Raw genomic sequence first — 288,358 nt, forward strand, 5'->3', positions numbered from 1 at the left:
AAAATATATTTTTTGAAATACATTTCAAAATATATAAATATATTTTGAAATGTATTTTAGCGCATATATTTTTTGGCCAATTTTTGTATATTTTGAAATATATTTCAAAATATATTTTTTGAAATACATTTCAAAATATATAAATATATTTTGAAATGTATTTTAGCGCATATATTTTTTGGCCAATTTTTGTATATTTTGAAATATATTTCAAAATATAATTGAAAATTAATTAAAAATCTTTCAAAAATATATTTTACCCTTCATATATTTCAGTCGAAGAAAACACATTCACATGTAACAACTGAAAATCTTTATTTGATATCTAAAACAAACACAGCATATAAATCAAGCTAGGAACATACATTATACAACTTTATTTTCATAACATTCTTAAAAATTGTAAAATTTTTAAAAAATAAAAATTATATATACACACACACACACACACACACACACACACACACACACACACATATATATATATACATACATTTTACTATACAAAATGCAACTGCAACAAACACTTATAAGTAACGATACTGTGAATTTGATGTGAACTGCTATTAACACAATAAAAATGTGATCACTCAAAGATGTTTACTGATCAATAACAAGCAGAGGAATACACACACACACATATATATATATAGATATATATATGTGGGTGTGTACGAACATAAAACATATTTAAAATGTAACTTTTTTTTTCTTTTCCAACAGTCTGAGTTCCCCCAGCTTTGAATTGACTGCAATCCCCAAAGCCCCTCTGGATACATTGGGGAACCTCTTCCTTACCGCCACTGTAACAAACAAAAGTCACAGTTCTAGTACTTTTATCAGAGTTAAAATAAAAACATGATTTAAATTAGCTAGCTTCATTTAGCAAACAGATATTTCCGTTTATAGAGATACAGATATATTTTCCACATAATTTTACCTTTTTTTTCCCCCTCGATGGAAAGTCTATCCAGTTCACATTACAGTAATACTAACACCCCTTTTGGTCATCTATCCTTACTCTCCATCATTCAATCTGTTGACCTTCTTTGTCTGAGTCCAACCACTTCAATGCTTCATCACCTATCTGTGCAATTTTTATTGTTGCAAAGTGAGTTACTTGTGCAGTATGCAATTTTAGATACACAGTCTTCACTTACTATATATGGCTGTCATGGTTTCTTTATCAAGGGCAGTTCTTCGCTCTGCGCCGATGTCTGTTTTGCTGTGTCCTCCTATAAAAAGCATTAACATTTGAGTGTCTGGCTAGTTAAATTTCCAAAAATCTGATCTTTGTTCATCTAAACATTTGAACTACAATATTATGCTTTTTGGTAAAGAAACTGGTGACAGAGAAGTAGGCTTTTTAAAATACTATTAGCTAACCATTGGAACTAAGTTTCAAAGCTGTTTACCTTTTAAATTGCTCTGGATCAAAACCTCCAGTGGGAAGACGGCCATCAGAAGAACACGCACCATTGAAGTGGGTGTTTGGGCCTGAAGAGCAGTAGCCCACTGATGTTTCAGAATTTTTACCCCTGTAGCATGTGCTAACTCCACCTGTGGTTGCAATCACATAAAAAGAGTGTTTCAATATAAATTGTTTTTAAAAAACACATTTGAGTTTGCACCTACCTAAATTCTCAGCAAAATTACTTACATATTCAGCATCACTGGAACCCTTTAAATAAATAAACACATACATATGAAGTCAACAATGTTGTTACAGACAGAGTATTACTGGTAAACTAAATGAAAGAAGGAAGAACTCAGAATAACTTAGATGATTGAGTCTTTACACTTTAATAAGAAAGATTGACATTTCGCGGTGGAACAAAGCAGAATCAAAAATACTTACTTTAGAATCCCCAGACGCTTTGCATGAAGAGTTGGGCACCTATAAAGGAGAATATTTAAAGATTAAAAAAAATACACATAACATTGACTGCCATAAAACCACTGAATAAATATCAGAATGTGACAATGTTGCACAACAATCTAAACCTTGTAAGTCATGTATATCTATACAATTCAAGTAAATAGGTACAGCATACATGTTCTGGAGAAAAAACAAACAAACAAACAAGCAAAAAAAACAACAATATATAAGAATCCAGTGGGGTAAAAAATCTCTTCTGAAGAATATAGTTCATTTTGGGTGAAAAACAAAACATTCCTCTAAAATATATATACTGACATCAGCAATCAACATCATGATTGTAATTATTTCCCTACTAGTCCATCTACTGCTCTGTGCATGTGTCAAGCACTACGACTGTATCTATGCATATAAATTCACCATATATATCCTGCAAAAATGTCTTGTTATGGTCAAAAAAAGGCAAACAAACAAAGGCATTCAATCAGAGATGAGAAATTAATCGGGAATATCAATTATATGGTAAATGGCCTGTATTTGTATAGCGCTAGTCCCTAAGGACCCCAAAGCGCTTTACACATTCAGTCATCAACCCATTCACACACTGGTGATGGCAGCTAAAAAAACACAATCCTTATTAAGCAATGTCTAACCAGTAGTACTGGTCTGAATGACAACAAACATAGCTAGTGTTTGGGAAAATCTGTTATAAAACAGTTATTATTTCAATAGTTATGCTTAGCATGTGACATAATATCACGTGACACAGACACTGCGTAAAAAACCACAACAACTAATACTTACTTTAGGAGGATGAGGGAGGGCAGCATCAGGTTGAGACTTTGACATCTGTAAGAGAAAAACTGATGTATTAGAAACAAGTCATTTAAAAATACATTAATGTGGCAGACTGTTCCCTGTTCCGATGCAGTGTACAAGTACAATCAGGGCTGTCACAACAATGGGGCGGTGCCAAGTCGTCGCAACCCTAGGTACAATGTACAAGTACATATAACTACATATGTGAATAAAGCAAGAATCTGTTTAGGTTAGGCACACTGCTGACTGATGCTTGTTAGGTTTATATGATTGCAAACTGCACAAAAACAACAAAGCAACAAAATTAATGGTAATGACAAAAAATTAATTAGATTTTACTTACGTCAGGAAGATCTGCATTCATTTTCATGGGCTAAAATAAATAGGCACAAACATTACTGCTAAACAACCCCAAAAAAACTCCAAAAGGTCTCAAAATGATTAAAAAGGCAAGGAAATGTGGAACATTGTAATTAGTGATTATTAATGAAGGATAACTGTGCTTTGTTTCTAACCTTGGTAATTAAATGCTGTGTAGCCTGAAGGAGAGGTGGGATTTCTGTGAAAGTGAAATTAAATGTGAATAGGTTTTGATAGTTATTGTATATGACAAGTGTAAACACACACATAAAACATGCAATAGTACAGTACTTACTTTCAAGTATTTCATTTTTCAGCCTATCGTTCTCTCTTTTTAGATTCGAGTTCTCTTCTCTCAACTGATTAATGACACGCTGTAGATGTTCAAGTTTCTTTTCATTCCATAACTTTAGATCGTTTTGTTGGTCTGTTGGGTATGCCTAAGAAATGAAACAAAAAACTCTCTCTTTAAAAGCCACCTTCTGTATGAAGGAATGATCTCAAAATGTTGGGGGGGGGGGGGGGGGGGGTTACACATACATATATATATATACACAAAACAGGTATATATATATATTAGTATATATGTCTGTGTGTGTACGCGGCGAACACTCACCTTTTTCTTAGCTGCCGGTTCGTCTGTGACCTCTGTGGCCTCAAGGAGTTTCATAGAAGGTTTACTTTTTCTCTTAAGCACCTCTGGCTTGGGTAGTTGTTCTTCGATTTCCTTAAGCTTTGTTTGCAAAGTTTTTTCCCTTTCTGAGGAGGCAGAATAATAATAAAAAAGGCTAAAGTACATCATAATATAATTAAGTTACATATTTTGATTAACAAATAAGCGACAATAAAGTAATATTATACTGGAGAAAAGGCACCTGCTAGCTTAATGATGGAGGCTTCATAGACCGGCCACCCGCCTTTTGGCTCCTTGGCGCCTTGTCGCCACTCCACCAAATAAATGTCCTTTTCCTCCAAACCGTTTAAGTATTCCTCCTCATCAAAATCCCGAATGTGTTCAGTCGGCAGAATTGAGAACTTTCCATCTTCCGACCACTTAATTAACGCGAACATTATCCGCTTGTGTCTTCCCGTCTGTATATCGGCCTTTCGCGCCTCAAACGTCGGTTATATTTCAAAAAAAAAGGGGGGGAGGGGGGGGAAGAAACAACAACTAATAATTTTTTTTATTACTATTATTAATATTTTTTGCGCGTTCATTGCACATGTTTGGGAATATTTCAATATTTACTTTTTATTTTATCTTTATTTATAAAAAGCACAATGGCAACGCGCATGCGCATACTCTGCTCCGCTCATTAACCTTTACACTTTCACACAACCTACAGATCTAGAACGAAGACGCTGCATTTTTTGAATAATCTCTGGCGAGCATAGATTTCATAGAAAAAACATATTATATTGTTTTAAGTACCTTTTTTTCGATTAATCCTGTGACGTACAAAGACGGACGTTTTTGGGACTTTACGTTTAAGTTTTTAAAGTTTTTGTTAAGGTCTCCATTGCGTGTGCAGACGCTCGCGGAAGAAGACGCTGAAATTTTGCGAACTCCCTGGAAAACTGCTCGGTAAGCATATATTTCACTACATTTATTTTATATGTTGCAGTTTCTGTTTTACAATCCTCGATGTTTTCTTCAATGTGATTTTAATGTCATCAACAGGTCACGTGTGAGTCAAAATGAGCGAGCCTCCTGAAAGGATTCCGTATAAACGTTATCTAACTGATCCTGAAGAGGAAATTCCTTCAAGAACCAAACGGAGATGGGCACAAAAAGAAAGGTGTGTTGGTAATGTAATATCCCTCACTCTTTAACATTAACGAATGCCATAGGGCCGCACAATCAATAAATCTAGTGGCAATCACTAAGGATGCCACAATTATGTAATCGTTCAAAGTGGCAAATAATTGTCCACTGCATGCTTAAGATGTTTGTTTGTTTTTTATCAAGAATAAACAAAGCCAATGTGTAATAGACATTTGGGGCTTAATACTCCAGAATAGCATTGAAGGATTTTCAATTAGTGTTTTCAGCTTATGTTCTTGTAAAAATAGGACATGCAGTTGCTTAAAACAATGGTATAAACATCATTCTAAGTAAATTTTATCAAATGTAATTAATAGCCACAATGAAAATTGTAAGGAAAAAATGATCTTTATAAATTACCATACCATAAGGTACTCTGGCTCCCAAATGAATGATCTGGAGTTGGAGTTGGCTCTTTTAAACAGGGAATGTAGCTAGGCTATGTCTAATCTGCTTATTACTGATCAATAAACATCTTTATAAGTGATCACATCTTTATCGTGTTAATAGCAGTTCACTTAGAGTTCAAATATAGCAATAAGCAATTTCTATTTTCTTTATTGTATATTTTCTTTTTCAGAATTAAGGTTGCAGAAGAAGAACTTCAGAATGTTATCAAGGAATGTCAAAAGGTATGCCTTATGATATGATTGGTGGTTCAATTTGCATTTTTGTAAATTCATAAATGAACAGTTCAACCAAAAATGTAAATTCTCTAATCAATTGCTCACTCTTAAGTTGCTCACTCTTATAAACCTGTATGAATTTCTTTTGAACAAAATAATGTTGATAACCAAACAGTTGCTGGTCCCCATTGACATAGTATGGACATAGTATGAAATAACAACACTATGGAAGTCAGTAGGGACAAGAAACTGGTTATCAACATTCTTGAAAATATCTTCTTTTGTGTTCAACAGAACAAAGAAATAGGTTTAGAACAACTTGAGGGTGATGATTACCAAAATAACATTTTATTCCTTTTATCTTATCATCCATTTTATCTTATCCCTTAGCATTTAATTACCTCAGTTATAACAAATAATAAATGCTTGATTCATATTAATATTAATAATAATCTTATTGGTCTCTTTTTAAGGTTAGTGTTGGAATACAAACATTTTGGGTTAACTGTAATGAAAACACTTTTAATGCATAAACCTAAATTAAATTTATTCTGAGTATTGGACTATAGATTTCTCGAAATAAGTACACAATAGTTAGTTGAATTTTCAAGTCAAGAAATGAAATCAAAAAGATCATTACATTTCTAGACATTATTTTTTAAAGAATATTCATGAATTAGTGCATTGAACAAGAAAAAATAAAACAAGTAATCATTGTTCTAATTATGATTTTTACGGTAATTTCTACTTTCTACTGCAATCATATATTCTTACAGAATTTATCATGAAAGAAAGCACTAAGCATTCATTTTGACAGCCTAAGCACACTTAGATTTTGGCAAGACTGAATGGACATGTCAAATAGTGCACAATTAGTGAATGAGACCAATTTCAAATTTCTGCTGTAATGTTAAAAAAAGAGATGCATAAATACAGAGAAGACGGTTACAGGGCAGATCTCACCGATATAGACATGAATGCGTCTATGAGTCCACTAGGTTAATGCTCTTACACTGAAGATTTGCTTACAGGACCCATAATCATAATTCTCTCTCTCGCTTCTCTTTTCAAGGAAATCCCAGACACCCTTCCAGAAGACAGAACTCTGCTGATGACTAATGATGAAGAGTGCACTGCAGGTCCTGTTCAGATAGAGGTCCCAGTGGATTCAGGTCAAACTAAAGAGCAAAATCAACTACTACTTCTGGCACTTAAGCTCAAACACAGTTTGACCAATGACTGTCTTGAAGATATCATGAAAATCCTTAATGTTGTTGGTGGCAGTGATGCAGCATGCAGGACAAAATATTCATTTTACAAAGCTTTTGATGATACAAAAGACATCATGAAAATCTGTTATGTGTGTGAACAGTGCAGTAATATAATGTCAGCTGAACTGGACCAAGTTCATTGTGTTCAATGCAACAGCACCTATGACAAAGCAAGTAGGTTTACCAATAACTTTTTCATATACCTCTCCTTGGAAGATCAACTCAAAAATCTCTTGAGAATGCCAGGAATTACAGATGAATTAATAGGAAGGCAAACAGAAACATCTACTTCTCTCAGTGACATTTGTGATGGTTTTTTGTATCAGAAAGCTTTAAGTGGTTCAGAAACGGCCCTTCAAACCCTCAGCTTAACATTTAGCTGTGATGGTGTGCCAGTTTTTAAAAAGTCCCCTTGTAGTATTTGGCCCCTTTTTTGCACCATTAATGAATTGCCATTGAAAACAAGACAGGATAATGTACTCCTTTGTGCACTATGGTTCGGGGATGAGAAGCCTCACATGAGAAGTTTCTTAAAACCTTTCATTGATGAGTGTGTGGGCCTACAGGACAGTGGTTTCACATGGGAAGATGACAAAGGCGTTTCTGTCAATACAAAAGTAATCCCTCTAATTCTAATGAGTGACTCAGTTGCCAGACCTGTGATCCAAAATTTTAAACAGTTTAATGGTGAATATGGATGCTCCTACTGCCTTCATGAAGGAAAGGTAGTTGAAAAAGGCAGAGGATTCACTCGTGTATATCCTTTTCAGAAGGACATTCAGCTCCGCAATCAGGAACAAACTAATGAATTTGTAGAAGCTGCGCTACAGTCTGGTAAAGCTGTTATGGGTGTTAAAGGGCCAAGTATGTTGTGTAGACTTCCCAGTTTTGATATTATCGAAGGGTCTGTCCCAGACTATATGCATTCAGTACTTCTGGGTGTTGCAAGAACTGTAACAGGGCTGTGGTTAAACAGTGAAAACCATGAAAAGCACTGGTATATAGGTAGGTCTACAAAACTGTTAGATGAAATGCTTTTAAAGATTAAACCGCCATGTAATGTACCTCGTGTGCCAAGGTCTGTCACATTGAGGAAATTTTGGAAAGCCCATGAGTGGTATATGTGGCTCTTTTATTATAGCTTACCTGTACTGAAAGGTGTATTGCCAGAACCACTACTGAATCACTGGTCTAAACTAGTCAAGGGAGTATCCCTTCTGTTGGGCGAAAATATAACTAGAGAGCAGATTACTGAGTCTGAGGCACTTCTAACAGATTTTGTGAACAACATGGAGGTATTCTATGGGGAAGCTAATCTGTCTTATAATGTCCATCTTTGCCTCCATTTACCAAGGAGTGTAGTTAACTGGGGGCCTTTGTGGGCTCATTCCGCCTTTGTGTTTGAGTCTTACAATGCTAAACTACTAGACATGATCAAAAGCACTCAAGGGGTTGCGCTACAGATTGTAAAAATGTTCTGGCTACAGAAGGCCTTACCATTTTATGGCCAGACTTTACTGAAAGATGCCTCAAATGAATGCAAGGAGATATTTGAATCTCTAACAAGACCTAAACAGTTAAAAGATGTAACTCGCACACATGGTATCACTGCACTTAATCATCCTAAAGTGCGATTAATTAGGAGGGATGACTATATGGCACTGAGTCGTTATGGGGTACAAAGGAGCAGAGTAAAGTACTTTCAACGAATCATTACAAATGGCGAGGTGTTTCACTCAGAAGATTACAGTCGTGTAGTCAAACGTAATTCATTCACTGTTATGTTGAATGATGATGATCAAAATTTCTTTAACATTAAACGATTTGTAATATGTCAAAATGAAAGTGGAGAGACGTGTTATGCCATTGGAAGATTCTATGAACGAGCAAAGCATAGTCTCTGTGCCTCAAATCCAAGTTATTTTGAACCAGTATCAAAACGTCTTGGGCATCTGACAGGTATTCTTGCTGCAGAGATCAAATGCAAATGTCTGATCATTCACACTGAAAAACTAAAAGTCAATTACATTTTTAGACTCATTAATCAGTGTGAATTCCTTAAATAAGGTTAAACACGAGAAAACATGATTTTCTGCCATGTGGTATTTTTCTGAAGTGATTTTAAACCAGTTCATAAAAAAACATACATAATTAAACATTAAATGGCAAAACGTCAGATATACATTACATTAAATTAACATGGCCTACTTACCAGCACTGGAGGGGGAAAACACAAAATAACAAAGCAAAATGGGGGTAGGCAGAGGACAGAGGACACACTTCTTTTTATAGGTTTTGGGCTTTTGTTGTGTAACTAGAAGGGAATCTCAGTTTCTGAACACTTCATCAGCAAACTATTGTTTTGATGCTCATCTATGAGTCATATGAGCTCATCAATGATCCACAGGACATCTGAAAATACCCTGCCATCAGTGGCACACAGCCAGTCATGAGCATAATAACTGTTGTAACATAGTGATTGTTCGCTTAATTTGAAGTGCTGTTTAATTTTGCTCAACAAAATGAACATTGTGCTTATGATTTTTGTATAATCTGTAAAAAAAGAAAAAAAAGAAAAAAGAAAAATGACCAAAGACTTAATGGTCAAACTCAACTTTTTAACTCTGAGGGAGATGGAGAATGAGCCTATTTTCAAAAAAAGTGGACTGTTTCTTTAAGTACTATATTGTATATATTGTCAAAAACTAAAGTGTACATAGCAGTTGTATTTTGTGTACTGTATCAATGACTATTAATTTCAAAGTCAAGTGAATGCTAATATTGTCTAATGTGAAATACTGTAAGCAAATGAATAAATAACCTAATTCTTGCTAGACCTTTGACTGTGTTTTGTTTGAATCCAACTGTGTTTGCAGATGTGATTAGATGCAGATGTTGTTACTTTTATTATTATTATGGCACTAAATACATTTTAACCTCCTAAGACCCGAACTCTTCCACGACATGCATTTTTAATTTCTCTTTGATATTTGGGCATATTGGGACCCGATGAATGTAAAAACAAAGAATTACCAGATTTTCTTTTAACTTATTTTTGTTTTTAAGAAAAATAAGAGCCACAAATGAGGATATTTGTTTAAAATTTTGATAGAACAGTAGCAGTATAATGTCCTCGGATATGGATATCAGGCCCTTGTAGAGCAAAATTGAGTATTTTGGTCTAAATAACCCAAAATGTGACGTCCACATATGTGGACGCCAGGTCCAAAGAGGTTAAATAAGGGATACTTTGAAATATATTCTACTGAAAGGTTGGAAATGTATTTTCTTGAACGCAAATATCTTTTGAAATGTATTTTGGTTTGAAAGAAATATATTTTAAATTTCAAAAATATATTTTTTTGGAGCATCACAAATACAAAATATATTTACCATATATTTGAAATATATTTTGGCCAGGAAAAATGTATTTTTTTACCGTATGGGGACGCACGATGAAGGCCAAAATCGGTCCGATCACTCAAAAATCGGCTCAAAATGGGCCTAAAACCGCACAGTGTGAGCCCAGCGTTAGAGCAGCAATGTTTGTTCCCCTCAGACAAAGGGAAGAATGGGAAAAGGAAAACACCTGGCTGGAAAAAGTTAAGATGGGCATGTGCAATGAATATCAGCGCTATGTGGCCAGAAGTGTGATAATATAACTTATTTTGTGTAATAAACAACTGCAAGGATAGATGATTACAACAAATTGATGACTAATACATAAAAGTAATACATAGATGAATAATGATGATGAGTTATGATGCGTAATCATGGGAACAAGCGGGTTTACAAACAGGAGCAGCTGATTAGCATTAGAAAAGCTGAAATAATACCTCAACTGAAGCCAATTGTACTAAATGCACTAAATGTGCACTGTTACAAGAATATTTTTCTTTCTATTGTTTTCTATTATTTTAAGTTAAGCAGGACAAAGTTCTTTTAAAGAAAGATTTACTTATATTCTCAAAAGTTAAGCATGACAGGCTTCTGTTTAAGAAAGAGACCTGTTTTACTGTGTTAATGTTGTCATTTTGAGCTAAAAATAAATGGCTAAATGATCATTTGTTTCACATGTGTTCATATCACAAAGAATAGAATATGCATCTACTTAAATCAACTTCAAGTCAAATGGTTAAAAAAATTATTTCACACACAAAAAAAGAGCTAGAAAATTCACCACACTGGGAAGGGTGAAGACAACTGGGTCGCCCGGCCCTGGCCACGAGGTGTCCCTTATTTATTTTTCAGGGAGTTGGCAACCCTATGAATGACTAACTTCGTATTGTGGATGGATTATCTCAGTTGTTCTCCTGGCTGAAGTTTGGACCTTTTACAGCATCCTGCCATGCGATTACATTTGTTCCTGACCACCGAGAACACTCACGTTAACTTTTATCGAGTGGAAAAAAAGTTAACTTGTTTATATTATGCTAACATAGCTGTGTCGCTAGCAGTCACGTAGCACATCATTATATACCAGCTAGCCAAACTTCAGTAACCCTATAAACATCACTGCTGTTTAGTTTTCTGTCTTCATTTATGCTGGAAGTGATAACAGAGCTGTACGTTTGAATTTGTTTCCAAAACCCTGCAGTCAGGACATGCTATATTGTATTTAGATTGAAGCTAGCGAGCTAACTTCCTGCTAACTTCTAACTCCGTTAAATGTCATAAATTCCGTTTTCATGGATGCCTGGATGTTAAACTCAATTGTTACACCTGGTAGAGCAGAACGCTGATCATTTTATTAAAGATGAAAGACTTTAGACAGTTTTTCAACTCTCAGTAATGCCATAGTGATCGTTTGATATATGGACCTGCAGCGGAGTTCAGGCCCAGACACGGCTAGTGACGTCAGACTTAACGACCCGATAGAAAAAGAGAGCAAACCTTCAGTGTAGTCTTCACTCGGGCCCACCACAGTGCTGCAAAAGCAGCAGTACAAAAAAAGGATTTGTTTTCCACACAGCGCATTCACCGTCTGCAGTGATATAAATGCACATATTAAAAAAAATATAAAAAAAAATATGATGACACACTGAAAACCATCAATATCTGCGGTGCCTACTGATACAGAAAAATAAAACAAGAAACAAAACCGACAGCTGCAGCAGTCACAGTCTGTCGAATTACACTAGTTTAACACAAATTAAAACACACTGATGTGTCCGGTCCTTTTACCCGCAGCCAGAAATCCACTTGGCAAAGCAGCAGCTCGGTACGCTGGACAGTAAAACACAGCAGGCATATCCCTCAACTGTATTGGTTTCGTTACCTGTTCACAAGTTTGCGTCACACCCTAATAAATGTGGGTCAGTGGCGGTGAAGTCCACTACTCTCACAGGAACGCAGTGTTTCCCACCATTCTAACAGAAGTTCAGTGGGACCCACATCAAGCTTTCATAGAAAGGAATTAAAAACACCAACTTGCCCAGCTTGGACCAAGCACTCACAGTTTCAGGTTTGTTAGAGAACAGCTAATTGCCCACACCTGAGCTTATGAAAGGGGCTCCGCCCACCAGGAGTGGTTCCCAGACTCAGGTCTCACCTGGATGTTAAACTTTATTGTTACACCTGGTAGAGCAGCCACACTGATCATTTTATTAAAGATGAAAGAATTTAGACAGTTTTAACTCTCAGTGATGACGCAGTGTTTGTTTGACTTTGGGACCTGAAGCAGAATTTGGACCTAGAAACAGCTAGTGACATCAGACTTAAAGACCGGATCAGAGATGACCCTTCCCACTTCACCATGGCAGCCATCTCTAGGTTGTTGTCTATCCTTTACTGTTAAAGAAAGGGGAAAGAGAGCGCATTTCCTAATACCAGAATTTATAGCCCTGTTTTTCTCTTCTGGTACCTTCTGGTGCCGTCACCAGTCCAGGGAGATTACAGATTACACAGATTACAGCTGTGTAAAGGTTGTTTTTATTGAAAGGTGAAAACTGAGAGATAACCCAACTGATTAGGTGATCCCCAATGACCATGAATAAAGTTGAATAAATGACTGCTCAAAGCAGTAGTTTGTGACACCAAAAACAGAGAGTATTACATCTCATGCAGTGAGCATGCAGGCTGTACAAACATCATTGGTGTTTTTCAGTCAAGGTCAGTCACAGCCCATCAAAGCAAAACCTACCGGCCTGTTTAACTTCCTGAGGCTTCAAATAAGGAACACAACGATTTGAATCATGGTCTCCTGGATGACAAACCTGCCTCACTAACTTCCTAATGTAGCCTTCCGGGTCTCTAAAATGGGGCCGTTACCTCTCTCTGGCCAGTATTTCCATGGCTTCCATGGCTATGTGTTCCAAATTTACGATAAAAAGAATATGTATTTGGAAAATGCCCTGTGCTGTACCCAACTCCCATCTATAGCTGTTTTTCCTTCCACTCCTTGTTATATCTCCTGAACTTTTCCTGTCCTTCTCTCTCTCTCTGCCTTAGCTCCTATCTCCTCACCTCCAACCCACCATTACCACAAGCCACACCTCTCTGATTCATCGCAGCCCCTTTAGCTGTGTCATAAGAAGGCGGCTTTATCTTCATCATTATCACCATGTTAATTCCAGAGTCTTATCTTCCTAAATAAAGTGTGCGGCTTTGTCTCTTTGTGCTGACATCCCCGGGCTGCTCTTGAATGTAGCTCATTTCTATCTTGCTCTGCTTTGCATTGAAATGAACCAGTTTTTTGGAGACGACCACTAGTGTAGCTTGCATCAGCTCCATGCAAGCTAATAGGGGTATCAGCACTTGCCTGCATCAGAGAACATCAAAGCGAGCAATTCCCTCTGAACAGAGAATCCGAGTGCACACAGCGGGCAAGCATGCAAAAACACACACTCAGGCACACACACACAGACGGGTGCATACAGCGGGCATGAGGGAAGGGGAAGCTTCCTGTTATCATGCAGCATTTCCATATATGTTAATAGCACTCTTGTTATTGTGCAGAAACAGCCAATGGTGTGATGAAGTGATGAGCTGTCCTGGCTGCAGGGAAGAGGACTGACAGGGTTCGAAAACATTACAGTCTGTAATTTTTTTCTTTTTTCAGGCATTGATTTTCCTCCAAAACACACACAAACTGTAGAAGCACATACAGAAAACGCAACCACACAATTGATTTCCCGCCATTGTCCGTGTTAGTGCTGATATGAATGATGTGTTTGATGTGAGGCGAATCATTGATGTTTCTGCTAACACCACATGATCACCCTGTGAACAGTTTCATTTGATGCCACTTCTGAAAAACCTGCATGGGAACTGGGTCATGAAATTTCAGACTTTCAAACAATCACACTCCAAAGCTAGATGAATGGTACTTACTGCAGGCACTGCTTTTGACCAACTTACTGATGTGCTATCGTGTGTGATCACTGCTTTTCCATCTGTACACATCCGTGACAAACAAAACACATTAGAGCTATCACAGTACTGTAATCATATTTGCTGAAGGAGCTTTCTTCCCCCGCATTTGTTGTATAATTTGATTTGCTTGGTGAGTGGTCACAGAGCACTGCTCATTATCATCTGAATAATTCATAATGAATTATGTTTGTAATTTCTGCCTAGATATCAGATCTCTTTGAGGTCACAGAACTAATGTATCGATTGGTTAACATCTTTTGAGCATATGTTTTTCTAAAAGTGGCGAGTCCATTATATCAGCATAAAGGATTTCAACCAATGCCGTGCCACACATGGACTTCCAGTAGAGGCTCTGATTTAGCAGCTCTGATATAACATCAAACACCTCCTACTCATAGACAAACAAATAACATGCTGACAAATAAAGACATCAGATCCAAAAAGAAAAGCGTATACTGCAACAGAAAGGCTGTGGATAGCAGTTTTGACCTTGAATTTGGATGATGTGAATTTTGAAGTATACAGTACAGATAATCGAAGTGCTGCCTGTGAAACCAAGTTTTGTTTGTTGATTTCATAATCAACATCTTATGGTACAAATACAGAGTGTTCTGGGGCTAATTACTAAATTATTAAAGTACCATTACACACTCCAGTGTGTGAGTACTGGCGTGGCACTCCATGGATTGGACTTGTATGTCCAGCACTTTCCACAGATAGCTAATGAATTTGGAGGCCAAGTCAACACCTCAGACTCATTGTTGTTCTCCTAAAACCATTTTTACTTTAGAATGTGCCAAGGTGCATTATCCTGCTTAACAAGGTTAAATGGAATAATGTTGCTATTAAAGGGTATACATGGCAGGACCCAAGGTTTCCCAGGAGAACATTGTACCTTTGCTGACTTGCGTTCGTCCCATAGTGCATTTTGGTGTAAGAAAACATGAGTCATCAGCCCAGGTCACCATCTTCCATTGGTTCGTGGCCCAGTTCTAATGTGAAAATTCCCATCGTTGGGATCAGATTAGTCTCTAACTTTGCAGCAGCTTATGCATGCAACAAATTGTGACCAACTGTGGATTCTTTATCTTTCTACGAGAACCACCACTAACCGTTTTGAGACATTTGAGCTACAACTGGTCTGTTGGATCAGACCACATGAGCCAGCCTTCGCTCCCCATGTGCATCACTTGGTTGCCCATGACCCTGTTGCTCTTCCTTCCTTCGACCACTTTTGATAGATATTGACCACTGCAGACTTGGAACACCTCACAAGAAATGCACTTTTGGAAATGCTCTGATCCGTTTGCTCAAATCACCAGATTTTCCTGCTTCTAGCACATTAGCTTTGAGGACAAATTGTTCATAATGTTATGGGGGTTACTTCCTAGCATCAAAATATTGTAACTCTAAAGGTACAACAAGGTATTTTATTTTCTGGAAACAGTGCTAGCCACTGCGCCACTGTGCTGCCCTTAATAATAACAATAATAAATAAAAATAATAAAAAGTCTCAAAATGTTGGTCTACCTTACACTCAAAATTTTAAAATCACTGATGCGGGATATAAGAAAACCATAATCCTAATCACACGAGCCAAGGTGTGAAAGCGAGTGTGGGTCACAATCAGCCAAGGTTTTGGGTGAACCCATTGTGAAATCTAGCCCCACGCTATCATGTGTTTTACTGAGGTCAAAGGGCCCACGATGTGAGTGACCCCCTCCCCCTTAGACTTCAAGCTCCTTAGACTTCTTGACAGGAACTTGTGGTCTTGCTGACAAACCACTGATAATTGAAAACATTCATCCATCCATCCATCCATTCGCTTCCGCTTATCCTTTTCAGGGTCGCGGGGGGCGCTGGAGCCTATCCCAGCTGTCATAGGGCGAGAGGCGGGGTACACCCTGGACAGGTCGCCAGTCTGTCGCAGGGCCAACACACAGGGACAGACAACCATTCGCACTCACATTCATTCACACATTCACACCTAATGGCAATTTGGATTTTCCAATTAACCTATCCCCACAAGATGCATGTCTTTGGACGGTGGGAGGAAGCCGGAGTACCCGGAGAGAACCCACGCAAACACGGGGAGAACATGCTAACTCCACACATAAAGACCCCGGCCTGATGTTGGATAATTGAAAACATTATAACCAGATTTTATTTGCTTCATTTGTGTGGTATCTAAATATTTTTTTCAGTTTACAGTTTAAAAGTATAATGCTACATGCTGTAGCTAAGAGGGGTTTTATGGTGCAAGCAGTGTCTGATTTTTTAGGTTCTTCTGACAGTATGTCAGAGGAAGTCTAAATAGCTGCTCTTGCTGATGTGGTTCAGGCACCTGATCAAGATGTCACTCAGATGTGTCCCTGTGGAGGTATTCCAGACTGATTAGCAGGAGACACTGAAAAGGCTGCAGACATCATACTGCATATTTCATCTTACCTGAGGATCCCTTAGGATGGAGCTGGAGGCTGTGAGTGAAGAGATTTCTGGACTAGAGTGATTAGTCTGCTGTCACTGCATTTGGAATAAATGCATGAATAAGTGGGCAACACAAACAAGCTAGTACTTAGCTCTACTTAGCTTACCTAACTTGCCTAGCTGTTGTTGTAAAACCAAATACATCTCACAAATACTATAGCTTTACCAAGAGTTAAAAAATGATATACTTAACACAAATGCATCTGTTCAGCCTTATGTAGAAAAGAATGAACAGATCCTTGGTTTCAAAAGCCAGTACTGTCTACTTCAGCAGGAAAAAACAAACAACACAATGCTTAATTTATGATTCTGTGATTCTGTCTGTCAGTGTAAGGATAAGGATCTTTAACCTTTAACTTTTAATGAGTAAAAGTGCTCCAATGCAGTTCTCCAAAATTCCAACTGCATTTTCCTTGACGTGGATGATATTTTTCTTTCTTTTTGGCACTCGGTTTCACTTCAACTTCAACTCTTCTCTGCGACTGGGTGATGACCTAACAGTACAAACATATTTTAAAATTGTTAAAGTTTCCGCCTGACCATGAAATCAAAACAGTGAGCTGGAGTACACTACAAAGCTCCATCCAGTTAACTACAGAACTGAGAGATAATTCTGTTTCGTCGTTATTATGAGACACTATTTTTATGTCACACAAAAGCATTTGGTGGAGTGGTAGTATGAAAATTTTAATTAATGCGGCCCTAATTATTGCATTGGAGAAGCTTCTGTTTTGAGAGTATCCTAGTGCTGCCCTTCCCAAGTTGAATTTTCTGATGTGTGCAGATCTTCACATCGGCTCCTTGTTATTGCTACGTGGCATGAGTACAACCCAAACAACTCAGCAGGCAGCTTCTTTTTTAAAAGTGATTTAGAAATTGGGCTAGTACCTCTGGGACTCTCAAGAGTTTATATGCTGTGTTAAAGATTCTCTTTCTTCTATTTCATTGATTATCTACATTGACCGGCCGACATCAAAGGTTAATTTAAGGTTGATTCCAATCAAGCAACCCATATGGAAAAGAAATATTAAAAACTTATATGATTTACTCATGAAAGTGGCCACTTTCTCATTGCTTTCATATATTGTTTTAGTAAGTATCCAAAACATACAAGTTTCATTTATATAATTTTTCAAGGGATCTTATATCTGTTTTCACTCTTGTATGCTTTTCATACAAGTTTCACACAAGACAGATACAAACTTTATAAGATTTATATATATCTTTTCCATATGGGAAAACACAGTGCTGCACATAAACAAATGTGATAGCGTTAAATGCATTTATCATCCCTCGATGAAAGGAGGTTTCATAATTAACATATTTATATCAGACAGACAAAGACAAACAAAATTTTAAATACATTTCATGGATTCATTAAACTGTCAACGATGGGCAGGTGATTTCAGAGAAAACAGTGTTAAGTAAAATCACACCCATCTCATTCAACTCTTTAAAGGAAAACCGTGGTGATGTTTAGTTAGTGAGAGGAAGGCTACCTGGTTGCAGGGTTTAATTAAAACTTTTGTGACTTAATGTAATTTATTCTGAACAAACACGTGAATAATTGGATGAGTGCAGCTTTAAATCTGTTACTGTGTGGCAAACATTTACACAGTGATTAGAATGAATTCATCAGCATACATTCCTTATTTGGCAAACACTTATGGAGACACTTTCGGCCCAACAAAGTGACACACAAAGCTCATTGTTATGAAACAATTGGTTTGTCCTCACAAAAGATACAAATTTATAAAATGAGGAGATACCTTTTTTCCTTTTTATTACACATCCTAAAGTTGTGGCTAAGTTACAGACTGTCTCTGTGCTGACACGGGAAGATGTAACCAGTCAGCTAGGCCTCTCAATTCACTGACCTGGACCTCTCTGCCTTTTTTATGCTGTTGGTGCCTTTTGGAGCATTTTTAATGGAATTCTCTGACAGTACGGCTTGCTCTCTGTTACACACTGTCCGAGTACATACTGTGCAGTGCAACCTCATAGTTTATATGGATGCAGCAAGACTCTACCCTCCAACCTAATCACTAATTCTGGCTCCAAAAAAAGAGAAAAAAGTTCACATACTCGATATATACTAAAAGTTCAAAGACTTCAAAAACTCTGTGTGACGTTCCTGTCTCATCTTTTCTTTACAATCAGTATAAAATAGTGCATAAGCCCATTGCAGGGAACATTGCCTGTATAAATTACAATACACTTGCAAATGTGTTTTCTTTTGCATGCTTAAATTGAGTATCCTGAGGACTAAGTTACAACTGATGATGAGACAAGCTTTATTAATCCCAGGGGGAAATTGAGTTAACATAGCAGCAGAAATTTCCTGTCAGGAGTGGGATTTGAACCCACGCCTCCAGAGGAGACTGCAGCCTAAACACAGCGCCTTTGACCACTCAGCCATTCTGACACTTGATGATGACCTGTAGCACCTAGCTCCGAGTCCTAATTCTACACCAGTGTTTTACAGAGATTATTTGCTTTGTCCTCTGATTGCCAAGATTCATCACTGACACTGACTTCACAGTGTTAACCATGCACAGTAAATGCAAAGCACATCATGAATGTTGATGTGCAGAAATCTGCTTGCTCATCAGTGCTCCTTCCATTCATGTAGTCCTGCAGTAGTTCCAGTACATCCATTGTGCAATATAACACAAGTGTTACTGCAGTCTTTAAAGTTCTGATACATATGACTGTTTCAAAGATTGCCAAAATGATCGCTATAACCAGTAATGTCACTGGTTGTAATTGGTGATATAATATATTCACAGTATTTGAACTGAATCATATTAATGATCTGTTCTGTAATGTTATTGTGGACTTCATAAACCAATGATGATCATTTCAGTTTTTGCCTCAAAATCCAGGGAAAGGGTTAGTGACGCACCACTAATCTTTAAGCTATGATGTGAAAACTGATATGTGAGCACAGGCGTCTTTGTGATTCCTCAGATTTCATTTTAAAAGCCTGGCTTCAGTACAGCACTTCGCCATACACATTATGTCACCAGGTCTCCTAAATATTTACACACATGGGTCAGAGTTTCTGAATAAAAGACATGACCTAATGCCAAGGTTCAGTTTGCAGAGCCCCTTCATTGCATGAGATGTGGTGCATGGCTCTTTCAGTTGTGTCACATGGGTCCCTGACTTTTCAGTACAAGGAAAATTCAACAGATTCTTTTCTCTTTTCAGTATTAACACTATGACCTGTTCACATATGACACGGAATCCAGGTGACTATGTGGAGTGTTACGTTTACTTACCTGTATTTCATTTCAATTTCTATATGTATGTTTATTTTGTTAGTCTGTGTGTACTTTATGTATAATATATGACCTGTTTACAGAGCTACACAATTAAATCGTGAATATATGCATATTAAATGATGTTTGGGAAAAATGGTGCATAGACAATATATTGTCAAACTCACTGTCTGCACTGACAATCACTGGAAGCTTTTCATGTTACTCAACAGTCGTGACACCAGACGAATTCATATTTACCATTGAGTAAACAATATTATTATTAACTCCATTTTGACACAGTGATTTTTGCTTAGATGTGTTAAGTTATCATTAACGTATCTATCTGCTGTGTTTATTCAGTCCTTTTTAAATTGTAAGGCATAATTCATACACCTTTCTCTTCTTATTATTATTACAGAAATTATTTGGTGTCACTTATTAATCTGAATGTGCTTGGAACCAAGTAAATATGGAATCAACTTTCCATTCTTTCCACCTAACTGCTATTATCTGCTATGGCAGGTAAAGCAGCTCAGCCCCTTAGTTATCCCTGCATATCAAAACATTTTGGTCAGTTTCTGTTCCAATATAAGAGCATACCAGTGCACAAAATAAGGTCCATGAAAACACGGATGAGTTAGTTTTGGTGTGGGAGAACTCGACTGGCCTGTACAGAGTCCTGACTTCAAGACCTAGATAGAACACCTTTGGATTGAAGTAGAGCAGATACTGCGAGCTAGGTCTTCTTTTCCAATGTCATTGTCTGACCTCACGAATGAGCATTTGGAAGAATGGTCAAAAATTAAAATGAATGGTGAACTTCTTCTTTTCTTTTCTTTTTTTTTGCCTGTCCCGTTTGGCTCTTTTGCATCAGAATTGTTGTCTAAAGGCGAAGAAAGATGCCCAACGGATTTACTTTACCAAATGGACCATCCCAGCCTTGCCGTAATGGTCCATTTGATTCACCTTTTATTGTTTATTTTATTTTCACTTACTGAATACGGGACAGACTTGACTGGGGGAAAGAAGGGGAGAAAGAAAGAGGGAAAGAGAAACAGCTGAGAAGAGTGACGGGGGAGAAGGGCAAAAGACAAAAACCAACAGAATGAGCAGAAAAAAAGAAGAAGAAAAAAAAATGCATATATCAATCACCTGGATCGCCTGCTGAGAAAGAAAAAAGAAAACAAGCAGAAGAGAACAAGAGTAATAGAATAAACAACATCACAATGATATATGGGAATATGACAGTAAATACTAAATATTAAACATTATTGTGCAGCACATAAGATCAACAGAACACAGTGTGCTTTGAGGTAGGAGCCAAAAAGGGTGTAGTTTGTGGGTGTGATCACCCGTGTGTACACCTGTGAGCATGGATGTGCTTGTTTTTTTGTTTTTTTTTAAAAGGTTCCTTCATGTAATGATCTGCTAGAGGGTGTGGGGGGGCCACAGCCCCGTCCTCCAGGGCATGAAGCAGGTATGGAGGAGATCAAAACTCCAGACATCCAGAGGCCCCCAGAACACAAGAGACCAAGGAAGACCAACAGAGGGGCAGCAGACCAACAGAGGGTGAACTTCTAATGGTTAGTGAAATCTCATTGTGTAGCTTTAAGCTAAACTTTTTCTTGTTGCCATCTTTGTATTTAGAGCTGAAAAATGAAACAAACATTGAAATTGACAAAATTGCTGCTCATCTCATTGCCGCTCATTCCAAAATTGAGTTAATCCCTATAGACCGAATAGCCATATATACAGTAGTCATACATAGAATTGTTTTGGGTAGTTTCCCCCCAACTCATAAAAACTCTGAATGGGGTGTATTTTTTTAATTCATACACCTAGATAGTAATTGAATAAGAGATGTTGCTTTGTTGTTTGACAGGTGTCCCAATACAGGTAGCTGGCATCTGCTAGGCCTCATCCACTATTAGTCATTAATCTGGACCTGCTCACTGTGTGTACTGCTGGATCATTCTACTTTTCATGAGCAGTATTTTCCATGAGCATCTTACTAATACTATGGCTCATGGTGTGGTACAAATATCCCAGAATTAATTTCAATTCAGTTGTATTTATGTTACACCAAATTACAACAACAGCCACCTCAAGGTACAACTAGAACAAATATGTTGATTAGTTTGTCCTTGTGTTGCATCCAGAGTTTTTGAGACTAGTGCACCTGGCCTATGAACCACCTTGAAGTTAACGGGCTGCAAAGCCAGATACCACTTGGTGATCCAGGCGTTGGTACCCTCTGCGCATGGTCTGAGCAGAGGGTGAATGAGTTTCCCAGGAGGTAATACAGGACGGAGTCGACTGCCCACTGGATATCCAGGCACTCCTTTTCGATCATGCAGTATTTTCCTTTTTGGTCTGTCAGCTGATGTTGAGGACCGGGCGGTGGACCCCTTACCTGCTGGGACAAAATGGCCCCCAGCCCTCTGTTCGAGGCATCTGTCTGCAGAGTAAAAGCGAGGGAGAAGTTAGGTGTGTGGAGCAGTGGCTCCCATTTGCACAAATGCCGCCTGGCACTGCTCCATCCACTGGACCAGATCTGGGGGAAACCTTTTGGGTGAGATCAGTCAAGTGGCTAGTCAGCTCCGCAAAGCCAGGAACAAACCGGCGGTAGTACCCAGCCAGCCCCAGGAACTGTCTCACCTCCTTTTTGGCGAACACATCTGTAACGCAACAACATCTACCCTCTGGGCCTGTGTGAGATGGTTATCACAATGGAGGGAGGTGGGAATGGTGGAATTTAGCAACTCCGGCCCCAACTCATCTCTCTCCCCAACCAGGCTCACCAGAGAAGCATTTTCAGTTTCTCTCCATGCTTTAAGAAGTTTGAGGTGATATATCTGTAAGGCTCCTGCCCTGTCCGACCGTACCACCTCATAGTCAATATCACCCATCCGCCGTTTGACCAGGAAGGGTCCTTGCCACTTGGCGAGTAACACTAAGTTGATAGGCGGGAGTAATAAAAGCACTTTGTTTCCTGGCGAAACCTGCCTGAGTCTAGCCCCTCTGTTGTACAGGCGCTGTTGCCGTTCCCGGGCCTGGAGCAAATTTTCCTGTGACAACCTCCCCATTGTGTGCAGCTTTGCTCTCAGATCCAGGACGTATCTCACTTTTAGCTGGGGTTGGACCTTACCCCTAGTTTTCTTTAATCAGTTCCAACACCCCCGTGATTTTCAGTAATTCACTTCAAGCACCTCCCGAGTGATCCGAATTGCGTTCATCCTTTTTAATGAACTTACGAATCATGGGCTTTAAAGTCTTATTCAGCTGCTCCACCAACCGATCAGTCTGAGTGTTGTAGATGCTGGGCCGAACAGATTTAATGCCCAAAGATTTGTACAGCATTTTACTGTGCGAGATATGAATGATGTTCTGTAGTTGGTCAGTATCTCTTTCGGGAATCTGATTTGAGAGATGACCCGAAACAGCACCTGCGCCACACTCTTTGCAAAAATGGTGCGCAGTGAGACTGCTTTGGGATTTGGCTTTATATAATCCACCAGAACTAACACAAAGCCATGTCCATGTGCACTCCAGTCCATGCTAATATGCTTAAATGGGATCTCCATTAACGGTAATGGGCGCAGCTTAACCAGGTAAACCAGCTGACATTCCGGGCACAATGCGCACCATCAGGGAACAACTGGGTGTGTTCCTTCTCTGTGCGAGTGTCACGACTCACTCGGTAAAGCCAGTCATGAATTAATTCAAAATGCGGGTAGGTCAGCGCTGCTTCAGGGCGCATCAAGTCATCATAAATTTTTATCATTCTGTCAAAGGCTGAGCGTAGGCTGTCGTCACGAGATGCCCAAGTGGAAAATCTTCTGAATCACTGAGAGATGGCAACACCACTTTTTCTACTAAACAAAACTAATACTTACACTAAAATATCCTTTAGTTAACCAAATTGAAGATACTGGCAGCCATAACAGATCCATATAATTTATAGTTTCAAAAATACAACATGATAGCCAAAATGCTAATGCTCATGTATGTATGATCTCCAAACCAATGGGTAATATTATGGGGGCTATATCTACCTTTTATCTGGCTAAGGATGTTTGTCCCTGAAGTGTATCCTGCCTTTTTGACTCTAATGGGAACAACATTTACAAAATGAACATCACCATTAACATCATCAGACAAAGTGTTTGCTAAGGTCAGAGAACAAGGGTAATCTTCCTTCTCTGAGACTTCTGCACTCAACTGACACCAGTTCAACTGCTTATTAACGATATCTAAAGAAAGCTCATCTAAATACATGTAAACAAACTTACTAGCATTTTTTGTAGAACCCCGAACCACTGAATATGATCTTTAAAAACAATTGTCAGCACAGAAATGTAATATTTCCATGTTGATGCAAAGACCTGTTTTAGGCTCTTTAACACTGAACTAAGAGCATCTCATTCTTCTTTTCTCTATTAACTAGCGCTGGGCGATATGGCCCAAAATTCATATCTCGATATTCTTTAGCTGGATGGCGATACACGGTATATATCTCGATATTTTGTTAAAGCCATAAAGTAAGAACAAAAAGAGAGTTCTTACTCTCACTGTGTCCCAGATGTCACACAGGCTCTTTTATTAACATACAGCACAGATGTACATGAAAAAATTAGTCAGAAATAAATTATCAGCATTTATTAAATAATAATTATCCATAAATAAAATAAAGCAATGTTGTTTTTGTATATAACAAAACACTCACAATTGTGCAGTCAAAATGTAAACTAAACGCTGAGCATAATAACAAAGGCAGATTTTGCAGCTGCTCTGTTCCCAAGTTCTACTGCGTGACTGACAGCCTGGAGTTTGAAATCCGCTTCCTAACTGTGTCTCTTACAGGTGCCATTTGTTGTCCTTATACGCACACAATACGGTAATATTATGTTGAAGCACAGTATGCATGTCTTGCGAGGCTCCTGTCTACGCCAGTCATAATGCTCCGACAATCCATCAAGTGGTGCGGCTTCGTAGCTTAGCAAAGTCGTACTAAAACATTTTTGACAAATTGCTGAGCGCCGTGGACCACATAAAATCGGTTCGCGGTCAGTAAGCACAACCAGAATTCCTACATAAGGCACATCGTCGATTTTTGAGAAAATGAAAGGATTTTAGTGTACGATTATAATCCGAAAAATACGGTATATTTTTTTTGAGTTTTGTAAGTTGATTTGTTTTGGGGCAGGAAGCTGGGAGACTTCGCGGTCTCGGATACAGCACGCAGTTTCACACACTCTTCATTTTGCACTTCATGCCGCTGTTGTAAACTGTGAAAATACTAGTAGTGCTAGCTGCACGGCGTTAACGAGCTAACCGCAAAGCTAACGCGTTGACGCCGTGCAGTCCCACAAATGGGGCGATCCACGGTAACTCGTTAACGGAGATTTGCCGCGTTAATACAGTTACGACGTTAATGATGTTTTAACGAGAGTAACGCTGCAGCACTAAAATAGTAATCTCAAAATGGTTTCTTTTTATCAACCAGCTCCTCTTTGATAGCTGCCGTGTCCATCTTGTCTTTGCCTGCAGGTGAAGCAATAGGGGAGTTATGTTCAGTGAAGGAGAGAGGCGAGGCAGAGTAACGTTGCGTAGAGACAAAAGTGGATGAAAGAGAGGCAAACTTGCGGTTCCACAAGTGTAATTATAATGTAACTGTCACATCTCATATCTCGTATAAAAATATATCGATATATTTAAAAACTCGATATATTGCCCAGCCCTACTGTATCTCAAGTAGAACAGTGACAAATTAATCCAGCTGGTGATGAAACCTTTCTCCCAGTCAAATAAACTACTGTGTAATAGTGGAGGTGATGTTCTGTTTAGAGCTCACAGTGGGGAATAAAAACTAAACCAGTTATAAAGTGAACTGTTGAGGCAGTCTCCAATGAGAGCTTCTTTCAGTGTTTTCCTGATGAAATATATAGAGGGAATTACAGCAGTGAGTTATGAACATGCATTGTTCCAAGGTTATTCACAAAGACTTCATTACAACTCTGCAGAGATTTACATAGATTTGAGAGTGTGTTAATGAATTTTTATTGTTGTACTTCTTTAACGACAGAAGCAAACTTGACAATAAACGCTTAAATCCGTGTATATTGTTTTCTGCTGGCAACGTGGACCTGCTGTGAGGCGATAAGAAATGGCAAAACCACTTGCTGTCATGATCGGCTTTGCGCTGTGATCGCAACCAACATGACGGGGGGGACGCATGGACACAAGTGCTCTGAGGGTTTGTGACTACAGATACAGAGTGCTATAACTGCCACTCAAGAAAAGTCAGTCAGGGGACAGCAGAGATTGTTGTCAGTGATATGTGGGAATAAGCATCATCACGAAGACAGGGTAGCATCTGATAATTGGGCGTGGGACTCAATGGCAACAAAGCAACATGGCCTTAGTAATGAGATTAATGATGTTGTGTTAGGTCTCGTTTCACTAAGGAGAGGATTATCTCGGAGCAGCCCTCCTAAGGTGAAGGAAAGGACAATTACTCTGAAACAGATTCACCAGACCATTCCCTTTCTGGCTGTAAACAAAATAATGTTTCAAAGCTGGGTCAGGGCTCATTCCCACAGACAAAAAAGCTATTTAGTCAAAAGCTCCTCCAATCAGTATAATAGAGAAGACAGTAGCTTTTAGCTTGAGTATTGCAGGGTGATCTTCAGGGCTCTGTCAAGTTGCAAGTTCTCAAAAACCTCGTGGTGATTATAAATATACTCCCTGTATATGACCAAGCAGAGCACATAATGATGGTTTGCTTTAACACGGGTGTTTTCTAAATGAATTTTCCTGAACACTGCCCTCACTGAAATAAGGAAAGTCATCCATTAAAGATAATTTTTGGACAGTATGAGGGTCTTGCTTAAATGATGCAGCACTTCTCCACACAATCTCTCTCTGAAAGCTTACAATGCCAGAAATGTTTGTGAAGATGGAAAGAATGGAAGAAGTTTGATGTAAGCACCAAACTGTTCTTTCCAAATTACAAATATGACGTTGCCTGGTCCGGCTTCTGCCTGTGCTACGCCTGGTCCGGCCACAACAACTGTCGTGAGGGCGTCAGCTTCTCACACTGCGCACACGCAAACATATAAATGTCGGTGAAAAAGATTGATTGATTGATTGATTGATTGATTGATTGATTGATTGATTGGTAATTTATTTCAACATGTGAACAATATACAAGTACATTTAGAAAAGAAATAAGAGAGAAAAAAAATACTATACAAATTACATACAAAAAAACATTCTGATTAATTTACATGTTGAAAGGGAGTGGGAAGAAGTATACACTTATTTAATCCCACCCCTGTCCCATAAATTATCAGTGAATATTTAGTCAGCTTCCTTACTGATATAATTTGTAATAAAAATAGTGAACAGATTTCTGATATACTATATACTATAATATCACATCATGAATTTTTTGTTTGTTTTTAAATAGAGACATTCACTTAATTTAAATATTTAAATATTTTCCTTTTCTTTATAGATCGAGAAGATCATATTTTTATAACTCTTTTTGAACAGTTTTATGTTTGGACATTGCTTTAATTCCATATTCAGTTTGTTCCATAGTTTCACTCCTTGAACAGAAACACAAAAGCCTTTTCTTGTAGTACGTACCTTCATTGTTTTGAAGTTACAAAAACCCCTTAAATTATAACTTCCTTCTTTCAAAAAAAACATACTCTGAATATTACCTGGCACGGCAGATGGAGAGATGGAGCAGCACGGCAGTGCAGCGTGTGATCTGGACACAAGCGATGGAGGCACAACTTGTAGAACTTTGGAAAGCTCATCCGAGCCTTTTCGATGTGGCCTCACAAAATTATCACGACCACAACAACCGTGAAAATAGTTGGATTTACATTGCTGCTCAATCACAGCTGCTTGATCAATGTTTTTCATTAGCAATTTAGCAAAGTTGATGGTGGTGGTGTGTCTGTGTGAGTGAAAGACAGAGAGAGAGAGTGACAGATTTTCTGTTATAACCTTCATTTTATGGACGCACAGTTTGAGCACTCGGGTCGCATCAGGCCGTATACTGTGAGACCCTGCATCGTGACCTATGAACTTCTAACCCCTGCGTGTCAATCGTACAGTTTGAGCAGGAGCTGAATTGCGTGACTGAAAAAATCGCACAGTGTAAGCCCAGCATTAGTAGTGATGGGATTTCCGGCTCTTTTTAGAGAACCGGCTGTCCAAAACACATTTCTAGCGTTAACTGAACTTCCAAAACAGAGCTACCTAGAGCACTTAAATTACACAATTGAAAGCATGAAAGCATATGTGTATTGTTTGTGTATTTATACACAAGCACTCACATATATTCAAATAATTCCAAAAAATGTTAATTTACCTGTTACTACCACACACCAAATCCGGTTGGTACTTCCTGGCTTGTGTAGCCACTAGGTAACAAAAGCTCAACACTGCTCCTAGCATTTTGGAGCACTTCTGTTGTCTTTTGTACGTGTTTTGGAGTTTGTACATGCTTGGGGGTTTGTATGTGCTGTAAAATATACTTTAAATATACATTAAATGTATTTTTATTTATTCACTCCACATAAAATGTAATAAATAAATCATATAATACAAAAACCAACTATTTACATTTCAACTTTTAACTATTTAAATTTTCAGCTTTTTCCTTTTAAACAAATTTAAAGTGAAACAACACAAAACACTGCAAACCACAACACAATTAAATATAAATTAATATATGAAAACAAAAAGAACATGCATATTCTCTGTCATATGGACCTGCATGAATAAACTTTCTGAATCCTTTATCATCTGCAACTGAAAATAGTTGTGGATGATTACTATACCTTTCTAATGTGACGTTGTTGTCCCTGGCTCTCTTTCTCTCTCTCTCTCCCTCCCGCTCTGTTCCTGTGCTACTGCGAGTGTAACTATCGCCCCTCCCCCCTCTTCCCAGTGCAAAGCACATGTCCCGTGCAGAGTGAAGCAGAAAAAAAGTGCGAGAGAGGGTGAGAGAAAGAAAAAAAAAACCACGGCTCACGTCGCTCACTTCAAAGAGTCGGCTGTAAGAGCCGTTTTGTTCGCGACCGACACATCACTACTGCTTAGAACGCCTTTGTACAAAGGCTAGTCTTGTTTTTCATTAGGATATGTATTATCAACACATGCACCACTGCCAGTGTTGGGGAGTAACGGAATACAAACCCAAACAAAACACACATTAAGAGGCTCTAATGTCTGTGTCTCAATCTCTCGGCCCATGTCACCTCTACTTGCGGCCCGCAATATGACGTGAAGAAATATTTGAAAAAATTATTCACAAAAATTATTTAATATGAAGGCAATAGGCATCAGCCTAAAGAATGCTGCAGGGAGAATGGACTGTCATACCAGTTAAGTGTCTGTGAGCGAGGGAGGGAGAAAAAGGAGAGTGGAAAAGTACGAGTTGTCACCGTGCAGAAACGGGAAATGGAAGCATGCAAATATAATAATAACCTGCAGCCAAGAAGAGTGCCTGATGAGCCCAGTTGTAAGTAAGCCGTTAAGACTCGACTGTACACTGTGTTCGTGTTTTTCTCTGAAACAATAAGTTCCTTTGGAGCAGCCTTTCAACGCCTCTCTCTGTCTCTGCTAGCAAAGTTGACCCAGACAACAAAGTAAAGCTAGTTTTCAGCTACGAGTCCGACACGAACCCGACGTATTAGCCAGAGGTCCCTTTACTACGGTTCGGAGCTGCGGACCTGTTTTATATACGCGCGGAATAGTTTTCTATAGAAGATCGCTGCGAAAAGTGCAGCCTTACCTAATGTCCACCTACTGTTACTCATTTTATATTAAGATCTAGTTGCTATTGGTATGGTATTGAGTAACGTAACGGAATATGTTACAAAATACATTTGGGGCATGTATTCTGTAATCTGTAGTGGAATACATTTTAAAAGTAACCTTCCCAAAACTGACCACTGCAAGGATGCTGTGTCTACAGATAAACCTGAATATTATGCAACACTAATAAGGTCTGGTGAAAGGAATACTTGGACTTTTTTCTCTACTATAAACAATATTGTTTGACAACTTGACAAATTTTTAATAGTAATATGCCAACAGCTGAGTCTTCTAGGTAATATATTGAATGATCCCCCTTCTCTTCTTTCTAGCTTAAACTCCTGATTGTTGAGGAAATATTGGAATTTATTAAGAAATGTAAACTTTCCACTTGTTATTTTAACCCACTTCCCACTCATGTGGTTAAATCCAGTTTGTCCTCTCAGTTTCTTGCCTTTTACTGGCATTAACACAGATTAGGGAAAACCTAATCACTGGCTTTGTTCCTTTACCCCTCAAAACAGCTGTGATAATTCCAGTTCTTTAGAAACCAAGTGCAGACGCTTTCAGTGAAAATAATTATGGTCCTAGTGCTAGTTTACTTTTGCTTTCAAAAATGTATGAAAAAGTGTTGCTATGCAGATTTACCTCACTCACCTTAATAATACTTAATTTCAGTATGGTTTTCAGAGACAGCCCTGGTCAAAATCACACGTGGTCTACTGATGTAAGCAGACTCTGCACTCCTAACTATACTTCCTTTGACATAATCGCTGATGATATTTTCTTGAAGAGACTAGAATCTATTGTTCCATTGGTACTTTACATGCCTGGTTTAAAACATGCCTCTCAGATCACAGTCGTTATGTACAATTAAAATATATCACATGTGTGCTAATTTTCTCACATTAGTAACAAAACATAATAATAATATTATATTTTCAGTTGTGTAGTTTTAGTTGGTAATGCACATCCTTTACAGTTAACAATAATGGTATTCTTGTAAATGCTCAACTCAAAACATATCATATTAAACCTTTTGAATATTATAATTTGGTTCTATCTGCTCTCTGTCTCTTCTCTCTCCGTCTTTAAAGCCATGGTAAATGGACTGGTTCTTATACAGCACTTTTTTACTCTACCTGAGCACTCAAAGCACTCTATACAGCTTACCTCATTCATTTATTCATACAAGCACTTTTTCTATGCTTTTTCTATTGAAGTGCTTTATATCTAACATTTACACACAGTCATAATCCGATGGCTGCATCAAAGAGCAGCTTGGGGTTAGCATCTTACCCAAGGATATCTGACGTGCAGACTGGACAGGGATAGAAACACCAACCTTCTGATTCATAGATGACCTACTCTACCTCCTGAGCTATAACCACCCCATGAGGTTATGATTTGACATGGAATTTGCTGATATTGGATTTCTGGTGTCATTGTGGGCTATTGATGCTCAGTCCATCTCATGATACACTGAGCATTTCTTCTTCACCCACCTCTTTTCAGTCTCTGTGTATAACTCTATTTATACACCACTATTGCATTTAATCATTGGTAATTATTAAACCCAAGCTCTCTGTCACCCACAGTGTCCCTCTGGTCCTGTCTCCCTCCGCTCTCTTCTCTTTCTGCTTACCGGTAAGCGTTCATAATAGATGACTGGCTCTCCCTTCGCCTGGTTCTGCCAGAGTTTTCTTCCTGTCAAAAGGGAGTTTTTTTTTCCACCCACCGTCACTGCTCATATTCAGTCATCTGATTGTTTGGGTTTTCTCACTGTTAATGTACGGCATTTTCTTTGCAGTTATATAGTGCCTTGATGTGACTGTTAATGTGAATTATAGCAATAAAAAATGTTTCAAATATATATACTCACATACATTTAGTATATTTCACACAAATCTTACGTAAAAAGAGATGCTGTGTTTAACTTAGTCACAGATACATTTAAAAATAACATGTAATTGTTTTCATTTTCATGGTGCAAATTGGCTGCTCTTTAGCCATCTGTTGGATGGGATGCTGTCACATAGATATTTTAGTTTAAGGATATTTTTTATTTCTCAATAGAAATCTACTAAAACCAGTCATGTTTTCAACTGCAGTTACAAAATTATTTTTCAGAGGTCTTTAACCCTTTACAGCCGATCGGAGCGGGCACGCTGTTTTGCGTAACTATTTTTAAATCCCGGTAGCTCTGCAACCACGTAAGCTAGCGCAATAATTTTTTTTGCATATGAAACTGGAGGAGTTGTACTTACATCTTATGCCATCAGCTTGTCCTAGGTCACAGTTTCCTTCCACATATAGCTTTGCAAAAACTGCATAAAAATCACTTGCAGCAACAAAAACATGATATTCCAGAAACACGCTTCGCCGATCCATCAGCTGTTTGTAACACTTCCTACATCCATCAGCGCGAACTATCACATGACCGCATGACCTGCCCGAAACCGGAAGTGACGTCGTTTTGCGGAAATGTAGTTTTTTACGATCGGGGCTTTATGAGCTTGTGTTTTACTTGTTATGTGTTTTAAAAAGTTATGTTTGAGTTTATGACTTTCTGTGTCGTTTCTGGGATGCTTAGGACTCATATTGCACTGCTGGAAATAGTTTATTTTGATGCATATGCTGTTATTTTGCAAATTTGCACTATAATATTTATTTTCGTTTTTCCTGCAGTATATAAAAATTGGTGTATTTCAAAAATAAAACCATGAAGACACTCAAAATAAATTTCCTGTGGTGGGAAACTAGTTTGTGTAACTTTTTTGTATTTACAGGTTTGAGGGATAAGCCTCTTAAATTTCTCTAATTAGAAATATATGTTAAAAAAACAAAAACGATTTTCAATTTTTTTGTAGTTTATTGCACTTTTTTGCAATTTATGTAATTACTATGCACCTAATGCAGACATATTATTAAAGTTTGGGCTATAATGGTTGTATTGATGTATAGCAACTTGAAATGCTCCCAAAAATGGCTCCACAGCATGTAAAAATATAATATAAGCTCTGGCGAACTTGGTTCTATGGTAGGTCTTAAAGGGTTAATACTAGCAAAGCAGGTAGAAATTCAACTAGCAGCTTTGCTAATCTAAAAGATCCCAGATCAGCTGCCTGACAGTGATGTAATCAATCACAGTTGCATAACAAAATAATCAGTGCCAGCAGGAAAGTCCCTCAGCTCATGCAGTCAAGCATATAATAACTAGAAAGTGATAACTGCTCATCACACTTCATGTTCTGGACTCATTTGACTAAAACAACAAATGTGAAAAAACACCAACAGCTCTGATGAAGCTTAAGTTGCGCATACATTCATGACTCAAGCTAGTGCAGCAACAATTAAAAACAGTAAAAACCATTGTGTTAAAAACAGTCGCAACATCATTGTTGCAGTCACACACAGACAAACGTTCCTTTATTGTGTATTTATGGACAGTTTGCACATTAATGATTTATCATTAGCAACAAGAATGATTCATTGACTGTAATAAAACCTCTCTGATTTGTATTATTTGGAAAACAAATGAGCATGAATAAATAATGAAAGGTGAATAAATTCGGTTGTTATCATTTTTTTCTTCCTTCCAGTGACTGAACTTGCTGTATACATTATAAATCAAGTCATCTAGCAAAAACATATCCTAACTTTATAAAATATGGGTTTTCAGTCCAGTATCTTCAAAAGCATCCTAAAGGAAAAATAAACCAGTAGTGAAATGCCACTATAATACATATTCATGAAATATCATGAGGTTCTTCTAATAAAAACTGACATCAACCATCTAGAGGAAAAACCTACCAAGGTACACAAAAAAAGACATTCTCCTGATGGCTCGGGGGGTATAAATTAGGACTGATTATGTACTTTTTCATAGTGTCTCGAAATAAACATTCTACTTACATGTTCTTCTTAACCTTTCCCTCAAACACTGAGGTAAACAGTGTGATCACATTTGATCAGAAGTAACACTTTATTTTACAGTTTGCGTAGCTTATGTGTATTATATCCCATTATTGAAAGACAGAACGCTGGGATACAGATTTATCGCACTGAATAGTGTCAGTGCTCAATCCCAGGAGTAAGTTTCACTGAACTAAACACGCTTTGTAGCATTTTGTTCATGAACTGCCAAAATAGTATGAGGGCTTCCAGTTGTAACACACCCAGTAAAATATTATTCAGAAGATACAGAATTTGCAATTTTCACCCTAATATTTAATTTCAATTGCAAGCTATAGTAACTTATTACTGGAATACTAGTTAAGGGATTATTTAAGTACAAAATATAAAAATGTACAATATGCTTAGTAATTTTCATTGTCATTTATGGGGAACTTTGAGATCGACCTGATCAGGACTACAAACATTTGTTGTGTGTAATGGTGGTAACAACATGGAATAGATTTAGCTAACATTGGGTGCTCAGTATTTGGGACACTGACACCCATATTCAGTAAACAGGTGTTCTCTTATGTGAAAACGGAAATCGGCAAATATATAAATTTGTGCTACATTTATTTCACAAATGCATGTAACTTATTTTGCATTTTGTAGATTTTTTTCTTGCTAACAGATAAATATCTGCTTAGCACTCTCCTTCATTAAACATAGCTTAACAGCTCTGTGAACTGGCAATAAAAAACAAATTTATTTTTTAAAAATGAAAAGGAACAATGTCTCTATAGTGTAGTGGTTTAAATGTTTACCTAAAAAGCAAAAGTTCACTGGTCCCGGGAGGATGCTCTTTGGGTTTTTTTCAGAAAGTGTATCTGGTATAAAACCTCTGCCAAATCAAACATGGAAATCTCCACTATGGTAATCACGCGTGAATAAGGAAGCAGCCTAAAATAGTTTTACCGTGTAAGATTTAATGGTGAGGTAGCACATTGCAGCTGACTCCTTTGCTGTCCTACAGATGAAAGCCTCACTTCAATGCAAAAAGCCAGAGTTAGGTTTATCCATTCATGGCCTTGTAACTTGGCAGGCCATGTGAAAGATAACCCTTCCACCTATATAAATAAGAAGTGGTCTAAAACTGACACGTTTTTTAAAATAACTGCTGTATTATAAAGTTGTAACCTCTGGGAAATTAAATTTGAAGTCACTGTGAAGTCGGAAAAAATTGGATCGCTCTAATATCTCAGGAAGAACGTTGAATTCCCAGCTTTAGGACAGCTAAAAGTAAATTTACAGCCTGGTGCTTTTATGACAGCTTCTCCTGTCATAATGTGTTAATCTGGATACTGATGTTAGAGGCATAGCCACTTTGATTTACAGGTGTACTGTCAGTACACTCGTAAATCCTCACCTCCTCTAATTTTTTTCATTGAACTGGACTTCTTGGCCATGTTTGTGCTGTCGATGCCCTTTGTAGCATTTTATTTTATTTGGTAAATAATATGGCCTGCTGTGGTTTACATCCTGCCTAAGAAATTTGTACTCCAGTTTTGTTGAGGGAACTTCTAGTATTTTATTAGTCTGCTACTAATTAGCAGATACTGTGGGTTGCAAGCATAGACTCTCTGAATGCAACTCGCTAACCAAGCCTAATACCCTTAACCTCTATTTAACCACACAACCCTTTATGTAAATGTTCTAATTTCTGGCTCCAAAAGCAACACAGCAAAATGCTAACTTTGAGGCATCAAAATGTTCAGAAACCAATGAGTGTCATGTATCATTTATATACAACATGTGCTTACAGGCCACTAATGAAATCCTAGGTTTAAAACCTCTATTTCAGTTCCGCCTATAGACTCCAGTAAATTTGACACACTGACCCATTCAAGCAACAATAAAACATAGTTTTGTTTCAGGAAATATTTGCTTTGATATCCTACAACATATGTTGTAGGAAAAGTACAATAAGATGAAAACAGACTTTAAAACCATTGGCATGAAAACAGTTCGACGCTTACTAGCTTGATCTCACATTCTTGCCAAGTGAACTTAAGAAGTAAGGTCAATTCATCAACCTGCTGTTCTCAAGGTCATTACAAACTAAACGGATTCATCTTGCGTCACATTTACACCTGATTTGAAATGAATTTCAGATGACAGTGCACTTGGAATAAATATGCCCAAATATACTTAAAATACATCCGATTTATAGCATTTACCACACCATAAAAATGGCCAGCATTGCTTAATATTATGCACATGGAATAACAGTGCATAATATTTCAACATATTTTCTTTTCTGCTTTCTGACGCAGTGAAGAAAAGACTGAAATAAATCTCATAAGCAATGTCTTTACTGTATAACCCCAATAAATGTTAGATTTCTCTTCTACTTCTTGGGTTTATTAATGTTTTACTTCATTATTTCCTTATTATTCTTTAAAACAGCTAACTTTTGAAAGGACTGGAGGAAGATCTAGTTGCAGTTGTGGCTGCAAAGAGATCTGTGACACAACTGCAAGACCTCTACAACACAGAGAGATTGTAGAATAAAGTGCACTGTAACTGAATCACACACATCTTCCGAGTACAATAGTTGTGCGCCGTGCAGCTTCAGACTGGGCAGAGGGCTCTTGGGCTCTCCTGGGGTCATTCATCAAGGTTGGGCGGTGGAGAAATGTGCCTGTTGTTGGTATTAATAGCCCGAGGTGAAATAGGTCCTCTACACTGCGGAGGCGATCTGGCAACTCGGGTGAGCCCTATTTCACTTTGCTCAACTTTTTTTTTGTCCCGGCTCGAGCTTCATTGTGGACCTCATTCTTTTCAAGCTTCTCAAGCGCCATCGAAACATTTAAACCCCCCACCCCCACTTACTACATCACTCCATCCACTCTTGCTATTGCCTGGTTCCGCAAATCATATTTCTCTGGTAAATTCATGATTGATAAATTATTTTCTCTTTGTAGAATACAATAAAATCATTTGTGCTAATTAAGGCAGTCTTTTCATTTACAAACAAGACATTTAAACTCAGAAAATTTAATTGGGTTGGGAAAAAAAACAAAATAAAAGGTTGGACTTTTCCCAAAGAAGTCATTATTTACTTGTTCTGTCAGTAAAACTTTTCACATTTTGTTCTTTCATCTCTTGAAGAAAAGTCTTGGAAAGTTCCCAACATCTCCCAGTTTTCTGATCCTTTTATTTCCAGTGGAGTCCCTCGTGACCTTTTAGAAGCCTGGGTTTCCAGATTTTAGCAGAGAAACCACGGCATTGGAATTATACGTGCACCGACGGCACACTCTTGTTGAGGACTTGCGCCCTCATCAGCTGGACGCTGGTCATGATCTTCTTCTGATGGCCCATTAATGTCACCCCGAGCCTCTGGATATCCCTATATGGCACACACACAAAAACAAATCAGATTTGAAGATTTATGAAAGTTGGACTCTACAGGCCCCAGTTAGTGTGTTAAAGTTTATGACATGTGATCAGGAAAACAACTGAACAACTACAGCTTGTTTAGAAGGTTTTCCAAGACGAAGCCTCTTCTCTCTAAAATGAACATGGCAGCACAGCTTGGTTTGTGGATTCATACCAGCAGTTTACTTTCAACAGAATCCCAATCAACAAAATTTGGATATTAAAATTAAATAAAAAAAGATATGACATGGCAGAGCTCAGTGAGCCTTACATTACCCTAGTGTTACTATATAAGGGACTATCGTAATTGTCGGGCTATAAGCCGCTACTTTTTGCACAAGCTTTGAACCCTGCGGCTTTTAGTCAGGTGCTTCTTTTCTATGGATTGTCCATGATTTTCGTGATATCATAAGAGGATTTGTTTTGTTTGTTCCGCTGTTGTACGGCACTAGGTTGCCTGGCGGAAGGACGTGATCAGACACACAGTATCGGGGTTCAAGAGTGGTATGTTGGTCACATGTCCGTCCGCCAAGTAACGTAGTGCCGTACGAAGTAGCGCGAAAAACAAACTTCAAAGTAGTGGCTAATGTATGTACAAAACAGGATGCGCTCAGGTGCGCTTTGTAGTCTGGAAAATACGGTAATTCCATCAGCTGCAAATATTATAACGCCTCATACTTGAGATGGCCTTTTTTTGGATATACACTAATGGACACTCAAGAAATTGGTGTGAGAGAGTCTGAGCGATTTAGTTTCATATTATAGGAAAGCTGTGCTAATGTAGTTTGATGCTAGCTGAAGGACAGGCTTGAAGGCTGGGTGGCATAAGTTCCTGACCCCTGGGTCAGATTTGTGGGAGGTTTTAATATGTGTTCGACTGAGCTCAGAGGCTCATGGGACAGAAGAATGGAGATGATAATCAATAAGTGTTATAATATAACATATTACCTCTTTTCTGTGCACAAGCTATGCCATTCTATGTCCTGTCCAGCAGTTTAAGGTCTGTGTGAGGTGATTTTCTCTCACATTAGCTGGTAGAGATTGTAGAGCACCTACACTACTACTACTACTACTACTACTACTAATAATAATACATTTTATTTGAGGGCGCCTTTCAAAAACACAAGGTCATCTTACAAAAGAACAACATTAATAAAAGAAGCAATAGTCATAAAATACATAAAATAAATTAAAATTGCAAAGCAGAACTCTACAACAGGTAAAATCAGCACTAAAGCTGATTTTACTACATCTAACAGCTCACTACTGCCTCTGAGCTGCTGAGACTTCCCCAGGAAGCGCTTACCCTTGGTTCATGCTTATGACGTGACCCAGAGTGTGGTACCCCCCAGCTGCAAAGTGTTCCTTGTAGCGGCTCATCTTTATGGTGTCCAGCCACTCATCTACTGAGTTACAGCTGCTGAAGTCAGGGATAGCTCTCTCCATCAGTGTAGGACTGTTTAAACTGCAGCGAATAAAGACAGATGGCAGTGGATCAGAAGTGGAAGAGACAGGAAGATGTATCGGAAGACAAAAAGGCAGCTTGAAAAGGAGAGGAGTCAAAAAGTGAGCAAGGGGGAGAATCCTGAGGGAAAAGGGGCTTTTGAAATGCACGAGTATGTGAGACAGGAAATCGATAGCAGTTAAAATGATTGAGAAGAGGTGGTTACCGTGGTTGCAGGATGGCTGCTTTGGGTAGATTAACACAGGGAGAAATGTTTAACACTCCTCCTGCTTCTCTGCCTCTTAATATTCCTACTGTTTCTCTCACCTCACAGTGTCATGCACCATTGACTCCATAGGACCTGAGATCTGAACTGAGCAATTTACACAGGTCTAGCTTTAGCCTGGGTGTCCTTTCAAACCTGCTCCCAGATTCACTATGGATCAATGTCAATATCACAGCGAGGCTTTTACTTAATGCACAGCGCGTCTATCAGAGATGAGCTTATTGGAAAACGAACATGACCGCTCACTTCATCTGCCAGACAACTTTGAGGGAAACTTTAGGCTGCAACTTTATCCCACCGCGCCCATGCTTGATAGCAGCGGGATGAGATTGGATTTACTCTGCTTCCCACACCAGGATGGTTACTTAGTAGCTTAACAGTCAGTCACCATATATGGTCCCGGAGATCATCTTCTCAGGCCCTCGCAGGTGGTGTCTTGCTTTGATTTGCAGTTTAATCCGCTAATCACATGAACCAATATTTGATTACATTTTGGCGAGCTGTCTTGCCAAATTAAATCAAAAAGACTCCTCGGCATGTGACATAATGCACTCATGTTGTGCCGCTGCAAATATGGATTTATTCCGTTGCCCACCTACCTGCAGAGTGTGTCCATAGATTTCAGGTTCTCTGGGTTGCGGATTAGCTTGTCAAGAACGGTGACTATCTGGCAAAAACGGGGCCTCTCGTTGCGATCCTTCTGCCAGCAATCCAGCATGAGTGTGTGTAGAGCAGCAGGACAGCCCATAGGAGCAGGCAGCCTGTAGCCCTCCTCAACAGATTTGATCACCTGTACATGTCCAGCAGAATATGCATAAGGCTACAATGTGTAGCATAAAAATAAACATCACATTATCTCTGGTCGCTAAATGGTATTTAAATCAGCAAACACCACTCACATCTCTGTTAGTGAGATTCCAGTATGGTCGCTCTCCATAGGACATCACCTCCCACATGACCACGCCATAACTCCACACATCACTGGAGGAGGAGAATTTCCTGTATGCGATGGCCTCTGGAGCTGTCCACCGGATTGGGATTTTTCCACCCTGCCAGGAAGACAAAAAAGTTCAAGCAAGGATACAGAGGAGATTTGGAGAAAAAATGTAAGACAGACCACATCCAGAGCTAAACGTTTCACTGCCATTGTGTCCGCAGAGCCTGTGTCCTGTCCCAACCCTAACACATCCTGCTATTGTACACACACACACACACACACACACACACACACACACACACACACACACACACACACACACACACACACACACACACACACACACACACACACACACACACAGATGGATATCCTAAATAAGCATCTTTAAGTGGGCTAAATAGATCAGAGTAAACTAACAAATGAAATGCTGAAATAGCTTAAAGTGTTGGGTAAATAGTTAAAATGGTCTAATAATACTAAATTGCTAAATACTATTTTTAATTGGTTGCCTAAAAGTAAAAAATAAAATGCATAAAAAGTTTATATATTAAATTGTTATAGTGGCAGTAAAAAAGTCGCTTAAAGTATTTAATGAGTCGCATTAATGGATAAACATAAATACTAAATCAAGTAGTGGGCGAAAGTGTAGTGCCACCCTTCATCACTTTTTATTTTGCTAGGAAAATGGAAAATAGTTTCAGCAATCTATTTTAAAAATGTGCAAACATAAAAGCACAGCCAGAGTTTCTACATTTCGAACAAACTTGAAATTCGATATTTGGTATGATGCACTTTTCCTCGTCCTCACAGCCTCAATTTGTTTAGGTACCCTTTCAAGCAATTTCTTTAAATACTCTTCAGGAATAGTTTTCCGGGATTCTTGAAGGTGCTTCCAAAAGCTCTTCTTTGGACCTGAGATCTGAACTCTGTCAAGATGATCTCTTGCTGCTTCAGTCATGTTAAGGTTGAGGCTCTGGGGAGGCCAATCCACGACTGATAGTGTTACACTGTATATTTTTCTATTCAGGTATAATTTTACTGCATTGGCAGTACATTTTGTATCGTTGTCATGCTAAAAATAGAAACAGAAAAGCAGTTCTATTCAGATGATACACAGCTTTATTCATTCATCAAGCCAGAATATACAAATCAATTAATGTCATTAAGGACAGGCAGTCCCTAATGACATAAAGGGCTCGATTACCTGTAAGTTCTTATTTCTAGATTCAGGCAAAACTGAGTTTATTGTACTCTTGAAACTATTAGAAAGATGGTGTCTAATCATTTTAGATGACATTGCTCCTGTAACTCTGTCAGGAGTCTTGGAGTTATTTCTGATCAGGATATGTCCTTCAGCATGCACATTAAATAAAAATGTGCATAGCTAAAATGAGAAATTCCTATCTCAGAGTGATGCTGAAAAACTAGGCTGGACTTATGTAATTCATTACTATCATTCACTCTAAAAGCTCCCTGAAAAGTCCTCAGTTAATCCAGAATGCTAGAGTGAGAGTACTAAATCTGCTAAATAATCTGGGGATAGAAAACAGGCAAATTTCTCCCATATTAGCTTCTCTTCCTTGGGTAACTGTTAAATTCAGAATTTAATTTAAAATCCTTCTCCTTGCATACAAAACCTTTAATTATTAGACAAAAACATTATAGCACCTTATTATCCTAAAAGAGCTCCACGGTCTCAGACTGTTGGCCTACTTGTGGTCTTAAAGTATTCAGAAGTAGTATGAGAGGCAGAGCTTCAGCTGTCCGGCTCCTCTACTGTGGAACCTGCTTACAATTTAGATTTAGGAGTCAGAGACTCTTACTCAACTACAATAAATTGACTAAATAGCTTAAATGAATGGATAAAAAGCACCAGAATTTAGTTTCAGTTATTAGATAAATGGATAAATAGTTTACTAATCAATAAAGGGTTAAATTGATAAGCTAAAAGTAATTTGAAAAGCTTGCAGTAGTTGTGGCAAGAAGTAGTTAGCCTGAATGTTTTTGATAGTTCTCAGCAATGAATAAATTGTTTAAATATAGTCAATTTAATAGATAAGTAGGTAAACATGTCATTAAAGGATAAATCAGTATCATGGTTAGCTAAAACAATAGATGCATAGTTTCAATCACTTGCAGTAGTAATTTGTATATTTTTGAAAATAGTTATTTAGCAGATCTATTTAAATAACGAGTGGTAAAGTATTATCAGACCTACATAATGATCATTTGAAAACACTTTACAGGAAAAAGTGAAACAAATGGAAGTGGTTAAAATAGACTAGACTTATAGGGTTATATAAGCTGGTGGTTTTTATCCGACAAGGCTTTGGGGGCTTTGTCTGAGAAAAGGATTGAGAACTGCTGCCCTAGAGCACCAATAATGTATATTAAAACACACATGAAATTTAGCTGTCATGTCATGAGTAACAGCTTTTGTGACCATTTTGAAGGAAAAAGTAGTGATGATGTGATTAGGGATTCTGCTAAGGGTTTCAGTATAATATAGGAAGAAACACACACACACACACACACACACACACACACACACACACACACACACACACACACACACACACACACACACACACACACACACACACACTTCCTTTAAGTAAAAGTGTCTATCTGTAGCTAAAACTTCAATGGGAGGACAGCATTTAAATACTAAAGCTACTTAAAGCCTGATCTGAAATGATATTTTAAAATCTTCAACTGTATTGTAGGATGTTAGTCAGATATCAAAAGTGAAAAGTAATGACATCAATAAAAGAGATTTAGCAACATAAAAAGAGCAAAACATTTTAACCATGGAAGGAACCTCTAGTTAAATAAAATCACTACTAAAGTAAAACAGATTCATAAATGAGCTACATGCCTGCTCACTGTTTAACAGCAAATGTTAATGAAAGCAGAAAATAACAGCACACACTAAAGGGCAACGATGTGTATGTGTATGTTCTCAGGACAAGAATAGACTTGCAAGTGTTAGCAAGTGAACTACTTGCATTGTACTTGATATTAAACTAGCACTTAATTAAGTTGACAAATGGATACATCACTTCCTAAACAAACAAATCACTCCCTGTGGGTAATTTTAAGCCTCTGAAGGTTACTCACCAAATATAGCCAATTACAGACACTCGGTGTTCTGCTAAACATTTAAAACAGGCCAAAGTTTCCGTACTTTCAATTCCTTCAAAGTTACTTTGCTGCCACCTTTGACTCCATAGAAGAGCTTTATACCTCCATAATTTCCAAGCAGTAATGTTTTAATCTTCAGCTACAATCAAGTGTTATTGTGACGCCATAATGTCTGTATATCACGATCCATAATCAGTTTCTCCTTCACACTGGGTGATGCTGTACATAATCACCTTGGTGTCTATAATCTGATTGCTGTGCTTTTACAGACTAATAGACACATGGGTGTGGATCTGAAAGCACTGGAATCTTTTACTTTTTTTTTTTAGTTAACACTCAATATATTTCTTTCAAACTGGTTTAAAATGAGAGTATTCTTTAAAGTAGCTCTTTCAGTTGACTCAAAATCCATTTGTACCGCCTAATAAAAAGTGTTTTAATTTCCAGCCTTTGTTTGTCGTGCTTCTACTTTCATTCTGGTAATTATCTGATATGTGAATATAATCAAGATATGTTTTTAAAGAACAAAATTCAGTGGCTTGTGCTGACTGAGTACAAATTTAAAGCATCATTTTAAACAATAAAGTTCAAATTGAAGAGCACTTTGTCAAGCACACAGCAATCAGAGGATCCATACATAAATGAAATACTTTATTGCTCAGAACAAAGCAATATTAACATGATATATATATATATATATATATATATATATATATATATATATATATATATATATATATATATATATATATATATTTATACAATATTTTTAGCAATGGTTGATTTACAAGAGTGATGAGAAAACCAGTATATATATATATATATAAAAAAAAAAAAAAAACACCCAGCACGCCCCTGCGGGCGGTTTTATCCTTCAAGCTCGGGTCCTCTACCAGAGGCCTGGGAGCTTGAGGGTCCTGCGCAGTATCTTAGCTGTTCCCAGGACTGCGCTCTTCTGGACAGAGATCTCCGATGTTATTCCCGGGATCTGCTGGAGCCACTCGCCTAGCTTGGGAGTCACCGCACCTAGTGCTCCGATTACCACGGGGACCACCGTTACCTTCACCCTCCACATCCTCTCGAGCTCTTCTCTGAGCCCTTGGTATTTCTCCAGCTTCTCGTGTTCCTTCTTCCTGATATTGCTGTCATTCGGAACCGCTACATCGATCACTACGGCCGTCTTCTTCTGTTTGTCTACCACCACTATGTCCGGTTGGTTAGCCACCACCATTTTGTCCGTCTGTATCTGGAAGTCCCACAGGATCTTAGCTCGGTCATTCTCCATCACCCTTGGGGGCATCTCCCATTTTGACCTCGGGACTTCCAGGTTATACTCGGCACAGATGTTCCTGTACACTATGCCGGCCACTTGGTTATGGCGTTCCATGTATGCCTTGCCTGCTAGCATCTTGCACCCTGCTGTTATGTGCTGGATTGTCTCTGGGGCATCTTTACACAGCCTGCACCTGGGGTCTTGCCTGGTGTGATAGACCCCAGCCTCTATGGATCTTGTGCTCAGAGCTTGTTCTTGTGCTGCCATGATTAGTGCCTCTGTGCTGTCTTTCAGTCCAGCTTTGTCCAGCCACTGGTAGGATTTCTGGATATCAGCCACCTCCTCTATCTGCCGGTGGTACATACCGTGCAGGGGCCTGTCCTTCCATGATGGTTCCTCGTCTCCCTCCTCTTTCTTGGGTTTCTGCTGCCTGAGGTATTCACTGAGCACTCGGTCAGTTGGGGCCATCTTCCCAATGTATTCTTGGATGTTCCTTGTCTCATCCTGGACTGTGGTGCTGACACTCACCAGTCCCCGGCCCCCTTCCTTCCGCTTAGCGTACAGCCTCAGGGTGCTGGACTTGGGGTGAAACCCTCCATGCATGGTCAGGAGCTTTCTTGTCTTTATGTCAGTGGCTTCTATCTCCTCCTTTGGCCAGCCTATTACCCCAGCAGGGTACCTGATCACGGGCAGGGCGTACGTGTTGATGGCCCGGATCTTGTTCTTACCATTCAGCTGACTCCTCAGGACTTGCCTGACCCTCTGCAGGTACTTGGTGGTTGCAGCCTTTCTAGCGGCCTCTTCATGGTTCCCATTTGCCTGCGGGATCCCCAGGTACTTGTAACTGTCCTCTATGTCTGCAATGTTGCCTTCTGGTAGTTCAATCCCCTCAGTTCTGACTACCTTCCCTCTCTTTGTTATATATATATATATATATATTTTTTTTTTTTTATTTTTATTTTTTTTTTTTAGGGGTGCAACGATACACAAAATTCACGGTTCGATTCGATACTTTGGTGTCACGGTTCGATATTTTTTCGATACAAAAAAAATGTTCATGCCTTTTTAATTTGTCATTTATTAAAATTATAAATATATATTTTAACTCAAAAGTACAGTTTTTAAATTTAATGTTGCTGAAACAAAAAAGTAATAAAAAAAATATATATCTCAGGGCTCGCAAAATTTCAAAATCTCTGGTAGCCCAAAATAAATTTAAGTAGCCCGAATAAAAAAGAGAGCATTTTTTTGATTGATGTTTTGTTTCCTTTATAATATTATACATTAAAGTATAATATTGTAAAGGAAACAAAACATCAATCAAAAAATTGTTGAAAAACAAATTACAACATTGTATAAAAATTACAATCATCAACTCAAATACTTGGTTCTAATTGAACAGAAATTTCTATGAACTTGTAAGAACTGTGTAGGACATGAATCAGTCTGTGTCAGATCCTGAATTTGAAATTTCCACTGAAGTCACAAGTAAGAGGCAAGTGGAACCAAGATCGAGGCCGTTTGCTTTTTGAAGTTTGCAAAGACTGCTAAATTGTGCCAGTGGTAGTTCACTCTTTGCAACATAGTACGCTGTTCTAAACAGATTTTTCAGGTTTATTTTTTGTATGTTATTTGCAATTGGTGTTTGTTCTGGGAAAGATATTGCAGACTGAGCAAAAATGCATTTCTTGCATTTCTCATGGGTTCTAATGGGGGCCTTTCTTAAAATGACTGGTCCCAGTAACAAAGGCGCTTGTCGACTCAGAAATCGAGAGAAAGCCAACAACACACCCGGCAGAACATTATGTTATTTACACGGGTGCACATAAGTGGTCCGCGTGTGCGCATTCGCTGTCAAAATAAAAGACGCGCACCAGATAAGAAGTTGCAGCGCGCGTTTGCGTCCATATAAAAAGCACTGTTTTTGTCCGCTAGAGTGGGATTTTCATGGCACATTCTGCACCACATCTCTGTGCGTTCATCATTTGTTTGAAGCCAGCTCACCTCCTGCAACCACTTTTCCGAGAATACGCGCTTCTTTTGTGGTTCGGACTCCTACTGACATTTCTTTGGAGGTGGAGGAACACCAAAGTAATTGCTTAAAGGAGCTTCTTCGACATCTTTAAGAGTTCTAAACAAATGTCTGTCCTCCTCCAGAAAATCTTATGTACGCAAACACGCGTTGCAACTTCATATCTTGTGCGCGTTTTTTATTTTGACAGCGAATGCGCACCTGCGGACCACTTATGTGCAGCCCTGGTTATTTAGCTCGTCATATTGCAGCCACAGAAATTCTTTTGTCCATGAAACCATAAAGCTGCACTTTCTTTTTGCCTTATAGTCTGATTTGTCATAACTTTTCCGTTTTGTGGTAAGCTTTTCTTTGGCTGTCACTTCTTCACCCTGACCTGTCTTATTTGGCTCAGCAGAACTGAAATATATATCCTGCTGCTTTTACACGCGCACTCACATAATGCTCAGCGATTCTCTGTGCGATCAACCTCTCACATGTTTAAGCTTGCTGCGGGAGGTTTCACTTGTCATGTTTGCGTAGTAAGCTAACGATTAATAAGACGATGTCAGAGGAATTGGTGCGCAAATTATCATCACTCACCAATCAGTGCTGTCGCTCTCTATACACAGTTCGCGCGATTGCAAAGTGAAAGCAAAAAACAAGCGCAAATTCAAACGCCATTTCAATATGTCACATATTGACAGTGGCTCATCGATGCCAATGACATAATTACCCAGCTACATTTCCGAAAGAATGCAAAAGCATTGACTTATATTTTTCCTTCCTACAATAGCGTGACGGGCAGGGCAGAGATAGATTTTGGTAGTCTGACTGGAAAAATCGCTAGCCCCGGGACGTCGGGCTACCGATTTTGCCAGCCCTGTATCTGATTGAGGAATCACTCATCTTTGGAAAAGAGAGTTTATTACAGAGAAATGGCTCTTTCCAAGATAAAAGCTATACTATACGCTTCTTCTGGGTTATATTCTCAGCAGCATATTAAACATATCAGGTCCCCATAAGGAGAATCATGTGCTAACGGCTGTCTAAGTGACTCGAGTAAAGTTTGTAGCATGCATGCTTGTTGTTTTTGTCTGCTTCCACTTGTCTTTGCACTAGGATGATGTCGGCGTAAATGTGCAGTCATATTCGTTGTGTTCCCACTAGTGCTGTCAGCGTTAATCTCGTTGAAATGACGTTAACGCCACAACAGGGCAAATCTCCGTTAACGAGCTACCCCTGATCGTCCCGTGCGTGGTGCTGGACGGCCAACACGTTAACGAGCTAACTGCGCTAACACACTAGTTCCCACCCATGTAATTGAGCATTGCGTGGCACATCCAACATACTGTTTTACTTTAGTCCATGACGCGCTTACCTTCAGGGTCATACGTCACATGAAGACCAAAATAGTTCCAAACGCCAGATCTGAATGAGGGTGGGGGAGGTTCAATTTGCCATGTTGCAAGGAGAGCTTAGCTTCTGTCTCGCTAGCTTGCCCTGCGCTCAGTGAATCTGCGGTCAACTACTCCGCCTAGGCTGCACTGTCGAGCACAGATCCACTGAGCGCTCAACACAGACAGCATCGTCAGAAGGAAAGTTGATAAAATAAATTACAAATGTTGTATTGTTCGATACATATGCGTACCGAACCGAAAGCACTGTATCGAACGGTTCAATATCGATACGAATATCGTTGCACCCCTAATATGTGCAATATATATATATATATATATGTGTATATATGTATATATATATATATATATATATATATATATATATATATATATATATATATATATATATATATATATATATATATATATGTATGTGTGTGTGTGTGTGTGTGTGTGTGTGTGTGTGTGTGTGTGTGTTGGTTTTAAACACCAATTATAGTTTAAGATGTGTTGGATAATGTATTTTCTACAGTTGTGGAGACAGAACAGACATGCTGTGATAATAATCTCAGAAGCTCGATGTGTTCATAAAAGTGTAGCATAGATATTTATCATTAGATAGTTAAAGGTCAGAATGTGATTATATTTTACTGAAGTTGATGCCTTGAGCAACACAATTAAAGGCGCTCCATCAATTTATTTGGGCATTTACACAAAACTGGGGCCTCAAAGGAATCAGCGGGAATCAAGATATACCAGCTTCTGGTGTGGTGCTAGTGTGGCTATTCTTTAAAAGCTGCAAGATCTTATGGGAGATAAGGCACAACAGAAGCATTTTTAAATAACGGCAGGACAAATTGTATTAATAAGCTGCAGATATAAACAGCTTTATGTTGTTAAACCTTTACATTTAGAATGAGACAACTACAACTGAGTTAAAAAGAAGGAAAAGTGAACCGTGATCTATGATCTCCATTAGCCTATACTCCACTGCTCCAGTTTTCACTGTCACTTATAAGCAAAATAAACATTATTAAGTTAAATGCATATTCTATTGTTAAAAAAAGATCATTCCTAGTGATTAGTAATATTATGTTACATTAAGTGTGTTATTATACAAATATTTTAATTATTATGTCATTCATTCATCTTAAATCATATGTCATTTTGTGTGTTATAGCAAAGTTAATAGGAGACAATATCACACCTGCATGCATGTGTGTGTGTGTGTGAGTGTGTCGCTGCATTAATGCTTGCCTCAATGTGAAAACTCACACTGGTGGTGTATGCAGCGTCTGGGTCATCCTCGAGTACTCTGGATAGCCCAAAGTCAGACACCTTACACACCAGGTTGCTGTTGACCAGGACGTTGCGCGCGGCCAGGTCGCGGTGGATGTAGCCCAGGTCAGACAGGTAGGTCATGCCGGCTGCGATGCCACGCAGCAAGCCAACCAGCTGGATAATGGTAAACTGGCCATCGTGTCTCTGCAAGAAGGAACAAAAAAAATTTAAAGATCAGGAAGGGAGTGGCAGGGAGGTAGAGTATTAAGGCTAGATCAAAAAAAATAAAATAATGCGATGGCATAGCAGCTGAGAAGATAAGCAGTGATAATAGAAGAGATTTTAATCAAGATAGAGCAAAGAGTAAAGATAAGAGAATAAAACATGACAGGGATTTGCTTTAAGTAATAATCTGCTGTATTATCATATGAGCAAATACAGGAGCTGTTTGACATTGTCAATGTAATACAATGTTAAACCAACCTATACATGATGTTAAAGAAAACTTTCATATTTGCTCCTCTACACTATTCTCAACTCCTTGCAACAGCTCTGCATCACACTGTCAGTAATGTCACTGTACTCTGAAACATGCAAACACCAAACATCAACAGAAAAAATGCCCAACATCACAAGATAGGATTTTTTTTTTCCATTTTAACAACTGAATTGATCTCTGCTGTGGTGTCAGTGCTATTTTTCAAAGATGTTAATGAGGGCACAAGATTCAGTGTTTTTAATGAGAATTAAGGTGAGTTTAAAGTGCTAAAAGTTCACCAGTTACTGGTTATGACTGGTAAAGTTAGTGCTAGGTTCATACCAACGCACTGTATGTAGTGTTTCCCTATATGGCATACTCAAATGGAAATCTTATCACAGAGGTGAGAGGCCAAAATGCGTGAGGGAGATGATCTGAAAGGCCACACGAGCAGTTTTTGAAACTGCTTATCCAACATGTCTAAACACAAATCTATTCCTAACCTACCTGTGGTGGTTCACTAGCCATCTGACAAATGTTAATAGGGGAAACATAGTGAAATTGACAAAACACCAGAAAACTAATGAAAGTTGTGAATCAAAGCTTCATGAATAGGTTGCTTCAAAATTAGATTTGAGTATAAATGAAAAACAAAGCCTTATTTTAATTTTCCATTTCTGTGTGTGTGTGTGTGCCAGGGGCAGTTTACAGCCAGGCACAAACTCATTTGCACAACCACGTTATGTGTTATTGGAGAGATTTTAAAACAGAGTTTTGGCACTCGGTGAGTCCTGAACATAAATATATAGTGAAATTTCACAGCAGAGCAAATGGTGGTTGTCCAGTTTTTGCCCAAAAAAGACCAAGTCAGTAACAGAAACTGGGTAAAATATGAGACAATTATAATGCTGCATTGATATATGCACGTTACGGTTCATGATAAAGATTTATTTTCTTGGTTTACTGCATAGAAAAACTGAAAATGGAATTTGTTTCATGTAGACTGAGCCAGACACATTTATCTTAGAATGAACAGCATTTTAAAAGACAGATCTCATTTTTTATGTGCCAGTGATCACTGAAAGGACAGCTATGGGTCTTTCCCCATCCAAGATAGGAGCTTCACAATAACTGTCCCAGGCATTACCAAGATGGTTGCCAAAAGGCAACACTTTTCTTTAAAGTTTCATGAACATTTCAATAGTTGCTGAACATGATTGCTGTTTTGTGTTTGGTCTATTACCATATTATTTCTGATGCTACAGTGGGTTGAGTTCTTGGACATGCAGCTAGCATTTGAAAGTGAGTAGCACAAACCCCTCCACTAACGCATTAGGAGAAAATCAAAGGAAGGAAGACATTACACAAACTGTTAGCTGAACAACTCATCAACAGTCAGAAGTGCACTAAAACAGTTGAAATGAGATGGCATTAAAGGAAAAAGGAGTATAGAGCTCTTTAACTGAGAGTTTAAATACCAACCCGGAGGAAGGAGTCCAGAGAACCATTCTCCATGTACTCTGTGATGATCATCACTGGTTTGCCTGGAAACACCAACCAAAAACCTTATGAGCTTATTTGGATATCAGCTATTTATTTGTTTGTACACACTGTACAGTAAGTGATGCAGGTGCTGAATAAAAACAGATGCAATGTCTTAATTCTATTATTTAATGTGTTTACCTCTATTTTCTTAAAGGGATTCGATCACTCAAAAACCTGTAATATTCTGTCCTTCTCTCTTACTTGTCAGTGTCTAACTATACAGGTGGTTTCTTGGAAGAGTTTCTTGTCTTTAGCGACACTGCATACTAATTCTAATTAAGTTGTGAGTCTGTAGTGCTTCCACACAAATAGACAACAATTTAATTAGACTCAAGGAAGGTCTGAATGCGACACTTCGCTGGTAGCTGCTTACTGTAGCAATTTGTTCAAATAAATTGTGAAAAGTTGCTGACAGTTATATATACAACTTGGAAAATACGCAAGAGAGAGATGTTGAATCTGTGATCATCTAGGAATGTTCTTCTAGTATTTCAAAGCTGCACATTGTACAACCCACCCACCCCCAAACTGGCTGTCTCCTCTACATTATTATCTACAATATCATTTATTAAATTACATGCTGTATGGAATTCCAGCACAATGTGAATCTTCTTCAACCAAAATGAGACAGCTAAATTATACATCTAAATCTCAACAAAACCATATAAACCATAAAACCATATAATTAGATTTTTATTTCTCTAATCCATAGATTTCCAACTCAAGCCTTGTATTGAATCATTACTGCTTTGATTAGTATGATTCACATGGCAACAGGTTGTTTTTTAATGCAGTGATGATCGTTTTATGCTAGAAAACATGCCCCATGGTTGTGGAACAGATACTACTCTTTTTCAGAAGGGTATGATTACTGGCCTGCACCAAGCAAGGAAAACAACTAAGGGGATGGAAGGGTAGTGGTGAAACATCATGTATGAGTAAGAAATCAAGAAAAATATCACATGTTCCTGATTGGAAATCAGTGAAACATTTGATGAAATCAAATTGTAAAAAGATAAACCTAAGCTATGTTTCAGTAAGAGCATGTCCACCTGCACATTATGAAGAGAACTCCAGGAACTGGGACTAAGTAACTATTTAGCTTAAACAAAAACACTTAACAAGTAAAGTTACTAAAAAAAAAGGCTTCACTTTGCTCGGGAGCAAAAAGATTGGATTGAGAAAAGGTCATGTGGTCTGATAAGTCCAGTTTTACGCTTTCAGGCAGTATTACCAGATAACTGATCTTTTTCTTCTGCCAAGGTTCAGTGGACTCTGAGCCCACTGAGACAACATGATCACACATGAATTGACCACCACAGACTCTAGACCTTAGCCCCATTTAGAAAACTTGAGATTTGCCGGAGAAGAATTTATACAGTATTCCAATTTTCCCATCATCAATAGAAAATCTTGACACACAGTTAATGCAACTCTGGATGGAAATAACTGCATAAACTTATGCTACAATTAATGTGTCCTGTCATTAAAAGTAAAGGTGATCCAATGAAACAGACTTTTCATTTGGCCTGGCAGTGTATATGCTGTTACAAAAGGGATGCCTACATCATAAATTGTGTGCAAAAGTCTTTAAATGCCCGCATTGCTTTATTTTCTTTAGGGAGTTAGACTTTCTTAGTAGTCTTGATCAATAGTTCTCCAGGCTTTCCAAACAGCTTCACAGTGTGTTCATCTGTTTATTTTGGTGTTTGAATTGATTAAAATATTTAAATATGATGGTAGTATGAGATTTAAGGATATACAATGAAATAGAAACTAGAAGTACAATTTTAGCCTTTAAAGTATACCTACAGTGTATTCACAGCTTTTGGCCAAAACCTTGTTGAAGCATCAATTACAGCCACAACTTTTTGTGAATATTCTTGAGTGTCCCACGCAGAGTCCAGACTTGGACCCAATTGAACATCTCTGGAGGGATCTGAAAAACCTGATGGAGCTTAAGAAATTCTGTAAAGAATAATGGGAGAAACTGGCAAAAATAAGTGTGCCAAGCTTGTAACAGCATACTTAGAGTGGTTTCAAAGCCACTCCTTTGTTATGTTGGCTATGTGGTCAGGGTCATTGTCCTGTTGGAGATGAACCTTCTCCCCAGTCAGAGGTCCAGAGCACTCTGGAATAAGTTATCTTTAAGGATGTCTCTGTACATTGCTCCATTCATCTTTCCTTCAACCTAGTAGTCCCACAGTTCTGGCTGCCCAAAAACATCCTCACATCATGATAGTGCCACCACCATGCTTCACTGTAGGGATGGTATTGGCCGAGTGGTGAATGTCTGGTTTCCTCCAGACATGATGCTTGGCATTCAGGCCAAAGAGTTCAATCTTTGTTTCATCAGACCAGAGAATTTTGTTTCTCATGGTCTGAGTGTCCTTCTGGTGTTTTTTGGTAAACTCCAGGAGGAGTGTCATGTGCTTTTAACTGAGGAGTAGCTTCTGTTCAGCCACTCAACCATACAGACCTGATTGCAGAAATGGTTGTCAGATTGACCACCGGGTTCTTGGTAACCTCCCTGACTAAGGCCCTTCTACTCTGAAAGCTCAGATTGGCCAAGCAACCAGCCTAGGAAGAGTCATCATTCATAAAGGGTTCTTCCATTTATGAATGATGGAGGCCAGTGTGCTCACTGAGTACTTCAATGCTGCAGAATTATTTCTGTACCTTCCCCAGATCCGTACCTCAATACAATCCTGTTTTGGAGGTCTACAGACAATTCCTTGGACTTCATGGCTTGGTTTATGACATACAATGTAAACTACGGGACATTATAAATAAGCAGGTGTGTGGTTCTCCACATCATGGAGGAGATCGTGGAGATGTAACTTAACAAAATGTGGAATAATTATAGCACAGTGAATACTATTTGGATGCACTGTAGTAACACTGGCTTTTCACTGGAAACTTTATTTATTTAATCAATAGACAAAATTGACTTTATGTACATGTGTGATCAGAGAAGCTGCAGTGCCTCGTCAAACCGTTTTTAGAGGTGTGGTAAGGCTGATATTAATACTTAATTTGGAAGACCACAAAAAGTCACGTTCTCATTTTTTGATAAATCTAACGGGACAATTAGAATTCAAACTGGTGCTTGCACTGTTTGAATGTTCCTGACAAAACTACAACTGTGAAGTAATTCTGCATTAAAGATTTTTGCTAGACAAAATATTAGTTGCTAGCTGCAAGCCTGGTTCTGTGAGTATGTGTAGCTCCCAGGCTTTCTTCGTTGGTTATTTGGATTGGTCCGATGCGTGGCCAGAGCCTCAGCAGATAAAAGTCTGGCTCTGCCTCTGTTTCCAATTAGCCAAAAAAGCAAAAAAATAAATAAAATCATTGAATCCCCAGAGACTTGTGTTGTTTGCTTTTACACTTGTCTGCTGATGTGCCAGGACTGCTCCGCTATTAAGATTTAAACAGAGCTGTTAATGTTGGACTTGGAATGTGAGCTATGAAAATGGGAAAAACAAAAATACTGAACTTTGTTTAACTATACACTATCATCATTTAGTAGTAATATGCATGTTGTGGTCTGCATAGCTACAATGAGGAGTTTAAAGAGTACATCAAGCTAGGAAACTGCATAGGGCATCGGGATTTAATGAAGTACTGTAAATCAAGCATTAGAGTGAATAAACACATCCTTTGTAATAGTGTTTGCCCATCTGGAAGGGTACCCCAGCCCAGCTAGCATGCTATAGTTGATAATGTTGACGACACGTGTGCTGCCAAAGCATTTCAGGCAGGCCTCCCTCTCTAGAGTTTCTGTGCCACAATTGCAAGTATAGTGGAATAAACAGTTCAGAATTAATACAGGTCTTGCCACACCTGTGTCTGAAAGCAAATAGTTTTGAAAATGATCTATATTTTTCACAATGATATATTGTAGTTGATGGAGCGTACTGTGAGTTACTACCCCCTCTAAACGGATGACATTGGGGTGGTCGAACTGGGCCATTATTGAAGCCTCGGCCAGGAAGTCTCTCTTCTGCTTTTCTGTGTATCCTGCCTTCAGGGTCTTTAGAGCCACTGGGATGTCTCGTTTTCCCGGGAGCCTCATACGTCCGTAGCAAACCTCCCCAAACTCCCCTGAAAACATGGCAGAGGAACACAGTAATGCAGCACATCAAACATATTCAGCCTTTAAATCTGTTCCACAATGGTAAAAATTCGTCGTGCTTCCCTGCACCCTCCACCCACGCCTAAGCCATTTGTGTGAATGAGAACATGTCATTTAATTTGCCAGGGTAGATAAGAGAAAACAACCCACTTACAAACTATCTGTTCACATATATGTGCAAAAGCTGCCAAGAGCTAATTAGCAATCCATTCTTATCTTTAGCTCAACAGAACTTTAAACTGGTGGTTGCACTGTTTGAATGCGTCTGTGTCATACATTTCTATTTGTCTCTGGCTGCAGCAGTCATATGTAGCACAGTGAATTGTGAGGCTGACACAGTGTTAGTATTCTCTTCCTGTCTGAGGAGCTTTGATTGACAGCCCCACGCAACGCTCTGATTCCACTTTGCTATCCTCCTCTCTGCTGCACACCACAGCCTTTACACCGGCCAATGATTTTAAGTTAGCATAGCCAATGATTCTCACTATGTATGTGTGTGTGTGTGTGTGTGTGTGTGTGTGTGTGTGTGTGTGTGTGTGTGTGTGTGTGTGTGTGTGTGTGTGTGAGCACACACAAGTTCATGGTTTTACCTGAACCAATGATTTTCTCTATTTTGATCCTGGAAGCTTCAATTTCTCTGGCAAACTCGTGGACCGCCTGGCAGGGGTCCTCGTACGTGTGTGGGTCGATATAGAACCTCGCATCGGGGAATGACACTAAGATAAACAACATTAGCATTTGGTCACATATTGGAGAATGAGAGCAACATCGCATCTGAGCCCCGTCACCGGTGTGTGCAGGGAAAACCTGATGAAAGAGGAGAGAAATGACACGGAAAAAAGAGCAGACAGAGGGAGTGGAAGAATACACAGCATGCAGGGGCCAAGGAGTGTATTCTCCTGTAATCACTCAGAGCCTGATGAAAATTGTTTGCTCTGAGGATGAACTTTATTAAACAGGGATGAAAATGCGACTTTGTCAAAGAATGCCATCTAATCTATTATTAGTAATAATTGAGAAATGGGCCAAACATACCGTGACCATTCTGGTAATGCATCTTCTCCTCGTCGGAGTCCTGGAAGGCTTTGCTATAGCCACAGTGTCTATACAAAGCACACACATACACACACACACGCACGGCCACAAAAACACACACACACACACATGCCCATACATATACAGAGGGATGAATACAGGACAATAGTGGAAAACACTTTCAAACTCTAAGTATAGTTGAAAATTACTAAATCAATATTTGCTCATAATTAATTACTAAGTTTAACAAAGCTATTCATCACTTACTGACACTTAGTCATTTATTAACAACAAGCAGTGAGACTTTACGGTGTTACTGGCAACCAGTCAAGGGGTAGACTGGTTGAGGTGGTCTAGGTGTTTTTTGTTATAGCTGCAGAATAAAATGTAATGTAGAAAAAAGGGGACTTTTCTTATAGTTTCATACATTATATATACATCATTTTGGCATGTTTTCTGTTAAAAGCTTCTCCACACAGGGGTTCCAATTACCCTACCCCTAACTCTAGACTGGTTGTTGGTGAATTGGAGGATGATAAAAGGTTAAAGAGTAAAATTCCTTTCTGTTAGTTTGGCGAGGTGAGGTATCATTTTTATAATAGAAAACCTTTTTCTATGGGCATGTCCACATAATTAAAACTCAACATTATTAGAATCAATATTCATATTGACAAGGCAAAGCAAAGACATCCCAGGAGTACATTTAAGAGCGAAAAGGAAAATGACTTCTTCACTCATACACGTTCAAATGTTGCCACTGTAGCTTTAGGGCATGTGTTTTTTGATGTTAGGTCTACACTGATGCACTGCAGGGTATTTCATTTCCTGCTTACATGTAAAAATATCCTAGTTTACTATTTTGATAAAGATGTATAATAAATCAGTGACTGACAACCTACCCAGAGTGCAACAAAGTGATTATGGTGCTTATTAGCATAGACTGTATATATAAGATGGATTTTACCATTGGTACCCATTTACCAACCTACATGTATACTTTGGTATATGTATACCATGTACCTAATGTTAGTAAAGTTCTGTTTTAGAGCCTTGAGCTGAGAGGTTTCCCTGTCATCACCTTGGTGTTTTAAAACAGGATGATTGATCACACTGTAAAACTGAGGGGCACTGCACCCATGTTATAAGTAAATCTTGGTTTATTCTCATTTCTGACTCTAATTTGGACCATAATTTAAAAGATGTTGTGTTCAATATGCCCTCAAACTAGTGACTGAACCCATAAAGTCATCAGGAAAGTATCACAGAACAAGAAGGAATTTCACCTCAAATTACTCTTAAAAAGTGTTTTTGCAACTGCAGGACTCACCCCCTGCAGGTCATTAGAAAAAAAAAGCAGGTGGTAAATATGTAGGTCTAGAGCTCTAGAGCCTGGTATGTCCACTAAATACTGACCATCAGCTAAAAAAGTGAGATGAGTAACAAATGAGATGCATGCTAGCATTAGCATGACTGCTAGCATTAGCTAGGCTACTTTGTTTTATTTTCTTAGATATATATTGCATTAAAATTTTAATCAGTATAATAGATATATTATATCTATTAATATTTTGCAACGCTGTTTAATGCAGTTTACTTTCTTTGTAAAAACTAAACCTTTCCCTTGTGGTTTATTATTGCCTTGTAGTTAAATATTTTCATGAGTAAAGTGGCCATCCCCCTAAACTCAAATACCAACTCTTCTTTTTTCTTTTTCTTTTGCCTCAGTGGCATATGCTAAAAACTCTCCAGTCACGACAGCAGGATCTTGTCTGGAGTTCTCTAACTCATTATATTTTTTCCCACTTTTTCTATTGGCAATGAAAAACCTAATATGCACTGAAGTGTAAATTAATTAAGGGCAATGAAATTAATTATTTGGTACAGTTCTACAGAGATGTAACTAAAAGACATCAAAAGGGAGGGGTAGGGGGGTGGGATAAGTATGAATATTTGGCTTGCAAGCTACTGGACATGAATCAACATAATTAAAACCACTATGAGGTGGAAATTACAAGTTAGGAAATTAGCTAAATAAGACAGCAAGGGCTAAGGAATATTAGCCTTCAAAATTCTCCTTTATACATTATACTTAAGCTTGAAAATATAGCATGCAGACTTCTTGTGCATCTAGCATTACAAACATTTTAACGTCATAAGGGGTACTAAAAGGTACTAATGGTACTTCTCAAACACAGGCTTAAACAATATCTTCTCCCACATTTTTAGGTGGCAACAGCTGAGAGAAATACAGCGCACACGAGAGATTTGATCAAAAGAAACTACACAAAGAGGCATGGTCGTAAGAGTAGTGTAAGAAATTGTTCCACACACAGCAGAGATGGGTAGTGTGGTAAAGTGTAGCCTTGCCGTTTCCTGCAGATGATGATGGCCAGAAAGGTGACCAGACCAGACACCAGGGCCATGCAGATCCAGATGATGGTCATGGTGTTGTAACGCAAAGGAACTGCAGAGACACACAAACACAGTGTGTTAGCTGAGGGAACGCTGCCACAAATGCTCACAGTTTACACAAACACAGACACTGGTAAACACAGGTGGCAGGTAGAGTGTCATTGGTTAAACAAGATAAACAGAAATTTGGAGCTTTGTTAAATAGCCTCGCCATTTAACAATCACCTCCTGTTTGTCCATCACATTAGGTAGGAAATATCCAGCTAATGTGGTCAAATACCCAGAAAGACCGAATGTTGTCATAAAAGATTACATCTATATCTTTAAGTACACTGTCATACATAGATACATCGATGTCTGAGTTGATCTGCATAATAAAACTAAACGTTTTGGTTCAGTGAACACTGAAGTACACAGTAAGTGTTAGAAGTGTGCACCAACTATCAGATGAGCTTAGTAGCAGTGAATGTGGGAACAAGAAAGACAGAGTTTTTATAGAGTGAAAAGAAATATTGATCAAAATTTGAGGCTAGTGAACAATATAGTCTCCAAGCCAACAAATGCAAATATCCGAGGTGTGAAGATCCCTGTGACACAATGTGGTTTTTGTGATCTCTCATAATATAAACAATTGAGCTTGTGGGTCTTGCATAGTATCTTCGCTGTCCCTAGGACTGATCTCCTCTGGACAGAGATCTTGGATGTTTTTCCTGGGATCTGCTGGAGCCCATCGCCTAGCTTCAGAGTCACTGCACCAAGTGCTCCAATCACAACTGGGACCAATGTTATCTTCACCCTCCACATCTTCTTGAGCTCTTCTCTGAGCCCTTGGTACTTCTCCACCTTCCCATGTTCCTTCTTCGTGATGCTGCTGTCGTTTGGTATCGCTACGTCTATCACTCTGCTTCTCCACCACTACTATATCTGGTTGGTTAACCATCACCAGTTTGTCAGTCTATATCTGGAAATCAAACAGGAACAGTCATTCTCAACCACCCTAGGGGGCAGCTCCCATTTTGACCTTCCAAGCCTTCCAGGCCATACTCAGCACAGATTTTTCTGTACACTATGCCGGCCACGTGCTGATGGCGTTCCATGTATGCCCTGCCTGCTAGCGTCTTGCACCCTACTGTTATGTGCTGGATTGTCTCTGGGGCATCTTTACATAGCCTGCACCTGGGGTCTTGCCTGGTGTGATAGACCCCAGCCTCTATGGATCTTGTGCTCAGAGCTTGTTCCTGTGCTACCATGATTAGTGCCTCTGTGCTGTCTTTCAGTCCAGCTTTGTCCAGCCACTGGTAGGATTTCTGGATGTTGATCATTTCCTCTATCTGATGGGGCTCATACCATGCTCAAAACACTCATGTTTTGAGCCATGTACCCGTTCATCAGTACAAAAAGAACTGGCAGGAATATCAGGTAGCACAAGATTGATAGAGTCTGGGATTTACCGCACCAGGAAGATCTCAGGTGCAGATGTTTCAAAATGCCCCTGAGGTAAAATGACAAGCAGAGGAAGATGGCTGACAGCTGACCTATACTGAGTGATAGCAAATCAGGAAAAGGAACACGAGAATCTCGAGAAATACCAAGGGCTTAGAGAAGAACCCTAGAAGATGTGGAGGGTGACGTTAACAGTAGTCCCTGTGGTAATCGGAGCACTAGGTGCGGTGACTCCCAAGCTAGGCGAGTGGCTCCAGCAGATCCCAGGAACAACATCAGAGATCTCTGTCCAGAAGAGAGCAGTCCTAGGAACAGCTAAGGTACTGCACAGGACCCTCAAGCTCCCAGGCCTCTGGTAGAGGATCCAAGCTCGAAGGATAGACCACCAGCAGGGGCGAGAGGGGATTTTTTTTTATGTATGTGCGTGTGTGTGTGTGTATTGTTTGCTAGTTTGGTCTTATAACCCTTCCAAGACAACTGAGCAGCAATAATTGCTGATGATGCCTTTTCTCCTTGACACTAAGTTAACAAATGCTCCAAAACCAATAAACTGCTAAAATTTCAGCTTTTATAAAGGTGCTCACGCTTGCAGATAATCAGGTTCAGCAAGTGCATTTTATCAGCAGCACTTGGATTCTACTTTCCAGTTGGATTTCCTATGGAAGCAGAAATGGTGTACTTTCTTTTACCATTACTATGACTTACCGTGAAAGACGTTATTGCATCATGTACATTTTTTCACATTATTAATTTTTAGTGTGTACAAAGTAATAGCAAAACATGCTCACTCTGTCCATTCTGTATATCTTCAAAGTTAAGTAAGTACAGTGGGGCAAAAAGTATTTAGTCAGCCACCGATTGTGCAAGTTCCCCCACTTAAAATGATGACAGAGGTCAGTAATTTGCACCAGAGGTACACTTCAACTGTAAGAGACAGAATGTGAAAAAAAAATCCATGAATTCACATGGTAGGATTTGTAAAGAATTTATTCGTAAATCAGGGTGGAAAATAAGTATTTGGTCACCTCAAACAAGGAAAATCTCTGGCTCTCACAGACCTGTAACGTCTTCTGTAAGAAGCTTTTCTGTCCCCCACTCGTTACCTGTATGAATGGCACCTGTTTGAACTCATCATCTGTATAAAAGACACCTGTCCACAGCCTCAAACAGTCAGACTCCAAACTCCGCCATGGCCAAGACCAAAGAGCTTTTGAAGGACACCAGGAAAAGTATTGTAGACCTGCACCAGACTGGGAAGAGTGAATCTACAATAGGCAAGCAGCTTGGTGTGAAAAAATCAACTGTGGGAGCAATCATCAGAAAATGGAAGACATACAAGACCACTGATAATCTCCCTCGATCTGGGGCTCCACGCAAGATCTCATCCCGTGGGGTCAAAATGATCATGAGAACGGTGAGCAAAGATCCCAGAACCACACGGGGGGACCTGGTGAATGACCTGCAGAGAGCTGGGACCAAAGTAACAAAGGTCACCATCAGTAACACACTACAACGGCAGGGAATCAAATCCCGCAGTGCCAGACGTGTTCCGCTGCTGAAGCCAGTGCATGTCCAGGCCCGTCTGAAGTTTGCCAGAGAGCACATGGATGATACAGCAGAGGATTGGGAGAATGTCATGTGGTCAGATGAAACCAAAGTAGAACTTTTTGGTATAAACTCAACTCGTCGTGTTTGGAGGAAGAAGAATACTGAGTTGCATCCCAAGAACACCATACCTACTGTGAAGCATGGGGGTGGAAACATCATGCTATGGGGCTGTTTTTCTGCCAAGGGGACAGGACGACTGATCCGTGTTAAGGACAGAATGAATGGGGCCATGTATCGTGAGATTTTGAGCCAAAACCTCTTTCCATCAGTGAGAACTTTGAAGATGAAACGAGGCTGGGTCTTCCAACATGACAATGATCCAAAACACACCGCCCGGGCAACAAAGGAGTGGCTCCGTAAGAAGCATTTGAAAGTCCTGGAGTGGCCTAGCCAGTCTCCAGACCTCAACCCCATAGAAAATCTGTGGCGGGAGTTGAAAGTCCGTGTTGCTCGGCGACAGCCCCAAAACATCACTGCTCTCGAGAAGATCTGCATGGAGGAATGGGCCAAAATACCAGCTACTGTGTGTGCAAACCTGGTAAAGACCTATAGTAAACTTTGACCTCTGTTATTGCCAACATAGGTTATGTTACAAAGTACTGAGTTGTATTTTTGTTATTGACCAAATACTTATTTTCCACCCTGATTTACGAATAAATTCTTTACAAATCCTACCATGTGGATTCATGGATTTTTTTTTCACATTCTGTCTCTCACAGTTGAAGTGTACCTCTGGTGCAAATTACTGACCTCTGTCATCATTTTAGGTGGGGGAACTTGCACAATCGGTGGCTGACTAAATACTTTTTTGCCCCACTGTATATATCATGTAAATTGAAAGTGACAGTAGAAGGTTTCCAGTATGAGTTTGAAACTAATTTCGCCTTTTCTCCAAAAGGTCTGCTTGAAAATGTTGATGATGGTAGAATTAATTACAGCTTTGTGTGAGAAAATTATTGGCAATTTTCTGTAATTATGTGATTTTGACAGCTGACCTAACGTTCACCCACATTTTTGCGTGGCTATTGGTAGTTGCTTTCTCTGTTTCAGAAACAGCTGATGAAATCAGCGTCTTGTACTTGTCAGGATTAAGAATAGAGATGTCATCATCCTGCGCCGGAGTCAGAATTGGTTGCAAACGAAATGGCAAGACATGTGGATGAAATGGATGGACTGGGCTGTTGAAAGTCGGTTAACAGAAATAGCAAACCTTAAAAAACACATATAGATTTGACACATAGATGTTAGATTTAACAGTCTGAGCCAATGTCACAGCCTGTATGACTACCCAGCCACTGTCAACTGATTAGGGCAAAATAACCTCCACTACCAAACACTGACATGAACTGGATGTTAAAAAAAGCTGAATCCTGAAAAGACAGGATGGTGCCAAATGGTCCTCAAACTGGTCCCACTGCAAACCTTCACAATATATAGAGAACAATACAGAATTCTGCCAAAGGATAATTTACTAGACAAGTTAAAAATTTGACCTGATGTTGGAACTAAATACGGATCATCAAAGCCTTAATATTTTATTTTAAGTGACCAAATTTAACCAGTCCATTTTATAACTGTCAAAAACAGTTGTCACACATGAACTCGACTGTTGCCTATGCAAGCACGCAAAAGGAAAGCCCAGGGCTGCAGTTCATGTGCAAAAACAGCTAAAGACCTTTGGAAATGAAAGTTGGGTATCAGCAAAATAAAAGTTATTCTATCTTTGTCCTCTGGGAACCGTACACATGCCCATTGTTCATTAGAATCCACCCAGCATGGACTAAAGTGGTGCACTGACTAAGCCATCTAATCTTCATGTTAAGCGTCACAGGCTTGCGCACAACTCAGTTCTTAGAATTTGCATAGTTGCAGTTGGCAAAACACACAAAACTTGGGACTTATTGATTACTCAGCATGAAGGCTCATGGAATGTGTACAGCCCTCTTGTTCAGTCAGCGAGAGTTTGGTCCGGTGAACAGCCTCCGAAAGGAGGCTATTAGTCAGTGAAACAGCACTGGGACTCCAACTAGGCAGGTGGTTGAGCTTTGCAGACCTAGCGCCTGCTCAGGACATTATCTGCCAAATCCCTTATTAGGAAAGAAAAATATTCGAATAGAAGTTTTCTGTAACAGTCTGTGTTGTTCTTACTTCAGGTGAAAGACATGAAACTTCTACCCCACAGCAGCACTGTGTTTAGCTGTTTGAAGCCTGTGTAGGCTGCAGCTTTGCTGACAGGGGTGACCCTCTAACAAAGCACAGATCAATGGAACAGAGGGGTGGACTGGGGCAGTTATCACCCAAACCTTTCCAGCCTAGGACCATGCTGTGCTGTTTGGCTTGACTTTGAGGTGATAGTCTTTTAACTGTTGTTACTGGACTTTTTTTTCCCAGTGTATCAAAGGTTTCTAGTGACTCATGGAGAGCAGGAGATTTTACCAAACAATTTAGCGATACAGCGTTTTCTCTTTTCTTTTCTCCTCGCAGACCAGTGTACACGCACATACACACACCTGCTTTCCCAGTCTGGATCTCTATGTTCTGGCTGAAGCGTCCGCAGCCTGCTGAGGTTCTGGCTCGGACCTGGAAGATATACTTGGTACCTGGCTTCAGCCCTGACACTCGGGCGCTGGTGTTTTTGGACTTCAGAGTGGAGTAACTGTGCTCTTCATTATCCTGCAAGAATGACAAATACATCTAAAGATTAGGGTTGTGAAGATTGGTGTGACTTCCAAAAATGTGTTTCAGAAATGAATTAAATCAGTCGGCTGTTATTCTCGAGGTGTGGAGTAATGTTCCTAAACAAATGCTTTGCTAAGCACGTTTTACATTCAAGTTGTTATTTGGCATCAGTGCGCGATGCATTAAACTGTAACAACAGCAAGACCAAATCTAAGCAAGAAACCTTTAGGGTCTACACTAAGCTAGACTGTTTTTGTGACTAAGCCTGTGACTGAATACCACAATGAAAAGTGAATAAAAATTTTAATATTAGCAGACTGGGGGGAAAAAATCAAGTGGAAAACACAAAGCTGCAAATCAAAGTCTCTTTCTTGACAAACCCAGGTCCTCGATATTTATATATATATTACTGCATCCAGGACCACCTGCAAAAAACATAACAATGAGATACAAAAATTGCAATATATAACACTCTGGGTTGACATAAAACTAAAATATTTACTTTAACACACAATTACATGAGTGCCTTTATTTCTTATTAATGAACAAGTGAATTCTAAAGCAGTGATACAAAATCCCACATTTCATTCAAAATGTGTTTTTTTAAAGAATAATGACATAACCCCCAAAAGCTGAGAGACTGTCTAAAATGTAAACAAAAGCACAATGTAATGATTTACATAAACCCGTATTTTGTTTATAATAGAACACAGAAACGTCCCAAATTCTAAATTAGAAAAATTGCAATTTTAAGCTCATTTAAATTAGATGAAGGCAACGCAATTAGGCTGGGATGTTTACCAGTGTCGCTTCTTTTAATAACAGTCTGTACTGGATTTTTGGGAGAGGATGCTGTCCCATTCTTGTCTGATCTAGACAACAGTCCTGGGTCCCGGGTCTTCTTAGTCATAGTTTTCATTTCATGATATGCCATGAGAGTTGCAAGTCAGTGGATTCTGTTCTTATTTACATTTTATATACACCCTTTCTACAAATAATAAATAAAACCACACAGTAAAGACAAATATATATGTCCCAATATAAAAACACACAGTCCAACGTACAGTCTTGCAGGCTGTTCTGCTTACACACTTCATGCACACACTGGATGCAAACAAGCCAAGAATAATGGACACAAAAAATTGAAGGAAATGCTAACTACTGATTCAGCCAAATTAGTGGGCTGATCCATCATCAGTGTTCATCATCATCTCTGATAGATAAATAACCAAAATCAGTTGTAATCCCAGTAGCTCTCCAACAGAAATGCTATTTATTCTTTCTATGCCTCTATAAAACACTTAGCTCAGTGTGAATAGTGCCATACATGTAAACTTACCTTTCTGTACACATACAATTAGTAAATCTCATACAGCACACATTATTTAAGATGCTTTATCTGCCCACAGCTGCTACACATCTGCAAGCTGCTTAGCAACCCGACTTTTTCTCATTCTCTTTCTTTTTATATTGCATCCTCATCTGTGTTTTGTAGGCAATTAAAAACTTTTTACTGTGTATTCCATTTTTAACAAAAACAAACTTAAACAACAGGCAGATGATATTCTTCAAACCAACAATTTAAACTACATTTATCACATGAATGCATGAACACTATAGTTTATTTGGACTCCTTTCCAAATGCGCTATTATTCTTCCATGAAAACCCACCAGAGCGCCAAATGTGTATTGATCCATGGCTGACAATAGACCTCAACAAGATGCAGCATTTCCACCTGTTTGAGTAATATTTAATCAAAGCTACAGTGCCACCATTGTTTTAAAAAAGTAACTGAGCTTTTTTTGGAAATGACACTTTATTATTGAGGCCCATTTCTTATGATGAATCTCTTCAGTATGAAGCAGAGGACCTGGATCTGAGGTTTGCAGACACCGTAGAAAAGATGTAATGAATAATGAGGCAGAATTATAGGATTCGGTGACAATAAGGAAACTGCAGCCCAGATTTATCCTGTAAGTGCCTTTAAAGACGACTGAAAAAAATGGAAGATCACACTGAATCTACCACAGCTATCACAACACTCACTTTATTTCTTACAGTCTTCTTTAACTAGTAGACTCATTAGAGCCAATGCTGAACACAGGAAATGAATATAACCTGCTCTGTCAGTTAGACTTTATTGCCATGTAAATGCCTCAGAAAATCTTTTCATCTGCTTCTGTCAGTCAGAAAAATGAACCCTGAATCGTGTTTGTCCTATTTTCTTGTTTCTTTTTTGATATTAGATTCATTTGTGATGCATCTTTTAGTTAAAAGTGAATTGTCAATATTATTATGCATACCTATCTGTGTTACAAAATTCAGCTGTTTTCATGTACATATTCATCAAAAAGGGGATGTGCAGTTTATCATATTCCTATTTTGAAGTCTTGATCATGTTCATCATTATCATATCATTATCAATAATTTAGACATATTTTAAATGTGTGGTGGAAAAACACTCAACAAAACAATATAAAGAGTTACAAGGTGCATGGAGACAGTAGAGCAGCTGAATCATTTGGGTGTCCCGGGGAAGGATAACAGCCAAATTATAAAGTGTTGGCTCTCTCTTGTTTTCATCATCGTCAGCTGCAGCAGCCACCATCCTCGCCGTGACTCACTGTTGTTCAGTACAGTACTAAAAAACCTTACGAAAGCACATTGCTGACTTGTCCACTTGAAAATCCCCCACAGGCGTCTCACCCCTGAGCGAGGCCAGATTAAGACAGCAGCGCAAGAGACGAGCTAATCCTTCAGAACTCCCCACACCATCCTGCTTGTTTGGCTATGAGACCGCCGGCTCTCAGGCTGCTCCCTCTGCAATTAGCTGATTTCTATCAAACCACACACACACACACACACACACACACACACACACACACACACAGAAAACCACACATACTCACCTAAATGCACACACACACACACACACACACACACACACACACACACACACACACACACACACACACACACACACACACACACACACACACAGAAAACCACACATACTCACCCAAATGCACATACATGCACATTCAGGCAAACACTTGTGGCAATTAGCTTATCGACAGGTCACGCCCGCCAAGCCGCTCGCTGTCACTGTCCCTTTCGCTAAGTTGAAAAACTACACCGTCTCATTCGCTTTCTGGCTCTCATTCTCTCAAAACCCCATTTCCTTTCAAGTAGCTCAGCTGCCAGCAGGGTCTTTTTCTTGTATTAAGTTATCCTGCGTCTGTCCAACCGTCACTCCTCTGTTTTCACAATATTGTGCCTCAGCTTAGTCGAGGCCCTTTGAAGACAATGCGTTTACAGGTACAGTTTTTCCTCTCATGAGATGCCTGAAGAGTTTCACGTAAGTTCTTTTTGGAAAATAAGCACAATAGGTTGGCATCGGCCTCAAACAAGTGACTACAGAACTGTTTTTAAGGCTTGAGTGGTACAGATGTAGCAACTGGCGTACCTTCTCATAATATTTGATGTCGTACTCGAGGATAACTCCGTTGGGCTGATCGGGTTCGTGCCACAGCAGAGTCACGCTGTTCTGACTGGTGTTCTCCTGCCGGATCGCTAACACTTCAGAGGGGGCTGCACAAGAAACAGGGAAGACAAGGTTTTGTCAACTCTAGATGTTTTTCCATGGTTACAGAGCGTAAGGAGATGAGGTTACTATAAAGTAAGTAAAGGCCTACTCTGACAGGCTTTTTGTTTTGTTTGTTTTTTCACCTGCTGTTAGCTTTAAGCTGCAACTCACTCGCTGATGGCGTCCAACTTTATTTCTAGAGTTTCTAGAATTTTAACTGCTAATAAGATCGAGGTTCTAATTGTTGCCCAAGGCAAGGTGTAATTAACAAAGATTAAAAGATTTCTTGATGAAGTCTTACTTTAAACCTAGATTAAATGTAATTCTGTTGCACAAAAATATTGTATTGTTATCAGTGTATTAACTTGGCTTTTTACTTGTGTGCTGTACTCACATTTGGTCTTAAAATTAATTCAAAGTTGTATTACAGATGTATTAAAAAGAACAAACACTGCTTTTCACCTCCTGTCATTTGTACCAGACGTCCTTTTGGAGACATGCATTAGTCAGTGAGTGACACTAACAGTTACTTCCAACTAGTCAACCAGAGACTGATTACAAGTCATTGCTGTCACATTCATCACAACAGAAATGGGCCGAGTTCTGTTCATGACGTCAGCGTGGAGCATAGAAGAAAGTTAGCCATGAGTTCTGTTTGCTGACAGTAGCAACTATTCCAACTAGTCCTTACAGAAACAAAGTGCACATTGCACAACCTGTTTTTCATTATCAGCACAAAATGTCACTGAGACAGCACATTCCTTTTAAATATTGTTATTTTGGCACTTCTGCACATTTGACAGTAAAAGAACTACAAAGTGAGAAAAGTATGTCTGATACAGAGCCAAGGCTCCGAATGATGTGACTGCAAGTGAGTCGCCAATAACTCACAGGTGACTTTTAAACTTGAGATTTAAACATTTTATTTCATTTAATTTTCATGACATTTCTCTTCTTTTGGCTTCGGATTATTATATAGTTTTCACACTGACTTATTTCAGGTTAGATGTGTGCACTTGCATGTATGAACATGCACCACTGATGCAATCATATCTTATGCTACCAATATAAACCAGTCACAATCCTGCTTCAGTGCACCTTTATAGATCTGTAACGCCGTTGTCATCCATTTACTTTATGTGCTATACGTACAGATTTTGTATTTATGATTATTTATTTTATTACTTAACACCACACTCCCTTTAAGCCAACTTATTTCTGAATGGCTCAGAGCATGAGATTTGTAAGGAGGGTGGAGATTCTGTGTCTACTAAAGCCTTGGGCCTGAGATGACCACATCCGTGATGTCATAGATCCAAGAGTAGACATAATTGTCTGACGCCTGTGCTTTTGCCTCACAGGGATCTCTTTAATATTCACTGGCTTTATTTTAATTAGAAACTACACCACTGTAACAGAATATAAATGACAGAAAATAAAGAAAGTCTCCTTAATGTATTTGTGAGAGATTTATAAACTCTTTAAATCTTTACCAAAAGACTTACAAACATTTCTACTTGCGAATTCTCTTGAACTCACAGTTCGTTTTCTGCTGTCATTACTTTTTCAGTTTCTGTTAAGACACTTTCTCTTTTATTTCAAAATCTCTGTCATACAACTCAATTGTTTCTACTTTAAAGTCTCTGAGAAAGTAGCCATTAGCATGGCGATCACTGAGCTACAGGCTTCAAATTGGAATTTACATCCTTGTACTCCATATTAGTTTACATTCCTTGTATTTTTTTCAGTTTTATATTTCCTAATTTTTTCTTTGTTTCTTTTTTGTGTTTCTTGTGAGTTCTTTGTATTACTATCTTCTGTTTTTGAATTTCTACACTTTACAGATCCTTGTGTGGAGGGTGTGGCTTGTTCTCCAGCTCCTCTGGAGAAAAACGTCTATTATATATGTGGGGACCAGGAAGTAATGAAGTCACAAATACACACCTAACCTAATGCTGACTCTTCACCAAGATCATTTCCTCTCATCGCACTTCAGACAGAAAAATTTATTTTGAGGAAAAGTACAAGCCAAATACACTGGATATACATAAGGTTGTGATTAACTGTGCTGCCTACTAAACTCCTCGTAATGATTTCCAGTACGTCATTGTTCTGAACCCTACCTGCCTGGTTCGTTGTGATGTTGACCACGGCGTAAGGTGTTGGCTCATTGGTTAGGTGTGACACTGCATTCATGGCCAGGATGCGGAAGGAGTAGTTGGTGTGGGCCACCAGGTTGAGCACTGTCACCCAAGACTCCTTCAGCCCGGTCTGGCGAGGAACGAATCGGACCGCAGCCGTGCCCGAACGCTCCACCATCCCTCCTCCCCCTGCCCCAACACTTGCCCCTCCACCTGCCTTCCCTCCACCAGTGATGCCTCCAGGGGAGGATGAACAGTCCTCACAGGGCCCTCCTTCTCCTGAGCACTTCATACACAACACGCTGTACTGCAAGTCGCTGCGACCCCCTGTATCCAGAGGACGGTCCCACTCTAAATTCACGGAGGTCCCATTGACTGAGGAGATGACGCTTACTGGAGCAGATGGAGGGCCTGGAGAAAAGAGAGATTTGAGTTCATTCGGAGGTTTGATCATGTCTGAAAAAAAAGTAAATTCGATTTCTCAGGCAAAGATAAGTTCAGCACATCATGTCATGGTTATCGTGTGCTGTTTGAGTGTGTTTATGTGCATGTCTTTTCACTTTTTCAAGGCAATCCCACACCTTGCCTGTGGGACTGGGCTTTCTGGTACACGGTGTTTTTGTACTTACGGGAGCATGGAGCTGCCGGTGTGTCATCTGCTGCCCGATAGTAGTTGGTGTCACAGGGGCAGGAGAGGGCGGCTCTGGTCTCTGAGTGGCTGTGTTGAGGACATTTACCACACAGACCATCGCCTGCCACCGGCTTATAGAAACCCACCTCACAGGCTGCAGAAACGGGGAGATAGAGACAGAGAAAGAGTGAGAGAGGGGCAGGGAGAATAAATAGAGTAAATAGAGACCTTGCAGGGAAGCTGCATTGCCATAATCACTCAGACCGTGATAAAATTCAGAGAGAGTGCATTCAGAGAGGCATGAATCACACTCTTATAGCAAGCTGTGCATATCAACGTGAAGCTTCAACTTTTTCAAAACTGTGTCATCTCCTCTAAAGCATTCATTTTAGGACATAGACCCATCCCAACTCCCCCTTAATCTATGTATAATTACAGGCCTTGTAACCGCAGAGACTGCAGAGCAGGGGAGATGAAAGTCATACTTCTTTCTGTTCAGATTTGGGCTGAAAAGGCGCTGCACTGTTGATACTCCCAGTGAGCCCATCTGAATCCAGACCGTGTTTCAACCTTATTCAGCTGCTCTGATACATATTCACTTTTAACTCTGCACTGATTAATAATAGAGGGGCTCTGATAAATATATTCTCTTTCCAGGCAGTTAATAGGCTTCTGCTTTGGTAAATGGGGCAGGGGTAAACCTCGCGTACACGCAGCAAAGCATCATATATGAAAACGATGCACCCTGTTTGCGCTTCTTCGCACATGGTAATTTGCGATTCCCCAAAATGCTGTGTTTTAGTTTACAGATGCACTCTTTGCCTAACCTTTCCTTCTAAAGCAAATAGAAGACCATTTTAGGGCTTTAGACATCAAAGACACTGAAAGAAACATAAAATGGAAAATCAAGAAGAGCAAATTTATAAGAAAATATACAGTTGACATGTATTCCTGATTATTGAAGACATTTTTAGATATGTTTGTAAACGATTAAAACCACTCCCCATGCAAATGTTCAGCAAATCCATTCAATGTAGGGTCAGGCATTTGATGCAGTTATTTTTATGATATTATATTTTGAGAATCCCTCATAAAGCAGCTTTTAGTTATTTAAAACAGACAATATAAGAATCCGTCCTTATCTAAAATCTACCCATCTTCAGTGAATGGGAAGTTGCTACCACAATAATGTAATCCCACTGGCTTCCCCACAGCTGAAATTACAGCTTTTATCTGTCTGAACCTGGTGGCAGTGGGAAGTCATCCGTCCACTACTCAGTAGGTATGCACAGGTAAGCTTTGACTGACATATGAATATGAAATGGAAATGGGGACAAAATACAAACAATGTGGAGGACTTCTTGGCTCCAAAAGTAAACCAAACCAAACAATCATGATGTTCCCTCCATGTGTCAGTAGACCTCTTCATTAGATGCTTTAGGCTTAACAAAGAACGGAAAGAAAACATCTGATCTTTTACCCAAAAGGAAGTCAAACACCAGAGACCAATTAGCAATTGCAACACCAACTATGTCTTACACTACACCCACTTTGGAAAATATACAGTATTTATATACAAGATATGAACTAGAGATTTTGGGAGATACTTACACAGGTAACATGTAAATGACTTTCAGGGGGTAAAGGAGGAAGAGGCCATGGAGCCTCAGCAACAAGTGTTCGGGACACTGCCAGGTTTATATTTCAGAGCCAGAAGTGGCCATATTTACACTGAAATGTGACCAGTTTTATTTGGGTTTACTTATATAACAAGAGCAGTATAAAGCCTCACTTTATATTGTAAGCTAAGGGTGCTACAATTAGATACAAAAACAGTGCTAAATTATAAGCTACAGCTAGGAAGCAAGGTTAGTGAGCTGAATTCATGGCTGCAACACATACTTGCTAATTAATCTTGTGAGTGAATGAGCTGCCTGGACATGAGGACACAGGAGTAATTATGGAGACAGTGAGTTTTATTTAACAAAAAAAAAAGCAAAAATATATTATATATAAGTAAACAAATAAAAAAAAAACAAAAAAAGTAATAAAAGCAACTTAACAAAATACCACCAAATTAATTGCATTAAAAAAAACTGACTTAACAGACAAGACAAAGTGGATTTAAATATTAGCTCATCAGACTAGTCTAACACACAAGGGACAACTGACAAAACACCCCCAAAATAATTAAATAGTTACTTCAGTTAATGGGAATCAAGCAGAAAACCAAATATGTCTCATAAGTTAAAGAAAGGAAACCAACACATTAACTTCCACTGTGTTTTTAATGCTTATTTTTCAGCCTTGAAAGCTTTCCATTTGGTTGGATCATATCCTTCATTGAACCTTTACTTGGATGTCTGTACACTCCAAGTACACACATACTAGATTTCACTCCATATTGGACTGTTATTACATTAGGTCACTGACTAAATCTGCCCAGACAGACACATCCATTCAACTTGTGCCAAAAAGCTTAAAACCTGCAGAAGTACATTTTGCCATGATGACCTACTGTGACAGGCAGAAAAATTCACAACATGAAAATCATATCAGCGAGGCTGGTAAACATTCTGTCAAAAAGGGGACTTTATATCGTAGCTTCAAAATCTGGCACCAAAGTTCTATTTTGAAGTGCAGCGAAAGCTTAAAGATTAATATATGCAAAACTGGCTATCAATTATTACGGAGAACCGCAGGGGACATGGGAGAAAAAAATTAAGACGGACTTTTGCGAGATCCCGAGTTAGTTTTGCGAGATTTCGCAAAACTAACTCGGGATCTCGCAAAAGTTTTGCGAGATTTCTCAAAAGTCCGTCTTAATTTTTTTTCTCCCATGTCCCCTGCGGGGCTCCGTAAATTATAATCAATTATTTGAGGAAATAATCCATTTAAAACCTGTCAAGTATAGTAACAAAACATTCTAAGAAACTGAAAGCAGCAACAGTGTCTGTCCTAGGAGGTGTCAGCAGTGTTTCAATGATAAAGGCATCCATATTAGTGGGTTCACCAAGACATTCTCAAGCCAGCTTAGAAGCATGTCCTAGGCCCAAGAGCCTCGTCCCGGCCTAAAACACCTCCCCTAAGAGGCACACAGAAATCAGATACTTGCCAGATAGAACAGAATAGACTAGACTAGAATAGAATAATCCTTTAATTGTCCCACAGGGGAAAAAACACATATACAAACAGAACAGGACACAGGACACAGAACAGAAACACACAATATTTTTACATATCATGGACAATAGTTACCAAAACAGTACTGTACAGTTATTAAAATTAAAGTACAGATAATTAGCAAACCCAGGTTGTAGTGTGCAAACGGAGCAGGATACTGAAAGATGTTTAAAATACAGATTGTGTATTGTACATGTGCATTAAAAAGTTAGTTAGTTAGTATATATAAACTGAGAAAGTAATGTGCAAGTTATAACAGTAGTAGTTGTTCGGTTGATTAGTGCAAATTTCAGCGCTGATGTAAACATCTGTGTTTGTTGGGAGCCGTTTTGATTGTACAGTCTGACAGCTGCAGGGAGGAAGGACCTGCGGAAACGCATCTAGGATGCAGCAGTCAGATACCTGAGCCACATCATATAGCTCTTATCCAGTGTGGAGGAGTAACAGCTCTACTTACCCCATCTCTACAATAGAGCCCTGACACCCTTCAGAAGAGGTTAATTTCTTTCATTTCTTCACTGCCCACTGATTATAACCATAGATAAGGGAAGGAAAGTAGATCGACTGGTAATTGGACAGTTTTACATTCACACTCAGCAGCTTCCTCACCACAACAGACTGTAATGCAGTAAAGCAGATGCTGCACCAATCAGACAATCTACTCTACCCTCATCTGTGAGCAAATTCACCATACTTCACACTCGCAACTTGTTCCAGATGCACGGTGGGCATTCCACTGGTTTCCGGCTACAGAAAATCAGACTGGTTCCAAATTATGTCTGCAGCATTTTACATTCACATAATATTTACAGAAATCAGCAAAAAATATTGTACGTCAGTTTTTGTTTTTTTTACTTTATTTATTAATTAATTTTTTGAGAATATTTCATTGCACTCTGTATAAAAAGCTACATTACTGGTGTGGTAGCTTCCTCGACCTTTGTAAATGATACAATTCAAACGATATCATGACTGATATTTTCCATGAAGCAAAAGTTCGAACCGCTGATTTTAAATTAATAAACTCTACACAGAGAAGCTGTTTAGAGATCGTCAACCTACATTTTCTAAGACTCTGGGGGAAAAAAGCATTTTAAATTTGTAGTTTTTATCCTCTCCTGACTTTGTGTGATCAAACATCTCTTTTGCCATCTGTTGGGTTTTTGTACTTTTCTGTTCCAAACTGGTCATTTACAGTCTTTTAACTCTACAAATTTCAATGTAAAACAGGACTATTCTAAAGGCACTTAATTTATAAGAAACATTTCCATAATAGTAATACAGCCAGTAACAATATATTCTGGCTTTCGGAAGTTTTGGCATCTAACAATTACTAATTTAAATTTTTGGATGCTTTGGGACTGTAGAGCTAGTTGTTTGTTCAGGTGTTTTTATTATCACTGAGTGGTGTATACATAAGAAGCACCCCTCTGTATAATACCCTGTAATTTAATAGCACCACAAACAGAAGGTTTATCTTCCAAAATAACCATAAAGTTGACTTAACAGCTCTCTAAGACTCTAAGCAAAATGGCAGATTGACGCCGTGTTCATCATCTGTGGGTAACTTACAGTACTGTATAAGGGACTGACTAACAAGTCTAATAACAAAGCTAGCAAAATATGACATCACAAACAGCTGGAGCTGATATTGGTTGCAATACACAACAAGGATTTTAATTAATTACCTTTCATCAGGCTTGATGACTAGGGTTTTAGACAATGGTGCACGCACAGTGTTTTGTTAGTCTTGTCTGTAATTCAATCTCTATTATTTATAATTCACCATTTAATATACCATGACTTGCTCCTGTCTGCCTGTCCTTTCAGACAAAGATATAGGCGTCCATTAAGAGTGAGAAAGAGATCGAGTGAGGGGCTGCTGTGCTTCTAGATGTGTGTTTGTCATATAAAACCTGTCAGGGCTGATCACATCAAAAGACCTGGACAATCAATGTTATAAAAGAGCAACAGAAGACTTCTATGAGAAACGCATACATTAAAAGCTGGAAAAAAAGAAAAGTTCAGCTGAAAATTCTCTGACGTGCACACATTTTGTTTTCTCCAGAGACTCCAAAGAGTAAATAACAGAAATGCAAGGCTGGCAGCAACCTATGATTACATTTGTTAGCTTTTCAAACGCTACATTTAAACACCACATATTACTTGTGGTGTTACTGTCAAAATCAGAAAGCATAATTTTTCATACATATTGTTTTAATGCTATTCAGAGTTATCTTAAATTGCCTAACTAAATATATAATAATCTTCAGTAATATTGTCACATGTTGAAAATCTTAAATATCTTTAAGATGCCGCAAGGACATAAAGAAAGCCATAAGAAAACAGTTTTAGGGGGCTGACACATTTGGGAACACAAACCAGAATGGGGAGCTGAGGTCGGTCAGCTGGTAAGGAGGCAGAAACAGCTTGCTTTACCAGCTCACATTTATTCTGCTGTTTACGAACAAATCCTGTGCTGAGACAAAAATGACTGGCTTTTATTTACAGACATCAGGCTGACATGCCTGCAAAACCGAGAGGGATCTGCAGTGTTTGCAGCACATACTTCAGCTAAGACGGTTCGGGGGACTTTACTTCGAAGTCCATGGATTCCACCACAAAGCTCATTCTGGGTATTTATCCTTGGTTGTCAGCAGTGAGCGAGTCAGTATGTAAGCAGTATTGTCCCAAGTGAGACGAATATATTTTATTTTGCCACTTGGGGGCAGCAAAACAATCTTTAAATACATAATTCATACACTATTGCATCATAAAGTTGTTTACGGGAAATATGTCACACTTTAAGAACAATGTCAGTATTTATATGAAGCTGTGTTTTGGAGAATTTAAAGAATTAAAGTGTTCTTTAAACTCAGTTTTGGTCTCCATCAACTCATGAAGATGGTTGATCATTTATAATCGCATATTAAATTCTTCTGCATTAGGTGTCAATGATATGAACGATCAGATTTAAGTCTGGACTTTAAGTCTGATTAAGTCACTCCAAAATGGTGGACTTCTTTGAGTGTTTTGGATCATTGTCCTGCTGAAAAAGTGCACTTGACCCGAGCTTCACAGCTGGAAATTCCCCTTTATGATTTTTGGTAGAAATTCTGGTATTCATGGTTCCATTAGTTATGGTAAGTTTTCCAGGCCCACACTGTCACCACCATGTTTGACTGTTGGTATGATGTTCCTTTTATGAAATGATGTGTCAGTTTTACGCCGGTGAAATGGGACTGAAACCTTCCAAAAAGTTCAGATTTTGTCTCGTCAGTCTTTTGTGGCCTTCTGGATGACTCATCGATGCAGAGTAGTGAGGAATAGTTTTGGAAAGCCAGCCACTCCCAGCAAGGTTTACCACTGTTCCAAGTTTTCTCCATTTATAGATAATGTCTCTCACTATGGTTTGTTGGAGTCCCAAAGACTTTTTAGTTATTTTGTAACCGTTTACAGACTGATAAATGTCAGTTACTTTGTTTCTCATCTGTTCTTGAGTTAGATTATGCCATGATGTGTTAACATAATCTTAGGATGTCTAAGGAATGGAGAAGTGTACTGGTACAAGAACAAGAACAAGGCTGATGTGCAGAGCTTTAGTAACTACAGAGGGATAAAACTGATGAGCCACACCATGAAGATATGGGAGAGTTGTGTAGATTGACAAAGTTGTTGAAGCTTTGAGACCCTGGGGAGGTGGAGGGAAGCATGGGAGAAACGAGGATTGAGAAGCAAGTAAGAACCATGTCTGTGACAGGTGAAAAGGTGAAGATGTGAGGAACAGAGATAATGAAGGTGGGTGAGTTTAAAACTTGGGTTCAACCATCCATAGTGACAGACAGTGCACAAGAGAGCTAAAGAAGAGAGTGCAGGCAGGGTGGTGTGTGCAGAGATGAGCGCAGGGTGATTTGTGATAGAAAGATAGCAGCAAGAGTGAAAGGTTTACAAGATGGTAGTGAGACCTGTTATGACGTATGGGATGATGGTACTAACAAAAAGACAGGAGGTGGAGCTGCAGGTGGAGTTTAACATGCTACGATTTTCACTGGGAGTGAACAGGATGAACAAGGCTGGAAAGAAGTATATCAGAGAGACAAGTTGAGCATTTAGAGACAAAGTTAGAGAACTGAGATAGTTTGCACATGTGCAGATGAGGGAAAGTGAATGAACTGGACAAAGGATGCTTAATATTGAGCTTTTAGGCAAAAGGAAAAGAGAAAGAGTTCTTGGATGTAGTGAAAGAGGACATGCAGAGGTTTGGTGTGATGGAGAAGAATGCCAGGGATCGGGTGAGATGGAGGCAGATATGACCCCCAGAGGGAACATTTCAAAGAAGAAGAATCATGTAAATTAACCCACTGCCAAAAGTGAGAGTTGGGTAAAACTCAAACCTGAGATTTTAGGGAGGTAGAACAGATCAATATTTGGTTCAGAGGTCTTAAAAGTGATGGTGGAAACAAAATCTTGTGCTACACAAGTTTCACAGCCTTGTGTTCAGTCATGCAATTTGGCTGCAGGGCTGAATGCACTAGAAATGGATAAAAACACATCTGTTCATGTGCTTTCCCTTTCAGAATACTATGTCTGTAGTGACCTCTGTGACTGCCAGAAACAGGGCCTGTCAGACAGGACAAAAAAATCCTGCATTTAAGTACAGTTTCCTGAAGAAAAAGCTGCCCAATAGCACAGAGACCTGCTACAGAGACAGTGGAGCTCAAGCTGCTGGTTAAGGTTAGTTTGTTACCTTGGCATCAACACACTCAGATATAAAAGAAAACCCTCAAAAAACAGCACAAAATTCTCCATTTATCAATAATTAAGATTCTTCCAGTTGGTGCAGAAGCTCATCCCCAACCTGCAGAGGGCACTCGACCCTTTTTTCAGCTGTGAACCGCCTCAGACTGGTGGGAATGAGCTTTCTTCAAAATGTTTCTGGGCTCAGCCTCAGAGATCAGATAAGGAGCTTGGTCATTCAAGAGGGTCCATATCATATCAAGAAGCGCACGTTGAGGTAAATGGGCAATCTAACTAGGATTTCTCCTGAATGTCTCTTAGGTGAGGTGTTTTTGGCACCTCCGAGCAGACCCTGGAAACACTGGAGATATTATGTTTCTTGGCTGGCATAAGGAATGGTAAATGGCCTGTATTTATATAGCACTTTACTAGTCCCTAAGGACCCCAAAGCGCTTTACATATCCAGTCATCCACCCATTCACACACTGGTGATGGCAGCTACATTGTATAGCCACAGCCACCCTGGGGCGCACTGACAGAGGCGAGGCTGCCGGACACTGGCGCCACCGGGCCATCTGACCACCACCAGTAGGCAACGGGTGAAGTGTCTTGCCCAAGGACACAACCACCGAGACTGTCTGAGCCGGGGCGCGAACCGGCAACCTTCCGATTACAAGGCGAACTCCCAACTCTTGAGCCACGATCGCCCCTGTTGTCGAATGTCCCCCTGAAAAGATAAAGGAAGTGGCCAGGGAGAGGCAGGGTCCAGGCATCTCTGCGTAGACTGCTGCCTCTGTGACCTGGGCCCTGTTATCAGTTGTAGAAAATCCATGGAGGGATAATAATTTAGACCCCAAAATATGAAAATCTTACTATGAAAATCTAATTTTCAGTATATTATGTAGTTTTAAACTGCTGAAATTTCCTTTAGATCAAAACCTCTAAATAAAAATTGCATTAGCTTCACTGAAATAGCAACCCACCACATAAACAGACCCACACTTATCTGCAAAAAAGAGGAACTGTTTGGATATGTATACACACACACAGACACACACACTCACGTGTATCACTATAGATAAACAGACAGGGGGTGATAGTGTTCTGCTCTTTCACTCCCTAACAGGAGCCAGAAACTATTTGTGTTTACAATATTTATCTCAGACTGTTTTCTCTTCCTCCTTTTTTATCGCATTAATCCCTCCATCCCTTGATGTTTTTTTGTGAAGCCCCTGAGTTGAAAAGCAGGTCACGATAAACATCGGAACAGCTCGTTCATCAATGGGAGAGGCGGCGAGAGCTTTGAAGTCTCTGACAGATTCACCAGGAGTTTCACGCACACACACACACTCGCGCACACACACACAGAAAGGTTATGGTAATGCAAAAAACGCACAAACATACACATTAGGGTGATGTCTGATGCTGCCACAGTAACCACACGCAGCGTGAATCTATCAACCCACAGGTGAATATGCAAAGGCAGAGAGAAGGTGCTTTGTAGCAGGACCAGCTGTGATAACCTTTCATTTCACATCTGACGTGCTGCTCATTTGATGCTCTGGATGGAGGAAAAATTAAGATATAACTGGGAATTACAAAAACTAATGCCGTCATCAAAACACGAGTAACATGATCAACTAGTAAAAAATCTCATCAGTGCCAAGCAAAGACGAGCAGAACCAGCAGCCTATAGCAGGGCCTGCTTGGCTTTTTGTCTGCGTCACAAGGTCTGATGGATTGCTTCACAGCACAAAACAGAAACTGTTTCGGAGTGTTTCTTTCGCAGTCCCAAAGTTTTGATTGACGGCCAGAGATTGTCACTTTTGTTCACTCTCATTTCCAGCTATTTAAATTTCTGAATGTGCATTGCCAAATTCTACTTTAGCTAATCAACAGCAACCAGTAGCTGATGTTTGCTCTCACAATGAGTTTCAGGCATTGTTTCAGTGCATTTTGCAGCTGTAAGCACTTTTCTCTCCAAAGATATAGGAGATTAAACTCCAAATGTGATATTAAAGAAAATGCAAACTAATGAGCGCTCTTGATTTTATGTGCAAATTTCAACACTTATGTCACATTATGATTCCAGCTTCAAATTTCAATATGAAGCCTGTTTTACTGGGCTCTTAGCCCAGAAAGATGTTTGATAGGCACTTTATTGATCCCACAGGGGAAATGACTGTATTACAGCAGTGTGATAAAGAATAAGAACGGTATAATCTGCAGTTGTTAAAAGTACCACAGGCCCACAGTGAAGGCTGAACGTTTAAAAATGTGGGGATTTGCAAAGACTAAGAGAAGAAAATCAAAGATCCCTCTAAGTGTGAAATCCAATACTTCTATAATATTACATTTCAGGGCTACCCCTTTACAAAAAAGTATAATGTGGAGTTGATCTTCATTAAAAAGATCAGCTGCATGTGATACTTATCTCCTTCTGGTGCTATTTTAGTCATAGAAGCACGAGGCAGGCGCTTTAGTGAACGTGCCACACTCAGCAGTCGTCAGAAATGGTGCCAGTTATGTTTTATATAAGATCCACTCTGGTTCGTCTATAAGGAACTCCTGGATGGAGGTGGTTGATGCACTTATGCACAAAATCTGTCAGTAAAGAGAATACACGACAGCATCATAGGATGTTTCCATGAATGAATGAAGCAGGAGTCAAACATTACTCATGAAGAAGAATGGCAGAGCCACAACTATCATGCAGTACTGCTTACTACAAATAAAGGCTGAATAAAGATGAATTATGAGCATTTTACGTAGCACTGTGTTCTTAAAGTTGTTTCCCTTCAAAGTGACATTTGTGTGTTTGTTTTCGTGTTTCAATAAAGCGTGGATGTGAATTATTAGCCCAGTATTCCTGCAGCAGCTCCTCCTCGCCTGCACCTGCGTCTGCTTCTGTTCCTCCAACACAGAGATGATTTTAGCCTCCAGAACATTAATTAACGTCAACAACATTAATTAAAAGGCAGATTCCCCAAACATGTCAAGAGGAGAAATATTTAGGTTTGCTTAGCTAGAAAGTTCTAAATCCAAATACTGCGTTTGTGTGACGACTTGCTCGTCGCGTCAGGGATTGGCAGACATCTTCATAGCAGGAGAAGAAAAAAACCCTCGAGCGATAAAGAACTTGTAACATATTGAATTAAACATGCTACAAGTTTGAAAATAAAGCTGTGAACAAAACGTTGTTCGCAGCTTTGCAGCAGCATGAAATGCTAATTTTGTTGATTTTATAACAAACACTTGTTTTGATGTTTAACAACATGTATGCTCATCCTGGGAGCCAGAAGATTCAGACAGAATCAGTTCAAGCAACGATTTTTGTTCCACATGACACACAACAAGCACTGTTCTCATAAATCACACCTCACTGTCTAGTTTTAAATACAATACATTTTTAGTATTATAGGATAAAAGCTGGTGACTCTGTTTTTCCTGTACATTAAACTTGTGTGTTTTTAGACTGTTTCCGCCTCTGTAGCTGCTGTTTTATTATTAAAATCTTACCCAAGCCTCATAACTGACCCTAAACTTCTGTGATTTGTCACCTCATCTCAGCTTTATTCCAATACTTTACCTTTAAACATTACGAAGTCTAAGCTGACCCCACCTCAGCCCTACCCCCAAGCCTAACCCTAACCTTATTTTTTGGAGAAAAGCAACATGAAAAAAAAAGTATGTGTACATAAAATGTTTAAGACACACATAAAAAACTATTTCCAGTCCCACCAAAAACAAAAAGTTCATTTTTGTTCATTTATTGTCTCCTCATTGCCAAGAGAACTATTTTAACCCTCTGAGGTCTAAACCTAATTTTAACCCTCTTGAGGCAGGCGTTGCCGATTTGCAACAGTTAAAAACTAACAACCTGATTACCCCACATACATATTTTATGAGTTTTTTTTTACTCAGAAGTACCACTGCAGGACTTGGTTGTGCATTAGCAACAAAAAGTTTAATTTGAGCCTGAGAGGGTTAAGGTGGAGTAGAGGGAGTGCTCCACTCCAGGGCCTGCCCAGCTGCTTCCGGGGAGCTCTGTTGTCAGTCTTGTTGTCAGGTATGTAGAAAGTATGCGGTACAACCAGTGTGTGGGCCACTCTTGCTTGTGTTGTTGTTGGTCAGTCAGCCAACCCTGCAGGACAACTGAGTTCTAAAGTACAAAGCGTGACAACAGGAGACCCCGCCCACTTTTTAAATCTTGCGTAAGCTGAAGTTTATATCGTTCAACAGTCGAAAAATATACAAGTAGTATAATTTTCTGCACTCAGGTACTACTGAGCAATTAACCAAACCACTTCTTTGAAAGCTGTTCCAGTGAAACAAGGAGTTCTTAGAAATGCAGTCAAAACTTATCAATAAGGAAAGCCAGTCATAATTAAACAGCTGTGCTTTTATCTGCTTTTATGCAGTTTTCTGGTGAACAGGAAGCTGGCAGAGGTGTGGTGTGAAGTGGCTCAGATCCTTTAGGCCAACTGTTTACAGAGTATGTACTTTGGTAGTATGCATGAGTGTATGCATGTGTGGCTGTTTGCGTATTGCCCACCATGTCAGTACCTGTCAGTGTAGTGCAAACGCTACAGCAGAATTTGCATCACAATGAATCTTAATAGCCATGTGCAGCATTTTGTGCTGACCTTGATTTATTCCTTGTATAAGTGGGTAAATAAGTGGGAGCTGGAGAAAGCACATCACTGTCCCATGCGTGAGGAGACTGTGAGGGAGGAGCACGGATGAGTGGGGGTTTCAAGTACAGCCTGGACGGGCCGGTGAAAGCTCACAGTGTTGGTGCAGCACTGGCTCTGAGCCCTCTCTGCTCCAATAAGGTAATTTTGTAATGCTGGGGAAAATATCTAATAAATCAATAAATAAAATCAATAAATCAATTCTGAAGGAGGAGCAAAATAGAAACATTGTGATGTTGTGTTAAAAGTCCAATGAACGATTAAAGGAAGGAAAAAACAGTCAAAATTTGATGAATCACATTAAAGTATCCTTACAGCACTGAGATGTGCATAGCAAGCAGTTGAAGTTGAAATGCATTAGTACGCTGATGGTCACACACTATGCCCCTCAATTAATTCTCAGCTATGCTGACTCCATTTGTTATTTCTTAATGGTTTTCTAGTAGAGCTTTTTGTTTGGTCCCTTTTTCTCCTGCTTAACTGACTGCTGCGCTGTACAAACGTCAAGTTTTCTTGCAGTGCCCATTGTGAAATATAGGCGCTAATTTTAAGCTCATTGCTACAGTCGTTTTTGTCTGTTTTGCTTTTGTTGCTGTTTGAATTGTTCTCCTTTTGCCTGTGGGTGCTTCAGTTTGCTCGCGTCGTAAAATCTGTTTGTTAGATTAATTGGTGTGGATGCAGGGTGACCAGATGTTCCATTTTATGTGGGACTGCACAGCATTTTTATCTCTTATCCTCCTGTCCCACATATTAAAGATGTTGCCCCACATTTTATAGGCTCCAGTTTACAAAGGTCAAATCGCATCTCAAAAGAAACATGTTGTTCAAAAACAGGTGTCATCCCTGCCATAGCACCCCCACTGAAACCCAAAGATGGCAGCTTTAAAAAACCTAGGGTTACAGCTTCCGTAAGTGTTTCCTTATACACTTACATATCCAGCGCTGATCTCTTAAACCTTGCAAAGCACTGACCTTATAATAAAAGACGCAGTCTCCAAAATCTAGTGATAAACTTTGCCAAAGGCTTCGAAGCTGCTTCCCCAGGGAGCAAATGAAGGCACTAACAAGCTGCTGAAGCTGTCTGAGTGATGGATGAACGTGCTGGTAAGATCAGCTTTGTAAATGGGACACTCACCATCCGCACTGTCCCTCCTGCTACATCAATAGTCCAGATACCAACAGCTGAATAGCTGCACTACTACATCTCACTGCACACTTTAAACGGGGACGTCACCTTCCAATGTGAGGTAAGCTCGATATACTTCTAACCCTGAGCAGAAAATGGATGGGGCTGGTTAAGGATCATTTAAGGACATTTAAGTTATGAATGGGTTCAGCTGAGCTGTGTTGAGGTCAAAAGACAGCACGTTTTTTAGTAAAACAACAGATTTTTGACCAATCCCTGCATTAACAGGTGCTTTAGTATATCTGATAGAGAAAAGATAGTCAGCAGGGTCACAGTAAATGTGAGGAAACATTTATTAGAGCTTGAACAAATGAGACCAAATGCTGTTAAACCTGCCGACTGGTTTTGAAATACTGCTGGCCATTTAACACCACAGCCCAAAATAAAAGGAAAAACATCCACTGGAGAAAAATGGCCGGCTTTACAGCTTCCGAGTTAAGAGCATTTGTTTCTCTGACTGAGTGCTTTGTCTTCCCCTGGCAATATGATCCAAACACACATTTAAAGTCATCTGTCTAGTAATTATCTGACCTGAGAGAGAAACTGTTGCTAGAGGGAAAAAAGGACTCAAAGCAAACTAGTTTCATGATATTGGTTTAGATTATCGGCTGTAACTGCACAAATGAGTTACCAGCATTTTACTGAGCAATAAAGTTTGCCAGGACCCAGTTAACTGTACAGTTTGCTAATCTTTTTGCTTTTAGCTACTAAATTAGATGTCTGATGTCAAATTAGACATCAGTGCTAATTTCATTGACCAATCCTTTTCGTCATAGTCTTCATCAACAACCTTTGTTTTTCCCGATGAGAACAAAAACTAGATAAAAACCTGTGCACAAAGAAAAAAATTATAATGAAGTGAATTATCAGTTTCATCAGCGAATAAAAGTGAGATAAAATATTCTCTGATACTTCCTGTTTCTCATGAAAATGTGACAGAAAACCTGTAGCTTTTGAGGCGTCACACCTACTTCAGTTCTACGATGTTAACACAGAGCTAGCAGCAGGAGATCCCTGAGCCTGACGAAAACAAGCTTGATTTTACAATGTTAAGAAGTAGAGATCTACAGGAGTTTTCCTTGAATAAATCCACTGCCATCAGCTCTGTGGGCTGTCTTTCACCATCAACACAGTAGTGAATAAGCTTGTTAGTTCTTTTACACAATTTGCTTTTTGTAAATTAAAAAAGAAATATTTTCTTATTATCAACTGGAAACTGGACTAACGTCACAAATGTTCCTTTCTAAAAACAACAAATGAGTAAAGGGATGGATTGCTTTTTAAAAAACTAAGCATCATGTGTGATACATTGCTTTCTGTGAGTAATGACCCCTACACTTTTGTATCATTATGATAAATGATACAACTGATTCCTCTTTTGTTGTCAACATTTCTGTAAGAAGAACTGATTTTAGAAAAACTAAGACAAATAACAAGTATGGCGTCGATGTCTTCAGTCCCTATACGTTCCTGCCTCCCCTCAGCTCGCCGTTGGCCTCCACGCTGAGTTCAAATCAATTCCATCAATGAAGCCATCACGAAGGGAACATTACCACAGTGTTTTCCTGTGGAACAGGCCTGGTAATTACAAATCAAACGAGACAAATACATCCCAGTTAATGAGCGTTAAACGGATGTTAATTATCCGATTGAATGGCTGTCACCATTAAACTGTGTCTAATGGAGGGAGTGGGAGGAGGAGAGGTGGGAGGGGTCGAGAAGAAGGGTAGCTTTTAAAAAAAAAGGGGGAAAAAAACAGGCATTCTGAAAGGCATATTAGCAGCAGATTGAGAAGATCAGACAGTGTGAAGCGCGTGTGTCGGAAACGCAAGCGAGAGGGGAAAGGCGTGGGGAGATGCAGCGGAGGGAGGGAGGAGGGGCGGGGAGGCTAAACTTTCCTCTTTTTCCGACATTAGCGATCGCTGCGACGCATCAGAGGGGAAATTAATCAACTGTTTTTGATTATTTATATATTTGAAAAGGACAAAGCTTGCGGGAGGAGGAGAGCTGAGAGGAGGCAGGAGTCACACTGCGCTAATGTGGTCACAGCCGGTCTACCAGGCAGCTCCAGTCAAAACAAATCCGTCACAGAAGGGTGGAAAAAAAGAAGAAAGTTCACACACTTAACATTCAAAACAGGGTACGACCCCTCTGTGATTCATCAAGAATGTAACAAGACGAGAATCTGGATTTGGATTAGCAAGTATGTACTGAACAACTAACAAACTGCTGTTTCAGGATGAACGTGCGAGTGTTTGAACACAAGTATCGTAAAAATCCTCACGGGATAAACAGAATTCCTGTCAGGAATGAAGGATGCAGGTCACCAAGTGCTGAGCTCGTCAGAACCATTCAACATCACCGTCACCCTCTAATAAATGCAGTTGTTATAAGCATGTTTGCTAAATTAGAAGTTTTTCACAGCTCCATGTGTTTCGCTCGTGGAGGTCAAAAGGACAAGTGAGTTTCATGTTCTTGCATCTGCAGAGGATTGCTCCATCATTAAAAGGCTCCCCGTGGGTATTATTCTTAAGCTTTTTGGATAAAACATTACCCTAGTATTAATAGCAGCATTATAGTTATTTTATTATATTAACAAGCGCAGTCAACGTCCTGGAAATATCCAGGCTGAGCTTGTTTCCGGACATCAATTAATGCCGTTTTGTCAAAGCCGCTGATGTGGCTCATTTAGGCACATGGTGGCCTTTGATGGTGGAACTTAACACACCAGGTTACAGCATTAAGGTGACAGGTCTGTCACTCCCAAGTCATCATCGTTCAGTGAACCGGGTTGTTGTTGTGAAGGAGCGTATTTGAACACGCATCACAATCTTTTCCTAAACTTCAGCAAGTGGAGTTTAGTATCTAAAACTAACCAGGGAGTGATTGCAGCACTGAAAAAGTTCAGTCTTCAGTGGGGTCTATCAGAGCAGTGTTAGTATACTGCAGTGTCAAACTGTCACTGCTTTTTCTCTATGGCTTCAGCATAGAATATGAAGGAAGCACAGCTCATTCTTAATCATTAAAGACTTAAAAATAGCATGAATAATCTTAATTACTACTGATGACAATTAGAATCTGAAAAAGCTTTTTCTGACACCGCACTGATTACCAGCTGTGCAAACTGGCCCCACAGTGGATTGTAGATATATCGCAATACATGCTTTAAAAAAGCATTAGCGAGTTGCAGTGTTGCACATGCTGTGTAATTTATTTTAACTCAACTACATGTGCATTCACTAAAATGGATTTAAAATGTCATCCACTGCTCAACATAGGCTTAGACTTACTTTGTGTAGTTTTGTGCACTAAAAAATTAAAGTGATCAGCTCTCTGTTTATCATTTTTTTTAACAGCGCCCATATTTCTCACCTGCTTCCGAAGTTTCCCATTGCATTTCAAAATAATGTTTTAAGGAAAGGCCTAAAAAGAAACAATCATAAACTATATGACGTGATAATTTATGGCATATTATATTTGAGTTTTCAAAAAGAAAGTGAAAAATAGTTTATAAACTGATATAAGAGTGAGGATGACGATGATTGTTTTGGTTTTTTTAACGTGGCTATTTCTTTATTTCTCTTACTGTTGGCACTGAAATGCAGGCTTTTCTTTGAAAAATCATCGTCATTAAGAGAGAAAAAGCAGCTCATTAAAAAACAAACAAAAAACAAACAAACAACAAAATCAAAGCTTCAGAAACTTTGTGGGAAAAGAAATGAAGAATATAAAAGGATGAAAACAAATAAAGCTCAGATTTTCACCTATTTATTGCACCAAAAGAAAGAAAGAAATCAAATAAAGCTTTGACCCAACTTCAATCTCCACACATTTGAGCAAAAGCAGACAAAAAGCGAAAAGTTTGGCTCGGCTCGGGAACGAGAGCCAATTATGTGGTGAAGCAACGGCATTAGAGCCTCTGTGACTTTGAATAAGAAACGACAGATTACACAACATAAACTTTCTGTATTTCTATAGTCTCACTTTTATTTATCCAAGCAATCAACTGACATTGATGGAGGAGTGAAATTATGTCGCAGCTGGTTCCTCTACTTGAAATGCCAACATCATTGCAATTCACGGCACACACACACACACACACATACATTGGAGCACGCACATCCATACAAACTCTCATCCCTCCAGCGGAGGCCGTGAAAGAGCGAGAAGTAAATGACAGTGCCCCGTGTGCACATCAGTTTAACTCAACAAGAAGTCAGGGCAGAAAATCATTTGAAGAAGTCCCGCAGTCCCTTCAGATGGAGGCTGCCAGCTTCTCAGTGATCTGCTATCATGTTGCCTGTCTCTTTACTGTCAGCACTAATAGCTCTTAGACACTGGACCGGGACATGGGTGGCTACTGCAGGCCAAGGGTGGCACACACTCAATCAATAATGTAGCCAGCAGCTTCCCGGCCTTTTGTGTGCATATTTTCAGCCCTGAATTAAGCATTCATATGGGCTGCACATAAGAGGATTTGTTCGTGCCAGTGTGCGTCTTTGTGTTGCCGCTAACATGGGTATGCAAGTGTGTGTGTGTCTGCAAAGTTGCTTTGTGTGCTGACGTGCAGCCCTCTGCACCTGCTGTGGAGATAGGGCTTCGGCCAATCGCAACAAAGATTGGAGGGAAGTTTGAGTGACACAACTGTGCTGTGGCTGGCTGAGATACGATTCATTCTGTTATCTCTCTCTCTCTCTCTCACGCACACACACAAAGAGTCATGATGGCTTAACAGAATTAGATGTTTAATAATGCCAGTTATTCTCTTCCACTGATTCTCCTCTTTCCCCTTCTTTCCTTCCTCTCATCTCACCCATCTTTTCAGTTCTTTCCTTCTTCAGATCTTCTTTTCTCATCTCTCCTCACTTCTTCTACTCCATCTCCTTCATTACCTCCTTTTCTTCCCTATATTTTTCTATACTTCTCTGCTCTTTTCACCTGTTCTCTCTTCCCTTCTTTCATTTTTCTTCGCCCCACTTTCCTTTCATTGCTTGCTCCTTCCGTCTCCCGCATTTCTTTCCTTCTCCCCATCTGCTCTCTTTCCTTCACGCCCGTCTTTTAAACTCTTGTGTCTTCCTTTCTTAAGTCCTCGATCCTCCGACTCAATTTTCCTCTATCTCATTTCCATCTGTTCATTACTCTTCTGTCTTTCCTCTGCTGTCCTCCTCCTCCTCTCCTTTTTCCCCTTTCAGTTGTTCCAGATCCTCTCCTTTTCTCTTCTCCTTTGTCTCTCCTTCTCTCACCCTTTCATCTACTTTCCCCCTCTTTGCACCTCTCCTTCCCCTCCTTCCTTACTTTGTTGGACATCCACGGGCGAGGACCAACCGGACCAACACAAAAACACTAATTAGTCTTGGCACGGCAACAGCAAATCCCTCTCCACTGATGCTCCCGCCCCTTAACAAACAGATGTAGGCTGCTCACACGTTTGGACTCACACATTTGGACACATTAATGAGACTCACACATTTGGACACACGCACACATATTTGTGCAATAACACACAGGGTCCCAGTGCCTGGTTTCCCAAAGCGCAGCATGCAGCCGCTGCAGCTGTGACGGCTGTTGTTCGGCGCTTTTGTGAAGGGGTTTTTGTTTGGCAACATCAGTGTGGCTGACGTGAATGTGATGAGTATTTAAATGTAGCAGCGTTATTATCAAGTTGAATATCCTAATTTGGCTGATTGAAATGTTTCAGTTTTGCCTCTTGCCATGCCCCACCAATCACAGCTCTGTGCTTGTCTGATTTACTCTGGAATATCAGCAAAACAATGGATACGACTATCATTCCCGAGACATCGTTGCAATGTTAGTCAAGATATTCCACTTTCTGGGTTCTGCTTTTCAAAAGGGACGCTGGTGACATCATCGCCAGGTGTTCCGGATTTCTTTCAGCTGAGAAAAGCCAGGAGGGATATTAGGTTTTCAAAAAACGTTTTTTTTTTTGTTTGTTTTTTTTTTTTTGGATAAGTTTACAGAATATGGAATACAGTGATTTAAATATATGGTAAAAAACAACAACATGTCAATTAAGAAATACACAGATATTTTATTTACTTGAAATTAATCTTATTATTATGTAATACTGTTACATTGTCACTTTGTGGTTAGTTAAATCTTGTATGTATGAGGGGAGGTGCATATACGCTGTTGTTTGTTCGATTCCTAATTTTACTTGTTTATAATCAGACAGAAGTAAAATAAATGAAAATAAATGAAATGGCATTTCACAGGAAACAGGATTTCGTGGAGTTACAGCATGAAAAAATACTTCCATCAGGTAAAGGTTTGATTTTTTTGAGGGGTTTGAGATACAGATATTAGTGTAAAACGTTAACATAAGAAGGTAACATCATCTAGCTCCTGAAAATTTGCCTCTTTAGCATGCGGCTGAAGTAAAAGTGACCTGGTGGATGTAAGGAGGTTAGAAAGGTGCACCACCCGGTGCCAGTGTAGCTCACAGGGTGAGCAGGTGACCATATGCCACAAGGCTGCAAAGGGCCAGCCCGGGCTCCAGTCTGACCTGAGGCCCTTTGCTGCATGTCTTCCCCTCCTCCATTTCCACCATCTAATAAAGACAAAAATAATACTAAAGAGGGAAGTAGTGCCATTAATTCAGCATGTGTTTAAGGTTGTTTTATTTCAGTTTGGCCATATTATTGATATATTAAAAAAAAAAAAAAAGAGTGGTTGAAAAGCTCATGCAGATGTTTTAGGGATTAAAAAAAATTCCATCCCAAATGAAAGACAGACAGCAGCATGGAAAGGCAGCAAGTTCAAGGTAATTCCAGAAAAAAGTGATGTGCTCCTAAAAGTTCTGTTTATTACTCTAAACCACCACAGACATTAAAACCAAACCAAAACGATGGTCATATTTTGTTTTTTTCCCCTTCCAAAACAAAGTGCAAAGTCCAAGTTTCATAGCCAGCTGATATCTCATCCTTTCAGCAGTTTGCCTTGTGTGTACAATCTTCCTGGAGATGAAAAAGAAATGTTTTTCAGCTGCACAGATACAGATCCCCGGTGGATCGGCTGTGTGTGCGTTAAAGCCATATTTGTGAGTGAGTGAGTGGATGTGCGCTCGCACCGGGCAGCTTTCCCACCCCCAGGCAGCGAGTGTGGGTGTTTTTCTGGAGCCTCTGTGTCATTTGCCTCCAAACAGTAACAATGTTGTTGATCAGCAGTTGTTTACAAACCGCCAGGAGGATGGAACTAATTTGTTCACTGTGTATTCCCCCGTCTCTCCCACTCTGGAGACCATTTCAATTTGAGCTCCTTATATGTTCTCGATAGCGGGCTGCCACAAGTTGATTCTGACAGCAATTATGAATATTGTGTTCCACTCAAGTGGTCGTGAGCGGGAGAGTAATGAAGTTCTCACCAAATCATCTGTTCCCCAAATCACTTAACTGCATCTTCATTAAGAACACTGCAGCGTAGAAGAAATCATCAGATCATCAGATTAACAACGTAGCAGCTCAACGTCACGCGGTACGAGCCAAAGAACTGTAGTGTTGCCTAGCTGTCTTTCCATCTTTCCGTACATACATACATAGATAGTCTCAGACTTTCAGCCTTTAAACTTGATCAGGGCTGTCAGCAAACACGTGAAACAAAATGAGACACATCGTTGTGAAATTTTATAATTGGTTGTCGGAGGGGGGGGCCATCCTAGCAGCAGCCTTTGGACTCCTGAGGGGCACAGAATGCAAAGCTGGCTTTTCACCAGAAAACTTGTTAGACGCTGCACTGCTGGGGTTTAACAAGGCACTATGCATACTGTGTGTGTCTGTCAAGGCTAGACTAGAGAGAGAGAGGGAGTTGCAGTATTAGTGAACCTAAGCAGACAGATATCGGTTTTGCTAAACAGTGTTAGGTTTTTTTTTTATCTGTGTGATTTTTTTTCTTGTTTGTTTCATACGTGTGCACAGATGTAACGAGTCTGTGTGAAAACTTGCCTGAGGGAAGGTGGGAGTCATACCGTATTTGAAAGGTCGGATTCTGTGTGGGGCATTTTGGACAAATAATCAAACTTTATTATTTTCCTGTTTTTTGATTATCACGAAAAGAACAAGACAGCAACTGAAGATTCCCAACAACAACACACACATTAACAGAGGGATGCTCGGGATATAAGAATGAGTGGAGTGTGTATAATGTGAAGAGAACTGCTGTGTAAGTATTTTTAACCACATTCCCTCAGTGATCGAATAAATAAATGCATCAAACTTGGTTTTGATGGTTTATCCATGTGTGAAAATTTAAAGTGGTACTTTGAGCTCCTTCACCTCAGCTGACACGTCGGGTCTTTTTCATATCAAAACTCAAATCAACACTTAACATAAATGTTAAGAGAACGTCAACAGCTGTGAGTGTTTCCACAGCACATCAGCACATCAGCACATCCTCCAAACACAAACACATTGTTTCAGGACACTGTGAGCCAATAATATGGAAGCACGCGAGCATTAGCAAAGTTACATGTAAGAAGTCTGACACTGCTTCAGTTTGTTGCATTTTTAAAAAATTATTTTTATTCTCTTTCCTTTTAATTCCAGCACTTTTTCTTGTAGCCACGTTTAATTTGCACTGCCTTTCATTTCACAAAAAAGCCGTCTGTTGTCCTTGTAAAGTGTTTTGTGACTCCTGTGTGAAAAGCCCTTTTTAATTTTTTTTCTTTTTGCATTTTCCTGAAAAACAACCAAAAAAACTTTTGTAGTTTTCTGATTTGCTTTTAAATCAGTGAATTGACTTAATTGACAGACATTTTTTAAGATATTCACCAGAGACCAAGTGATTTGTGCAAATTCCTGCAAATTGCTTCTTTTGCTCAGTTTCCAATTATACCGTTCAAAATTCAAAGTAAAATTTTACTGTAAGTTGTGTGAACAATATATATATATATATATATATATATATATATATATATATATATATATATATATATATATATATATATATATATATATATATATATATTGATCTCGATGGAAAAAACATTTTTCACCAATAATTGCATGCTGAAATTATGCCGGCTTTTTATTTGATAGATAAAAATGGTTTGAATTATTATATAATATGATATTTGATATACACAATTATACAACAATTATTCACATGCTGAATGACAGGTAAAAAAACCTTTGGACCTGTGTGTGTGTGTGTGTGTGTGTGTGTGTGTGTGTGTGTGTGTGTGTGTGTGTGTGTGTGTGTGTGTGTGTGTATGAGCATCATGTTGTATTTCTGAGGTGGAAAATAAAAGCTGTGAGGAAGAATGACAGCAGAGAGGAAGGAGGTACTCACAGACAGAAGCAAGGACAAAGCTCCTCACCTGCTCTGCGTGTGTGTTTGATGAAATAATAAATATATAAAAGAAGAATATTAAATCCTCCTCGTCGCCCGCTGCTGTCATCCTCTGATATTTCTCTACGGTGCCACACTGACAGATAACGATCACATTACTTCTCCCATTCGACTTTGTTTCATAATCTCTGTGACTCAAACAAACTGTATGTTTGATTATTTTATTTCGCCCCCTTTTATTCTGCTTACCTTTCCCTTTATTCTTTTCTTTCTCTGGTCGAACCTCTGCTTAAGCCCTCACCAGCTAGCCCTCCACCCTCACAGGGAGAACAGTTTGCTGACACAAGAGTCAAAAAAGGCCCTGAACAATCCTACAATCCCTCAGCGAAAGGAGGAGCCAATAATTGTTGTCTGCTTAAGAGGGAGAGGTGAGGAATTTCAAGAGCTGCCAGGGTGGCACACTGTCAAACACACACACACACACACACACACACACACACACACACACACACACACACACACACACACACACACACACACACACACACACACACACACACAGTTTAATCACATACATCATTTGAAGGCTAAAGCGGGAGAACTGAGTCAGGACGTGCTTTTCTTTTTCAGATCAACACATTTTCCTGATCATCATCACTCACGACTAAGATGCGTCACATTACTAGAAATGTTGGTGGTTTTCAAACAATCTCAGTTTCAGCACGAATGCCTGCATGTTTTTGTGATTAATGTATTTACATAATTCTTTTGATAACATTTTTAATATCTCTTGATATTAATTAATCTCCAGCTCACCACGGAGGTAAAAAGCAGTGTAAGATAATCCTGTCAGATTTAAATGTTATCAGACACTAGAAATAACCCTTCTTTTGCTCTGCTGGCTCTGAGTGACATTGCAATTTCCTAAATCTGATTATTCTTCTGGTCATGATTTTATCTTTACAAAGAGATCAATTTAAGCCGAGTATGGGGGACAAAAAATCATTTAAAGGAACAGTTCACCACAAAAGTACAGTTTAGGTGATATCAGCTTTAGAGACTTTGTCTTCAACGTAATTAAACAAAATTTCCTTTGATTTTCACAAAAGATCATAAAGAAATTCGACACAGCAGTAATGTATTTTCTTACAAAAGAAAGAAAGAAACACAAAGCTTGCTGTGGTTAGACGTAAACAGGAGAGAGCTGTTTTCTCTCTCCTGTTTACGTCTGTCACCCATGCTGCTAGCTAACAGGCCAACTTGGCTGAGGAGAGCTCCACTAATGTTTGCATCCTGCTACTACTGTGACCTTGTTGTCATGAGGAGCTTCACGAGCTCCTCTGCAGAGTGATACAGCTGGCAGCTGTCGTTCAGTAAAAAAATAAAAAGTAGAAAAGACACTTCCACAGTGCAGATCAGCAAAAGTGTGCAACTGACAGCAAACACAATCTAAACAACATTTGATGTTGCTGTGAACGCTCCCTTTAAAATTATAGACATACATTACCGTGGCGAAAAATTTAATTAAATAAAATCCATCAATATTTAAGTCTTTTTTATGTTATTTCTTTATCTTTCATTTTTCTAATATTTCCTTTCATACGGTGTCTGTATGCTACCATAAATAACAGGTTGCAAATCCACATTTCTGGATTTTAAATAATAATCATTTAATAATGACACACAATGATGAAATAAATCCATGAAGGGATTTATAAAGTGTAAAAAATTGAATTATTAATGTTGTTAAACTAAAGTGATCTACAGACAGACAGAAAGATCAATTGATGGATATTATAATTGCTTAGATTATCGAGTGTAATAAGTTGGACGAAGTTTACAAAGCAATATTTCAGGTGTGATTCTGTTTTTACTGTTTCCTCTCTGACAATGAAACTTTGTCTTTTTCACAAATGAAACTAACGTAGGTTATACACTGCTGAGTCTGTAAAGAAGAAAGTGTTTTATTTTTAGTGGCTTTAGCATTTTAAAAAAGAAAACAAATGTGGCTACAATTTGGAGGAAAATTCCGAAAATAATCTCTGTGCAGAGTTTGGTGGTATCGATGCTCCACTGGGGATTTGGAGGTGGGAAACGAAGGCTGGAGCAACATGAAAGATATTAGTTATAAAAACAGCAATTATTCAAATGTGTGTCAGTGAATTCTTAGAGAGCATGTCAGGAAGATCTTTAAAAACTTAATTTAATCTGGAATGACAAATAAAGAACATTATTGTTGTTGCACATTTTAATGATGTTTTGGGGATATGTGAGGAGGACAGATAAGGAAAAAGGCATCATCACAATATCACAAAAAAGTGTTAATGTATGGATATGCATCACATCAATGAAATGTAGAGTAAACCTGTCTTCTCTACACGTTTGACTTTACGTCGTTGCAGCTGGAACAATAAATCACCTGAAAGTATGAGAGGTACAGCGGAGTTCTCAGAGTAGGAGGACGCGTTGTGGTCCACTGACTGAGCAGAGCTAATACACATCTGTGAGTACGAACCCTCCCCTTTGCTCTATCTGTCTTGTTCTCCCACTTTCCCTTTGTATGTGTGTGTGTGTGTGTGTGTGTGTGTGTGTGTGTGTGTGTCAGGGTTGGATGGCCCGACTGAGCTGAGTAAATGTGACCAGACTAAGTGTGTGTGTCTCATATCAGTGTGTCCTTGATCGCTCTCACTATATGGGGCACTTTAGCCCATTCTTCACTGGCACCGGGAGGCATGCCTCTCCACACACACGCAGACACACACAGTATCCACCTGCACACATGCATGCATGTACAGCTACACCCACACACACTCAGTGTTTTGATGTAAACGCAAGTAGACGAGGGGTCCAGTCAACCGCTCCGCCTCCGTGTCTCTCCCCCTACCCTCCTCTCTTTTTCCCTTCGTCTTTCATTGCCTCCCTCCCTGTGACATTTTTAACGGCATGTCACGCAACCCTGTGCTCATGCACACGCACACACCATGTCGTGCTCTCTGCCAAAGCTCTGCATCTTTGTCTGGGGAGAGCCACTTAAGCACGCTCATATACGCACATATTCAAACACAGTCATGTCTGATTTTTTTTCCCTTCTGCACACACACACACACACACACACACACACACACACACACACACACACACACACACACACACACACACACACACACACACACACACACACAAGCAACTTAAGCCATCTTCCTTTCACCATCTCGTGCCCTCCCTCCTCTCTGGGTCTCGTCTGGTCTCGTGTGTGCGTGACTGTGGCTGGCTGTGGTGAGGGCAAATTAGCACAGCGACCCAGTTTGGTACCAGAAGAGTCAAGACATCAGCGGAAGATATACTGAAAACTCTCCCTTTCCACTGCAAAAACTCACTTTGTGCTCTGACACAAAAAAATACAGGGTATAAAGGAGCACCTCCAGCTGAGGATTATCACAAAGTAAAAGAATTCTATTTTCTCTTCCTTTTCATGTTATTTCCTCCCTTTAAAAGATCCTATCTCCACAACCTCAGAAAAAGTACAGCAGTGTGTTACATTAAAAATGTGGATAAAATCTGTTCCATAAACAAAACATGAACTCACCGTGGGTTTTCCCTCCACCCCTTTCCTCTGCTTTCTTTACTGGGCTCTGTTTTGCATTTCTCTGCTGCTGCTAATTGCCTGCAACTAATTATAGAAGGTCTGTATGTGGCCTTCTGAACCGGACACACACTCACTCACACACACGTGCACACACACACACACCGTTTCCTATGCTTTTAAACACATTTTGACAAGTAGCTCTCACTGTGTCGAAGTGAGAGGGGGTTTGCCGCTGGCCTCAGACACAACATAGATTTGTGGGTGTGTGGATGAGTAGATGATGGGAGGAGGAAGGCTAAAAGGAGGGGGATGCTAGCAAACCGGTGTTGCGTGTCTCGTTCGGCTCGTTTAGCTGACAAACTGCTTTTAGCGTTTAATTATCCAGCGCTGTATGATTAATAGATTTTAATTACTGTAACCCAATTGCCACCTGAAATATGTACAGGTCTCTGAATGAGGTCAGCCTATCAAATCCCTGGCAAGGGAAAATCAAAAAGGACAAAACAAACTGAGTGTGAGGGCAAACAATAGCAGATCAAAAATCTTTCCATCTTAAACCTCTCACTTGTTTTTTTTCATCAGTGAATGAAAGAAGAAAAGCGAGCTCGGGCAGACAGGCGGCTGTTTTCATCAGTATTTACCTCCTTGAGGAAAATGTTAGACCTCTGAAAGGCTTTTGACCAGACCTTGAACTTTTTCGTTTCATTTAAAATTTTCTTTACATGATCTGCAGCCGGAGCTTCAAAGAGACTTTTTGATTCGTTAGAAAGGTTAGAACCTTTCCACATTCGTGCGTTGCTTCTAAGGCTCTTTGCATTCTGCACACACGCTGCTGCTGATGCTCCGAGGAAATGTTCATATAGCTAATTTACTGTGGAACTGCAATGCGCACAATCATTTTCCTAATCAGAAGACTGAATAGCACTGATAATTTAAAAAGCGATCTGAAATCTATTAGTAGTTACTTTGTAACTGAAGCTGCCTTTTACACAATTACTTTGTCTCCATTGCCAACGTTGAGCCCAAACAGCACTTATGGAGTTTAGTGTTGACGACCTTGAAGTAGGGTTTGTCCCAGCTGACGGGAAACTAGTGACAATTCCAGTTAAATGAGGCAGTGCACGATGAGTTGTTGGTTTATCAGACATGGTGCTGTGAAAAGAACCAAGTGCCAGCTCCAGGTCTGACAAATGAACCTAAAAACTGCAGTGCTTCTGATGACTCCAAAAGAAAGTCCGTTCCCATAGATTCCCAAGTTACTTTTGATCATTACAAGCATATTTACACCCTATAGTTTCCACATTCATACAAACTGTAGATTAAAGTTTTCTAACAGCTCATCCATAAGGATTAAAGTTTTGAAATGAGCTCAGCATAAAAGGTGTCAGACTACCGTGAACATGCAATCAGAGCATGAAAGAAAGTAACAGTAGCGAGTAGAGTGAGATTTTACTCAATTCTTCATTGGCTCATGTATAGTAGATATATTGGATAATAGTTACATTGTATAGTTCTAAAGTTCATATCCCATAGTAACAATGGTTAATATGTAATAAACTGGCAGGTTACTACATTTCAGTTAACTATCATTTACTGTACACAATCACTAGAAAAATTCTTAATGGTAACCATTAACATTTGTGCTTGCTCTAGTGTTTATGAAACATGTAAATAGTTAATAAACTGGAATGAATTTGATAAAATTGTAAAGGATACATATAATACCTTTAATATATGTACAACAATTAAAGAGCACATTCTAAGTAGGCAGGTAGGGTGGAGTGTAGTCGTGGTGGTCTGGGTAGCTCACTGGCATTTTTCTTTCACTTCAACTTTAAGCTGATGAAGTTTAGTTCAAATTACATTCTTTGATAATGAAACCTTGAATAGAAATTGAATAAAAAGTAATGCACTCATGTCCTGTATGCTAATTAATCTTTAGTTTAACAACAAAACTTGAAGCAAAGTCGTTTTCCATTAAAATCACATACCACAAATTCAGACATACAGATTAAATTGGTCAGTTGTGACACCGTGCAATAGGGTGTAACATTTAAGATAACTTTAAAGAAAAAATGTGATGCGTGTTCATAACATGCAATGTGTTTGCCTTTGCACTATCAGAGCATCGATTATTACTCAAGACCAGTGTTGGTCAAGTTACTTGAAAAAAGTAATCAGTAACTAATTACTGATTACTTCCCCAAACAAGTAATCCCATTACTTTACCGATTACTCATTTTCAAAAGTAATTAATTACTTAGTTACTTAGTTACTTTTTAAAAACACGATTTACAACCTGAAGAGGTGATAAAGCGATAGAGCTTTCAGCCCAATTCTACCTTTTCTGCATAATCCATCATACAAAATGTAATCAAATGGAAAATTATCTTTTTTTTTTAACTTGTTTTATCAGTTTTAATCTTTTAACTTTATGCATCAAGCAAAAATTTAATTATATGCAACATTCTCTGACTTGAATAAATGAGTTTAACATTTAAACCTATTTTCTACACATTCCAGCACATAAAATAAAATATTTTTTGTGTTTACACTCAGTCTTTCAAATAGATGCAAGTAAAACACAGCAGAACATAAATAAAGTTCTGTTGCTCTATTTTCACCTGTAAAGCAGGACTGGGGGTAGGCGGAGGTTTACCCTGGTGCAGGTGTGCCGCAGCGGTCAGTTGAAGAATCCGTGAGTTTCTCTGTGAATTTCCCATTACGTCGTTGTGCACTCGGTGCTTGTTTAGAGGTTTTGTTCGCTGTAAAAAGAAGTTTTCTTCCCACCCACAACGGACGCTAATGTTTTTGTCACTTTTTATGGAATCAAACTCAAAGTAAGGTCAGTACATCCACGCTTTAAACGCTGCACGCTCATACTCTCTCCCGCACTCGATATATGATGCACTGTTGATCTGCACACAGCTGTTGTCACTAACGGTGCACTCGCTTACGTCACTGTCGTGAGACATTCTCGCAAAAAAATCACGGTTTTAGTAACGCAGTAACGCAGCGTTCCTACGGGAAAGTAACGGTAATCTAATTACCGTTTTTGCAATAGTAATCCCTTACTTTACTCGTTACTTGAAAAAAGTAATCAGATTACAGTAACGCGTTACAAGTAATGCGTTACTGCCCATCTCTGCTCAAGACACCCAAACAGTAGATGTGAACCTGTTCTTCGCCTGTTGACATCACATGTGCAAGCACGAGAAATAAAAGTCGAATAAAAAGCAAAACACCCGGAAACCAGCAGCAAAGTAAAAACCACGAGCTAATGGCAAACTGCCATGTTTTATAACCCACTTCATCAGGTTTAAGTGCACAGCCCCTGCTGAGCAACAGTTCACCTCTCTCTGATTAACTTTGTTCACCTCCAGCTCTCTCTGGAGAGTTAACAGTGTGGGTCACCCTCATCTCGCCGTCCACCATCTCATCCTAACGCAACAATTCCCCTCGAATACTCTCTGTTTTTGCAGCATTTGAGCATTCTGTGGTCTGTTAAATGGATTTCCAGTTTTTGTTCAGGAACAATAGCAAAGGTTTTAAGTTGACAGTTTTTATATGGAAGTACAAAAAATATACTTCTTACCATAGGATACTATGACTGCACAGTTAAATAGATCTCTTTGTAAAGTAATTCCTTAATGGTTCCCACAGTTGGCACATGTCATGAAGGCTGACCTATAACTGAAACCTTGAATGCATGTTAACCTTTCCTAGGTCGCTGTTTAAGATTAGGGTTAGGTTCAAATCTCTCCCTTTATACCCAGAGAGAAACTGTGCAGCCAAAATTCATGTCAGAAATCATATTTCAACTCTAACATCTTCCAGGTTTGAAAACTTGCCGTTTATCACGAGGTAAAATGCAGCATAACAGAACCTTCCAGGTACAGTTATCGGTGTCTCATGAGGCAGGCTGTCTACTAATTGGAAAGTTGGTGGTTTGATCCCTGGGTTCCACATGTTGAAGTATCCTCAGGCCAAATACTGAACCCTAAGTTACCCCGGAGTGGGTTTACTGGAGTTCACTGGAGTGTGAGTCTGTGTGTACATGTATGAATGTGTGTGTGAATGGTTGAATGAGACTTGTGACTTGTGAAAGTGCTTTGAGTCCTCAGATAGAGTAAAGCAGTTCTACATAAGCAGCAATCCATTAACCATTTATCTAAGGTTAGGGTTGAGTTTTTAGCTTTTGCTAAATTGGCTAAGAGTTGGAAACTATCAGATCAATTTGGTGAATAGGCTTTTTTTTATTAAAGAAAATATAAACAGTGTCTGATGCCCTTCACTTAGAATGGTCATTTTCTTTGTTCCCTGATTTTCAAAACATGAAATAAGGAATAAAATATTTTAAAAATGACACACTATGATTGCTCAGAGCAGCAGCTTTGCCTCCACTGCAAAGCTCCAAATATAAATACTACCAAACCAAAAGTGCAAACACACCATGCACCGTAAAGACCTATCGTCAGTGGACTCATTGTAGACTTACCTATGCAGGAGTCCCTGTGCTCCTCAAATCCAGCCGAGCACACGCACCTCCCGATGGGCACCAGCCATTCCCCCTCTGCACTGCAGTACATTTTGGGTGTGTCCCTCTCCTCAGCGTGATCCACACACTGACCTCTGACCTCTACCAGAGATGATGAGTCAGCCCCCGTGACCACGTCAGTGAACACAGCCAGGTTACGGTTCACGCCCACACAGCGTTTGTAGTACACCCTCACCGAGGTGAGGGCAATGCAGGCGCCGATGTCCTGGAAGGCCAGGTAAAAGCCCCGCCTATTGAGAGGGCCCACACCGCGCACCTGTAAGAAGACAGGACAAGCAATTTTTCTTAAAAGGCAGGATGCTCTTAATTTTGCAGGAACTTTCCTGTGCACAATTTAAAGCCCAAAGTGTACATGAGCATGCATGTAGTAACTTTCTAGAGTTTAGAAAGTTGTTTTATTTATTTATTTATTTTTCATAAAACATAAACAGTGGTTGATACAGAGGTTTCTTAACAAAACAGGTGGAACAGTATGAATGCAGCTGTAATTTAATCTCTGGACCCGTGTTTGGTGTTTTGCTTTGGCAGCAGTCATTAATCAACTGCTGTGCTTCCGACCACAATGAGCAAACAGATGATTTTACATTTTTATATGCTTGTTTTTCATAAGATATCACATCACAGTTGACTATTGTTAACACCAAGGAGCTAATTTACAACATTATTTTAAAAGTTTGCAGCAAAAGCATCTAAAAATAGGCAAAAACCTTGTTCTTAATAGTAGACAGATAGAAGACTGGCCACCCCCTCAGTTTGTATACTCTGAAACAAGCTGGGGTGGCACCTTTCCCTTCAAAGCCACTTACACTTTTTTTTTTTTAGATTGGTTGCTTCTCACAAACATAAGGTTTGTACAACATGTGGCTCGTTAACAGTTTGCTCGTTAACGTGTTGACGCCATCTAGCCCCATGCACGGGGCAATCCGTGGTAGCTCGTTAACGGAGATTTGCCGTGTTGTGGCGTTAACATCATTTCAGATTAATGCTGACAGCACTAGTGGGAACAAAATGAACATGACTGCACATTTACGCCGACATCATCCTAGTGCAAAGACAAGTGGAAGCAGACAAAAACAACAAGCACGCATGCTACAAACTTTACCCGAGTCATTTAGACAGCCTTTAGCACATGATTCTCCTTATTGGTACCTGATATGTTTAATATGCTGCTAGAATATAGCCCAGAAGAAGCGTATAGTATAGCTTTTATTTTGGAAAGAGCCATTTCTCTGTAATAAACTCTCTTTTCCAAAGATGAGTGATTTCTCGATCAGAGAGATTTTTTATTACTTTGTTGTTTCAGCAACATTAAATTTAAAAACTGTACTTTTGAGTTAAAATATATATTTATAATTTTAATAAATGACAAATTAAAAAAGCATGTACATTTTTTTCATCGAAAAGATATCGAACCGAATATATATATATATATACATATATATATATATATATATATATATATATTAGGGGTGCAACGATATTCGTATCGATATTGAACCGTTCGATACAGTGCTTTCGGTTCGGTACGCATATGTATCGAACAATACAACATTTGAAATTTATTTTATCAACTTTCCTTCTGACGATGCTGTCTGTGTTGAGCGCTCAGTGAATCTGCGTTCGACTACTCCGCCTAGGGTCGACAGTGCAGCCTAGGCGGAGTAGTCGAACGCAGATTCACTGAGCGCTCAACACAGACAGCATCGTCAGAAGGAAGAGCGCAGGGCAAGCTAGCGAGACAGAAGTTAAGCTCTCCTTACAACATGGACCTCCCGCACTCTCATTCAGATCTGGCGTTTGGAATTATTTTGGTTTTCATGTGACGTATGACCCTGAAGGTAAGCGAGTCATGGACTAAAGTAAAACAGTATGTTGGATGTGCCATGCAATGCTCAATTACATGGGTGGGAGCTAGTGTGTTAGCGCAGTTAGCTCGTTAACGTGTTGGCCGTCCAGCCCCATGCACGGGGCGATCGGCGGTAGCTCGTTAACGGAGATTTGCCGTGGCGTTAAGGTCATTTCAACGAGATTAACCTGAAAGCACTAGTGGGAACACAACGAATATGACTGCACATTTACGCCGACATCATCCTAGTGCAAAGACAAGTGGAAGCAGAAAAAAAACAAGCAAGCATGCTACTAACTTTAGCCGAGTCATTTAGACAGCTGTTTAATATGCTGCTGAGAATATAGCCCAGAAGAAGCGGATAGTATAGCTTTTATTTTGGAAAGAGACATTTCTCTGTAATAAACTCTCTTTTCCAAAGATGAGTGATTCCTCAATCAGATACAGGGCTCGCAATATCGCTAGCCCAACGTCCCGGGGCTAGCGATTTTTTCAGTCGGGGTACCAAAATCTATCTCTGCCCTGCCCGTCGGGCTATTGTACGAAAAATATATGTCAATGCTTTTGCATTCTTTCGGAAATGTAGCTGGGTAATTATGTCATTGGCATCGGTGAGCCACTGTCAATATGTGACATATTGAAATCGCGTTTGAATTTGCGCTTGTTTTCTTGCTTTCACTTTGCAATCGAGCGAACTGTGTATAGAGAGCGACAGCACTGATCTGTGAGTGATGATAATTTGCGCACCAATTCCTCTGACATCGTCTTATTAATCGTTAGCTTACTATGCAAACATGACAAGTGAAATCTCCCGCAGCTTAAACATGTGAGAGGTTGATCGCGCAGAGAATCGCTGAGCTTATGTGAGTGAGTGTGTAAAAGCATTTCAGTTCTGCTGAGCCAAATAAGACAGGTCAGGGTGAAGAAGTGACAGCCAAAGAAAAGCTTACCACAAAACGTAAAAGTTATGACAAATCAGACTATAAGGCAAAAAGAAAGTGCAGCTTTATGGTTTCATGGACAAAAGAATTTCTGTGGCTGCAATATGACGAGCTAAATAACCAGGGCTGCACATAAGTGGTCCGCAGGTGCGCATTCGCTGTCAAAATAAAAAACACGCACAAGGGTTAGGGTTAAATTTAAAAACTGTACTTTTGAGTTAAAATATATATTTATAAGTTTAATAAATGACAAATTAAAAAGGCATGAACATTTTTTTGTATCGAAAAAATATTGAACCGTGACACCAAAGTATCGAACCGAACCGAACCGTGAATTTTGTGTATCGTTGCACCCCTAATAAATATATATATATATATATATATATATATGTATATATATCTTAATTAATGTTAATGTTGGTGGCATCAGTTAAACAATGGACCTTGAGCCAGCACAACCGAGCCAGCAGTGCACGGACAGGAATGCATTTCTTACTTGAAAATTCTGACACCACTTCATATTTCACTAGCTGGGCCCACGTCCTCATTTTAGGTTTAACAGCGTTTTAGTAGGTAAAAGTGAACGCTTTGACATGAATTGAGCTACGGTTTGGGGAAGGCCTCGAAGGGGACTGCCGATGGCTCCCGGGCCTGGCAGAGCCCCATGCATGAAATAGAAATGAAGAAGTTAAAGAATTGAGAACAAGGACGGAGGGAAGGTGGGGCATGTAAACGAGAATGAACAGCTTTCAGAACTGGGGGAACCTACATAGATGACAACTGGAAGGTGAGTATTTGGAGGCGTGGTCCTGCTCCTGGTCCTGCTCCTGAAATTCCGATAGATAATCTCCAATTAAAGAAGAAAGGGACGGGCGAAATCTGATTGTACAACCAAGCTGCTCTCAGAGTCAAAAGACTCCACCTCAAACCTAAAGAAACATCTGGAAGTAAGTTCTTGTTTAAAAAGTAACATTAGCCTACTGCAAGTACCTTGTTTTAGTTGTGGTAGCTATCTGGGTTATGTGCCACTTCAGTATCTCCGATGTATTATTGCTGTGTGATTTATTACTATTACTGAAGGGTACTCACCACCGAGCTAACACTGTTAGCTGACGTTAGCTGAGGTTAGTTTTGTAGTGGAATACTGCTGGAAATGGATAGAACATTGGTGTACTCGGACACTTATTCAAATTCTTATACTAATGCAAGAATGTAATCACATTGTTTATCATAGAGAAAGTGAGATTTTTTTATGTCCCAGCTATGCCACCTAATTGGCTGGCATGGTGTTAGCTTATAACCAGCTGTTGTTGTTTAGCTGGCTCACTGTCAGGTGTCCAGAGACAGGAGGTTTGCATGTCTAATAAACTGAAAGAGCTATTGATTATAAGCTATACTACATATGTGGCTGGTCTCTAGCTACAGACATAAAACACGGTGGATGGCGCCATGTTTGGCGATGGCGATGTCCATCTCAGCCACTGTATTCAATATGACGGGGAAACATGGCAGCCTCCACAAACCTGCACTCGCTCTTGATTATTTTTAATGGATTAATTCTACATTCATGAGAACGCATTAGCTCAATTTTCATTTTTTCTATTAAGCAACCTCAAAACTGACTTATTGTGCCTTTAAAAGGGACATGTCTAAATGCTGAAAAACCATCACTGCTGCACAACCAGTAGCTTTGTTTGCACACCTAATTGATGAATTAAATATGCATTTCACCATCAAACAAACTCATCAAGCTTATGATGCATCAACACTGTTTGCTAATTAGTCAGCTAATTATGAGTTTTGCTGCTCTTTCCAGGTTATCTTTCCAGGGCTGCTTCTGTAGCTTTCTTGTAAGAATTAAACATGTGCTGTGCAATCATGGATCAGCATTTGTCATGAGGCAAAAATTATAATTTTCCTGTGTGCTAATCCTCCCCACTTAAACATAGATGCACATTAAGTGATCAAGTGATCGTTTACTCCTCACCTTACACAAGTCTAGGATGGTTCATAGAGGGGATCGGGCGTTTGCGGTTGTGGCGCCGAAAATGTGGAATGATCTACCTCTCCACATTAGAAAGGTCCCAACTGTCACTCTTTTTAAATCCCATCTTAAAACATATTTTTTCACTTTGGCTTTAGATACTGCATGAGAGTTACTAATTATTTTTATCCTAATTTTCTTTGAATTTTCTTACCTGTTGTTGATGTTAATGTTATTATTTAATTATTACTTTGTACAGCACTTTGGTCAACTCTCTGTTGTTATTAAATGTGCTGTATAAATAAAAATATATATATATAAAATTACTTCTTTGGATTCATTTGTGAAAGTCACAGATTCTCTACAATATATATCATTAAGTATAATTATTATAATGTAATTCATTTATTTTTAATGATCTAGTAACAATATTATTGGCCACAATAATATTTGTAAAAATAAAAATTAATATCTACATGAAAAAAGAAACTGAATTTAAATACTCTAATTAAATATTTCTTTTAATCTTTTTCCTGCTGCAAGGTGATATGGTGAGATGACCTGAAACAAGGCAAAAATTCAGCTTTAAATTTCTAAATCTAAGATATAAAAAGACTACAGTTCCTGTTGTGGAACTTCATACACACTCCACTGTTCTGAATCCTAACCTCAGTCATGAAAATGACATGTTTACACCCAGATAGAAAAAAACATTTGGGCCTGTTATAAGCTTCATATAAAAATTATAGCTAAAGCTCTTTCTGATAGCTAATTTTGAGGCTAAGTCACACCACACTACTGGCTCTCTCAGCTGTGTTAATGTGGTTGTTATATGGCCTTCTAAGATAAGATAAGATAAGATAAGATAAGATAAGATAAGATAAGATAAGATAGGACTTTATTAATCCCTCGGGTGGGTTCCTCTGGGAAATTCGACTTCCAAAAAAAGCACAGCAACGACCGAAGTTACAGTTACAGAATTGTTATATATATATATATATATATATATATATATATATATATATATACACACACACACACACACACACACACACACACACACATATATAAATACAGAGACAAATATAAATAAAATATACAAAGGGGATAAATAGAATAAATAGGAATAAAAAATAAAAATACAAGTGAATTGCACATTTCAAGTATTGAGTCTATTGCACTGTTGACTATTTACAAAAAGTATTGCACAAGGTATTGTACAGTGAGGTGAAGAGGCACTACAGCTTAGTTGTTCCCCCCTCCTTTGTCCTCCTGTTTCCCCTCCCTCTCCCCTCCAGAGAGGAGTTAAACAGTCTATGAGACTCAGAAAAGGCTTCAGTATTGCTGAGTAACATTCTGTTTGTATTAGTACAATTAGAACACTGTATTGCATTTATACAATGGTTTCATGAAGCTTGCTAACCCAGCTTGCTAGCGTTAGCTGATAACTAAGTAAATGTCCTAATACTGATTGTTCTGCTTCCAACAGAGTTAGGTATCAATAATAGTGTAGTACCACTATCCTATATCAAATTTGAAGCTGTTGTCAATATCACATCACATCTGAAAACACTGAGCCAAGTGCTGCTATTTGTTTTCTCTCACAGCTGTGCAGACGCGAGCTCAAAACAGTTTGAGTGACGTGACTGGAAGAGGCTCTGCTGTGGATGTGGATGCTTCCAACTTGTTTTGAACTTGTGTGGAGGTGTGCATGCTAACTTACAATCCAACGTGAGATTTTGCTTTGAAAGCCTGGACTGACATTCACCTGTAGTATTGCTGAGTTACTCGTACCTCTGTGTTGAGTTTGAGTCGTCTGACTCCCAGGTCCACCCCTGTGAAGCTCTCGTCAGCAGCGATGGTGTCAATCTTAATGAACTGGTTCTCCCGTATGGCTGAGCCCACCGCTCTGTCAGACTCGTAGTAGTACAGGTTGAAAGTTTCCTGCAGAACAAATATGGTGTCATAAGTACTGCACACTTGTTCATCATATTACAATATCAGAGGTATGTTGGAACCATATCTCCATGCTTTGCAAAAGCCAAAATACTGATGTAAGGTTCACATAGTCTGTCATTTTCCCTCCCAAAGGTGGCATTTGGAAACACTTTCTACAAATAATGTAGTCTTTTCAGTTCCTCTAAAATTTGTTATTTTCCCTCCCAATGCAAGATGCTATCACCACCACAGTAATTCAAAAATGTTGTTCTTATCTTGTTCTATTACCAGTCCAAAAGTCAAGTTAAGGACTCATGTACATAAACAAGTTTGTCAAGTCTTGCTAGCATTGGAGCACTTTTGTGTTGAGAACTTCTTGTTGATAAATAACTAAGATTTAATAAGTAAAATTTGACTATCAGTGTTTATTTTATTAGCATCATTTTGAGTAAACTTCACAATAGTCCCATTGTTACTTCTGGTTAGCTTCCTAGCTATGGCAAAGCTTTCATAAGTCTATATTTAGGTCATTCAATGAAGTAACAACACAGCCTCAGAGCTGCAGCTGGTTCTCATTTTCTCAGGTTTCGGATGGTCATAATTAGTGTTGTGATGAAAAATGCTTCAATTTTAGCACATAAGACAGACCACCAGATGGCAAATGTTTGATACCATTACTCTGAGTTGACATAATACTCAGAATAATGAGCATACTCAATACAGTGAACACAAGTTACTCTGTGTGCATTTTCTTTGCCAGCTTTAGTCAACAAATGTTGGACTTCACCCCTTCCAGTCTGTCTGTTACCTTGCAGGTGCCCAGTACTCCAGGCATGCTGTTACAGTCTCTCAGGGTGAACTTGACCTCGATGTAGATCCTCCTGGCTCCTTCCCGAGGGATCCAGCCTGTCACCAGCCAATTGTTCTGGCTCGGGCTCATCACGTTACAGACCTAATTCAGAGGAAGATCTGTTGTCATTTCACAGCTTCTATTTGGAACATGTACATAAAAGTCATTTGCCTTAACATTAGTTTAGAATAAAATAAATAAATAAATAAGAATATTTCCACATAAGAATTTTAAATGGGGAATAAAAAATGATTATTTTTATTGCTAGCTCTGGCAGGCAATTTTCTAATTTAATTTGTTAATGTTAATTAATATTTAAGAGCAAATAATTAGTATTTAAGTAAGCAGATTGTTGAAATTTTTCATTTTAATAAGTAAACTCTAAAGTAAAGTGTTTATAAACTACACAAATGTCGCACATATATTTGCATTTCGTTATTCTTTTCTCAATTTGAATTAATTTCATTAGCTGGGACCACGTCCGTCCGGCCCCATTACACCATTCAGGTAAGACTTTCAGAAAAAAACTGTGATGTGAGTTGAACGATGGAGAAAAACAAACAAAAAAACAAAAAATAGTCCCTATATTATTTAAAATATTATTTAACAACATCTAGAAGTCCAGGACTGGTCACTTAACACCAGACCTTTTGATGTAAAACATCTCGGCATCTACAGTTACGGCTGCAACAGTTTGGCTCAAACTGGCTGTTCCTGCAGTCATGATGGGATTGCTCAGATTTAGCCAGTATATAGAAGTCAACTCAGAAAAAAATAATTCTATCAATATCTTTGTCGAATAAATGATTGTATAAGCTGATTTCTCTTATTGTTCGAGTATAATAGCTTTATCTATGGGAACTGTTTTATAAACAATAAAGTGTCCAACTATGTCAGGACATGGAATATCAGCCCTACTGATATACTTTCCTAGGATTTCATTGGATGTTTTTGTGAGTTAAAGACGATGAATGAAGACAAATACATGTCAAAGTTCCATCTGTCAAAATCATTCAGGTGCAGACTGAAAACTTACAGATAAGTTAAAAATTTTCAACTTTGGTACATAATGAGGAATTGTAATTTTTGCAGTATTAGTAGTGCACCATCTATATAACCTAATAAAATAAAGAACTGATTTATGATTAATTAATTCACAGTTTGTGTTTTAAAATCAAACTTAATTTAGATGGAAAAATCCCAGTTTCCCCAGGATCAAGGTAAAGGTCTTATAACAGTTAATCCTAACACACTCAGCCCCACAGTACAATACGAACATTACACACCTGGTATGTGTGGATAGGACTGAAGTACTCGTCCATCTCATTAATGGCATCCCACTGTGGAAAGAGAGAGCACGACAGAGAAGCAAACATTCTCAGGTTAGTCAGACGTTCCTGCATTTCTCAGATTCATAGTTTCTATTTCCTATATGATCATGCATTCTTTTGTGATCATTAGTTTTGACATCAAATAAAACATGAGGCGAGTGCCGTCACAGAGGCGGCAGTCAAGCAGCAGATGCGTCATGTGCTGTATATGAATCTCAGAGAATGTGAAGAGCAAGGTCTCAGTTTCCAGATGATTGGTGGTGATTTCAAACCTCATTATCTTGTGCGTGTGTTGGAGTGACAAATGTTTCCCAGTCAGAAAAACCTGACCTTCACATTCTTTTTCTCGTTTTTAATCTGTTAAACTTAAGATTTTAGATGCTGATTCATTCCACCTGATCGTGCTGGTGCACGATACACACATGCGATCACAAGATCTACATTTCAGCATTGTTGGAATTCACTTTATGGAATTCCGATGGGGAGCATTTCCTTTAATGTAATCCGCCTCATGTACATGCATGTGATCTGATTTACACTGTTTACTGAATACCGTTGGTGGGTAATTATAGCATTACAGGAGGAATAGTAAGTGCAATGCTTTGGTATTTCCAAAAGTGCTTATGTGTGTTACACTTCCTTGCATCTACATTCAGCCTTAGATAGAAAGTCAATCACAGGAAGCCCCTTTCACTCCTTTCCTGTATGGAGGAGGCAGATATACAGTACCTGTCAGCTGAACTCCTAAATTCGTCTATCTACAGATACCCAGAAAATGTTCAGTTTTTATGAAGTACAATAAACAAGAATATTAAGTTCAAAATCATGTATTTAAATGCACCATTGGGCACTGTTCTGCATCTTTCCAAGAAGAGGCCTCTGCCTTACTAAACATACCGCTCAGACTATTTTTGTATTCACAAGCACAACAAATGTAAACGAGGCATTTTAATTAGCATCCATTTGCATTTCATTTCACATGCAGATATGCCTGAAACTGTATAGCTGGTTGACACATAACTGTCAAATCCCACATTTTTAGTCAAATTAGTCAATGTGAGGGTCTAGAATCAGATTTCAGTGTAGGGTGAAAGTCCAATTCACCTGACTTTATGATAATGATGAGTGTACAGGTAAAATACACTTTACAATACTTCATAAGCAGCTAAAGAGAACAGAGACACCCAAAGCACATATATAAGGCATTGGTACACTTTTATTTACAAAGCTATGCTTGGATTGCTGCCTCCTTATATTTGTACTTTGCTCACAAGGACAAATAGTGGTTCTTACTCCTTGCGTTCAAATGATCAGCTGCTGCTGTCTGTTCCCCTTGCCCGCACAGAGCTGGGTAAGAAAGCCTTTGTCCACTCTGCGCCTTTTTCGTGGAATCTGTTACAGAAAGACTGGAAACTGACTGAACTGTGTTATGACCCAGTGATGTGTTTGTTGGTGTTGTGCCTCCCACCGGAGGATGGTGGCGGTATTTTCCCTTTTTTCTCTCCTAGGAGGTGGACACCTGGGCGTGGCTGCTAGGTATCTGGGTGGAGTCTCTACACACCTTCCGACTGGATAATTGATGGACCACCTCCAGTACTTAACGTCCGGATGACAGTCACCTGGGAGTGCTGTTTGGAACCCCGTTGACTCGGTCACAGAGTTGTGTGTTGTGTCATTGTAGTGCAGGCTGGAGTATTCACGTGTACCTCTAGCCTTGCCATGTAAATAATTGTAAATAAGTTAACCAGTGGCGGTCACTTTTTTTGTTCCTTTTCTGTATAACTTTCACTGTCGCAGCCTAGTAGGCGTGAGAAGCCGTTTTCTTTTGTTGAACAAGTTTTCTCCTGTTTTTCGTTAGATAGTTAGGTAAGTGACTTGTCTTTTGTTTTGGCTTCTTTTTATTTTGGTGTAGGGAAGACTAGGGATTGTTTTATAGGGAGTTTTGTTTATTGTTTTGGCATTGCTCACTGCTGATGAAAATAAATGGCTGCTTAAATACTTAAAAAAGGTGTCGTTGTTGGGGTTTGTGCGTGGGTGGGAAGTGAGTGGAGCAAACTATTTGTTACGTTTATTTACTTGCCGGGACCAGAACGTAACATATTGGGGGCTCGTCCCTTTGGTGGTTCTTTTTGTGGCTTGTTTTCTTGGTTGGCGGTTTTTTCTTGTGTGGGGGGTGTGTGTTAGGATGGAGTTTAAGTTGGAGGACTTCACTCTGAGCCCGTCTGCGGAGAAGTTGGACAGGTGTAAAAAGGCTGACCTCTTGCTTGTTGCTGAATTCTTTGATGTGACTGTGCCGTTGACTGCGAAGAAGAAAGAGCTTAGGGAGCTCCTGTGTGTCCAGTTGACGGACAGGGGGTTGTTTGGTGAGCCGGGTCCTGCAGGGGGGGTTGAGCTGGGGGCTGTTGCTGGTGTTTCTGCCCCACTGAAAAATCTCCCTTTTCCACCTAGCCCTTCTGTGGAGGAGCTGCAGTTAACGCTGCGCATTAAGGAGGTGGAGCTAAAGAAACAGCAGTTGGAGGTGGACGCTATGCACTTGAGGATCAGGGCTCTGGAGGTAGAGAGGGGAGCCTCTGTGTCTGCCAGCCCTCCTGTACCTCGGTTAGCCCCGCAGTCGCAATCCCCGCAGGTACCCTCCCCGGAGTCATCATCCCCGCAGGTACCCTCCCCGGAGTCATCATCCCCGCAGTCGCCATCTCCGCAGCCACCGGCCCCGATGCCAGGTGGTGGCTTTGATGTGAGTAAACACATCAAAATGGTGCCGGCATTTCGGGAAACTGAGGTGGATTCGTATTTCACAGTGTTTGAACGTATTGCAGGTGCGCTGCACTGGCCAAAGGATGTGTGGTCTCTTTTACTCCAATGTAGATTGGTGGGGAAAGCTCAAGAGGTATGCACCGCTCTTTCTCTGGAGGACAGTTTTGACTATGATACGGTGAAGGCTGCTGTCCTACGCGCTTACGAGCTTGTGCCAGAGGCTTACAGGCAGAGATTTAGGGATGGGAAAAAATCCGCCAACCAGACCTATGTGGAGTTTGCCAGAGAAAAGAAAACTCTGTTTGATAAGTGGTGTCATGCTACAGAAGTAAAAACCTTGGAAGACCTGCGTGAGTTGGTGACGTTAGAAGAGTTTAAAAATCAACTACCAGACACTGTGGTAACCTACTTAAACGAACAGAAGGTTACGACTCTCACCGCTGCTGCTATACGGGCTGATGAGTTTGTGTTGACACACAAAGTGGTGTTTTCGGTTCCTGCTCACAGTTTTCCGTCTTCCAGTAGCCCGCCCAGATGGTCTCCAAGGGGCACCCGCCGTGCCATCCCCTCATCCATTGAGAACCGCGTGTGTTTTTTTTGCCATGAGCAGGGACACCTTATTGCGGTTTGCCCTGCTCTGAAGAGAAAAGAAATGACCAGGGAGGGTACATCTCCTTCCCCAATAAACCTTCTACAGACAAACTCTCCTACTTGGGGGGAGGTGATGGCACCCGAAAATGATAAAGTAGATAAGGAGTTTAAGCCGTTTGTGTCAAACGGCTTTGTTTCCTTGATAGGAGAAGATCGGCGGACTCCTGTCAGTATTTTGCGAGACACTGGTGCGAAACAGTCGCTCATTCGTGAGGGGGTCTTACCGTTTTCAGCTCAATCCTGTTGTGGGGCGGATGTGTTAGCCTGGGGAGTTAGGATGTGTGTAATACGGGTTCCTTTACACTTGGTGCAGCTTTCGTCTCAGTTTTTGTCTGGTGAGGTTAAGCTTGGGGTGCGACCCCAGTTACCGGTTGCAGGTATTGACATCATCTTGGGAAACGATCTAGCTGGCGGCACAGTTTTTCCGTCGCCAGAAGTAGTCGATATACCACTTACAGATAACAGTGGTTTCGATCGTGCCACATCAAAGGCTGTTCAAACCGTCGGTGTAAAGACATTTAGGCAGAGGAGAGGTGCGAGTGGATCCCAGCAACAGCAGCAGCAGAATAGGAGGCAGCCCAAGGCGCTTGAGAAGAAGTTACAGGAGGGGCTGAATCTAAAAGTTGGGAATTCTGAGGGAAGGGAAAAGGAGGGGTTGCAGCTGAGTTCAGGGGAGGATCATTTTGGTCCAAAGTGCTACTATGACAAAGCAAAGTTTTTCTGTGACAACATCTCATCTGATAATGGGCTCAGACTGACGTGGGCAGAGGAGCGAAAGCGCAATCTGGAGACTTTTGGTGTCCCTGGGCGGTTCCTGAGGGGCCAAGGATTCAGAGGTGGACGCCAGTGTTTTGGGGGCGGGTGCAGTGCTCGTGCAGGAGGATGAAAATGGCATTGACCACCCAGTCTGTTTCTTTTCTAGAACATTTCTAAAACAGCAACCAGCGCCTCATGCGTTGGTCCTTACTCCTACAGGATTTCAACATTGAGATCCGATATATAAGAGCTTAGAGAATGTTATGGCTGATGCCCTCTCTAGGTCGTAAATCAAACATCTTTGTGTGGGGTTGGATGTTTGATTTTTTTTGGGTGGGGGAAACTGTTATGACCCAGTGATGTGTTTGTTGGTGTTGTGCCTCCCACCGGAGGATGGTGGCGGTATTTTCCCTTTTTTCTCTCCTAGGAGGTGGACACCTGGGCGTGGCTGCTAGGTATCTGGGTGGAGTCTCTACACACCTTCCGACTGGATAATTGATGGACCACCTCCAGTACTTAACGTCCGGATGACAGTCACCTGGGAGTGCTGTTTGGAACCCCGTTGACTCGGTCACAGAGTTGTGTGTTGTGTCATTGTAGTGCAGGCTGGAGTATTCACGTGTACCTCTAGCCTTGCCATGTAAATAATTGTAAATAAGTTAACCAGTGGCGGTCACTTTTTTTGTTCCTTTTCTGTATAACTTTCACTGTCGCAGCCTAGTAGGCGTGAGAAGCCGTTTTCTTTTGTTGAACAAGTTTTCTCCTGTTTTTCGTTAGATAGTTAGGTAAGTGACTTGTCTTTTGTTTTGGCTTCTTTTTATTTTGGTGTAGGGAAGACTAGGGATTGTTTTATAGGGAGTTTTGTTTATTGTTTTGGCATTGCTCACTGCTGATGAAAATAAATGGCTGCTTAAATACTTAAAAAAGGTGTCGTTGTTGGGGTTTGTGCGTGGGTGGGAAGTGAGTGGAGCAAACTATTTGTTACGTTTATTTACTTGCCGGGACCAGAACGTAACAACTGTTGTCTTTAAATGTTTTTAAAACTAAACTCAAAGGCCTACAGACTGCCTCAATAATGTGTAATTGTTTTGTGTAATTTTAACTTTGTTTGTTCGTATGTATTTGTTTTGAAATGTGCTGCCTCTTGGCCAGGACTCCCTTGAAAAAGAGGTTTTTGATCTCAACGGGACATTCCTGGTTAAATAAAGGCAGTGTTGGGAAGGTTACTTTTAAAATGTATTCCATTACAGAATACAGAATACATGCCCCAAAATGTATCCTGTAACGTATTCCGTTACGTTACTCAATGACAGTAACGTATTCTGAATACTTTGGATTACTTAATATATTATCATGCTTTTTACAACAACGTGAATGTACTATTGTTGTGTGATTTATTACTATTACTGAAGGTCCGCGACTCCGAACTGTAGTAAAGGGACCTCTGACTAATACGGCGGGGTCCCTGTCGGCTCGTAGCCGAAAAATAGCTTTACTTTGTTGTCTGGGTCAACTTTTATTGCGAGAGACAGAGAGAGGCGTTGAAAGGCTGCTCCAACGGAACTTATTGTTTCGGAGGAAAACACGAACACGGTGTACAGTCGAGTCTTAATAGCTTACTTACAACTGGGCTCGTCAGGCACTCTTCTTGGCTGCAGTGGTTATTATTATATTTACATGCTTCCAGCTCCCGTTTTTGCTCGATGACAACTCGTAGTTTTCCACTCCCCTTTTTCTCGCTCCTCGCGCTCACAGACCCATAACGTGTATGGCAGTCCATTCTCCCTGCAGCACGGACTACACTGCCCATGATGCTACATTCTTTAGAGCTATGCTTGTATGGAGTTAAATCAGGGCCATAATGTTTGTGTAGTTAAAAGAAAAATTTGAAATCGAAAACATGTAAACTGAAAGCAAAAGTCACATTTTTAGAGTGAACTTTGAAAAAGAAAGAGTTGTATTTAAAATAAAATCAAACGTTTTGAATATTTGTATTAACTGAAAACCCAATGGTTCTTTTATCTATAATTTCTCTGAGTAAACTTTATTTAAAAATTTTCAGTAATCTTTTTTTCATTATTATTATTTTTAAAAAATCTATTCAGTCTCAGATTACATTTTTTCAGATTCAGATCTTTTAAATTAATGTACAAAAAAAAAATTCTTCGGGTTCGGATTTTTCTCTCAGCTTCAATTTTTTTTTTTTCACTTTCAGATCTCTATTTTTCAGTTACAGACTTTTGGCCCTGTTTTGGCCTGGTGGGCGTGGCTACACAGAGAGGGGCGGGGAATCATGAGTGACAGCAGACCGCTACAGGCTCAAGATGGTCCATTTTTCATGTTGCCTTCAGGAAACCTGGGAATGAACATAATTTATCAAACACCTCCTGCACTGTATTATTTGATAATGTTTAGAAAACATGTCATGCATAACTGCTAAAAGTCAGTTACTAAAGCTCTTTCAAGCAGTAATGTGTACAAATTACGCCGTAACTGATCAATTATGAGACGTTTTCCCAGCCACTACGTGAGAAGTGGTCATTTCCCATGCTCTCAAAGTAGCGCACATTGTATCGGGTGGGGGCTGCTGTTAACTTGTCCCTCAGTGAACGATGGCGTCGTCTTCCAACAACACTGCTGGTGCGAACAATCAGGTGAGTGTTTAAGTTTGGAACAATTACACTGCAGTCTGTGAATACTACGAATTTAAGAAGTGGCTATTGTTACGGTTAATTTTTCGGCTATTCTGTTTTTTTATTTTATAATGTTTTTTGCTGAAATGCTAGCTCAACAGAACCAGATAATGGATGGATGAGAGTCTTGCAATAAATTGCCATAGCGCAGGTGATGAAGACTGCATCCCAAGCCCGATTAGTTATGGAGTCTTTTAAAATGTTTTCCATATTTTTGGGGAAGGATCAAATTGTTAATATTACTTTACCTTTCGAAGTAAGTTTCAGCCGAAAATGATAGCGAGGCGTTTCTGTTGAGCTAGCATTTCAGCAAAAAACATTATAAAATAAAAAAACAGAATAGCCGAAAAATTAACCGTAACAATAGCCACTTCTTAAATTCGTAGTATTCACAGACTGCAGTGTAATTGTTCCAAACTTAAACACTCACCTGATTGTTCGCACCAGCAGTGTTGTTGGAAGACGACGCCATCGTTCACTGAGGGACAAGTTAACAGCAGCCCCCACCCGATACAATGCGCGCTACTTTGAGAGCATGGGAAATGACCACTTCTCACGTAGTGGCTGGGAAAACGTCTCATAATTGATCAGTTACGGCGTAATTTGTACACATTACTGCTTGAAAGAGCTTTAGTAACTGACTTTTAGCAGTTATGCATGACATGTTTTCTAAACATTATCAAATAATACAGTGCAGGAGGTGTTTGATAAATTATGTTCATTCCCAGGTTTCCTGAAGGCAACATGAAAAATGGACCATCTTGAGCCTGTAGCGGTCTGCTGTCACTCATGATTCCCCGCCCCTCTCTGTGTAGCCACGCCCACCAGGCCAAAACAGGGCCAAAAGTCTGTAACTGAAAAATAGAGATCTGAAAGTGAAAAAAAAAATTGAAGCTGAGAGAAAAATCCGAACCTGAAGAATTTTTTTTGTACATTAATTTAAAAGATCTGAATCTGAAAAATGTAATCTGAGACTGAATAGATTTTTTTTAAAAATAATAATAATGAAAAAAAGAATAATGAAAATTTTTAAATAAAGTTTACTCAGAGAAATTATAGATAAAAGAACCATTGGGTTTTCAGTTAATACAAATATTCAAAACGTTTGATTTTATTTTAAATCCAACTCTTTCTTTTTCAAAGTTCACTCTAAAAATGTGACTTTTGCTTTCAGTTTACATGTTTTCGATTCCAAATTTTTCTTTTAACTACACAAACATTATGGCCCTGATTTAACTCCATATGCTTGTAGCATTCTGCCTGTTAGCTTAGCACAACAACAACGAAATGGCGCTCTCTCACCCAGGAAACACACAGTCGCAGAGAGAGAGAGAGCGTCGCCCTGTAACCATGGCAACCATAACGCTGCCGCCTGGAACAACAGAACGTAGCTGTCAAACAAACCCAAACAGTCCTGACCCGCGACAATATGAAACAGGGAAGTACCGCAGTGCAATCCATTTATTTCAACAAAGTAACTGTATTCTAAATACCACCTTTTTAAACGGTAACTGTAACGGAATACAGTTACTCATATTTTGTATTTTAAATACGTAACGGCGGTACATGTATTCCGTTACTCCCCAACACTGAATAAAGGTTAAATAAAAATTAAATAAAAAATATAGTCACCTCTGGACATCCATCCTGTAGCTAGCGACAAGTTCATAGTTAGGGTTAGATTTACATTTACCCCCAATATGGAGTTTTTAAATTTTGGCTTACCAAAAGGGAACTCTTATAAAAAGTAGGACTGTAAGACCAATTTAACATTTAGTTACATTTTAAAATTTTACAGGTGGCTGTAGCTCAGGAGGTAGCGCAGGTCATCTACTGATTGGAAGGTTGCTGGATCGATCCCTAGCTCCTCCAGTCTGCATGCCAAGTATCCTTAGGCAAGGTACTAACCCCAAATAAGAGTCTAAATGTGTATGAATGAATTAGGAAGCACTAAGAAGCTTAAAAGACAGTGCTTGTGTGATTGGATATATGTGGCATGTTGTATAGTGTACTCCAGGCGAGTAGAAGAGAGCTATACATGGATCAGCCTGTTCACCATTTAGTCTCTGTATTTTACCATGTATCTAAAATGATAAGATAAGATAAGATAAGATAAGATAACCTTTATTAGTCCCACACGTGGGAAATTTGTTTTGTCACAGCAGGAAGTGGACAGTGCAAAAGTTATGATGCAAAAATTAGAATACAATAAGAATAAATACAGTACACAGCTGTACAGAATAGAATAAAATAATATACTATATACAGTAGAATAAAATAGAATAAAAATATACAATAAGATAAAAATAGAATACGAATGCTATATACAACTGAGTAAAAATACAACGATGCCAGAAAAGATTATTGCACTTAGTGTTATTGCACATGTGTGGATGTGTGTGTTTGTTCAGTTAAAGTCTTTGTTGTGGAGTCTGACAGCAGTGGGGAGGAAAGACCTGCGAAATCTCTCCGTCCCACACCGTGGGTGCCGCAGTCTCCCACTGAAGGAGCTGCTCAGTGCTGTCACAGTCTGCTGCATGGGGTGGGAGACGTTGTCCAACAGGGATGACAGCTTAGCCGACATTCTCCTGTCACTCACCACCTCCACTGGGTCCAGAGGGCATCCTAGAACAGAACTGGCCCTTCGGATCACCCTGTTCAGTCTCTTCCTGTCCCCAGCAGAGATGCTGCCGCCCCAGCAGACCACACCATAAAAGATAGCAGAAGCCACCACAGAGTCATAGAAGGTCTTCAGGAGTGGGCCCTCCACCCCAAACGACCTGAGTCTCCGCAGCAGGTACAGCCTGCTCTGCCCTTTCCTGTAGAGGGCGTCTGAGTTATGAGTCCAGTCCAGTCTGTTGTTCAGATGAACACCAAGGTACCTGTAGCTGTCCACAGCCTCAATGTCCATACCTTGGATGTTCAGTGGTTGCAGTGGAGAATGCTTGTGCCTGCGGAAGTCTACCACCAGTTCCTTGGTTTTACTGGCATTGATCTGGAGGTAGTTCAGCTGGCACCAGTCCACAAAGTCTTGAGTCAGTCCTCTGTACTCCTTGTCGTCCCCATCAGTGATGAGGCCGACTATTGCAGAGTCATCAGAGAACTTCTGCAGGAAGCACTGGGTGGAATTGTGGGAGAAGTCTGCAGTGTAGATGGTGAAGAGGAACGGAGCCAGAACCGTTCCCTGTGGGGCCCCCGTACTGCAGACGACCCTGTCCGACACACAGCCCTGAGTCCTCACATACTGTGGTCGGTCGGTGAGGTAGTCCAGGATCCAGGTAGTGAGGTGATGGTCCACTCCAGAGTTCTCCAGCTTGTCCTTCAGAACCGAGGGAAGAATGGTGTTGAAGGCACTGGAGAAATCAAAGAACATGATTCTCACAGTGCTTCCAGCGGTCTCCAGGTGAGCGAGGGAACGATGTAGGAGGTGAATGACGGCATCATCCGCTCCAATGCCAGGCTGGTAGGCAAACTGAAGTGGGTCCAGTGATGAGCTTGTTAGGCGCCGAAGCTGAGCCAGGACCAACCGCTCCAGGGTCTTCATCAGGTGGGATGTCAGAGCCACCGGCCTGTAGCTGTTGAGGTCCTTGGGGCGTGAAGTCTTTGGCACTGGTACAACACAGGAGGTTTTCCAGAGCTGTGGGACTCTTCCCAACCTCAGGCTCAGGTTGAAGAGGTGCTCCATCACCCCACACAGTTGGTCCACGCAGGACCTGACGACCCTCGAGCTGATGCCATCTGGGCCCGCTGCCTTCTTGCCATTAATCCTCCTCAGTTCCCTCCTAACCTGGGTGGTTGAGAGAGACAGGCTGGAGCCTTGTGTTGAGTGTGTATTGGATGCTGTTGTTGGGGGTGGGGAGGAGTGAGCAGGGTGCAACCCAACTCTCACTCTGTTGGATCTTAAAAGCTGAATATCCAGGTGCAAACCTGTGTTTCCATGGAGGGAACATAGGCTTGCACTTTCACACCTGTTGAGCATCAACTCATTGTGCTGTGTATTTAAGGGCCAACTGTGGCAGTCGTTCTCTGCCAGTTCATTATGTCCACTCAGTATTTTTATCTGTCTTCTATTTCCTTGCCTGAAGTCTGATCCATATTCATTGGAAAATCAGCCTCAAGGAGTCGAGAGTTCACAGCCAATCACAAGCTTTTGTCGGTCTCACAGATACTCTCTGTGGATTCCTGCCATTCACCTGCCCACTGACTCACCATCGACACTCTGCTGCTCACCTTGGATCTTCCCAGAACCCTGTTCCAAGGACTGTTCTCCTGCACTAACAAGTAAGACCGCAACTTGTCCACTCACTTTATTTTGGCAATTCTCTGACTGAGACCAACTTTATCTAATACTCTCTTTCTCCTTTTCTACAGATACTGCCCCAGTACTCCCTACTGCCTGTCACTGAACTCTCTTCATTTGTAAGTAAACATTATAAAACTCTCAGTTGTAGTCACAGTCTGCTCTTTGGGTACAAAAAAAGTTCAAATCATGATAGAAAAACGACTCCGGTGATGGCAGTTTCAGTCTTTCTGTGACACAATGACTGATCCGGACATGACTATCTCACAAATCTAAAATAGCCTCCGACTGACGTTTATGGTTCCAAGATGGTGAATACGATTGGGTTCCACTGATGGCCCAGTTTGTGACATGTCAAAGATTATTGCATTATATGTGAACTGTATTAATTGCATGAAATAAATGTTATCATATCATGGAAAAGTCATTTAAGATAAACACATGTGAAGTTCAATTTACATGTAAGCACCTACTACAATCTAGTCTAGACTGAGTAAACTGCTGTATAGAAGGACTTTATATATTCTTCCTACTTATAGTTTTCTCTGTATGTGCAAATCCACTTGCTCAGAAACATCATACACGAAGATGAGAGAGGGTACATATCATCCTTCTCGGCTCCTCTAATAGAAATAAAAGCATCCCCAGACTTTCATTGAGGAAGTGGGGATATTCTGTCAACTGGTTTATTCATGGTAACATGGAGACTCAATTGTGAGATGTCAAAACTTCATGCAAATAACCAGAACTGTAGGGGAATGTGATTTTGAGAGTAGCTTTCTTCCTTTTTCATGCTTTTGTTGAAAAAATATTTTTGCATGTTACATAAAGCAAATAGAGGTCCTTATAAAGGGTGAATTGTTCACAAGGGTGATTTGTATGGAATGAAATGGGTAATTTTATAAATAAGAAATCAATTTAATTGTAACTTTTATGTGAGATCTGCCATTTACCACTATTCAAACTGATGATTAACTATGTAAACTCCCCATGGCATAGATATCCATAATAACTACCATTGAAAAACACAAACAATATCAAAGACAGAAAACGATCTTCTAAACTAAAGGAACAATTGGTGCCATAAAGCAGTATGTCAGCAGTAGACACTACTGCTGACATACTGCTTTATGGAACATTACTTAACGAATGAACACCACATTTGCAAAAGATATTTTGCAGCTTTTCTCGCCCCAAGACAGCTGGGATTGGCTCCAGCCCCCCCACGACCCTGAAAAGGATAAGCGGCAGAGAATGGATGGATGGATGTTGCAGCTTTGATGAAGATGTTGTACAGCTCTTTCTAACATCTATCTACCCTTGCTATGATGGCAGAATGGAGAAAACTCCCCTCCATGGCCGACTGCAGTGACGATACCCTCTGAAGAGACAAGTGGACCCACTTTATCCCACCAAATGCACAATTACACATTATTACAGAGCCACTGTCATTATAACAGAACCAGGTCACTAGCGTTCAGTGATGGTGTGACTGCTAATGGTATGATACATTTTGAAGTGTACAGGGCTGTGCTCTCTGCTCTTATTCAGATGAATACTGAAAAATGCAACCCTGAATGGACAGCACGTCACAGTACAAATAGATAATAATCGAAAGCGTACTGCAAAAGCAACCCAAGAGTTTCTCAAGGCAATGAGAAAGGAGATTCTTCAATGGCCAAGTCGGTCACCTGAACTGAACCCAATGAGGCATGCTTTTTAGTTTACTGAAGAGAAAACAGAAGGGAGAGAGACCCACAAACAAGCTGCAGCCAAAGGTGGCTGCAGTTAAGGCCTGGCAAAGCATCTCAAGGGAGGATACACAGCGTTTGGTGTCCATGGTTCAACACTTCAAGCAGTCATTACTCAAAACAATTCTTTAAGTTGTGATGTCAGTTTTTCCACTTACTTTTGTGTCTCTGAAAATGTGACACTATGTATTTCCAAAACAGTTATTGACATACTATACAGTTTAAAATCCACTCAATCTGTACAGAAGCAATAAAAAACAAAACAACAACAAAATGTGATTGTCCATTTGCTTACGGCCCTGACTATATGTTGACCAACTGGCACCCATATTTCCTACACTACTTCCTGGGCAAAAATCATACCAGTTCACACTGTAATTGCACACGACACTTTGAGACAAATTTTGAGTGTAGCTGTCAAACTCAGCAGCTATTGCAAGCTTCTTTGTTTTGCTAACAAATATATACTTTTTAATCTTTGTGCCACGTCAGCATCAACAGGAAGTATTTACTTGTCATTTGTTATCCTGACCCTAACCTGTGAAACCTTTTGCATACAATGTGACTATCAAAGAATTTTAACTAAACTATGTGAGAAATATTTGTATAATTCCAGGAGAGAAAGATTTTTAAATCTTTATTTTGTTGCGAACTTTGAAAGTGTTTTATTACATGGTGACCACTGACATTAATGTTCACTCAGGTAACGCTTCTAAATAACTACTCAAACAATGACTTCCTCCTTCACCAAGAGAATAGAAACTCTTCCCATGAGCTGTTACATCAGAGGTAAAGTTGATACGTTTGAATCGTCACCACGATGTCACAGAAACTCAGGACTGATCATTCCTGAGTATCACAAGCTTGAGTGAAGCCAATTTGTATGCGTGTTTGAATTAAGTAATGCATGTGTGTTTAACCCCCGGGTTATCCATGATCCTCCTGGGCTGAGAATCCTTGCGCAAGTGGCGAAGTAATTGAAAGGGAAATCGTTGACCCCAGGAAGCTTGGGGCCGACCCCCAGCTGAACTCAACCCCGGATAAGACGTCTGGGTTTTCCGTAGAAGCCCTTCAACTTCTTTCCTCATCCTGAACTCAATCTGTGCCCTCCCTCCTTTCCCCAGATTCCTCAACACATGCCCCCCCCCCCCCCCACCACCACCACCACCACCCCACCACCACCACTAGATAATTAAGATGTAGAAAGCCTCAACCAACCTCACCCTTCCCTGCCATCCTCATCCTCTCATCTTTATCAGTTAAATTGAAACTGTCCTTGAACTTGTAAAGACCCCAGCTAATTAGCGGGGTGTATACCTCTCTACCTCCCTCATTATTCCTGTCTTGCCATCACTGTGCTCTCAACCTTTTTTTTGGTTCCACTTTTCTTGGGAAATCTCAGAGTTTAGCTCCTGGTAATTTTTTTCTAGCGTGAAAAATCACAGCAGCTGACGGCAGACTGTCAGGAGGTTGGGAGCGGTTCGGCAAGTAGGGAGGGAACAAGATTGAACCAGATTGCTTGTACTTTAGTTTGGAGAATAATGGAAATCTTTGCAGCTATTCCTCAGCAAACAGACAGGGAAAAGAAGAAGTGAAAGATTCAGCAGGGCATGTTTATCTTTCTGAGAGCACGATAAGGGAGTTTTCTATCACCCCAACAACAGAAATGCAGTGCTTCACAAAGCGGCCAGCTGACAGTGTGGTGTAGGTGCGCGTGGCATTGTGTGTGTCAGACAGAGTGAGAACGAGTGTGAAGTACAACAGAGACACAAAATGCAGCAGAGAACAAAATTAATTGGCTGTAAATCACACATCTGTTTCCTGCCTTTCAGATCATCAGATCTCTCATCAGGAGGAAGCAAATGTGACAGACGGAGAGTAAAAAGCCACTCGTATTTTCTGAGGTTTTAGGTCAAAGTACTTCTGGACTGCAGCATGTATCAAAATGACAAATGTGGCAAAATTCCTCTCCAATATAGTTTGCTTAATTTTAGAAATCCAGACAATGTACGCCGGAAATATTTAAAGTGCCATGCCACGGTTTGACTGGATTTTCTTAAAGCACATTTTTTAAACCACATCAAAATAAACATGACCATCCTCCACATCGATAACTGGGGTTAAAAGGCAAAACTGCTCAGGTTTGTTCAAGTGATAAAGATTTTAAAAAACTATTTCTCTCATCTGCGGAAAGACAAATTTCCATTTTCTGAACCAAATTTTCAGTGTCCTGAACCCATTTATTAAATAAGTCACTTTTTAGATAAGCCTTGAACAAGTTTCACCTGTTAAGACACTGAAATATTTAATGTTTTTATAGAACTTTAAACACATTCTCACTCATTCAAAACATTTTTTTCCTTGAGTTTTATTCACTTGAGTTCATAGTGGTAATCACACTTAGTGCCAATGATTCAATGAAAGCCAGGTCAGCACTGGCTGAAGGGGTGGAGATTAATAATTGCAATTGTAAGAGGCTGAAGAAAGAAAGAAAAAACCCAGTGACAGTTCTTTGAGATGAAACTGAGCTACTGCAGTAGAACATGTTTTTATTCATGGTTTGACAGCCCGTTACTTTAAGGTCTGTGAACTTTATCTAATGGGTTAAAGCTTTGCCAAAAGAGTAGCCGATTCAATAAATTAGCTCGGTGGTGGTGATGATTTGATCCAGAGAATATAAGTTGGCACTGCAACAAATCAGAAAAAGTGTAAGTTAACTGAGGAATGAATCTGCAAATCCATAGAGGTGCAGGGAGGACATGTGTGGGAGGAGGAAAATGGTCTAAAGTTTTTCATGAGTAGAGATTTGGACATTAATCTCATTTTTATGGCGAAAAAAGAACTAAATACAAACAGCGTCCAGGACAGAAAGAACTGTGTTGTCTGCGTGTTGGACTGTAGCCTCAGGTTTATACTGTTAACTGGTAACTATGAGACAATGTGTTTGATATCATTTAATGGAATAACAATAAAGAAATGTAACCGCCAGTGCAAGTAATTACTTTTTCTGGTGAGTAATGTGTTGTATTATTTAGAGAAAAGTAATGAGTAATGTGTAATCCATTACTCTTCTTGAGTAACTATACCAACACTGATAAACAGTTTGATACAACAGTAAACAGAAGCGATAAGGCAGAGTGCTTGATAAACCACCGACTGTCTGTACCTCAGTCCACCGATCTCCAAAACATGCCCTGAAAGGACAGATAACATGACTGATATATCACTTCTTCATTAGGAAAAATAACAAGCAAAGACAAAGTGATAAAAAAAATCCAGGCTGGTGATAACTTCTCCTTATTTATTGCTAATTGTGTTTCCAATCAGGATGTCATGGGGTCACGCAGTCAAACAGCTCAGCCTCTGCTAACTCTGCGGCAATTATTTCTTCCCTGATCCACATTCTTTGATTTATCCAATTCTTTACACTCCCTTTCTCTCTTTAATCTCAATTTCTTTTGTTTGTCTCCGTCCATTTACTGTTTCCAAAGAAGCTGCCATCTGAGTGGCCGGGAGATCAGAGAAGCTGTTGTTAAGCAGAATAAAAGCGTTTGTTAAAGCAGTCGTTTCTAAGCTGCCGTCTACACCTTGCGGGTTTATTCTCACAGAAGTTGGACGTCCTGTACCATGAAATCTATATCAGTCTATTCATAATGTGTGATATGAAAGAGAATGGATGCTGAAAAAGATAACAGAGAGAATCAAAGGCTGACTCACAGATATGTAGAGAGGAAAGGAGTTGAAAGGAGGGGTTAATGTGTGCTCATGACTGTAGCATAAACACACATGCTGTCGCAGGGAGTCTGCTGTGCTGATGAATAATACGTCCTGCTCAGTTTCCACATCTCATACAAGTTTCCAACCAAGTATGCTCCAGGCTTCAGACCACACAAGCAAACAAAGTGTTGTTGAACTGATCGACGTCTTAATGAAAAATAAAAAGAAGACTGAGGCAAAAATGACACAAGTTCTGTTTCTCACTGTAACCTATCAGTATGTCCCCTCTTTTTGTCCTTATTTGTATTTTCCTCCAAGCACCCATGCTTATTTACATAGACCTCCATCCATGTGGTTACAATGAAATAACCTCAGATGCCCTGTTCACCCTTATATTCCATTTGTAGTTTTGACTAATCCTGTAAAATCTGCAAAAACATAATCAAAATAAACAGTAATAGCAAAGCATGAACACCTTGATTGACACTAATGTGGCAGCTGTTACAATGAATTGAATTAATTTTTAATGTAGGTGGGTGGCTGAACTGGATTTTTCCCCATTATATGAAACAGACAATTTAGCTAAAAAGCAGAAAATCTAACGGAACTTTATTAACTAGGAAATTGCTGCAGTTCCCCTTAGTTTGCATGAATGTCTGCAAACTCTCCCGATTCACTCACCAAGCTGTAGTGCAATGTGAACCATGAACACAGAGCATCTGCCTTCAGAGTAAAAGTTGTGGCTTCATCTTTTACACTGGTCTCCATTTCAAATTTGTGTCACACTTTTTGCGGTTGGAAGGGAGAGGAATGAAGGTCTGCAGCAGCAAGACAGAACGTGTGTGAATGAGAGAGAGAGACAGGTATAACAGTGAGGAGCAAGGAGCAGAGCTAATAAAGGCTGATGAGTTCAAATGTGCACAAGAGAAGTGAAGAAGAGAGTGCAGAGAGGTGGAGAGGAAGGAGTTTCAGGGGGGATTTGTGACAGCATGGACAAGTTAAGAAATGAGTACATCAGAGGAACAGCACAGGTTTGGAGACAAAGTTAGAGAAGCAAAGGCAAGATGGTTTGGACATGTGCAGAGACGAGATTGTGGATATTATTGGACAAAGGATGTTGAATGTTGCAGGAAAAGAGAAAGACAAAGGACGTTTTTCTGAAAAATGTCATGACAGACGACATGCAAGCACCCTCCTCTGGTGTGACAGATGAGGGTGTGTAAAGGCAGATGACCTGCTAAGAGAAAGAGTTCAATACGACTTGGAGAGTAGTTGGAAAGTGTTTACAGGCAAGTTGGTGTTTTACATCCAACCTTTTGGCAGTCGCTGTAATCAGCTTTTTTTGGCAGCACCATACAGTTGTGGTCAGAAGGTTACATACAATTTGGGGCTTTAATCATTTCTTGAAACTGTTCTTTTTCCCCGGGGGACTGATTGTACAGCATACATCTTAAATCACTTTAGAAAACAAGAATCAGGGGCACACGTTTTCATTTACTTTGGATTTTCTCTAATCCACACAGGGTCAAAAGTATAGATTCATAAATTATAGATTCATAAATCTGTTTAGTAATGAGGGAACATTTGGGCATTAAGAAGGGAGCCAGCAGCAACAAATGTAATGTGTACAATTAGCAGTACGAGCTGTGTAACTAATGAAGATCCTGTGATGCAACTGCTGGAAATAGTGAGCAGCAGTACTCTGGCAGTTGTGCCTGTGAGCCGTGACTGTTCAGAAGTGTCATATATATGTCTGCATGACAGTTATTAACTGTGTTCAATATTTAGACAATGTGTTAGCTTGTTCCATTTTTACTGCAAAAGTTGGATAATGGAACAATGTGTTGCTTTGCTGTACTAAACTGGATTGCACATCTTTACTGGCTACTAAAATCCACAGATTATTGCCATGCCCTGTGTAAAATACTAACACACTATCTGTCAGACTTCTGCACTTAACGGCCAGACTATACTAATAATATTTTACCCCACTCCACAACCTGCATTAAAGCAGACACAAGTTTTTAGAAGAGAAATGAAAAAAAAAAGAAAAGACAAAGGAGACACAGCTGATGAATGGTGTCTTCCTTGAGAGATCTAATTTCAGATTAGTATATTTGATGGAGCTGTGGACAGCCAAAGAATGGCAGAGGGAGGGGAAACAAAAAGAGACGCTGAAGACTAAGAATAAGTGGAGTCTGCTGGCTGGCTAATACTGTGTGTGTATGCGTGTGTGTGAGCATGTATGTGTATGTGGAAGCTCATTGGTGGCATTTCCAGGCTTAATGCTGGGCTCTATGTGAAGTAACAGGTCTGAATATTAACTCAGTGGAAATATCAGGTTCTGCCCCGCACCTTTCTGCTTCTCATACTATCAGCCACACAACCATAACAGACTTAATAACTCCTGTGTGCGCATCTATGTGTGTGCGTGTGTGTGGGTGTGGGTGTCTGTGGGCTCTTTGACAGCGATAACCTATCTGGAATAGGAGTGTTAATTGGTTTGGGATCAGTAGGGGAAATGGTCTAATTGCTATTAATATCTATTCTGAGATGCAATTTTTACCAGATTCTGTGCGCAGCTGTGTGCAAAAATATTCAAACAAACGTGAATTTGTTATACAATCGTTTTTCCAAAGAATGTATGAAAAAAGTATCTACAGTGGCAGCGTCCACGGCAGAGGTCCACAGCAGTGTCAGCTTATGGTCTCAGTTCACTACTGCAGCCAGCAGGAGAACAGTTCCATCTTTGATGATATCCGTTTCACAAAGTGCTTTTGCATATTTGTCACACCTAAATGATTCAGATCAGACAAATTTTAATATTAGACAAAAATACCCCGAGTTCAGTTTTATATGCCACACCCAGGCCTGGCCTAGTTACTGCCAGACCTGTTGTATTAAAAAATCTCTTAAACGGAACTTGTCTGTGTAATTAGATTGACCCTTCGCCCCACAAGTGCATCAGCCCTCTGGGCAAATGCCGGGAATGCCAGATTGCCAGACCAGCCACGCCCGGAGATGTATCTGGATTTGTCTGTGCATACATTTTCATGTTTCTCATCCTTCCAAACTCATTTATTGTTTGTTCTATACAAACAAGAAATAAATGTTAATAAAGCAAAATTAATTTTCAAGCCAGCTGACCAGGAGCAAAACACTGTGTGAGAATAATGTTTTGGCAAACAGCGCCTGGGTAATAAGGGGAACTTATGAGCTAGACAGGCCTCCAATAAGTGGATAAATACATTAGATTTTAGAATGAGCAACTATTAGTTTTTGTTAGTATTAAAATTATTATCATTTTCTCAAAAAGCCTTTTTTTTAAAGCTAAAGGTAAATCACATTTATTACTAATGAACTTAGAAAAAGAATATCACAGTGAACAAATTCTTAAATAAAACAGAGCAGTTATATTAGCTCCTTTTCATCCTTTCTATGCTAACGAGAGAAGAATCCAACATGTGTTTGTGAGAAGAATGTTTTATATGTTCTGTTTTCCAGGTCAGAGGGTAACGCTAACCCTAACACATTTTAGAGAAAGACTAAATAGAATATTTTTATCTGAATAGTTTTTGTTGTGTATCAGTTAGAATTATTATTTAATGGCAACATGTGAGAGAAAATCAAACAGGGTTAGGGATAGGGTTCTGGTTCTGGTCAGGGTCATCAATGATGACAACTTCGATATCACAGGGTCAATCACAGGCTAAAAGAGCAGCTACTGGTTTACTTTTTCTCAAGTGAAAATTGAGATAATACAGTACAGAAAATTCATATTTGTGTAGCTTGTCAGAGAGTGAGTTTCACTGGAACAGTCAAGATGATTTCTTCCAACAGTTAGCATTTTTAAAGCTATCAAAAATGCCTCATACATGTTCAGAAACTGCTGAAGGACTTGAAAAACCATTGCAACATACATGACCAGTCGAAAGCTTTAGAACACCCCAATTTTTCATTTTTTTCACTGAAAATCATGCAGTTTAATGCCTGATTGCACTCTGAAATTAAAGCATAGTACAAATAAGTAACTGGAGTTAAAAAAGAAATCATGAAATCAATTTATAGACCAAAATGTATTTTAAACATCTGACTCATCAAAGGTAATCTGATGGGCTTGAACCCATATTTGGGTCATTATCTTGCTGTAGGATGAACCCCTGACAAACTAGACGCACATACCAGAGGGTACTGCATGGTGCTGCAAAACGCTGAGGTAGCCGTTTTGGTTCAGAGTGCCTCACTCTGCACAAGTCACCGACCCTGGATCCAGCAAAACAGCCCCAGACAATCACACTTCCTGATGGTGATGATGCCACACACTGTGGAACCATCCTTTCGCCAACTCGACGCCTTATAACGATCCTGTGTGATGAACCGAAGATTTAAAAGTTTGATTCATCTGTCCATGATACCATCTTCCAGTCTTCAGTAGTCCAATCGCAGTGTTTCATGGCCCAGGCAAGCCTCTTTGTCTTACTCTGACGTCTGGCCTTCTTGCTGCAACTCATCCTGTCAAACCTGCAGCTCGAAGTCTTCTTTTCACAGTTGAAACTGAGACTTGCTACTACGACCACTATTAAGCTGTGCTTGAAGCTGTTGTCCTGTCACCTATCACACAAGCTGTTAACTCTCAGAAACTTGTCCTCTGATTCAGTTGTGGCTTTGGGTCTGCCAGATCTTCCTGTCAGAGTTTGTTTCTGAATGCCTTTTGATGATGAAGGAAACTGTACTCACTGACACCTTTACTTTCTTTGCAATTTCTCTGTAGGAAAGACCTACATTTTTAAGTATTATGATGGTCCGTGTCTCTTCCATTGTTAATTGCCTTTTTCTCGCCATTTTTGTAGCAACACACTACTTTCTGCAGTACAGTACTGTTCAACTGATGCTCACGAGGGTATGGTACCACAGTGTGTTCCAACACTGCTTTTATGCAGACAGAGGAGGTTGTAAGTAATCCAGAAAATTTGGAACACTTGTAGGAATTAGTAGCTTCAAGGCTTGATCAAACGCTATTGCTGCAGAACAGCTTTAAATTTTTACCCATTTTGTGTTTCCTGAAAAAGGTCTTTTTGTATAATTCTGAAATGTACATTATTTTTTGGTAACTTTACCTTCCCCCGTTACATTTGTACCATTTCAAGCTATTCATTGGACTTGAATGACTTGAATTGCAATAAATAACTGGAAAAATTGGGGTCTTATAAAAATTTGGGGGCAGCACTGTTGCCACACAGCAAGAAGGTCCTGAGTTCAATTCCACCATCAGGCCGGGGTCTTTCTGTGGATGCGGGAGTGAGTGTGAGTGCGAGTGGCTGTCTGTCTCTGTGTGTTGGCCCTGCGACAGCCTGGCGACCTGTCCAGGGTGTACCCCACCTCTCGCCCTATGACAGCTGGGATAGGCTCCAGCGCCCCCCACAACCCTGAAAAGGATTAGCGGAAGCAAATGGATGGATAAAAATTTTGACTGTTAGTCGATATGACTCCAAAAGGTATTTCCTGAATACATTGCACAACAAACTCATCTTCCACCAGGTTCATTGGCACTCCATTTAAGGCCAGCCTTAGGGGTATGGGCAGGCTTTGGGTTAGGTTAACATGCATCTAATTTCATAGAAAAGGACACCAAATGGAAAAACCTTTCACTTAGGGTAAGGTTAAATTGAATGTTTGAGACTTCATTAAGAAGGTACCAGCTTCTACGTTCTAAAAACTGTGGCTGAAAGAAAACCCAACCTCTTTTTTTAAGTTATTTTAATGCATTAAATGGGTTTAGGTATGCTAGCAAAGTGTTTTCTGTCTAGAAAACACAAACTAAATGTAGAAGCAAAAAGAAAGAAAAAATTAAGCTTCCACTGGTGCAACAGGAGAATGCTTTGACTCTCAGATCATTTCACTCTGAACAGATGATCCCTGCTGCACCTGTTAAAGCCAGCAACACAATGGTGGCATCCTGGGGAGCCTGAGCTACTCAAACACCTGGGCATTCAAACCACGAGAGGGTCTTTACCAGTGATCCAGCACCTGTGGAACATCATTGCCTTCGCCTGACATCTTTATTAAGAGAAATATTTCCAAAGAGCTGCTGCAGAGGTGAGTAAGCTCCACCACCATCCAGCAGCAGTTTTGCTGAATTGTAGGATGCTACTGTCTCGTGGGAGGTTGTCGAGCCAATTACACTGTAGCGGATGGTCATCGAGAGGGTAGCAGAGATAGTTCAAAGACAAGCTAAAGGTGTCTTAAGGAAGTATGCAATCAGGCCTGGAGAATAGTCCTGCTGATGGCAGCAGAAAAGCACCCAGAGGGTTAGTTTTCTCATTGAGAAAAGCAATTCTAAACTAATTTAACTGTAATATCATCAATTAAGTCATAACACAGTACAGTGAAATACATTTTTTATGAGAAGCCTTTTCCTGTTTCAATATAAATAAGCAGGAGCTTAATAACTTGAATTACCAATTGATTTACTTATTATTATGATTAAAATGTGGTTAAATGAGTTGCAATCATTAAAAGTTTAGCATTAGCATTTTAAGAACAGATTTTCACTTTTAGTCGATTTTTTGATCAAATGAATGGGAATAAAAGATAAAGCTATGTCAGTGACACTGCTGGATATGTATGGTAGTGTTTCTGTTTTAATGCATTGGCACCAGCTCTTATACAACTTTCCTCTTCTGCCCTCAAAACTTTAAATTGCATCTTGTCCTGCTTAAGAAGCTTCAATTACACTCTGGTGAAAAACAGTTAGTGTTATAAGTTAGTGCTCATTTTAACTTTTCTCTCTATTTTAATGTTAATCAATTCAGCTTCAGGAAAACCTCTGAAGCAGCTGTAAACTCACAAGACAAGGCAAGAGCACTAACGGTTGGATTACACGTTTACGCTACACTTTGAGTCTGCTAGCATTCCCTGTTACTGAAACAGAGAAATGCAATGAAAAAGCTAATACTATAGTACATTTGGTGTGTATACAAGAAGATACGTACAGGGTGTGACCTGGCAGAGGGGATGTCCCTGGCTCTTCTAAATTATTTGGTCGCAGCAGATGGCCGCCCCTTCCTGAGCCTGGAGGTTTTTTCCTGTTATAAGGGAGGTTTTCCCTCCCACTGTCGCCAAAGTGCTTACTCATAGGGGGTCATATGACTGTTGGGTTTTTCTCCAAATGTATTATTGTAGGGTCTACCTTACAATATAAAGAGCTTTGAGGTGACTGTTGTAGGGCTTTTCTCAGTTTTTGACCAATAAATCATCTAGCTGACTTTGAAGTACTTGATGGATGTAACCAAATTTTTAATGGATTGTTAACAAATTATTAACAGAATTCATTCAAAACTGAAAGACATGAAAACATTACCAAGAAAAGAATCCCTTTGGCAGAGGTAATTATCCATCCATTCATTGTGCTCATCTATATTTCATATTAAATACTAAAGTTAGGTGTCAGCCCTGGAAAAATGTGAAATCGAGGTAGCATGTTGCATCTGCCATGTTACAAAGCATTTCATCTGTTGCACCGTTGCGTGTCATTGGATCACCACGGTCTGCAAGAGGAAACCATGAGGCTGAGAATACTGTGCATATTCATTTTATTTTATATGTTATAAATATTCTTGAAATGCACTTATAGATTGTTTAAGGGTTTGTAACTTTTTATTTTATACACCTCTGACCCATTTGGGCATCCTTTAAAGACCTCTAGTGGTCTTTCAAGTCACTTGTATGTACTACACCAATGCATGCATGTTTACCGGTTCCTACAGGCTTTCTTCTTGTGCTGGAGAGCACCTACTCTGGTGTAGGAGCTACAGCACCCTCATAAAAGACAGGGTGTTGAACTTTGAACTTTAAACGGCAGGAAGGATTTCCTCCAGAAGTTATAACTATGGAAAGTTCAAAAGTGCCTACTGGGTACTTTTTTCCAACTACCACAACAATTATATAGCCAGCTACAGTGAGACAGTGTATGCTATTCCGCTCTATGCCAGGGTTTGAATATTGAATCCTAGAAACAGAAACTAAAACAGAAATGTATGGTTGGTGTAAACTGCCCAGCTGTTCTACTCAGCCACATGTCACCAAGTGGAAGGTGCTGTGAAAAACAAGTATGTAAATGTCAATGTGCAATGTGTGTGTGTGTGTTCATGTGCATGTGTGGTGCATGCGTGTGAAGAAAACAAACACAAGGAAAAGGAGAAATAATAAGTAATGGCAACAGAGTGTTGGTTTTTGACACTTCAGCTCATCACTTGCTCATACACATCATGGCTTTCCTGGCTGAAGTTAATCACACTCGCTCTCTGCCTCGCTCTCAGACACACACACACCTACACACAGACACTGTACTGTCAGCTGTATCGATTGTGGGGTGGCCGGCGGATGAACCTGTCATGGCCAACATAGACCGGACTGGAGGATAATGAAGTCTTCCTGCCCTATTTGACAAGCTCCAAGAGAGTGTGTTAGAGATTGAACGAATGTCTGTGTGTGTGTGTGTGTGTGTGTGTGTGTGTGTGTGTGTGTGTGTGTGTGTGCGTGCGTGCGTGTGTGTGTGTGTGTGTGTTTGAGAGAGAGAGAAGGCAAAACAGAGAAAGATGCTCCTGGGACAGCCCAGAGGCGTCCTAACATTGCCTGAATAAATTGGATGGAAAGAAGCCCCTTGAGTTGAAGACGTGATCTGTCATGATGTCATCTAAACGAGACTTGCAATGGGAGCGGTCAGGGTGCTAATAAAGACATAACCCCTCAACACACACGTGCGTGTGCAAATGCATCCCCACATATGCACGCACACACTCACAGACACATCGATTGAAGAGTAAGTGCGAGCTGACATTCCCCAGCTATTTTGCTGGGAACATTTTAATCCGGCTGTAACAGTGCTAAAATATTCTACTCACCTCTTGCTGTCTCTCTCCATCATTTCCCTCCATCTCTCCGTGTTTCTAGAAGCAAAACTTTAGTCTTGTTAACTAATTTACTGCCTTACTTATATAATAAGGTTATTTAATATTTGTTATGAAAAATCCTATCTCCATTTAATGACTGTAAAGAACTTAGTGTCAGTTAAGCCAATTTGTAAGAACAATCTGTCTTATACACCAACCCTTTGCAACATTAAAACTTCTGACAGATGAAGGAAATTGAAACTATCCAGATCTCCACCTGAGCTAAACAGTGAACAGAGACGCCATGAAATTCACAAGATTCAAGAGATCTCCTGCCAGACAGTGGAGGATACCCCCAGAGGTCGTGTGTCAGTACCCCAGAAGCTGTTTAGCTCCACAAAGGAAACACAGTCAGGTGGTTTTCATTTTGTGTCTTAATGGTTTGTTTATACAATCTTATTTTTATTTTCGTTTTTAAAGTTGTTCCAGGAGACAAAATTTGATGTTCACGTTCAAACGGATTCCAAGGCAAACCTTAAAGTAACTACTGTTTATTTTTTATTAGTATTTATCTGTAAGTATTAAGAATGTTCACAGAACCACAAGGTCACCCACCATGCAACCACCCGACAGAATTATAACGGTCGCCTTTCAGCCACCAGCTACTGCTGCTTGTTGTGTACACGTACGTGTAGGTTTCTGTTTGAACTTTACCTCCCTTCCTAACATCTGATTTAATTAAACCAAATTCAATCCAATTTGATTTGCACACAGCACCAATTCAGCAGCAGTGAAGCTTACATCTTAAACTGAAGAGCCTACATTAACAGAGCGAAAACTCCAACAATCACGTGACCGCCTGTGAGCAAGCACTTGGCAAAAGTGGGGAGGAAAAGCTCCCTTTAAACAGGAAGAAACCTCTGGCAGAGGTCTTCCTACATTCAGTTTTTTCTTCCAATAAAAAGATGCATCCTCTGTTGGGTTAACATCAGGTGACTTAAAGGAAATGATGAATATCACATTTTCTTGCAGTGAGAAACTCTTGGGTTGCTTTTGCAGCATGCTGTGGGTCGTTATCCATTTGTAATGTAAAACACTGTTTGATCAGTTTTTCCAGCACTTGGCTAAAGCAGAGTGCCAGGAGGAAGGGTTAGAAAGAGAGGACCCAAAGGCCCATTTCAGACAGAGCTTGACATGCCCCCTTTTAAATCTGGAAACAGAGGTTGACGGGCAATTTGAGCTGATGAAGAATTTCAGTGAAGATTGTTCAAAAACACATTTTACAGGAAATTAAAAGAAAAAATATTTCACATGTCAACAGTTATACCATTTAAGCAGATATCATGCATCATTCGTACATAATTTAAGGCACCAAATCAAAGGGAATGAATCTGACTGTTGGCGCTGCATACGGCAAATGTCTGCATCCAATCTCTAGCCCTCCGCCTAAAAATGACTCCACATTCAGGAAACCGCACAACGACAGCTTTAATCCATCTTCCTCTGGCATGGACTTGACACTTATTCCTCCTGTGTTCCCTGTGGGCAACCTCTCTATTTCTCCCTCTCACCTTTGCCTTTTTCACTCACTCTTAGTGACACGTGTGTCCCTTCCTGAACAACACTTCAAGATAAAAATAACATAATTGAGCCAGCAGACTATCAGCAGATCCATGCTTAATGCATTTGTTATGTCACAGTACATTCACACAATACTGCTGAATCCAAACTTCTCACCCACTTTGTGAGTCAAACACAGTGCGACTGTTCATGTAGGAGTCACGCTCTGTGCAGTAACAACAGCTTTTTGTGACACAGTCCTTCTGCTGCACTTGTATTTTCTCTAAACTAAGAACATCAGAAAGCTGCTGTGCCCAGAACCGGATGCTGCTGGCATGGCACATCCATAACACTGTAAACTGTCAGGATGGCAAAAAACGACCTTATCCTGTATACGTGCTGCATGTGTGTGCGTGAGAATGTGTGTATGGAAGTGTGACAGAGAGACAGGGAGAGTTAGAAAGTGTCAAAATATACTTATCAAAGAACCCACGAGGTCTCACTAATCTTTTCCTCTCTTACACTGTGTCTCAGTTAAAAGTCAAGCCGGACTATGAATACACATATTATTATTACCATAACATTATCATCATCAGATATTAAAGCAGAAGGTTTGGATATCTTAGTTTGTATTAAATTTGAAGGAGTGCAGGCTCTGGTTTAGCTCACTGGGAAAAGGCGGCCACATGCTGCTTGGCGCAGAGCGGCCGGCCCGGGTTCTGCGACCAGCTCTGTCCCGCATGTCTACCCCCTCTCTCTCCCTCTGCTTTCCTGTCACTCTTCACTGCACTATACAACAAAGCTGAGAAGGTCAAAAACAGTTACAGTTACAAACAAATATTAAGAACAAAGTGCTGCACAACACCAGCAACAGTATTGCCAAGAAGCACAGTAATGCACAAATGAAGCACATCTCTTGTCATCGCGATTTTATCGACATATTATATATTAAAAAGTCACAGACAGTTTGCAAAGTTACTACCCCTGTACCTCTACTCTGATGTTAGTAACTCCACAGAGACGTCCTTCTCCTCACACACAAGGTCTTGTGCTTCTCATGATGCACTAAGAATTTCTTCTTCATTCTCCTCTTTTCACTCTGCGTGCTTATTCACCTCTCTGCATTGAATCATTAGTTATTATTAATCTCTGGCTCTCTTCCACAGGATGTCTTTTGTTGTCTCTTCCTCTGCTCACCCCCAACTGCTGCAGCTCCCTGAGCCTGGTTCTGCTGGAGGTTTCTTCCTGTTAAAAGGGAGTTTTTCCTTCCCACTGCTGCCAAATGCTTGCCTCATTGTTGGGGTTTTCCCTCTGTTATTGTAGGGTCTCAACTTTACAACATAAAGCTTCTTGAGTCAAAGAATATAGTCCCTCAACTTTTTCTAGCCACAAACATAGCCCATATTTACCAGCTCATGGTGGCAACAATCAGTTCATAAAACTACAACACGAAGCAAAACATTTATGGTTTATGACACTACAGTGCTCAGTCAGTCAGTTGATGTAAACTGTTGATCTCAATTTTACAATCTAGGCACCACTGGAAGCTCATATGCAAGAACACTGAGCTCTGAGATTGTCTGCCACTTACTAAAATAAGTTTGGTCGGCTTTCCTTTGAAAATCTCATGTCGCAGGCTTGTGCATTCAACTGTTTATCAAAGAATCTGATAATATATATAATGATAGTAATGCAGTCAAAAATTACATGTTAGTATTGATGATTTAATGAAGACAGTTTTGTATCAAAGCAGCCCTTATTCTAGGATTATGAGCGATACATTAGTCACTGCTCATCCAGTCTGACATGAGTACAGTAATCCATTATGATGCATACTCATGCTTGAGGCAGGTCTTCATCTACACCACAGGTGGAGCTGATCAGAAAAAAAAATCACTTCTTTCTGGCAAGAACAAGACAAGAAGAAATTTAAGCAGGGAACAAAATTTTCTGAAGAAGGTGTCTTCTTATTTCACCGTTGCAGCAGTACCCCCACTGTGTGTCCTGACTGCACGAGATGCTAATATATCATAGAAACACCTATAAAGTCGTGGCATGCTTTCACATTATTGCCTACAAAAACTCAGGTGTCCACGTCTACTCAGTTTGTCTAACAAGAATGACATCAAAGTGCACCGTGAGCCAGCAGTCGCTTGTGGCACAGCCCACCGTTTCCAAGAACAACCGTGAGCACCAACCGGTGTCAGGAGTGTGAATCACCTAACATTTTCAGTGCTTCTCCTGCCATAGGGTTAGGGTTAGCCTAACTCTAACATACCATACATATACCATGTGATTCCTGTGCTGAGGTACAATTGATCAAATCGCACCACCACTTGCGCTCATGCTCACAGTTAACCTTAGCCCACCTATTGTAAACAGCTGTGCATCAGGACCTCTAAATTCTTTATCATTTATTGAGCCATACTGTATATTTATTCTGGTGCAGTCCTAGCGAGGAGACTCAAACCATTAAACATAGGTACTTTTCTGGTTTTCACTCACCATGGCTGAAAAAACCTGAAAGCAGAAGCTGACCCGCAGCAGCAGTAAGCACTGCTGCTGCTTCAATAGCTTTGCTGAGGAATCATTTTGAATGCATCATTATCAAGCTCAAAACATACACACTCTACTGTAGCACTTACTGCTCTGAGTATATCAAACCTCCCACACGGAAGACAGCAGCTCCTTACTTACATTAAACAAGCCTAGCTTTTTCTGTGCCCAGACTCACAAATGACAAAATCCAGCTGGAGGCCATCAGTGGTGAAAATACAAACAACCTTAATTCTATGTATGCACAGTAATGTATAGTTGATAGATTTGTGTGGCAATATGAGTCTTGAATATTTAATGCCAGCATGCCAGAAATACCAAGCGCTGGATACGCTCTTGATCTCAGGTAACTTGTGTATTTATCCAGCTACAAACATTAGTTTTGTCTTACACAAACGAGCCGTCAGAGAAATGCAGAGCTTCTCTCAATGTCAAAAAATGAAGAGGAAATGCCAAACTAGAGAAGTTGCATCCTCCAACCTGTGGATCCTCGATACGTTTGAGGTATCACATCCCACCAAATGCCAAATGCAAAACAGTTAGAAAAGTTGAAGAGGGAAAAATGTCAGTGGTATGTAAGACCATCCCAGTTTTTAGGGTTGTCTCATTGTTGTTGTTAATGTCATTAACACCAAAGCAGCTGAAACTGTTAAAGAGCACCCTCTGCTACCAAACTGACCCGATCAATATCCCAGAAGTTTGATTGACTTGGTCAAGTGTTTCCTTCATTTTTTCAAGTTGAGTATTACTGTTATATTATAAGGCTTTTTGTAATTCAAGGCATGATTTTCAGAAACACAAAATTATAATTAAAAGATCAGAAGAATTTTTAATCACACGTGCAAATGGGTCAGTACAGTCAATGGAGTGAGCAGCTGAAATGGGCTGGAACAATCCACAACAAAATCCCAACACTGTCAGTTAACAAGTAATTAAATGTGATAGACAGTTTAATACTTAATGATAGCAAGCAAGTTCATTCTCCGTCAGCTGCAGGCTGCCACGGTTTCCAGCTGATGCCATGAAGTTACTCATCAAGCCTGAAAGTGATGTCACCCTACTGCACAATCTGCACGCACACACCCTTTCCTTCGTCTCATCCCCATCAGGTGGGGAAGGGCAGCGAGCATAAACTGAATTACTTTTTCTTCAGTGGCAAAAAAAACCCCTCAGCAAATATCATCAAACACACAAGATGTTTCTGTGCGACTTGGCCAACTGCCTCACTAGCCTAAAGGTGCAGTAGCAGTATTTAAGGGGAAAAAAATACGTGTGATAACTTCACTCTCAGAGATGGAGAAAGATGTGAGAAACTGCAGACAGTAGAGGAAGGTGAGAGATGACTTTTAAAGGTACAGACTGCTCAGCAAGTGATATTTGATAAACTGGAAACCTAAAGCTTACATGTACTTACTCTTTGTATTTCTTTTAAAGTCGGGCAAAATCGTGATCTGTTCATGATGAGTTGGAGAAACAACAACAAATACAACTATTTCACCTAATTCAAATGGGACATAAAATGAATAATAAGGACACTGGTTTGCTGTGGTGTCCAGTCATCATAATTTGGATTAAATGTAGGAGAGTAACAAGTCGTCACTTTGAACTGTGGATGCTCTTTGGAAAAACTGCAGATTTCCACCTTTAAACTAGCTTGCAAGGTTGGGAAGCTGCTAGGACGGATGCAACATCTGCTTATATATTGTAGACTGGAACCTCAGAGCCAGCAGCCACACGGGTCAGCTGATCCAGCCCGTCCGCGAAAAAAACAAATTAAAATAGTTCATAACACAAAGTACTGTGTGACCTATTTCTAAATGAGTCTTTTCCCTGTGCTACACACCTACCCAATAACTTCAGATTCCCTCATCTTCCAAATCCCATTTTAATCCCTGAATACAGTATATTAAAATAACAGCTAGCCAACAGTACAGCATGTAATGACTATGTTGTGATATTTTAATGTCTGTGAATCTTTGGGGAGGGTTTGTATTTATGTTTTTGCTTTGTTGCAACTTCATTTCCACTGAGGAAACTATTTTTATTAAAAGGATTTGTCTAGATAAGACTTAAAAATTTATGTGTTACCACAATTATTATTCTAATAATAATAATTATTGTTGTTATTATTTTGTTTTTCCACTGTTTTTTGGAGAAGCTGTCTGCAGGGGAGATACAAACATTACTTTTTATTGCACAAAAGGCAACGAGTGTGATGGTGAAAAGCAAAGTATATCCAGGCTATATGTGCATTATAGTGATAACAGCACAGACAGCATGTTAACACAAAGTTAGCCATGAACCCAGAGAGATGTTAAACCTAACAACCAACAGGTAACACAAAGCAGTAGGCTGCAGCCTCCGTTTCTACCTGTTTAATTTCTGAAGTAGATTCGCCCCAATGATCACTTTAAAGTCTCTTTATGCTGGTTTTCAACTTTGCTCTGTGCTGTCGGCTTTGTATAAAATGGGATTTGTGTTACTGTATGGAACTGTTGGGTAATTATGAGACAATGTGTTTTGTAATGAGAAAGTAATGTAACTAGCAGTGTAACAAATTACTTTCTCCGGCATGTAATCAGTGATTTTGCAAAGTAGTTTCTTTTATTTATGATTCATAACCTTAACCTACAGGTCGTGTTTGCTGTGCATGAATGGATATAAATGGCCTGAGCTCCCCCCAAAAAGTTCAAATGAATTCACACCATCTGTGTTTTCATTGACAATCATGTAATCATAGTGTATGTAGCCTGACTACAGCGCCACAAAGCTGAACTCCTACTCTACATCTACTCTGCCAAGTGTTTGTTCTGCAGGAGCAGCGAGGAAAGAAAATCTCTCTCATCAAATTATGAGTGAATATTTCCTGCATATTGAACCAATTAAATGAAACACTACAGGCTGAGTTTATGTAATCTAGATGTTAGAACATGGACCTGTCAGGATGGAGGAGACTCACTTCTCACGCTGGTATCACGCCGAAGGAGTGATTTCACTCAAAGCTCTAATCCAATTCTTCCAGCTCTTTTCTCAGGACTTGAAAGACAATCCATCTGTTCCTCCTGGCCGCCGTTCAATCACACCGCCTTCTGTTGTGTGGGCCGGAGGTGAGTTAAATGTTTCTAGCACTTCGCTGACAGCCGAGGGAGTCAGGGACACGGTGGCATCTCTCTGCTATAAAGATCGCGGCTGGAGTCCTAATTCATCACCCCAGGCATCATCATGTGGCATTACAATATGCTAATGCGGCGACGCCGTGCCCTCGCTCTCACCTCGTTCTCTCTTTCATCTTTTTCTCTCCTCCCTGTCTCCCTGGGGGCTGAGCCACCTCCACCCCAAATCCCACTCTGCAATACGCACCTTGCTGCCAGTATGTGCAGGGGGCTTAAGAGTGATGTCAAAGCCAATGTTGGAATTAGGTGAGTGCTGTGTGTAGTTGTCTGACTGCAAATGACGAACATGTAATTAGCCTTTCGTGTCAGAGTTACAACTGGATCGCGTTTAATAAGAACAGGCTTCCCCACCAACTGGAAAATCACCTCACATGCTTTCAAATGGGAAAAAATAGAAATAACTTGCAAACAGGTATTTTTGGGGTTTAAATTTATGGACTTGGGATTAAGCGCAGACGCAGTACAAAACGACTGCCCTGCAAACATGCCGGTATCAGATGTCATTCTTACCCCATGTGATGGATATGTTAGCCAGCCCCAGTCTCCTGAGATTGTAGTCGTGTCCAGTAGATTCACTGCAAAAGAGAGAGAAGAGAACAACACACCGGAGGAGGTAAGTGGTGAACTTTAAATGATTGTTTTTCCTCATCCTGCCCCATCCATCCTGTCCTTCATAACTATCCTCTGTGTGCACTGGCACCCGACAGAGCACCCCACATACACACATACACCTGTCTGACAGGTGTGACTGATGAGCCGGGACGGTCATCACGGCAACTCTAAGCCAGGTGTCACATCCGTGATGTCACCTTGACCTGTTTCACCCATCACGGCACCTCAGAACCTCAGTGGTATGAGCTCAGAATAGAACAGGACACGAAACACTGCTTTTCAGAGTGGAATAGAAACACTGCATTAACTTGTTTGTTTATATGGGTGAAAACCACCAATCAGAATGCTCCATTTTCATATGTGTTTTAAGTCAGGAAAGAAGTGGCATGTAAAAGGCAAGTACCAAACACCAGCATGTAACACATGGGACGGACATACAGAAGGTTAACAAGAGTGCAAAACAGTTTGACAAAACATTACGGCAAAGTGTCACTCCAAGCAGGCGGCGACCAATCAGACACTGTTTGCCTGTCTCTATTTTTCATGGTACTTTTGTTTATTGCTTGTTGGCTGGAAGTTTCAAGGGCAGCACAGTGGTGCAGTGTGAACATGCCTCACAGCAAGGCTGTGGTTTCAGACCTTTCTGGGGCCTTTCTGTGTGGGTTTCCTCCCACAGTCCAGACATGTACATGCTAGGCTGACTGGTGCTTCAGTATTGGCCGTAGGTAAGGATGTAGGGTGCGTGAATTTGGCTTACAGCGCAAACCACTTTTGTTTGGTCAGTAAAAGTAAAAATACCAGTCCAGTACTGCAGTATTATTTGGGCATTTAAGTGCAGATTTGTTCTGTTTGAAGCCAATTATGTCAGACTGACTAACACTTAACTTATCTTTAGCTTTGTTACAGCAAAAAAACTGAACTGAGAAGTTTTTTTTCTCTTACCTGGTAGTTAAGCATTTGGTGCATGTGTTTTTTCCCTGTTTGTTTGCTTGTTTGTTTAATTGTTTTTGGTTTTTAAATGAGCCCAACCTGAAATAGCTAACACATAGCTGAACTCTTTTTTACCATCATAAGTGTTGTTCAAATGACTGTAACTCCATTATGCTCATTGTTTTAGAAAGTTGAGAAGACGAGCTGTACGGGATATTCGGTGTGTCACAGTAACACAAAGCATTCACAAAGTACTGCTGTCTGAACACGGGCAGCATAATCAGCTCCACCTTGCTTTTGGCAAATGGCAAACCACGTTCCCATAACTCCTCGATCATTTTGGGCTAGAGAGAAAATTCAAATAGGAAGCCCGAGCTAAATGTTAAAATAAAAGTAAAAAAAAAAAAGGTTTTAGAGAAAGTCGTGTCACAGAAATAGCAGCAATTTTATAAATATTTAATATAAACATAATTTAATAACTATAATTATATAATAATTCAATTTGGTAGCACTATATAATACAGCCCAGGACCAACCCAGTAAGCTTGTTTGGTCATCAAGCTTTTAAAAAGTGCAAACAGCTAACTTATGACATTTTAGAATTTGAAAATAAAAACCTCCATTTACTGTGAATGACCTGTAGCAGCATCTTCATGGAGACCCACGCGCTTGAGTCATGTTCACTTCAAATGGAAGTTAAAGTATTTTCAGCTCACACAGACTTGTCCTTCTTCCTATAATTTCTGTATGTTTTGTGTCTTTATCCGATACAGCTGCATCTAAAATTCACTCCACATTCGATCAAAACACATCTGAGTGACAGGACTTTACAAGATGGGATGGACAGCTGAGGAAAAATCGCATCTTGGTGAACTATTAATCAGAGGTGTGGACTCGAGTCACATGACTTGGACTCGAGTCAGACTCGAGTCATTAATTTTATGACTTTAGACTTGACTTGAAAAAATGTTCTAAGACTTGTGACTTGACTTGGACTTTTACACCAATGACTTGGGACTTGAATTGGACTTGAACCGGTTTACTTGAAAAGACTTGATATTTTACCCCAAATATAAAATTTAACATGCATATTATATAGAGATTGAAAATGTGACGTCATTCACGGGTAGAACCGCAAAGGATTCTGGGAACTCGTGGCAAGCGGTACTAGCGCACGCAGGCTTTCAATTAAAATCAGTCACACAGCGATAAAAAGAAACACAAAAATGTCAAGAAGCTGTTGTATTATTAACTGCAATAGCCGGTCGCATGACAGCCACGGGAAGCCGACGGGTAAAGAGATCGGTTGTTATCGGATTACGTCGTTGAAGAGAAATTGTTCAGCCATGTTTCCGAAGTAACAAAGAGGCGACTGGATTGCAGCCATTCAAAGATCAAATATAACGTCCTAGAACACTCCAGCTCACAGGTTAGTCTGCTCCAAGCATTTACACAAAGGTCAGTCTGCTGTTGTAGTTAATGCGTCATTTTTCTTAACATAATTGGTGATATAGGTTACAAGCAAGTCTGGCGCTGAACAGAAATTGTCGCGCTATGCTCCTTTATTTATTGCGCATAAATAGTGAATTGTCCTGACACAATATTGCGTTTCGCTTCTGTTATTATGGTACATTGACAAAAACATATACTTTTATTCACAGGATAAAACAGGTTTTTTGTATCACTAATTGCCCAGTACGATTACAGCATACAGTATTATTGTCACTGCTACATTTCTGTGATGCTACCAGAAATTATTTCCACTACTAATTAATTACCGTTGAGCTCAAAGGTCCTATTAATAAACGGTTAAGGAATGTATATTTATGACGACGATTTGTGAGACTGGTAAACTTATGATACGTACGATGGTCTTTCGTTCTACACGGTGCATTTCAAGGTCCTGCACCCATCCGTCGGTAAACTGTACCTGGGCTTGTTGCAGTGACCGGAAGTTGCTAAACTTCATGAGTGTATGCACTCACTCCAAGAACCGTATAATTATAAATATGCATATAAATATGCTAAGATGAGATAGCTGACTTCATCTAACTAGCAAATGTTTTCCAGGCTACATTGGTGATACAGTTTTTTTTAATGTATATGATATTTTTGTCATGCGATTTTAAAGCTGGTCCTACAACCGCATCCAAGAATAACATGCAGCGTATCTCAGAACTGTCGGTGAAAATTATTCTTGGAGCTAGGTTTAATTGAGCTGCATTTTAAAGAGGTGCAATTTCACAATTTGTGTATATTTTCTAAGTTCACTATTTTGTATGTGTTGAGAAAAACACAGATTTTAAAATTACATGGTCTAATATTTACATTTAGCATATAACTGCAACATTATTTTTTCGTTTGTTTTTTTTAAAGACTCGAAAGGACTTGAAATTCAAAGTTTCAGACTTGTGACTTGACTCGGACTTTTACACCAGTGACTTGAGACTCGACTCTGACTTGCCTGACATTACTTGAGACTTGACTTGAGACTTGAGGATAAAGACTTGAGACTTACTTGAGACTTGCAAAACAATGACTTGGTCCCACCTCTGCTATTAATTCTACACAGCAGCAGTGTCCATACAGTCTGCTCAAGCAGGTATGTGTGTGTATGTGCGTGTATCTCACCCCTCCAGCACTTCCAGCTAATATGATCTCTGCCCCAAGGCTGCTTGTCAAGCAGCCAAGTGCTGTTCCCCATATTAGAATGAGTTTAACAAAACACTTCACACTTCTTAGCTTTCGGTCTCTCATCTTCATCTCTCTGCTTGACACTTGCTCTCTTCCTGTCTCTCTTGCTACCGTATGCAACCGTTTTGCCTCAAAGCAGCAAGCGAACTGCCAAGGCCTGGCCTCCTCCCCCTCAGCTGGCTGAGTTCATGCTTTTTACTCATACGGATAATTTTTCAGAAAACAACCGTGAGGTGATCTCTGTGGTTTCCTTGGAAAATGCTGCAAAGTGAAAGTTCAGAAATGATGACACTGACTGTTCAGAAGTTGCGCTTTTGTGCATTTGCATGTTTTGTAGATGGCAGTCTGCCGGCAAAAAGGAAATGATGACATTTACATATCTTCCTCTGTGATAGTTCATGAGTAACTATGATGTCTGAAAACTAGAAAAGCACCACAGAGAGACATTTCATGCACAGGAAGAGATGCGCAGACATTGATTGACGATAAGTGACAGGAAAAAAGCTGATGCGCGTAATGAGCACTTAAAGCGTCTGCACAGCTACGGTACACTTACACAGGTGTTTTCTCTTCTGCCTGATTAGATGTCCTCTCAGAACTGTGCGAGCACTTTGTGCTTGACTGACGTCTGGCTTTCTCCATAACTTTAACAACAAACACTCCTACATATCTTTTCATAATACTGCAATAAATATGCAGTATATATAATATACAGTAAAAAAAAGACTATGGAAATTTCTTTCAAATTCAGCAGACACAAAAGAAAAAAGCCAAGATTAGTCCAGTATCAGCTCTAACACTAACGTCAACACTGTCTGAGGAAAACTGTATCTGAAGCATCCTGCTGCGTTTTTTGTGTTTATCAGAGTTTGTTTACTGAAACAGTTGCTTGTCGCTGCTGGAAACACGGCTGATGAGAGAGCAGAGACTGGTTCACATAGTAAATGTGGCATGGAACAAAAATAAGGGTGAAAACAAAGAGTGAAGTATATATTGTGTCTGCAGAAGTGCCTGTAATCATTAAAGTGCCTCTGTTAGCCTTTATATAGTAATATCCCTTTTTTTGTTTCACCCACCGGTTAGTTTGATATAGCCACAAAGAATATTTGGTTAGGTTAACAAAAAAACACACTCTTTTACAGCGTTGAACATCTTAGAAGGCTCCATCTTCTAGCACGAAAGAAAATCTTTTCCCTCCACATCTAAAGGTGTCAGCACATTTATTACAATAAGAGCTTATGTGGTCTTTTTTTTGAATACAGTCCTATCGGAGGTTGCCCAGTGACTACACTGAGCTTTTCTGGTTAGTGTTAGACAGCAACTGATTTTTAAATATTTACGGCAGTTAGTCACAATATTATCACAGATTACATGTAACTCCTGACTTGACACTACAAAGTACAAATACTTTGTTACCGTACCAGAATGTTCAGGTTTCTGTACTTTTACTTTTACGCCCTACTTTTTTAAACAGATATCTGTACTTTCGACTTCTTATATTTTCAGAACAGGCTCGTTACTTTTGCTTTAACAGATTTTGAGGGGAGTTACTATTTGACGTCCCTGCAAGCCTTCAAACATTAAAACAAATATGAGAGTGAACAGTGACACATGAAAGGCAGTCCTGTTTCAGTATTAATCACCAAGTAAAAAGAGATGAAAGAAGCAAAATTGTTTACCAAATTCAGGGGTTAAAGTGGCTCGGTGTTTTTAATTACCAACTCCAGGTCTCCGTAAGTTATTCTTGCAGTACTTAAGCAACTAGCAAGCCCTACTGGAGAGGAGCGCACATAAAGAGAATTTATTTTATTTAAGTAGGTCATTTCAGTGCAGCATTTCTATCAAACATTAACAAACGCACAACCTGTGTGAAGTTTGTCTCACGGTGTGTTGCAGCTAAAGGTCCAGCTGCTGTATTTCACAGGGAGAGAAAAGAAAGAAAGCTAACTTTACTCAGAGATGGAGAAAGATAAGAAAGACTGGACAGGAGAGGAAGAAGAGAGCTTAGATTTAAAGGTGAGGACTGCTCAGTGGTGTTAAACTGTAAATGTGAAGCTTATATGTAAGTCCTCATGTTTTTAAATCAGATATTGGGTCTGTACATGTGACATTAGGGTTTTTTCTTATATTGTGAAACATGCTGAGGCCGACTAACTGTGTTATTTAAAGGTTGTATGAAAATCCTCTGCAGGTTAGTGCAGGATAAACAGGTTAGTTTGCTGTACCGTGAATGTTTCAAAGGCCTTCCCACCTGCTGGATCCCATTTTAGCCTCTTCTCTACTAATGTTCCTGTTAGAGGCAAAGTCACTCTCTACAGAGTAGGAAACAAAATAGAGATATTTTTTAAATTCCTTCTTTTTCTCTGTTTATGTTCTTTTTTACTTTTACGTGAGTAAAGAAGTTGAATCAGTACTTCGACTCTTACTGAAGTATTTTTTAACACTCTCTGTACTTCTGCTACTCTATAAAAGTACAGAATATCTGTACTTTTGCCCCCTCTGTCAATAGGAGGCTGTTTCTGTTTTAATGCTGTTTTAGTGTCATCTTGATGCGCCAAAATCACTCTGAAGATGGCAACTGACTGCAAAGCAATTATTTTATTTTTATTATTAACTGTAATTTGTGCTGATAATTATGTAATAATTATGAATTAAGAGCAATAAGATGCTTTTCAGAGTGTAGTGACTTTCGAGTCTCCTAGCATAGTTGTTCCTAACTGTAGCCTGAAGAATGTTCTAATTAGGCGGAATCATTGAAAACACCTGTGTGGGTTGACAGCCCTTCAACGCAAATGATGCGTGTGCATACACCCACACACACACACACGGACATGCACAAAATCACTTATTTTGCAGCTCACTTTATTAAAATGATTCTGGGCTGTCTGGCTCTTTGGTGGCTCCAAATAGCAGGAGTCAGCCATTCTTAGAAGTAATGAAGAGATCTAATCTGGGTTAGTCCAACTCTGAACAGTGCTTACTGGCTGCTGTTTTGCATAGGGAGTTGTGTGTTTTGCTCTCAAGTGTCAATTTGTGGCTTGCAGTGGGTCAAGAACACCCACAATTCATAGAGGCAACTAGGATGAGTGCAAAATGAAGTAATGGGGATGGAGCACTCTTCTTCACTGAAGCTCCACTTCATGATTTAGAGTAATAAGACACAAGTATTTTTCCATAAAAATCTTGCCAAGTGGAGTCTCGTCATCTCCTAATTTCTCTGTGCAAAGGCTGTAGCTTTTCTCACGTGTTGCAATTAGCTGGTGTGTCACTCCTTCTAATTTGGGCATTGGGCCGCTGTGGAGGGCAGTGGGTCAGAACACACAGACAGATGGCAGTGCCACCATTCGCTCATCCCTCCATCCATCCCTCCCTCATCTCCCAGCCTTCTCTCTGCCTCTCCCTCGCCAAGGCGCCGACATCCCATTGCATCGTATCGATGATGCGGTAGCCCCTTGCGCTCTAGCCAAGGTCACAAATGGATGTCGCCAATTACACTCCCCTGAGTGCTCTCTGCCGGCCCGCCAAAGTGACATAATGAAAGCAGCGTACCGGTGCAAGTGGATTTAATAATTCTTCGCTGCACCGAGGGAATTTTGCTCCACTATACTGTTATTATTAAAGCACAAAAAAATAAAGACAAATAAATCCACTCCCTGAATCTGAAAATATGTGAGGCGGCATGTTATCACTGCCGCAGACCGTGTGAAGATTCACAAGCCGTTCCCAGTGGTATTAATTTAATTTCCACTCAAATGAGAAATCCCTCTGTCTTTGAAGGTGGTGGGAGTCATTTATCTAATTTGCTCTGGCTGCCTGAATTATGACTCGTATACAAGCGATAGGGTTTAGTGGCATGTCTGCTGCTTTGCTTTAATGTGACGGCAACTGTGTGAATAGAAGAGAGGACAGGCAGTAATTAGCACTTTGTATACACACACACACACACACACACACACACACACACACACACACACACACACACACACACACACACACACACACTTTGTCTCATCTTGTATGGAGGAAAGCGGAAAAAAGCTCAATCCTCTTTTTTTAATTCTCCTTTTCTTCATTGCATTCCCACCTCCACCTTCAAGCGCTGTTTTCACAAAGTTCTAAAAGCAGTGCTTTACAAGGCTTTTGAGGGAACAGGCTGACCTCCAGTAAGCTCCAGCAGCAGAGCTCGGTCTCAAAAGCTCTGCAGCAGTGAAGAGGTTAAAAGCCTCTGTTTGGCGTTGGCCGGGCGGAGGGACCGAGAGTGCATCTCCTTGAGGACCCCCGGGCTTGAAATTGAGTTTGTTCCTGTTTCACAGCATTCTCTTAATAACAGGAACACAAACCATCACCCCCACCTACACCTTCACCAATTTCTCTCTGTGCTGCTCTCCTCCACATCTCGGGGAGCGCCAAATGAAAAAGCTGTCCGCCAACTTGGGAGCTTGTTCCCACTCACTCAGAGACACAACACATATTTCCCAGGGCAGCGCTCAACTTTTTCGCAGTGCCATTTCTTTTCCCTCCTCTCTCGCCCCCACGACTCCATCGGACTGGTAGGTTAGCGCCGGGGCTCGTGCCTGAGCGCCTGCGGCCTGGCACTTCATGTCACAGGCATGTGTCAAATCAGCCAGGCCTTCCGATGCCTCTGAAAAGGCAGCAGTGGTCGTGGCCGGCTGAAAGTGGGCGCATGTGTGGCTGGAGTCAACGTGGAAGGATTATGGGCTGTCACAGAACGGCTCGCCTGCAGCGCTGTCGATGGCTCGGTATGGCCAATAGCAACAAAGTTGTCTTTATAAATATATATATATATATGTATACACACAAACACAAAAAAAGAGGCGAGTATAGATGGAGGAAATGGCAAAACACAGCAGATGCTCAAAACTTCATTTCCACCCCAAAAGACATGGTCATACATTTCAGAAGGGAGAGTGCAGCCATCACTCTACACAAAGTGTATCAGCACACACACATATAGCATGTGTACATGCAGAGAAATAAAAGGCAACATTCGATGGCAATCAAAAATGTGCATAGACCAACGCATAAGTGTACATCCTTTCAAGCAAATATGCACACTCACACATATGTACAGACACACTCATTGATGGCACAGCTCTTGTGTGAGACAGGCACAGTGACAGCTGTGTAATTATCTCATCAACACCTCCCTGCTCTAACAAGCTTCTCCTTCTCTTGTCTCTCTTCGAGCCGCCTGTAACGCTCCTCATAGCTGCTGCGACCACGGACGATAAAAGCCTTCACGGAGATGAGAGGAGCTTCACCAAAACACCGAACGCTGGCGCTCGCTTTTTCTCTTTTATTTCCTCTTAGTCTCTCTCTCACACACAGACGCACACACTGGGACACACAGAGCTATTGTCTGTCCTTTCTAGTTTTGTTTTTAGAATTGCTTCGCAGTCCCAACACCAATTCCATACTCTCCAATTATAAGAACAAGTCCACATAAATTACTGCCTCTCAAGAAAACTCAAACCAATATGAAATAATTTACAAGCATTCTTTTCATCGCCAGCGCTCCCCTCCTCTCCTCTTTACAGATGCAAGTGTATGGTTTTTTTTTTAAATGCTCATGATGAGCAGTAACAGTCACAGGGAGGTGTGCTGGTTCAAGTCAGGCAGATGAAATGAAGAAATGAAAGGTGGAAATGAATTAAGGGAGACTGATATGATTCCCAAATTGTTCATTTGGTGCTCACAAGCAAAGAGAGAGCACATTATTAGTAGATCGTGTTAATGCACCACACCAGGACACTTGAGTATCCAATGATGGTGGGTGATTAAAGTAAAGTAGTTTTCAGGCATTTTTGAGATTGAAAGTGTGAATCCTCGGTCACCAATGAGTTGTACAGCAGTCCAGATCCAGACCCAGATGCCATTCTTTGCTGGTTATTTCAGTCTGGCACAGCTGTTCTGAATGGGTTCATGAATAAGGTAGATGTTAATGGATATATTCAACAGCTCTGGTACACAGGAAACACACAGACCAATCACATGCTTTGTGAGTCATTCCATGTGATGCTGCTCAGCCAATCAAATAATTTATTTAGAGTGCATGTGGGAAAACAGAAAACTCCACGAGGAGATGAGAGAAGCCTGAAGAAGTAAGTCAGGGGAGCAGCAAGAAAAGAGGGGTTAAAGCTGAGATGGGTTACATGTGAAGGAAAAAGAAGAAAGGGGGAAACGCAGAGTACAAGTTTTCCTTTTTTTCAAATTAAGCATTTAATTTTAGGATAGCTTTTTCTAAAAGTTATTTTTTTTAACTTTTGAATGCAAACCTTGATTAACTTTGAATGAGAAAGAATTAAATATATTGAAATATCTTGCACTGAATTCTGAAGCAGGTGGAACTTTATGACATTCTGGAACTTTGTTATTTTCTTGAACTGGACCTCTTTAATTTTTAACTGACAGCCCTGCTGTATAGAAAAGAAACGTACAATCATGGCTTATCAGGCACAGCTATGCTGCAGAGTGAGAAAAAGTCCAGAAACTAAAGAAAGAAAATGTGATTTTATTTGGGGTAATAAGTTATGAGCTGGAAGAAGTGCAAATAGATTTATCATGATTGTGAATGTGTTTACATTTTATTTTTACCTGTTGAAAGACGTTTCATTCAAATACTGGCTTCCATTTTAGCGATCTACGATGGAGGAGTGCTGGCAGGCTATACACTAAAAATGTTACGCCTGTAACATCTGTTCCCTGAAGGAGGCAAACGGGGTGCAACACAAGGTTGCCTCCCTGTGCAGCTGGGCTCGATGAGCAGTGGTTATCGAAATGAGGGAGAACTGTGTTACAGGGCTGCTCATAAGTCATCACAGTTCATCTCCCTATCATGTTTTGAGTTTTGAGTAGGGCTCATGGTATAGTTTTGGTTTATGAAGTTATTTATGTTCCAGTTATTCAGTATTTCATCCGCTGTATTCACTCTGTTGTTTGTATCCTAGTGTCATGTGTGTGCAATTGTTTGTATAGTCTGTGTCTCAGTGTATGTCCTGTCTTATTGTGATAGTCCTGTGTAGGTGATGTTCTGTTCTGCTTCCCTGTTTCGTCAGTCAGATTATGTCCAGCCGTGTTTCCTCTCTGCCTGGATTCCCTCTTGTGTATATAATGTCTCTGTCTCCTTCTGTCCAGTGTTGTGATCTCCTTCTTGCTGTGTTTCCTGTCTGTATAGTAATTCCATGTATAATTCTGCCTGTTTAGGATCTCCCAGTTAACCTTCCCGTTTAGTTGTTTACCTATAAACTCACAGTCCTGCCTGTGAGTCTGCACTTTGGGGACATAACTCTGCCTAGCACACAGATCCACTAACACTGCCTTAAAGGCATGAATAGACATGTCTTCAGCCAAGACATGCGGGGCTATGACATCCCATAGTATGTGTTGTACCGAGTGCATCAACCGAAAGAGAACATATCCTCCAGTACCAACTTGGGTCATCTTTGCACTCCACAACTCAGTTTTGGAGTTTTCCATTAGGTGGTAGTACCTGGTACCAGGTACTCTCTCTGTAACTGCTTGGGGTTCCAAGCGATCTGAGGTGATCCAATGTGATGTCAACAGTGGGGTCACTCGATGAGTCATGAGAATGTCTCCATCACAAAAATCAAAACCACCATTTTTGAAACCTGACAACAAGGGAAATGGCTACACAAAAGACCATGACCGAGGTTCCCAAGTCTGACACAAAGCCATACACCACATTTGCCTTAAAGACATTGTTGTGGCGTTCATGTTGCATAGGTACTAGGTACTAGTGCAAAATAATAATTGACTTTAGGCCATGAAAACAGATCAGAGGGGAAAATGAGTGTAAAGTGTAAGGGTTAGGGTTAGCACATGTTGGTAAACTTCAAAGGGCTGTTCAACTTTCAGTTGTCATGTCAAGACCCAGATTCACAGAATATAACCTTATCAGAATTAGCTTGAATCACGGCCCTCTTTAAAGATTTTCTTCATAGCAAAGCAGCTTTTTCTTTGCTTACTATTCCAAGACTTATCTTAAAGTAAAATGAGTCTGATGAATGTGTCAACATTAGATTCTTCTCCGTCACTCAACTGAAGTTATCTGGGCTGCTTCACTAAATTTCCCCAAGTCTAGTTTTGTTTGACAAGATTTAAAGAGGGCATCAGAAGAAGAAGAAAAACCCTGTAAACTGAGTTCTGTAAAGTTTCTTCAGCCAGTATTGACTTTCATTTTACAGAGAAGGGAACAAAATCATGTGGCTTCCTGGATGACAAATGAGCTGTAAATAAACCACAACACATGGGAGCAGAACTCCAGGCTGGGATCACACCCAATACATAACATGTTTGTGTTGCTGCAAATGCTTACCCACAACATATGTTACTACACATTATGCCAGCATTCTGTGGTCATTTTTCTTCTTTTCCTACCTTCTTGCTTAATACTATTTTGATAATTACTGAGTTAATAGTATTAGTAAATATTGTGTGTAATGCATTTAAAAAACCCTCATATAGTTTTTTGTTGTTGTTTGTTTGTTTGCTTTTTTAAAATAAAACTGTTACAGAAAACCTATTTTTATTTTCAGGCTATAAGAATTTTCAAGCAGGCTCCAAGAAGGTTTGCATGTGTACAGCCTTAATGCTGGCTCTCATCCACTGTGTAATAAACTAAAGACTCGAGAAAGACAGAGAGATGCTCTCTCTCTCTCTCTCACACACACACACACACACACACACACACACACACACACACACACACACACACACACACACACACACACAGAGTTCAACACTGAATGCTCATCACTGATAAGAAGGTAGTGATCTGTGACAGAGTGGAGCAGCCATTAAGGGAAGGAACGACAATGCAGTGACTGCATCTTTTCTTGATGAAGTTTGCCAAACCTGAGTACATCAGCTAATTCCTTATTATAATGGTACATTTTTTTTAATTAATCTAAGCACATTTTAATGTATTTATGGTGCATTGTAAAAGCTGATGCCAGTTAACATACTTTCTGGTACCTTTTTGGCCATGAATAATTTCAATAATCACCTCCTCACCTAACAAACTGATTATAATAATTTTGAGTAAAATGTAACTGAAATGTATAAACGCAAAAGTTTATTTATTCACGTAATTAATCATTAAGGAAAATATGCTTAGTATAAATTTAATGCATACCAATCCAATACATTTCATTTAAATTTAATGTTTTCCTTTGTACTTATGCAAAAAAATTACTTGAAGAATTTACATCAAATCACTTAAAGTCAGCATTTTGAGTGTAAATATTTTCTTCAGTGTGGAGTCCAATCACTTGGACCTGTAGATACATGACTATAGACTTTACCTCTATTTTTAAAACTGTAAACAGTAAGAAACCATCAATAGGAGAGAACACTGCCAGCCTACAGAGGAGCCCTGCTTAGTAGAGCCACAATAGAGAAACAATGATGTAACAGAGATATATGGGCTACATTTTTCTTTAAGAGAAAATGAATATTTTACACATTTATGCCTTCATTGTCCTTGTCGTTTCTTAATTTACTCTCAGCATGTTTTTCTACATATCCTCACATCTCCCCATCTGAATAAATACTCACTGTCCTTTGTGGCAGTTTTCCATATGTCTAACTTGCTGTAAAAACGGTGCTTTGTTCAATGGTGTTCAGCTCTTTTTTTCCATTTTCTTTCTGTGTTTCTTGCTGTGTCTTTTTAGCATTTGTTGCAGTGGCCCATTTTCCCCACAGGGATCATTAAAGCTTCATCTCGTTACCTCCACACCTACACTAACCTTCCTCCCTCTTCTTCCTCGTCTCATCTTTCTTCAGACTCTCCCTGAAGTTTTTCTCCCCAGAGGCTCTTCTTTCCTCCGAATGTCTCCATTGTGGTGTAAGCCTTTTGTCCTTGGTACCAAGAAAGCAGTACAACCGATGGCGGGAGAAGACGGCTGAGAGACTTATAATGACACGCAGATGCAGATGTTCCCTTTAGAAAAGACTTTGTTTCAACTTTTCACCCTCTGCTTCTGAACTCATATGATAAGTGCCACCAATAGGTTTTAAAGTGGTAGACAGAACAAACAAGTGGAAATGGTATGAAACAGTGTGGACACACGCACACATTCACGCACACGCACGCACACACACACACACACACACACACACACACACACACACACACACACACACACACACACACACACACACACCAATTTTTGGATAAAAAAAATAAATAATAATATACACTTGGTTTTTTTATTCACATTAAATATTTTGAATGGCTCAGATATGTTTGCATAAATTTACATAATTATACAAATTTTTTTTATTTTTGAGTATTTTGTCAAAAATTTAATCCTGAACCCGACTTTTTAATTTTTTGAATCGTTATTTAATTTTTTGGCCTAAAGTTCAGCGTTTAGTCAGGAAACAACTGTTTAATTTCTTGTAAACTTTCCTTGAATTTTGATAGATTTTAGTCTGTTGTTTCTGTGTTACTTGCATTGCAAGTTTTCTTTGGACATATGCTCTGAGTTTACAGAAACAATTACCACATTTAAATGGTATTTAAATCTAGTCCATTCCCCCCTGCTTTTTTTGTGTGGTATACACAAAAATGTGTAATCTCTTTTTTCTTTATTTCTGACATCGTTTACATATTTTAATTGTATTATTATTTGCTTTATTTTGGACATTCATAACATTCAGTTATTAAATACTTATATAGAAACACAGTTATTCAATTCAATTCAATTTTATTTATACAGCACCAAATCAGAACAACAACACCTCAAGGTGCTTTATATTGTAAGGTAGACCCTACAATAATACATTACGAGAAAAACCCAACAATCATATGACCCCCTATGAGCAAGCACTTTGGTGACAGTGGGAAGGAAAAACTCCCTTTTAACAGGAAGAAACCTCCGGCAGAACCAGGCTCAGGGAGGGGCGGGGCCATCTGCTGCAGTTGGAGTGAGAGAAGGAAGACAGGATGAAAGATATGATGTGGAAGACAGACAGAGATTAATAACAAGTATGATTCAATGCAGAGAGGTCTATTAACACATGTTGAGTGAGAAAAAAATAAAAACGTATTATTATTAGTTCCCAAATGGAGAGCAAAACTAATGAAAGTGGAACGAGCACATTAACAGAAAGTTAACTGGAAAGGAAAAGTGTGGCAGTCATCTCTGTTGTTTTATTTTCCTTCATGGGTCAACAAAAGCAGATTCAAGGATGAGAACTGGACTGAGGCTGATTACCAACTTCCTCATATCAAGCTACTCCTTAAACAGAGAAAACAGCTAAGCATCTTACCTGGGCTGTAACAGTGCCACATGCTGACTAATTGGTAGTGAAGTCAAAAACAGACAAACTGAAGGCCAATATCACACTAACCTGGGCTTCATCAGCAGTGCCAGAAGCTGACTGCCTCCATGCCATGCTGCACTGATGCAGTTTGTTAAAGGAATCCTAACCAAGAAACTGTATTGTCAATATTTTAACAATTTAAAACACTGGATTCCTTTTTAAAATACCAGCAAAATCATCAAAATTATAACAAAAAAGGTTAAATATTTTACTATATTGACTATACAATATATAAAAAATGTACCTTTTGAAGTTTTGTTTTTTAAGATCCACTAATATTTCGAGTCAGTCACAGGATGGTGGGTTGATGGTTTTTACTATAGAAAATGCCCCTGACAATAAGGTACGTAGAAATTTGAATGAAGGGTTTCTGCTTAGAATCTACTATTATAACTTTACTGTGTTAAATACGCAGGTCTGACTAGAGCACCAAAAAATGCTAAATTAAAAATATCAGTTCAGTGCTGCCATATTGAGGACATGACTGACTTTGTTAAGTTTAAAGTAAATGAATAAATAAATAAAAATCTAATTAAAACTGAGCCAGCCATTACTTGGTCAGAAATTGGTGTACAATACAGAGTCCAGCAGCTGTGCAATAATTCTACAGTCAAACAGAAGGTCAATATGCCTAACAAAGCTCATTTTTAACATTTAATATCCATGAAAATAAACAGATCCCTGGCACCATGTACAGCAGCAGGGCCCCCACGGGACTCCAGCAGACAGAGAGTGAGGACTGAAAACTCAATCTGTTAGGTGTACTAAAGTGATTTTTAGCATTATCCCAGAGTAATAGGATTCCCCCGCATGGTTGATACTTTTTTAATGCAATCGTTACCTGGTTCATGCATTTTTGATTTGTTGATTTGTTGATTTTTTCCAGCTCAGCGCTATAGGTGTCAAGTTTAACAGCACAAAAATGTGGTTTTTTTTCACTAAGGTCTTACTATCATCCTAACACTGGCAAGAATGAATAAGAAGGCTCTTAAAATAAAAACAAGTAAGGCAGATATTTATTACATGATTGATGAAATCGTAATAGTTGTTGTGAAGGGGAAAACCTCACCTACAGGCAGAAAATAAAAAATAAATACAAAATCCATAAAAAACATTTGACAGTAAATAATGCTTTTTCATCTTTTTAGTTGGGCATTTTTAGTCTATGGGAATGGATTCCAGGTAAAGCCAGCCTCTAGTGGCCACTACAGGAATTGCAGTTTATATTGCTTCCACACTCACCCTAACTTTAAGCCCTGAGTGCTGCTGGTTGCCTTTGAGGCATCTGTTTTCTAAACGGGGAAAAAAGGTGATTGAGGATTCTGTGTTGACTGTTAGAGCTGTAAGTCTTATATTAGCATATTAAAGATATCACCTCTCATTAACATGAAGACATAAGAGTAAAAAAAACTATCTGAAACTGAACGTTTAGAGCTTTTTCATGTCAGAGCTTTTGGCTCACAGGAATTATTACTGCCATGTTTAACTTGAGCATCTGCCGCTTTAACAGTATGTATATAACAGAAGAGGAGACTTTAAACAACTACTAAATATGCTATGTGGGGGGGGGGGGGGGGGGGGTATTTGAACACTGGAGACACAAGAAAGCTGTCATCGTCATCACTGCCAGAGCTTCCAAGATTGTTATGGAAATGAAGCATAGAAGTGTGCACTGCACAACTTTTTCCATATTATCAGCACAAAATGCACTGGACACAGCGCTTTTTCAACAAGTAAACAGCAGAATACACCGTAAACACGGCCCAGTTTACCGCTATCCACAAGCACAAGATTGGGTCAGAAAGAGCAGGCACAGTACCTGCTCCTCTGCTGGATGCTTGATGAGATGATGCAGTTTACTCAAACCCCACCCAGCACAATCTCTCACATCTTACTTTACCAGGTGCTCCCATGCTTGAGCGTGAGACCCTGCTTTGTATATATATCGCTGCAAGGCATCATGCTTGCTGCATGATGAAGGGTGGAGGATGCTCAGGGCCAGCGAGACTCATCCATTCCCAGAGGAGAGAGGTGTGAATAGCAGGCTATACTGCTGCCTGGGCCTGCCTGGCTTCCCCAGGGAAAACATCCAGAGGGATGTAGACGCAGCAAAGGAGAGACATGGCAAGCTATTTATAGAGCAGGTAAAGAGGAGTGGTGGGGCAAAATGAGAGGAGGGGGCAGTAGACAAGAAGAGAAGAGACATAAAAGTCTGAAAGCAGATGACAGAGTATGATATCTGTGGCTCACGGTGTCCACAGAGATCTGGGCGGATGTTGTCTGCAGCACCTGCTGAACAGAACAGATCTCCTGACTTGTAGCTCATGCTGCTGAAAAAGCTGACCAAGTATGCTCAACTTATTGATTTATGGCAGAGAGAGTTCATGCAGAGGTTAGCTGTGTTGAACTGAAGAGCAGCGAGCCAGAGCAGAGAGAATAGTTAAGTCAAGATGACGGTGATATTTTATCAATACGGACTCGACTTGCAGCCCAGCCCAGAGATCCCTGTGATGTTTCCATACCAGCTCCGTTCTCACCATGCCTTTCTCATTAATAAGTAAAATTACACTTCTTCTTTATTTATTTTCCTGCACGCTGGCTGCTCTATCAACAAGCCCCTGCGCTGTCAGCTCAGTTCAGCCCTAGTGCAGCATGTATGTCTCTATTTCAAACCAATGCCCTTTAATCATTTTCATCATTTCAGCGGGCTGACATTTTACATAAAGAGCTCTTATCATCCCTAGCTTATGCTTAATGATGAATGGTGATAATTACTGTCAGTCAGTGTGTCTAACATGCCATGGTCACCTCACTATGTCTGCTCTGGAGGGCCCATGCTTGAAGAGGGAAAAGAGACTGCAGTATCAGTAGCAAGATAACATTAAAAAAAAAGAAGAAGAAAGGAATTGGGGCACACATGCCCTGTACCGTATGTGTTCATGACTTAGTTTCATGAAAATCTTTATGTATAACCCAAGGTTTTCTCTGGTTTTCTGCCTCCAGGCTGAGAGCCTTAGGAACATTTTGGAGCCAGGCAATAAGAACACAACTAAATACAATGAATGACTTTTTATGCTATACTTTAGGCAACCATTGACCAGGTGTTCCCTCTGGGTGCGGGCTATATTTCCTGCCTAGACCTACAGTAGGTATCTGTAATTGTGGCAACCTGTCCATCAGTGCTGGCTGAGCTGCATTCCTGTTAGTTCCTATTAGTACAGGAAAATTACAAAACACTGTTTCAATAGAACTAAAAGCTTTAGGGAAGACATGGAATGAAATACGGACACCAGGGACATAAGGAAATATGTGGCACTCAAAGAATGTGGAGAGAATTTCATAACAGAAAATGCAGGGAGGGAAAAAACCTTATTATAGGGCAAAGTCCGGAAAATGGCTAAAAACAATTCAAAGATTTGGTTCTTAAATGTATTTTCTACTATACCTAAAATACTCAAAGCACTTTGTACAGCTTGCCTCATTCACACAAGTACATGTTCTATGCTTAAGTGATCTCTCTCTAATGTACACACACATTCAGACTCTTATGGATATATCAGAGAGCTATTTGGGGTTGGTATCTTACCCGAGGATATTAAGCACACAGACTGAAGCAGCCAGGGATCGAATGATCAACCTTTTTTTAGCAGATGACCTGCTCTTCCTCCTGAGCTACAGGACCCCACAACATCACAATGTCAGCATTGGACAGCTTGCAGAGCCGTTATTTATTTATTTATTATTATGTATTATTAGTTATTTAAAATTTGTATTTGTGACAGAATTTTGTTCAAGTCACCATTAAATATGGAATAAAGAGACAAACACTGCTCATATGGCAAGGTTTATATAATACTTCAAAGGATCTGCCTAAGTAAAGTATCACGATATATGTGAAATGGTAAAATGTTCAAGGGTATTTTTTATAAATGTAGCTTTTTCTATTCTACTACTCAATATATTGTAGGCAATAATGAGCAGAAAATTTCAAAACTTTGTCAAAAGAATAAAATCAAAATGACAAAACAAAATTTAAAATTAATATTTTGCTGTAAAATGGGCTCCATCTTTTCAGTATAGCACAATAACAAAATAATGATTTATATGTTCTAAGTTATCAGAAGCCTAGAGTAACCTACTAAGCAAGGTCAATTGAAAAGCACCTTTACATTATAAAGTATGTCTTATCTTGATAAAATTACTATTTTGCAGCTGATAAGATATTCAAAACAACATATAAAATGGGAAATAAATTTGCATAATCATTAAAATTATTATTTCTTTGGAAATCTGCAGCAGAATAGTGAAAACTGCTCCAGAGCTGGTGGACCTAACTGTCTGTGCAGCCCAGTGAGAGCTGTAGATTTGAATGAACTACAGAGTAGTGACTCTCTGCATCATTAGCCAGTACCAAAAAAAAAGCAGCCTGAGCATGGAAACATCAGCAGCAGGAAGTAAGGTGCGCAAATCAGTATCAAACCATAATTTCTAGTGCACAACACAATGACATGCTGCTGTGTTAATGTGTTTGTTTTCCCCATGGAGCCATGCGTCGAAGTGCAGAGCGTTCCAGTGCAGAGAGCGAACTGGAGCTCGCAAAAGCCTGCAGCACGCCCTCTGCTCAGGGACTCGCAGGGATACACCAGCTTTGTTGTTAATCTAGTTTGAGCACAAGTAGATGAATGAGTTTATGCATTTGAAAAGGGCTGTTTTTGAACAGAAGACGAATGATGTCAGAGAACAGAGAGGGGAATAAAAGAGTGTTTGGACTCCCTGTTTTGAAAGAGTTAGCCACCGCACGTCACCGAGACAGCTGTGCATTTCCTCTCCCCACTTGGCTATTCTTCTTTCTTTCTTATCTTTTTTTTCTTTTTGCTCGTACATTCACCTTAAAAATCTTTGATCTTCCTACATTTATACATTTATACAAGATATCACTGCACTGATTACACACTCACATCATCACACAGAGGTAGTTGTACTGGAAGAACATGGATCAAGAGGAGAAAAAACATAGTAGGTAACACAGCTCTCTACTGGCCCTTCCTCTTCCAACTCAGAGGTTTCAGATAAACTTCTTTTAGACTTTTCAGTGTAAGAGCTCAGGATCTAAAAATGCTGCTTCTGTGCTACTGATCTGAGTGATGTCATACACAGGCCAGGCTTGTTTGTGGTTTCATTTACTATCTCTATCTCTACTTTTAAGATTAGGCTTAAAAAATTTCCTTTTTGCTAATATATATATATATATATATATATATATATATATATATATATATATATATATATATATATATATATATATTAGGGGTGCAACGATATTCGTATCGATATTGAACCGTTCGATACAGTGCTTTCGGTTCGGTACGCATATGTATCGAACAATACAAAATTTGTGATTTATTTTATCAACTTTCCTTCTGATGATGCTGTCTGTGTTGAGCGCTCAGTGGATCTGCGCTCGACAGTGCAGCCTAGGCAGAGTAGTCAACGCAGATTCACTGAGTGCAGGGCAAGCTAGCGAGACAGAAGCTAAGCTCTCCTTGCAACATGGCAAATTGAACCTCCCCCACCCTCATTCAGATCTGGCGTTTGGAATTATTTTGGTTTTCATGTGACGTATGACCCTGAAGGTAAGCGCGTCATGGACTAAAGTAAAACAGTATGTTGGATGTGCCACGCAATGCTCAATTACATGGGTGGGAACTAGTGTGTTAGCGCAGTTAGCTCATTAACGTGTTGGCCATCCAGCCCCATGCACGGGGCGATCGGCGGTAGCTCGTTAACGGAGATTCGCCGTGTTGTGGCGTTAACGTCATTTCAACGAGATTAACGCTGACAGCACTAGTGGGAACACAACGAATATGACTGCACATTTACGCCGACATCATCCTAGTGCAAAGACAAGTGGAAGCAGACAAAAACAACAAGCACGCATGCTACAAACTTTACCCGAGTCATTTAGACAGCCGTTAGCACATGATTCTCCTTATGGGGACCTGATATGTTTAATATGCTGCTGAGAATATAGCCCAGAAGAAGCGGATAGTATAGCTTTTATTTTGGAAAGAGCCATTTCTCTGTAATAAACTCTCTTTTCCAAAGATGAGTGATTCCTCAATCAGATACAGGGCTTGCAATATCGGTAGCCCGACGTCCCGGGGCTAGCGATTTTTTTCAGTCGGGCTACCAAAATCTATCTCTGCCCTGCCCGTCGGGCTATTGTAGGAAGGAAAAATATATGTCAATGCTTTTGCATTCTTTCAGAAATGTAGCTGGGTAATTATGTCATTGGCATCGATGAGCCACTGTCAATATGTGACATATTGAAATCGGTTTGAATTTGCGCTTGTTTTTTTGCTTTCACTTTGCAATCGCGCGAACTGTGTATAGAGAGCGACAGTACTGATTGGTGAGTGATGATAATTTGCGCACCAATTCCTCTGACATCGTCTTATTAATCGTTAGCTTACTACGCAAACATGACAAGTGAAATCTCCCGCAGCTTACACATGTGAGAGGTTGATCGCGCAGAGAATCGCTGAGCGTTATGTGAGTGCGCGTGTAAATGCAGCAGGATATGTATTTTAGTTCTGCTGAGCCAAATAAGACAGGTCAGGGTGAAGAAGTGACAGCCAAAGAAAAGCTTACCACAAAACGGAAAAGTTATGACAAATCAGACTATAAGGCAAAAAGAAAGTGCAGCTTTATGGTTTCATGGACAAAATAATTTCTGTGGCTGCAATATGACGAGCTAAATAACCAGGGGTGCACATAAGTGGTCCGCAGGTGCGCATTCGCTGTCAAAATAAAAAACGCGCACAAGATAAGAAGTTGCAACGCGTGCTTGCGTACATAAGATTTTCTGGAGGAGGACAGACATTTGTTTAGAAGTCTTAAAGATGTCGAAGAAGCTCCTTTAAGCAATTACTGTGATGTTCCTCCACCTCCAAAGAAATGTCAGAAGGAGTCCGAACCACAAAAGAAGTATTCTCGGAAAAGTGGTTGCAGGAGGTGAGCTGGCTTCAAACAAATGATGAACGCACAGAGATGTGGTGCAGAATGTGCCGTGAAAATTTAATAAATGACAAATTAAAAAGGCATGAACATTTTTTTTTGCATCGAAAAAATATCGAACCGTGACACTAAAGTATCGAACCGAACCGAACCGTGAATTTTGTGTATCGTTGCACCCCTAATATATATATATATATATATACATATTTATTTATTTATTTATTTTTACTCTAAATGCTAAGGTTACTTCAGGAGAAGGTAATTCATAGGCTAGATGCTGATGCAAGACATTGAGATAGACTTTTCCAAACCTTTTGCCAAAATACCAAAATACTCTTCATTTAATGCATTCACTTTCTCCTCCTTTTATCTTTCTCCCCTATCTGTGTATAAAAGTAAAATATCTTGAACTGTTTCCTTTAGACTAACGCTTCACATTTTCCAGACATTAATATCATCCCCACTGAGATAACTCAGTTAGATGTGTGTGTGGGAGCATGCACATGTACATATGTGTAGCCCCGCGTGCAGAGTACATGTGTGTCTGGATTTTCATCATTCCCCTTGCCAGGTATTAATTTCATCAGGGCTGTGATATATGAACAGATTACTGGTGTAAAACGCATTATTTCCTTATGGAAACAGGCCCTGGGAGAGATCCATCAGCCTGTTTCATAGTTGCTTTGGGGCTTACTGCATCATACATGAGCACTTGGCTTACCTGCCGTAGTCACCGATGGAATGCACTCTCCCGCACTCAATATGAAATCAAGACTGGATCGTTTTTCAAACTCTTTATAAAAGAAGTCACTTTCATGTCTAAATAGGGAAGTAAATGCAGGTCTTCTATCTTTCTAGTTAAGTCGGTTAGTGATTCTAAATTCTACCTGCAGTCGCAGTCAGAGGTTTGGACTTTTAATGATTTCTTTGAACTATTCTTTTTCCAGGATGGAATGATTGTACAGTATAGAGTTTTGGCTCATTATCTTGCGGTAGGATGAACCCCTGACACACTAGGTGCACATACCAGAGGGTATTGCATGGCGCTGCAGAATGCTGTGGTAGCCAATTTGGTTCAGGCTGCCTCTCACTCTGTACAAGTCACCGACCCTGGATCCAGCAAAACAGCCCCAGACCATCATACTTCCTGATGGTGATGATGCCACACACTGTGGAATCATCCTTTCGCCTACTTGACAGCATACAGAAATCCTGCATCATGAACCAAAGATTTAAGAGTTTGATTCATCCAGCCATAACACCTTCTTCAAGTTGTTAGTAGTCCAATGGTGGTGTTCCATGGTCCAGCAAGCCTCTTACAGCTCGAAGTCTTCTCTTCACAGTTGAAACTGAGACTTGCTTACTACAGGGAGTGCAGAATTATTAGGCAAGTTGTATTTTTGAGGAATAATTTTATTATTGAACAACAACCATGTTCTCAATGAACCCATAAAACTCATTAATATCAAAGCTGAATGTTTTTGGAAGTAGTTTTTAGTTTGTTTTTAGTTTTAGCTATTTTAGGGGGATATCTGTGTGTGCAGGTGACTATTACTGTGCATAATTATTAGGCAACTTAACAAAAAACAAATATATACCCATTTCAATTATTTATTTTTACCAGTGAAACCAATATAACATCTCCACATTCACAAATATACATTTCTGACATTCAAAAACAAAACAAAAACAAATCAGCGACCAATATAGCCACCTTTCTTTGCAAGGACACTCAAAAGCCTGCCATCCATGGATCCTGTCAGTGTTTTGATCTGTTCACCATCAACATTGCGTGCAGCAGCAACCACAGCCTCCCAGACACTGTTCAGAGAGGTGTACTGTTTTCCCTCCTTGTAAATCTCACATTTGATGATGGACCACAGGTTCTCAATGGGGTTCAGATCAGGTGAACAAGGAGGCCATGTCATTAGTTTTTCTTCTTTTATACCCTTTCTTGCCAGCCGCGCTGTGGAGTACTTGGACGCGTGTGATGGAGCATTGTCCTGCATGAAAATCATGTTTTTCTTGAAGGATGCAGACTTCTTCCTGTGCCACTGCTTGAAGAAGGTGTCTTCCAGAAACTGGCAGTAGGACTGGGAGTTGAGCTCGACTCCATCCTCAACCCGAAAAGGCCCCACAAGCTCATCTTTGATGATACCAGCCCAAACCAGTACTCCACCTCCACCTTGCTGGCGTCTGAGTCGGACTGGAGCTCTCTGCCCTTTACCAATCCAGCCACGGGCCCATCCATCTGGCCCATCAAGACTCACTCTCATTTCATCAGTCCATAAAACCTTAGAAAAACCAGTCTTGAGATATTTCTTGGCCCAGTCTTGACGTTTCAGCTTGTGTGTCTTGTTCAGTGGTGGTCGTCTTTCAGCCTTTCTTACCTTGGCCATGTCTCTGAGTATTGCACACCTTGTGCTTTTGGGCACTCCAGTGATGTTGCAGCTCTGAAATATGGCCAAACTGGTGGCAAGTGGCATCTTGGCAGCTGCACGCTTGACTTTTCTCAGTTCATGGGCAGTTATTTGGCGCCTTGGTTTTTCCACACGCTTCTTGCGACCCTGTTGACTATTTTGAATGAAACGCTTGATTGTTCGATGATCACGCTTCAGAAGCTTTGCAATTTTGAGACTGCTGCATCCCTCTGCAAGATATCTCACTATTTTTGACTTTTCTGAGCCTGTCAAGTCCTTCTTTTGACCCATTTTGCCAAACGAAAGAACGTTGCCTAATAATTATGCACACCTGATATAGGGTGTTGATGTCATTAGACCACACCCCTTCTCATTACAGAGATGCACATCACCTAATATGCTTAATTGGTAGTAGGCTTTCGAGCCTATACAGCTTGGAGTAAGACAACATGCATGAAGACGATGATGTGGACAAAATACTCATTTGCCTAATAATTCTGCACTCCCTGTACGACCACTATTAAGCTGTGCTTGAAGCTGTTGTCCTGTGAGCCACCTATCAGTTTGCCCCAGTTTCTGAGTGCTCACTGACACCTTGACTTTCTTTGCAATTTCTCTGTAGGAAAGACCTACATTTTTAAGTGTTATGATGGTCTGTGTCTCTTCCATTGTTAATTGCCTTTTTCTCACCATTTTTGTAGCAACACACTACTTTCTGTGGTACAATACAGTTCAACTAATGCTTACAAGAGTATGGTACCACAGTGTGTTCCAACAATGCTTTTATGCAGACAGAGGGGGTTGGAAGTAATCCGGAAAAGCTGGAACACTTGTAGGAATTAGTAGCACTAGTTTTCAAGACTTGATCAACCTCCATTGCTGCATCCTTTGTTTCACCTCTGGCAGTTCACCACTTACCTTTGTACCATTTCAAGCAATTCATTGGACATGAATGATTTTAATTGCAATAAATAACTGGAAAACTTTTGACCAGTAGTGTAAGCTGTACAATCATTCTAAAATTACCATGATATTCATGCCCATGATGACTGAATGTGAACCTCTGACCACAACTGTAAGTGTGAATTTGAAGATGAAGCTAAACAACCACCCATCCATTGATCAGAGACCCCAGTGCAGAGATTGCTGATGAAATTATGGTCTCAGTCTCCAGTTCCAGTTCATATTCTCATGCTGCAATGATAGTTATTTTGTACATTACGGTTCCCGTGAGAGTCAAACAGGACGGTAGGTAAAGCAGGGTGTGCTTTACCGTGCCAACTGATAAGTCACTAGTTTTATTGTGCGTACGGTTCTCATTCACTTCTGTTGAATATTCATTATATCTGGCCAAAAAGCACCAAGATTGTGTGGTGAAGCTCCAGGCTTCTTTACACACTTTATACAATCTGTGGAAACAAAGTTTGAGGATTGTCTAAATGGGACCTATTTTGACTCTCATCCAAAGCCAGTTGTCTCAGGAAGGTGCAACAAAGGAAATTACTTTGACACAGCAGCAGTGGCTGAGCAAACTGTTTCCACTTAGGTGGCTGGCCAGTGACCAGGGCAAATAGTCAGTAGGTTTTGGGTCACCGACTCTTTCATTTAATCACTCACACAACAGCGACTGCTCAATGAGCTCCGTGCCTCGTATTGCAAATACACATTTACGAGTCGTGTGGGCTTTTCTTTCATATAATCATTGCCAGATGAAGGTATTTGTGATACCCTTATCATGGTGAAACAGTGTCACTTTGATGAAATAGTGGCAACAGAAACTAGTACAGGTCATACTGGGGGACTGTCATTTATGTTTTTGTCTTTAACCTCTCTTTAGTGTTGCTTTAAAGTATTCATCTGTTGGTGAATTAACAGTACCGTTTGAATGGGATGAAGAGCAGGAAGACATTTAGATGTACTTCCACCTTAGTATTGCCTTAACTGGTTATTCAACTAGGTAAGCATTTAATATTAATCGAGCATGCATCACTTTAGACAGCAGGAGGAACAGGAGCACACAGGCAAAAGCAGAAAATCCAAAGTTCCCAAAGAATAATCTGCATTTCAGTTTGACTAAAGTCATGCTTTAAAAGTGTTTTACCTTGATTTGGAGCAGCAGTCAAGCAAACAGAATAATATTTAAATGAGCACACCGATATCAGTCTCCAAACGTTAGCATCTTTAAGCTAATGGTTATAGTGAACCAAATAAAGCTCTAACAGCAAAACTGTTGTGAGTAAAACTGTTTTAGTTTTGCACTGTTTTTCTTTAAATTAGTAAAAATATGTCTTTTAACAATCATCAAAAGAGTGCCTCTCTATTTTAAAATCTTAGGCTGATTCCTAATTAGTTTTGACATTAGTTTAGCATTTTAATAGTACTGCTAATGAGCAGATAAGACAAACCGCCTTGGTAGAAGTAAAATATCACTTTGTGATTGATGGTTCAGACCAATGTGACAGTGTGTTGAGGGCTGTAGTGGTAATTTCCTCTTCTTGACTCTCCTTCTTAACAAAGGCAGCAAAGCAGTGACAATGGTACTCCTCTAAGCGTCACATTCAGAGTGCAGTGACAGACAATGTCTTCCCATCTGAAGTGGCATCAGATCTAAAAATTTCAGGGTGGCTGTAGCTCAGGAGGTAGAGCAGGTCACTTACTGATCGGAAGGTTGGTGGTTCGATCCGTGGCTCCTTCAATCCCTGGGCAAGATACTAACCCCAAGTTGTTCTCTGATGCATCTATTGGAGCATGAATGTGTGTAAATGTACTTAGAAAACACTAAGTTCAGAGAATGGGTGTGAATGTGGCGTGTTGTATAGAGTGCTTTGAGTACTCCGGGAGAGTAGAAAAGCGCTATATAAGAATCTGTCCATTTACCATAAAAATTGAAAAGTGTGTGTATTTCATGGGTCATTCGGAACAGCACTGAAAATAATCTATTTTTACTTTCTACTTTAGAGGACATGGATTTACTCTCTCTCAGCTTGTTGCCGTTTGAGCTGCTGTGACTCAGAAAATTCTCTTCACAAAGTGAGCCTAGCACAAACTTTGAGTTTGACCTTATTAGTTGGATGGCTCTTTGTTGCAGCAGCAATTTGAACAGGTTGGCAGGTTTGCCAGCGTTTATCAGAGCATATTAGACCTTCACTGGGCTTCTATTAAACTTAATGAACATTTAAATCCTTTAATGGATTGAAGGGAATTGAGAGCGGCAAATTATCAGCTAGACACTCTCCACTGGTGTTGATAAAGACACTCACCGGTGGAACTTGAAGAGACACATTTTAGACAGCAAGCCTCCCTCTCTTTTCCCCTCTTCGTCTCACTTTGTTCTCTCACTGTGACTCTTTCCATCCCTCCTCCTTTCTCTCCTTTCACATTGTCCCTTCCCCCCTTATTCCTCTATCACACAGTCTCTCTTTTGTCTCTAACACAACCTGTACGCCTCTTCCAGTCTATAACAGAGGAGACAAAGCTGATGCTCCAGAGCCAGATCTTCGTCATTCATCAGTCCCCATGAAGGGAACATCATAGAGGTCTCTCTCCAGGAGGGATGTGCTAACACAGCCACAACAGCAGCCCATTACAGAGCTGTCAAGCATCACCTACAACTGTCTCTCACTCTTTCACTTTATCTTCAGCCATCCCAGTGAGGGATCTTCGAGCACACATGGTAGAAAGCACAGAAATGTGAATTACCCAGCAACACGCCTCCAATCAGAAAGAGCAGCAGAGCCGGCACAGAGGCTGCTGAACTCTGCTCAGCCCAGCTTCAGCTCCTTTTAATGGGTGGAAAGGGCTCTAGAGAGCCCCCTGTTTTGTGAGGCCTAGTCGGCTTCAGCTCCAGGAGGGCTACAAGAGCCAGTTGTATTGATCTGAAAGCTAGCTCCTGTATTTCTGCCGACAGCTGGCTAACAAGTCTGATGTCTCAATAAAGACTGGTGCCTGGGGGAGAACTGATATGTGTGTTGGAGGGGGGGGGGGGGCTGCTGGGTCAGCCAACAGCAACCTGTTAGAAGACACACCAACAGACAAAGGAATGGAGCAGTTCGTGCCCTCTCTGTTTTTAAATGCACTCTGACAGCACTCCCCTGCTCAGGATGACACTGTAAACTGTACTGAGCTCAAACTCAGAAGAAAAGGAGAAGAACATTTTATGCTCACTTCAAATTCAATACATTAAAGTAAAGTGCAGTCATTTGCTGTTAAAGCACAATTAATAAAACTCTGACTTCAAAGACTGTTTTATTCCTCGTTTTCAAGGTAAAATCGTGACTAACTAAAACAAAGCTGTGTTATATATCTCTTAATGCTCCCCACTCCATTATTGATCGGGACCAGACAGCTTTAAGTGATAGAGCAAAACAAACAAAAGAAGAATGTTGGTGAGAAAGAAACACAACATGACAGACTGATTGATTGGTGAGGCCGGGCTTGTATTTTTTATGCATGAGACTTCAGGATATAGTTTGGCCGCTTTGTGTGGCAAAGGGCTGGAAGGAAATATCAATAAAAAGGCTTGCAAGATAAAATATTGTCTGAAATTCTGTCTGCCTCATCAATCAATCCGTCTGTCATGTTGTGTTCAAGTTTACCTGTTTTATGTATGAGGTTTTGAATAGACTTGCACCATATCCTGGGAATTAATTGATTAATTGAAAAATGGACTGTGTGGTTGGCACAAGGACCACCACTAGAGGGGACTGTGAGGTAGCACAAAAGGGCACTATTTAGACAAACTGTGCTGACAGTAAAGGGAAATAAATGTGGGAATAGGTTACCAGCAGTCCGCGACCCTGAGAAGGATAAACGTGTTTACACTCACTCTTTCAAAGAGATGCAAGTAAAACACAGCAAAAAATAAATAAAATCAAAGATTCAGCAGTCGCTCTTAAATCTGTTGTCACCTGTTTAGCAGGAGTGGGGCGGGTGGAGGTTTGCCCGGTGCCACAGCGGTTATGTCAGTGGGAGGATCCGGGGGGTTCTCTGTGAATTTCCCATTCCCGTGGGATCGTGCTTGGCGCCAGCTCAGATTTGAAGTTAAATTTTTCGCTGAACAACCAAGTTTTCTTTCCACACAGAATGTACAGCAGACGCTAATGTTTTTGTCACTTTTTACCGAATAAAATTTAAAGTAATGTCAGTACTTCCAAGCTTTAAACGCTGCATGGTTGTACTCTAGCTGAACTCCATATGATCCATTGTTGATCTGCACACGTTGCTGCCACGGACGCACGCACGCTCGTACGTCATTGTCATGAGACACTCTCACAAACAAAATCACGGTTTAGTAACGTAGTAATGCAGCGTGTTTATGGGAAAGTAACTTTTTTGCAATAGTAATCCCTTACATTACTTGAAAAAAGTAATCAGATTACAGTAACGGGTCACTTGTTACTAAACAAGGTCCATAAAGACATGGATGAGTAAGTTTGCTGTTGAAGAAGTTGACTGGCCAACAAAGAGTCCTGACCTCACCCTGACAGAACACCTTTGGCATGAATTAGAGTGGAGACTGCGAGACAGGTCTTCTTGTCCAATATCAGCGTCTGACCTCACAAGTGTGATTTTGAATAATGGTCAGAAATGACCATAAACGCATTTCTAAACCTTGTGGAAAGTCTTCTTAAAACGTTGACTTTCCCTGGGACACTCTAAGCCTTAGATTTGTTCTTTAACCCATTCAGAGGTGGACTTGTTGGTTCGTTTGTGATCATTGTCCTGCTCTATAACCCAAGTGCCTTTGAGCTTCAGGGTACAAACTGAAGGCAGGACGTGCTCCTTTAGGATTTTCTGGTGGAAAGTAGAACAAAAGCAAAACAGCCTCAGATCATCACACTATCACCATGTTTGACTTTTGGTATGATGTTCTTTTAATGAAATGCAGACCCAAGACATGCTGGAGAGATTACATCTCTTGGCAGGCCTGTGAATGCCTCTGTGCCCCCCAGATAAACTGAAGGAGGGAGGTCTGAGCTTCTCGCCTTAGACTCCTCCCTCTGCGAGTCGACCCAAAATAAGTAGAACAAGATGAATGGATGAATTAGTTTTACGTGAGATGTAGGGGCACTCAAACCTTGCAGAAAATTCATCTCGTCTGTCCACAGAATGTTTTCCCAAAAGTCTTGGTCATCACAGTGGTTTTTTGTTTTTTCTAGCAAATTTGTGTTATTTTTGCTTTCTTATTATTGAATAATGAACACTAATCTAAACTGAGGCAAGTGGTGGCTGCAGTTCTTTGGGTGTTGTTCAGGATTCCTTTGTGACCTCCTGGATGAGTCGTCAGTGCACTCTTGGTCTAATTTTGATCATTTTGGGTCCTGTGAAGATTCACCTCTGTTCCAAAATTTCCAAAAGAGTTTGTGGATAACTCTCAGAGTGATTCAGTGGAATCACAAAGCCTTCGACATATCTTTGTAACCTTTTAAAGTCTAGACTTTCTAGACTCAGTGACATTGTTACTCGTCTGTTACCTTATATCAAGGTGTGTTGAATTTTGAGTTCTTTTAGCTTTAATTTTACTTTGCAGGCGCTATTTAAGTGATTTTTTGATTTAACACTTCTGGAAGTAACAGGCCTGGGTGTGTGAAGTGAAACTGATCTCAATACTGTAGAATTACTTTTTCACATAGTCCCGAATAGGTGCGGGTAGTCCCCCCAATCTTAATTAATTAATCATAATTTAAAACTGCATTTTATATTTTATTAAGTATTATTTTATCTTAATATCAAAATTTGTTTGATGACCTGAAATATTCAAGTGAGATAAATATAATAAAAAATAAATACAAATAAAATAAAAAAAAGAAAAAAGAAAATAGTAAAATAAAATAAATAAATAAATAAAAACAAATTATAAATAAATAAAAATTATGAAATAATAATAAAATTAAATAAAATTAAATTAAATAAACAACTTGGAAATCAGGAAGGGGCAAACACTGGAATACAAAACTAGAGGTAATTTAAATCAAGTCTCCGGAATTTATTTTGACCTTAAAGTTGTTCGAATATGAGATTTATTTTTTGGGTATCCCAAATAATAAAAAGTAAATAAACACATAAATAAATTGATATGAACAAAGCTCAATTCCTAGCACTTTTTCTAAAGCAACAATGTTTTATTGGTTTCTTTTTTTCCTCCCTCTAAATCCAAAAGATCAGAACCCACTTGCGGGTAGCGGTACATTTTAGCCACATGCTAAGAAGCATAGTTTCAGAAACTGTATGCTGCTACCTTAAATTGGGTCCCTTGAACATATTTGGGCCTCTGATAGGAAACATCCACTTGGCTATGTGAAAATAAAGGCACAGACGAGAACTTAACCCTAACCCTGCCTTTAAACTGCTCTCCAGCAACCTGGTAGATGTTGGGAGCTGAAGTAGCTTCAGTGCTTAAATCTAATAGCAACAATGCTTTTTCTTAACTCTGTAATGTGTTATAGAAAGGTTTCCTCTCTAAGCTATTAATTCTGTCAAGTCGTGCTACGTTTTATTTCCGTGTGATGTTGACAAAAAATGAAAAAGCGCTACATTCTCCATTGAGTGAGGAGAGATCAATATAAACAGCAGAGCTGACTCTAGCAGTGATCAAATTCAAAAGCTTTTCTTTTCACACAAGCAAAAATTTGTTTTTGCCTTCTATCGCACAAAGAGAAGCAAAAACGGCAACTCCCAACACTTCAGCTGCTTTCAACTTCTCCTTCTTCATTTCCTTTTTTAAATTATGTGCTCAAATTTTTCAAAAGTAAAGCAAAAATAATCCTGGCTGCGACTCATTGTTTTCTGCCTCTGGGTCTCGTTTCCCTAGCTGGTCTTCCTGCAGCAGAGGTATGTTGTAATAATCATCTACCTACAGTTTGCTCATTAGCAGTGAGTCCTGCTCTCTGCATGGGTCTTTTCATGTTCCTCAGTACTGACAACTACCTGAAGGAACGCTCTGTGTCCTCGATGGGAATGCGACAGTGTGAAACAGTGTGCCGGAGTTGAGTCAGGGACAGTACTCACAGACAGGATAAACTGCGCAGGGAAAACCACCACCCCCGTACAGGCAAAAGTTGCAATAATATGTGGGAGATGCAGCAAAATGTGTTGCTTCCTGTGCGAGTGTGTCTGTTTGGCCTATAATGACTTTTCTGCAGGCAGATACAAATACAGATGATAAGTATTTTGTGCCAGTAACTTTACTGTAATGTGGTCATTTTCATCCCTCAAAAACCTGTCAAAAATAGGTCAGTGTTTCCTCTGTGAATGGATTCTTAGAAAGCTTTATTACTGCAGCAAACAGCTCAAAGTTAGAGGAGCGTCTGCTGCTGGTGTTGATGTTTACAGCTCACAGCTTCAAGAGACTTGCAAAAAAATTATATAAAAATAAACACACACTGAACATGAACTGAAAAACTTAGTGTAACCACACAATTGCAAATGAATTCAATTTGAATATTAAAGACGGATATTTTTCCTCGTTTTTTCTGGTTGCTCGTTCCTACAGACCAGTGACCATCACATACCTGACTCCAGCTTGTTTGTCTTGGTCAACAGAAAAAAAGTGATGAACATGATAAGCATGAAGAAGTGTTATTCCGAAACACAATCAGAATCTGGAAATTAAAAAATCACTTTATGGAAAAAAAAAGAATGGAATAGAATACAAACGACTTTATGTTTCACAACATTTCATCATGAGAGGAGCTGGTGGGTTTAATAATTCACTGGAACATTTCAAAATCATATAGATTCTCTGTATTTAATGTAATTTAAAAATAATTGTGCTACTTAAAGTGTTTTTTTTTTTAACTTTGGCTTCTGTATATTACACAGAAATATTAAAATCTCAAGCATTAAAGATAAAGCACGCAACATTAGAGATAAAGATATAGTGCTATTTTTAATGATTGCTTCATTACAATAATTTGAATAATTTGCTTAAATTTTTTCTTTAATTTTCTTTTTTATAGGTTATATTCAAGATTAAAAGGAAAATCAAAAACAGCGCTCACCTGCAAGACTGCATCTAAATTGTGTCAAAAGAAAATCACGTTTCCAAAGTTGTTTAATATTGAAGATTTGTTTTTATGTTAATTACTTTTTAACCAATTCACTTTAGCGTTGCCTGTGTACCAAAACTATTATCACTGTGCCATAATACCATGTTGTTTTCATAGGCACAAAGTTGTACAAGCTGCACAGCCTTTTCACACTTTACTTCCTTGCTTTATGTGACTCGTGATATTCTAAATTCCATCTCTGTAAATGAAATACGTTGCTAAGCATACAAGCCGTACATCGTGGCAGGTTTGCCTACAGCTCCTCTTTTTTTCTGCCTAGAAAACAGCAGTGATCGGATTCTATAATAATTACTGTAGCTGTCGGGCACACAATAGATTCGGTGCAAGATTCAATATTGCACATCTCCAGCTGAAGAACATCCAGACACATGAGATGTCAAAATATCATTTGCTTTCCCTTTGTCTCTTTGTTCCTCGAGGTCTGACCCCTCCTAAACACAGATCCACGCACACACACAAACAGAGTTGCTCCAAGTAACTAAATGACGATGTTTGAAGGACACTTAAGGTTTGATGAGCTGAATATATACAATTCAAAGTCTCACTGTGTGTGAAAGCGCAGGCAGCCTCACATACACACCTCTGGCCATTTGTATGGATCTGCACACGATGAATACGATGAACAAAAACAAAATGGCTGGCCCTGGCTCGTGCTCTGATATACATACTCAAGTCAGTCAGAGCTCTGCACGGTTGCAGTGCCCGCTCTTTCAACAATGTAATTCTTAGCGCTTTATCTGCATTTTTAGCTATCTTTTCCATGTACATGTAATATCTAGAATTGCCCTCAGGTCAAACTGCAGAAAAGCAAAGGAGAGAATTAACGTTTCATCGTTTTAATTCTTTTTTTTAATTCAGCGGGATACAGACAAAACTACCGAAATAAAAAAATTGTTATCTTTTTTGCATCAACTTCTGACTTGAGCTTAATTGCATGTCTTTATTTCGATAAATGATGATAAGACCATAGGATTTCGAGGTATGGTTTTATATATATTTGTATAGATAGATAGATAGATAGATAGATAGATAGATAGATAGATAGATAGATAGATAGATAGATAGATAGATAGATAGATAGATAGATAGATAGATAGATAGATAGATAGATAGATAGACAGATATTATCACCACTCAGAGGTCCTCTTTAAATAGAGTGAGAACTTCTTGTTGTGAGCAGGAATCATTTGTCCTCTGACTGAGATCTTGAATCGCTCAGTAGAAGCAGCTTTATTCTGAGCTTTTCAAACTTTGCTGTGACAGAACAAAGACACTAAGTGTACTAAAGGGAGAACCAGAATAAAAACTCTTACTGTCTATCATAACATCTGTTTCCATGTTTTCTAAGCTTCTGCACCATCTGAATGGGACCTTTAAATTGTATTTGTTAGAAGCAGTGGGAATAAGAGGAATAACATTTACTTTAAAGCATTTTTAGGGGGGATTTCCAAACATGATCGTCTTCATTGTTAGGCAAAAAATACCAAAGGGATGCACTTGTATCATTTTTTATTTTTCCCACATTTCCTGTCAAATTAAGCCAAATCTTCTAAGAAAACTAATATTAACTCTTACCTCAGCGAATTGGAATATTAGAATATGAAACCATGTTGATTTAAATGGGTTTGCACTGCGCCAGTATTCTCAACAGTTTTTTATTAAGGTGGATTGAGACACTTTTGGACCTAAAATGATGGACAGTGAAACTTTTGTGAATTTCTACCAATTTGGGGGGAGCGTTGTTTGGGGTTTTTTGTTTGTTTGTTTGTTTGTTTTGCGTTTACATTTAGATTTGGAGTGAGACGGACAAGTTCTTAAATTCAGTTAGCATATATGTCTGAGCAATGGGCTCCAGTCACCGTGGGCTGAATGTCAAGAGCAAAGGCACAGGAAGAATGGGAGTGCTTTACATGGAAGTGGATATGAGCGAACACTGTGGTCCAATCAGCACCAATCAGGACGGGACCGCCGAAGGATGGAGAGGTAAATAAAATGTGACATGCAGATATCGCAGGACTGAACGTGTCTCACCTCACCCTACTTGACTTCATACTGGATACTTCTCCACCACTGAGGCAATCCCGCCCCACACACTCTCACACACACAGTCATCTTTTTTTGCTGCTTTTTTCTTGTCTTCCTGCAGCAGATAAAGCTCAGTGTTGTCACGAGGGGTGAAGAAGAGGCCCTAACAGTTGAGCCGCTGCTGTCACTCAGCCTCCTGAGATCAGACCTATGTCAAGGACCGTGTCACACTCACAAACTAATATAAAGGAAGGTGTCGGGGGACTCTGTGGCGTGTGCGCGCAGCATTAGTTGAACAAGTGATAACAACAGTTTTCCGTCTCATGGTGGAAAGATGAAGGACAAGAGGATGGAAGAAAACAAACCCAGGCTGGGCTTTAGGGAACAAAGTGTGTGGAACAAGAGTATAGGACACACACACACACACACACACACTTTTTCAAGACGCTCACACAAGTGAGGATTCATGAAAATTTTCGGTTCAGATAAAAAAAGAGCGCAGACACACACACTTTCACGTCACCGCCTAAGCCCTCAGCAGACACATGCGCTGTTACTGCAGCTGACACGCAACCCGGCCAAATATGAGCAATGTCAAGACGAGTTCATACGTACACATGCAGACATCAGGCGGATTTCCTTGAGTTGCTCCGCAAAGCAAACTTTGATGTCTTGCCCCTGGGTTGAGACATCCTCTCTGAAGTGTGTGTTTACATTTGTTAATGTGTTTGTGTGCGTGCGTGTCATGCATTGACTCATTGTCGCTGTGTTCTTCACACTGGAGCGCCACATGTATGAAGTTAATCCCCGCTGTCTGACTATATGCATTATTTAATTCTGTCTGTTCAAATTAACACACACACACACAAAGACTCTCTCTCTCTTTCTTACCTTCATTGCTGTTACTTCCCGAGGTGCCCACAGCCTGTAGTGATATAGTCCATAGCAGCATCGCAGCCAGCCCCGGATCTGAAGCCATGGTGTTCTCCCTCACACCCCGCCAGTCTCCCTCTGCCTCTCTCTCCCTCTCTCCTCTCTTACTCCCTCACCCTCACTCTCCCTCTCTGCAACTCACTGCCTCTTCCTCTCTCTCTCTGTGCTCTCTCCTCCTTCTTCTTCTTGTGTCCCAGGGTTGAAGAGAGAGTGAGAGCAGAGCGCTGAGGAGAGATTTTGCGTGTGTGTGTGAAGGCTGTGAGCTCATTGGGTTGGAGTTAGAGGCTGCCTCTGTGGCTCTCTTCAATCTGCCAGCTCCCTCATGCACACACACATACATAGATAGAGTTTCGGCAGGAAGAAGGAGGGAGGGAGGGACGGCCGCGTCTGTCAGAATGGTGGCAGCCAATTAGAGCGCGGCATTGGGAGTGAAAGCTCTCTCGGAACGCCACACCCTCCCTGTCCTACCTGCCTGGCCAACTCTCACTTTCTGTTTATCTCTCTGGGTCATGAGCTGGCACAGTGCTACACCCCAACTCCTCCCTCTCTCCCTCTCTCTCTCTACCTCTATTTACCCTCATTTGTCATTGGCTCGCCTCTCCCCAACAAACACACACTCTCACCTACCCAGTGGCAAATATCTGACTGATGGGATAAACTGAAAACAGCAGCATGTCTGCAAGGCCCAAGGACAATGATCGGTTATCGATCATCCATATTGCATTCATAAAGCTATTACCTTCACTATGACCAGGTGCAGCACAGCGCAACTTCACATATGTGTGTCTGTGTGTGTGAGAAGCACTGTTATTCTAGCACTGTGATCAAGCATTGATTCATGCGATGGTGGGAAATGTGCAAGATCACGGCACGTGTCCAGGTCAATGATCTTTTTTTTCCCCGCACTCTCGATATGCTTCGTTGCAGTGACCTGAGCCACAGTAAAGTAAAATTGCTGCACATGCAGAGGCACATGTGCGTGCAAACACTGGTTTAGAAGGCTGACAGAAAAATTGATTTTATTGGTCAGTCTGCCAAATGTCACTTTAACCACATTTACATTCATGAGGTGTGAATGCAGTGAACTGATGTAAAACTAACAATATACAGCTGACAAAATATCCTTAGCAGTTCTGGGTCCGCTCATGTCGCATGTTTTGAAAACTGGAGACAAGCTGCTGAACAGACCTTGAGGTGAGAGTGTTTGCTCAGCTACTGTTTCAATGTTAACACGAAGCACCAACCTCTGGAGCTTAAAAATGAAGCCAACACAGGAAGTGCCAAAAATTGCAGGTCCTCCAACCTTACAGCATTAAAGTGCATGTTTACACCCTGGTGCGTAGTGTTTCCTCCCTACTGAACAACTCTACAATAGGTGAAGTGTGTTAAAAGTTGTATTTTGTTCAGGCTTAAAATTAGAGACCTGCCTGCTCAGAGAGTTAGCTGTAGCCAGTGGCTGACTGTTAGCTCTCACCTCCGCTAACTAGTCCTTACCACCATGTCTGGATTTTTGGTGCCTTGTGAAGGATTTTAATGGACTTACCTCATAAATATTGTAGTTTGCCAACCCACTCAAGGGGTTCCTGTCTGACAGACGCCAAGTGGTCAGACTGGGCAGCATCACCTCATCCCCCATCACACTGAACACTGGTGCTCCACAGGGGTGTGTACTGAGCCCTCTCCTGTACTCACTCTACACCTACGACTGCACGGCCACTAACAGCTCCAACATCATTGTGAAGTTTGCGGACGACACTACAGTGGTGGGTCTTATCACCAACAGTGATGAGACGGCTTACAGGGAGCAGGTCAGCGCCCTGACCCACTGGTGTCAAGACAACCATCTCACCCTCAACGTCGCAAAGACAAAGGAGTTGATAGTGGACTTCCGGAGGTGCAGAGAAGTACACACCCCCATCACCATCAACGGCGCTGCTGTGGAGAGAGTGAGCAGCTTCCGGTTCCTTGGAGTACATCTGGCTGAGGATCTTACGTGGTCAGTACACACAAACAAAACAGTGAAGAAGGCGCAGCAGCGCCTCTTCTTTCTCAGGAGACTGAAAAGATTCGGCATGAGCCCCCGCATCCTCAGGACCTTCTATCGCTGTGCCATTGAGAGCATCCTCACTGGATGCATCACCACCTGGTATGGCAACAGCACCGCCTACAACTGCAAAGCTCTCCAGCGAGTAGTGCGGTGCTCTGAACGGATAATTGGAGGTGAGCTTCCCTCCCTCCAAGACATCTACAGGAAGCGGTGCCTGAGGAAAGCGGGGAGGATCATCAAGGACTCCAGTCACCCCAGCCATAAACTGTTCAGACTACTTCCATCAGGAAGGAGGTTCTGCAGCATCCGGTCCCGTACCAGCAGACTGAGAGACAGCTTCTTCCACCAGGCCATCAGACTGCTGAACATGTCATAGACACCTCACCTCCACTACTGGAACTTTAACATTATGCACTCCATACTGTACAGTAATGCCACTGTTTTGCACATATTCAACTCTGTATATTTTATTTTATATATTTTATTTATTGTTTACTCTATTTAATTTGTAAAATATGTGTACACACACACACACACACGTGTAGAAAAATATTTAGTATACACATCCAGAAATGCATATACTATTATATATTGTACATATATTTATTAGTTTCAGATGTAGCCATTCTTGTATTTTGCTTGTTTACATTATTGTATTTTGCACAACTCTGTTGCTTGTGAAGCTCGCACACAAGAATTTCACTCACATGTGCTGTACCAATGTACCTGCACATGTGATGTGACAATAAAAGTGATTTGATTTGATTTGAAGTGAAATTCTTGTACTTTATTAGCGTGCTACTTACCACTAATTAACAGCTCGCTAACTAAAATAGCTAATCTTAGCTGCCAAATAAGGTTTGCTCTGACTCCACTAAAAAAGGAAATAAATAAATAATCAGTAGTGAGAATTTTTTTCTATACAGTCTTTGGTGCACTTTCATTCGCTGTGTGTCTACTGGTGACAAATAGCATCAAACCTGTTTTCTATTTATTGTTTTCTATTTATTAATTATGGATAATTAGAGTTTTGTTCTTAGTTTCCATTTCTTCTAATAATATAATAATAACACTGCTTACTCTACTACTTTACTTTTTTCCACATAAAAAATTGCAGCTAATTAAAAAAAAAAAAACAGACGAAAAAAAAATTTAATGGACGGGCATAATAACAGACGCCTTGGCTCCAACCTAGCATGCCAATCGTAGCACATGGAATATAAATAGTGCAAAAACTACATTATACTATAAAAGTGAAAAGTTATCTTTTAAATTAAGACGAGAGAAAGTCTACAGCAGTAACTGATGATCCTAAAATGATCATAAAAACCAAACAAGATTGCGGACAAGAAACAGGGTAACTATGTGAGAATGCTGTTTGTTGATTACAGTTCAGCGTTTAACACAATAGTGCCCTGCAGACTGTTCACAAAGCTGAGGGATCTGGGACTCAACAGCCGTCTGTGTGCATGGGTGTTGGACTTCCTCACTGGTAGAACTCAGGTGGTGAGGGTGGGTAGATGCGTCTCTAACAGCATCACCATCACCATCAACACAACACAATCCTCTCACCACTGCTCTACTCCATCTACACTTCAGACTGTGTGGCCACCCACGGCTCCAACACCATTGTTAAGTTTGCTGATGACACAGCGGTGTTGGGCGCCATCTCCAACAAGGATGAGGCAGCCTACATGGACGAAGTGAAGAATCTGGCATCATGGTGCCAGGACAACCATCTCCAGCTGAACGTTGGCAAGACCAAGGAGCTGGTGGTGGACTTCAGAAGGGGTCAGCACAGAGACTACAAGCCCATTATCATCAATGGAGCTCCAGTGGAGAGGGTGCAGTCCTTCAAGTATCTCAGTGTCCACATCTCTTCAGACCTGACATGGTCTGCCCACATTCAGGTCCAGACCAAAAAGGTTAGGCAGCACCTGTACCACCTACGACAACTGAGGAAGTTCAGGATCTCGCCAGAGAGCCTCACGATTTTCTATACAGGCGCTGTGCAAAGCATCCTCACACAGAACATCACATCTACATCAGGAGATGCTGGACTAGAGCAGCGCAGATACTGAAGGACCCGTCCCATCCTGGCAACAAACCGTTCCAACTTCTGCAATCTGGTAGAAGGTTCCGCATCTTCCGGGCAAGGACAGAGAGACTCAAGAGGAGCTTCTATCCCCAAGCCACCCGGGCCCTAACCCCCCCCCCCGCCTACACACACACGCACACACCCGCCCTCTCACATCATCCATGTGACTGAGACAGGACTCTCTTCTAGACACTCTAAACCCACCGGCATAATGTACATTTCAAATTCCTTTAATTTTAAATATGTTCATAGCATCCATCCATCCATTCGCTTCCGCTTCTCCTTTTCAGGGTCGCGGGGGGCGCTGGAGCCTATCCCAGCTGTCATAGGGCGAGAGGCGGGGTACACCCTTATTTGTATCAGTGAAAATAATGATATATCAAAACTGTCAGTCCTATTAATGGAGATAATACAAATAATAACTAATACTACCATTAAGTAATTCTTCCACTGATAAATCCAAAAGAGATTATAATAGAGATTTTTGTTAGATATAATTTGCACACATTATGATGATGATGATTATAATTATTATCATTATTATTATATTACAGTTGTTAGTAATAATAAAAATAACATGACTTTCATCAATAAATAAAAATATTGTAATTCTAAAAACCTTAAAAATAATTATTGGAATGTTTTTGAAGACATCACTTCAGTTAATAATAGTGCTTCTCAGTCCAAATATGTTTTATTGTTAAATTATGAAATAAATAAATCTAAGTAAAGAATGCATTTCTCTCCACAGTCCCCCTTTGCACAGGGCCAGCCACTCATCCTCCTGCTGTAGCTGTGTTGTGTGTCACAGAGGTCTGCTCAGGGGTCTGCCAGCCCTGCTGCGTGCTGAGTTTCCAAACAGAACTGTACGCCCCGTGAGCCCTGGGACATGGCAGCACAACACTGTCACAGCTTGGCTGCCATCACGACAGGGCTTCTTCTTCTGCTGCTGCTTGATTGGCCTTGCACACACACACACACACACACACACACACACACACACACACACACACACACACACACACACACACACACACACACACAGAAGTAAACTATTACTCATCCTGCAAAATATTTAAGGCTTTAAGTGAGGCCTGTCCGTGAATGTTGAGTGTGAACATACAGACAGCTGGCATACTAAGCAAAGAGGATGGAGGTTAGTTGACATGAGTGTCAAGGCCAAACTGAGGCAGTGCTGCACCTGCCAAACGCCTGCCTCCACCCTCCTCAGGCCTGGAGACACAGGGGTGTCTGTGTGAGTTCATAATGGTTCTTCCACAGCATGTATAGGGGAGCTTTGTGCCTACGTGCAACGTCTGGCTGGAGCGAGACACACATAAACACAAACACACAGATGCGGATGGATGTGCATCATATTTCAGATGCTGTTATGCTCTATAGCTGAGTTGTCCCTCGTCTGCAGCGTTTGTGTGTGTGTGTGTATGTGTTCGTGTGTGAGGCTTCGTTTCTTTACCACTAGGCTGCACTGTCAGTCTGCCTGTCTAATAGGCTTGCACGCTTGCGATGACAACACTGTCATCTTCACCCGGATGCTCCAATCTTCCAAAGCAGAGCAAAGAGTGCTCTCTGAACCTTTAAACACCATCGACATGCCAAAAACACCAAAACAAATCGCTGATTTCTGTCAGATTCTCCAGGGATTTGTAGAATAAGAGGCTGCATTGTAACCAGATAACTGACCAAACGAGTTCAAAGATGAACACATTTCAGTCCACACTTTTTTTATTACCAGTTAAAAAGTACAAAAAATACAGTATTGTAGGATCTTAACCTTACAATATAAAGCACCTTGAGGCAACTGTTGCTGTGATTTGGCGCTATATAAATAATACTGAATAGAATTGACTTGAATTGAATTTACAGCAGAAATTTATGCAAGGCTCTATGGTACTGTTCTGGAACCATGTGCGCATATGCAAATTCAGGTAGAGCACATCTACATGAATTTACATATATACAGGTAGAGCAGCAGAAAAACACTCGTATCCTATATGCTGTCTTACACTCGTATACTGTCATATCGACAACAGCTATGACTTAACATAACTTGAGCTGAGGTTAAGGTGGACTGCTGAGTGGTTTGCAGATTTGCAGCAACTGTGGGAAGACTAAAGCAGATGAAGTAGTCCTTCCTAAAGGGTCATCTGGTATAACTTTATGATAGCAATTGATAATAAATGATAAAGTAATGATTAGTTATTTTAGCGTCTAATCAATAGTAAAATTATATTTTATGTTTATGTCATTAATTTGTGTACAAAAAAACCCGAAACAATTTTATTTGAACCCAAAACCACTGTCTATCAGACTTCTGTGTCCAAGAGTGAGATGGGTCGCACTCTTGGGTCATTTTTTTAACCCAACCGTACTGCCTAAAAAGAAATAAATAGCTATCAAAATTTAAAAATGGGATCAAAACTAACTAGTGAGAGAAACAGCTCGTAGGTTTATATAAACCAAGAGCAGGTCTGTATAGCAAAAAGAAAACATATTGATTTTTATTTTTCTTGCTAATGGTAAATAACTAAAGGTGTTTAAACTATCAATTTATCATTTGTTACAGATAGTTAATATAAAGTGTTCACAAGATGATTATGTGGGAGGGTGTCAGCTGAGCCATATGCTGACGTGGGCTGGCACTTAGATTGGCTGACCTGCCAGGATTGTGGCATTGAGCTTGACTTGGTGCCTGGGCTAACATTATGTTTGAAAATGTGTAAGCAGAAAACAGATCCAGAAAAATCCCACGAGCTGCTGTCTCGGTCACCTTTTGCATCTTTGGCAGTTAATTTTCAAGCAGTCGTGCACCTGTGTAAAGTGTTCTTTCACTTCTGGCTAAAGGAGGTGGTAGTAACCACCAAAACCCCCCCCCAAAAACAACAATAACAACAACAACAAAAAAAATCCATCCCACAGTGTGTGAAACACAGCACTCTAAGGGGCCAGGTATTACACGTATAAATGTGTGACTCAGAATATGAATATAAATGTGAGCGCAAACAGGAGCAATACAAATGTTGTCGGGTCATTTTGTCCTTTTACCATAATTGAAGGCGTGAGGGAGAGAAATGCATGATAGATGTGTTATATACACACTCACTTCGATGCCCCCCCCCCCCCCCCCCCGACACACACACGCACACACACACATGCACAGAATTCCACATCCAAGCTCATTAAAATGGCTCCCCATAGCTCTCTGCTGTCCCAGTAAGTCTTTGAAAAGCCTTGTTGTTATATACAGTATATGTATCCACCATAATGAGCAAATTCACTAACAACTCTATTGCTGGAGTCCCCCTCCCGTGTATGTGTGCGTGTGTGCGTGTGTGTGTGTGTGTGTGTGTGTGTGTGTGTGTGTGTGTGTAACAACACCTCATGACGTGAATCTTAATAAGTCCACCTGGGTTTACCTGGGGGGTCTGTGAGCAGCAGTTGGCGGTAAAACCATAAGGTGTGTGTCTGTATACTTGTGTGTGTGTGTGAAAGAGAGAGAGTGAGCAGATGGTGGGGGTCAGTGCGCGCTTACTGTTTTGGGGCTTGTTGGTGTGTGTTGGCTAAATATAGCGCAATAGTGACAGAGCGGCTCAGAGCACAGTCCCTGACTCGGTGGCTATTCTCACTTTAATTTTTTGATCAGTTCAGCTCCTTTTATTTCATCTCAGTGTAATCAAATGGATTTAAACCAACACGGGTCAGATCAGGTAAAGTCATCTGGAGCATAAACTAACAAGAATGACACTAAAAGCACAACAGATGTTGTTTAAAAACAGAAAAACATCAGTGTCTTACTTTATTTGTGTTACTTTAATAGATGTCACTATGCTATACTGTGAGCCAAAATACCACAAGAAGCCTTTATTTACTTCAGTTGCAGGAAAACATTACACACGTGAATGTGTCCAATGCAAAACTGTTGTGTCATGACACCAAAAAAAAAGTTTCAAATTGTATTTCTGCTCAAAAAACATAACATAACAAACATTCTTCTCATTCTATTGTTATTCTTACATTGTACTCAATTGATGCGCTGTAGTGTAAATGAGCATCATAATTTCCTGCATGGATAAGAGCTCATATGACTTTTTTCTGTTTTTTGTTTATATAATTGAATTTAATTTGTAGATTATCCTCAAATATATTTTCTGCAATTGGTGCATTAGCAGCAAAAAGGCAAAGTTGTCAGTTTACTGGTCTATCTGTGCAGCAATCAAACAATCCAACAGAAAACCTTTGGAATGTGGTGGAATAGTAGATTTGCATCATGGATGGAAACCAGACAAGTCTGCACTGTGTGATGCTATCACATCAATATGGGCCAAATCTTTGAGGAATATTTCAAACACCTTGTTTAGTCCATGTCACAAAGAATTGACATGATAGCAAAATAGGGTCCAATCCAGTAATAACAAGATGTAACAAATGAAGTAGCCAGTGAGTGCATGTCCCCAAGCAAAAATAAATACATCTTTGCAATATCAGAAAAGTCTCTATTTTTTATTCTAGGTTTTTTTGTTGTTGTTGTTCTAGTTCACTTTAATAGAGAGACACTGATTGAAGCTGTAGCATACATTTTTATTGCTATGCCAATGATACCAAGCTTTATTTATCAATTATGCCAGATGACACAGACACACAATTAGTTAAACTGAATGGCCTGGGCTGGAGAAACTGAACTTAGGTTTCCAAAGATGTGATACACCACAGATAATTTATGTGGCTGTAGCTCAGTAGGTAGAGCAGGTCATCTACTGATCGGAAGGTTGGTGATTGGCGGTTCGATCCCTGGCTCCACCTAGTCTGCATGCCAAATATCCTTGGGCTAGATATTAACCCCAAGTTCCTCTCTGATGCATCCATCAGAGTGTGAATGGTAGTTAGAAAGCACTTCAAAGACAGTACTTGTCTGAATGGGTGAATGTGGCATGTTGTATAGAGTCCATGAGTGGGATGCTGGACTCTGTTGTCCTACTGGGAGACTTCAGTGCTCATGTGGGCAACAACAGTGAGACCTGGAGGGACTTGACTGGGAGGAGTGGCCTACCGGATCTGAACCTGGGCGGTGTTTCATTACTGGACTTCTGTGCAAACCACATGTTCGAACAAAAGGGTGTCCATAAGTGCACGTGGCACTAGGTTGCAGGTTGATGATCACCAGACCATATTTTCTGGGCACTCGGGTGAAGATCACCACCTGGTGGTGAGTTGGATCAGGTGGCAGGGGAGGATGCTGGACAGACCTGGTGCACGTAAACGTATAGTGAGGGTGCAATGGGAAAATCTGGCAGATACCCAGGTCCATGACAACTTCAACTCACACCTCCAGTAGAGCTTCAACATTATTCCGAGGGAGACTGGGGACATGTTCAGCGCATCCATTGCTGCTGCACTGAGCTGCGGCTGCAGGTGGTTCGTGACTGTCGTGGTGGTAGCCCTGGTGAAGGGAGCCATCGGCTGAAGAAGGAGTCCTATCGGGTTTGGTTAGCCTGTGGGACTTTGGAAGCAGCTGATAGGTACTGACAAGCCAGCTGGAAAGCAGCTCGACAGTGGCTGAAGCAAAACAACTATTGCAGAAGCTTGGGCCGCATAGCCGGCAATAAGTTGCACTCGTTTCTGGTGGGTGATGGGCTCTGCCAGGGATGCCCTTTGTCATCCATTCTGTTCATAACTTTTATGGACAGACTTTTTCGTTGTAGCCAAGTGGTGGAAGCCTTTCACTTCTTTTTTCTTTTTTTGCCCGTCCCGTTTGGATCAGCCATCAGAATTGTTGTCTGAAGGCCAAGAAAGATGCCAAGTGGATTTACTTTACCAAGTGGATCACCATGGCCTTGCCACATTGGTCCATTTGATTGACCTTTATTATAATTATGTATTTATTTTATTTTCGTTTTTTAAAGACGGGACAGACATGACTGGGGGATAGGACAGAGAGAAAGAAATGAAAGAAAGAGAGGGAGAGAAAGAAAAATAGACGGGAGAGGAGATGGTGAGAAAGGGGGGAAGAAAAAAAAATAAAAACAAACAAAACACCTGGATCACCTGTATGGAGAAAAAAAACAGAAGAGAAAACAAACAACAAAGAGCAACATAATAAAAACGACACCATCACAATAAACTAGCTAACAATAGATAACAGTAGATACTTTTTTAATTTCCCCTGGTTGAGAATGAAAAATGAAAACCAGCAGAAGAAAACGAGAGTAATAGAATAAACAACATCACGATGATATATGGGAATATAATTGTAAATACTAAATATTAAACATTATTGTGCAGCACGTAAGATCAACAGAACACAGTGTGCTTTGAGGTAGGAGCCAAAAAGGGTGTAGTTTGTGGGTGTGATCACCCGTGTGTACACCTGTGAGCATGGACGCGCTTGTTTTTAAAAGGTTCCTTCATGTAATGATCTGCTAGAGGGTGTGGGGGGGCCACAGCCCCGTCCTCCAGGGCATGAAGCAGGCATGGAGGAGATCAAAACTCCAGACATCCAGAGGCCCCCAGAACACAAGAGACCAAGGAAGACCAACAGAGGGGCAGCCGCGCCACTGTCCCAGAAAGAGCTGAGGAGAGTCCCAGATGAGGGCTCACTCAGCAGCCGCGGAGCAGAAGCCAGGGGGGGTTGCAGTGACGTGCCCGTGAGCTCCGCCGGCAGCCAGCTGTGCCAGAGTGACCGAGCCCCAGGCCGAGAGGCCAAGGGCACCCCACCCCTGAAGTGGCCCGAGCGAGCCAGGCCAGGCCCCGATACGCAGCCACCAAGGAGTGAGCCGGTGTGTACCTGGACGCCCATCCCCGGACACAAAGAACCACCAACGCACCGATGTCTGAGGGAGTCCGCCACTGGTAGGGGAAGTGGTGGTAGGGGGAGATAGACCTCCATACCTTGGAGGACCTGGGATGTCCCCAGAGAGGTGGCATCTGATACCCGACCTGACATATGGACACAGACAAACAGGCACACACAGATACAAACATCCATTCCCGCCCTCATGCTCTCATATGCAATTACTCAACACTCACCCAACGTGGAGACAAGGTCAAGGTCAAGGTCAAATTTATTTATATAGCACATTTCAAACAGCCGATGCTGCACAAAGTGCTTAACAATATAAAAATGGTATAAAAAAGCAACAATGTAATACAATAATAACAGTAAAAAACAATAATAGGACAGTAAAAGAATTAAAACAATAACTAAACTAATTCAAATAAGACCAAAATGCTTGGGTCATAGTGTGTTAAAAGCCAGGGCATAGAAATGTGTCTTTAGTAAAGATTTAAATTGCTCAAGTGTTTGTGCAGATCTAATATTTAAGGGTAGACTATTCCAAAGTCTGGGACCTGCCACAGAGAAGGATCTATCACCACGGGATTTGAGGTTAGTCCATGGGACAAACATAAATAGACACTGTACACACAATCACACTCCCCAAGCGTACTCTAAGCCCCGGGTCTAGGTACCCTTGCTCCTGGAGGGGGAAACTGCACCCAGACCCAGGTGGTGTTACCATTTTCCCTGGGGTGGAGAGAAGCAGACTGCCCCGACTCAAAATGGTCTCAAAATCTCATCTTTGCTTTTTGCAGATGATGTGTTTCTGTTGGTTTCATCGGGTGTAGGCCTCAAGCTCGCACTGGAGGGGTTGACAGCCAAGTGTGAAGTGGTGGGAATGCGAATCAGGAAAAGGGTGAAGTGCCCACTCCAGGTCAGGGCCGAGTTTCTGCCCAAAGTGGAGGAGTTTAAGTATCTTGGGGTCTTGTTCACGAGTGATGAGAACACTCGCAGATACTGTACCAGTCCATTGGGGTGAAGAGAGAGCTGAGTGTAAAGGCGAAGCTCTCAATTTACCGGTCGATCTATGACCTATGATCATGAGCTGTGGGTAGTGACCGAAAGAACAAGATTGCAGATAAAAGCAGCAGAAATGTGTTTCCTCTAAAGGGTGGCTGGAGGAGTTTGGCCACTCGGAGTGGAGCTCAGAGTAGAGTCGCTGTTCCTCCACATCCAAAGGAGCCAGATGAGGTGGTTCGGGCATCTGACAAAGATGCCTCCTGTCAGGTGTCCTGGGCATGTCCCACCGGGAGGAGGCCCCGGGGCAAACCCAGGACACGCTGGAGGGATTATATCTCTCGGCTTGCCTGGGAATGATTGGGTGTTCACCCGGACAAGCTAAAGGAGGCAGCTAGGGAGAGGTAAAGCTGCACTTCTCTGCGTAGGCTGCTGCCCTCGAGACCTGGCGATTGATAGATCGAGATAGAGAGGCAGGCAGGCAGGCAGATGGTTTGTCGGGTCACAAATTTTAAAGACAACACGATAGCCAATGAGGTTTTGGTGATCCAGCTTTTTAGATCCAATTAAAATTAAATCACTCAAAAAGATCCTCTGGAAAAGAGTGAAATTCTTGAAGCATATATGTCATATGAACAGGAAAACAGTACATCACAATACACAGAACAGCAAGACAACATGGAGCAAAACAAGAAAAGCAAAACCTCAGGGTGTAGAGCCTTTAAGCACATACAGCAGAGACCCACAAAGACACATACAGAAAAAGCAGGTGGGGGCATATCTGCCCCTCCTTTAATCTTTCCTTATCGTCCTTTTGACAGTTTTAAGGTTTAAAGTGAGTTCAAAAGTTTAAACTTAATGACTGTTGGTCCAGCTGTAAAGTAAAAATGATGAACCTTCTCGACACTCTTAGAGCAAACAGGGTACATCAGCACGTACTCATTGAGTACGCAGCCTTATGATATAAAGAGTCATTCCACCAGTGGTGCAGACTTATGATATAAAGACTGAACGTAAAATAAGTGAAAAAGTAGACAATGTTCATAGTTCAGCCAATCTTCAATTTCCTCCTTCTCCAAATAACTTTTTTGAAATGCCCTGAAAAAGTTAATGGAAATGATGGCCAGTGAACTCAAGTTGATTTTATCAAAACATGCCAATTGGGCAGATGATTTAAATGTAGTTTTATGGTAAACAGGAGAGTGATTCATTATGTGAACAATAATCAGAATCAGAAAGGGGTTTTATTGCCAAATGTTGAGCAGGTTTACAACATTAGGAAATTGCTGCGGTGCTTCAGTGCAAACATACTGTCATAAATTGCGCTTAAATAGACATGAAAAAATAGAAGTAAGAATAAGAATTAAGAGTGCTACGTAGAAAGATATATACATGAGTGCAGGTGGTGATCAGTGCCAAAACATGGAATGATGCAGTGAACACAGCGTAGGGTCATGTGTTAGTGGTGGGAACAGTCGTACGTTTATTGTTCATGTGTCCAACAGCAGAGGGGAAGAAACTGTTCTTATGGCGAGAGGTTCTGGTGCGAATGGACCAGAGCCTCCTGCCTGAGGGGAGCAGGTCAAACAGACTGTGTCCAGGGTGAGAAGGGTCAGCTGAGATCCGAGCTGCACGCCGCAGTGTCCTGGAGGTGTATAGGTCCTGCAGAGATGGGAGTCTGCAGCCAATCACCTTCTCAGCAGAGCGCACAACACGCTGCAGTCTCTGTTTGTCCCTGATAGTGGCTCCAGCGTACCACACGGTGATGGAGGAGGTGAGGATGGACTCGATGATTGCAGTGTAGAATTGCATCATCGTCCGTGTTGGCAGGTTGAATTTCTTCAGCTGCCTCAGGAAGTACATCCTCTGCTGGGCTTTCTTGATGACGGAGGTGATGGTGGGCTCCCACTTCAGGTCCTGAGTGATGGTGGTACCCAGGAAGCGGAATGAGTCCACAGAGGTGATGGGGGTGTCAGTCAGGATGATGGGGGGGAGTGGAGCTGTGTGCTTCCTGAAGTCCACAATAATCTCCACTGTCTTCTGGGCATTCAGCACCAGGTTGTTGCGGCTGCACCAGGACACCAGACGTTCAACCTCCCTCCTGTAGGCAGACTCATCCCCGTCCGAGATGAGCCCAATAACGGTGGTGTCATCTGCAAACTTGATTAGCTTGACAGACTGGTGGGTGGAGGTGCAGCAGTTGGTGTACAGGGAGAAGAGCAGAGGAGAAAGAACACAGCCCTGAGGGGAGCCGGTGCTGATGGGCCGGGAGTCCGAGACATTCTTTCCCAGCCTCACATGCTGCTTCCTGTCCGTCAGGAAGTCAGTGATCCACCGGCAGATGGGATCAGGCACATTCATCTGGGAAAGCTTGCCTCGGAGATGGTCTGGAAGGATGGTGTTGAAGGCAGAGCTGAAGTCCACAAACAGAATCCTGGCGTAGGTTCCTGGGGAGTCCAGATGCTGTAGGATGAAGTGTAGGGCCATGTTGATGGCGTCATCTACAGACCTGTTGGCTCTGTATGCAAACTGCAGGGGGTCCAGGAGGGGGGCCGTGAGGGTCTTGAGATAGGAGAGAACCAGGCACTCAAAAGATTTCTTGACCACAGATGTCAGAGCCACGGGTCTGTAGTCATTTAGTCCAGTGATCCTAGGTTTCTTGGGGACAGGGATTATGGTGGAGGACCTGAAGCAGGCAGGCACATGACATGCCTGCAGTGAGGAGTTGAAAATGCCAGAAAACACTGGGGCCAGCTCGTTTGCACAGTGTCTGAGGGTGGCAGGAGACACACCGTCTGGGCCGGGAGCTTTTCGAGCATTCAGACTCTTAAACTGCTTCCTCACATCTGCTTCATGAATATGAAGAGTTGTGGTGGGAGGAGGTGGTGTGAAATCCTCTTTTGTGTGGGGTGAGGAGGGGGTGTTGTAGGTGAAGTGTTTGAAGGTGGTGATGGCTCTATGGAGGGGGGAGAGGTGGGGGAATGAGTGTCCAAAGTGTCTCTATTGTTGGGGCCGTTGGAGGTGTGAAGGCTGCCTGATGGCTCGTCAAAACGGCAGTAAAAGTCGTTGAGGGTGTTGGCCAAGAGCAAGTCGTCAGTGGAGTGGGGGGTTTTAGGCTTGTAGTTTGTGATATTCCTAAAACCTTTCCACACAGAGGCCGAGTCATTCTCTGAGATCTGCTGCTGCATCTTCTCAGAGTGCTGATGTTTAGCAATGTCCACTTCTTTAGTGAACCTGTACTTGGCCTCTCTGTAGCAGTCCCTGTCTCCGCTTCTGAACGCCTTTCTCTTTTCCAGCCACAGCTTTTTGAGTTTAGGAGTAAACCAGGGTTTGTCATTGTTATAACTCACCCTGGTGCGTGATGGCACAATGCTGTCCTCACAGAAGTGGATATAGGAGGTGACAGTGTCCGTAAACTCGTCCAAGCTGTTAGAAGCAGCCTTCATTGTGTCCCAGTCTGTAGACTCCAAACACGTGCGAAGCTCCTCCACAGCCTCGTTGCTCCACAGTTTTTTGGTCCTCACGACAGGTTTGGAGAGCTTCAGCCTCTGTCTGTACGCGGGGATTAGGTGGAGTACTTAAGCAGTACTTATTTTAAGTTATATACTTTATAATCATTTCAGTGTCTTAATTAAAGCGTATTCTAGCTGACATATGGCAAACGGTTGCTCCATAACACAGCCAACATAGAAAAACAGACAACTACATACTTATTAATCTAACAAGGATGTCTTTGATGACTTGGATAGGAAACCCACAGAGATACAGAAGAAACATGCACCCTTCCCACAGAAAGGTCACAATCAATCAATCGAAGAACATTTGGCTATGTTAAATATAAGCTATAGTCCTGTCTGCAAACTGCTTCCTCTTGCTAAATTTTAGTGATAAGTGAGAGCAATTTTTATATTTTGTTGCCATGCCATTATGGTATACACAGGTCCTCAACCTAATTTTTCAACCAAGACCAGGTCTGTATTTGTTCATGCTCCTGGCTATTATGTGAACACCAGTTTTTACTTAAGACTTTATGGCACAAGGTTAAAGGCAGCACACACTGTCCCTACAGAAAAGTGTTTCAATTAAGTTGAGATGGATTCGGTCTGCACTATACCCCTAGACAAAAGTAACCACAGTACATGTTTGCAATCATAGAGTCAGCCAGTTGAATCCGCCGAGACCATCATCTCATCTAATCTTCCTCTCATCTGGATAGCTTGTTTGATCAGACTCAGCACTAGTGAGAATCTCCCACCCTACAGTCCACTCCAATGCCCTGACATATTCAGCTTCTTCGAGATAATTGTTTTCAATTCCCCTCTCTGGCAACAGTGGGTATCTGAAACGCCTGACTGTAAAGATACTGCTTACTTCTTCTTCTGTTTTTTTGCATCTCCTAGTCTGTTTTGCTTGTCATCTCCCAATTCTCTGCTTCCCACTCCAACACAAAGGTCAGTGAACTCTTATCAGGGTGCTGTGGCTTACACAGCTGAGGGGCAGAGGTGCTGCACTTAACAGGTAGGCTCACAGAGACAAGTTTAGTCATAACGTGCTGAAAAAACCTGAGGCTAAAACATTCTGGATATGACTAAGCTTGATACAAAGATAGTTCTATCAAAAAAAGAAGGGAAATAATAATTAATGATACATATAAATCATTTTTAAAGATACACTCAAGATCATTTTTTAAAGCAGTTTAGTGTAAATCAAAAACTGTAGCTTATTTAAATTTCCCTGAGCTCATGTTCCACGTCCATCACATGCACCTTTGGACCTCTCTCCATATATATTTATTACTGCACAACAAAATAATTCCCATTTCCTTTGCAGTTTTTATTGGAGTTATTCTTTAAAGCAGTGCCCAGTACCATGCAATACAGAATGTACAAAAAGGCAAATAGAGACAATGTACTGCACACACACACACACACACACACACACACACACACACACACACACACACACACACACACACACACACACACACACACACACACACACACACACACACACACAATGATTAAAAATTAATGAAAACGAAGGTGGTGTATTACCAAAATAACTTTTAAACACGTTTAAACTTTATTCATTTGATCAACCAAGTGATTTCTCAAAGATGCTAATCTGTAAGCGTTGATGGAGCCTGTGCTTGAGTTCCCCTGTCCATCATCAAAGCTTCTTATTGCTATCATGTTAAACAAGCTATTAAATTTTTTCTATATCAGCTTGACGAGTTTCAGTCATTGTTACTAGGACACGGACATGCCCATGAGAACACCTATCAGTACCAATCTGTACTGGTATCAGTTTCAATCGAAGGGCATTAATTAGGGGGTATTAATTCTTCTTCCAGAAACAATAGCCAACTATAGACACAAGATGACAATGATTTAAAGGATGGATGTTGCTGGTTCGATCTAGTCTGCATGCTAAACATCCTTGGCCAAGATGCTATCAAAATGTGAATATGTGTCAATGTTAAATAGAAAGCACTTACGCTTGGAAAAAAATGCTTGTTTGAATAGGTGAAAAAGGCATGCATATAAAGCAATTTGAGTGCCCAGGTAGAGTAGGGAAGCACTATATAACCAGTCCATTTATCTATTTTTAGATTTCACTAGACAAGCACTGGCTTGCTTTGCTTGCCCTGAAGGGATGACATTGCCTCACGAGCTAGTGAATGACCACATTTTCATTCTAAATAAATGTAGGAAGGTCGGTATTATGATTAAGAGTCATAAAACTACTACTTAACTGAACAATTAACATTGCTTGGTTAGCACTGCAATAATATAACAGTGATGTGGTTGTTTAACTTGTTCATGAAAAAGGCTAACATTGAGAATCTAATCACCAAATAGCACATATTAATTACCATATCAATAAATCATGTTCAGTTTCTCTTATATCTCCTCTCTTCTTATTAAACTGTATTTACTCATATTTGTTACAGTAAGCCAGTAGAATTCAACAAAGCAAGTGGACTCTCAGGGCTCATTAATAATGGCATAACTACTTAGTGCAAGTCCTTTTCTATCATTTTGCAGTTGTTACTTAGCGGTGAGTGCTGGATCTCAGTATACCTATTATCATTTTTAGGAAACAAGAGTTCCAGAGAAGGGGTAAGGCAAACGATAATTGCCGATTGTGTTTTCATGGCTAAAACAATTATTTTCAGTGTGCTGTCTGCCAGCACAGGGCAGCAGGCTGGCTTGCACCACACTTTAGGTCATTTTCTCCTTCAGGTGCCTTAGGATGTAGAACTCCACACAGACAGCATCACCCTGAGGGACAAATCCACAGTACACTACATTGTGAATGTTGGAAAAAATAACAAGCAAGCTCCAAGTCTCTCTCCTTACCTGATGCTTCACCCTCGGGCTTGGAAACTGCGGACTCTTCAACTGAAATCTGCTGTAAATTGCTCGAGCTTATGTAGAGACACGCCTCTCATCACAGGTAACGATCCTCACACAAAATTCTAATCATTTTGAAAGAGTACAGTGGACTGTCTAATAATGAAATTACAGAACACACAGTGCAAGTGGGTAGAAAAGAACTTCCAGGGAGTGATCTAAGTATAACAGTTCCAATGCAAGCTGTTGGGACACACCCACGAAGACTATTATGAACTGTGAGATCTGGCAAATTTAATGATTAAAATTTATATGATTTTTATTTTTATTGGCCTGTTCCTGAAACTTTTTGTGTACACCTGATACAGTAGCAGTGAAAAAATGAGTATACCAAATCATTCAAATACAGCTTTTATATAGGCTGTTGTTCCAGACAATATTTTCAGTTTTGTACAATGTAGAATGACACTGGAGTTATGTAAATAGCAAATGGACTGTTTGTCATATATCGCTCTTCTACTCAATTTGAGCCCTAAGCATTTTATACAAAGTGGCTCATTCACACAAGCATTTTTTCTACATCTAAATACTTTCTATCTGCTTTCATGCAGACTGGAGCAGCCAGCGAATAAGGCACCAACTTTCTGCCTTGCTCCACCTCAATCATCAATCTATAGGGACCTATGGATGCTTCGATACCCAACATTCACAATGATGGCGAAACAACTAGTAGCTCAGTGTTCTAACATTCAAAAGAAGGGGCTGCTCTCACAGCTAGAGATTGACGAGGTACAACATAAATGCTACGGCAAGGAGGAGCCAGGATGCCAGGTCAGGGGGGAGATATCATCACCCCCACCCGAGATTGGGTACCAAGCCCCAAGTGCCATAGGAGAAGAATCGTTAAGTGCGAGAGGAACTGACCTGAAAGATAAGATCATGGCCAAGCTTGAAACCTGGACCCCTTGTAACCAGTTACCAAGACTACGTGAAGTACCCTCAGAAGGTCTGCTAGATGACGTTAATGCAGCACTACGGACGATACCTACGGCCACCAAATCAAATCAAATCAAATCACTTTTATTGTCACATCACATGTGCAGGTACATTGGTACAGCACATGTGAGTGAAATTCTTGTGTGCGAGCTTCACAAGCAACAGAGTTGTGCAAAATACAATAATGTAAACAAGCAAAATACAAGAATGGCTACATCTGAAACTAATAAATATATGTACAATATATAATAGTATATGCATTTCTGGATGTGTATACTAAATATTTTTCTACACGTGTGTGTGTGTGTGTGTGTGTGTGTGTGTGTGTGTGTGTGTGTGTGTGTGTGTGTGTGTTACCGAGACACACATTACCGAGACACACATTACCATTACCGAGACTAACAAGCTGATCTACAATACGGCGGCAGTGATGCTTGGCTACAAGTTGAACAGCCACAAGGGGCAGTACCCTCCATGGAGAAGGAGGTTAGAGGCTAAGATCAAGGTAGCACGGAGGGAGGTTAGCCAACTAACGGAGTTGCAGAAAGGTGCAATGAAGAAGGTGCCTAAGAAGTACAGCAAGCTGTCCATACCTGAGGCCTTGGAAACTGCCAAGCAAAGACTCACAGCCTTGGCCAGCCGCTTGAAGAGGTACACCAGAGAGATCGAAGGCAGGAGAAAAAACCAGCTGTTCTCCACAGAACCAGCCAAGGTGTACACTCAGTGGTAGGGGGAAAATATGAGAACAGCACCACCAAGGCTGGAGACGGAACAATACTGGAAGAGCATATGGGAGAAGGACGCAACCCATAATGACAATGCTCAGTGGCTAGTGGATCTGAGGGCAGACCAAAACAACCTCCCTGAACCAGGTCCAGTAACCATGTGGCAGACATCCAAGAAAGGGTCTCCAGTATAAGCAGGGCACAGAAAGGGATTGGCAAGAATACAAGAGGCGCAAAACACCAACTACAGGTAGACTGAGCAGTCAGCTGAGACTGCAAGACTAGGATGACCAACCTGTGCACTGCCTGGATTGATTACAAGAAGGCCTTTGACTCGATGCCTTAAACCTGGATCCTGGAATGCAAAACTATACAAGATCAACAGGACCCTAAGAGTCTTCATCAGGAACTCAATGGGGATGTGGCAGACAACGCTAGAGGCCATCTTCAAGCCCATAGCACAAGTGGCACGGTTGCCCCTCTGTTAGTCTTCCTTGGTCTCTTGTGCTCTGAGGGCCTCTGGATGTCTGGAGCCTGGATCTCCTCCATACCTGCTTCATGCCCTGGAGGACGGGGCTGTGGCTCCCCACACCCTCTAGCAGATCATTACATGAAGGAACCTTTTAAATACAAGCGCGTCCATGCTCACAGGTGTACACACGGGTGCTCACACATACAAACTACACCCTTTTTGGCTCCTACCTCAAAGCACACTGTGTGCTGTCGATCCTACGTGCACAATAATATTCAATATTTAGTATTTACTGTTATATTCACATAGGTCATCGCGATGATGTTGTTTATTATATTGCTCTCTTTTTTTGCTTGTTTTCACTTTCTTCTTTCTCAACAGGTGATCCAGGTGATTGATATATGTATTTTTTGTCTGTTTGTTTGTTTTTTTTTGCCCTTTATCACCATTCCTCTTCCCCGCTGTTTTTTCTTTCCCTACCTCTCTTTCTTTCTCCCTTTTCTTTCCCCCAGTCATGTCTGTCCTGTGTATAGCAAGTGAAAATAAAATAAAATAAACAATAAAAGCAAAGGTGAATCAAATAGACCAATACAGCAAGGCCGGGGTGGTCCATTTGGTAAAGTAAATCCGTTGGGCATCTTTCTTTGCCTTTAGACAATAATCCTGATGGCAAAAGAATCAAACAGGACAGGCGAAAAAATAAATGTAAATAGCCCCCCTCTTTAATGTGCTTCAGAGAAACACAGGACTATAAGTGACCCAGATTTTACATCCAAAAGAAAGTGCTTTATCAATGTCCATGTGGAGATACTGAGCTGGCCAATAAAGGCTTTGACCAACTTTCATTAATTAAAGGTAATTCTAATCACTAAATTCATTGTTGGATTTAAATTGTCTCTACAAATTTATTTCCTCCGACTGAATCTTTTTATGGGCAGCTAATGTAACTACATGTGACCCTGCAACACCTATAAAAGCATTCAGGTCTGCTGGACCTAATGAGCTAACATTGCACTGTTCTGCAGTCTTCTTCTGTTAATCTGCGATGCTTCCTTTGAGCAGCCAAACAGAATCCAGCTGTCAGACGTGTCTGTCAAGCCAAGCTTGATGTGCAGTGAGATTACATTTCTCTGAGGTGATGTAATCTGCTCTGAAATCAGTTTGCTCAGGCAAGACAGAGACAGACGTCTCATTCTAATTAGTATGTTATACTTTGATTAATTCTTCTTTGATTATTTGTTCTAATTTACCAACATATGTTACTGATTGCTACTTTGCTGATTTGAGTCAGTATTTTCTTGTGGAGCATCAAGCACCCCTACAATAAAATAAATAAATAAACATAATCTAAACATATGAAATATTTATTTTATATATACTTCGTAAGTCTCATGATATTCTTTATTTATTTATGTATGAGAAAAATGTGAAGAGGGCATCTTTATTGAGTAACTCATATAAGTTTTACAGGTATTGTGAAAAAAAACCCAACCTTTTAGCTGTTTATGTTTTTGTTCTGTTCCTTTTAAATATGAAATGCTTAGAAGTCTGTTGCTGCTGGCTTCATCATATCAGAGGTTTAAAATGTTTTGTTACAATTACCTCGCTAAAAAATTTACCGGTAGTTTGAATTTTGAGAAGTTCACATGCACTCATCATGGACATGCATGCCATGGTAATTTGGGGGGAATGGAATAATTGCACTGCATACATCTTTAGTGACATTAAAAAACACAACAAATGGAATTACAGGTGTATTGCACTAATACGCAGTTTTTGGCATTTCTTTCAGAGCCTTTTGCCGCAGGCTCATTACATTATACGAACCACAGCTGGTATGCGCAGCTCTCCAAAGAGAATTCCCTTTACATGATTTGATTTTTTTCTTAGTTAAAAGTAATTTTAAGACCTTTATTCATTCCATCTCATTTTCATTTGAAATTTTACTTTTTATCTATTGTGAAGAAGTGTGCATTTACTTGTCTGCCTCCAACTTCCCTTATCTCTAGCATCCTCTTTTGTCCCAACAACCCTCTGCATGTCCTTCTTATAATAATCTTACAAAAAAATACTGAGTGATAATTTTGTAATTTGGTGCTAGCAAGTTATTGAACATTTTTGTAGTTTTCTTTTTAATGAACTATTCAAAGAACACGCAGCAATCATGACATCTCACTTTTTAATGTATCTTATTTAACTGAATGAAACACAACAGACTGTAAGTTGCTTCACTCCTGTTTACCATCCTTATGTAAGTTTTTTTCTTCGTAGTATAATTGTAAGTCATCAGTAATCAGATTACTGTCACAGAGCTGGAATGGTTGCTGAGATTGAGTTCGTGGCTTGCTCGGTTAGTACAGCATCAACAAGATTACAAAAAAAAAAACCATGAAGGTGATCAAATAATTATAAAACATACCTCATAAGGATGATATACATTTCCTCAGTTCTTTATCCAATAATCATAATACTATCACATTATCATGCCTACTAACCTGCTGATGTTGTGCATTTAGCCGATACATTTTATTTTAACCTACTTATTAAATACTAAACACTTCATTAATTTCATCTTTGCTCAGCCTTTTACATTTGATCCATGTTCTTTCCTTTGAATTACTCTAGCTGTACTAAAGGTGTCATTTGGATGTAGTTTAAATGATTGAGATGTATCTTCTTTATGAATAAAAAAACCCTGGAAGGCTTTTAATGGGAAACATCTTTGCATGAAGTAGTGAAATATATTTACAAACTAATTGTGTTAAAAAAAAAAAGAAACCTGACAGTGGTGGATTATTGGTATTAAAATATATGCTGATTGTATTCTCCAAATTATTAATACTAGTTTCAGTATCTTTTCTGCTTCCTTTATCTTCTGCCGTACATGAAATGGACAAAAGTATTGGACAAACAACACAATACACCGACAGGAGCTGTTCGGCCATGAAAACCAATGCTAATGTCAGAAAGTCAGCAGTGTTGTTGAATCTTATGCATTTCAGCACGTTGCAACACTGCTCTGTAACTTTATGTGAACTGCCACTTCCAGCATACAATAATACTACAGGGTGGGCCATTTATATGGATACACCGTAATAACATGGGAATGGTTGGTGATATTAAAGTCCTGTTTGTGGCACATTAGTATATGTGAGGGGGCAAACTGCTCAAGATGGGTGGTGACCATGGTGGCCATTTAGATGTCGGCCATCTTGGATACAACTTTTGTTTTTTCAATAGGAAGAGGGCCATGTGACACATCAAACTTATTGGTAATGTCACAAGAAAAACAATGGTGTGCTTGGGTTTAACGTAACTTTATTCGTTCATGAGTTATTTACAAGTTTCTGACCACTTGTAAAATGTGTTCAATGTGCTGCCCATTGTGTTGGACTGTCAATGCAACCCTCTTCTCACACTCTTCGCACACTGATAGCAACACCGCAGGAGAAATGCCAGCACAGGCATCCAGTATCCGTAGTTTCAGATGCTGCACATCTCGTATCTTCACACCATAGACAATTGCCTTCAGATGACCCCAAAGATAAAAGTCTAAGGGGGTCCGATCGGGAGACCTTGGGGGCCATTCAATTGGCCCACGACGACCAATCCACTTTCCAGGAAACTGTTCATCTAGGAATGCTCGGCCCTGGCACCCATAATGTGGTGGTGCACCATCTTGCTGGAAGAACTCAGGGAACGTGCCAGCTTCAATGCACAAAGAGGGAAACACATCATCACGTAGCAATTTCAAATATCCAGTGGCCTTGAGGTTTCCATTGATGAAGAATGGACCCACTATCGTTGTACCCCATATACCACACCAAACCATCACTTTTGTTGTTCCAACAGTCTTGGAGGGATCCATCCAAAGTGTGTTAGTGTCAGACCAATAGCGGTGGTTTTGTTTGTTAACTTCACCATTCACATAAAAGTTTGCCTCATCACTGAACAAAATCTTCTGCGTGAACTGAGGGTCCTGTTCCAATTTTTGTTTTGCCCATTCTGCAAATTCTGTGCGCCGATCTGGGTCATCCTTGTTGAGATGCTGCAGTAGCTGGAGTTTGCAAGGGTGCCATTTGTGAGTAGCTAATATCCGCCGAAGTGATGTTTGACTAATGCCACTCTCCAGTGACATGCGGCGAGTGCTACGCTGTGGGCTCTTGCTGAATGAAGCTAGGACAGCCACTGATGTTTCTTCATTAGTGACAGTTTTCTTGCGTCCACATTTTGGCAAATCCAACACTGAACCAGTTTCACGAAACTTAGCAAGCGGTTTGCTAACTGTAGCATGGGAGATGGGTGGTGTCGTAGGGTGTCTTGCATTGAAATCTGCTGCAATGACCCGGTTACTGCGTTCACCAGATAGCAACACAATTTCGATCCGCTCATCACGTGTTAACCTCTTCGACATGCCAATGGCTGTGAACAAAGAGAAACTTGTAAATAACTCATGAAAGAATAAAGTTACGTTGAAACCAAGCACACCATTGTTTTTCTTGTGACATTACCAATAAGTCTGATGTGTCACATGGCCCTCTTCGTATTGAACAAACAAAAGTTGTATCCAAGATGGCCGACTTCTAAATGGCCACCATGGTCACCACCCATCTTGAGGAGTTTGCCCCCTCGCATATACTAATGTGCCACAAACAGGACTTTAATATCACCAACCATTCCCATTTTATTACGATGGTTCCATATAAATGGCCCACCCTGTACTTAAAATTGATCATGGAATATATAGGGGGGATATAAATTTCACAAATTGATTTTTGTAAATATAGCATTCTATTTTAGTACCACGAGCTCTTTAGAATGACCAGTTCCTTCACAAATGTTTGTAATGGCAGATTACATGGCTAGGTGCTTGATATTATATTCTCGAGACAAAGCAAGTAAAAACACCTGAAATGAAAGATTGAGTTGTGGTAAAGTATTTTTTTCCATGTACTGTATATTCCCATATTATGTTTACTTATTATTATTGTGTACTGGGAGTAGATTGATGGGTAAAATAATCCGACCTTTACCTATTTTATTTGAAATATACATAAAGTATCTTTTTCAAGTGACTCTATTGGCTAGCTTTATGTTTGAGTTAAATAATTATCATAGACAGTATTTTATCATTTAAGGAACTGACTCCCACAATATGTGGAACTTTGTGTTTGTGATACATTGTTGCAATTCTCAAATACCCATCTTTAGAAAATCTCTATATTTTATCCCATTTAAAACAGCAGTGATTAGTGTCAGGGAAAAAATCAACATCCCTGCCCATGATTACTGAGCCCTTGAAGCAGAAATAACAGGGTGTTGAGTTTTTAACAATAATTGGTCACTATATCTGTGTGGGGTTTTTATTCTGTGAAGTCCAGAGTAGCAGAGACCGTGAGAGTATCTTAACCAAGAAGAGCATCAATAATGAGGTCATATTCTGTGTGTGTGTACATTTAAGAACAAGGCTCAGCAGGGGTCACGGTTCTTGTTGCGTTAATACAGTTTAGTTCTAATTAGCCAGCTGCCTGTAAGCCTCATGTGCAGTCTCACAATACACACCAGTTCCTATCAATCAATTTTCATGAAGACATGAATTAGTCCTAAGACAGCCTGATGACCCACAGTCTTTATTTATTTTTTTTCACCTTTGTGTTCTTTGTGAATGTGACATTTCTGCATAAGACTGGCATCCCAAAAGACCACTAGCCAAAAGTGATGAGTTGTCTTGTATCTTGTCTTCAAGAAAGCTTGTCTTGGCTTGTTTGGAAACCCCGAGAGTTGACAGACTGACAGGGGATGTCTCCACTGAGACCCTGTCAGACACTGTGAGTGTGTTTCTGTTCTGTCCTTCGTATATGTGTGTGCTCGTGAGGGTCAGAGACAGTGCGCATACGACACATTGCTTGTTGTAGCTTAAATCAGGAAGAGAGAAAATATGGACAGAGAAATAGATCGAGCACTATCAGGCCAAAATCCTAGTAAAATGGAAGCTGTCAAATAATATCAATCTAAACTCACATTTTCCAGGTAAGATACTGTAAATGACACAAAGGTCTTTCCATCACCTTTTAATCAAATACATAAATAACTTTTAGGGGTCTGTATCTGAGAGTGAGAGGATCGGTATCAGCCTCACAGAGCTGAAGCGTGAATGAGGCAAGCATAGAAAAGGTCCTTTGACGTGGAGAAACACTTAGTTAGTTTTTAAAGAAACAGTTTCTTTAAATTTGTATGGGTGCCATTACGGCTCACCTAGTTGTGCAGGTGATCGTATCTACTGCTGAAGGGGCCTGAGCTCAAGTCCACTGCTGACCTACAGCTATTGAAAGCTATGACAGCAAAGATGAAAGTTAATTATGAGAGCCGTGAGCTGTGTTGGCACTTGATCGAACCATGAAATAATTGCCAGAAAATTCAGCTTTTTTGAAAGTGGAGTGTTTATTGAATAATCTGACACATTTAAAAAAAGGAATTAAATATAATTTTGCACATGTGAGTACTAATATGTATCATTTTTGCTACATCAATCATTTTTGCACAGTTTATTGCTCCCAACAGCAAATCTGTGTGCAACTGTACATGTCAGGTTTTTCAAAATGCAAAAAATCATACTGACGATGGTATCAAAGTCGTTATGTCAAATATGATACATTTGGCATTACAGGGTTAAATTTTTCTATCCTTTCCTTTCAGCAGTGGCAATCTCTCAGGACAAAATGTGAAAATAGACTGAAATTAAAACATAACACAATAAGGTCATCTCTATCCTTACATCTCAAACAGCGCTGTCATGAACCTCCAGGCCTTTTCCCATCTAGCCTTTACATTACTGCCATCTTTTGGCTGCATTAGCTATTCTGACTGAAAACACTTCTTGTTTAGCAGTCGTAGGAAACTGAATTGTCTCCATTTTAGGGGCGTATCTGTCTCCCATTAACAATGACTTGAGCTGGGTAAACAGCAGTTTTTTTCTGGTGGTTTGCATATTGTGGCTAAATTTTGGTCTTTAAAGTAAACTGATATCAATTTGATGCAGACTCTGCTTTCACAGATCATTTCCAGTCTTCACTTTGTATGGAAGCACTCCTTAGCACTTATCGGCATAATAGTTATTGTTGTAAAGGCTCACCTTCTAGCACATTCACTTCACCAGATGCACCTTGTTTCTTTTCCTCACCTTTGATTGGGTGTGGTGCTTGGCCTTAATTGCACTCACCTGTCACTTGTTATATAAGGACTGCACTCACCTACCCCTCACTCTTTCTTCACTCCCACATGGGGCGGCAGCTGAGGTGAGTTTCTCTTTGAGTCTCCTGAGTTCATGTATCATTTTGAGTTACTTAAATCATACTTTGTCCTTTTTAGAGAGAGCAGTCCATGTGTGTCTTTCTTTCCTTCCTTCTTTGCCTTATTGATTTGAGTTGAGAATAAAAGGAGAACCCTGTGAATAATTCTGAATCAGATGGCTGCTTTTTCTTATTCTAACCGGATGAGCCCATGATGCTGATTGCTTCAGCCCTGAACCTTCCTTCCTTCAAAACATGGTCCTCCGAGCCGGAGTGGTATTAGCGTCATGGATTCAAAGCAGCCATTGACTGAAGGTTTGAGAAGATCCAGTCGTGATAGTCGACCTCCTGCCTACCTGCAGCAGTATGACGTTCAGTATCCTGGAGCTAGAAGAGCTACATGTGAGACAGAGTCAAACCGAATGCCAGCACAGTGACAAAGACACACATGGGCTGCAAGATCCTGTCGGAGAGTCAGAAAGGCAACCAGAGACATCCCCTGCTCCTTTACCCACCAATCAAGATGAGGTGATGAGGGAACTCCTGATGACAATGAGGGAGATTAGGCAACTCAGGATTCAGTTATCTCCTCCCCATTCTCGCAGTTCCTCCAGATCTTCAATTCACACTGTCTCTGATGAAAGCAAATCCTCTGTTTGCGGTTTACAAGCCATTCCCCAAACACATCAGCAACATGAGCAGTTTCCAGTGATTGATCCAGCAACATGTCAATCACCCTCTCAGCCCCCCCAGGTTAGCCGTCACTCTGGTGCAGTTCTGGCTGCTAGCCCTTCTTTCCCTAATTCAACAATATTAGATGCTGCAGTTCCTTCAAGTGGTTTGCCTAGACCAGTTTTTCCTACACCAGATGAGACTCCTTTTAATTTCCTGGCCACACCACTGCAAGGTCCCCACCAGATTTCATGTGTTCAACCTGCTGTTCCTCTAGATGAAGACCCTGCTCAACCTCTCGTTTGCATTCCAGAACCAAGGCAGCACCCTCCTGTAAAACAGCAACCAGCTACATCTGATGGTTTGCATGCACAAAACCCTTCAGTACCCATTACTGCTAGTTCTAGTCACCCTGTTAGCACTAGAACACATGTGTATAAACTTGAGGGTCCTTCTTTCCCAGACCTTACCAGAGAAGATGAAATCCAGTATAGGCTGTTACGAATGGCCCTTACTAACCTGCTTGACCCTCATGACACAGAGCATTTCAAATATCATGTCCTTCTTGATCATCTGAAAGTAGACCAAGCTAAACAGTTAGCTATTTCCTTTTCCTATGCTCCTGACCCATACACTCAAGCCATCAAAGCTCTTGATGAGCGTTATGGGCAACCAAGACAGCTAGCATTGAAAGAGCTACGGAATATACTGGAGCTTCCTCCTATCAGAGCAGGTGATGGTCGGACTCTGGATAATTTTGCTCTTCGTGTACAAGCTTTAGTTGGTTTGCTTAGCACTATGGGTGATCAAGGACGGACAGAACTAAATTGTGGCTCCCATGTCGATCGCCTACTTGAAAAGTTGCCCGCAGAGCATTCCAGTCGCTTCAAACGGCATATTTACAGGGAACAAGGAGATATGATGTATTTTTTTTTTCGCCTGTCCCATTTGGTTCTTTAGCCATCAGAATTGTTGTCTGAAGACCAACAAGGATACCCAATGGATTTACTTTGCCAAATGGATCATCGTGGCATTGCCGTATTGGTCCATTTGGTCGATCTTTGTTTTTATTATTTATTATATTTTATTTTCAGATGTTACAGACGGGACAGACATGAGTGAGGGATAGGAAAGGGAGAAAGAAAGAGGGAAGAAAGGAAAAACAGAAGGGGAGAGGGACAGTGAGAAAGGGGGGGAGAAAAAAAATAAAAATCTCCTGGATCACCTGTTGAGAGAAGAATAGAAAACAAGCAAAAAAAAAGACAAAAAAACAAAAAAAACGAAGCAACATACTAAACACAACACCATCGCATTAATCTAGCTAAGTGTAAACAGCAGTAAATACTAAATATTCAATGTTGTTGTGCAGCACGCAGGACAGATGTGCTTCGAAGTAGCAGCCAAGAAAGGTGTAATTTGGGTCTACGAGCAGTGAACACCCGTGTGCATACCTGTGTGGATCAGCGCGCTTGTATTCCAAAGGTTTCTCCATGTAACGATCTGCTAGGGAGTGTGGGGGGGCCACAGCCCCGTCCTCCAGGGTGTGAAGCAGGTATGGAGGAGATCAAAACTCCAGACATCCGGAGGCCCCCAGAACACAAGAGACCATGGAAGACCAACAGAGGGGCAGCCGCGCCACTGTTCCAGTAAGAGCTGAGGAGAGTCCCAGATGAGGGTTCACTCAGCAGCCGCGGAGCAGAAGCCAGGGGGAGTTGCAGTGACGCGCCCATGAGCTCCGCCGGCCGCCAGCTGTGCCTGAGTGACCGAGCCCCAGGCCGAGAGGCCAAGGGCACCCCACCCCCGAAGGGGCCCGAGCGAGCCCCAGGCTCCAGGCCCCGATAAGCGGCCGCCAAGGAGTGAGCCGGTGTGTACCTGGACGCCCATCCCCAAACACAAAGAACCACCAACGCACCGACACCTGAGGGAGTCCGCCACCGGCAGGGGAAGTGGTGGTAGGTGGAGATAGGCCTCCAAACCTTGGAGGGCCTGAGGTGTCCCCAGAGAGGTGGCGTCTGATACCCAGCCTGACATATAGACACAGACATACAGGCACACACAGACACAAACATCCATTCCCACCCTCATGCTCTCATATGCACTCACTCCACACTCAACCAACGTGGAGACAGACATAAAGAGACGCTGTACACACGATCACACTCCCCAAGCGTACTCTACAAACCGGGTCTAGGTACCCTTGCCCCTGGAGGGGGGAACTGCACCCAGACCCAGGTGGTGTTACCCTTTTCCCTGCGGTGGGGAGAGGCAGACCACCCCAACTCCGTAGCAGCAGGGAGGCCCCACACTCCAGACCGCAGTCGGACAGCCAACTCCACCTAGCCCTCCCGCTCCAGCAGGCCGCAGAGAATGGGGGTGGGAGAAGACTCCAAACCTCCCTCCACCCGCTCATTGTAGTGTTGATGCATGTGTGTTCTAAGGTGCAATTAAAACCCAGGAGGGCATGGAGCTACCTGCCAAGGACCAGCAGGTAAGCACATAGTCCCTCCTGATAGCCCTCAATGTCTAAGTGTGTTTAAAATTGAGAGGTGGGCAACGACGCCAGGGGTGAGGTATACACCCTGATGGTAATTTGGACTCCGTGATTGTGCCCACCCCCAAGATGTGGTGGAGCGGGAAGAGGGAGGCAGCTGGAGATGGGGAGGGAAGGAAGGGAGGGGCAGGTAACCCCTCCCTGGGGCCAGCTCCCCCGCTGACCCCAGTAGGCACTCCCACACTCTGCGACCCGCCAGGGAAAGGGGGCCCAGGCCCATCCAGACCGGGGCCCAGTGCAGCAGCGCCTCCCGGCCCCGCAGAGCCCGGGACAGTCCACCCAACCCCACCACAGAGAAAACTGCACCCACCCCACCATCCACTCATCTTCCAGACTACATAAGACAGTAAACGCCCAGGCTGAGATCTTCCTCCACCTCTCCTGTATCTCCCCCTCCTGCAGAGAGAGTTCCTGAAGAGAGGAAAGCTCCTGCAAGATGTGACCATCTCCCCCACCAGTTGAAGAGCCCCCCAGGTGGTTCGACGCACCGGCGGCACCCTGCTCCAGGGCCGGGCCCCCATGCACCCACCCGCCCACAACCCCGGCAACACACCAACCAGAACCCAAGCCCCCGAGGCCCGGCCCGGGCCCCAGCCCAGAGACGGAGCGCCCCCAGAACCTCACGCCCATCCCGGACCCACCCAGGGCCAGCCAGGCTACCAGGTCAGTAACCAGGAGATATGATGTATGACTTACCTTTGTTCTCATCCTGGTTGCAAATTGAATGCAAGTGTCAACCAAGAAAGGACAGTCCTGTTTCATCCTTTAACCAGCCACGACCTGCCCATAAGTACACCTCTCCACTCACAACAATATTACATGGAACAAATGCATCCGATCCTGTACAGGCAGCACAACCCATCATAATGACTAAGGCTAGATGTGCATATTGCTGCTCACCTGAACACCACATTAGCAAGTGCCCTGAGTTCATTAACAAGACAAAGGATGAGAAAATAAACTGGATAAAGAGAAACAAACGGTGTTGGCGTTGTGCTAGAACTCATCAGGCTGCGAAGTGTGATCTGAGGAAAGCATGTGCCACCTGCATGGAAAGACATCTACAGATCCTATGTGAGGTGAATCAGAGACCTAAAACTGAAACTAATCCTGTAGTGAGGACACTACACTTTGATAGACCTAGTGATTGTCCCAGTGTCCTTTTAAAGGTTGTGAAAGTGCTCCTGCGAAATGGCAAAAGAACTCTTGAAACATATGCAGTACTTGATGATGGCTCCCAGCGTACCATTCTTCTAACATCAGCTGCACAGCATCTCAACCTAACTGGGGAAGCAGAGAGATTATCACTTAGAACGGTCCGTCAAGAAGTTGAAACTATTCAAGGTTCTTCCGTAAGTTTCAAAATCTCACCCATCGCACATCCAGAGAAAACATACACAATTAATAATGCCTTCGCTACAAGTCACTTAGCACTTTCAGACCACACCTACCCCGTATCCTCTCTTCAACGGAGATACAAGCATCTTCAAGGTATCCCATTAACCTACTAACAAAGCAGCTCCCCTACTGCTCATAGGCTCTGATAATACCCACCTTATTACGCCTATTGCACCAGTTAGACATGGACCATTTGGATCTCCTGCAGCAGTCAAAACCCGGTTAGGGTGGACACTCCAAGGTCCAATCACAGACTTCCAACCCCAGAGCAGTTCCACGCATGCCCAATGTTTATTCACATCTTCCAGTTCAGGTTCAGGAGAACCGCTCCAGCACATCCTTGTGTCCGCTGATGGCTCTGAATTCATTCAGCCACTTCATACTCTACCATCAGCAGTACCTACGTCGTCACCGGCAGTGCCACTATCACCAGTTCCACCGCCTGTGGCTGCCATCCCGCCTGTGGCTGCCATCCCGCCAGTGGTCAGGGCGCTGCCTGCTCCTGCATCACCTGGTCCTGCCTCTGCCAAGCCCCGTACATTGCCCCCAGCACCTGCAAAACTGCCCAACGGTCTGCAGGTCTGGGCCTGCCGCTGCATCCCAGGTGGTTGGCATTTGGACCTGCTTTGCCGCCACCGCTGGCTACATGGTCGGCCCCCTGAACTGTCTAGCCTGCATTGTCGACCTCTAGGTCGACCCCCTGGTAGTAGACCTGTAGCATGTCTGATTCTTCTGCCCCCGCTTTGTGAAAGGAGCATCTCTGATCCTTTGAACATATTTCTCAGTAGAAATATGGGGGCGGCTGTTGTAAAGGCTCACCTTCTAGCACATTCACTTCACCAGATGCACCTTGTTTCTTTTCCTCACCTTTGATTGGGTGTGGTGCTTGGCCTTAATTGCACTCACCTGTCACTCGTTATATAAGGACTGCACTCACCTACCCCTCACTCTTTCTTCACTCCCACATGGGGCAGCAGCTGAGGTGAGTTTCTCTTTGAGTCTCCTGAGTTCATGTATCATTTTGAGTTACTTAAATCATACTTTGTCCTTTTTAGAGAGAGCAGTCCATGTGTGTCTTTCTTTCCTTCCTTCTTTGCCTTATTGATTTGAGTTGAGAATAAAAGGAGAACCCTGTGAATAATTCTGAATCAGATGGCTGCTTTTTCTTGTTCTAACCGGATGAGCCCATGATGCTGATTGCTTCAGCCCTGAACCTTCCTTCCTTCAAAACAGTTATGTTTCCTCTTGCTAACCACCTTGGCCAATATGTGTGATGCAGAGAAGATGGTGGTTAGGTTGTTAATAACTCTTTTAGTACAGTAACAAGGAACACTGATGATAATCAAAATCACAATCAGAATACTTTATTAATCCCTAAGGAAATGATGTGATGGAAGGGGATGCCAGCTCGGACCATATCCTAGCTGCCATCCCAATGGCAGGCTCAGCAGTTCATCAAGGTCAAGATCAGAGGTCAAGTTTTCTGAAAATCTTGTGAATGCGACAACTCAAGAAGGATTTTCAAAATGACACCATGGATGCATCTTCTAAAAATCTTTGATAAATTCTAATTTCATTTTCTGAAAACCTTGTGAACGCTATAACTTCAGAAGACAATGAGCTAGGCTTTTGAGATTGTTACCATGGGTCTGTCTACTACAAGCCCAAGGGACAGCAGTGGCAGCCGCTGGTCTTTTTTACGAGTGCTGTTACATTCTGGTATTTTACTCATTTAATCTTCGACTTATAACCACCACAAGCCTGCAACCACCTGGTTTGTGTTGTTCATACAGCAAACCATAAAGGCTTCAGGTCTTGAATGTTAGATAGAAAACACTTAAGTATACAGGAATGCGTGTATGAATGGATGAATTTTCTATATACTATATTATAACATTATAAGAATAATATTGTCACAATCCACAGTTCATGATAGCAGCAAAATCATCCAGTCATAACACTTAATAGTCTTTCCCTCCTGCTTGTGCCGCCTGGTTGTTGAGCAACATGATTTGGGTTTTTATTGACTAAAATGAATTCACGTTTTGTGAGGACTAAATTTGAACAAACATCAGGTGCCAAAATTAACCCCACTTTTCTCTGCTGTTGCTTCCAATTTGTCCCTAACTGACTTAACTTAGTTATCACAGCCAGTTATCTTATCTGCCATTTATTCTTTGAAACATCTGCACCTCGTTGTTCTCACTCACCATCCCCCTTTTTTCCATCACCTCATAAGCCTGCCTCCACAGCTGAAGCACTCTGGTGCCACTGAAGAGTCTCTAAGATAAAAATTAGACTAGATCTTCCACGAGCATAAATTTTATCATTACTCTACCTAGCATTCAGCACTGACCACATTAATTACACAGTTGCCTGCAAAAACTAAAAAATACAAATAATGAAACAACCCTTCTCCAATTAGCCTCAGAGTCGTGTTCTTTCTCTTGCAGCCTTTCTCTAAATCGCACCCACAGCTCCACAGTGAGTTGGTCATGGATGGATTAGAGATCGGAGTAAAGTTCACTTTGCAAAATTACACCAACACCTGCTCTCCAGTTAAAGCATCCTGTTGAAAACTATTATTATTATTTCAAATTAAGCCATCTCATGAGCTATACAGGCGCAGAAAAATGTTCAACGTCTGTCTAAAACCCATTAACCAGCTTCACAGGTAGCTTAAAATAAAGACAACTTATAGCTCTCATTTGTAGCTTGGACAGAAGTAAGAAGCAGTTATATTTTTAAACTTCAGTCAGTATTTTTACTCTTTAATCAATTTGTCTGGATTAAATTTTGTCCTACATATTTTAGATCTAATGGATCATGTACAATGCATCATGAAAGTATTCACAGAGCTTCACTTATTTAACATTTTGTCATATTATTCCAATATGGAATAAATTTAAAAAATGATTTAATCCATTCTTGAAAAGGCTGTAACATGACAAAATGTGGAACAAATGAAGCGCTGTGAATACTTTCCAGATACACTGAAGAAAATAGCTAAAATCCACGTCTTGAATGGATCATGGATTTAAGAAAAATGGTTCATCTCAAAAAGAGGCTGCAGTTGAACTGATGCAAGTGTATGTATACAGGAAGAAATATCTGCCCAGAGATTACCAGTGAAACTACAAAATGACAATGACTTTAACAAAGTTGTCATGGCGAGGTACGCCAGTGTGATGATGAAGTGGCTGTTATATAACATGAATACAAAACTCAAACGCAGGTAAACAGGGGCGAGAGCTAACTGAAAACCTAAACTGGGTAAACTAAAATAACTGTGACAACTGAGACCGATGAACTATGAATCACTTATGGCAACTATGATGACAGCTATGATAACTGTGGCAAGATGTGGAGACAAGGACAGAATGAGAAGACACAGACTAAATACACACAGGAGGTGATCAGGAGAAGTGGAAACACACGGGAAACAGCTGACAAAAATGAATATCATGACGCCACAGGGAAAGGTAACACTAAACATGATGAATATAGAAACAAGACTTTCAAAATAAAACAGGAACATAAACCACGCAGACATGAAACACATGAAGGGCGAGTGGGACTTAAACACAGGGGATGAAGACACAAGGGGAATCTGATAGATAATAAACTAGAACAAGGCAACCTAGGCAAAATAGAAACGAACTTGGAATATTAAATGAGACTTAATGATAAACAATGAATATCAAAATATAAGAATGGGCGTGAGGTTCTGGGGGCGCTCCGTCTCTGGGCTGGGGCCCGGGCCGGGCCTCGGGGGCTTGGGTCCTGGTTGGTGTGTTGCCGGGGTTGTGGGCGGGTGGGTGCATGGGGGCCCGGCCCTGGAGCAGGGTGCCGCCGGTGCGTCGAGCCGCCTGGGGGGCTCTTCAACTGGTGGGGGGGATGGTCACATCTTGCAGGAGCTTTCTTCTCTTCAGGAACTCTCTGCAGGAGGGGGAGATACAGGAGAGGTGGAGGAAGATCTCAGCCTGGGCGTTTACCGTCTTATGTAGTCTGGAAGATGTGTGGATGGTGGGGTGGGTGCAGTTTTCTCTGTGGTGGGGTTGGGTGGACTGTCCAGGGCTCTGTGGAGCCGGGGGGCGCTACTGCACTGGGCCCCGGTCTGATGGGCCTGGGCCCCCCTTCCCTGGCGGGTCGCGGAGGGTGGGAGTGCCTACTGGGGTCAGCGGGGGAGCTGGCCCCAGGGAGGGGTTACCTGCCCCTCCCTTCCTTCCCTCCCCATCTCCAGCTGCCTCCCTCTTCCCGCTCCTCCACAACCACCCACACATGCAGGGCCTTGGAGTGGGGGTATGTCACCAGGGTGCAGAGGAGGCTACCCCTCTGTCCCCTTCTGGCTGCCTCTGCCTCAATTTTATCCCACAACTTAGACATTCACATTATTCACACTCTCATTACACATACATATAGGATCTTGGGGGTGGGCACAATCACGGAGTCCAAATCACCATCAGGGTGTATACCTCACCCCTGACGTCGTTGCCCACCTCTCAATTTTAAATACACTTAGTCATTGAGGGCTAGCAGGAGGGACTATGCGCTTACCTGCTGCTCCTTGGCAGGTAGCTCCAAGCCCTCCTGGGTTTTAATTGCACCTTAGAACACACATGCATCAACACTACAATGAGCGGGTGGAGGGAGGTTTGGAGTCTTCTCTCACCCCCATTCTCTGCGACCTGCTGGAGCGGGAGGGCTAGTAGGAGGAGTTGGCCGTCCGACTGCGGTCTGGGGTGTGGGGCCTCCCTGCTGCTGCGGAGTCGGGGTGGTCTGCCTCTCCCCACCGCAGGGAAAAGGGTAACACCACCTGGGTCTGGGTGCAGTTCCCCCCTCCAGGGGCAAGGGTACCTAGACCCGGTTTGTAGAGTACGCTTGGGGAGTGTGATTGTGTGTACAGCGTCTCTTTATGTCTGTCTCCACGTTGGTTGAGTGTGGAGTGAGTGCATATGAGAGCATGAGGGTGGGAATGGATGTTTGTGTCTGTGTGTGCCTGTATGTCTGTGTCTATATGTCAGGTTGGGTATCAGACGCCACCTCTCTGGGGACACCTCAGGCCCTCCAAGGTTTGGAGGCCTATCTCCACCCACCACCACTTCCCCTGCCGGTGGCGGACTCCCTCAGGTGTCGGTGTGTTGGTGGTTCTTTGTGTCTGGGGGTGGGCGTCCGGGTACACACCGGCTCACTCCTTGGCGGCCGCTTGTCGGGGCCTGGGGCCTGGGGCTCGCTCGGGCCCCTTTGGAGGTGGGGTGCCCCCGGCCTCTCGGCCTGGGGCTCGGTCACTCAGGCACAGCTGGGGGCCGGCGGAGCTCACGGGCGCGTCACTGCAACTCCCCCTGACTTCTGCTCCGCGGCTGCTGGGCGAGCCCTCATCTGGGACTCTCCTCAGCTCTTACTGGAACAGTGGCGCGGCTGCCCCTCTGTTGGTCTTCCATGGTCTCTTGTGTTCTGGGGGCCTCTGGATGTCTGGAGTTTTGATCTCCTCCATACCCGCTTCACACCCTGGAGGACGGGGCTGTGGCCCCCCCACACTCCCTAGCAGATCATTACATGGAGAAACCTTTGGAATGCAAGCATGCTGATCCACACAGGTATGCACACATGGGTATTCACAGACGCGGACTAAAGCTTTCTTGGCTGCTGCCTCAAAGCACACTGTGCGCTGTCTATCTTGCGTGCTGCACAATATCATTTATTATTTAGTAAATATTGATATCTATGACTAGCTAGTTTATTGTGATGGTGCTTTGTTTTCTCTATTATTATGTTACTCTTTGTTGTTTGCTGTCTCCTCTGTTTGTTTTTTTTGTTTGTTTTTTTTTTTTTTTCTCCATACAGGTGACCCAGGAGTTCTTTTTTTTTTTTTTCTCTCTCTCTTCCCCCCCCTTCTCACCATCTCTTCTCCCCTTTGGTTTTCTTTCTTTCTCTCCCCCTCTTTCTCTCATTCATTCCCCCTGTCCTATTTATTAAAAAAAAAAAAAAAAAAAAATGACAAAGGATGAACTGAAGCTCTGCCATCACGTAATGTCGCATACTGCTGTTTCTGATGTCATTTAAAAAAAATATATATATATATATATATATATATATATAAGAAAACTCAGAAACACTGGGTCCTGCGACCCAGGACCATGACAAAAGTTCACTTGGCTTCCATTTTTTGAAACTCCCCTGGGCAGATATTTTTAAGCCCCTTAAAATGAAGTAGAGTAAAAGAGTAGAGACCCTCAACGTTACATCACTATAGTCTCTGCATCCAAGGAAACACTAGTCAGGATTCACTGAGCACCATGTCTGCTGGTTATAATAGATCTGGATTTTAACAAAGCCTTACTTTCTGCTAAAGAACTTGAAAGGGAATTAACGATTTGTCTTACATGCCATCTTGTAGCACTGACTTTTTTAGATCAGAGAAGCATCATTACTTTCTAAACACTGAAGATTAAATTCCCATTTTACCATCTGAGGGGGGCTAACAGAAACTCTCTGGTTTTGAACCGATGTGATGACATACCATATATGCTTCCATATATGACTTATTGTCTAGAGACATGGGGTAATGCATATAAAACAAATACGCTTCCTAATTTCAAGTTACAAAAAAGAGCTATAAGAATTATAAAACACTCAAACTATATAGAACCAACTAACATTTTGTTTATTAATCTGAATACCCTGAAATTTTATGATTTAGTTGAATATAAAATGGCACAGATAATGTATAAAGCACAAAATAACTTGCTTTGCCACAGTACTCAGAAGCTGTTTGAAGTCAGAGAGAGTCAATATGACTTAAGGGGAACAGATTTCTTTAAAAAAAAAAAAAAAAAAAAAACGAGATGAGGACAAACATAAAGCAGAGACGTGCTTCTGTTAGAGGAGTTAACTTGTGGAATAGTTCTGACAGTGATTTAAAAAGGTGGAGTTCATTTTCTTTGTTTAAAAATATGTTTAAAATAGAGTATTAGAAAAATATATATAAATCGAGAATGAAAGGAGCAAAATAATAATACTGAAACTCTTGGTTGTTTTGCTTTATGTTCATGAAATTTAATTTAATGTGGTTACTTATCTAAGGTGGAAAGTTTGTTTTGTTTTTTGTTTGTTTGTTTGTTTGTTTTGTTTTACTCTTTGCTTCAAGCCCTGTGTACATGAGCTGCATGCTAAAAGATCTTTTGTTAAAAGGGTTGGCGTAATAAGCAAATGCTTCAGCCAATACCTTTTGATTAGTCATGTCTCGTGCTTTCTTGCTTTGTGGTAGATCTTTATTCTGTATTCACTGAGATATTTGAATGCCAATCAATAAATTAAAAAAAAAAACATATCTGCATATATCTCAAGCAAAAAAGTGACAGCTCAGGGAAAAAACTTTACTTTACTTATGTATTTTGTTTTTTCTCCTATTCCCAGATCAGGTGCAACAAAACTGTAAGCTCTCCCCCTGCTACCATGACAGCTACGACCCCCCACAGGACAACTGGCGGTGTCTGTGGGCTCTTTGTACTGTTCCTTACACCATGCTTTTCCTTTCTAGTCATTCACGCTAACACAACACCTGTCACTAGTTGTAATAAAGTTGCTGTTTAAACCCTAAATCAGCACATGGAGTTGTTCCCTCATTCTCAGTGACTCTGCTGTCGGGTCTTTCCCTCACAAAAGAGGCAAGCAGATCACTCGACAGACTGTTTGTACAGACTGTATTTCCCTGTTCCCTGTAGGCCCATATCCACAGATTATCTGTTTGGGTAACAGACTATAAAACTAGTCTGTATAGAGTTAGTATTGCTGTGAATGCCTCTAAAACAAGGTAAACTGATGGCAGTAAATAAATAATAAAAACTAAAAAGCATTAAACAAAAGCACTAATAGCTGACCCTCCATGCAGCCTTAGAAAACCTCCTTCAGCTGTACTGGCTGACCCTAACAACCAAATGTGACAAGGTGACACAAAAATAACTGAAACACTGATATACAATCTCTTGTCTGTATCCTCGAGTCTGCAGAGTAGTTATTCTCCTGCTTTCATTATCTCTGTTCTTGTCCGTTTCTGTGCCCTTTGTTCTCTATAAATCACATTGTGACAAAAACACTAGTTTAAGGAGCACTATAAATAAAATTGACCTACACAGTACAATGATATGGGGACATATAATGCAGAGAAATGGAAAGGGCTATACTTTGACAGGATATTGTGTTCATGCTGCATGAAAAATAAATTATACTTAAATGAAAACGCAGCAGTCCTGGCAGCAGCGCCAGTGTTGGAGATTGCCTTTGTTGTGAGAGAAACAGCAAGAATTTGAAGCTGAAGCTACATGTTCGGTTATTTAGCCCTTTCACCGCCTGACTAGCAGGTTAGTTAGATGGGATCAAAGCCTGGGTCAGACCTTAGACTGCACGTAATAATGAAGCAAGACATTTGTTTTCTGTTAAACACCACTTACACTGCAGCAGCAGGTGGCAGGGCACCAGATGTGCTCCTGATACAATTGTGTTCTTTTTTTCATTGTTATTTGTTCCTTTTTTACTTTTTGCCTCTTTATAGCTTTTTCCCCCCTGTGGTGCACATTTTTACATATTTTAAAACGGAAACAGATTACTGCTCTGTATATTTTAAGTATGTATAAAACTTCTTCCACTGAACTTCAAAGATGTTCAAAGGCTTTAGCTAAACCTCTGACCCTCATCATTTACAAAACAGCTCTTGTTCAGCATGCATGTAGCCTTAAGCAGGGGCGGAGCGGGGGGGTGGCTTACGGGGCTTAAGCCCGGGTTGTTTTGTCAGAAGCCCGGGGTATTTTGGAGTGTAATTTTTTCATAGTTAGATGCCTGGCTGACAACTGTATAAAACAAAAAGTACACACAATATTCGAAGCACATAGTGCACACTGTGGGAATTTACGACTGTGCGTGAATCCCCCCCTGATATTGGTATGATCCAAGCTCAGGCACTAAGCGACTGAGCGAGGGGGCGGGGCAGCTGCTGCCCGTGAGTGCGCTGTTGGAGAGACGGAGCCAGCCATACTAAGGAGAGCTTAAGTTTGACCAGGTACCAAAGCAAATCATTCGTACTGTACAAATAATGTAAATATGACGGTGCATCACGAAAGATTGATATGAAACTGATCACTTGACCAATATTACGTTACTTGCTCTTCAAGTGAATCAACAAATGGCGAAATGAAAAGCCGAACAAATGCTATTTTTTTTAGAGAGTCTTAGCTTACGTGTGTTTATTTCATATTTTCAGTTCTTACCCTCCCCGACTAAATCGGTTTCAGTTATGTACTGAAACATAAGAATGGACATTAGAGGCTTCTTTCAAAGAAAAAACTCAGGTAAATGTTATTTTATATATTATGCTTTGTATGTTGTTCAGTATATTTCTATGCAAAACAAGAGGGATTTCAGTACACAGCAGGATATTCACATTTGTAACCAGATATTTACATACACTTTAGGGAGAAAACATAAAACATTTTTACTGTACAACATCAATTTAGAGTAAATTTTTGTTTTAGATAAATATTGAAATATATTTTGAATTAGTTAAATTTCAGAATAAAGAGAGACAGAGCTATTTTTATCACTTTCATCAAATTTAGGAGTACATGTACACTAAATTTATTGTTAATTAATAAGAAAACTCCAGACGATTCCATTCTGAGCTGAAGAAGCTTCTGATAGGTTAGTAGAGTCCATGTGAGTAAACAGGTGGCACACCTGTGGATGCATATAAGGCAAAACACAGAGCCTGTTTCTTTGACATGGGAAAATCAAGAGATATCAACCAAAACACCAGGAAAAGAACTGTGGAGCTCCATAAATGTGGCTCAAGTTTGAATACAATTTGGTGCCATTTGCAATTAAGAAATACAGACAGTTTCTCTCTTTACTCTTAAAGTTAACAAATATGTTTTTATATTTATCAATCTAAAAAAATAAACATTTAGTCTGATTTGATGTTACAATTAAAAAAGTGTTTTTATCTGAAGAGTAAATATCTGGTTTCAACTGTATATTTGATGATTGTCAGCACAAAGAGGGAGAGAGAGGAGAACGAGGACAGAACAGATGAACAAGAGCAGGTGAGACACACATGTTAGTCAAATGGTTGCTTACTAAAAGTATCACCGTATCACAGGTCCTCATGTATCTCGTACCTCGTGTTTCTTTTTAGGTTTGCTATTTTTCAAATTCTGTATTTATTAAGTTCTGCAGGCTTGTTTGCACAACAAGGCTAAATAATTATATAAACTTTTCTCAATCTAAATAGTGGACTTTGGTAGAATTAAAAAATAAGTGTAGTGCAGGTCTATGATGATTTTTAGTGCTATCATCTAGTTCTGATTCTGGTTCTGTCTTGGTTAAGTCCTCAGTAGTCCTGATTTTGAACTGTTGTAGTCCTGTTTTAATTCTGGATCAGAATAATTCTGGGGTTTAGTCCTCGTGTCTTGATACAGCCCTGACCTTGTTCTGCCTCGCTGCTTAATTAAAAAACTAGTTTAAGGTGTCCTGCACATGTGATATATATTTTTCCCTATATGAAGTCATTCTTTTTTGAACAGAGCCTATTAATCTTTCAGTCATTTCTACACCCCCCCCCCCCCCCCCCAAAAAAAAAAAAAAAAAAAAAAAATCCCACATGCATACTACTCTTTGGGCTAAGCCCCGGGTGTTTCAAATGTCTGGCTCCGCCTCTGGCCTTAAGCTGACCCAATCCTAACACATCCAACTTTTACAGCAGATTCTCATGCACTGAGGAACTGTAAAATCTAAATTCAAGGTCTGGCTGTGTTTGGATTTAGACAAAAGCATTTTCTTCTATCTGACATTTAAACACAATCAGCTGAAGCAGCAAGCTTTTCTTCTAAACACTGAGGACTTTCTAAGCAGAACATTTTACTCGAGCACATCTTTAGGCGCACTGATCATCTGTATTATACACAGCTGATGGGGAGTGCACTTAGGCACTGTGCTTTTGTTAAAAGACAAAATCATGTGCGAGTCTGGAGGATCCAGGCTCGCTTCATTACTCTAGTGTTCTAATGGGCAGCACACATGGAGGGATTATGTCTTTCCTTTTGGATAAAACTAACACAAGTGTTACAGGCTGATTCTCCTAGGTGACCCATGATGCACTCTACCCTCTTTCACTCTCTCCATGTTTATTTAGCACTATTAAATAACATTACGTGTGTCTCCTCTCTCTTCCTTGTTTGTACTTGGTCTTCTCTGTCCTCTCGTTCCCTCTCTGCCTCTTTCTGTATCTTTTGTTCCAGATCTCCGAGTTCCTGATCCTCCTCTGACCTTACCAACCTGAAAACTGTTTATTTATTCATTTTGTCTGTCTGTCTACTAGGTTGATGCTGCAAATCAAAATGTATTTTTCTCTAGAGCTCTCTTTTAAAATGTATGTGTATTTTTAAAGATACGAATAATTTTATTCAACAAATTATATTTGGATCAATTACTTAACTGATAATTGGTTTAGTTTACAAGAAGGCTTTGTGTTAGTTTGTTTTGGTTTGTCTGGATCACCTTAATATTCATCTGAATCACCATTTAAATATAGGATCCGAATAGTTTGTCCTTCAAACTTCTGTTTTAAGGTCTTAAGGAAAGTGTTTATTTATTTTTTGTTTCTCAGTGTTTTTCTTTTCACTCACTGATTGAAGCAGACCACCAATGTAAAGCTCCCTGACAAGACATTAGTACTAATGAACTAAAATCAAAGTCCTCCATACTTTGCATGCATTTCATTTAAAGACCTTCATATATATATGACAGCTGGGATAGGCTCCAGCGCCCCCCCGCGACCCTGAAAAGGATAAGCGGAAGTGAATGGATGGATGGATGGACCTTCATATATATATAATCCCATTGCAGTTTTGCCTTACACTTATATTTGGTGTAGTTGGTGAGTTAATCTAGTTGGCTGTCATCAAAGGTCGAAAGCATAATTACATTTAAAGCTAACTTTAAAACATATTATGTCATCGCAATCAAGAATAAAGAGGAAATGAACAAACACTGTTTATATGACAATATCTCCCAAAAATTAAACAGATATTTGTTTATTAAGTGTAATATTGCTGAGGGAATAGTTGTGAGAGCGAGTTGCGAGGGAGCATAATGCTGAGGACAGCCTTTAAAAATCCACTGATCTGACTGGTGGGCACCTCCTCCTGTCATCTCCAAAGACATCTCCTTGCTCATTTCCACTTCTAAAGGAAGCCTGCCTCCCTTACCAGTGCGCTGCTCGCATGTATAGATAAGTATAGGCATAATTACAGGGAGCCATCCATCTTTGCACCCTTGAGGTTTCTTTTACCAGCTAGAAACAGTGATGTCAATTTCATGATTCTCCTTTCATCAGTTTACATTTGAGGCATTAGAATCAATATGGGACACATGCAGCTGATAAACTGTGACAGCCCTGTTGTGTGTGTGACCCATCAGCTCTGAGGCAGCACAGAAACACGCACACACGCACACACACTTTCTTGAATAAAGGAAGACAGAAATAGATGTTCATGTATTGTGCAGCTTGCAGCAGAAACAACAGGGTCGTCCTCACTCAATCCTAGTCTGTGTCTTAGGAGCGCTTTATCCATGACAGACTCTCTCAGAGGGGTGGTTTATAAAAAAAAAAAGAGCAACAAATAGGGAGAGGAAGAGGAGGAGGAGGAGTGAAGGAAGGTAAACAAGGACTGTCACCAAACAGCCCAAGAGCTCTTTGTCACTTTGAGAAACAGAGCAAACAGCCCAGGCAGAAAAACGACTGAGGTGTGTGTTTGTGTCAGCATCTCTGCACAGAGTGTGCGTGTATGTATATGTGTGTGTATATCTTTGTGTGGGTACTAATTGTGGAAAGTCATGGTAGGTTTCTAGGAGCGCTGCACGATGGGAGGTTGGGGTCAAATAGAGTTCAGAGCTGAGTGTGTTGACCCAGAAGCATTGTCAGGATAAAACATGGGATAATGAATCAGTCCAAAATTTAGCATCTTGGGGGCATAATTCCTGCGGTGCCTTAAAGCACTGGGTAAACCCGCAAACACACACAAACATACAGAGGATGAGCTTATCTTGCCTGAATGTAGGCTATTCATTTGTTTGCCAAGAGTGTAGATAATGCAGAGCGATGAAAAACACCAGATACTCTAAATCCATTTATGTGTGAGGGAAGCGAGAACGTCTGTATGTGTGCAATGCACATATTGAACATGCATATAAGTTCCATCAATTACTCATCAGCTGAATTTGTAGATGGTTTATAAGAGATGAGTATAGCTTCTGAAAAGAACTGTGTAACTTGTGTATCTTAACTCGTCATTCTTCACATTAGCCTGCAGGGGGAGGAAAAGAAAATGATCAACGTACAGAATTCTGAATTCAAAGACACCAACATCGGGGTAATCTTCTGTCCTGGGGGTTTTCCTCCCAGATCTGGACCAGGGCAGACCTCTCTGGTCTGTAGAGGTCTGTGTGTCCCCTCGACTCCATTCGACTATCACTGAGACACCAGCAAATCAGCCATTCTGATGTTCTGGGCAGCATTCTCTACATCTTCTTAAGTCCCTTTAATGTCTGTCATATGTGCTGTAGCTCAACCTGCTGTCATCTGTGAAAAGAACAAGGTGCCAGTGGTGGACCTACCAATTCTGGTATCCTGCGCCAAATACCAGTTGGGCTCCATGGTACAGGGCGATGAGCAGTGAAGGTTGTCGGGTCCTGTTTTAGAAAGATAAATAATTCATTACTTTGGACTTTTCAATAATAATAAAATAAAGGGCAAGTTTGCTGTACATTCAGCATTCGTTGTCTTGCTTTGTGTATTCTTTATCTTTATTTACCATAATCCTGAAAAACGAGCTTCTCATATTTTATTTTTCTTCGTTTGTTTTTTTGTTTTTTATGACCAATACAATATAAAGGTAGGAAATTGTTGTTGTGATTAGTAAATTCACAAATTGACTGCAAAAACTAAATTTGATCCTAGTTTAGACAAAGCTGCCTTCCTCTCAAGTCAGTAGGAATAATTCATGTACAATGTCGCTAGCATACTGAATTAAAGATGAGATGACCTGTTATTCCAACATCTGTTTTATGAGAAATCAATTCTTTTTAAGCTGGGAAGCTGTTGTATACATGTACCACTGGACAGGTTTTCTTGATAATCACTAAATCTTTTTAAACTCTTTAGACTTTTTAGAATCTGAACCTTTAGCATGTGGAAGACCATCAATCCACACAGTGAAGGTTCAAGAGAAGGTATTAGGGATATGCCTGTATACCCAAATTGCTACATGTTTAACATGTTAACACCTACTAGGTTCCCAGGAATTACATGTACTATGGTTAGGATTCAGTTTTGTTTTAGCCACATGCTAAATGCACAATTTTTCAAAAACAAGTCCAAACAGTCAACGTATTATTTATTTTTATTATTATTTTCTGTTAAAAACTGTATTTCTCATATATTATTTGCTTTTTTTAATATTCTGCAATGAGGACATAGTTTCTGTCTTCTGTGCTGAGTCTGGAAATGTGGCCAAAAGCAAATTTCCTCAGAGCACAATGCTATAATATATCTTTATCATTTAGCTCTTATTGAAGTCTGTTCTTCAGTATTAATAACATATCATAGGTATTAAATTAACTTTTACATTAACTTGCTTTGCCTCCCCTAACCTGGGACCACACTATATTTGTTTTCAAGATATCAGCCTCCTATGCAAACTGCGATTAGATCAAAGGCAGATCAAGAGAACATTTTCATAACATGTGCTAATGCAAAACGTGATAGAGATCCAGTATTAAGACCAGCTGTAACATTTACTAGTCTAAAGCATTAATGTCATAAACAACCCATAATACAGATAAACACAAAATTGCCGAGTCCTCAAATATAAGACTATCCTCAGTATTTCAAATCTAATTTCAAGAGATGGTAAAAGGTAAATGGACTGGTTCTTATATAGCGCTTTTCTACTCTGAGCACTCAAAGTGCTTCAGGTGATGCTCCTCATGTCCTGAGCTTTCAGAGATTGCAGCACGTAAGAATCACTGTGGATGAAAATGCTGCACAAAGCTGCAGTGTAGATGAATAAATCTTGTTTGAGGGGCAGTTTTGAGGTCGGGGACATATCATCAATGTCTTGTTTCTGGAAGAAGAAAAAAATATCAGTACAAAATGCATGGTCAAGGGTAGTGTGTTGTCACCCTGTTGGTCTAATTGATCTGTTCTGACAGCAGTGGAATTGTATTACCATCAGTTTTAGGTCCAGTGCTCCCGAGACGAAGAGTCTGATGTAATCATACAAACGTGACAGAAGTTCTACTTGTTCAACATTTGAGTTTGTGACAGGCTGAGTCTAATAGCGTCAGTAGTCCATTTCTCCCTTTGGATACTCATAAAACTCGGACATTGCACCAACTTGGGGTTATTCAGTCTGTATTTGTAACCATTTTATGGCCGTAAGGTATACTGCTGCATAAATGGTAAATGGTAAATGGCCTGTATTTGTATAGCGCTTTTCTAGTCCCTAAGGACCCCAAAGCGCTTTACACAACCAGTCATCCACCCATTCACGCACACATTCACACACACGCATAACTACAGACTAAAATAACAGTCTTGGCCAAATTAATCTTTATTTTACATACCTTGTATTGGCATTAAGGGAAGATATTAATTGAGTTGTTTTTGTTACTTTAATACCCAAAGGGCATTTCCCAGCTAGAAGCACTCAATAAAATAATGAGGCCCTAAGTGACCGACAGGTCCCTGTTGTGTGGGCTACCCTTGATCTTCAAATCTCTAAACACATAACTAATATTCTAATGCTCAGCATTCACATCCTATTCTGTAAACTAGCCTGTTAGTTATGGCTACCAACTGAAGTCTGACATGGCCTAAAATAGCCACTGTACAGTGATTAATAGCTTCTCATTTAGTGACTGTACCCGATCAAATATCAGTTTTTTTCTTAAAAGTGGTAACAGGCAAAAAATATTTTTCTTCTATGCAGCATTCTCTAGTGTGCACCAAGGATTAGAGTTGTTTAGGGCAGAGCATTAAGTGCTTGAGCCACCCAGACGAAGAAAATAATCATTATTTTAACCATATTGCATATCACCATTTGGGATCTGTTGGCATCTCAGAAAACTGAGTGATAAGTTAACTAATTCGTCACATTCACTGTGGGATAAACGGTCATGTGTTAAAACCTGAGTAAATCTCCCATGGGCCAAAGTCTTATAAAGTCTTATGAAAGTGTGTACCAGTTAACACCAGTTCAAGTTGGAAGCAAAAATGAACCAGGTAAACATAGTTCTTCAGTTTGTCCTCAATTAAGAGCGTTGGAGTAAGAAGCCTGTAGAAGTACTAAAAAGATAAAATTTTGTTATCCAGAATATGTATGAAACATAAAACAATATTGTGAATAATTCAGACCCTACACGACATTAATTGGCTGTTTTGCCACTTTTATTTAGGTGCGCGCACACACGCACATTAGGGTTCGGCACCTAAACGTCATTGGTGTGGTCAGCTTTTCAGCTGACTCCACACTTCTCTCCTGTCTCTGGTCCCTGGCGACATTAAAAAGGGAAGAGAGCTCATCAGCCTGATTACCTCCACCTGGACCTCAGCCTCCCTGGCACTGCCCCTTGATGCAGCTGCACCACCCCTCAACCGCAGCAGAGAAAAAAGACCACCCCTGCTACAAATCCCCACTGCCTGGCTGAGGCCGGGGGCTTGACCACCCACCAGATTGCCAGACACTCCTACTCCACAGTGCGGTACCACGTTTCTCATTTGGTCAGCTACCGGTTTATGTACACGACTGGTCAACCCCCCTTTACCTGCTAGGACAAAACGGCCCCCAGCCCTCTGATCCTCCTTTTTGGTTTTGGGGAGTGGGCAGGATGCAATGGCGGCTGTGTTCTTCTGGACACACCTGCCAATCTCCCAAGTGGTACCCCAGATACCATATCTCCCACCGTCCAACTGCACGCTTTTTTGGTTTAACCATGAGCCCTGCCCGCCTAAGAGACTCCAGGGCCGTGGCCACCCACTGCACATGCTCTGCCTAGGTGTTACTGTGGATGATCACATCATCCAGGTAGGCGGCAGCATATGCAGTGTGCGGCAGCAACACCCGATCCGTGAGGCGCTCGAAAATGGCAGGGGCTTCCGACCAAGCCAAACGGAAGTTTGACAAATTGGTACCAACTGTACAGAGTGGAGAAGGCTGTCTTTTCCTTGGACCCTACACACAAGGGAATCTACCAGTAGCCCCTCGTTAAATCTAGTGTCATGAAAAATTAAGTGGTGCCTAAATGGTCCAGGAGTTCGTCAGGTACCAAACCTTGACACTTCATTCACCTTGCAGTAAACAACACAGAACCGTACAGACCCATCTTTCTTCACAACCAGAACTATGGGGCTACACCAAGCGCTGCGCAACTCTTCTATTGCCCCCATTCTCAGTATCTTGGCCAATTCCTTCTGAACAATTTACCGTTTATGTTCAGTAACCTGTAGGGTCGTGAATGCCTGTACGCCTGTACTCGTACGTCCAGGCAGGTGGGAGAACACATTCGCAAATCCCTTTTGCAATGCAGCAACATCCACTCTCTCGGCCTGTGTGAGATGGTTGTCACAATGGAGGGAAGCGGGAATTGTGGAATTTGGCACCTCTGGCCCCAACTCATCTCTCTCCTCCACCAAGCTCACCATAGAAGTGGTTTCAGGATCTCTCCATGCTTTAAAGAGGTTTAGGTGATATACCTGTGTGACTCCTCCCCTGTCCGACTGTACCACCTGATAGTCAACATCACCTACCTGCCATGTGACCATGAAGGGCCCTTGCCACTTGCAGAGTGCCTTTGAGCTGGAAGTAGGGAGTAACACAAGCACTTGGTCTCCCGGTGAAAATTGCCTGTGTCTAGCCCCTCTATTGTACAGGCACTGTTGACATTCCTGGGCCTGGAGCAAATCCTCTCGTAATAACCTACCCAGCAGGTGCAGCTTTGCTCTCAGGTCCAGGACATACTGAATCTAATTTTTCACCAGACTTGGACCTTCTTCCCAGTTTTCCTTAATTAGTTGTAACAACAGTTCAAAGGGAGAAAATCCCGTGGAGACTTGGGATACCTCCTGCACTGAGATCAACAGAGGGTCTAAACAGCAATCCCACTGCATTCATCCTCAGGAATGAACTTATGAATCATGGACTTTAAAGTTTTATTCAGATGGTCCACCAACCCATCAGTCTGAGGGAGGAAGAAACCGATCTGAATATATTTAATAATTGATTGAGCGTGTGAGACATGAACAACATGCCCTGGGGAGTGAGCACCTCTTTTGAGATGCCGATTGAGGAGATCACGTGAAACAGCGCCTGCACCCCACTCTTTGCAGAAATGGTGGTCAGAATATTGCATAATCCACTGGAACTAATACAAAGCAATATCCCCGTGCACTCAGGTGAAATGGCCTGATAATGCGCTCAAATGCTTTTGGGCGCATTGGCATGGACGGCTGGTTAACCAGCTGAAACTCCGGGCAGGACACGTACCATCAGCGCACATCCGCTCAGATGCCTGGCCAATAAAATCAGGCCTTTATTAGCTACAGAGTTTTATCATATCCCATATGCCCTGCCATGGGGCTATAATGAGCTGCGTGGAAAATCATTTCCCAGTGGCTCTTAGGCATCAACAACTGTGTGTGTCCCTCCTCTGTGCGAGTGTCACGACTCACTCAATAAGGCCTATCACTCAACAATACAACGCTCAAGTAGGTGCACATGGTTTCAGGGCACCATGACCAGCAATTTTTATCACAAGCATAGAGTGTCATCACGAGACTGCTGCATTGGTAAATCTTCAATCGGCCAGACCTCACTAGAAGGCCCTCCCGTTCATCCCCCGCCTGTCTTGGTGCTGATACCACAAGTCATTTTCAGAGGTTTTGTGTAGTCCAAGCAGATAAGAGCAGTTGATTTTAAGCGCCAGCAAAAGAAACATGGGTAGCATCTTGATGCATGCTCAATCAGGTAAGGAAATCCCAAAAAGTGGATTCTGTTCACTTGAACAGAATCCACTTTTTGAGAAACATGGGTAATGTTTTTGATCGTCTTTTTTTTTTATGTCCCTTAAAAAATTTAACCATTTTCTCAACCACTTATCTAATTTAGGATCATTGGTGGTAGGAGCTTATACCAGTTTTCATAGGGCAAGGAATGGCGTACACCCTGGATACATCAGCATGCCATCACAGATTCATCACAGAATGACCAAAGAACATTACTTGCAAGTCTAGGGACTATGGCCATGCATAAATGAGAGGGCAACATGTGTACCTGTCAACAAAATGTGTTTTATCTTCTACTGTTCTTCAGTTAAATAGATGTGATGCTGAATAGACAGTGCACCCAAAATTTTGTTTCATGATCTATATATATTCTGGATAACAACATTTTATCTTTCTACTAATTTATTTTGCTAGTCTTCATCAATACTGTTCCAGGCTTCTTATAGGATAGTCCAAAAATCTTTGCAACTTGGTTGCCTTTTGTTCTGTTTTTGGTCAAGATGATTTCCACACTGCTTCAATAAAGCAAATATGGAAGCAAAATATACAGAAATAGGGACTGTTCAAGACTTTTTCACAGTACTTTATGTCTATGACAGTCAAGTCAATAAATGCCAGTCAAAGGCAGAATTCGGGCCATAACATACCACTGAATGACACTCATGAGAGAAGATTTAAAAGTACAGTAGGAGCATACAAAAACATGTCTAAGACCATGTTTCAGCACATACTCCTTTACAATACCACTTTTTTCTTTTGCCAACTGAAGGAATCTGTCCCTGTTGGAGATCAGAGTTTAACTAGGCTTAAGGCACTTCCATACCAGCTTTGCCTTTCAGACTCAGAAGCTAAATTCATCTTTTATATAAAAATATTGATGCATTCGGACTATCACAGTGCAAATAGAGAAAGGTATAACACATCTGAAATACTTGTTACAGACCTGCAGCCATCAGTTATCAGTTAAAATGCATTTTGTTTTTTAACTCTGGGATGAAACAGGACCACAGAGAGACACAGAAAGAACTTGCAAACTCCATACAGAACGCCAACCCAAAGGTTCCAACCAAGAAATTATTCTCTATGGCAACTGTTTTTTAACCACCATACTGCCCTCTGTTGTTACCATCTCATGACAAAAAATCAAGTTTTGATCGGTTTATTTTTTCTAAAGTGTCTGGTATGATTGCCTCTGCAGGACTCTTCAAGTTTTCAGGGACTGAAAGAGAATAAAACCATAAATGTATGTGCCCGCGAGCGGCTTGAATTAAACACACTGCGTGGAGAATTGACTTGTTAAAATAGGCTTTACCGTTATTAGGCTTCAACAGACAAACCACAAACAAGCGTGGTATGGGGCATGAGGTTGCATCCACAATCACCCAAAAAAGTGCATGTGGCTTTGAGAGATAGTTTAGAGTAGCAAGAGAGAAATTTCAAATTGCATATTGTCTAACACTTCAAAGGTCAATTAATGCGTAACCATCATAATGTGTATTCAAAAGTAATGGCCATTACATGGTCATTATCCACAGTTTTTCTCCAGTTGTTTTGGTGAGTGAATGTCTCAAATGGTAATGAGGCTGACAACATCCACATGTAATTCAAATTATTATTACAGGCTGCTGTGTACTTCAGAATTGCATAAGAAATGTTAGGGAAAAAATGGATCTCTTGTATTGTATTCAGACTGACACTAGGTCTTTGCTTTTCTTTGAGTCTCAACTTTGTGACAGCCCCTGACAGTATATCCCCTGGGATCACAGGGACACAAAACCCCTCCAACATGATAAGATGGTTATTCATGCTTATTATCACAAAATTTTCTGCAAGTGCTCTTGATACCAGCGCACACCTGATTGGTCCCAGTTGGACTAACTCTGATTTTGAGGTCTATGAAATAAGAAAAATCAAGTTTACACTGTCTGGGACAGGGTTACTAGGACCCAGACTGGGCCAAAGCCTGGTTAGATAGCTAGAGCGCTTAGTGGTCAGAGCTTTGTCCATGGAGCTTGGCCGGTCCCCCAAAGAGTAGCCTGAAGATCTGATATGGACCAGCTCATAAAAATGCCCCTCTTCACCAGATTGTTTGCCTATCTATGGTGGTAAAACCGGCTCAGTCAAACTCCCTTTTTTCCAACTGTGAAGGACCAGCTCACAATGAACCCCCTTCATTCAAGGAATTAGTCTCTTTAGCTCTTTGCATAGACAGAGAGTAAGAAACACGCGGCCACTTACCAGACTTCTGCGCCCTCTCACGCTACCACCCGCGGTGCCGCTCAGCGATCCCTTTTCCCCTCGACCAAAGGACCCAACCGAACCCATGCAAATTGACCAGTCGAGGCTCACTCTGGTGGAAAGAGAGACAGGTATTTTTGCACTCAGGAGTGCTTATATTGCGGCCGTGCTGGTCATTTTATTGCCTCCTGTCCAGTTCAGCCAAATAGTCGCCCAGTAATTTTGGGGGTACTGGTGGGCGATTCTTCCCTGCCCAAGTCCCGCCTCTTACTCCCAGTGAAACTCTGTCACCAACACACCTTTCACCCTCTCTGTGCTTTTGAGGATTCTAGCTATGCACTGAATCTTATTGACGCTGAAATAGTCCATCATCTGGACCTTCCCCTGATCCCTCTCCAACATACTCTCCAACTTACCTGCCACTGTTCCAAATATCAAGGTTTTTGACAAGATCACTCACTAGACTGAGCCTGTGCAGTTGGTCACTTCTGGGAAACAATAGCATTCTACACAATCACATCTCTAGATATTCCACTCATCCTCGGATTTCCCTGGCTGGAGAATCATAAACCCCATCTGGAGTGAACACACTAGAGTTTATTCTGTCACACCTGATGCCTTAGATCTGCTCTCCCTTCAGGCCCCGCCACCACTGATCACCTGTGCACCACTCCTTCTGGCCTCATTGGTACCCAAGAAATATGCCATCTTTAGAGGGTTCAGTAAAGAGAAGGCTCTGTTGCTGCCCCATCGCCACTACGATTGCTCCATTTATCTCCTTCCTGCCACCACACTCCCCTCAAGCTGCTTGTACAACTTGCTGCGGCCTGAGAGGGAGTCCATGGAGAAATACATTCAGGAGTCTGGTAGCAGGCCTCCCCGGTAGGTGCAGGTATTTTCTTTGTCACCAAAGAGGCCCTGTATAGCTTAGCAGGGACTTAATGACATCACTGTAAAAAACAAGTAACCCCTGCCTCTGTGTTTGACTAATTCCAGGGGGCAGATGTTAATGTTAAGACAGAGAAGTGTGAATTTAAGACCTCTACAGTCTCTTTTCTGGGCTTTGTTATTTCAGGAGGGCAAATGAAGAGAGAGCTTCAACATTTCTTGGGATTTAGCAACTTTTACCCTTTGCTGTAAGGTAGCTTCCCCACTTTCCAGTTTCAAACCCCACACGGTTTCGTTTGTCTCACATGGCATTAGACTTCCCTCACTGTCCTCCCTCCGCCCAATGGTAAGACTATCATCCTTGTAAATTATGTTTTCAAACTCCGTGGTATCCCCAATGAAATATTCTCAGACAGGGGACCTTAATTCATCTCACAAACCTGGAAAACCTTCTGTTCTTCCTTAGGAGCCAAGGTGTGCCTCAGCTCTGGTTACCATCCACAGACCAATGGGCAAACTGAGCAGCTGAACCAGGAGCTCGAGGCTGCATCACCTCTCAAAATACTGCCACTTGGTCCCAACAGTTACTCTGGATTGAATACACACACAACTCCCTTATACACACACAACTCCCTTACCTCCTCAGCTACAGGTCAGTCCCCTTTTGAAGTATCTCTTGGATATGAACCCCCCTTATGCCAGTGAGGCCTTGCTCAGGCTCAAACTAAAAGGTACGTCACGCACCAGCACCAGATTACTCGCGAGGACAAAAGGTAAGGCTGCCAGAAACATCCCGTGTAAGGTTCTCAATCGGAAACTTTTCCTTGTAGCAAGACTGGACTCTTCTTTGGTTGAATTCTTGCATGTGGGACCATAAATTCTTGATCTATGTAACTCCAAGGCGATGTCTATTGCTATTTGGCTTGGTTTAGTTTTGTGTTTCTTTGCTTCATACACGACTCAACATTTTTTATTTATTATCACACATTACTCACTGACACTACTGATTTGAATACTCAAAAATTATGAATAAGTAAATCTTTGAATAAAAGTCATCTTTGGCTGTCTAGAACTTACCTTTGAGATAGACTTTGACAAAAAAAAGGAATTTAATATATATATCTATATAGATATATAAATATATATATATATAGTCCTTTTTTTCTTTCTGCATTGACTTGATTCTAGCTAAATTGCAATAGATGGCATTTTGACCAGACAAGGAAGAATTTGTAGCAAGATAACAATTATCTTTGTGGGTTCAAGCAAGGTCAAAACCAACTCATACATGGTCCCACAAGTACATGCGACTGTGGTGTGTAGAGCTTGTAATCAGGAACAGTAATGTTCCCCAGCAAACAGCTGCTAAGTGACAACAAAAGGCCTGTCACTGTGATTAATGACAAGGGAAGTGTCCCAGTGTGCTTCCTCTGTGCCGCACTGTAGCCGCGGCTCTGAATGGAGAATGAATGGTGCATGTGCACCTCTGTTGCTCTCTTTCTGTTTCATTCCACAAGTTAATGCCTCCACTTATCGCCGACCTTGCAAGCTCTTTTCCCCTCTCTCTTGCAAGGTTTTCCCACCCCAATGCCTTATATAATTTGTTTTAGGGAAGTTAAAAAAAGGAAAAGTGTCAAATCTGATGAAAAGACAAAGAATGGGGCAAAATCCATTGTGACAACATGACATATTAACCAAGGTGCAACAGGTTTTCTTGCCATAAAGTTGTTTTTCCATGTCAGTGAGGGTGGACTGCTGTTTAGTTCACTTGTTTTGAGGAGAAAGAAAAGGGGGAAGACAAGAAGGGGGAGAGTCTATTGATTAACGTTTCTGATTCTCCTATTGTGACACAAGATCCAAAACCAGCTGGGGTAAAATCACACCAGCCATTGGTGCTAAATTGACGGCTCAACTCTATGGAAAAATCTATACTTTAAGGTTTATTTCAGCAATCTGGATGCACCGCACAGCAGTGCATGAAAAGAAGAATCCAAAAGAAAAGAAAGAAATGCTGTAGTGTTTTTGACCCTGAAATATCTCTTTTTAACTTTCTGTAAATGTTTTTTTTCCTTTTACGCATATTCGTTTATGTCACAGTTCTGGGCCAGTTTTGACCCAGTATTTTGAGTTTTCATGTTTTAGTTTGATTTTTTATTTTTGGTTATTTTCTTCATCTATTTGATGATGATGTTCTATGTTCTATGCTTATTCTTATTTATGCTTATTTATGTTTAGTTCTGCCCGTGTTAAGTCTGTGTTTCTTAGTCTGCGTCCTTGTGTATTGTTTCCTGTTTTATTTTGAAGGATTGTGTCTTATGTCAGTATGTCCAGCTTTGCTCCTCCTGTCTTGTTAGCCCCAGTTTCTCCCAGCTGTGTCTCCCTCCTGTTTCACATTCCCTAATCACCTCAGTATGTATTTTAGCTCTGTGTTTTTTCCCTGCTAGTTGTTGCGTCCTCCACGTTTGTTGTGTGCGTATTCTTCGTCGGCTGCCTTCAGGTTAGAGTCATTTGCATCTCCAGTCTAGTTAGTTTAAGTTGTCGTTTATGTATCGCCAAGTGTGTCTCACCAGCAAATAAAGCTGCCATTTAAGTTAATGTTTTGTCTCCGAGTCCTGCACGTGGGTCCAGCCACTAACAGTCACACAACTCATCGTGACAGTTTATAGATTTTTATTTAATCTCTTAACTTCCACTAGGTTGCAGCTAACTGTTATGTAATTTGGTATTTAGTATATGGAAATAGAGCATCTTGTCTAACATGTATCTCCAATTCAATATTAGTCCAAAGTAGTTCACCAGAAACCTGGTGGACATTAAGAAGTTATAGAATAATTTAGGTGCATTTTCACATTGTCTTCTGTTTGAATGGCACCAACAACATGATACAATATCATCTATTATTTCTGGTTCTCAAGTCTTCCAGGACGGAGATGCCTATCCCAATTGTCACAGGGAAAAAAGCAAAGTACGGCCTTCACAGGTCACATATAGACAGAAAAACATTCACACTCATTTTCAAATCTATGGCCAATTTAGAATCACTAATTCTCCTAACAAGCATGACTTTGGACTGTTGGAAGAAGTCAAAGTACCTGGAGAGAGACCACAGAGCCAGCCAGTTGACTGAACCTTCATACTGTGAGGTGACAGTGCTAACCACTGCAGCACTGTCCTGCCCATATTGTGTCTAATAGCATTTTTGAAAAGAGCCCATCATGTAGACATAGCCTTTAAATCAGAGTTTTTGATCTTTGGATGCCTGATACGTACCTAATACGGAATGATCTTACTTTATCCAGGTGAAATAAATCACTGTATTCATTTACATATCTAGAAAAAGGCGCTACATGTTACAAACAGTATACAATATAAGGTTGCAAGGGATTTACTAAATTCTAGTCCGGGGATCAACTTCATTTTACATTCTGGGCTACAAACAGCTCACTTTGATCTTAAATAGACCAGTCCAGTAAATCTCCCTTTCTGTTGGTGAAAAGAAGTTTAAACAGACATTTAATCCCTGATATATAAGGGGGGAAAAGTGCAATGTCAACATTATGCCTTCAATTTTCCCACGTGATAAAGAAATACTGCTGCAGTTAATGAAATTAACTTAGCATGACTGTTTGGGCTGAAATTCCAAGTAATACATGCGTAAAATGTGTAGTTTATTGCCTAGACTGTCCTGTACTTTTGGTAAATTCACAGAAAATGTGATTTTAAAAAAAATTCATAACAGACATTTTGATAGTCAAGAGTGAAAAACAGGAAATGTAATTTAATTGTTTATTATTATTGTTATTATTGTTATTATTTTGTTACAGGATAACTTAAATGAAGGATATAGAGGAGATCATATTTTCCTTTTTTTTTTTCTTTCTTCTTTTTCTTTCAGCTGCTCTCTTTAGGGCTCACTACAGTGGATCATCTGCCTCCATCTAAACTTCTCCCTACCATCTGCTTCTCCCTGACAGTTTCATCATCCAGATACTTTATCAGATATATCCACTATCCCTCATCCAATGTCCAAACCATCTCATCTTTTAATCACTAACTTTGTCTCAAAACTGCTCAACCTGAGCACTATTGGTAATTCCAATAGTGCTCACTCTCAGTGAAAATCATAACATCTTCAGCAATGCCACCTCCAGCTCCACCTCCTGTCTTTTTGTCAGTGCCCCCATCTCCAAACCACGCATCATAGCAGGTCTCAATACCATCTTGTAAACCTGCCCTTTCACTCTTGTTCCTCTCCTCCTGTCAACATCTATATTCTGCTTGATGATTGCTGCTGTTGGGTGCAGCAATCATCAAGGACAGAGAGAGAATATTTATTTTTTATTGTTTTCCTGCTGCTTTGCAGAGAAGAAGCTGAAAAAACCCCAAAACAATTAACTGAAACAGTGGAATCAGATCAAAAAGTATCAGTTATAACTTATTTGAATTTTTAAGATCACCAGTATGTTTCAAACAAGATTCAAATTTTTGCATTAAGATTTTTATATTATTATTTTCTAGACGTTTCCTTTCTCATCTCCCTCATCTGCCAAAAAAATCTGGTAAATACCTGAGCAGTTACTGCGGTCCACTAAATCCAATGACTACAGTTCCAGGCAGAGTCCAGTGACTGAGGTTTGTTACCCATTCTGACACAAAATACTGATAAGCATGGAAGCTTTTGTAGGCCTTCATATCTCATCTGTATAACATGATAATGTAATGATAAGTCTTGCAGCATGAAGTCAGAGAGAGTGCCAGGCTTTAAAACACTCGGATAGAGTAACTGAACATCCATCTTCAGCCCTCCGTTGCCCAATTTCTCCACATAACGAGCACGATGCTTGCCGTGAAAATGTTTTTCTTCTTCTGAGAGTGAATATAGACTTGTTTGTTTACTTATAGTTGCCATAGTTCTCATCTACATAATGTTTAGCAGGTTTTTCACTCACTTGACATGTCAGGATAGCCCACTTCCAAAATGGCCAACAAGTTGTGGTGCACATGTGCACATGGTGAGCGGTCGCTTGTCTGCAAACCTCTATACAAGGAGGGGATGAGCGGGAAGGAAGCTGAGATCCTAGTGTGTGCAGAAAAAGAATGGAGATTTTCTATCATTCGATAGAGTGATACATTCTCGAGTGCATTGTACTTTGCAGCATCTGAGCTGGTGACACCAACAGACTGAGTAAAATGATCAGGAAGGCTAGCTCTGTGATTGGTTGCAAAACGAACGAGTGCCAAGTAAATGTTGAATGTGGAATTTTGGTAAAATGTAAAAAAAGATAAGGAAATGTACACCTTTGTACATGTATGATCTATGCATCAATGTAAACGAGGTAAAAATACAAAAGCATAGTCAAGAACTCAGGTCAGATTATAGAAAAGAATTAATGCAAACTGATTTTCCACAAAACGTTTTTGTGAAGCTGAGATATGTAGTTTTCAATCAAAGGCAGGATTTGTCACCTCTTCTTTTTCTATGGAGGGAAGAAAACTGCCATTGGCAGAGCTCTTTAACAGAACTCTGCATGGCAGCAGCAATGGCAACCGTCGGCAGGGTGGCACAATAACGAGGCCGTGGCAATGCTGGCTGTCCTCTTGCTCCGAACTGGAAAAGTGTCCTCTCCTAGAATGCTGGAGACAATCACACGGGGAGTGAACTGTCTTATATTGTCCCACACGGACTCATTATCTCAATAATGAATCTTTTCCTCATGCATGCACATGTTCTCTATCTCTCTGTCAGTATTGTCTCTCTCGTGACCACATCAAATGAAAGACGAGTGAGGAAAAGAGTGCAGGGAGAACAGACGACAGGAAAGTTTTTCCTTGACACACTTCCCTCCACTTGATTTAAGATGGTGGGGATTTTTCTCGAGCAGGTTGATCGCACTCTGCTCCTTTTGAACGCAAAACCTTGGTCAACTTCACAGGCGCAATCAGATAAAGACTACCTCCGACTGAAGTTCAACAAAGGGCCAGTTTCTCTTTCTTTATGCAAATTAGCTAAATTAAAGTTTTTGCTGAATGCTTTGCTGCCGCTCTGCTGTGAGTGCTTGGCCTGCGTCGCCTCTGGACACTGACTTTCTCTTGGCAGAGGTGCCGTTGGACAGCGTGTTCTGAAGATTCAAAGAATGCACGCTCCCAAACATCCTGTGCGCACACACTGCTGGAAGGAGCCGCACAGAGGGCAGCAGTACGCCTGAACATAATGGCCACCATTGTCGGGACTGTTGACAGCTTGGCTGCTGTAGAAAATGCTGTGTGTGCGTCAGTCATTGTGGCTCACTGTTTATGTGTATTATTGTGCAGAGCAGAAAAGAGCATGCTGATCAACACAACACAGCTTCAGTCCCTCTATTGGCCCCTGCAATCACCAGGGATTCTGGGCACAATTAAAACAAGCCAGCTGCAATTATTAGCTGCCTTCCCTCCTCCTCCTCATCCTTCTCCGCTTTGCTGTTTCTCTCCCCTCCCTCTTCTTTCCCTTTTAAAGCAGAGATAAAGCCAGGCCTCCTATGACTGTAATCTTGGGCCTTGCTATACTTCCCTGATTGGAAACACTGCAGACAGTAAGAAGGGAGGGAGGGACTGACAATGTTAAATATCAAATTTAGAGCGAACCAAAATTAGCCTCTGTGTGTTTCTTAAGCTTGTGTAGTAGATACAATTGCACCATGTGTATCTGTTGGAAACAAAAATATTTCTGAATAAAATTACTGAAATTTAAAATGCTCAAACAATGGGCAAAATAATGACCCGTGAATTTACAACAGCCGCAGTTATCAGTGTCATGTGTCTTACAGAAAAGGAAATCTATACAGGAATAGAAGGAAAGTGGTGAAGGGTTAGACTGATCCATCTATCCATCTATTCTATTCAATTCATTTTTACTTCTTTGGTTATTAGTTTTTTTAAATGTATTATTTATTTATTTATTTACATAGCCCAGATCACAAAAGCAGTCCCCTCAGTGTGCTTTATATCTGATGACCCTCCATGAGAAAGCATTTGGTGACAGTGCGAAAAAAATCCCTTTTAAGAAAGCTCCATCAGAACCAGGCAGCCATCTGCTGTGACTGGTTGGGGGTGAGGGGAAGGAGACAGGACAAAGACGCACTGTGGAAGAGAATCAGAGATGAATAATTACTAATTATTAAATGCAAAAGGGTGTATAAAAACACAGAGTGAAAAGGGGTGAGTGAAGTAGAAATACTCATCATGGGAAGCCCCCACCATCCTAGGCCTATTGCAGCATAACTAAGGGAGGATAGGGTATGATTCATCAAAAAGGAAAGTTTTAAGCCTGATCTTAAAAGTAGAGAGAGCGTATGTTTCCCAAACAAACTAAGAGCTGGTTTACTTGTGGTTCCTTGGGTATTTAAAATTAGAATGGGAGGCAGTCTGAGAGCAAAGTGCTCTACTGGGGTGCTACGGTACTGTGAGGTCTTTAAGATAAAATGAGACCTGATTATTCAAGACCTTGTATGTGAAGCAAATGATTTTATTCTGGATTTAACAAGGACACAAAGAAGAGAGGCCATTATGGGAGAAGTATGGTCTCTCTTCCATCATTGTATCTTCCATCCATCCATCCATCTTCTTTCTTCTACTAAATCAATTCAGGGTGAAAGAAGGGCCAGAGCCTGTTGCATGGCACAGTTCACAATACAACCTGCTGGGTTGCCAGTGCAACCTTAACAAGATTAACAAAGATGGAATAGATAACCATTCATGCTCACCTTCATAAATACGAACAATTTAGATTTACATTATCCTAACCCATTTGAGTTTTTGAACTAGGGAGGAAGTCGGAGAACTCACGAAAGCACAGAGAAAACAAAACCTCTAGATCAAGAGATTCTTTTTTTTCTTCCGCATACTATCAGTTTTTCAACTTGTCAAATACTAAGTGGAGTAGAAAGTGAAATCAAATAGCGCTCAAGTCCAACTACCTTAGAATAGTTTTAAAATGTATTTTATAAAGTAATAATGTGTGTGTGTGTGTGTGTGTGTGCGTGCGTGCGTGCGTGTGTGTGTGTGTGTGTGTGCGTGTGTGTGTGTGTGCGTGTGTGTGGGTGCGTGCGTGGGTGCGTGCGTGTGTGTGTGCGCGTGTGTGTGTGTGTGTGTGTGTGTGTGTGTGCGTGTGTGTGTACTCTTCCTAAAGTAAGCTGGAGGCCTGCAGCTCTGTCGATCTCAAACTGTTTTGGAGAAGCTTATCAAGTACTCCACCCAGCCACTTCAAATACACACCTACACCCTGACTTCCTACCATTCCTCCATGAAGACAGCAGACAAAGCAGACAATGGAATGAGGGCAGAGCACCGATGCATGGACATCACCGGGCTATGATGTCATGAGGGAAATGAAGTGAGATTTCAGACACGAGGCTTTGAAGAATGCAGCAAAAGGAACAGCACGGTTGAAGTCATCCCCCCATGGAGGAACCCCAACTCCCTGCTCTCCCTTCCTGACTTCTCTGCTCCCCTCCTTTTTCTGCCTTTTGCTTATTTCTCCTTTCCTCTTTTTGACATGTTGTGTCTTTGTCCCAACCTCACCCAGCTTAACCCTGTCTCCTTCTTCTCTAGTCCCCTCAGCCTCCTCGATCCTCCTCCATCATGCGCTCCTTGACCCGTCCCTCACCCTCTACAGTTTAGCTTTTTTACTACCCGTCTCAAACTGTCACCCTAGAAAGCATTCAGGATGGCTTATGCTATGCTGCCTCGCTATCTTTGCACCCTAATGCAAGTATTCAGAGGATTAAAGGAAGAATGTGTTGACTGCGCCATAAGCCATTTCCATGGCTCTTGATCACAAAGTCAAGCTGACTTCTGATAAAAAAGGCTGACAAAAAAACAAAACGAAAATGAAAACATCACAACCTCGTCACTAATTCAGCTGGTATTGATGAAATACTCATGCACATATAAATATGCATGCTTTAAATATGCCGTGAATCTTGTCCTGGCTCAGGAATTGAGCCCAGTTCATTAGTTCAGCTTACGCAAGTATGCTAATGAGGTACTGATTTTATTGGCCTCATTACACCACAGGGAACTGGCCCGATAACACAGGAGTTATGCAAGAGAGGAAAAAGACCACTGTTTAACATCTGCCCCTTTAATGGTAGAGAGCTCACCAGGCACCAGTCTGACAATAAACTGATAGAGACGTAGAGAGAGGGACACATCCCAGGCCAAATCCGAATTTGTCAAGCCTACACGTAGGAGGGTGCATGAGCGTCTAGGAGTGAGCGCATAGCCGATGTGCTTTTGTCTTCATCTTTTTTTTGTGCCTACTGCTTTTGCCAAAGCTGAAATTTCATGGCTGAGACTATCAGAGGTGATTCTCAGTGCAAGGCTGAATGATTTCTTTTTGTGTCTGATATAAGCGCCTTGGGATATACGAGTGTGTCTGCATGTGTGTGCGTGTGTGCGTTTGCACTTCCTCCTGAAACATTTTGTCAGCCGTTTGTTCTCATTCCAGTGCATCAGCAAACACAAACAAGCACATGCTATGAAAAAGAGCCATCCAACTATTTGGCGTCTGCACTGATTCCACGCTGCATCCAGGCAAGTTGATACAGCAGCTAGCTGAGAGCTGCCACCCATTTGTGCTGTGATGATGATTACTACTAGATATTATCCTAGACCTTTTGAAAAACTTTGGATAATGCCGAGATGGCGTAAATAACGGTAAACGACTCTGACGCCAGCATTGCAGTGAGCTGGATTTCATCAGAAACTTACCCTGCAGCTGAGAATGTAATTACCAGATATGATGAAGCTGCGCCACGTTTGTCTCTACATGTGATAAGCAATAAACCTCTGCACAAATTCTCAGTCAGGTATCAAGAGAAATCTATCTATCTATCTGTCTGTCTGTCTCTCTGTCTCTCTGTCTGGATATGGGTACCAGTATCGGCACCAGTTCTGACATAAACGGTAGTAACCAGACCGAAAAGCAGCGCACATTTCGGTGCTTTATTTCGGTGCTTTTTTTTTCCTGAGATGTCACACACTTTGGATTCTAGCCAATCATTTTACCTTTGGAAGCGTAGTAGGCGGGTATGTACGTTCTTTTAGAGCAGAGCTACAGATTAAAAATGCCCAAAGCGAAGCGGTCAAAGTCTGGCTGTACTTCACAGCAAAAGATGCAAACTCGGGGGTGTGGTGCCTGTTATCGGTCCCGGAGTTAGCAACATCCCCCAAAAACCCGAAGAGGACAGTGCTGGCCCCTAGCCCTGCCAGTGTAGCAGAAATGATGACGGATGATGATGCAGCAGCAGCCGTTCTTCTCTGCGTGAGTAGCTTAATGTTGTTCATGTGTAATTTACGCTGAGTAGACTAACCACGTTATTACATTAATGCATGTAAGGTGAACTAGCAAACATCATCATAGCTACATGCGGCTGTCTTCTTGTTTGATGGCAGATACTCCCTTCACCCTGGCCAAAAAGGCTAAAATGACCAAAGAAAAAGTGGGAAACAGTTAAACATGAGAGGTTTTTGGACAAAGTTTGTGTTTTTTTTCCCAATTGATTAAGCACTGCTTCCAGCCAAGAGTGATGCCATAAATCCCCTATAGCTGTGTAAAAGGCTAACATTGTTATCTTTTTACAAAAAAACAGCTAAACATGAGAGGTTTTTGGACAAAGTTTGTGTTCTCCATTCTTTAAGCACCGGTTCGAGCACCGTTTAAGCACCGGCACCGTTTCAAAAGTATCGGTTTGGTACTGGTATCGGATAAAACCTAAACGATGCCCATCCATATATATAGAGATAGATATATATATATATATATATATATATATATATATATATATATATATATATGCTCAGTGGCTAGAGGATCTGAGGGCAGACCACAGCGACCTCCCTGAACAGGGTCCAGTAACCATCACAGTGGCAGATATCCAAGAAAGGGTCTCCAGTATGAAGAGTTGGACAGCACCAGGGCCCGACATGGTTCACGCCTACTGGCTGAAGAAGCTGACTGCACTCCACGAGCGTCTGGCAGCACAAATGAACCAGCTGCTAGTTAACGAGAGACACCCAGAATGGCTAACTCAAGGCCGGACGGTCCTGATCCCCAAGGACCCCAAGAAGGGACCGGTCCCCTCCAACTACCGACCAATAACCTGCCTCAGTACTACATGGAAGCTCCTGTCAGGCATCATATCGGCTAAGATGAACAGGCACATGGGTCAATACATGAGCGGGACACAGAAAGGAATTGGCAAGAATACCAGAGGCGCAAAACACCAGCTACTGGTAGACAGAACAATCAGCCGAGACTGCAAGACCAGACTGACCAACCTGTGCACTGCCTGGATTGATTACAAGAAGGCCTATGACTCAATGCCCCACAGCTGGATACTGGAATGCCTAGAATTGTACAAGATCAATGGGACCCTAAGAGCCTTCATCAGGAACTCAATGGGGATGTGGCGTACAACACTAGAGGCCAACTCCAAGTCCATAGCACAAGTCACCATCAAGTGCGGGATCTACCAAGGAGATGCTCTGTCCCCACTGCTGTTCTGCATAGGCCTGAACCCCCTCAGTGAGATCATTAACAAGACTGGCTACGGATACCGACTACGGAACGGAGCAGTTGTCAGCCACCTCCTGTACATGGATGACATCAAGCTGTATGCCAAGAGTGAACGAGACATCGATTCACTGATCCACACTACCAGGCTATACAGCAATGACATTGGAATGTCGTTCGGACTGGAGAAGTGTAGTCGGATGGTATCAAAGAGAGGGAAGGTAGTCAGAACTGAGGGGATTGAACTACCAGAAGGCAACATTGCAGACATAGAGGACAGTTACAAGTACCTGGGGATCCCGCAGGCAAATGGGAACCATGAAGAGGCCGCTAGAAAGGCTGCAACCACCAAGTACCTGCAGAGGGTCAGGCAAGTCCTGAGGAGTCAGCTGAATGGTAAGAACAAGATCCGGGCCATCAACACGTACGCCCTGCCCGTGATCAGGTACCCTGCTGGGGTAATAGGCTGGCCAAAGGAGGAGATAGAAGCCACTGACATAAAGACAAGAAAGCTCCTTACCATGCATGGAGGGTTTCACCCCAAGTCCAGCACCCTGAGGCTGTACGCTAAGCGGAAGGAGGGGGGCCGGGGACTGGTGAGTGTCAGCACCACAGTCCAGGATGAGACAGGGAACATCCAAGAATACATTGGGAAGATGGCCCCAACTGACCGAGTGCTCAGTGAATACCTCAGGCAGCAGAAACCCAAGAAAGAGGAGGGAGACGAGGAACCATCATGGAAGGACAGGCCCCTGCACGGTATGTACCACCGGCAGATAGAGGAGGTGGCTGATATCCAGAAATCCTACCAGTGGCTGGACAAAGCTGGACTGAAAGACAGCACAGAGGCACTAATCATGGCAGCACAAGAACAAGCTCTGAGTACAAGATCCATAGAGGCTGGGGTCTATCACACCAGGCAAGACCCCAGGTGCAGGCTGTGTAAAGATGCCCCAGAGACAATCCAGCACATAACAGCAGGGTGCAAGATGCTAGCAGGCAAGGCATACATGGAACGCCATAATCAAGTGGCCGGCATAGTGTACAGGAACATCTGTGCCGAGTATAACCTGGAAGTCCCGAGGTCAAAATGGGAGATGCCCCCAAGGGTGGTGGAGAATGACCGAGCTAAGATCCTGTGGGACTTCCAGATACAGACGGACAAAATGGTGGTGGCTAACCAACCGGACATAGTGGTGGTAGACAAACAGAAGAAGACGGCCGTAGTGATCGATGTAGCGGTTCCGAATGACAGCAATATCAGGAAGAAGGAACACGAGAAGCTGGAGAAATACCAAGGGCTCAGAGAAGAGCTCGAGAGGATGTGGAGGGTGAAGGTAATGGTGGTCCCCGTGGTAATTGGAGCACTAGGTGCGGTGACTCCCAAGCTAGGCGAGTGGCTCCAGCAGATCCCGGGAATAACATCGGAGATCTCTGTCCAGAAGAGCGCAGTCCTGGGAACAGCTAAGATACTGCGCAGGACCCTCAAGCTCCCAGGCCTCTGGTAGAGGACCCGAGCTTGAAGGATAAACCGCCCGCAGGGGCGTGCTGGGTGTTTTTTAGATATAGATATAGATAGATAGATAGATAGATAGATAGATAGATAGATAGATAGATAGATAGATAGATAGATAGATATACATGTGTGTGTGTGTGTAGAGAAAGAGAGGAGCTGGTTGCAGCTACCCAGCCGCTGCGTCCCGGCACCTGTGGGGACGTGGCGGTCACATATGCTCGGCCTGTGTTTAAGCCTAAACTGCGTGGCAACCCTCTGCCATGCAGTTTAGGCATAAACAGTATTTTTACACCCAAAGTGTTATTAGCTTAAAACTTGGCATATCTTGGCACGATGTACAGTGTGTCTTTAAAAAGATCATTTGCAATGGCATAATTTATTTAGCATGACAATCCCAAACACACTGCCAGTGTAGAAAAAGCATCCAGAAAATGGAACGCAATCATTCATGTGCTCCCCTGCACAGAGCCCTGACCACAACATCACTGAAGAAGAGCATTGGAACCTCCTGTAAGAAGCCTGCAGAACAATTCATGAAGACTGCTCAAAGAAACAAGAAAGCTTCCCTTCTGCAAACCCACATTTGCTCCTGTATCTGAGATAAGCTGTGAAGTCTGAGTACTTTTTTAAACCTTTCTAATTACTTAACTGATGTGATTATTGTTGCAGTCGCTTGATCAGGTCCGAAAGAGTGGAAGGTAAAACTGGGCAAAACAGCTGTTACTTTCTTGGCTGGAGGAAATTTAAAAAAATAGCACAGTGCAATAAAATGGAGTAGAAACAGACAGAAATGCTAAATTTCCATCGTGAATTTTTTTTTTAGATTTTTTGCGTTTACTGGAACTGTTTACATTTTGTCGTGTTGTGTCCTCTCACTGACTGCAAAATTACTCACGTCAGCTCTGTATCAACAATAGACAGAAATGTGGACATCATTTAAATTCTTCTTTAACTGATTGTACAATGTTATAAAACGTTGACTATATTTGCATGCAAACCTGGCTTTTTTTTTTTTATTTACTCAGTGCTGAAACTTTATGGTAGGTTTATTGTAGGACTGTAATGGAGTCATGGGATTAGATCAAACTGCAGCATACACTAGTCTGACAGTGAATGATATTAGAGTCAATGTGAGCAGGGATATGGTTTTTGCTCCCCTCTTAGAGCTTTTAGTCAAAATTCCTCTCTCAGCTGTTCCACATTCAGTCACAATCCCCCTCTTGTTTGCTGTTCTGCAAATGTGGTAAAAGCTGCCTGTCAGATGCATTATATGATGTGAGGTAAAGTTCTGGGGCAGAATGATGACAGGAAGACCAGAACATACATCATTTACTGTATACATTGGAAAGTAAAAAATGTACCGCATATAAAAGTGTTTGAACTCATAATTATATTTTAAATAAAAGATCAACTTAGTTAAATTCAAACAAGTAGAAAAGAAAGACCACATACAGCAACCTGGTTTGTGTGGTGTGTCATGCTGAAATCTACATCTGTGCTACCAGTGAGATAATCTGTTCATTAACTGGAGCTGGAACATACAGAGTGGGTTCGAGTTACTGTAGGATTCTCAGGAAGCCACCTCACACACCCCAGGAAGTCATGTCCCTCTGTGCCATTTAGTCTGTAACAGTTACAAGCAAATATCTGTAGGCCTAACACATGTTAAAAAAAAAAGTCAAAACATGTTATTCTTTTGTTTTGAAAAGCTTTTAAATTACAGCTGTGCAGAAAATGTGCTGTCGGCCTTATTAATTTTTTTATTTTGCACAGACTTTTGCATTTTCCCATTTCTAATTCAATATGTCTCATTCTTTTGTTTTTGGAAGTAAACAACTCAATGTTAGCATGGCTCATAGTTAGCAAAGTCATCCTTGTTAGCTATAGCTTCACAGCCCAAAATATACAGCAATATTAACAGCTTTAACAGTGCTAATGCTGCTAATGTTAGCAACTAAATTGGCTAAACAGCTAGTATAAAGTATGAATAACTGTCATTACCAATATCTTAGATAATTTATCTTTTGCAAAATCCCAATGCATTTATTAGGTTTTATATTAAATTTTATTTATGTAAATTCGATTTGGGACCATAGCTTTGGTAGCGACAAATCTAGCTCATTTACTAGCTCAATTAATCCTACCTCAACCAGTACACTCACAGGTAATTTCATTATATTTCGTGAGGTTGAAAAGCTGGGCTTGCTTGTGATTGACGTTCAGACTAAGCATCAAGGTCAAAAGCAGCAATTAGTAGTATTACCCATGTTGTGTTGGCTTGAGTGAAAATAAAACGGAAAATAAAATGCTGCTGTCCTTTAAGAGAGGTTGAAGGTTTAAAATTAGCTGAAAGGTGACAGCGCTGTGACAACTCCACAGTGAAATGAAATGACATTTTGAAACAAACATGATGTTAATATATATATATATACAGGGTGGGCCATTTATATGGATACACCGTAATAACATGGGAATGGTTGGTGACATTAAAGTCCTGTTTGTGGCACATTAGCATATGTGAGGGGGCAAACTCCTCAAGATGGGTGGTGACCATGGTGGCCATTTAGAAGTCGGCCATCTTGGATGCAACTTTTGTTTTTTCATTAGGAAGAGGGCCATGTGACACATCAAACTTATTGGTAATGTCACAAGAAAAACAATGGTGTGCTTGGTTTCAATGTAACTTTATTCTTTCATGAGTTATTTACAAGTTTCTCTTTGTTCACAGCCATTGACATGTCAAAGAGGTTAACACATGAGGAGCGGATCGAAATTGTGTTGATATCTGGTGAACGCAGTAACCGAGTCATTGCAGCAGATTTCAATGCAAGACACCCTATGAGACCACCCATCTCCCATGCTACAGTCAGCAAACTGCTTGCTAAGTTTCGTGAAACTGGTTCAGTGTTGGATTTGCCAAAAAGTGGATGTAAGAAAACTGTCACTAATGAAGAAACATCAGTGGCTGTCCTAGCTTCATTCAGCAAGAGCCCACAGCGTAGCACTCGCCGCATGTCACTGGAGCCACCATGGTCACCACCCATCTTGAGGAGTTTGCCCCCTCACATATACTAATGTGCCACAAACAGGACTTTAATGTCACCAACCATTCCCATGTTATTACGGTGTATCTATATAAATGGCCCACCCTGTATATGCATATGATAGAAAAAGGCACATGAACATAAAAAAGCCCAATATGAAATAACGACATACTTGAGTATTTTTTTTCTTCTCTTTCTCTTTCTTTTCCTTCACTGGACAATTTAATATTTTTATTTAATATCTAGAACCGACTTCTCGATAACAAAATCACTACCTGTAACATTTAATGACAAGTATAGTTTGTAATACATGATACTGTTAAATGCCCACAGTCTTTTTTAAGCTGTTTTGAATGCAGGAGCACCTTCTATTTATTTGGTGAAAGGTAGTTGCAGCTAAACACTCGAGGCCTGGTATTTGCTGACAGATACAGTATGGCAGAGCTCCGGGGAACTGCCTCTTATTACAGAATAACACTGACCTTTAAAACATCCCATCAGGCATCCTAGGTGTTTTTAGCAAAACATCTGTTACTGTAGCTCAAAGCCACACACTGCCACCAACACCACAACTTGGTGTCCTGTTCTGCTCTAAAAATCTCACACAACTTTTTCAGGAACCTAGAAAGACTATTGCAGAGGCCTTACTCCTTTTAATGTCTGCTGTGGACTATTCAGAATTTATGCCTTTTCTTCAGTATCAGAGCTCCATCTAAACAGAGGCAGTTTGTTTACAGTGTAAAATCAGGATTATGGACCATGAGTCTTTCAGCCCACTGGCCTCGCTTTGACTCTGTCCACATTTAGGGCTGAACAAAAACAGGCTTTGTCCCAGAAACACAATTTGCAACGGTACTATCGGGCACCCTTCATCCCGGCCCCCACCCCTAGCCACTGTGGGAAACAACTGCACCGAGGCTTAACATCCAATACTGTGAGAGGTTTCCTGTCCAAATTTACAAGAGGGCTGTACCGGGGGAGTTCTGAAATGTCTGGGTCACATATACTTGCCCCGATCCATTATTTCAAAGGAAAGGGCTTTAAAAGTGTAACATTTAGATAGAGTTTCTCTTTGAATTGAATTCTTGTTAATTATGCTTAGGTGATATTATTGTAGTCCCATTGGCAATAGCTCGCATCCTTACTTCTTTCCGATTGTTAAATTAACAGCACAATTATGAATGTGACTTGAATGGATGAATTTAGGTTGAAATAATAATAACATTTTCTAAAAGGCATTTTTTAGTTAATAACTGACCGTTGTGTGTACATCAGATTAACAGCATGTGAGAGCCATGTCCTTAAGAAATAGAAAATAAATCCAGTAAGGACCTCGCACAGGACCTGAGATCATCTGGCCCTTGACCGGAAACATCTACATCTACTTATCACTGACTCCCCTTCAAATGGACTCTAGTAACAGATCTTATGAACTTGTGAATCCAAATCAGGGGAGAGGTACAGTGAGTGCCTACAGCCATTTTTAAAACACAGTGGAGGATCTGTCATCCCACGTCATCAACCAGAGGCTACAGCATAGTGGAAACAGTTAAGCATGAACATAATAATCCCAACCTGGTAGAAGACAGCAGTGTAACTCAGCTAGATGATGCCCAGCAACCTGCAGTGACAATTTTAAGTGTAGCCACTCAAATGAGGTCACGACTCCCACAGCTCACTGACAAGATCCCATTAGAGGAGATGCTTGCAGATGTGAACACTTTTCTGTGCACCATACCCACAACCAGTATCACTGAAAAACTGAGCTCATATATGCTGTTCCAACAGTAATCAAAATGCTCACTGCTCTGGTCACGACTCTGAAAACATATATTAGAGAAGCAGAGGCCTGAGAAAGTAAAGGTGTACAGCTACAACAATCCTATGAGGGCAGACTAAGCAATACTGGAAGAACATCTAAAAAAAAGAGGTGTCACACAACGGCAATTTCAAGCAACTGGTGGAATTACAGTTTTTGCTCGTTGCTTGAACACTACAAACCCATGCTTAGACTAAAGTAACACAACTTGAAGCTTTTGTTACCATACCCCAAACACATGTACCCATACCTTAAACAAAAGTGCTGCTTTGCACTCTGGTTGCAATTATGCAACACACTTACTCCTTTATGCAACACACATGGTCCTGCATACTACACTCTATTTCATACATAAGACACTTCGTTCAAAAATGAAATTTCAGGGTGCCATTTGGAAAACACATGTATCCAAAATACAAAACACATCGGGTAATTGCAACCACTCAAATATACACCTGAAGGCACTTACTTGCAAAACTGAACACCAATTAGCCAACCACAAAAAGCCCTCAGTTTAGCCAATTCAAGAACTTTGCAAGCATGGATGGAGGGAGAGCAAGAGGAAGAGGAGGAGGAGGTCAAAGAGGCCATGCACAGACCCATATTTCTGATGATATAAGAGCAACTTTGGTGGACCATGTCATCAACCACGGCCTGACTATGAGGGAAGCTGGGCAGAGAGTCCACCCACATCTAAGCCGCTTCACAGTGGCATCTGTAATAAGAAAATTCCGACTAGAAAACAGGTCTGTCTTCATCTCACTGCCTTCTACTCTACTCAGATGGTTTTCATAGTACTGTTCTACAGTTACCATATCAAGTGTACAGGGTATTGCAGGGTGCTAATGCTCCTTTTGCAGCCAAAGTGGTAGTTTCTGTGAAACATAGCATGATTACTTATATTGAAGTACAGTGTTGTACAGTGGATGATACAGTATATACAGTGAAGTACTGTAAGAAAAATAAGCAAACCGATGACAATATGTGGTTGTATTTCTCTAGAATGACTCGAAGACCTTCTGGGGGAGGACGCCAACGCCTGTTCACACAACGGCAGGAACTTGCTGTTGTGGACCTAGTGAGGGCAGACAATGCCATCCGTCTCCACCAGCTACGACGGAAAATACTTGCAGACAGGCGAGTGTTCAGCAACATAGACCATTTGAGCATCACCACCATCAGACGCATCTTGGGTAAACACAGCATCACCATGAAGCAGCTCTACAGAGTCCCATTCGAGAGGAACAGTGACAGGGTCAAAGGACTTCGAGCTGAATATGTACGGGTACGTGTAACTGTCCCTTACATTTACAATAGAGTATTGGTGAAGTCCAGTAGCAGCTGAATATGTACCATATCAGTACCACATGGATCCATTCTGAGAGCTACACAGGTACCTGTGTGATGGGGTGAGGGTGCTGTATGTGTAGCACTGTAGTACAGTGATATGTTCCCCTTTTTTTCAGAGAATCTTGGCCATGGATGGAGCTGCACAGCCTCATGAATACATTTTCATTGATGAAGCTGGATTCGACCTGAGCAAAACAAGACGACGGGGTCGTAATGTAATTGGCCAAAGGGCAATTGTGCACGTCCCAGGGCAGCGCGGGGGAAACATCACATTATGTGCCGCCATAAGCCTTCGAGGGCTTCTGCACCATCATGCAATACTAGGTCCATACAATAGCCAACACATACTCACATTTCTAGATGCTCTCCATGATATAGTTGTACAGAACAGACCAGATCAGCCCAGGTTTGTGGTGATATGGGATAATGTCAGTTTCCATCGGGCTGCTCTGGTCCAGGCCTGGTTCTCCAACCAAAGTCAACTTGAAGTGGTATGCTTGCCCCCTTACTCACCATTTTTAAACCCTATAGAGGAATTTTTTTCGGCTTGGAGATGGCGTGTATATGACCGCCAACTACATGCCTGCATGCCTCTTCTGCAGGCAATGGAACAGGCCTGCGGCGACATTCAGGTGGCAGCAATCCATGGATGGTTTTGACATGGAAGAGGATATTTTCCCCGGTGCCTAGCGAGAGAAGACATTGCTTGCGATGTTGATGAGGTCCTGTGGCCAGACCCCAACAGACGGCGGGATCCATGAGCCCACGTATGCACAATTGTCATGATTTTTTGTTTACAGTATAGTGTTTTTTCTATTACTGTATTATGGTGTTTTTTTGTTTTGGTTTTTTTTGCTTTCTCTGAATTCATGGTACTGCAATGTACAATATTGAGTAGGTCTATTTGCTTTTTTGGTTGTTTGCAAATGTGTCTCCTGAAAATATGCCTTCTGAATGAACAATGGAAATCAAAGACTGCAGTGCTTTATATAAAGTAGACTAGTGTGTTCCTCCTGCTCTGTAAGTGTTGCAAGTATGTGTCATTTTGTCAACAGAGTTACATTTTGACAAAGGAATGTTAGGTTTTGATAGCAGAGTTTAGGTTTTGAGAGTAGAGTTTCAATTTGGTGCAGATGTGAATGGTATATTTCCCAGTGTTGTGTCATGTTTACTTGTATTTAGGGTTTTGGCACAATGAGCAAAGTTTTGCAAAATGTGTTCAGGCAACGGGCAAAAACTGTAAAAGCAGACCTTCCAGAACAAGAACCAGTCAACATCACCAAGGGAGACATCCAACAATGAGTCTCCAGAATAACAAGCTGGAAAGCATCACTGCCGAATATGATCCACACCGACTGGCTGAAGAGACTAACAGCATGCCATGGACACCTGGAAGCACAAATAAGGGGGGTGCTAGCGCCAGGTTTTCATCCAGACTGGTTAACACAGGGCAGAACAAAGATCCATAGAGGCAGGAGTCTACCACAGCTGACAGGACCCAAGAGTCAGACTGAGCAACAGTGCCACAGAGACTGTTGCGACTTTCATCCGTAAATAAAGCCGCGGCCGGCTGAGTTGGTTGTGTCCCTGTGACGCGCCTCCAATAATCCATAATGAGTCGAACTTGTACTTTGCGCATTTATTTTAAGAACAAAACAAAAACAAACTCAAAATCGTGCCATAGTCTCTATTCAGACCAGTGCTCTTACTGGGGCCGGTAAAGATGAATTCAAACTTTCAATCGTGCCTGTGAAAGTTAAGGTCAAGAAATGCATAGGTGTACAATGTTACATTTCCTTTCTTGGCCTTAACTTTCACAGGCACGACTGAAAGTTTGAATTCATCTTTACCGGCCCCAGTAAGAGCACTGGTCTGAATAGAGACTATGGCACGATTTTGAGTTTGTTCCTTTGATTCTTGTTCTTTACTCATTGTCTTTTGATAGATGTGTAACATTTGAGGATGCTTTAAACCACACGTCTTGCACCTGAGGCGCTTTTTGCAGTCTCTACTAATGTGACCTTTAGAAAGACATCCAAAACAGACTCCATTCTCTTTTAGAAAAGTGATTTTGTCTTTTTGCGTTTTTCTTTCCAGCTCTTGACAATTTTCTAAGGTATGTTCACCTTTGCAAAACAAGCAACTCCTCATTTGTGTTATTCTTTCCTTTTCCTTAACTTTGTTATTTTCTTTTTCAGATGCCATCACAGAGGTAGCAAAAGAACTTTCTTTGAATCTTGTGTGAGTTTGAGACTTAAGTTTTCTTGTGTCTCTATTTGTCGTGCAGATATCCTTGATATCCCCAAACACTGGGTCAGATGCGATCTTCACTTGTTTTTCTAAAAACTCCACAAGATCCTTAAATGTAGCTTGTCGATTACACTTCACAGACTGCAGTTCTCCACTTATCTCTTTGCCTGTAGGGAAGTTTCTTTGTTATAGCTAACATGTTGGCAGGCATGTCAAGCTCCTGCATATAACTGAGATCTTCCATAGCATTGCAACAGCCTCTTAGGAATATTGTGTAAGCTTGAAGAGCTTTCGTGTCCTCTGCTTTTATTGAAGACCAAGCAAGTGCTTTGCTCATGTAAGCCATGGCAAGTTTATGTTCATTACCAAAATGCTGCCGTAATAAAGAGTAAGTAAATCTGATAAGCAGTTTAATACATAAAATAATAAAGCTGGTTAATTTTTCATGTGCTGCACTCTGATGTTATATCCAGCTGAGGCCACTGAGGCTCTTCAAGAAATCCTTTTGTTCTTTCACACCTTTGTCACCCGTTTCTGCATGCAGGTGTCAATAAAGTTGTGATCATAGTTTTTCAACATTTAGAAAGAAAGGGAGAAAACATACTGTGGCGTGAATAAGGCACGGCGGGACCACAGAGCAACGTTCAGAGCCAACTTTATTTAATTCACGTCACACCACACACACACCAACCCCTGAGTCCCCGTGTTTTAACACGGCGGGCGTGATTGCGGATGCCGTGCAGGTGCGTCCGCACGGCACCGCAAACCACGCCCCACCACATACCCCCATCGCCCGATTGAGGCCGGGGAGCAATCTGGCCGAACCTACTCCCCCCCCCCCCCCCCGCGAACTGGGGCGAGACTCGGCCCAAAACATCGGCGCCCCAGCCCAGGCGACGGGGAAGCGTCCATTCTGGTGGCCGCCCGCGCATCCAGCGGCAACGGCGAAGTTGGTCCGGAGGTCGGCCGCGTAGCAAGCGGACACGGCCCCACAGGCATGGCCGTGAGCTCCTGTACCCAGGCGGCTGGGCAGACGTCAGGCGCGCAGAATCGACTGGTGGCAGCGAGGCTGGACTAGCCAGCCCGCCGACCCCCGGCTTAGCGGGGCTGTCCCGCTCCTCTGCCTCCAACTCCGGCTGCGCAGGCTGCCCTGGAGCAGGGACCTCCGTCTCCTCGCACAGCTGCTCCGCCACCGCCTCCGCCACTCCCGTTTGGAGCGGCTCCCCGCACTGCGCCTCCGCCTCCAGCAGGCACAGCCCCTCGTCCACCTCTGGGTGGAGCGACTCCTCTTCCTCCGGCAGGTGTAGACCCTCGCCCGCCTCGTCCTCCGCCTCCGATTGGAGCGGCTCCTCCACCGCTCCCGGCAGGAGCAGCCCTTCACCCGGCTGCTCCTCCTCCTCCGGCAGGCTCGGACCCCCGCGTGACTCGTCCACCACCTCCGGCTGCCGAGGTGCCCCACACGGCTCCTCCACCGCTTCACTGTCCTCGGGACACTTGTAGGGGTGGCGCCCAGGCCCAGAGCAGCGCCACCAGCTCCCCAATCCTTTCCAGGTGGCGCTCGGACCGGTCCTGTAGCTCTTCCTGCTGGCGACGCACCTCCGCCGCCTGCTCCCGCTGGGCGGCCGCCATTTTGGCCACCCTCCGGGCCAGCTCCTCCATTCCCTGGCTCCGATACGGACCCGCCGTGCCGCCTCCTGGGTTTCGGCACCAATGTGGCGGGACCACGGAGCAACGTTCAGAGCCAACTTTATTTAATTCACGTCACACCACACACACACCAACCCCTGAGTCCCCGTGTTTTAACACGGCGGGCGTGATTGCGGATGCCGTGCAGGTGCGTCCGCACGGCACCGCAAACCACGCCCCACCACACATAAATTTAGCATGTCTTTCTAAGTGTTAGATTGCTATTTATTGACTCAGTTGGTGTATTTTCCAGGGAGAAAAACTCACTCTCAACAATCAAAATGTAAGTTACAAAGGACAGGTTTTGCATTGGGTAAGAGTGACAAGAGTTTAGTGCATGCTGCATTGGCTGATTTCAGCGGTACTATTTACACAACTACTACAGAACAAGATTAGGTGTCATGGTCAATGTTGGGTTGGATCAAAGGTCGGAGTCTTTAATTTGCACTAATGATTCTGTTTAGTTTCACTTGCAAAATTTTAACTTTATTACTACTACCACTACTACACAATGGCACATATAAATACTTATATACATATATATACTATATTATTATTATACTGTATTATATTATTATACTATATTAATAAAGTTAACTAAATGACCTTAAAACCAGTAGGAGCATAGATCAGCTGAAAAAAAACTACTGGAACAGACAATTCAAAAATAATGTTATGGCTTATTTTAAAATGGGTTTTAATAGGATTCCTCACATTCGGTGTTTAATAGGTGACTCATTATGAAGGCCTATGTGTTTGAAGTAGCAGCATCACCAGGCAAGATGTGACAAAAATAGCCAATCATCACCTGGTTAGACAGCTGTTAGAAATGGGCATAAAAATAAAAGACATATTTGATTGTGTTTCAGTGAACATTTCCATCCTGTTTATCCAACTTCCTGAGGAGTCCTGATGCATTGCTCCACTTGAACAATCCCTCCACCCTCTCTTTCTCTTGCCTGAAAATTCTGACATGCTGACCAGTTTTGTGTTTGTTTGTTTAAGTTGACCCTGTGTTCTCACAATTATTGATGTAAAAAATAAATAAATAAATAATGCCAGTAGGGAGTACACATGCCAGCAGAGACATTTATCAAAGGTTGGCTGTTAATGAAGTCACATCATTGCAGCAGAATACAAAAACTGTCAGAGACATGCAGGGACTTCAACCGAATTACTTGAAATCTGGTAAATTAACTGATGCCCTCGTCATTTGCTTTGATAATTATTTCCATTTTGACACAATCCCACTTAGAGATCATTTCCATCACATCTTTGTACTCACATTTTACGATAGGGAAAAAAATATTAGCAAACATTAATATAGTGTTGGTGATTCAATAAGTTTGATGAAAGGACCAAAAGACCTTGTGAGAGCAGGATAGCCTCTGGCAGCACTTCCTGACTTGCGCTGGTAGTCTGGTGAAAGTGTTTTCAACCTCGCAGTCACGGAATTTGGATGACTTTTACATTCGACTTGGATCCTGTGATGGAATAACACACCAGTCAGCAAGTGTGCTTTACTAGTGTATTGTGAGTTTGTGCATTCCGTGTTTTGCTGTGGGCTTGCATGTATGCATATACTGCATCTGTGTGTGTGTGCTTACAGTGGTAGCGTGAGCAGGAGTGTATGTTTTCAAAGCTTCCGTGACTTGCTAGAAAGCCCCCCTGCTGTGGTGCTGAGTGCCTCCCCTTCAGACGCATTAAAATAAGATGAGTGTGTGTGTGTGTGTGTGTGTGTGTGTGTGTGTGTGTGTGTGTGTGTGTGTGTGTCAACAGTTAGGAAGAGTTAGGAAGGAGATAGCAAAGAACAGAGAGAGTTAAAGGAAAGATTAAAGGATTGGAAACACACATCATGAGGAAAATTTTGTGTGCAGTCACACTGCACACATGCAAACACGCCTGTATGTGCGTGTGTAAAGGAACGCGTGTGCTGGATTCCCTGCGGGCCATTAAACTAAGATGAGTACCATGTTGGATAGCAGAGAAGGAGAGATAGCAGGAGAAAGAGGGAGGAGGAGTAGGAGATGTGTACATGGTTGGTAATTGGCTCTTAAGTGCAGCACGCGTCTTTACTCAAGAGCCTCTCCTCTGCGCTCCTCTCATGGCTGCTGTTTGTTGGGCTGAAAACTCCATCCACTTATCTCCACAGCCAGCAATCGCTACAACCTTAAACACACACACACTTTATCACTGACTTACATGATTTCTTTTGCTTCTCCATCCTCTTTACCTCTTACTTCCTGCTCTTTCTCTTTCTCAACTACAAAGAGCTATAGCAGGGCTAGCAGCAGATCGCTTTGTTTTCATGTACCACATCAGTGCTCAGTGATTAGCTAACTCTACCAAGCTTGGTTAGCGAGCTGCATTTATAGACACTTTAATCTGATTGAATACTAGAGTTTCAGTCACCACAACTGAAGCACAAATTATTTGTCAGAAGTTTCCATTAAAAATGCTCCTAAGGGCAAAAGTAGACGGTTATGAGGTCAGTTCAATGATATGGATTAGCTGAGAAAATGTCTATTTGACAGCTGTGTTGGCTGTTTTGACTATGTGTCAGTCAAATCAGACTTCTCTCTAATAATGCAAAGTTTCTGAATTGATTTTAATATACTTTGTATGGGCATTTCCCAATAGAGCAGTAATATAAAAGAAGTCTAATTGGATGACAGGACATTTTCAATTGTAATTAAGGCTCTTTTATTTATTTAATTTTTATGAACTGTTATTCCATGAAAGTTTCACAGTTGTAAAACTTTTTAATTCACTGGTCTTTGCTTTCATTGGAATATCAAAGGCCTGTTATTTACATAAGCAATCACCTGCCACCTGCACTATGGGAAGACAGCAAGTCAGCAAAGATGCTATTTCCAGTATAAATGTATAACAGTCCCAATTGTGTGGTGTCTCTTTAGGACAACCTCAGTTAATGTTTAATGTTAATGTTTAGTGATGTCACAAGTATGCGCCACTGCCCTCTGTAGAGTGTGGGAGAAACGTGTTTGCACACGGACACATGGACTAAGATGGACTTCATATCTTACCTCCCTAACTCAAAGTAACGTTACAGGTTGTATGAACACTGCTCGCTGCATGTCTGATAAGACAGCAGCCGTTCAACCGAGCCTTGTGAGGTTGGTGAAGAGTGTGTTTATTAAACGACAAGCACTGTGGAATTGCCACTACCAGTGTGGTTGTGAGTTTTTGATTGTCCTGCTGAGTGTTTCTGCCGCCTCCTCTCAACCACTGAAAACAACCCACGTTACAAACACCTTTTCAGTGTTTCGGGGTCAGCTTCAGGTCAGCTTCTCCACTAGACCCTAATGGAGTCCATGCCAGACCCTCTCTGTAGGCTGGTAATCCCACAACATACCAGAATATTTAGATCAATCATGAGAAACACATCTCTAAATCATTTTTTCAACAAGACCATGTGCACCCCCTTTCATGGCAAGGGTATTCCCTGGTGCTTGGATGGGCTTTTTCAGCAAGATAATAATGCTCCCTACCACAAAGCATAAATGGTTAAAAAGTTATTTGAGGACTTGACCTCCAAATTCCCCAGATGTCAATCTAATTGAGCATCTGTGAGATGTGCTGGACAAATGAGTCATGAAAGCTCCACCTCACTCGTCTGATAGGTGAGTCACAGCCCTGTTTAGCCTCCCTGTACTCTAAACAGGTACAATGGATGGCTTTATCAATTCTTAAAAATGGTTGCCAAATGCTATCGTTTTTCTTTAAAGCAAATTTACCTAGGGGTCTAAATAAAGTAACCTTAACCTTAACCAACTTACAGGACTTAAAGAATATATTACTAACATCCTGGTGCAGCTACCACAGCACACCTTTGTGGGTCTAGTGGAGTCCCTGCCTTGATGAGTGAGGGCTGTTTTGGCCCTCACTCATCAAACACAAGTAGGTAGGTGTTTTGCCTGCTCAGTCTGTCTTCCCTTTAATTGTAACTTCTATTAGATCTAACTTCATTGCTGAAGGTGTGAGATCCACTTGTTGGCTTGGGCCAAACATGCTTGGCTCCATCTGTACACCTGGCTGTGAGGAATTATGGATCAGAATCTAGTGCATAATGTGTCACATGTTTTTCCCCTCTTTGTTTCCGTGTTTTCCGTCTGTCTATGCTGCTGTTTAGAGAAACATTAAAATGATAATCTAATGCGCCTCTTCTCAGAAATAAACACATCAGATGCAGATGCACACATACAGAAACACACTAAAAACTGTACCACATCATTTCTATTCCTGGATCTGTGGCACACCTGAGTACAGTATATTACAAAGTTTGCTCGGAGCCCTGAACTTTACTTTTTCTTTCGCAGACACAGGGTGGTGACAAACACTTTAAAGTTTGTCCCCTTGGTGCCCTTAAATAACATCTGGTTAGGGCTGTTAGCATTTGTTCCAAAAACCAGGGGACCTAGCAAGCACAAAAGCATTTTGTCCATGTGCTGTGGAGAGCATCTGGTGAACAAAATTAACCAATTAAAATCTAAAATATCAGCCTATCTCTCGTAGTAATTTCACACCGACGTATCATCCTTCCAAACCCGTGGCGCTGGCTTTTGTGTCTCAAGGTTCGCAGGCATTTACATTGTCATGACACATCAGAGACATGAGTGACTGAAAAGAAAAAAACAATGGTACATGCAAGGCCAATCGAACCCATCTGAAAGTCCCACTATCCCTCCGTCTCTTCCCGTTTCCCGTTTAAAGTATTCACAGCAGAGAGATAAGCTCCTCTGCTCGGGGAGAAAGAAAGAGAGAAAGGAAAAAAAAAACCTCCTGCAATGATAAACAGCTGCTGGAGTAAAAAAAATAATATTCCTCCACAGAGTGAGAGAAAAGGCTTATGTTTATGATTTCTCAAAACAACTTTATTTCTGACCTCTCCATAATCCCCAGAAAGTCTTTCAATTAGAGAATAGCTGAGATTCCCCCTATTTTTGAGCGCCCCGCTCCAAGACAGACTGGGGAGAGAGGGAGATAATTGGCCAATAAAAATGTAAATAGGGTGGTGGAGCACACCAGCATGTGATGTGGAAAAGCTTGTGTGTGTGTGTGAGCGTGTGTGTGTGTGTGTGTGTGTGTGTGTGTGTGTGTGTGTGTGTATGCTCGTGTGAGGGTGGGGGTGTTAGAGAGAGGAGGTTTTAGGATAATCCACTGTGACAGGTTGTGTTGGTTTTTGTTGGTTGCTAATTGGAGTTTCTTTTCTACGCAAATACCATAATACAACAGAGCCGTGATTACTGATGGGAGCTGAAATAAATGAGATGAGGGAGGTCCAACGACAGACCCCCTCCCCTCGTGCTTCAGCTTCCCACTTGACCTGTGCGGGTGACAGATAACAGGTGAAAGCCTGAGGAGTGACTTGGGCTCATGTGTTTGGTTAAAAGTTCAAATTGGGGTTACACCTCCAATTGGATTTGACAGCAAGCGATATGAGACTTTAATTAGCACTCAGATATGATCATGTTAAGTCTGGCTCCAATAAGATGATAATGTTGTACAATTACATATTTATTGTAATTTATAAAAGTAGGGAGCTTTAGAACTATTTAACCTTGGTTTAATTAAACTACAGTTTTATGAAGCTGCCACAGAAAAATATATTCTCGAGAGAAGGAAGTGGCACAGTCTGTCCCATCTTCAGAAGGACGTTCTTGACATTTTCAACCTTCTAAACATGAACTCAGTGGAATGCAAGTTCTTGTTACATTCAGCTTATTCACCCATTTACTTTCTTTTTGCTGTTTAATTGTTGCCATGTTGAGGCAAAATTATTATTTATTTATTATTTAACAATTACTCTATAAACTTTATCAACAACGGGATGGAAGAAAGTCCACCTCTTGAGTTCTTTGGCTGGTAACACCACTTGGTATACTATAAGCTCTCGAGACTCACATTAAAACTTGGCCTATCACGTGAGGTAGTAGAGACAAGATCACAATTCTTCTTCTCCTATCAGTTGTTCCCTTTAAGAGTCACTGTTAGATTTGTATTGTTGATTGTCATTTATGCTTAGAAATATTTACTTATATATGCTTAGAGTTTTGTAATTAGTTGTAGATTGGTAGAGGTTTTGATCCTTGATAGTCTGCAAACTTTGTGTGTATTAGACAGCACTTTGGGAGCATGAGAGGTCATACCGTGTCTTATTGTTTTATGGTAGGATTAACGTAGTTGCGTCTGTTCTAGTCTAAGTGCTCTTTGTTTAGATGAACTGCAGGACTTCCTCACCGTGTTATCTAGGATGAACCATCTAGGGGGAGGGGGAGGCTACCCTCTTCCTGACCAAGGATGTTTGACCCTTTGATCAGCAGTCCACACACACACACACACACACACACACACACACACACACACACAGGCAAGGTACTCTTTGTGTGTATGTAGACGTCATATGTTAATGAACTTATGCATATTCATGTAACCTCAATAAAAGAACAGTGGTACGGGAGAACGGACGAGAGCAACTGGGGTCAAGCGAAGGAACGGTGCCTGTCCGGTTCTCTCCCGTGCACGAGAAACATGAAGAAGCTTGCCTACTTGTGTCTTGCTTTGCAGTGTAATTATATTGCCTTCAACGTTCCAGCGGATGGGTTCAAGCTACAAACCTATCATTAATTGGTCCTTCGAGAGCCGGAGCCCTGGAATCGCATTCACCGAGGGGAGGAGGGACACACTGAAAGACTGACGTCAGCCAGGAAGTTCCTGTGGATTCGCTGTCTGTCTTTTCTCCTCGATGAATGGCGATCGGCGGGATTCGATGCTGATATTACACGCTAAGCAACACCAAGTAAGTTTACAGAGGCCGACTCTATAACCGTGTCGTTGTGCAGTCTCCGCCACTTTGTGAGGCGTTGAGAAGTTCGCTGCTTTGTGGAGCGAAACCCGGGTTCCTTGCTACTGTGTGCAGCAAGAGGTTCCTTACCGCTTTGTGGGGTAAGAGGTTCCTTACCGCTTTGTGGGGTAAGAGGTTCCTCGCTACTTTGTGCAGCGAGAGGTGAGTTCTCCGCCACTTTGTGAGGCGTTGAGAGGTTCCGCGGGGTCCAGATTGTGCTGGACAGTAGGCCTATTTTGTGTTGTTGTCATTGTCGTCGTCGTTGTTGTTGTTGTTGTGTGAGTGTGTGCGGAGCAGAACATGTGGTCTGTGACACCGACTGTTGTTGTTATCATGGGTTTCTAAGCAACCAAGAGTGAGTCGGAGGGAGACAGACGTTTGTGCTGGACTTTGCTCCTGGCAGCACAAAGTATTTATGTAAAAAAGAGAGGGAGCGACGGCTCCACAGCTGCGCGGGTTCACGCGAGCGCGGTCACGCGGACCTGAGCCGTGCGGTTAATCGCAGGCTTATAAATGGAAGAGATTTAAATGTTAGAAGTTTTCAGAAAACACACCAGCCTTGAAGAGCGTGTGGAGAAGGCCAGTCCACAGCACTTAAGATATGCTCTGGTGAATGGCTTTCCCCCCACCCCTTGCTGACACAATGTTTATTCTTTAGCTTGCCCTGATCGACAACAGCCTGTGTGCCAGACCATAGATTTAATTGAGGTGGATAGTTGTTAAAAGTAATCTACATTAAGCTTGTGGTTGCTCAAATTCAGTACAATGACATATGAGGTGAAGTGTTATAGATAAATATTTAAGCTAATGAAGTGCATAGAGGCACTTGACCTGTGTGAAAGACTGTCGTCTTATTATGAGCCATTGTTGAGATATACAGCACACCTGTGAAAACAACTAATATGCTGAACCCTATATGAAACATCTAAAAGTACGTGATGGAGAAGCTGTATTGAATATGAAAGTGTAAGACTTTGCCGCTGTGGGAAGAGCATGCAACTACTGTGTGATGTTGCGTTGCGTTTTTTTCTTTTTCTTCTGAGCTGATGAGCAAGCTACACATTATCAGATCAAGAGCTGTCTGAGAACTACTCAAAGAGAGGGAAACAGAGCTAGGATAACTGTGATAACTGGAGTGTGCAGCGTTTCCATGAGCAGTTTTCCTGCATCTTGACTTGTGTGTAGAGTGTTCATAACATCAGCATCATGTTTTTGTTTATTTGTTTGTTGGGTTGAAAAATAGTTAAATAAACTGGTGATCATATTTACGGATCACCATGGCACATATCATCAGCCATGTGATTTATTTTTGCAGATGACAAAGTGAGTGTGAATGTGTCTGACGTCACAGTGTTTTTGTGCGCTGTGTAAAAGTAATTGCCTTTGATTGTGAGTGAGAGCGGTGATTCTGCAGGTCACCAGCTATTGTAACGAAAAAAAAGAAAAAAAAAGAGTGAAAAAGAGAAAGAATTTATATTGTAGATGAAAAAAAAAATCATAGGAAAAAGGTTTTGTGTTGATCAGCCAAAAACAACAACAATTTCATTTTCTGCTTTTAAGAAAAGACTGTTCACAAAAACACACACAGAGAGAGAGATGTGTGTTGATTAAGCAGTGATGATAATAATGAAATGTCTTAGTTTGTCACTTTCAGGTGAAAAGCAGACCTGAATCAATTTTCCACATGCAGCAGTCGGAAGAAAGTTATAGTTTAACATCATTGGAAACATGCAGGCCAAGTTTCTGGCTGACTTATTTACAGCGCCATGTGTCTCTCAACCTCACAAGCAAGCAAGCTCTCACCCCTCCCTGAAGACAAGAAATGCAGCTCCAAAGCAATAACATGATAAAGAGACAGCAGCAAGTCCTGAGCAAAGAGCCCCAGCAAAGCAGCAGCAATGTGGACAAACAGTATCAGAGAAGAAGAGCAAACCCATCATCCTGACTGATCGGATGGATGGCACTGTGTTTACAACAGGCTGTGACTTCACTGTGCATGTGAAGAAAACGTTTGAGGAGAACTGAACAGTTGGAGTTTGACATTTGCCACCTGTGGAGTAAAATGGCAAGAAGAGACAGTGGAACACAGGACAAAGCTGAAGGAGAACTGCCGGCTGTTTGGACTGTTGAAGTGGGAGAGGACAAAAGAGTGAGAGGACAACAGAGTGAGAAGACTAGGTGAGAACACAGAGGAATGCTGTTATTTAATGTGGGAAATCAAAATTTGGGTTAGCAAACCTGGGGAAAAGAAAACTGACTGCTTAAGTTGGAAAATTGAGAAGGAGTCTGGATATATGCAAATATAAAAAACATATACATCATATACAAAATCACACACACAAGCAGAACATGCATTAACCCTACTAACACAAACACAAGAGAGCTCATGAAGATTAGACAACATCTTCAGCATGTGAGTCTGTTTATCATCTTGTCCAAGTCACTTAGTGTGATGCAAAGACCAGTGGACTCATAGCACATTAGTTAAGAAATGATTAAATAATAGCAGAGAAATGTGTAGGAAAGGCACAAACACCCATGCAATGAAAATTAGCTTGTTATCTTTCATCAGTGTTAAAATAGTGTCAATTTAGCAGACACTTGTTATTAAATACTGAATTTATCCAATGCAAAAAATTGACTCTCCAGGTTGCAGGACAACAGTTTAACTTTTGTGGGAAAAAAGATCCTGGTTTGACCAACCAGTGATCAGACAATAAATTTAGTTGTTAAAATGGTAAATTGGGAGAAGCTTCCTGCTTGATTGAGGCAGCACATGTAATTTACTGTATGAGGGAAATTGTCTTTTGTGATACTATTTTGAACATGCTTTTCTGTTGTCCTGTCAACTTAGTGGGTTAATAGCTGATATGCAAATTAGTTGATCGGTTTTAGATTAATGAAAGGTGATTGAATTCTAGCACGAGTGAATGAGATGTGTTGGAGTTTGTTGTGTGTTGAGTGGAGACTCTAAAACACTGAGTTTCCTGTTTTGATGTGCGAGTGAATCCTGTATTTAGATACACAACTCTGAATACGTCAGAACAAACTTCTTTTGTGAAGTGCATGACAGCATGTCACATGTTTTATGATGAAGGGAAAAAGGAAAATTGAATAAAATAGATCTGTGGTTTAAATGAGTGAAGAGCACAGACCTGGTGTTTAAACTCATAGCTAATAAGACATTAGGCTTATGTTGTGAGTTGTGCAGCTGATGGTTGGTTTGGAGTGAATCTAGCTGATGATTCTTCTCCTGTTGTGAAGTTGATGAGGAGTTTGTGTCATGACTTAGCAAGGCCTTTTTATTTTGATACTTTCACAGTGCACTGAAAGTTTGGTTTGATAATCTCTGTTATTTTTCATTTTTATTTTTTGAACAGGCACTGATTTTGTTTGTCTATTTCTTTTCTTTAAGCAGATCTGCACGTCGGGAATTAAAAGTGCTATACGACCTGTCGAGAAAGCTGTTACAAGTGAGTTTTCTCCACATTGAAATGGGCTCAGGAGAAAGCTACTTATTGGGACAATATTAAATGAGAGTCCCTGTCCTAAAAAGGATTCAGCGATGTAATCCTATCTAAACTTCTTTTTCTTTTTGAAATGACGTCATTTTGCTGAGAGTGGAAACTAAATGCGACGATAGGTTCCACTATCAGCAAAGAAAGAAAGAATGAATGAATGAATGAATGAATGGAAATAGAATAAAAACAAACTGACTGACTGGTAAAAGCTGACAGGACTTGACCACGACTCAAGTTTAACCTCCACCTAGACAGGACAAAAGGGTGGATGATTTTATGTGTTTTTGTTACAGGAGCAGAAAGATGACAGCAACATTCGAGGTTGCATGATGATTTAATCTTTTAAATGCCATTTTCTCTGTCTGTGAATTTACTATGTGTGTGTTATTCACTACCTTGTGTTGCTTACAGAGGTAATGGTGACAAAGTATGCAATACGCCTGCGCAAGCGCTAACATTTGCATTTTCTTTTCTACAGCATTGCAGTTTTTCATGTGTTTGATCATGTGATTTATAAGAGGATTAGTTAATGTTTTTTTTACTATTGTCACGGCTGGCGGAGTGAGCCGTGTGGTGTGGAGGAAAGGGAGGACCCAAAATGCAGCAGTGACTGATGATACGAGTGATGTTTATTTACAAAGTGACAATGGCAGAAACAGGCAGTGAGGCATGACAAAACAACTGAAGAAACCTAAACTGGGAGAACTAAATGACAAACCTGAGACCATACAAAAGGGGTGCGGGGCAGAGAGACGCAGAGACAGGAACACCATAGAACGCAGACGAGCCGACAATGAACACAGACCGACACCCACTAAATATACACACACAAGGTAATCAGGTAATCACACACAGGAGGGAAGAACAGCTGAACCTAATACACATGAGGACCGGAGGACACAAGCTGAACACAATGACAACAGACACAGACCTTCAAAATAGAATAGGAAATCCAGAACATGAGCCTTCAAAGTAAAGCAGGAACACACAGACTGATTTACAACACAACACGGGGACATGAACAGAGCACCAAGGACAGACACAGGTAGGGCTGAATACACACACCAAACTACAGGTTCAACCCTAAACCAATACAAAATCAGAATAAACACAAAGCACAAAAATGAACTTCAAGGAAACACAAAACGCTGGGCCAAAATGACCCAGGACCATGACAACTATAGGATTTCTGGGTTTATATGTGTATGACATTCTTTCTACAGCTAGGGATGGCTAACTTTATGGTGTTTTTATGGCACCTCTGGAATGTGGATGGCCGACGCCTGCCCACCAGGATAATCAATGTGTGTTGCTAATGTTTGTTTTTTGAGACTGCATGTACAAGATTCAGCAGAAGCGGACAAGTGACATGAGACAAACAAATAAGAGATGCGGTGTTATGGAATAGTTAATATGGGCTCATTTGCTGGCCACTCTTGAGCCCATAAATAATATATGAGTGGAGTGACTTTGCTTACGAGAAGTCACTGATTACATTACTGTTGACTGAGTACATGGGATGATCCATGTCTGAGGCAAATTATGGTAATAATTGTAGTTTACTGATTTGAGAAAACCTGCACATGACACTTGTCTTGCTAGTGCTGAATGCTTATTACTTTTATGATATAATTGTTTACAGGTATGACGTTTGATTTCACTTCCAGATTTTGCTTTCCAGGCCATGATGGTGTGTATGCAGGCTCCTGGCAGAGCCAGGTGTTATGCAAAACACACTAACATTTTTATTGCAGGATTATAGGTCCAGGGTGGTGCTGCTCCAGGGGAGGAGATGCCCTGATGTTGCCTGGGATATGATCTAGCTAATCTTTTTCTTTAAGACAGGAATCCAGGTTTGGTGAGTTGACGCATGGGTGTGTCCATGCGTCAAGAGGAGGGGTCCAAGGATTAACATTAAACAATGTTTTTTATTATTGTTGCAGTGATTTGTGTGATTAGCCGTTTTATTTACAGGTATTAAACCTATGCAAGTGGTGCACCCATGTTCAGATGAGGCTTTGATGGCCTATAAGTGAAGTTCACTGAACTAAAGAATGTGGTTTGATGATTGTTGACATACTCTCCAAATAGTTTGTCTTCCTAGCAAGGAAATACAGGTGCAGCAGTAATCTCCTGAGAAATCTTCAGAGGCCCAATGAGAAGCGCATAGCTGACAGGACCAGGCAGTGGTTGAGGTCAAAGGTCAAGCTGGTTGGGGCCCATCATGAGATCAGACCTTGGAGCCACAGCAAGGACCATTTTAACTGCCTGCAAAATAGCGAGAGACCCTCCTGGATTTATCAGAGCCACTGCAAGAGGTCGAGGGCCCAGGAAACCCCGGCACCCTCAAGACAGCACAATAGAGAAATCTCACACTTGGTTGTTTCAGTGGTGAGGGGGGAGTGCTGATTGAGCCCCCGTAGGGTAAGCTCGCACTTCAACCTCCAGCCTCTGATCAACTCTAGGGCAACCAAGTGCGAGGCGTGACGGACCTGTGTGCGACCAGGACCCTCTTGGTTACCTTGACTACGACGCTCATCCTTATAGGACCCCAGCTGGTGCCGGAAACAGCTGAACCAGGAGGAGGGCAGAGGAGATGGACACATGACAACTCTCACCTAAGAGAGACAGATCCAGCAGGCCCAAAATCAGGACTATGCATTATGAGAAGGAGTGCCTGAGAGGATCGTCCACAGGATGGGAGCTGAGGCCAGGAGAGAGACTTCAGGAGGATCAGAGATCATCTTCAGCACAGCAGACATCACACAGAGAGCTGTGCTACTGAGCTTCCAGGAGATCAAGAGGAGACTTCCCACAGCAAGATTTTAAATAAAATGAAAGATTCAATATTGACGCTGAGAAAGACAATTAAGGTGTACGACGTGCTCTGCCTTAAATCTTCAGCAGCGTTGGGATATGAAAACTCGAGGGATGAGGGCTCCATCGACAGCGCAGAAGGAGTTCGAGGATGACATCATGATTCTGTGAAAAGCACAGGAACCAGAAGCTATGGTGGTGATGACAGCAATTTCCTATGAACATCATCTAATGCTGTGCCACTGTACTGTGCATACGATGACACTCTGAAGGCTGCTGGGATCATAACAGCAGTAAGATGACGGAACCCAGCACCCTTTCCACAGAGAGCTTTTTCTGCAGAGCGTGGACAATGGCAGAGTCATAAATATCCCCCTCACAAGACGAAGGTCTGAAGTCAGGTGATGGGGGCTGGTAAGAGGCCATATAACTGGAGTGCTGAGAGGTCTGCAGCTTGGAAATAGCTGAGACCCATGTTGACGAACAACAAAACCAACTGGTATGTTTGAATGTTTATTCTACATACATTTGGACTCTGGTCCTATGGACAGTGATGGAAACAACTGGAAGAGACATTCATGACGCCCTGCAGAGCTTAAACCACTCTGCAGAGAGACATGTGATGTGCACACCCGGAGGAAGCATCACCAAGCTGGGATGTTTTTGAAAATGTTATCTTCTTATTTTCACTATTAAATTAACAATTTCTTTGTTTGCTCATAGGATGCAGTTTGCCATGAGATGAGATCAATGAGGAATGGGATAACTGCTAATACATTTGTTGAACTGTGTACCTTTTCAGTAATTTAGGGTGATTTGACGTATGCTGAGTATAAAAATGTTTGCATTGAAACTGTCAGACATGAGGTATTCATACCTGGGAACTTTTCAAGCATAAAGGTCAAAAAGGGGGGAAATGTTAGATTTGTATTGTTGATTGTCATTTATGCTTAGAAATATTTACTTATATATGCTTAGAGTTTTGTAATTAGTTGTAGATTGGTAGAGGTTTTGATCCTTGATAGTCTGCAAACTTTGTGTGTATTAGACAGCACTTTGGGAGCATGAGAGGTCATACCGTGTCTTATTGTTTTATGGTAGGATTAATGTAGTTGCGTCTGTTCTAGTCTAAGTGCTCTTTGTTTAGATGAACTGCAGGACTTCCTCACCGTGTTATCTAGGATGAACCATCTAGGGGGAGGGGGAGGCTACCCTCTTCCTGACCAAGGATGTTTGACCCTTTGATCAGCAGTCCACACACACACACACACACACACACACACACACACACACACATACTGGTAAAGGTGAATTGGAAGGACAATTTTTTCAAACAAGATTTTTGCAACACTAAACGGACCCCCCTTTCCGCTTGTGCTAGATAGATGAAGTGCATCTTTAAAAATCCCATTTGAGTTGTACAACACAAATCTCACTTCAAAATTGTGAAAAACACACCAGAACTCAAAATATAAGAACCTGACAACATGGTGTAATAAGAGGACAACACTAATTAGGTAACTTGGCTCCTCCCCCTGACATGAACAGTAATTGTCAGGGCTAACTTTATTAACAGGACAAAGGCCATACACATACACAAACATGTATTTTGTGTGTATTAAAAGGGCAACAGGTGAATAAAAGGAACAAATTGAGTGCATTTTACAAAAACAGGATTGTTTTGTTAACAGAAATGAAAATAACTGGCAATATAAAATTATATGTCCTCTTAGATCAGATGCACTAAAACAGTGTCAACAAAATGAATTTACCAATCTTCTAATAGTAAAATTCTAAAATAAATAAATGAGAAACCAAAACATACAAAATATCTTTTGTAACTCCTCCAAGAAGTACTTTGGAGTTATGTAGACTCCTCTACATAGGATTTTCTTTTTTCTTCAACGACACGCCCCGATTCCTCACAAAATCTCTGATGTTTTGAATAGAACGACCAGCCAGAGCAGGATCTTCTGCAGTTTTGCATTGCTGGCATTCGATAATAGTGGCCAGTTTTCCTTTTTTGATATGTTCGCCAAAATACTTCATTATCGCAGCAACCTCCGTGGGAGACCAAGGATGCTTTTTGACCCTCCTTGCATTTTCCAGAGAAGCTAGAAGCAGAAAAAAATAAATGTAAACAAACTACTTTTTAAACAATTTTTAAATTAAAGGGGAGGTATTATGCTCAATTGTGTGAGTTGACATGGTTGTAGGATGCAAAAATATAATGGCGATAATCGGCTTCCTTCAAATAAGCTGAAGAATTGAGTTCTGCACACACTAGTTTTACAGCCCTGCTAAGAACAGTTAGTGTTTAGTCTACACAGCCCAAAGACGGCCTTTGCATTGTCCACGAGGACAGGTGCTGAGGCTGTGATTATGCTGGATTGTGCAAAATACACTACCTGGGACCTAAAAGAGCTCCTTTTTTAGTTGTTGAAAACCTACACTTAAGGAGTCGGGAGGCAATTCATAACCAAATATACATACAAAAGCAACAAAAAAAAGTGGGTTTTGCATAATATGTCCCCTTTAAGGTGAATTTGTTGTAACAGTGTTTCTTTGGTATAAATCCTGTAATGCTGACTGTTTAAATACTTATTACAATGGATGAATACATTTATTTAAATGTAAAATTCTGAAAGGTAGCCCACATTAAGTCAGAATTCCAATAAATAGCTATGGCAAATCACTATGGATGGAGAGCATTTTATTCCACACACCGTTATACAACAAAAAACATGTATAGCATGATATTGTAATAATTTGAAATGTATAACATATACTCAAACATTTCATATATAACTGTCTGACTCAAATGTTTATTTAAAAACAAGGGTGGACCCTGCCTGACCATGAGGTGGGCCTTCAGGTTTTTTCAGTGAACATAATTTTCTTCAAGACGTTCAGGTTACAGCCCACAATTAGCCAAACCAGCCCAAATTTTCCAATATTATCCAGATTCTGCCTATGGGAATAAGATGATGTTCAGAGTATGGAGATAATGTAGAAGCCCAATGGTTGAGGAATCCTCAAAATTAAAAACCCAAATCATAATATGTTCTCATTGCTTTGTTTATTAATTGTTTTGGTGCATTGCTGTTTTGAAAATGATAAGTATTTAAATGTATTACAGATTAAAACAGGCATAGGGAAAGTAATTTAAACATTTATCCCATTACTTAATACAAGGTATTGTTCCACATTGAATGTGATTTATGTTTTACCTTACCAAGTAGGTTAATATAATTGTCTAACCAAGTTGTAGAATTATGGTACGGTCCCTGGCAGAAAGATGAGCATAGTCACCATACTGGCTTGGGTGGTGTGGATAACTGGGTTCAAAAATGCATGAAGTTTACATTTGTGCTTAAGTGACTTTTGTATGCATGTCACCATTTACCAGATTGTTTATTTGTTTTCTTCTTACTGCTTGGCTTCATCTCCTTGTTTAGTATTCTGTTGGGTTCAATGACCTTACCCGCTCCATTTTTACTTTGTGCTGAAAAACAAAACAAAACAGTAAGCATATATTTGTTGTATTAAATCTCTTATAATGTAATGTCAAATGCTCCTGAATGTGGTCAAGCAACTAATGGACCTTGAAATCTTGAATATGGTTTCTAAGATAAATCCAGAGTCGCAACTATGACTTTTAGTTTAAGGTGACACATGTGAATGTGGAATATGGCTAGAGCTATTACAGCTGATATTAAAAGATACAAGGCTGAATTTTTCTCCAAACAAGACTCCGGTGTAGTGATGGGATTTCCGGCTCTTTTTAGAGATCCGGCTCTCTCGGCTCGGCTCACTAAAAAGAGCCGGCTCTTTCGGCTCCCGAACCGGCTCTTCAGGTTATTTTGTTGCTTTCATTCATTTATTATTAACAACAATATAAAATTATGCACAAAATGAATTACTAATGTTTAAAAACGTGTTTTCTATGTATATATGTTCATTATATAAATCTGCTTTTATTTATTCACTCCACATAAAATTTAAAAAATAAATTATAAAATACAAAAACCTACCATTTACAATTTAACTTTTAAAATTTAAACTTTAAATTTAAAAATACCAAGTGCCCAGTGCTCAGCTCAGTGGGTAGACACACTGGCAGCTTCACTTATATCACACTTAATTCACTGTGTTTTATCTTCCCATCGCACTGATGAGTGGACAGTTTTCAGGTGCCCGTGCACCGGCTCTATATGATATCCTTTTCTTGCAGACTCTACACTCTGCCTATGTATTGTCAGTAAAATTTAAATGGTTCTAGATTTTGCTTCTTTTCTTGGTGTCACTCATTTTCTTTACTCCACCTTTCTAATGTGACGACATTGTCTCTTGTTGTTGCTCCCGGCTCTCTTTCTCTCTCTCTCCCTGCTGCTCTTTTCGTGTGCTACTGCTGTTGCGAGTGTAACTACCGCCCCTAGCTCCTCCCTCTGCTCAGAGGCGGGAGGGGTGCAAACGCAAGGCTCTGTTTGCGCCCCTCCCGTCTCTACTCAGCGCAAACACAAGGCTGACGTGCAGCGAAAAAAGTGAGAGAGAGGGCAAGAGAAAGTAAAAAAAAAAAAATCCACGGCTCCCAATAAGGAGCCGGCTCGCATCGTTCACTTCAAAGAACCAGCTCTAAGAGCCATTTCGTTCGCGAACGACCCATCACTACTCCGGTGACTGGTCAACTTTCCACTCACCACTGATTTACTGTAGAAAGAGGATGAGAGCGTAGAGGGAATACTTCAGAAGCGCAAACCAGGTAAATAAAGAGTAGTAGATCAGCCCTCCACACACCAACTATTTTCATCTCTCTTGATTAATCTCATCTCCTTCTGTCTCCTGCAGGGCAGCTTCCTTTCTAACATCCTTCAACAAACCTTCCTCACTGTCCCTTGTTTGCACATGCCCAACACAACCTCAACCTGGCCAATGTAGAACAATGTAGACATTTTTTCCAACATGTGCAGTCCCAATGATATTGTTCTTCCTAATCCTATCCATTCTCTCCACCCTCAAAAAGAATCCCAGCATCTTTGCTTTCCCCAAACTCACCTCCAAGAACTGCAATCTATTAAGAACTCTGCTGCCCCCTTACTCTACTGCACTCACTCTAGAGACTATATCACCACATCCTAAAAAGAACATTACTGGCTGCACACTGACTATAGTATTGAGTGCAAACTCCTAATCAACTTTTAAGCCTTCAACAACCTCGCCCCCGCCACCCTGAGGGATTGTCTTTACTGTCACTCTCCCACAACACTGCTAACACTAACCTCCTTACCCCCATCATCAAAATCATAAATCTGAGGGTACAATCCTTTGCCACTGCTAATTGCACCCTCTGGAACTTCCTCTGCTCATTAGATTCTCTCTAGAACTTTAAATCACAGCTCAAAATCACCTGTTCAAACTAGCATTTCCTACCTGACCATCCTCCAAAACTGACCTTTCTATTCTGTTGAGCTGGTCTTTAGAAAGATCCTTGACTTTCTTTAAATTACCATTTGGACAAAGGTAACAATCACTGGAAAAATGATAGTAATGAATTATCTTTTTTTTTTTTTTACATAAAGATAGCAAAGATAGCAAAAGTGTCTAGGAAGTAGTTACAAAGGTAAAAGCTTCAATAAATGATGACAAACACATACCTGGAGGTTCCTTGACAACTTTCTTCATCATTCTAGTATCTATAGAATCTGTAATAAAGTCTATTAGTCATGTGATTTCATAAATTGAACAAAGTTGAGACTAATCACATTGTACTTACCAATCTGTGGATATACAAGATTTCCTTCATTGACCTCACGCTCCGCTCCGACCTCCTCACGCTCCGCTCCGACCTCCTCACGCTCCGCTCCGACCTCCTCACGCTCCGCTCCGACCTCCTCACGCTCCGCTCCGACCTCCTCACGCTCCGCTCCGACCTCCTCACGCTCCGCTCCGACCTCACTTTCTTCACTTGAATCTGTCAACTGTAGGTTATCTAACAAAATAAAAGATTGTCTTAATGAATTATAAGGTTATAGTGCAGGAAACGTGTATAATTCTTAACCTTAACACCACTTTACCTTCGATTTCAATCTCTTCAAGTGTTTTGCCTTGAAGGCTTTTGAGAGACCCTTTCTCCATGGCAATCAGTAGTTTGGATATTTTGGCAAGCTGGGTAGTAGCCTCTGGAAGTCTATAATATTCGCGATGAACACGAATATCATGACCTAGGAAGTTGGCAACTTGGTCTAACTCGTGATTCTTGAGGTTTAAGATCTGAGACAAAGTTGCGACATGTTTGCGCAACTGCGTTGAACGTAGGTGTTCAGGGTTTTCAGCCCCACATTCAGTCGCATAAATCCTCAAACAGTCCTGTCCTCTGTAGGGAGTCAGACAATGAGGTCTGGCAAACAGGAATATGTTTTCTGCCAGAACACCACAGTCTTGTCTTTTCTCTGTCAGCCGTGTTATGGCATTCACCATGTCTGGTGAAAGTAGCACTGCAACCTTGCGTCCTCGTTTACCCCTCAATTCTACACGACTGAAGTGTTGACAAAGGTAAAGTTCAAATTTTGTCAGTCCAATTGCAACATCCTTGTGCAGGGTACTAGTGTCTCTCTCCTGGAAGCCATTCAGTGTCATCTTTGAAATTTCTCCCCCTCTTCTCCTGTTAAATAGTATTACATTTGCCATGGTAGCTTTACAAAGTTCACTGTATGATTTTGGTGAACTATGCTCTTCCAAGTCCTTCAGTGCTTGTTCTGTAGTCTTCTCCAGATGTCTATGAAGACGCTGAACATCTTCTGTGAAAGGAAGTGTGGAAGGCTTGTTGAAGTGCCGCTCGTTTAGTGTGGTTAATGCAGTATGGGAGATGAGTTCTGACCACTTTGTAGCATAAAGGGTTTTGAAACTCTGGGTTGACTTTATCAGTGCACTGTCTTCTGCCATCAGTGCTCTGCAATGTATAATATCACAGACTTTCTGCAGTGAGTGTCCCAACTTTAAAGCAAGGCTTGGAGTCGAGTAGCAGTTCTTTTCTTCATCATACCCACACACCTTCTTAACAGCTTTGATAACCACATTGAAATTTGCAGGTCTTACAGCATCCTCAAAAGTGTGTATTGAGCATTCTTTCCGAAGTGTGAGCAGAAGTCTTCCACATTCTCGGAGTGTCTGGCGAATGTAGTCAAATTTGGTGGGATCTTTCCCATGTTTGTTAAAGAATGATTGAGCAAGCTGAAGAATAGAGAAGTCACTTCGCACAGTAGAAGTTATTTCATCATCTTTCATGACAGCTAATATCTTCCAAACACCGGGGGAAACTTGCTGACACAGAGCTGACTCACTCATACAGGCCAGGGACAAGACCTTTTTTCGTCCCCCCTCTGAATTGGCCTCCACTGGTTTTGAAGAACATTTACGAACATGTCTCCAAAGATCTCTTTTAAGATATAATGCCTCGCAATAAATGCAGTGAATATAGTCTTTTCCTTTGTAGGGTTTTTTTGATGTGCGTCTGGTTTTTAATGATCCAATCCCACTTGCGATGACCTCCGAGTTATGTCTGTGGTTTCCTTTGTTTCGCAGCTTAGAAAGCATTTTCAAACGGTCTTTGGACTTCTTGGGAAGACTTAAAACTCGAGCAACATCTGCATGTGATTTCTCATGAGTTTTTAAATGACGTGTAAACTTTGTCTGTAGTTTTCCACAAATGTAGCAGTATGTTTTGTTTCTTAGTGAGGAGGATGTTTTTAAGGAATCTTCAGCCGTAGTATTAGAGTCATCAACAATGCCTTCAGCATCAGACTTTTCTGCTGTGGCAATAACCCCTGATACGTCGAGCTGTCTTGTGCCAATTCCATCTTCAGATATTGATTCGGCATCTTCTGAAATTCTTTGTCCTACTCTCTCTAAAAAACTTTCTAGGCGAGGTCTTTTCGTTTTGCAAGCAGATTGACTGCTGGAGATCTCAGAGTTCTGTACTTGTTTGCAACTTATATTTAAAGGCTCTGATTTGTTGTCCCATGAGCTGTCTGAGTCAGCTATAGAATCTGGCACATATTCCTCTTCTGATGAAGCCCCCTCACTTGAACTATCTTCACTAAAGACCTAATAACAATCAAAAACACAAAGTAAGACTTTGTTTACCTTACATATTTTACTGAGAAGAATTCTGCAAAAACACTTACCTCTGGAAGAGGTTCAGTGAGGTTCACCTTGTGGCTAACATAACATCTTTTGTGCCAGGACTGGTAGCAAACTAGACAGAGAAAAATTAAGTTAATAAAAGAAAGGTAGTTAAAGCTGCTTTCCCCAATTTAAAAAAAACAGGCTAGATGGAAGCATAAACACAGTCAAGAAGGCTCCCCCCTCCCATTGGATATTATCCATAGGCCACACCCCCTGGTGTGCTTTGCTGCTAAACAGGCCAGTGCATAGTGTGGTGGAGCCATGTTAATGTAGAATTTAAGGAGTCAGGAAAGACTGTTCTATCGTTTTTCTGGACTGAGCCATGTTATTGGCTGATGGTTTTAGACAAATGCAACAGAACCACTTCATTTTTTTTTCTTTAATCTCCAAACAACATTTATAGCTATGCTTTGTTAAAATGTTGTTATGAACATGAAAAAAAAAAATGTTAAGCTAACTTGTTTTTGCAAATTGGGTATAGCAGCTTTAATAATGACATGGTAAGTAAATATGTAAAAAGTGCAGATGTAAAAGGTTCATTATGAACATATATCATATTTACTTATGGATTAGTTTTTATAGTGTTCCTTATGGATCATATTTAAGATATTCTAATGTACCCAACCTTCCATAATTAAATAATTACCTTCACATCTCACACCACTCCATTTCAGAGGCGAAAAAGGTCCTCCACATGCAAAACATTTTTCTAAACTTGACATTTCGTCAGGGACTAGATCATGATCGCAGTCCTGTTTGGTAAAAAAAAACAAAAAAAAAAACCAGTGTAATCAAAAACAAAATTCATACTTTTGTGATGTAAAATATCACAACCAAATAGTTGTTTTGGTTCCTCTTTAAAAAGGAGTTAAGGACGGAAGAAAAAAAAAAAAAAAAACAGGTTCAAGTGTTACTAAAACTATTAAATCAATTTTTGTAACTTTTGCAATGCAAAATTTAAAGGGAAAAATACCTGCTGTATATAGATCAATTTTCAAAACAATTTGTTCTTCTAGGTTTTATATTATGGTATATATTACAAAACCACAATGAAAAGAAAATTCATTGTGGACCCACAACACCCAAAAAAGATTAGACTTACAATTTGTTCTTTCTGAAATGAGAAGATGTGTCCAAAGTTTTGACTGGGAGTGTAAAAAAGTATAATTAAATCATGAAGTCATGAATCCATCAAGACATAACGGATGGCCTTTACACAACAATGTTACATAAATGTGCTTAGCATTAACAGGAAAGAGTTTAGCGATTGTTTCGGTTGTATTTACATGCTCCTTCCTATAGTAAGCTTCATTCTTGCTCCTTGATCAGCTGAAATTCAAATATGCGATCTAACTACATCAGAGTTCATTTCAACCAAGCCGAGAACTACGTCTTTATGCAAACCAGATTTAGGGTTGGGGTTTCATACTTCTTGTTTCAAATCTCAGTCCTCCTAATGCGTGCATCTTACTTGGTCAAGATAACCAAGGACCCACATACCTCAATACTGCCTAATAACTAGCACCTCAGTCTACAACTAAAACAATCTGACACTGAAACTCCAATTTACCTTTGTTGCGTCGTTAGGAGAGGAACTGGCTGCATTCTCATCCACAGCCTGAGATGGCACCATGTTGGATTTCTAAAGAAGAAGCGTGAATAATGAATGGCAGTCTTTGGGTCTAGCCAAGATGAATACAGTCCTCCTAATGTCTGGACCTGTCCAGTTGAGTATTACACAGGACCCGTGTGTGTATGCACAATTGCCAGAGTAACTCTCATTGATCTGAATTCATTTCTAAACTCAGTCCTCCTAATGTCTGGACCTGTCCAGTTGAGTAATACACAGGACCCGTGTGTGTGGGCGCACTTGTAGGTAGAACTCAGTTGTTTATACTTCCTGTTTCAAATCTCAGTCCTCCTAATGCGTGCATCTTACTTGGTCAAGATAACCAAGGACCCACATACCTCAATACTGCCTAATAACTAGCACCTCAGTCTACAACTAAAACAATCTGACACTGAAACTCCAATTTACCTTTGTTGCGTCGTTAGGAGAGGAACTGGCTGCATTCTCATCCACAGCCTGAGATGGCACCATGTTGGATTTCTAAGGAAGAAGCGTGAATAATGAATGGCAGTCTTTGGGTCTAGCCAAGATGAATACAGTCCTCCTAATGTCTGGACCTGTCCAGTTGAGTAATACACAGGACCCGTGTGTGTATGCACAATTGCCAGAGTAACTCTCATTGATCTGAATTCATTTCTAAACTCAGTCCTCCTAATGTCTGGACCTGTCCAGTTGAGTAATACACAGGACCCGTGTGTGTGGGCGCACTTGTAGGTAGAACTCAGTTGTTTATACTTCCTGTTTCAAATCTCAGTCCTCCTAATGCGTGCATCTTACTTGGTCAAGATAACCAAGGACCCACATACCTCAATACTGCCTAATAACTAGCACCTCAGTCTACAACTAAAACAATCTGACACTGAAACTCCAATTTACCTTTGTTGCGTCGTTAGGAGAGGAACTGGCTGCATTCTCATCCACAGCCTGAGATGGCACCATGTTGGATTTCTAAGGAAGAAGCGTGAATAATGAATGGCAGTCTTTGGGTCTAGCCAAGATGAATACAGTCCTCCTAATGTCTGGACCTGTCCAGTTGAGTAATACACAGGACCCGTGTGTGTGGGCGCACTTGTAGGTAGAACTCAGTTGTTTATACTTCCTGTTTCAAATCTCAGTCCTCCTAATGCGTGCATCTTACTTGGTCAAGATAACCAAGGACCCACATACCTCAATACTGCCTAATAACTAGCACCTCAGTCTACAACTAAAACAATCTGACACTGAAACTCCAATTTACCTTTGTTGCGTCGTTAGGAGAGGAACTGGCTGCATTCTCATCCACAGCCTGAGATGGCACCATGTTGGATTTCTAAGGAAGAAGCGTGAATAATGAATGGCAGTCTTTGGGTCTAGCCAAGATGAATACAGTCCTCCTAATGTCTGGACCTGTCCAGTTGAGTAATACACAGGACCCGTGTGTGTATGCACAATTGCCAGAGTAACTCTCATTGATCTGAATTCATTTCGAAACTCGGTCCTCCTAATGTCTGGACCTGTCCAGTTGAGTAATACACAGGACCCGTGTGTGTGGGCGCACTTGTAGGTAGAACTCAGTTGTTTATACTTCCTGTTTCAAATCCCAGTCCTCCTAATGCGTGCATCTTACTTGGTCAAGATAACCAAGGACCCACATACCTCAATACTGCCTAATAACTAGCACCTCAGTCTACAACTAAAACAATCTGACACTGAAACTCCAATTTACCTTTGTTGCGTCGTTAGGAGAGGAACTGGCTGCAATCTCATCCACAGCCTGAGATGCCACCATGTTGGATTTCTAAGGAAGAAGCATGAATAATGAATGGCAGTCTTTGGGTCTAGCCAAGATGAATACAGTCCTCCTAATGTCTGGACCTGTCCAGTTGAGTATTACACAGTACCCGTGTGTGTATGCATACTTTTCAGTATAGCCTTTATTCATTTAATACTATTTATACTTATACTGTACTATTTACATTATACCTTGCTTCTCCATGGCCAGTTGGAATCACCATAGTTATAGGTGATTTCTTCTCCTGGACCAATATCTTTGATTGCAAACAAACAGAGATGGGGCCTTCCATCCACTCTGGTAACTGTCATTTTACTGTTTGGATTCACATTATCGTCATTTACAAGTCTGCCAAGTGAGCCGTCCTCTCTGGTAGCATCAACACTAAAACAAAAAGTATACAATAACAATTACACTCTGTAAAGAAAGTCATTAAGTATATTAGGTTGTAGAACGTCTGAATAACATTTTAATATTCAATTCAAAATATTATTTGAATATTATAATTTGTAAACCTCATGTATTTTATCCTTTATCAAAGCAGTTACATACCATAACTGTTTTCCATTGAACTTGAAATCAAATATGAAAACCTTGAGTGCATCATGGTAAAGTTTCATTCGGTTTTCTTGTTCCTCTTTAGTTATGATTTGTCCTCTGTACTCAAAAAGAAAATCTCCCTTTTGAAATGACCGACAGCTGAACACACCGCGACCTAAAGACACACATCAAAAACAAATTGGGCAATAAACTATAAACCATTTAATTAAAATCCTTCTTGTTTTTAAATATGTTTTTTATTTGATTATATTGTATTATTTATTTTGGAACATGTAACATGTTCATAATTCCTTGGGGAAAGACAAGGAAAAAATAGAAATATAATAATAATAATAATAAAACAAGTATAATTATATTCGTGATTATTAATTTTCTCATGCATGGTATGCTACAAAAAAACTACAAAAAACATAAAAATTTCTATTTTGAGAAGCTGACTGCATTCTTTGGAATCAACTCACCTTTAAATGAATCAATATACCTCACATCAAATCCTGCCTTGTCTTCACCTAAGGAGCAGTAATACCTAGCATCTTGTATGGGATTTATTTTAGCTCTCCGTGGCCTTGTTGCCGCCATCCCCTGCAAAGATCAGGTATTAATGACTTTAGAAATAACACATTATACTACAAAATGTATGTAGACATAGAAATAAACAGATCGAAAAATCTATTTATGTTGGGGAGAGCTCCCCTAAAGGTTCCAAATATCTTGAATCACTGTGTGTCAGAGGCTGCATGCCCTACCTGTGGAAGTTCTGTTTCGTATATTTTATTTGGTCTAAGGTTACTGCAAATCTTAATGAGTTAATTTTCATATCCACATTTCCTTAACCTTTTATATTTCTTAAAGTTATAAATTAAAATAATGATTTAGTATGGTTGAACAATAAGCATATTTGTCCTACAGTTTTTGTTTCATTTGTAAAATATTTTCTGAAAACAGATCTCACTAGTTTTAAAACCACAAGTTTTGTGATGCTAAAACCAAAATTAATCAAACCAACAGCAACAGAATGTCAAACTTTTGCTACTAGCATGCTGGCTAGCTAAACTGTCAAAAATTAGATGCTTTGGTGTATCCGAACGTAATATAATAACCTATATTACTTTGCTTTATTGGATGAATATATTTATATAAACATCATGTGTAAGGGAATTTGTATGGTTCTCACCTGATCTTCCACGAAAGCAGTAAGATAAAAGCTGTCTCATTAAATCCTCATGTCGTGCACCTGAACTCTTTAGTGTCCTCTTCTTCTTCTTCTGCTCTTTAAATGTTCATGGTGGTTGGCAACCAGCGTAGATGTACATTAGCGCCCCCATAGTGCTGAGGAGTGGATATCATTGGCCAAGAACAGTGGATTAACACTGGGATTCTTGCAAATAGAATGCTATGATGTAATAGAGTTAAATTGCTCTAGTGCATTCTGACATAACTCACTTGGAATATGTAGACTTAATAATACTGTATAAAATGTAATTTTTCCAAAAGACTGATATTTATGCTTCTAAATTTTTAAAGAATGAAACAAAAGTAGTAAATGGGGATGATGAGTTTTAGTAACAACTTCAAAGTTATTTGGCTAAAAGAGTTTTAAAATTCAAATAATTAACTTGGACCAAAAAGGCATATTATTGCTACAATGAGATTGGTGAATAAAAATAGATTAGACCACAGATATTTAAGTATTGCAGCAATACAATTAATTTTCATGACCTTAAGTGTTTTTGTGATGCTTTCTTTTTCTTTTTAAATAGTAAAAACTCATGACATAATTAGGACAAAGTTTATAATGAAATAGAAAAATCTTTATTATTGTGGCTGGTCTGGGATGCTGCTGCAGGTGAGATGGACTCACCTGCATTGTATCTACAATCTGTTACAGCAACCGTATAATTATTGTAATTGTTGGACAGCGCGAGGGAACGACCGGCTCAGGTGAGCCACAGGCTGGTGCGCTAGCGTGGGCGGTCCCTGGAACCACCTCGTCACCAGCGCCGCTAGATCTACAGGCGAACGCCCAGGTAGTCACTTCCCCGTGGCTGGGGCGCTGATGCTCCAGGCCTATTCCCTCGCTTGCTCATGGAGGGGAGGTGGCTCCTCGGTCTTAGTCGGGGGAAGAGGGTATGTGGCGGGGCGTGTTCTGCGATGCCGCTGCATGTGAGATGGACCCACCTGCACGGCATCTATAATCACACCACGCTGGCTTAAAACTTGTGCTCTGCTTGTGGTGTTGTTTGTGGTGATGTGTACGGCAGACACAAACATACCTTCCCACCCTCATACACACAACCACAAACACTCGGCCCTCACCCAACGTGGACACAGACATAAATGGACACTGTACACACAATCACACTCCCCAAACATTCTCTACATCCCAGGTCCAGGTATTCTTGCCCCGGAGGGGGAACTCATACCCAGACCCAGATGTTGCCCTCCTCCCTGAGGTGGAAATCAAGCAGACCGTCCCCGGCTCCGCAGTGGCAGGGGGCCGCTGCAACCCAGGCCTCGATCAGATGGCCAATTCCACCTTCAGGCCCCCCCGCCCTGACGGCTGGCAGAGAGTGGGGCTCTGTGAAGACCCCATGCCTCCCTCCGCTCGCTCATATGTAGTGTTGCTGCGTGCTGTTCTAAAGTGCATTTAAAACACGGGAGGAGATGTCATCTGTTCTTTTGATATTCATCAGAACCCTGGCTGCAGCATTTTGGATCAGCTGAAGACTTTTAGTTGCATTATGTGGACTTCCTGATAGTTAAGAGTTATAGTAATGCAGCCTTGAAGTAACAAAGGCATCAACTAGTTTTTCAGCATCACTCCTGGATGGGATGTTTCTAATTTTAGCAATATTACGGAGGTGGAAGGAGGAGACCCTAGAAACCTCTTTCATGTCAGATCTAAATGACATGTCTTTGTCAAAAAATAACACAGAGGTTCTTTGCTTTATTACTGGAGGCTAATTTAATGCCATCCAGATGAAGGGACTGACCAAGTAATTTGTTTTTCTGAGCTTCTGGTCCAAAGACAACTTCTGTCTTGTCGGAATTCAAAAGGAGGAAGTTTGAAGACATCCAGGTTTTTATGTCTTCCAAGCATGCCCGTAATCTTTATAACTGATTAGGTTCATCAGGATTTAGGTGTGCATAGCTATGGAAATTTATCCCATGCTGTCTAATGATTTTACCAATAGGGAACATATATATAGTAAAAAGGATCAGTCCAAGTACAGAACCCTGTGGTGTACGCCACAAGTAACCATAGAGGTTGAAGAGGATTTATCATTTACGTAAACAAACCTTGAGTCTGTTGGACAAGTAAGATTTAAACCAGCCTAGTGCTGTTCCTTTGATCCCTGCAACATTTTCAAACCTTTCTATGAGAATATTGTGATTGAATGTGTCAAAAACAGCACTGAGGTCCAGTAGAACCAGAATGGTCACCAGTCCATTATCTGAGGCCATGAGAATATCATTAGTAACTTTCACCAGAGCTGTTTCAGTGCTATGATGAGCTCTAAAGCCAGATTGAAACTCTTCAAACAGGTCGTTATTGTTTAAGTGCTAACACACCTGATTGGCAACTATTACCTCAAGAATTTTAGATATGAAGGGAAGATTAGATATAGGTCTATAGTTCATTAAGTTGTCTTGATTAAAAGAGGGTTTCTTAAATAGAGGTTTAATTACAGCAACCTTAAAATCCTATGGTACGTATCCATTTTCTAAAAATAAATTCATTATATCCAAAACTGGAGCAACAATTAAAGGAAATACCGCTTTAAATAGTTTGGTTCGGGATTAGGTCTAACATGCAGGTATGTATGTAGACCATGTCTACATACCTAAATGTCATAGTTCAGCTGTGTGCAGGCAGGAACGAGGAAAAGGACCCAAAATGCAGACTCTCGGAAGACTGGAGTGAAACTCAAAAACGGCAGCTTTATTGCTGGTTGGAAAATAAGAGACAATACAAAACTAATCCACGGGGAGACACACAGCACAGGATTAGTGCCGTTTACGACGCGACAGGGAGCACAGAAAATACAGGGCTAAAATACACAGGGCATAACGAGGGGAATGAGAGGCAGGAGGTGAACACTGGTGGGAGACATCAGGGCTAACGAGACCAAGGAAGCAAAACTGAAAACACTGACATGAGACAAAGGCTGTATCCCAATTCAGGGTCTGCAGCCTTAAAGTACGCAGCCTCAACGATCCTCAAAGGCTGCGTACTCAAAGACCGCTAAGGCCGGAAGTAAGAGGCTTGTGAAATGGGACGGTCTAGCCTCCATCGCGCTGCCCAGGTTGCCTAGCAACCATAACACCAATCGCTGGAAACGTTTCATACAGTTTTGTTTGACAGAAATGAAAGAGAACATATTTTGTTTGTGTGATTTAATAAGTATCTGAGGCTGAGACCACAGGACTGTAAAACATGATTGTTGGCCTTCATATTTGTACTGCAGTCATTTAAGATTAGCTAGTAAATAACAATTAGCTAATGTTGTTCATGAGACTAAAGTCAGTGTAAATATGATATGGCCAATATTATAGTTATTATATTAATCATCATAAG

At 40.9% G+C, this 288,358-nt stretch overlaps 3 protein-coding genes and 1 long non-coding RNA gene across 4 annotated transcripts; 1 reads left to right on the top strand and 3 right to left on the bottom strand.

The window, feature by feature from the left end:
• Positions 1-1,152: 1,152 nt before the first annotated feature.
• On the bottom strand, positions 1,153-32,205 carry LOC308402215 (uncharacterized protein; the record flags this gene model as incomplete). The annotated part of the gene is made up of 9 exons (XM_080890905.1): positions 32,015-32,205; positions 3,675-3,817; positions 3,354-3,498; positions 3,214-3,257; positions 3,042-3,071; positions 2,684-2,728; positions 1,859-1,897; positions 1,416-1,560; positions 1,153-1,235 (listed from the first exon to the last, which is right to left on the bottom strand). The coding sequence occupies exons 2-9, from the start codon at positions 3,726-3,728 to the stop codon at positions 1,153-1,155; spliced, it is 585 nt and encodes a 194-aa protein (XP_080747031.1). The 5' UTR covers positions 3,729-3,817; positions 32,015-32,205.
• Positions 4,637-6,718, top strand: LOC308402614. The gene is made up of 3 exons (XR_013972783.1): positions 4,637-4,857; positions 5,464-5,515; positions 6,582-6,718. It is a non-coding gene; the product is annotated as an uncharacterized lncRNA (long non-coding RNA).
• Positions 32,206-33,176: 971 nt separating the features above from the next.
• epha8 (eph receptor A8) lies at positions 33,177-180,846 on the bottom strand. Its single transcript, XM_080892017.1, has 20 exons — positions 180,522-180,846; positions 144,005-144,069; positions 110,648-110,701; positions 109,320-109,463; positions 108,368-108,517; positions 101,743-102,058; positions 70,554-70,709; positions 69,907-70,335; positions 67,664-67,788; positions 64,028-64,190; positions 58,422-58,518; positions 56,055-56,122; positions 55,610-55,735; positions 54,803-54,988; positions 50,822-50,883; positions 48,856-49,065; positions 39,712-39,861; positions 39,412-39,602; positions 38,389-38,547; positions 33,177-37,053 (listed from the first exon to the last, which is right to left on the bottom strand). The coding sequence occupies exons 1-20, from the start codon at positions 180,607-180,609 to the stop codon at positions 36,939-36,941; spliced, it is 3,054 nt and encodes a 1,017-aa protein (XP_080748143.1). The 5' UTR covers positions 180,610-180,846; the 3' UTR covers positions 33,177-36,938.
• Positions 180,847-267,747: 86,901 nt separating this feature from the next.
• LOC308402882 (uncharacterized protein) lies at positions 267,748-285,742 on the bottom strand. The gene is made up of 14 exons (XM_080892010.1): positions 284,954-285,742; positions 284,241-284,361; positions 283,771-283,933; positions 283,410-283,602; positions 282,685-282,756; positions 281,856-281,927; positions 281,388-281,459; positions 280,464-280,569; positions 279,817-279,887; positions 277,708-279,736; positions 277,407-277,622; positions 277,288-277,335; positions 275,040-275,138; positions 267,748-273,747 (listed from the first exon to the last, which is right to left on the bottom strand). Exons 2-14 carry the CDS (start codon positions 284,356-284,358, stop codon positions 273,512-273,514), a joined length of 3,495 nt encoding a protein of 1,164 aa, XP_080748136.1. The 5' UTR covers positions 284,359-284,361; positions 284,954-285,742; the 3' UTR covers positions 267,748-273,511.
• Between the last annotated feature and the right edge of the window lie 2,616 nt (positions 285,743-288,358).

The sequence above is a fragment of the Rhamphochromis sp. 'chilingali' genome (assembly GCF_963969265.1).
Source record: "Rhamphochromis sp. 'chilingali' genome assembly, chromosome: 9".
NCBI classification, from domain to species: domain Eukaryota; kingdom Metazoa; phylum Chordata; class Actinopteri; order Cichliformes; family Cichlidae; genus Rhamphochromis; species Rhamphochromis sp. 'chilingali'.

Bases quoted from the DNA above. Each gene is read 5' to 3' on its own strand.
- epha8 (XM_080892017.1), bottom strand. From the start codon at position 180,609: ATGGCTTCAGATCCGGGGCTGGCTGCGATGCTGCTATGGACTATATCA. The intron at 70,336-70,553 runs GTAAGTACAAAA...TCTTTTCTCCAG, and splicing joins ACCGGCAGCTCCATGCTCCC to GCCCTCCATCTGCTCCAGTA. The intron at 49,066-50,821 runs GTTGGTATTTAA...TCCTTCTTGCAG, and splicing joins CTCTGGACTCCTTCCTCCGG to AGACACGATGGCCAGTTTAC.
- LOC308402882 (XM_080892010.1), bottom strand. From the start codon at position 284,358: ATGGCGGCAACAAGGCCACGGAGAGCTAAAATAAATCCCATACAAGAT. The intron at 283,603-283,770 runs GTATGTAACTGC...TTTTTGTTTTAG, and splicing joins TTCAATGGAAAACAGTTATG to TGTTGATGCTACCAGAGAGG. The intron at 282,757-283,409 runs GTATAATGTAAA...CTTCTTCCTTAG, and splicing joins ACTGGCCATGGAGAAGCAAG to AAATCCAACATGGTGCCATC.